Below are 288,358 nucleotides of genomic sequence, written 5' to 3'. Positions count from 1 at the left end.
ATAAGAACTTGCATGGCATCTTTTGTCCTACCCTCCCATGGCAGTAGGGTCCTATTGGAAACTACGGGATATTAAGGCCTCCTTTTAATAGAGAACCGGAACAAAGCATTAACACATGGTGAATACATGAACTCCTCAAACTACACCAATCACCGGAAAGAGTCCCAATTTCTGTCACCTTGGGGGATGCGGATTATGACACGTAATAGGTGACTACGACTTGCAAGATAGGATCCAAAACACACTGATATTCATGAAATAATAATAGGTTCAGATCTGAAATAATGGCACTAGGGCTCTAGTGACAAGCATTAAGCATAGCAAAGTCATAGCAACATCAATTTCCGAACATAGTGGACACTAGGGATCTAGCCCTATCAAACTTGGATGTGTTTTCTTCACGAAAACGAATCCGACCCGAGTTCATCTTTCTTCATGAATGGGATTTGGACAACCTTTTTGCAGGAATTTCGAAAAGGTATTATGTGTTGTTCTAAAACACATGCCCATGAACTTTGAGCATTTTCCAAGGCAATCTTCACCATTATACTGGTGTCAAACTAGTCCAGCAAAGTTGCTCCACGGCTGTCGACCTGCACTAGACAGATCATTGCTTTGTCGAGCTGAGGTATATCTCATCGTATCAACACCTCAGCGATCCTACCAAGAATTTGGCATCGTGAGGGCCGAATACTCTCCGGAGAATCTCATCACCAATGGATTGCACTGGTTGGGCGCGTCATTGCTTCGTCAATCCAGCACTCATCGCGTCATAAATGTCGGGGCCCTGATCCTACGCCATAGGAATCCAACATGTAACACACATCATCACTTTGTGGTCTCATGCACGGTTAACCCCACGACTAACACCTTACCTTGGTCGGGAACGTTTGTATCTTTTGACTCACGTATGCAAATGTGTCACTAGCATTCCAATGTCAAAGAACCCGGGTCGACATAACTAATTATAAACCCAAGTGGAACATGTGTACGGAGACAGTCATACATAACCCAACAAAGCAGGTGTCGGTCATCAGCGTGTGTAGACAAGTCGACGCAAGCTACAAGGACTCCATTACACCGCGAGACATTTCCCCGAAGGGACAGAAACATGAGCAAAGAAGGATACATGTCGGTCAACCAATGGGTCCGGAGCAGTAGGAAGCTACCAGGGCTCAGTGGAATCACAAAGGGGCATTTCTCTGTAAAGAGTACTACTAAAGGCGCACAACTACGTGTCGAACCCCATACATATCACAACACATCACACGTACGCATGACATACTCAATATGCATAGATACAACAATGGCATCACAAAATAACCTGCAACATCATATCATTTATTTAGAAGGCTCAGAAGAGCCTTGCATAATAAGTTCATACAGGTAGGGGTCACATGACCCGACACTCAAGTCATACACGCAACATCATACAAGCCATACAGAAGCATTAAAGTTGTCTGAGTAGAGAAATATGAAAGGAAAAGGCATTAAGCCTGACTATCTACAGATCCCTTTCGAAGGGCCATGTCGTAGCTAGGATACCAGCTACTCATCATCATCGACGTCTAGGTAGAACCCACCAAATGGTTCGTGGGTATCTTCTGCAACAGTTATTAAGCAAACATGAGTATGAAAGTACTTATCAATACTTTAAATCAGATCTATCTACTTATGGAAATGTATCAACAAGGGGGTTGTGGGGTTTCATGCAACAAGCCAGCTTTGACTCTTGGCTAATGTGCACTACGACTACAAGTATTTTTGAACAAGTTTTGAGAAGTCGTACACGAGTCCACTATCTTCCCAATAATACACTATCATGGATCCTATCTCGTCTCCCCACGAGAATGACATCCATGATAATCACACTTATCTTGATACTTTATGAGTAGCCATTAAAGTTATCTATGAACAACATATGTTTCCAAGTAGTCCATATCCGCGAACGCGGCTATTTGTATAGACCATAACTCTGCAGGGGTTTACTTCTTCACACACGCTCTCGCCACTTATCGCCATGTGCACTTCGCACACCTCGACAACCTTCAAGCGGAAGCCCAACGAGGGAGTCGGCCACTACCGTTAACCGTGCTAACACCTAGTCCACGTTTATTGCCTATTTGAGAATGAACCCGTACGGAAGTCCGGCCGAAGCTTCCGCTATGACCTGAAACGATGTGCGCAGGGTTCCCAAGCCCACCATCCGGGTGCCACTTGGTACATCGTGCCACTGCCTACCGCGTCACAGCCCACCTCTAAGGTCAGCACTATGCATGGCCTCCAGCATAACTATAAACACCAGAAACTGCTTGCAACTCCTGGACAGAGTATTAGGCGATTAATAGGCTGAGCGGGTTATATTTCAGGGCCCAGCATGTGGTAGTAGCTAGTCTTGGATCACATACACGGAACTCAGTTCCTAAGAACGGTTCCAATGAGACAACCCGCCATGTACTCCTACACACCCTCTCATGGGTACCTTTACCAAATCATGTTCAACACTTAACCTTTGTCACCAGAAAATATTTATTCACTCTTGTTCATCATCCAGATGAAACATGCCTGACACAACTCTAAGCATAGCAGGGTAAAGCAAATCATGGCTCAAGCAACTACCAGGTATGCTAGGTTGCATGGTTTAGCTATTTACTGTGACAATTACAGGTCAAGCAGGGGAATGGGTTCAACTACCGAAGCAAAAGCATCTATAGTGATGTGTCCTAATGCAATAAATGAGAGCAGGAGCGAGAACATGGGATTTTATCGGAATGATCAAAAGGGGTGCTTTCCTTGTGGATCAGCGGAGGAATATACTCCTTCAGTTGGATACTCCTGAGTATCATGTGGAGCGGAGCCTACCGAAACAAACAATCACCATCAATACATGACAAGTGCAACATGCATGATCATGGCATTACATGAATATGAAGGATGAGCTAATGCATCCATTAATGAATTGGTTGAAGCTGGTTTGGATCAAAGATTGAAATGCCACTTCAAATAAGGTATTTTTAGATACCGCTTTAATTGATTTGACCTGATGCTCAGGTATATCTTTTTCTATCATGCATGATAATAGCACCAATGGATTCTTTGGTTTTTTGTGATAAATTTTCATGTACAAATTATTTTAATCTGAGTTATAGATTAATTTCTATGATTTTTAGAAGTTTATAGCTATTTCTAGGATTTTATTTATACCATAAATGGAATTACTGCATCAGCATGACACGAGTACTACATCAGCTGGTCAGAGAGACCATTGCAGGTCAAAGTGGGGTCCACTGGTCAACAACCCAGGCATTAATTGAGTTTAGAACTAAACTTAAAACCATCTTAACAGAACTGGGAACATTGCTGAGTGGGTGATTAGGTTAATTGATCCTAACTAAGAAAAATATTAGCCTATCTAAATTAACCATGGGCTGGCCCCACATGTGGTTGACCCAGGGAGGTCAAACCCCTGGTCGATGGGGTCAAACCCACCTTTGTTGAGCCACTAGAAGGTCTACACACGGCGGAGGGGGTCAGAAACCCAACTCCGGTGACCATTCCAACTCTAGATCGGCCTCTCGCCCGCGCATCTATTGGAACAAGCCATAGGGGCTGGGTGGCTGGAGATGTCACTTGGGACGACCTTGGCTGCCACCAGAGCTCGGCCTTTGTCGAGATCGACGATACAGAGCACAAATGAAGCAAAGCAGAGCGCGTACAACACCTACTCGTCATCGCAAAACCATTGGTGGCCTCGGTTGGGCTTGAGGACCATCGGAATCTCACCGGCGATGAGCTTCCGCGACGGATCTCTTCGGGCGTTAATGGCTTCAATGGCTACGGCTTGCGAACGAAGGGAAAAGGGGAGAAATGGGTTCTGCGGCTCACAATGGTTGCAGAGGCGTCGAGGGCGGGCTCGGAGACGGGCTGGCCATGTCGATCGACGGCGGCGACCTCGGTGACGGAAGGAGGAAGACAATGGCGTGTCGGCGTTTGGGGGCGACTGGCTCCGATTCTTATGGCGAGGAGCTTTAGTGCGACGAGGCGGAGTGATTGAGCACCTCAGGGTTGAGAGGTGACAGCGGCAGAGATGGGAGAAGAGAAGAGAGAGCGGGGAATGGCGAGAGGATAGACACATGGGCTTCCCTTATCCCCTGGGCGAAGGGGATGAACCCGATGCTCGGAACGTGGCATGCAGTAGGTGGCGAGGGCCTCCCGTGCGTCTGCCATGACGTCGTCCTCGTGGTGAGAAGAGGAAGACGAGTGGCACAGGCTAGTCAGATTCTGGGCGACGTAAGGTTTTCTCTTTTCTTTGTTTTTTTCTATTTTTTTTTCTATTTTAGTTCTAACATGAGTTCTATGATTTTGTGTGGGCTCAAAACCTAAACCAAAAACCCTAGAAATAAATATGGGGTATATTTGGAATATTTCCAAACTCCATAAATTATTTCACCATTTTTTTGAGTTGTCTAAGTATTTATAGTTTATTTATTTTGACCATTTCAGTGGCTTTTGGGGATTATTTAAAATATCTAAAGTTGTTGAAAAATAAAGTTCATCCCTGTAAGGTTGTTGCCAACATTTAACAGAAAAGATGAACATTTTTTAAGTCCATTTTGGGTTCGTTGAAAACCACACCATTTGAATTTTTTTATTTAGGGTGAGGTGCTAGGGTTTTCTTCACCCCCATTTCAACTTTACAAAAATAAAAAGATGCACACACTAGCTAGGCATAAAGCAAAATGAAACGAGGGATGTGACAACTCACCCCCACTCAAAATAATCTCGTCCTCTGATTTAGGAGTCGTCAAAAGAGCGTAGGGTACTGTAAGCGGAGATGGTCCTCCCTTCCCCAGGTTGCTTCTTTTTCAGAATGATTTGACCACTGAACCTTTAGAAACTTGAGGTTTCAACGTCGAGTGGCATGCTCAGCTTGATCAAGAATACAAACAGGGTATTCTCGCTATGAAAGGTTATCCTGGAGATCAAGCGTTTCGTGGTTCACTTCACGGATGGGATCCAAGAAGCAATGCCTGAGTTGAGAGACGTGGAAAACATCATGGACCTTGGAATGATGCATAGGAAGTTTCAATTGGTACGCAACCTCTCCTCGTTTGACAAGAATGCGAAAGGGACCAATCTAACGAGGAGCCAATTCGCCTTTGATACCGAATCCATGGGTACCCTTTATATTTGTAACCCAAAGGTAAGCCTTCTCGTCAACTTCAAAGGTCACAACCTTATGATGGCGGTCATATTGGCTCTTTTGACGAGATTGGGCTATTTTCAACTTTTCACGAATAATGCGAACTTGCTCTTGTGCCTCCTGGATCATATCCAGACCAAAGTGTTGCCTCTCTCCGGTTTTTGGCCAGTTAACAGGTGTTCGACACCTTCGTCCATAGAGAACTTCAAAAGGAGCTTTACCCAAGCTTGATTGATAACTATTGTTATAAGCAAATTCGGCGAACGGAAGATATTTCTCCCAATTCATGTCAAAAGATATAACACAAGATCTAAGCATGTCTTCCAAGATTTGATTTACTCGTTCTACTTGACCACTTGACTGAGGATGGAAAGCAGTGCTAAAGGAGAGATGAGTTCCCATGGCATTTTGAAAGCTTTTGCAGAAACAGTAAGTAAAATTACTTCCACGGTCCGAGTTAATCTCCAAAGGAACACCATGAAGAGACACTATTCGGGAAATATATAACTCCGCTAGCTGACTAGCTTTCATACTTTCTCGAACAGGAAGAAAATGAGCCACTTTGGAGAGACAGTCAATGATCAGAAAGATAACATTATTCCCTCTTTTGGTCTTGGGAAATCCGGTGATGAAATCCATACTGACTTTATCCCATTTCCACTCAAGAATAGCTAAACTTTGAAGGGTGCCAATAGGCCTTTGATGTTCTCCTTTAACTCGATGACAAACGTCGCAACTTGCAATGAATTGAGCAATTTCTCTCTTCATCGTAGTCCACTAGAACCTAGATCCTGATACATCTTGGTACTACCAGGATGAATCGTGAGAGGGCATTATGAGCCTCATTAAGGATCAACTACGTAGATATTGTCTCTTAGGAACCACCAAACGGTTCTGAAAGAACACAACACCTTGATCATTCATAGAGAAATCTTTAGCGTTTCCGCTAGAAATATTCTCCTTGATCTAGGATATACCCTTATCACGCTTTTGGTCTGCTATGATTTGATCCCTAAGAGTAGGTTTGGCCACACATGTATAAAGGAATCCTCGAGGAACAATGTGGAGGTTTAACTTCCGAAATTCCTCATGGAGAAGTGGTTGACATTATTGTAACATCAAATTGTTATAGTAAGGCTTACGACTTAGTGCATCAGCCATGACATTGTTGTCACTTCATCATGCCGAGCTCTTTGCCGGCTACCTCATGATTGGCTTGGGGCTGTGACTTTGACCTGCCACAAGCTCGGCCCTCGTCATCAACACCGAGCACATTAACCAGCTAAGTCGCTTTCATGCTCAACTTTTTTCAATTTTTATTTTCGAACAATTCACCCAACCATTATATTTGTGTTAAGAAAATAATTTTGTGGTTAAAAACTTGTCTTGTTAAGAGCGTTGTTTGTTAAAAAACACTTCCTTTATCCATGTTACTTGGGGGCTCTTAAAATTTAATATGTCGTTTTATAATGTTTTCTTCTTGGTCACTGCAAAATATTTTTCTGTCGCTCCTTTCTCGACTTGAGTGTGTGGTCGATAGCTAGATTGGCTAGTTTATTTCTAAAGTCGCTCGAGTTTAGTTTGCTAAACTGGCCTCAGAGAAACACTCCACCTTCGGGATATGGAGGTTGAAGCCGAAGGTGACCCACGTGAAATCTTGAGATTGGATGTGTCATGTTAAAGCACGACGGAAGCACAAACTAATTTTAAGACCAATTTTTGGATTGGCACCAAGAAACTTGATTTAGTTCCGACGCAAAGTTTTTGCTAAAGTTTTTTGTTTTTTCGTGCTTTAGACACCACTAATCTATTTTTACGTTTTCTTTTAAGATGTGGGGAATCCTCATGACCGAGGTGCCGTGCACAATAATTCATCTTGGGAGATCTTTTTCGATATACGCCTCGGTATATTTCCTGCTGACTTAAACCTCGGCATTGGCAAAATGCACATGATATCTGGACTGGTTCCCGAGGATATCCGATCCTCAGCTTGGTTGGCCTAACCCAACTGAGTCTCGGGAGATACTGTGTGCCTCCAGCATAACTCTTGTAGTACAATGTAGGATTCCTGTAAATTATCAGAAATACCAATGGGGGACTTTGACTAGATCCGAACCCACGAAAAGCCAAGGTACTCTGAGTAGTCCTCGGCAAAATGTTCTCGGATATTCCTTTATATGCATCAGTTTTGAATTGTGTCTTCGGTCGATACTTGGGTTTCCCTGTTCCTGTGGTTGCCTACTATATTTCGCTTTGTTCGGCTAGGTGTGCAAAGGGAGAACCACTGCGATTGTACTTGCGATTTAACTAGTCAAGTACCTTAGTGGATAAAGCTGAAAACTGATTGTCACAATTGGCATAAATTGGTCAGCGATTCGATGACTCTGTCAAACTATAGACCGATAGAGGTTACCCCGTGGGCCATTCATAAATTTGGTCGGAGTGTTAATGGATTGACCTCGGCTGACATCGCACACTAACCGGGGGCTAGTAACTGGCCTCCAAAACTGTAAGCTCCTATGACTAAGTGAAAGTTATAAAGCCTAGATACATGATTGCCTCGTTTCCGCTAACACAACCTCCTTTGGGCACCGCGACGTCCGCTAAGGGTTGTCTTGGTAGTACAGAAACAACCTGTGTAGTATCTACAAAGGTGTGTAAACCGATGATGGGCACTTGAAGATTATAAAGAGTCACAATGGAGTCAAAATAGCATATAGCATAAAAGCATTTGTATTCAATACGCGAGGGACACCTTACGTAATCATCATTATGAAGACATAATTATGCATCAATTTGACTTAAGATTTTAGCCAAGCTCGGTTGCCTGGCCCTTGTGCTTACCCCATACGTTCCAGATTGTTCAGCTAGGGGGTAAAGAGAGAACCTCTGTGATTGTTATTTGATACGTCCATTTTGCATCATGCTTTCATGTTGATATTTATCGCTTTATGGGCTGTAATATTACTTTGTGGTACCATATTTATGCCTTTTCTCTCTTATTTTGCAAGGTTTATTTGTAACGGGAGAATTTAGGCAGCTGGAATTCTGGACTGGAAAAGGAGCAAATCTGAGTCCTCTATTCTCCACAACTCAAAATTCCCAGAAAATTTACGTGGAATTTTTTGGGATTATATAAAAAATACTGGGCGAAAGAAGTACCAGAGGGGAGCTACCAGGGCGGCACAAGCCTGGTAGCCGCCACCCCCCTAGTGGCGGCTACAGGGCTTGTGGGCTCCCTGGCGGCCCACTGGCCCCCCTCTTTTGCTATATGAAGGGTTTCGTTCCAGAAAAAATCAATCGGGAGGTTTTCGTGGTTTCGCCGCTGTCACGAAGCGGAACTTGAGCAAATCCAATCTAGAGGTCTGGCAGGACAATCCTGCCGGGGAAATTTCCCTCCCGGAGGGGGAAATCGTCGCCATCGTCATCACCAACACTCCTCTCGTCGGAGGGGAGGCATCTTCATCAACATCTTCATCAGCACCATCTCCTCTCCAATCCCTAGTTCATCTCTTGTAACCAATCTTCGTCTCACGACTCCGATTGGTACTTGTAAGGTTGCTAGTAGTGTTGATTCCTCTTTGTAGTTGATGCTAGTTGGATTACTTGGTGGAAGAGTTTATGTTCAGATCCTTGACGCTATTCATTACACCTCTGATCATGATTATGATTATGTTTTGTGAGTAGTTACTTTTGTTCCTGAGGACATGGGATAAGTCATGTTAATAATAGTCATGTGAATTTGGTATTCGTTCGGTATTTTGATATGCTGTATTTTGTGTTTTCCTCTAGTGGTGTTATGTGAATGTCGACTACATAACACTTCACCATACTTGGGCCTAGAGGAAGGCATTGGGGAGTAGTAAGTAGATGATGGGTTGCTGGAGTGACAGAAGCTTAAACCCCAGTCTATGCGTTGCTTCGTAAGGGGCTGATTTGGATCCACTAGTTTAATGCTATGGTTAGACGTTGTCTTAATTCTTCTTTCGTAGTTGCGGATGCTTGCGAGAGGGGTTAATCATAAGTGGGATGCTTGTCCAAGTAAGGGCAGTACCCAAGCGGCGGTCCACCCGCATATCAAACTATCAAAGTAACGAACGCGAATCACATGAACATGATGAAACTAGCATGACAGAAATTCCCGTGTGTCCTCGGGAGCGTTTTTCCTCCTATAAGACTTTGTTCAGGCTTGTCCCTTGCTACAAAAGGGATTGGGCCACTTTCTGCATAGTTGCTACTACTTGTTACTTGTTACTTTTTGCTTGCTACGTTTCACCTCACTACACCATCACTTGTTACCGCTAGTTTCAGTGCTTGCAGTTATTACCTTGCTGAAAACTGTTTACCAGAGCCTTCTTCTCCTCGTTGGGTTCGACACTCTTACTTATCGAAAGGACTACGATTGATCCCCTATACTTGTGGGTCATCATTATTTCTGGGTCATACGGGTTAGTACCTCATACTAGGTGAAGCCTAAAGCTAGCCATCTTAAGAATATAATTGGCCAGCAACAACACAAGTGAAAATTTTGGTTCATAAAAGAACACAGAGTTCGGGAACATTCCCCGAACTAAATCCTCAATATTTTCTCCCACAATGATTGTTGTTGAGGTTTCACAATCATGGTCAGACATAATATCCTAGGAAAAGGAATTTATAAATGAACTATTTTTCCCAGAATATGTTTATACGTTAAATAAGTAATCTCTCTATGTACCTTTGTTTATAGAACAGTATGGCTGGATTGCCTTGCTTGCCATGAATCTTTGCCCTTATAAAGTCTTTATAATTAGGACAAACACTCCTCGGTTACTGGCCGAGGAGGTTGAAGCTCATGGCCTGTCAACAAAGTCTTGTACAATGCGGATCCGAGCATTAATGATGTAAAGTACTTGGATACGTACAATCATTACACATAAATTGTGTCAAACGTAACAAAGTTTGTGCCAAACAAATATCGATCCTTAATTCGACCACCGATGCCCAAATTAAGTCTCGGGGGTGCTGCATTTATTTTTCAATGCAGCAAATTCAAAGTGCAATACTGTTAGAGCATATTTCTTTGTATGTGGTTTTGGTAATTAATGACAATCCCTATGGACTAATGGTTGTATTGAGTTATATTCGAAGGATTTGTCCATAGGCACTTCTTGAAGTCCATTTGTTGGTTTCAAGGAGTTTATATGATGACCAAGGTTGTATTCAAAGTATTATCCAAAGATTGGCCATAAAGACACAAGGTTGATCAAGACTAAGCAAAGAGTAAATCAAGATGATCAACACACAAAGTGTACAAGATGTACGGAGAGGGATCATGTGATCCCATGGTATGGTAAGCATTGTCCATAACGCTTTTGTGTACTAACCCATGGTCTTCGCGAGAGTTCTATGTGAGGTTAGGTGTGTCTCCATGGGTTTGCATCAAGAGGAAGATCTCATTCAACCTATGAAGGATGACATCAAGTGGTGATCGTCATCAAGATTGCGGTGTGCAAGTTCAAGTGGAGCATCACAAAGACATCAAGTGGCAATGGACTTGTGAAGATGTGTTGAAGAGTGGCTCACCCATAGTGAGTATGGGGGAGCAATCAACTGGTCTGCATGAAACCAATGCAATCAAGGAAGGTGGTCCATCTTGAGGAAGCAAAGATCATCATCATCTAGCTCAAAAGGACTAGGTGCATGGTATAGGGTTGCCCTTGATAGGTTTTCTATTTTAGGATAGATTGATGTACTGTCAAGGGGGCTCTCAAGTGACTAGCTTGTTCGTATCGTTCGTTGAGAGCTCAAACCATTTGCATCCTTGCATCCATATTAAAGGAGAATGTTGATCTAAGGGCTCAACTTGAGTTGCTATCTAGAAATTATGGGAAATTGCAAGAAAGTCATGTAATGCTCACAAGCTCTTATTAGGATCTTCTAGTATCCCATAATGTGCTAAAATTAGCTCATGAGGCTATTAGTACCAAGGTAACATCAAGTGAGCTTCATGTGGACATTAGCACTACTTCTAGACAAAATGATATATTGTCATGTGCTAGTCCTCACAATTCACCTACTCATAATGTTGCTACATCTTGTGATGAATTACTTTCCTTGCCATGTTGCTCTAATAATTATGCTTATACTTCCTCTAGTACTTGTGTTTATACTAACCATGTAGAGGAAATCAAAGAGCTCAAGACCGAAGTCACTTCCTTAAAGAAAGACTTGGAAATGAGTCATGAAGGGATGTACACACTCAACAATACCTTGTGTGGGAAAAAATCCCCAAATTACAAAGGTGGACTTGGATTAAATTCCAACAAGAAGAATAAGTCCAAAATCTTAAAGAAGAAGGGCCAAGAACAAGTCAAGAATTCGGCCAAGATTGTTTGCTTCAAGTGCAAAATTGAAGGGCACCATGTTAGATATTGCCCATTAAAGAAGAAGCCCCAAAATCACAAGCAACAAGGGAAGACGCCACAAGTTCAAACACATACTCAACCACAAGTTGAAGAAAGGCCTCTCCCCAAGAAGACTCAAGCTAACACTCCTCAAGTTGAGAAATCAATTGGGAAGAAATTAAAGGGTAGATGTTGCTACTTATGTTGTTAGAAGGGTCACTTCGCTTCTTCTTGCACGAGAGGTAATTTATCCAACACAATAATTATTGATTATATCTATTCTCTTGGGAAGGATAAGGTTGGAAATGTATTTGCCAAGTTTGTTGGTACTCAAAGTGGTGTCAAGAAAAGAACCGTTTGGGTAGCCAAGTGATGGGGTTATAGTCCTAGGGTAGGGTCATAGGCCTGCCCAATGAGTCCTACCCAAGGACTACCCTTCATAAGGGATAAGGCCCTTAGTCAGTTTCGACTGAATTAAGGACTTCCCATCATCGAGTCGGTGACGATTCCTCCATCATCCAGTCGGAGATGAGCATTCAGAGCGTATCGAACTTACCGACTGATTCCACCCTGTGCATCGTAACCCCCCTGGAGGGCAACGGTCATACGTTTCCATGTACCTTTATTAGCATTTAAGACATACGTTACCTGTAACGTAGGCATTTATTCGCCAATACTCCACCCCGGTGCACCGAACCGTTATGAAGGGTAGCGCACTCTATATAAGCCACCCTTCTCCACTGGTGCAGGGGTTAGCAATTCACTGTAATCCATATTCCACTCGACAACAAGCTCCCAAGAGCACTGAGAAGTAGGGCTTTTACCTCCACCGTAGAGGGGCCTGACCTCATACAACCTCGCCGTAGCTAAGGCTCTGCCCATCCTTTTGTACCCTACACATCTACTATCAGACTTATACGCACGACAGTTGGCGCCCACCGTGGGGCAGGCGTCTAAGCGACTTCCGGCGAGTTTGCGACTACATTTTTTCATCATGTCATCCGGTGGAGATTTGAGCATGGGTCACGAGATCCTCTTCGGCGCTCTCTCCTTCATCGTCGACGATTCGGCATGGCTTCGGGACGCCCCTCTCGACGTCGAGGCGCTCCCCAATCGCGGGGCTACGCACTTCCATGCCGGCGCCCGTAGTATTCTTCTTCTCCAGCAATCGGCTCCGGTGTCGACCTTCACCCCTGTCACGCGCCGCAACAAGCGGTCTCGCCGTCCGCGGCTCCAGCGCTGGGTGCAACACGCCAGGCGCGCCAGAGCGCGTCTTCACAACTGGCGGTCCTTGAGTCGATTGTAGTTGCGTCGCCGTCCCAGTGCTCGGAATCAGTTCCGACTGAGTTCCCTTCCGAGTACGTGGGTCGCGGGCCTGCAGCCGAAGTGCACATGGCCAACTCCCATGAAAGCCCCCGCCAGACCGGTCGGAACGAGCACGAGGTCGGCGAAACCTCCGGCGCTCGCCGTCAACCCCGATGTTCTGCCAGTCGGCGCACTCGTCAGAGCAACGTGGAGGTGTTCCGCACACCCGTCCTCAACCTGGCTGCCGCCGCCAGGATAGCCGATTCCCTCTAGCCGACTGATTCAGAGGCTGGCAGAGGGATCGAGCAGATCCGTGCCCTGCTGCACACGGCGCAGCAGCAAAATTCAGCGGTCTCCCAGTCGCACAACAGGATTCACAATAGTTCTGTTCGCGCGAACACGCATCGGTCAGTTCACAGCCCCGGTTCTCATCACCGACACAGGGGAGACAGCCGCTCCATGAATCCCGAAGATTGTCACCGCTCACGCACCCCTCCGCGGGATGGGCCCTATGGGCCCCGACATCCTGATGATCGGCGTTCATTCGGTGACACTTATGATCCAAGGCCCGACGCAAGAGGGCATATCGCCCAGAGGAGGGTCGATAGGGGCCGAGCCCACCGCGATGGTCACGATATGGACCGTCCGAGTGGAAGCAGGACCATCATCTCTGGTCCCGAGTGTTTTAGCGGAGCTAGCCGTTCGGCTGACATCCCTCCTAACTTCCGATTGGCGACGGGGATCAGGAAGTTTATAGGAGAATCCAAGCCAGAAACGTGGCTGGACGACTACCGACTGGTAGTCCAGATCGGAGGAGGAGACGACCACGTCGCCATGAAACACCTTCCTCTGATGCTCGACGGCTCGACACGAGCGTGGCTGAACCAGTTGGCCCCTTCAAGCATCTACAGCTGGGCAGATCTGGCCCGAGTCTTCATCAGGACCTTCGAAGGGACGTGCAAACGCCCTGCTGGCCTCGTGGAGCTCCAGCACTGTGTCCAGAAGCAGAATGAGCCCCTGCGCAATTTCATTCAGCGTTGGGCGACCCTCTACCACACGGTCGAGAACGTCACAGAGCACCAAGCAGTCTGCGCCTTCAAGGCAGGTGTGCGGTACAGAGATTTGCACCTGAAGTTCGGTCGAACAGGTGACATCTCCATGAGTAAGATGATGGAGATAGCGACACACTATGCAAATGGCGAAGAAGAAGACCGAATTCGGAGCGGCATGCACAAAGCAGTCACTGATGGAGATGGGAACAACACTCGGAAGCAGAAGCAGAAAGCTCCGTCCACTCCGCAGGCAGAGGCCGCAGCCGTTACCAATGCCAAGTTCAAGGGCAAGGGGAAGGCTCAGTTCACCCCCAAGAAGAAGCAGTTCGGAAACCCCATCCTGGACCAGCCATGTCCGATTCACACGAAGATGGATGAAGAGGGCAACGCTATATATCCGAAGCATACCACTCGGCAATGTCCCCACCTGCTCTAGGGGTTCGGCGAAGGGCAACCGAGTGAAAAGGGAAATGAACAGGATGAGGAGGACAAGGAAGATCCGTTCCCCCAAGTCCATGCAACACTGACGATTTTTGTTGACGTCGAGAGCAAGAGTCGACTGAAGCTGGTGAACAAGGAGGTGAACATGGCCACGCCGACCAACCCCACGTTCCTCAAATGGTCTTAGACTGCGATCACCTTTGACCAGTCGGATCATCCAGCACACGTACCCACCCCAGGGAGGCAGGCTCTGGTCGTCGACCTGGTGGTGGAAGGAGTCCGACTGCGCAAAGTCCTCATGGACGGCGGCAGTGGTTTGAACATCATGTACGCTGACACTCTCAAGGGGATGGGCATTCCGATGTCCAAACTTAGCGAGAGCAGCATGCAGTTCCATGGAGTGATCCCTGGACGAAAGGCCAAGTCACTCGGCCAGATCGCGTTGGATGTCGTCTTCGGCTCCGACAAGAACTTCCGCAAGGAAAAGTTGATGTTCGAGGTGGTGGACTTCCAGAGTGCGTATCATGCAATTCTGGGCCGCCCGGCGTATGCGCTTTTCATGGCCCGGCCATGTTATGTGTACCTAAAGCTGAAGATGCCAGGCCCGAAAGGTGTGATCACTATCACAGGCAATCGGCAGCGGGCCGAGGAGTGTCTGCAGCAGGGATCGAGGATCGCCGATCAGCAGATGGCTGTCCTCGAGCTTGACGAGTACAAGAAGACAGTCGACCCCGCTGACTTGATGCGTTCAAAGAAGTCAGCTTTGAAATCTGCATTCCAGTCGGCGGGAGAGATGAAGAAGGTCAACATCCACCCGACGGACGACACCGCTGCCCCGACGAACATCTCCACCACCCTCGATCGTAAATAGGAAGCCGAGCTCATCCAATTCCTCCGTGAGAACTGGGACATCTTCGCATGGAAGCCCTCTGACATGCCAGGTGTACCCAGGGAGTTGGCTGAGCACCGACTGCATGTGGATCCCGCCGCTCGGCCTGTCCGAGAACGCCTGCGTCGGTCCGCCGCACACAAGAGGAAGGCAATCGGACAAGAGGTGGCCAAGCTTTTGTCAGCCAACTTCATTCCTGAGGTACACCACTCTTAATGGCTCGCTAATGTTGTCATGGTGCCCAAGAAGGACAAGTCGCTCCGAATGTGCATCGACTTCAAGCATCTCAATAAGGTCTGCCCGAAAGACCATTTTCCGCTCCCCCGCATCGATCAAATTGTCGACTCGACTGCGGGTTGCGAGCGTTTGTCATTCCTTGATGCCTACTCTGGCTATCATCAGATCCGTCTGTATGGCCCCGACGAATTAAAAACAGCCTTCATCACCCCATTCGGGTGCTTCTGCTACATCACTATGCCATTTGGTTTGAAGAATGCAGGAGCAACCTTTATGCGCATGATCCAAAAATGCGTCCTCGACCAGATCGGTCGGAATGTGGAGGCGTATATGGATGATATCGTAGTCAAGTCACGCAAAGGTTCCGATATCAAGCTCAACCCAGCCAAGTGTTCATTCGGCATTCCCAGTGGAAAGTTACTCGGTTTCTTCGTTTCCGAACGAGGGATGGATGTCAACCCCGAAAAGATCGGGACCATTGTCCGAATGGAGCGGCCGGTCAGAATACATGATGTTCAAAGGCTCACAGGTTGCCTAGCGGCTTTGAGCAGGTTTATCAGTCGACTCGGCGAGAAGGCGCTTCCTCTGTACCGACTCATGAAGAAATCAGATACTTTCGAGTGGACAGACGAAGCCCAAGTCGCATTTGACGACCTCAAAGTCCTACTTTCCACCTAGCCGGTTCTTACTGCTCCGATCAGTAAAGAGTCCCTTCTTCTGTACATCGCGGCTACAAATCAAGTCGTAAGCATTGTTCTCACAGTCGAACGGGAAGAAGAAGGCAAAGCATACAAGGTTCAGCGGCCAGTGTATTATGTCTCCGAAGTCCCGACTCCTTCCAAGCACAGGTATCCCCACTATCAAAAACTTATCTACGGGATTTACATGACTGTGAAGAAGGTGGCTCATTATTTCCAAGACCACTCGGTGTCTGTCGTTTCTGATGCTCCGTTGTCGGAAATCCTCCACAATCGGGACGCATCGGGCCGAGTGGCGAAGTGAGCAATGGAGATGTTGTACTGCGACATCAAGTTCGAGGCCAAGAAAGCTATAAAGTCTCAAGCTCTGGCTGACTTCATAGCAGAATGGGTAGAACAACAGCAACCGACCCACATCTACTCGGCTCATTGGACAATGTTCTTCGATGGGTCCAAGATGTTGAATGGCTCCGGCGCTGGCGTTGTGATCATATCGCCAAAGGGTGACAAACTCAAGTACATGTTGCAGATACACTTTGATTCCTCCAACAACGAGGCAAAGTACGAAGCTCTCCTTTATGGACTGCACATGGCCATCGCACTCGGCGTCCGTTGCCTGATGGTCTATGGTGATTCGGATTCGGTGGTTAATCAAGTGATGAAGGAGTAGGACGTCAGGAACCCCACCATGACCACATACTGCAATGCGGTGAGGAAGCTCGAGAAAAAGTTTGAAGGTTTGGAACTCCACCATGTTCCGCGACTGAAAAACCAAGCAGCTGATGAGTTGGCAAAACTCAGATCCACTCGGAGACCAATCCCGAGTGATGTCTGCCTTGAGCACCTCCACCTTCCCTCAGTTAAAGAAGATCCTTTCACAGAGGAACCAGTAGAACCAAAGAGCTCGGCAGATCCGACTGAAGTCGAAGTCCCTGCTGTGGTTGATTTGATCATGGAGATTCTTGCTATCATCCCCGGTTGGACTGTGCCGATCGTTGCATACATCGTGAGGCAAGAATTACCAGAAGACGAAGTCCAAGCCAGACAGATCGTCCGCAGGTCAAAGTCGTTCACTGTCATTGATGGCCACTTGTACAAGGAAAGCGTTTCAGGCGTCCTTCAACGATGCATCTCTCCTGAGGAGGGACAGTTAATCCTGGAAGAAATTCACTCGGGAACCTGCGGTCATCACGCCTCTTCAAGAGAAATCGTCGCCAAAGCATTCAGAGCTGGCTTTTTCTGGGTGCAGGCGAATGAAATGGCGATAGATATGGTCGACCGATGTGAAGGCTGTCAGTTCTACTCTAACAAGTCCCACAAGCCAACATCTGCGTTGAAGACAATCCCTCTTGTTTGGCCGTTTGCAGTATGGGGATTAGATACAGTCGGTCCATTCAAGATAGGCCAAGGGGGATTCACACATCTATTGGTGGCAGTCGACCAGTTCACGAAGTGGATTGAAGCCAAGCCCATCAAGAAGCTCGACGCCCTTACGGCCATCAAGTTTGTCAGGGACATCATCTCCAGATTCGGGGTACCTCACAGCATAATCACTGACAACGGAACAAACTTTGACTCAGACAAATTCAAAAGTTTCTGTACAGGCCAAGGTATCCGAGTGGATTTTGCATCTGTGGCGCATCCCCAAATAAACGGGCAAGCAGAGTGGGCGAATGGACTTATTCTGCAAGGTTTGAAGCCTCGACTCCTGCGAGAAGTGGGACATGCCGCCAGCGCATGGGTCATCGAGCTACCTTCGGTGCTTTGGGGTCTCCGCACAACCCCAAATAGATCTACAGGGCGATCCCCGTTCTTCCTCGTTTATGGAGCAGAGGCAGTCCTTCCGAGTGACTTGCTTCACAGCGCTCCACGAGTTGAACTCTTCTTCGAAGATGAAGCAGAGCAAGCAAGGCAAGATGGAGTGGATCGTCTAGAGGAGGAGCGCGAGATGGCACTGACACGCTCAACCATTTACCAACAAGACCTGCGGCGCTTTCACGCGCGACACGTCAGGAGTCGTACATTCCAAGAAGGCGACCTGGTGCTCCGAGTGGATCAGCAGAGACCTCACAAGTTGGCTCCCGCCTGGGAAGGACCCTTCATCATCTCCAAGGTGCTGAACAACAGAGCATATCGACTCTACAACATCGACAGGGAAACGGACGAGCCGCGAGCATTGGAACGGAGATCTCCTCAAGCGCTTCTACACATGACCGTCAACTGAAGCAATGTAAAGAACAAGTATCGGTGAAGTAATACAAAGCAGATTGAGTTTTTGCAGCTTCAAAATTCTTCCGCAGTCGCAGACTCCGGTATCAAAAAAAAAACTTAGCTGTGATCCAGAATCGCCTAAGTATTAACTTTCTCCGAGTGTACACTAATCATCGCACTCGGGGACTTAGCTGCGATCAAGAATCGCCTAAGTACAAACTTTCTCCGAGTGTGCACTAAACGTCGCACTCGGGGACTTAGCTGCGATCAAGAATCGCCTAAGTACAAACTTTCTCCGAGTGTGCACTAAACGTCGCACTCGGGGACTTAGCTACGATCAAGAATCGCCTAAGTACAAACTTTCTCCGAGTGTGCACTAAACGTCACACTCGGGGACTTAGCTGCGATCAAGAATCGCCTAAGTACAAACTTTCTCCGAGTGTGCACAAAACGTCGCAATCGGGGACTTAGCTGCGATCAGGAATCGCCTAAGTACAAACTATCTCCGAGTGTGCACTAAACGTCGCACTCGGGGACTTAGCTGCGATCAAGAATCGCCTAAGTACAAACTTTCTCCGAGTGTGCACTAAACATCGCACTTGGGGACTTAGCTGCGATCAAGAATCGCCTAAGTACAAACTTTCTTCGAGTGTGCACTAAACGTCGCACTCGGGGACTTAGCTGCGATCAAGAATCGCCTAAGTACAAACTTTCTCCGAATGTATCTTACAGATCCACTCGGAGGCTTAGCAGACCCTCATTAAGACTCATGTGGATGTCAAGACAACTGACAATTACATGAGTAACAACTCACTCCGAGTACGACCTGACAGTCGCACCCGAAGACTTAGCTGCGATCACGAATCGCCTAAGTACTCGATTGCCTTCGAGTGTATCTGCCAGATCCACTCGGAGATTCAGCAGACCCTCAGTGAGGCTCATGCAGATGTCAAGACAACTGACAATTACATGCTCCGCATGTTTGCCATTGGCTTCACCAAGAAACGCCAAACAAAAACCACGAGCCAAAATCGTGTCAACAACTCTTTGGCAAAGGAAGAGCAAAAGATTCGATTCAAATTCAAAGTTCGTCTAAAGATAGTTGGTTCGGTGTAGATCAAGCTTATCCACACCGAACCACGAATGTGACGGCCAATAGCAGTGGGCAAAGTTTCATACAGCTAACACTCGGCATACCGAGGTAAAAGTTTTCTTAAACGTCGTCAGGACTGGCACTGGGACTGGCAGGCTCCACGAAAGTGTCGAGGTCGATCCCGTCTGCAATGTGAGTGGCACTCTCAAGGAAGGTCTCCATGAAATCTTCGAATCGAAGCTTTTTGGTGTTGGCGACTTGCAACGCCTTCAGCTTCTCTTCGCGAGCCTCCTTGCAGTGCACTCGGACCAGCGACAGCGCCACGTCCGCACCACAGCGAGCCGCAGACTTCTTCCACGCGTGCACTCGGTTCGGGACCTCCTCCAGCCGAGTCATCAAACCTTCCATCTCTCGCCGAGACTCGTCTTCAGGCCAAAGCTCCTTGTCGATTCGGCCGACGACCTCTCTCAGTCAACCGATGAAAGGTCCCACTTTGCCCAGGCGAATGTGCGCTCGGAGCAGGTCACAATTGGCATCCTCGCCGAGTGGAACGTTCGGAAGAACCGACCGCTCAACGTCAGCTGCCTCAGCCTCAGCGTCCATGCAAAAATCTGCACAGACAGGACGAGCAAAAAATAAGCGCAGAGTGCAAGATACAGTCAAGAAGCACTCGGAAAAACAGAACTTACCACCAAGAAGCACTATCATCTTCCTTGCCCAGTCACTGACGTAATTCTCCTCTGCTATGCACCGCCTGTTCAACACCTGCATCTGTCCCATCAGCTCGGTTCTTTGTTTCCCCATTTTCTCCACTTCAGCCGCCAATGCCTTGTTTGCCTCACGGACTCCTCCAAGGACTTTTCTCGTTCAGCCAGAACATCCTTCATACCAGCCAGGGCAAGCATTGCTACATCCAGTTGGGCAGCAAACTGAACCTTTTCAGCCCTCAGAGTCTCGTACGCTGATCCCATCTCGCAAGTCTTCTGCAAGTCAGCGCCAAGAGATGATCAGACAAATTCAACAAGAACAACAATAAAAATTCGGAGTTCTTCAGACCCCTGCCGACGCAAGCACTCGACAGCGGTCTTGGGGACTACACCCAGTGGGTTCACTAAGAGTGACCCCACTGGCATGAAGCTCAAACAGGCCCGCCCTATTGAGATACATAACAACAAAAAAGCCTATGAGGTTACTACTACCCAACATGAGTAAAATTACTCTCGGGGACTCATCCAGTAGGTGCACTCGGAGTGCCCCCACCGGTAACATTCGAACAGATTAGTTTTGATCTGATCAAGTTAAAGAAAATGTATATAAAGTCAACTGCCGGTGCAAGCACTCGACAGAAGTCTTGGGGACTACACCCACTGGGTTCACTAAGAGTGAACCCACTGCAAAATAAACATACTCTATCCGAGTACATTGCTTAAACACCTAGTGGGTTACAAGAGGAAAGTAAATACTTACTAGCCCACTTACTCGGATATCGTCCCGGAGTTCCAAGCTTCGCTTGTACACAGACGTGATGGAGTCATACGCTCTCTTGGCGTCACCCGCCATCAACTCCGCCAGCACCATGGCCTCCTTGGCAGCTCCCACCTGATCTTCTGGGAGGCGCCGGGCGTCATACTGGACAGTCGACGGACCTGGCACCACAAGAGACTCCTTGAGCATCCCAAGTCCTGCTCCAGTCGGTTCAGCAGCGATAAGTGTCGTTCCAGTCGACGCCATCGTCTCAGTCGGTGGCGCATCCATGGCAGGATTAGTAACCGGTGGAACAGCCTCAAGGACAGGCACCGTAGCTTGCTCGGGCCTTTCCTGGTCCTCCTCCTCCACGGGAATCACCTCTGAAGGAAACCCGACCGAACGACGTGAGATCGCAGGAAAAAAGCAAGACCAAAGACAGAATTCGTGATGCAATAATGTAAAGCTCTCGGAATCGCCACGACGCACCTGGCTAAGATGTGACAACATTGTCCATGTCCATGGGATCGTCCCCCTGGCGTGGCGGAGAGGTGTCGGAGGTGGCAGCTCTGTCGAGTAAATTGCATTCGACCAATAAGCATGAGTTCAATCAAATACTGGAAGAAGATGGAAGAACAATGCACTTACGCTGAGGCGACGGGAACGGCGATCCTCATCCGCGGCAAAGCCTTCCGAGGCTTGGATCCACTCGGTTTGGCCACCTTAGAGGGCTGACCCGCGGGCTCAGCAGCAGAGTCCCTGGTCCTCTTTGTGCTCTTAGCACTCGGAACCACGGGAGCAGCTGGCGAGGCACTCGGAACCAGAGGAGTGGCTGGCGGAGCACTCGAGGCCGCTGGAGGAGCTGACGGAGCCATGGGTTCGTGGCGGCGTTTGGTTCGAGGCTCTGGAGGTGGGTGCGGTGAGTTCTGCTCCTCATCTTCCCCCTGTTCTTCTTCGGACTCCTCCTCCGTCTCCCCACTGTTAGAGACGTACTCGACGCTCTCCACACTGCTCTCCTGGCTACCTTCCTCCTCCTCGGCTGGATTTCCGTTCGAGACAGGAGAAAACCAGTTGGTCCATGCCTGCACGAGATACAGTCGACAACATCAGACGTAAGATAGTAATACAAGAAAAAGCGATAAATCTAAGACAATTGGGTGCACTCGACAAGTTATACTCACCTCACTCGGAGGAGGGTTGTCCGCGCAGAAGGGTTTCACTCGCCAGGATCCTCTGGGATTATCGCAGGCGCTTGTGATGTTGAGGACCCACGACGCTACCAGCTCCCCGGTCACGCACTCGGGGTTAGTCCGAGTGGAGTCCTCAGGCCCCGCGTAGTGCGACATGGCGTGGTGTCAAGCTTGCAGAGGCTAGATACGCCGACCCAGAAAAACCTCCAGCAAATCTATGCCAGTGACACCCTTTCGGACGACCTCTACAAGCGCTTCGACCAGAGGCTGGATCTGGATCTTCCCCATCTTCGTGAGCGCAAGTTGCCTAGGCAGAGCCGGTCGGTCTAAGCTAAAAGGTGGTAGTCCAGTGGTGGCATTCGGGCTAGCAACGTCCTCGCAGTAAAACCAAGTCGACTACCAATTCCTAACGGATTCAGACAGCTGAAGAGCAGGATAGCTACTTTTACTTTTCTTCTGAAAGCCCAAGCCTCCGCAGAGTTGGAGGAGGTGAGTTTTGTCATCCGACTGGCTCAACCTTTTTATGGTTTGAGATCTAGCAGAGAAGATGTGCTTAAAAAGCCCCCAGTGGGGAGGATAGCCGATAAAGCACTCGCACAGCACAACGAAGGCAGAGAGATGAGCTATTGCGTTGGGAGGAAAATGGTGGAGCTGCGCCCTGAAGTGGTTCAATATACCTCTGTAGAAGGGATGAGGAGGCAGAGAGAAGCGTCGATGCACGTGACTGAGCAGCAAGACGCGCTCCCTCTCCTGGGACGCCGGCTCGGTCTCGCCCTCCGCCGGCAACCTCCACGTCTTGTGCTCGATCATGCCGTGCTCCACCAAATCCAGCAAGTCCCCCTCAGTCACCGTGGAGGGGAGGAAATCCCCCTGGATCCAACCCGCCGGCAGTGCTCGCTGCCGCTGCTAAGCAGGAGCCGCCGCCTTCCGCGCCCCGAGCTTGCTAGTATGCCCCTTTGTCATGGCGGAGGCTGCAGATCCGCGAGGGAGAAGGAGAAAGAAGGAGCGTGGGATGCACAGAGGATGGCGAGAGAAGCGGGGCAAGTGTGAGCTACCCGGCTAGTGTAACGAAAAACCCTCGCCGCAGAGGTTTAAATAAGGTTCCGACTGGGTCACTCGCAGGTGGCCCCAAAATCTTATCCCTTGCTGCGATATTAGTGGAGAAGATGAAGGCTCGAGAATCGAGGCGACAGATACTACTCGATTACGATGTCCGCTGAGCGCGCGGCAACCGAAATTTGAGGATCCCGGAAAATCCGCCGCTGTCAGTTGACTGGTCACGTCAAAAGATACCACGGAAGCACTCGGTCCCTGACGGTTCGTTTCACAAATACGTCCACTCGGATCACTGGTCAAAGAGGATAAAATGGATCGAGGCAAACAACGCCAAAGTCGCATCCGTACCAGTCGGATCCGTACTCCAAGCATCGCTTCGTCGTTCCAACCCCAATCCATTCGGGGACTAATGATGGGGTTATAGTCCTAGGGTAGGGTCATAGGCCTGCCCAATGAGTCCTACCCAAGGACTAACCTTCATAAGGGACAAGGCCCTTAGTCAGTTCCGACTGAATTAAGGACTTCCCATCATCTAGTCGGTGACGAATCCTCCATCATCCAGTCGGAGATGAGCATTCGGAGCGTATCGAACTTACCGACTGGATTCCACTCTGTGCATCATAACCCCCCTGGAGGGCAACGGTCATACGTTTCCATGTACCTTTATTAGCATTTAATACATACGTTACCTGTAACGTAGGCATTTATTCGCCACTACTCCACCCTGGTGCACCGAACCGTTATGAAGGGTAGCACACTCTATATAAGCCACGCTTCTCCACTGGTGCAAGGGTTAGAAATTCACTGTAATCCATATTCCACTCGACAACAAGCTCCCAAGAGCACTGAGACGTAGGGCTTTTACCTCCACCATAGAGGGGCCTGAACTCATACAACCTCGCCGTAGCTAAGGCTCTGCCCATCCTTTCGTACCCTACACATCTACTTTCAGACTAATACCCACGACACCAAGCCTATTGGGACTAACCTTTTAGGAGGACCTAACATGGTTATGGAGCAACAAGCTCAAACTTGATCAATAGGTGATAATGGAGGACATTGGAGACTTGGATACATAATGAAGAGTTAAGGGGTCTTCATCATTCATATTATCTCAAGCCAAATAATTTCTATTATCGACTTTCTATCTTATATCCATTGTGCCTCCTTACGGTAACTTGTACTTAAATTTCTTACATTGTTAGTTACTTTCCCCTTTGCATGTTGTGATTTTGTACCATGCATGTGTTTCTATATGTTGTGCTTCCAACTTGCTTATCTTGAGTAATCAAGTATTTGTATATTGGTTTGCACATCATGTATATGTGAGTCTTCTGTTGAGCCTTTTTGCATCCTCTTTGTATCTCTGTTGGCCCTTTTGACGGATTAATGGATTATCCCATTGTGGGGAAATGATGTGCTCTGCGCACCTCATAATCCTATAAATGTGTATACATGAGTAATACCACTTAGTATTGGTATTACAAGTTTATCTAGTCTCTATGTGGTATGTCCTACTCATGAGAAATTCAAATTCTAAATGGTCCATTAATGATCTCTTGTTGGTTTTCATTTTCCACTTGCTAATAAATGTTGGGCAATCACAGTATGGGGAAGTAATATGCTATGTGCATATTGCAAACCTAGAGAATGTGTATATTTGAGGTATTGCCACTTAGTGTTGATATTATAATTTATCTTGTTCCTAGGTGGCATGTTAGCTCTACAAGTGTCATTTGCTTGCGTTTTAGGAGTAAATATGATGTTGGATATTTTTGCAATCTACCGATGGGAATTATTTCCAAATACTTCTTGTCCTTTGACAAATTGGTATTCTCTTCATGTGGTAGAATTTGCTAATCATCTTTACATTGGATTTATGTATAGTTTATCTTCCTTGCCTCTTGTGGATTAGTTTGAACATGTCTGGTGTTTCTACAGATATGGAGAAATTGATGACACCATCTTGTGCATTTTGTATTCAAATGCAAATTCTATATAATGCACAAATCTTGGGGGAGCTATCCTATTTTCTTTAGAACACTCTCTTTATGCGTTTATCATAAAATCTTTTGATCCACATGAAGAGTGTGTTGATGGGAGCAAAGTCTTGCTCTTTATGATGCTTTGTGCCATCATGACAATTTGTCGAGGGTTTGGTTTGTTTGGAACCTTGCTCTCTTTTGGGAACTAGATACCTCGTCTTTGCTTTCCTTCTATTGGTATCTTCTTTCCTTTTATTTGGATTGTATCAATGGATATCATTCCTTCATATATCTTTTAGTTGGTATCTTGAAGTGATAATTTTTCGTTTGGTATTTTATTTTCACTTGATACCTTGTCTTTTGGTGTCTTATCAACTATATATTGATTTGACTTTTGAATGCCTTGAGCATGCATATTTACTATACATATATAGTTTCTTCTGCAAGCTTTCTTTCCTTGACCCGATATATAGGGGAAACTCCACCTTGCACAAATTGGCAAAAGTGTGCATGAAATTCAATTTCATATATATGCACATATTTATGTGGAGTTTGTCCTATGTATTGTTGGTTTTCTAACTCTTTTGTCCCAATGAGTTTGGGCACCATTTTGTTTGTTTTGTTGTTCTAGGAACAATTGGAGATGCATTGGATGCTTGGCTCACCTTCAAGGAAGTTGTTAACACCATGTTCTTATTGGAGCCAGGTTAGGATGATCAACGAACAACTATGTACTACATCAATCCAGTGCTATCTCGGTAACAAATATCTACTTTATGCATACATTTCTTGCATTCAACCTTTTGTAGGTTGCATCATGGCATGCATTTCTTGATTCATTCTTCTCGTCTTTGTTTCCGTTCTCAAAGCATCCGAACGATGATGTCTTATTGCTAGTTGGGATGTCTTTGATGTTTGTAAGTTGGAAGTTCATATTGTACAATAAGAAATATTAGGCCATGTGCTATGCTTTCAAGCAAAGATCTTATTGGTATATTTATGACTTCCTTTTGGACATCTTGTTTGTTCCTTCTTGTAACCATTTCGTGTGTACATCCTTCTTTGTGGATATATATCATCATGATTGTCTTCTACCTATAATATTTTACACATGAGAGGAGTTACATCTCTAGTTGATATCCTCTTCTCTTTCACGTCCACCGTTGAATTTCCTTTTTCAGTTCTTGGTGGATTCGTGAAAGGATTTGTCTTGAGTGCGGATCTTTTATCCTTGCATCTTGATGCACTCCTTGGTGGCGAAGATTAATTTTCTCATACGTGTCTTGACAAGGGTGTTGACATTTTGGTTGGTATCCCTTCTCTTGACAAGGTTATTATTTTCTTTCTTCACCATGGGTTGTCACAAGCGTTGGTTCTCAATTAGTTTATTCTTAAGCTTGTGAACCTATTTTCTAGTAGTGTGTGTGTGAGAAGGATATGTCTTGCACTTTGTTTCTCATTTCTTCAAGACTATGTTGATGAGTAATGCTCATCCTCATCTTAGTCTTCTGAAGTGTCTTGCCATGACTCACACACATCATTTTGGTTGAGCCTATTCTTAAGTTGCCTCTTTTACATGTTGCTCAACCATATGTTTTGTGCAAGTGGTATGCTTATTGTCTCATCTATTTTCTTGCACTTGTTGTGTGCTTTTATTAATTTTTGGGGGAGCAACTATCCTATTTTGTGCACTTGTATCAAATACAAAAAAATCGTATTAGTGCACAAATCATGGGGAGCTTCTCTAGTTTTGATAAAACACACTTTTGTCCTTATCATAATATCTTTTATTCATGTGGTTCGAAGGACCATATGATTGCTTGTTCCTATTGGTATCTTTTGATTGCTTGCTTCTCTCTTCTGTATGTCTTTGTTACATACGATCCTTCTTGCAATCTTTGGGTCCTCGATATAGTTCGTTTTCCTCCAACTTTATCATTGTATTTGTGTATTTCTTTGCACTATTGTTGATAAGTACACACTTTTTGTAGGACCACCTACTATATTGGCTTTCTAAACTTTTTGTCCATTTTTGCAATCGATGCCAATGGGGGAGAAGTTTAGAGAGTTTAGTTGGTGATGCTTAGAGGGTTTTGTCTTGTACACATGCATTATAGCTTTGTATGTATGGGGTTGATTATGCTTATTTCCTTATATAAACTCTCTATTAGTGATTGCCATCAATTACCAAAATGGGGGTGATTGTTTGAGCATATTTCTTTGTATGTGGTTTTGGTAATTAATGACAATCCCTATGGACTAATGGTTGCATTGAGTCATATTTGAAGGATTTGTCCATAGGCACTTCTTGAAGTCCATCTGTTGGTTTAAAGGAGTTTATATGATGACCAAGGTGGTATTCAAAGTTTTATCCAAAGATTAGTCATAAAGACACAAGGTTGATCAAGACTAAGCAAAGAGTAAATCAAGATGATCAATACACAAAGTATACAAGATGTACCGAGAAGGATCAAGTGATCCCATGGTATGGTAAGCATTGTCCATAATGCTTTTGTGTACTAACCCATGGTCTTCGTGAGAGTTCTATGTGGGGTTAGGTGTGTCTCCATGGGTTTGCGTCAAGAGGAAAATCTCATTCAACCTATGAAGGATGATATCAAGTGGTGATCATCATCAAGATTGCAGTGTTCAAGTTCAAGTGGAGAATCACGAAGATATCATGCTTGAAGCTTGCCTTCCATTGTGGTGGCAATGGACTTGTGAAGATGTTCTGAAGAGTGTCTTACCCATAGTGAGTATGGGGGAGAAATCAACTGGTCTTCATCAAACCAACGCAATCAAGAAAGGTGGTCCATCTTGAGGAAGCAAAGATCATCATCATCTAGCTCAAAAGGAGTAGGTGCAAGGTATAGGATTGCCCTTGATACGTTTTCTATTTTAGGATAGATTGTCGTAGTGTCAATGGGGGCTCTAAAGTGAGTAGCTTGATCGTATCGTTCACTGAGAACTCAAACCATTTGCATCCTTTCATTCGTATTATAGGAGAATGTTGTGGAGGGAGTTGAGTGTGAGGGACTTGACCACTTTGTTTTTTCTTGTCATTGCATTAGTTGCATCGGTTTGAGTTCTCCACGGTGATACGTGGAAGTGAGAAGTTGAGAAGCTTATTACCCTTGGGTACATGGTACCCCTAGAAGCTTGGTGGTGCCTTGGAGCTCAATCCTTTTGGTGTAAAGCTCCGAGCAAGCGTCGGCGTCTCCAATTAAGTTGTGGAGATTGCCCCGAGAATTGTGGCCACCTGGAAGCCATATTCCATTGTGGTGAAGCTTCGTGGTGTTGCTGGGAGCCTCCAATTAAGTTGTGGAGATTGCCCCAACCTTGTTTGTACGGGTTCGGTGACCTCCCTCAAGGGACCTTAGTGGAATCATGACATCTTGCATTGTGTGAGGGCGTGAGGAGATTATGGTGGCCTTAGTGGCATCTTGGGGAGCACTGTGCCTCCATACCGCTCCAAACGGAGATTAGCATCCGCAAGGGTGTGAACTTCAGAATACTTCGTCGTTTCTACGTGCCTCGGTTATCTCTTACCCGAACCCTTTACTTATGCACTTTACTTTGTGATAGACATATTGTTTCTTGTCATATATCTTGCTATCACTTAGTTGTGTATCTTGCTTAGCATAAGTTGCTGGTGCACATAGGTGAGCCTAGTTGTTTTAGGTTTTGTACTTGACAAAATAAAAGTTAGTTTTATTCCGCATTTGTTCAAACATAAACTGTAATTATTTTAAAGCGCCTATTAACCCCCCTCTAGGGGACATCCACGTCCTTTCAAATACGGTTTCCGAGGAGATTCGATCCTCAAAAGGAGGGACATCCTCTTGTTCGAGTTGTTATGTGTGGTACTTATTCTCAGAGATTTTTTTCTGACCTATAGTTCGGTGTCTTCCCTGCCGAGCTCCACCTCGCTGTTGTAAAAACAAACTTAATGGATGAAGTAGTTCCCGAGGGAATACGATCCTAGGGCGAGCCATGTTGCCCAACCCAAGTCTCGAGGGATACTAGTTATATAGCTCCTGAGAGAATAAGTTACACCAACTGGAAAATCTTTTCCGACCCGCAGTTTGACGTCTTTCCCGTCGATGTGCACCTTGGCGTTGTCAAAACGTACACATCAAATGCAAAACAATTTTCAAGGAGATTATGATCGTCAGGTTTGTCGGCCGCACCCAACCTGAATCTCGGAGGCTACTGCACACCGTGTTTTAATTACTAAAGTATGCTGCCGAGTAAGGAATTGTTCCTCTGGCCGATTTCGCGAATCGACAGGAGTCTCGGGGGCTACTACGATTAGCGGTTTTATTTTTATCCTTTAGGTGCATCTAGGGTTTTAGACCGACACACACCTTGAGGGCTACTATTCCTACATCTCGGTAGTAAATAAATTACACTAATCAGAAATAAATTCCGAAAAATCAGCCCGGGACCGAGGTGGTGCACCACCTTGGAAGTAGTCTGACATATAGTTCGGATCTAAATGGTGGCTCCATAGAAGAATATTCTAGCATTAAAGCTCGGATGAATTCCTTCAAATTTTCACAAACCTAGGTAATCTATGAAACCTCGGATGCTAATGACTGTGATCTGTGTTGGGTTTTCCGTGAAGAGGAACGGGTTATAGCAACACAATGCGGGTAATTATTTCCCTCAATTATGAAACCATGGTTTATCGAACCAATAGGAATACCAATCCTCAACCGTCTTCAGCGACTGCACACAAAGAAACAAACAACTTGCACCCAACGCGGGCAAGAGGGTTGTCAATCCCCTTGATCTCGTTTGTGTAGATAATTGTTGACGTTTGTAAATTGCAAAATAAAATAAAAACACAAATAATGGCAGCAAGGTAGTAGTAGTGTTTGTAAATATATAAGTGAATAGACCCGGGGGCCGTAGTGTTCCCTAGTGGCGTCTCTCATGGCAAAGGCATATGGTGGGTAAGCAAATTACTGTTGGGTAATTAACAGAACAGTGAATAATTATGCGATTTTCATGGCAATTATCATGTGTATATAAGCATCTTGTCCATAAGAAAATAGGCTGACTCCTGCCTGCACCTATTTCAATTACTCCACTTCAATAGCGCTTCTACGTTGGCCTCTCTACGTATTAAGTAAAAACAGAGTAATTCTTGGAGAACAATGATATGATGCAGACAAAGTGAACTCAATTAATATGAATAAAACCCATTATTTTATCCTTAGTAGCAGCAACACAAAGACGCATCTTGTCCCCTTCTGTCACTGGGATATAGAAATTCGCCAGGTTGAAGCAACTACAACGCACCACTCCAACTTAAGAAATATTAATCTAGTTGGCAAACTATCTCAACAGATCGGAGAGAATTACAAAGCTATTATGATCATGCAATTAAGAACCATAATAATCAGAGGTGACTCAAATACTTTTCATGAACAATGTGAACATAAACCCACAATTCATCGGATCCCAACAAACACACCATACATAGTGATTACATCAGATAGATCAAAGTGAAGATCCGATGAACATGGTATTGAAGATCATAAGAGAGAGAGAGATTGCCATCTAGGTACTGCCTACGGACCCATAGGTCTTTGGTGAACTACAAACACATCATGGTGAGGGCACCAAGGTTGATGTAGAAGCCCTCTGTGATTGATCTCCCCTCCTGCAGATCGCCGAATGGAGGTTTAGATGGCCTCCCATTGGAACAGAGACTTGCGGCGGGGGAAAAAGTGTTTCAGAGTGTTCTAAGGGTTTTCGGAATATTTGTGAATTTATAGGCCAGAGAGGGACGTCGGGAGGCATCTAGGGGAGGCCACAAGCCATCAGGTTGCGGCCGCACCCTATTCGCTTGCGCCTCCCTCATGCGGCCTCTCGTCCACTTCTGATGCTTACAAGTCTTCATATAGTCCAGAAAAAAATCATATTATTGTTTCATGGCATTAGAACTTCGTTTGATAGGGTAAACCTGCAAAGCAAAAAAACACGCAGAAAACAGGAACTAGCATTGGGCACTGGGTCAATAGGTTAATGCTCAAAAATATTATAAATTGGTATATAAATGCCCAAAAAGTATCCTAGAATGATAATATATCAACATAGAACAAAATACGTTGGAGAGGTATCAGCATCCCCAAGCTTAATTCCTACTTGTCCTCAATTAGGTAAATGATAGAAACAAAAAAACTATGTGAAATCCTATCCATAATGTAATCTCTTGTATGTATGATCATTGAGAAATGATGAATTAACAAACATCAAAATAATAATATTTCTTAAGTATAAGCGAGACAACTATTGATTTTCAAAGTATACGATCCTAAAAGAATGTTTACCCCCTATTCGTCTTTATTGTATTAGCAAGGCATGACTCCGTCTTCACCACATAAATACAAATTTTAAGCACCACGGTGTTCAAGTCAGGCAATTGGATCGTACTTTTTCAATATGCATCAACTTTTTGTTCTTCACGTAATACACGAGCGTAAACCATTGGACATAGCATATAGGTGGAATAGAATATGGTGGTAGATATCAAAGGGGTAAAAAGTGGAGAAGATAATCTCACATCAACTAGGCGTACAAACGAGCTATGGAGATGCCCATCGATATAAGTCAATGCGAGGAGTAGGAATTGCCATGCACATTATGCACTCGAGCTATAAGTGTATGAATGCTCAACTGAAGTTAAGTGGGGTGTGCATACAACTTGCTTGCTCATGAAGACCTAGGGCGTTTGAGAAAGCCCATCATTGGAATTTACAAGCCAAGTTTATTATGATAAGATAATTCCCACTAGCATATGGAGGTGATAGTAAGAGACTCCTGCTATGAAGATCATGGTGCCACTTTGAGGCACAAGTGTGGTAAAGGATAGTAGCATTGGCCATTCTCTCTTTTTCTCTCATTTATTTTTTTATATGGTGGCCTTTTCTTTTCTTTTTTATTTCTTTTGCCTCCCCCATAATAATTTTTTTATATATGGTGGGTGTTCGAAATATGCCCTAGAGGCAATAATAAAATGGTTATTATCATAGCTCCTTGTTCATGATAATCGTCTATTGTTCATGATATAATTGTATTAACAGGAAATAGTAATACATGTGTGAGTAAATAGATCACGATGTGTCCCTAGCAAGCCTCTAGTTGGCTAGCTCGTTGATCAATAGATGAGCGTGGTTTCCTGATCATGGACATTGGATGTCATTGATAACGGGATCACATCATTAGGAGAATGATGTGATGGACAAGACCCAATCCTAAGCATAGCACTAGATCCTGTTGTTCGTATGCTAAAGCTTTTCTAATGTCAAGTATCTTTTCCTTCGACCGTGAGATTGTGCAACTCCCGGATACCGTAGGAGTGCTTTGGGTGTATCAAACGTCACAACATAACTGGGTGACTATAAAGGTTCACTACGGGCATCTCTAAAAGTATCTGTTGGGTTGGTACGAATCGAGATCGGGATTTGTCACTCCATGTGGCGGAGAGGTATCTTTGGGCCCACTCGGTAGAGCATCATCATAATGAGCTCAATGTGACTATGGAGTCAGTCACGGGATGATTTTCTGTGGAACGAGTAAAGAGACTTGCCGACAACGAGATTGAACAAGGTATGCAGATATTGATGATCGAATCTCGGGCAAGTTCTATACCGGTAGATAAAGGGAATTGTATGCGAGATTGATTGAATCCTTGACATCGTGGTTCATCCGATGAGATCATCGTGGAACATGCGGGAGCCACCATGGGTATCCAGACCCAGCTGATGGTTATTGGCCGGAGAGGTGTCTCGGTCATGTCTGCATGCCTCCCGAACCCGTAGGGTCTACACACTTACGGTTCGATGATGCTAGGGTTATAGGGAATTGTTATACGATGTTACCGAAGGTTGTTCAGAGTCCTGAATAAGATCCCGGACGTCACAAGGAGCTCCGGAATAGTTTGGAGGTAAAGAATTATACATAGGAAGTGAGGATTTGGTTGCTCGAATTGTTTTGGGCGACACAGGTAATGTATCGGTACCGCCGAAAGGGTTTCAGGGGTCCACCGGGAGGGGCTACCAGCCCCAAAGGCTATCATGGGCCAAGAGGTGGAAGGGAACCAACCCAGAGTGGGCTGGTGCGCCTCCGACCTAGTCCCAAGGCGCCACAAGAGAGGGAAGGGGGGAAACCCTAGTGCAGATGGGCCTAAAGCCCATCTAGGGTGCGCCACCCCCCTCTCTCTTGCCCTGGCCGCCACCACCAGCCCTAGATGGGGTTGTCGCACCCTTTGGGGGTGGGAACCCTAAAGGGCGCCCCCTCCCTCTCCTCCTATTTGTAGTGGAGGTTTTGGCTGATTTGAGACACACGAAATCTTTCTCTCAGCATAGCCCTGCTTCTCCTCTTTCTCCTCTCCCACGGTGCTTGGCGAAGCCCTGCCGGGAGACCTCATAGCCCCACCTCCACCATGCCGTCTTGATGCCGGAGCTCTCCCTCAACCTCTCCCTCCTCCTTGCTGGATCAAGGCGTGGGAGACGTCACCGAGCTGTACGTGTGTTGAACGCGAAGGTGCCGTGATTAGGCACATAGATCGGAACCGACCGCGATCTGAATCGCTGTGAGTACGACTCCATCGACCACGTTCATAGTAATGCTTCCGCTTAGCTATCTTCAAAGGTATGACGATTCTCTACAACCTCTCTCGTTGCTGGTCTCTCCATAGATAGATCCTTGTATGGCGTAGGAGAGTTTTGTAATTTACTACGTTACCCCAACAGTGGCATCCGAGCCAAGGTTCTATGCGTAGATTCTATGCACGAGTAGAGCACAAAAGTTGTGGGCGCTGATTTTGTTAATTGCTTGTCGTTACTAGTCTTATCTTGATTTGGCGGCATCATGGGATGAAGCGGCCCGGACCGACTTTTCACGTACTCTTACGTGAGAATGGTTCCACCGACAGACATGCACCAGTTGCATAAGGTGGCTAGCGGGTGTCTATCTCTCCCACATTAGTCGGATTGGATTCGATGAAGAGGGTCCTTATGAAGGGTAAATAGCATTGGCATATCAATGTTGTGGCTGTCACGTAGGTAAGAAACGTTCTTGCTAGAAACCCAAATCAGCCACGTAAAACTTGCAACAACAATTACAGGACGTCTAACTTGCTTTTGCAGGGTATGCTATGTGATGTGATATGGCCAAAAGAATGTGATGTTGCATATGTGATGTATGAGATTGATCATGTTCTTGTAATAGGATTCATGACTTGCATGTCAATGAGTATGACAACCGGCAGGAACCATATGAGTTGTCTTAATTTGTTGTATGAGATGCAACGCCATGTTGGTTACTTTACTTTATTGCTAAACGTTAGCTATAGTAGTAGAAGTAATAGATTGGCGTGATGACTTCATGGAGACAAAATGATGGAGAACATGATGATGGAGATCATGGTGTCATGCCGGTGACGATGATGATCATGGTGCCTCGAAGATGGTGATCAAAGGAGCAAGATGATAATGGACGTATCATGTCACTATATGATTGCATGTGATGTTTATCATGTTTTTTTCACATCTTATTGCTTAGAACGACGGTAGGAAAGATAAGATGATCCCTCATGAAAATTTCTCAAAAGTATTCCCCTAAGTGTGCACCGTTGCGAAGGATCATTGTCTCGAAGCACCACATGACGATCGGGTGTGATAGATTCTAACGTTCGCATACAACGGTTGTAAGCCAATTTACACACGCAGAACACTTAAGTTGACTCGACGAGCCTAGGATGTACATACATGACCTCAAATACAGGAGACCGAAAGGTCGAACATGAGTCGTATGGTTGATACGATCAGCATGACTAGTCCATCTCACGTGATGATCGGACATGGGCTAGTCGACGTGGATCGTGTAACACTTGGATGACTAGAGGGATGTCGATCTAAGTGGGAGTTCATCAGATGAACTTAATTATCATGAACATAGTCAAATAGGTGTTTGCAATTTATGTTGTAACTTACGCTATAGCTCCACGGTATTTGATACGTTCATAGAGAAAATATGGTTGAAAGATAGAAGTAGCAATTATGCGGACTCGGTCCATTAACTGAGGATTGTCCTCATTGCTATACAGAAGGCTTATGTCCTTAACGCACCACTCGGTGTGCTGAACCCTAAACGTGATCTATGGATGTTGCGAACATCCGACATACACGTTTTTGATAACTACATGATAGTTCAGTGCATATTGCTTGAACGACTTAGAATTAAGCCGTTAAAGACGTTTTGAACGTCGCAGGACATACGTGATGATCCAAGAGATGAAATTGGGATTTCATGCTCGTGCCCTTGTTGAGAGGTATGAGACCTCCGACAAGATTCTTTTTATGCAAAAGTAAAGGAGAAGAGCTCAATCATTGAGCATGTGCTCAGATTGTCTGAGTACTACAATCGCTTGAATCGAGTGGGAGTTGATCTTCCAGATGAGACAGTGATAGTTCTCCAAAGTCATTGACACCAAGCTACTAGAGCTTCGTGATGAACTATAACATATCAAGGATGGATATGATGATCCTTGAGCTATTCGCGATGTTTGACACCGCGAAAGTAGAAATCGAAAAGGAGCATTAATTGTTGATGGTTTGTGAAACCGCTAGTTTCAAGAAGGGAAAGGGCATGAAGGGATACTTCATTAAACGCAAACCAGTTGCTGCTCTAGTGAAGAGACCCAAGGTTGAACCCAAACGCGAGACTAAGTGCTTCTGTAATGAGGGGAACAGTAACTGAAGAGGAACTACCCTAGACACTTTGTAGATGATAAGGGTGGCAAAGTCGACAAAAGTATATTGGATATAAATGATATTGATGTGTACTTTACTAGTACTCCTAGTAGCACGAGGGTATTAGATACCGGTTCGGTTGCTAAGTGTTAGTAACTCGAAATAAAAGCTACGGAATAAACAGATACTAGCTAAAGTCAAGGTCACGATGTGTGTTGGAAGTGTTTCCAAGGTTGATATGATCACACATCGCACGCTCCCTCTACCATCGAGATTAATGTTAAACCTAAATAATTGTTATTTGGTGTTTGCGTTGAGCATAAACATGATTGGATTATGTTAATGGAAAATACGATTATTCATCTAAAGAGAATAATGTTATTCTGTTTACTTGAATGATACCTTAAATGGTCTTGCACCTAGAATGAATGGTTTATTGAATCTCGATCGTAGTGATACACATGTTCATAATATTGTTGCCAACAGATACAAAGTAGTAATGATAGTACCACTTACTTGTGGCACTGCTGCTTGAGTCATATTGGTAAAAAATGCATGAAGAAGCTCCATGCCGATGGATTTTTGAAACGTTTGAGACATGCAAACCATGCCTATTGGTATAAACGCATGAAGAAACTCCATGCGGATGGATCGTTTGACTCACTTGATTTTTCAATCACTTGAGACATGCAAATCATACCACATGGGTAAGATGACTGAAGACCTCTTTTTCCAGTGAGATGGAACAAGAATGTAACTTGTTGGAAGTAATACATTTTGATGTGTGCAGTCCGATGAGTACCGAGGCACGCAGTGGATATCATTATGTTCATACTTAAGAAATAATTTGATTAGATACTAGTGTATTTATATGATGAAACACAGGTTTGAATTATTGAAAAAAGGTTCAAGTAATTTCATAGTGAAGTTGAAGATCATCGTGACAAGAGGATAATATGTCTACGATGTGATCGTGGAGGTAATCATATATATCTAAGTTATGAGTTTGGTAAACGTTTAAGACAAGGTGAAAATTGTTTCACGTGAAAAATGTTTCACAACTCATGCTACCTGGAACACCATAGTCTGATGGTGTGTCCGTATGTCATAGTCGTGCACTATTAGATATAGTGCATACTATGATATTTCTTATCAAATTACAACTATTGTTTATGGGTTAGGCATTAGAGATAACCGCATTCACTTTAAATAGCACACCATTCAATTTCTTTTGAGATGACACCGTATGAACTATGGTTTAGAGAAACCTTAGCTGTCATTTCTTAAGAGTTTGGGGCTGCAATGCTTATGTGAAAGAGTTTCAGCCAGATAAGCTGGAACCCAAAGCGGATAAATGCATCTTCATAGGATACCCAAAACAGTTGGGTATATCTCCTATCTCAGATCCGGAAGCAAAAGTGTTTGCTTCTAGAAATGGGTCCTTTCTCGAGGAAAGGTTTCTCTCGAAAGAGTTGAGTGGGAGTATGGTGGATACTTGATGAGGTTATTGAATCATCACTTTAACCACTGTATGGCAGGGCGCAGGAAGTTGTTCCTGTGGCGCCTACACCAATTGAAGTGGAAGCTTATGATGGTGATCATGAAGTTCCGGATCAAGTCACTGCCAAAACCCTCGTAGGCAGAGAAGGATGTGTACTACTACAGAGTGGTATGGTAATCATGTCTTAGAGGTCATGTTGTTGGAAAACAATGAACCTACGAGATATGGAGAAGTGATGGTAGGCCCGGATTCCGAAAAATGGCTGGAGGCCATGAAATCCGAGAGAGGATCCATGTATGAAAGACAAAGTATAGAATTTTGAGGAACCACTTGATGGTCATAAGACTATTAACTGTGAATAGATCTTTAAAAGGAAGACATGCGCTGATGGTGAGAAGTCAACATTAAGAAAGCTCGACTTGTCACAAAGGTGTTTTCGGCAAAGTTCGAAGAGTTGACTACGATGAGACTTTCTCACTCGTAGCGATGCTGAAAGTCTGTTGAAATTATGTTAGCAGTTGCTGCATCATTTATGAAATGTTGCAGATAGGATGTCACAATATTGTTTCCTCGATGGTTTCCTTGATGAAAGGTTGTATGTGATACAACCAAAAGGTTTTGTCGATCCTAAAAAGGTGCTAACAAGTATGCAAAGCTCCAGCGATCCTTCTATGGACTGGAGCAAGCATCTCGGAGTTGGAATATACACTTTGATGAGATGATCAAAGTTTTTGGTTCTATACAAAGTTTGTGAGAAACTTGTATTTCCAAAAGGTGAGTGGGAGCACTATAGAATTTCTGATGAATATATGTGGTTGACATACTGTTGATCGGAAATAATGTAGAATTTCTACAAAGCATAAAGGGTTGTTTGAAAGGAGTCTTTTCAAAGGAAAAAACCTAGATGTAGCTACTTGAGAGTTGAGCATCAAGATCTATTAAGATAGATCAAAGTGCTTAATGGAACTTTCAACGAAATGCATGCCTTGACAAGTTTTGAAGGAGTTAAAAATAGATCAGCAAAGAAGTAGCTCCTGGCTATGTTGTAAGGTGTAAATTTGAGTACGACTCAAAGCCCGACCACGGCAGAAGAAAGAGAAAGGACGAATGTGTCCCCTATGCATCAGTTGTAGGCTCTACAAGTATGTTATGTTGTGTACCTCACCTAAAGTGTGCCTTGCCATGAGTCAGTCGTGGGGTACAAGAGTGATCTAGGAATTGATCACTGGACATCGGTCGAAGTTATCCTTAGTAACTAATGGACTAAAGAATTTTTCTCAATTATGGAGGTGATTAAAGAGTTCATTGTAAAGGAGTTACGTCGATGCAAGCTTTGTCACTAATCCGGAGGACTATGAGTAGTAAACCGGATTCGTATAGTGGAGCAATCATTTGGAATGGTTCCAGATGGGGCGTAGTAGCATCTATAGGATGACGTAGAGATTTGTAAAGCACACACGGATCTGAAAGGTTCAGACCCGTTGACTATAAACCTCTCTCACAAGCAAGACACACTACAAGAAATTCGTTCATTATTGACCCTCTATTTTTGTCACTATATCGTCATTTTTTATGTTTTATGATCTTTCGGTGACCAAATTCAAAAGGTCAATAGTTGGCCATCAAGAACGAATAAACATGACCTTTCTAAAATTTTCGTCGTAGCTCGCTATTGACCAAAATTTTGATTTGGTCATTACCCATTTGACTGAGCCACATAGGATCTGATGTGGCTGATCTTATGTGGCATTGTTAGTGACCAAATGGAATCATCATAAATTTCACAGCCCAATCTAGCTTACATGGGCCTAGCCCAATACCTACTATTTTATTAAAATGTTCTGATTTATTCGGGCAGATGCATTATTATTTTTTGCATGCATATCTCATGTTAGGCCCATTTGAAAACAAGCACATAGTACAACAAATTACAGTATTGCAAATAAACTGTATATTTCATTTCAGCAACACATCACATGGAATACAATACATCATCCGGGAATCTGTACATATAAGGTTCGAGGCACAACAAGTGCACAAGTGCACAACAAATGGTTCTAAAGTGCAAGCGCAAAACAAAAAGACCCTAGAAGTGCACAAGAGTACATCAACATAGTTCTACAGAGCTTGGACAAAAAAGATAAATTTTAGTTTATCACACATAACATCAGGAACCCTTCGCTTCTCCCAAGTGCTTCCGATCATCCTGATAATTGGAACAATCAAACATAAGATAGCATACAAAATATGAGCAACCAAATGACAAATGGAGGTTCTACATTCAGGAATCAGACTCAAAATTTCACAACAATCAAGAAAAAAACAAGACTTAAGACACGGTCCCATAGAAATTTTAGGAATTACAAGATTATTCTTGTGTTAGCTCAACACTTTCTGCACAAAAAGCTCATATTAATAAACTCCAAGTTGAAGAGACATCAATCGTTTATCTTTAACACAATTAATAATCAGAGACTTGGCAAATAATGGTTCAGCCGATCAACAAAGAATCTCATGCTTTCTAGTGCCATGAGGTCATAGGTTCGATCTTACAAAAATTCAGGTAGTCATGCGCTAAATTATAAAAGAGTCAGTATGTTCAGAAAAGGGTAGAATACAATGACATCTCTATTTAAAACAACAGTAGTATTTGCATTCGCAGCATGGTTAGCAGTGGAGGATTTGCAGATCCACCACAATTTGGGGAAAATGAAGACAACCAAGTGTTGAGCAATGCGACATGCCAATTACTACTTTCTACACTGGGCTAACTAAGCCGCACGAACACTTTGGAAGCATTGCATTTGGTGTTACGGGGATGCAGCTTGATCTTGGAATTCCGGTGGTCAGGGGTGATAAATTATGAAGTCGGTAGTAGTATGATCTGAAAAGGTGCAGGCCATTTGTTTCTGACTAAAACAACAGTGATCGCACTGTCAGCTTGGCTATCAGTGTAGTATTTGTAGAGCTAGCTGAACCATAATCCTTGGGCTTGGGATGATTAAAAATGATGAACTATTGAGTAATCTGGCAAGTCTATTCGGCTAACTAAGCTGCAAGAACACACTGGCATCGTTGCATTTTTCAGCCGAAGCAGAAGCAACAACTGTCTCAAGCCGAATCAATGCACAACGCTCTCCAATTCCTCTTCAGTCAAAGATATTTTTTTAATCACTACAGAAAATGGCATGAACATGTTTTTTCTTTGGCTGCAAACAAAATAGCAGTAGGTTTGAGTTACCGCTAACTACTAAACCCACCATTGATAAATTGCCTCACCGACGCCGGCACCTTCAGAGGAACAAATTTTAGTTCCTACATAGCAATTGACTTGGCACATTCAGATATTATTTGAGCAGCCACAAATACCTTCATTGATTGATAGTGATTAGAAATAAAAGGAAGACACTCATCGATGCTGAACTCAAAGGTGACGACGATAGTGAGGATGTCCAGATGGGGATGCGAGCGGCATGGTCACCTTGGCCAAGTGCACATCTCCTTGACCGCTGCGAGCACCGCCTCCCGCCGCATGGTCCGGTCGTCCTACTCCTCATCACCACTTGTACCGGGTCCATTGGATATGACCCACTCCAGCGACGCGTCTCACCCAGCCCCTGCTAGTCAGCAAGAGGCACATCATTTGCTGCTAGCAGAGACGGCAGCGACCGCATCGGCGAGGCGATGATCTGTCAAGCCCCACCCTCCCTTATGACGCCTGCGATTGGTGCAACAAAGATGCGTGGTACCTGCTGATGTCAGCTGAGCTTCCCTTGCAACGGCACCAGGAATAGTCGTGTCGACGGCACCGGGAATCCTTCTGCTGCGGCTACGCCTTAAGGGACTTCCTAGGCAAGTATGCAAAGGATTTCCCCCGTGGCCTTGGAGCCTTGCGTTGGTGTTCCCTTGAAGCGGAAAGGGTGATGTAGCACAGCGGTGGTAAATATTTCCCTCAGTTTGAGAACCAAGGTATCAATCCAGTGGAGGAGTATCACAAGATCCTGCACAAACACAAAGAACCTGCTCCCAACACTATGAAGGGGTTGTCAATCCCTTATAGATTGTTTGCCAAGTGAGAACTGAAAGAAACAAAGTAACAAAGCAAAGTAAAAGCGGAGGTGTAAACGATGGATGCGAATACACCCGGGGGCCGTAGTGTTTACTAGTGGCTTCTCTCATGAAAGCAAGTAGACGGTGGGTGAACAAATTCCTTGTCACAGCCCAAGTTTTCCTTGCTTGCCATTGTATTTCATGCATGCATTTAAATTGCATTGAATCTGGGAATGGAAGTGATCAAGCCAAATGAGTTGAAATTGACAGAAAGGCAATAAAATATTACCTTAAAAGGAACCAGAAAAATGTTCCAATTATTTTGGAAAATAGTGACAAGGAATAAATTTGTCAAACCAAATTTCTAAGTCACAGGAACTTATGAAAAGGATTTTTGATTGGATTAAATAACTGTTTGGAATGGAGTTATTTTGTTTTCTTTTAAAATAAAAGTTTCAAAAATGTTGAAACTATTTTGTGGCATTGATTATTTTTATTTTTGTCACATAATACTATTTTAGGGTTTTATTAAATGATTAAATGTTTTATCAAAATCATAAACCTAAATGCCAGAAAGAAATAAATAAAAGAAAATAGAAAAGAAGAGAGAGAGAGAAACTAACCTGTGCTCACCTACTGGCCCAGCCCACCAGGGGCACCCCTGTCATCTACCTCTTGCTAGAAGGCACAGGAGAAGCAGGGGACGGCGAGCTCGTGAGAGCGCCACGCCTCCTGCCTGCCTGGCCTCCCTGCCGACCTGGTGGCTAGGATAGGCTCGGGAGAGCCGTCCTGATCTCCTCCCCTCCTCTCCGTTTCTCTTCCTTTCCTCAGCCCTGCTCACTCTTTTCTTCTGCCGCCATTGGTGAGCTCGAGCTCGAGCTCACCACCCTGCCTCCAGCCCCTGCTAGTCCTATCCGAGCAGCTCATTCCCTCCGCCATGACGTGCTGCACCTCCCCGTCGAGAGAATCGAGCCGGAGCCCCCCATGGCGCTGCCATTGTCGTCGTCTTCATCTCCGGTCACCGAGATCCGCCGTGTTGATCTGCTGCCACCGGGCTTCTCCAACCTCCCCGATGCCAAAAATGGAACCCCCGTGAGCCACTGCTTCTTTCCCCTCTCTTTCCCCTCGCTCTCCCGCATCGTAGCCCCGTTCCCCAACATGGCCGAGAGCTCCTCGCCGCGGCCATGTCGTCGTCGTCGCTGTGGTGCCTCTCTCGCGTGTTCGAGCTCGGGAATGAGATCCTGGAGCCGTCAGGAACGTGTTGAGGCCGTCAGCTGCCCTTCCCTTGCCCCGCAGCCATCACCCGCACAAGGCCGAGCTTCGGCCGCCGCTTCGGCTCATCGCCGGCACTCTCTTCGGTGACCTGAGCTCCTACAGATGCCCCTGCCAGATCGGGCGCTTCGCCACCTCTCTGTAGCCGTCAACCGCTTGCAAAATGGGCCTCTGTAGCGCCGTTTAGCTTATCTCCGGCAAGCCTCCGCCGCGCCCGTGGTCGCCGCCGGCCAGGTTCCGGTAGCCCCCGACGTGGCCAGCCTATTGGCCTAACTAACCCCCCTAGAGCCACTAAGAGAGGGCCCCACTGGTGAGTCAAACCTCACTTAACGCGGGTCAGCGCGGGATTAGCACCTGGGTCACTGACTAGTGGACCCCACTGGTCAGGTTTGACCTGGCCCAGGCGTAGTTGACTGTTGACGCAGTGCTGACGCAGTAATTGATTTTCTATTTTAATATAATTCCAGAAAATGCCTAAAACTTCTAAAAATCATAGAAAATAATCTGTAAGTCCAATGAAAATAATTTATATATGAAAAAGGATCAGAAAAATACAAAGAATCTGATTATGGCCTTTTCATGCTGGTTTGAGGAAGTTAACATCACCAAATAGGCAAAATGGTGAATATGATAAATTTCATATTTAGTTTAGAGATGGAAATTGATACTTATTTGATTTCCACTTCAATTGTTATGACCAAACATTGGTCAATGCAAATCAGTACCTCAAAATACTAACTCTATTCATGTTGGAACAATTTGTTATGAGCATCAGGTCAAATCAATTAAAAGGGTATCCGGAAAATACCTTGTTGAAGTGATGTCTGAACCCTGATTCAAACCTAGCTTCAACTTAAGAAATGATAGCCACATTAGCCCTGCCACCTTTCATTTCATGTCTTGAGCATGCATCATAGTGTTGCATTTCCGTGAAGTAATTGTTGTTCTTTCTTGTTTGCCAGTGTTGTTCCCTCTCGGTAAACGATGTTTCCGACGATGTGATCGTTGACATTGATGAAGACTCATTGCTATCTTGAGACGTGTGAGGCAAGCAAACCCCCCTTGAGCATATTGATATAAACCCACTCTCTCGCTCTTTCTCTCTTTTACTGCATTAGGACAAACAGGATTCAACTGTACATGTTATCGGTAGTTGAACCCATTCCTGTGCATGACCTGATTTTGTCACAGTAAATAGTTGAAACCACTTAGCATGAGTAGCAATTGCTGGAGACTTGTTGTGCTTACTCATCCATGCTTGTTTACAATGCCTGCTATCCTTAGAGTCGTGTCGGGTCTGATCCATCTGGACGATGAATCGGAATGGTTGTGATCATGTTCTACAGTGTGAGAGTAAAGGTGTGAATCCGATTTGTTAAAGGTAGCGATGAGAGGCCATGTAGGAGTACATGGCGGGTTGTCTCATTGCGACCGTCCTTAAGAACTGAGTTTTGTGTATGTTATCCAAGACAAGATACTACCATGCATTGGGCCCTGAAATATGACCCCGCTCGGCTTATTAATTGCCTAGATCCTTGTCCAGGAGTTGCAATTAGTTTCTTGTGTTTGTGGGAGAAGTGTTGGAGGCTGTGTTTAGCTCTGCCCGACGGGGTAGGATTCTCCGCGGTAGATACACAGTGGCACGGTGTACCAAGTGGCACCCGGATGGTGGGCTAGGGAACCCTGCACACATCATCTGGGGCCGTAGAGGAAACCTCGGCCGGACTTCCTTGCGGGTTCCGTCTCAAATAGGCGATAAACCTGGACTAGGGTCTTGTGTGGTTAACGGTCGTGGCCGACACCCACGCCAGTGCTTCCGCTTGAAGGTTGCCGAGATGCATGACGTGCATATGGTGCTAAGTGGTGGGAGCATGTGTGAAGAAGTATACCCCTGCAGGGTGATTCAATCTGTTCGAATAGCCGCGTCCTCGGATATGGACTACTTGGAAACATTACGTGGTACATAGACAATTTAAATGGATACTCTAAAACATGCAAGATAAGTGTGAGTGCTATGGAAGGCCTTCTCGTATGGAGACGAGAGTGGATCCATAGTGGTGTATTGAATTGGTGAATATGTGGACTCGTGTGCGCTATCCCACCTCAAAGAAAGAACTTGTAGTCGTAGTACAAGTTAGCCAAGAGTCAAAGCTGGCTTGCTGCAATCAAACCCCACAATCCTTTCATTGAAACATGATGCATATGTAGATAGTTCTGATGTAAGACTTGCTGAGTACCTTTGTACTCACGGTTGCTTTATTTATGTTTTTGCAGAGAAGACTTAGACTCATTAAAAGGTTCTACGCGATGTGTTCGATGTTGACCGCAATAGCTTGGGAATCCCAGACAGAGGTCTGGCTCCTTTGGTAGGTTCGTACTAGCTTTTCAGGCTCTTCCAGCCACTTTTAGTAGATGTCTGTACCCAGACATGATTTGCTTCCGCTTGTTGTTTGTATGACTTGAGTGTCGGGTCACGAGACCCCTGTTTGTAATATCATACTATGTTGACTCTTATGAGTCTTTAATAAATGCTTGAGTCATAGAGTTATGTTGTGATGCCATGTTGTATCTACACATATCGTGCATAATGTGTGTATGTTTGAAATGCATTATATGTGTGGGATTCGACACCTAGTTGTTTGCCTTTAGTAGTACTCTTTGCAGGGAAATGCCTCTTTGTGCTTCTATCAAGCCTTGGTAGCTTGCTACTCCTCTAGACACATTGATTGACCGACGTGTATCGTTCTTTGCTGTTGTGTCTATCCCCTCGGGGAAATGTCGCACGGTGTAATGGAGTCCTTGTAGCTTGTTACGACTCGTCTACACATGTTGTTGATCGACACCTGCCTTGCTGGGTTATGTATGCATGTCCCTGTACGGATGTACCGCTTGGGTTTATAACTAGTCATGTCGATCCGGGTTCTTTGTCGTTTGAACGCTAGCAACATATTCATATACGTGAGCCAAAAGACGCAAACGGACATGGCCAAGGTAAGGTGGCAGCCGTGGAGTTTACCGTGTGTGAGGCCGCAAAGTGATGTGATGTGTTACAGGCTGGGTTCTTATGACTTAGGATCGGGGTCCCGACAGCTTTGGTATCAGAGCTTGACTGCCTGTAGGATAACTATGCCAAACTGGTCAATGTTGAGTCTAGCAACTCTTTAGTTATATAAGGGAATTGTTTGTGGAAGGGAACGTAAGGCTCTTTTACTCCTTTCCTTGTGTCATTCCTATTCCGAGTCACCCTCTTCTTTATTCTACGGGGTTTAAGAATTAGGCTTTCTCATCTATTCATTAGGATGACGAGTTACTATGTTGGAGACTTATAGGAAAGTTGATATCTTCAAGGATCAGTGTCTCCATAAGAATTCAATTGTTACGTTGTCAGTTTCTTGCAGGTTGCCTCATATTTCATGCCGTACAGCCGTTATGCTGTCGGAGTTTTCCAAAGTTCCCAAATAGTCTCATGCGATTGCAAATTCCTTCCTTTTTCCAATGTCTTTTGGCCGGACAAAGCAAACTAATAATTGTGTTGAGCTACTTTATTACCTCGATTTTTTGTTGGAGTATTAGGAAAACATGTTACTCCGAAAACTACCCAATAGTCTAGAGGTGTGCTATGTCTTCCCGTGTGATAGTTCTGGCCATCATTTTCGGAAACATCTCATGATGTTATTTAGTTTTAGGTATTCTATTTCTGGGTCTTTGAATCCAAGGATCATTCCGCTCATCTCTGATGATAATGCTACTAGTTCCTTTAGAATGCTTAATCACCCTGTTGTAGCTCCCAAGGTTCGTGGTATATCATTCTTCCAACACCATGAATCATCTTTGGCAGAAGTTCTCCGTGAACTAAAGATCATAACAAGAGTGCTCGTGATGAGTTCTCTACTCCATATCGTGATTCTGCCTACTTCGCCCTTCTACATGGGTTATCTGGAAGAATTATGCTGAACTCGTTCGACATTCTAATCCATGCATCCATAAATAAAGAAATCATGTGCTCTTGAGTTGGCCCTATCTAGTTGTATTTTGACATTCATCATTGAAAGGATAGTCAAGAGTAGTTGTGCATTCATGTCATCGATGTCTTCTATTTTGTGGTCTGTCAAGTTGTTCTATTCTCTAATGACTGGGAGAAGCAAACTCCAGTACCTCATTCATTTCTTGGATTGGGTCAAAGTAGTTGTACTCTGCAGATCAAAATGCCAACCCAACTTTTGTTCTGTTCTATCTTGGAGTATTACCCTCTTGTTGTCAAGAATGTCGTGAGAATTGCACCATCTCTTATGAGCTCTTGATGTAGTGATACTTCTCGCTATCATTGTTCATCCCTCGGTTTTCGTGTTGGTTGTAACTGGAGTATCGACAAGTGAACCATGATGTGTGAAATCAATACTCCTAGCAATGTTATTTCTTGGTAGCTAATGGACAATAAATTCACTCTCATGGTGATGATGATTGAATCGTCATTCTAATATTGACCGTGCTACCTAGTCCATGTTTCGTGGTGCACTTTTCGATCGATGGGTTAAGATTGTGTCAATCCCTCGCTCTATTGATCACATCATCTTGCCCTGAAAAGCAAGATTGTTCCCGAGCTTAATAATATATTGGTGGTTCGTGATTTTCCAAATATCTTCTCGGAAGTATTACCAGGTTGTTTCCTGACTGTTATGATAGAGCTCGTGATCAAGTTGGTTTTTCTATAAACCAACCCCTTCTCCAAGAACACGTATTGGATTCCCCGAGCTAGTTGGTTAAGCTAAACAACAACTTGGGGAGTTGGAAGATAAAAGCTTCGCCTAAACTTAGCTCATTTAAAAAGGATATTTTTCCTATTGTTAGAGTCTTGAAGAAAGATGATATTGTCATCGGTTGATTCGTGTGATCAATTGTTGCATATATTATCTTGCTCAATTTTGATTTGAGTATGGGCTATTGTCAAATCTAACTCAGAACCAACGATTTTTGTAACGGTGTCTTACTCAGGGTTTTCCCTGAGCCTACACTATTGTATTCTTTGATCTGACCAATGCTATTATCTTGCTCACATAGTTGTGGAAATCCATTTATATGGGTATCTTGATGAATTGTTGTTGAGCCCATGGGCAACATTCTCATTTGTTCCATGATCTATGTTGGACCTTAAGCTAGTGCTGGAAACCTTGTAGACATTGTCTTCGTGTCTCATGCACGAGGTATATGTTAGGTGTAAGAAGTGACTTCCTCTAATTCATGTGCATTTGATGCAAGTTGTCGCCGTGAATTCGAGAAAAGTTAATTTGTTTTCTTCAGAATCATCCCAAATCAGTCATGCATGTGCGATGTATGCTGTGGTTTGATAGCTTTGCAACCTCTCTCTCCATATGTATTTCCTAGCAGACCAAGCCACTGATTGATTTGTTCAAGGAAAAGAAGTTAAGTGCCATTCCCGAAGGTACCAGACGGATTTGCACATGGCTTCGTTATCCGCAATAATGGTTCCCATCCAGAACTTGGTAGTGTTTTGTTGTAAGATTTATATGTGTTCACAGTTTTCTTGGGCAGTGTGATCACGTGGGTCTTGCAATACAACTCATGTTTTGGAGTTGTCTTCCGTAGTTCATTTCCTGAGAATCACGCAACGTTATCTCGTCGATTTCTGTTGCAAACTTTCTTTTCGGACATGCTGAGTCTGAAGCATCGTGTCACCAACCGGAGCTGAATCTCAGGCAGTTAAAATGGATGGAACTTTCCCCAAGAATTATAATATTGGTCTCTATGCAACCCGGTAAAGTGATGTAATGGCTAACACATCTAGCCGGAAGACTTGATATTATAATATCTTGTATCAACAATCTTAGCCATCCCCCGTGAGGACTATGTATAACTTATTTCAGAAGTTGTTCCTCATGGACCTTTTGAGTCCCGAAGTCCGACCTATACTTGATGTGCTAGATATCAAGCATGATCTGTAATTGGGTTGTGCTAGTACATCAAGGAGAACATTAGAAGCGGAGTGCTAAATGTCTCTCGGTCGATCAACCAAATTTCGTTCCCTTGGCACAGCTAAGGTGCAGTCTGAGGAAGTGTTGTCTTCCTTTGCATCTGCATCCTCCATCTCTGTTCATCATAGTAGTAGGTTGTGTCACAAGGATCTTTGGCACGGATGTTGGTAAACCTTGATGAATATGGAAATGCTCAAGTTCTTGAGAGCATGCTCAGACACTAGGTTATATCCTCGGTAATAATTGGAATGGGCCTTCCGTTCGCTGAGTTGTTCCATAACCCTAGTTTCTTTCCAACTGAGTATGCCATTCTTTCAAATTCCTCCAACAATCATTTGTGAATTGCCTTACCCTGGTATGAAGAGTTTCAATGATCTTAGGATCAAAAGTAATTCTTTTTGCCACTTGAGGGGAATAACTCTAAGAGTCACCTTCCTAAGGTGCCCCGTTGTGGCATGAAGGGCAACCTAATCCTCGCTACTTTGAAACCTCACCAGCATCTGTTTTAAGCCTGGATTTGTTGCCTACCAATTGAACCTCTGTCATATGTCTCATTTTCTCATCCGTGTTTTGGTGTTGTGTCTCAGCTCAAGGGACGTTCCTATGTCTCATTCTATGAGTTGATCTTGAGTTGCTCGATCTTCGAGGAGATCGACTCTTGTGTAGTCTCCCTATTCTTTTGTCGTCAAGCTAGATGAAGACCTCAAGGACAAAGATGTCAAGATCAACATGGTGCGATGAATCAACGTACTCGAGAGGAGCAAATGGATCGTGAAGATTGTGATAGTCTAGTGTCCCCTCTTCCTCTTCCCGACTACGCTTGAATCTCGAGACGAGATTCTTGTTTAGTAGGGGTGAGCTGTCACAGCCCAAGTTTGCCTTTCTTGCCATTGCATTTCATGCATGCATTCAAATTGCATTGAATCTGCAAATGGAAGTGATCAAGCCAAATGAGTTGAAATTGACAAAAAGGCAATAAAATATTACCTTAAAAGGAACGAGAAAAATGTTCCAATTATTTGGGAAAATAATGACAGGGAATAAATTTGTCAAACCAAATTTTTAAGTCACACGAACTTATGAAAAGGATTTTTGATTGGATTAAATAACTGTTTGGAATGGAGTTATTTTGTTTTCTTTTAAAATAAAAGTTTCAAAAATGTTGAAACTATTTTGTGGCATTGATTATTTTTATTTTTGTCACATAATACTATTTTAGGGTTTTATAAAATGATTAAATGTTTTATCAAAATCCTAAACCTAAATGCCAGAAAGAAATAAAAAAAATAGAAAAGAAGAGAGAGAGAGAAACTAACCTGTGCTCCCCTGCTGGCCCAGCCCACCAGGGGCACCCCTGTCTTCTACCTCTTGCCAGAAGGCACAGGAGAAGCAGGGGACGGCGAGCTCGTGAGAGCGCCACACCTCCTGCCTGCCTGGCCTCCCCGCCGACCTGGTGGCTAGGATAGGCTCGGGAGAGCCGTCCCGATCTCCTCCCCTCCTCTCCATTTCTCTTCCTTTCCTCAGCCCTGCTCTCTCTTTTCTTCTGCCGCCATTGGTGAGCTCGGGCTCGAGCTCACCACCGTGCCTCCGGCCCCTGCTAGAGATTAGCACCTCCGGCGAGCCTCCGCTGCGCCCGCGGTCGCTGCCGGTCAGGTTCCGGTAGCTCCCGACGGGGCCAGCCTATTAGCCTAACTAACCCCCCTAGAGCCACTGACAGAGGGCCCCACTGGTGAGTCAAACCTCACTTAGTGCGGGTGAGCGCGGGATTAGCACCTGGGTCTCTGACCAGTGGACCCCACTAGTCAGGTTTGACCTGGCCCAGGCGTAGTTGACTGCTGATGCAGTAATTGATTTTCTATTTTAATATAATTCCAGAAAATGCCTAAAACTTCTAAAAATCATAGAAAATAATGTGTAAGTCCAATGAAAATAATTTATATATGAAAAAGGATCAGAAAAATCCAAAGAATCTGATTATGGCATTTTGATGCTGGTTTGAGAAAGTTAACATCACCAAATAGGCAAAATGGTGAATAGGATAAATTTCATATTTAGTTTGGAGATGGAAATTGATACTTATTTGATTTCCACTTCAATTGTTATGACCAAACATTGGTCAATGCAAATCAGTACCTCAAAATACTAACTCTATGCATGTTGGAACAATTTGTTATGAGCATCAGGTGAATCAATTAAAAGGGTATCCGGAAAATACCTTGTTGAAGTGATGTCTGAACCCTGATTCAAACCCAGCTTCACCTTAAGAAATGATAGCCACATTAGCCCCGCCACCTTCCATTTCATGTCTTGAGCATGCATCATAGTGTTGCATTTCCGTGAAGTAATTGTTGTTCTTTCTTGTTTGTCGGTGTTGTTCCCTCTCGGTAAACGATGTTTCCGACGATGTGATCGTTGACATTGATGAAGACTCATTGCTATCTTGAGACGTGTTAGGCAAGCAAGCCCCCCTTGAGCATATTGATATAAACCCACTCTCTCGCTCCTGCTCTGTTTTACTGCATTAGGACAAACAGGATTCAACTGTACATGTTATCGGTAGTTGAACCCATTCCTGTGCATGACCTGATTTTGTCACAGTAAATAGTTGAAACCACTTAGCATGAGTAGCAACTGCTGGAGCCTTGTTGTGCTTACTCATCCATGCTTGTTTACAATGCCTGCTATCCTTAGAGTCGTGTCGGGTCTGATCCATCTGGACGATGAATCGGAATGGTTGTGATCATGTTCTACAGTGTGAGAGTAAAACTGTGAATCCGATTTGGTAAAGGTAGCGATGAGAGGCCATATAGGAGTACATGGTGGGTTGCCTCATTGGGACCGTCCTTAAGAAATGAGTTCTATGTATGTTATCCAAGACAAGATAATGCCATGCATTGGGCCTTGAAATATGACCCCGCTCGGCTTATTAATTGCCTAGATCCCTGTCCATGAGTTGCAATTAGTTTCTGGTGTTTGTAGGAAAAGTGTTGGAGGTCGTGTTTAGCTCTGCCCGATGGGTAGGCTTCTCCGCGGTAGATACATAGTGGCAAGGTGTACCAAGTGGCCCCCGTATGGTGGGCTAGGGAACCCTGCACACATCGTCTGGGGTCATAGAGGAAACCTCGGTCGGACTTCCTTGCGGGTTCGGTCTCAAATAGGCGATAAACCTGGACTAGGGTCTTGTGTGGTTAACGGTCGTGGCCGACACCCACGCCAGTGCTTCCGCTTGAAGGTTGCCGAGATGCATGACGTGCATATGGTGCTAAGTGGTGGGAGCATGTGTGAAGAAGTATACCCCTGCAGGGTGATTCAATCTGTTCGAATAGCCGCGTCCTCGGATATGGACTACTTGGAAACATTACGTGGTACATAGACAATTTAAATGGATACTCTAAAACATGCAAGATAAGTGTGAGTGCTATGGAAGGCCTTCTCGTAGGGAGACGAGAGTGGATCCATAGTGGTGTATTGAATTGGTGAATATCTGGACTCGTGTGCGCTATCCCACCTCAAAGAAAGAACTTGTAGTCGTAGTACAGGTTAGCCAAGAGTCAAAGCTGGCTTGCTGCAATCAAACCCCACGATCCTTTCATTGAAACATGATGCATATGTAGATAGTTCTGATGTAAGACTTGCTGAGTACCTTTGTACTCACGGTTTCTTTATTTATGTTTTTGCAGAGAAGACTTAGACTCATTAAAAGGTTCTACGCGATGTGGTCGATGTTGACCGCAATAGCTTGGGAATCCCAGACAGAGGTTTGGCTCCCTTGGTAGGGTCGTAGTAGCTTTTCAGGCTCTTCCAGCCACTTTTAGTAGATGTCTGTACCCAGACATGATTTGCTTCTGCTTGTTGTTTGTATGACTTGAGTGTCGGGTCACGAGACCCCTGTTTGTAATATCATACTATGTTGACTCTTATGAGTCTGTAATAAATGCTTGAGTCATAGAGTTATGTTGTGATGCCATGTTGTATCTACACATATCGTGCATAATGTGTGTATGTTTGAAATGCATTATATGTGTGGGATTCGACACCTAGTTGTTTGCCTTTAGTAGTACTCTTTAGAGAGAAATGCCTCTTTGTGCTTCTATCGAGCCTTGGTAGCTTGCTACTGCTGTAGACACATTGATTGACCGGCGTGTATCCTTCTTTGCTGTTGTGTCTGTCCCCTCGGGGAAATGTCACGCGGTGTAATGGAGTCCTTGTAGCTTGCTACGACACATCTACACACGCTGTTAATCGACACCAGCCTTGCTGGGTTATGTATGCCTGTCCCTGTACGGATGTACCGCTTGGTTTTATAACTAGTCATGTCAATCCGGGTTCTTTGTCGTTTGAAAGCTAGCAACATATTCATATACGTGAGCCAAAAGACACAAACGGTCCCGGCCAAGGTAAGGTGGCAGCCGTGGAGTTTACCGTGCGTGAGGCCGCAAAGTGATGTGATGTGTTACAGGCTGGGTTCTTATGACTTAGGATCGGGGTCCCGACATTACTGTTGAGAAATTGATAGAACCGCGCAAAGTCATGACGATATCTATGGCAATGATTATATCTATAGGCATCACGTCCAAAACAAGTAAACCAATACTTTCTGCATCTACTACTATTACTCCACATGTCGACCGCTATCCAGCATGCATCTAGTGTATTAAGTCCAAAAGAACAGAGTAACGCCTTAAGCAAGATGACATGATGTAGACGGACAATCTCATATAAACGACAGAGCCCATCTTGTTACCCTTGATGGAAACTACTTAATGTGTGCCTTGCTGCCCCTATTGTCATTGGGAAAGGTCACCACATGGTAGAACCCAAAACTAAGCAGTTCTCCCATTGCAAGAATCATAGATCTAGTTAGCCAAACAAAACCCAAGACTCGGAGAGACTTACAAGGATATCAAATCATGCATATAAGAAATCAACAAAGACTCAAATATATATCATAGATAATCTGATCACAAACCTGCAATTCATTGGATCTCGAAAACACACCGCCAAAGAAGATTACATCGAATAGATATCCATGAAGATCATGGAGAACTTTGTATTGAGGATCCAAGAGAGAGAAGAAGCCATCTAGCTACTAACTACGGACCCGTAGGTCTGAAGTGAACTACTCCCGAGTCATTGGAGGGGCGATGATGATGAAGAAGAAGCCCTCCAACTCCAAAGTCCCCTCCGGCAGGTTGCCGGGAAGGGTCTCCAGATGAGATCTCGCGGAAACGGAAGCTTGAGGCGGCGGAAAAGTATTTTTGAGGCTCCGCCGATTTGTTTTCTGTATTTTAGGGAATATATAGGCCAAGGATCTAGGTCAGGGGGCGTTTAGGGAGGCCACAAGCCCTGCCACCGCCGCCTTCCCCCTGGTGGTGGAGTGGGAGCTTGTGGGCTCCCTGGAGCCCACCTGGCTTGGCCCAGAGGCCCCCTGATCTTCTTCCTTTCGGGAAAAAATCATTTCGGGGTTTTGATTCCGTTTGGACTCCGTTCCAAAATCAGATCTGAAAAGAGGCAAAAACACAGAAAAACAAGAACTCGCACTTGGCACTGAATTAATAAGTTAGTCCCAAAAAAAGATATAAAAGGTACATAAAACATCCAAAGATGACAAGATAACAACGTGAAACCATAAAAAATTATAGATACATTTGAGACGTATCACCTGCTGCCGTCGAGGACTCGAGTAGGTTGGTGATTCCCTCTGCCGTCCTGGTGGCCTGCCGCCATAGCCACGGCGGTGCTGGTGGAATGGATGGATCTGGCCAGATCAAGGCTCGACGAGGAGGAGGGGGTCGTGGAGAGAGTCCCAGAACCGGGGGACGGGGAGGGCCGAGGGGGTGGCGGCGCTACAGGAGATTTGGGAGGAGTTAGGGTTTCATACACCTTATACGACGTGGGCTGCTCTGTTTTGGGCCGAGAAGCCGCGCGCGGGTAATCTTTGGGAAATTTGGCGCGTGTTGGAAATTTGGCTGACATATGGCGCGAGCATGTGTATTCCAATAAATAAAAAAACTTTTATAGCATCAGGAATCCTTTTTTCTCCACATGACATAGCCCTTTAATAATATGAAGTGTCTCAGTATTGTACGTGAGGGTTTAGATGATCTTTTCTAATTATGATGGGTATATTTGATAGCGTTAGTATTAAAAATATATTTGACAGCGTTAAGACTACTTTTTTCCCGTGTGATGTCTTCTTTTGTTAATAGGAATTGTCTTTTGTCTCTGTACATGTGGGTTTAATTCTTGAGGTGATATTTTATAAGGCAAGGTTGGAATGGATAGAGGGTAGTAGAAACATGACATCTAAACTATATACATTAACAAGGGCGGTGGTGAGCTCAATAGTTCCATGGTGTCATGACAACACTAGTATAAATATTAAATAATACACTATATGGGCCTAATGGTTGTCTTATATAACATTATTTTTTTATTTTTTATTTTAATTTCGAAAGAAACCATTTTACAAAAATGCATATTCATCAAACGACAAACATAAACTATATGACCAATATATATAACTCCAAAATACGATTGTTTTTGTTTGCATATGAAAAAATATGGGCAATCCTCATAAAATTACAAAAAGGTTGAGCAAATTTGAATCCTCGAACAATTTTTAAGTTTTTAAAATTGAAAGAAAAAAGTATAAAAGCAATCCCTTGCATTTTTAATAAAAATCCAGCCCTTGTCGTGAGTAGACAACCTACCCAACTATTCCTCTTCGTAACGGGCCTAGCCCACCCGCTCGGGGTCTTTTTATTTTCTCGGTATTCTATTTCTAAGGTAGGTTAGATGGCCTCAGGTGAAAGGTGGCCTGTGGGCCATTGAATACTCGTCTTTTAGGTGGGCCCTCCATGCTAGCGAATCAGAGGATTGATGTGTTCTCTAGGTCTGTTGGTCTCACACGTCAAATCCGGATTTGCCGAATAGCTAGGACCCACGTGTCAAGTGTAGATATACCTCGTTGGTCCTCCACACTTAGGTTGATTTGACACACATGGATGACACCTATACAAAACTACTACATGTATACATGACACAAAGGAAAATCCGTATTTGAGGTAACTACCCAGTCTATGAACATATTAATATGATCAAGGTGAACCCAAAATAAGGCCATGGATAGTGCTATACATTTTATGACCAATTGACGTGATAACCCATGACCTTTTTTACAGAAATAGTCACAATTATGGGGTTTTTAGACCACCTTGACACCCCTCGACCATTTTGTATCATTTGGTCACTGATCTATGACCAATAAACCCTGATCGTTATATTTTTGCCATAAATGGGCATATTTGTTGTAGTGACATGATCGAACACCAGAGCTGTATGGGTGTTGAATTCATTGCAATCACATAGTGATGTGAACTAGATTGTTGAGTCTAGTGCAAGTGGGAGACTGTTGGAAATATGCCCTAGAGGCATAATAAAATGGTTATTATCATATTTCCTTGTTCATGATAATCGTCTATTGTTCATGCTATAATTGAATTAACAGGAAACAGTAATACATGTGTGAGTAAATAGATCACAATGTGTCCCTAGCAAGCCTCTAGTTGGCTAGCTCGTTGATCAATAGATGATCATGGTTTCCTGATCATGGACATTGGATGTCATTGATAACGGGATCACATCATTAGGAGAATGATGTGATGGACAAGACCCAATCCTAAGCATAGCACTAGATCGTGTTGTTCGTATGCTAAAGCTTTTATAATGTCAAGTATCTTTTCCTTCGACCGTGAGATTGTGCAACTCCCAGATACCGTAGGAGTGCTTTGGGTGTATCAAACGTCACAACGTAACTGGGTGACTATAAAGGTGCACCACGGGTATCTCCAAAAGTATCTGTTGGGTTGGTACGAATCGAGATCAGGATTTGTCACTCCGTGTGAGGGAGAGATATCTCGGGGGCCACTAGGTAGAACATCATCATAATGAGCTCAATGTGACTAAGGAGTTAGTCACGGGATGATGTGTTACGGAACGAGTAAAGAGTCTTGTCGGCAACGAGATTGAACAAGGTATGGGGATACCGAGGATCGAATATCGGGCAAGTTCTATACTGGTAGACAAAGGGAATTGTATACGGAATTGATTGAATCCTTGAAATCGTGGTTCATCCGATGAGATCATCATGGAACATGCGGGAGCCACCATGGGTATCCAGACCCCGCTGATGGTTATTGGCCAGAGAGGTGTCTCGGTCATGTCTGCATGCCTCCCGAACCCGTAGGGTCTACACACTTAAGGTTCGATGACGCTAGAGTTATAGGAAATTTTTATACGAGGTTACCGAAGGTAAAGAATTATATATAGGAAGTGAGGATTTGGTCGCTGGAATTGTTTCGGGCGACACCGGTAATGTACCGGGACCACCAAAAGGGTTTCGGGGGTACACAGGGAGGGGGCAATAGCCCCAAAGGCTAGCATGGGACAAAAGGTGGAAGAGAACCAGCCCAGATTGGGCTGGTGCGCCTCCCACCTAGGCCCAAGGCACCACAAGAGAGGGAAGGGGGAAACCCTAGTGCAGATGGGCCTAAGGACCATCTAGGGTGCGCCACCCCCCTCTCTCTTGCCCTGGCCGCCACCACCAGGCCTAGATGGGGTTGCCGCACCCTTTGGGGGTGGGAACCCTAAAGGGGGCGCCCCCTCCCTCTCCCCCTATATATAGAGGTTTTGGCTAATTTGAGACACACGAAATCTCTCTCTCGGCGCAGCCCTGCTTCTCCTCTTTCTCCTATCCCATGGTGCTTGGTGAAGCCCTATCGGGAGACCTCGTAGCTCCACCGCCACCACGCCGTCATGATGCCGAGCTCTCCCTCCTCCTTGCTGGATCAAGGCGTGGGAGACGTCACCGGGCTGTACGTGTGTTGAACACGGAGGTGACGTGATTCGGCACATAGATCGGAACCGACCGCGTTCATAGTAACGCTTCCGCTTAGCAATCTTCAAATGTATGAAGATGCTCTACAACCTCTCTTGTTGCTGGTCTCTCCGTAGATAGATCCTTGTATTGCATAGGAAAATTTTGAATTTACTACGTTACCCCCAACAGTGGGCTCATTTGGCCTCCCCCATTTTATTTAATTTTTGTATGTGCAATGATCGAGCATGACATGTATCAAAAACATGATGGAAGGTGGCTTTGCCACAAATACTATGTCAGCTCTATATGATCATGCAAAGCAATATGACGATGAACGAACTAGTCATGTGAAGTGACGATGGAATTTGCATGGCAATATATCTCAGAATGGCTATGGAAATTCCATAATAGGTAGGTATGGTGGCTGTTTTGAGGAAGATATAATGAGGCTTATGTGCAACACAACATATCATGACGCGGGGTGTGGATGCATCGGCGAAATATGCACCAATCCTCGAGGCTAGAATGGGCTATGCATGGTACCGAAGAGGCTAGCAAATATGAGAAGGTAAAGATGCGTATGTCCAAGGCGTCACATTAGTCATAAATAAATCGCATACTTATTGTGAGCTTTTATAAGTTTTATCACACATCAAAGCACTACTCGCATGCCCCGAGGGAAGGAGTTGGTAGGAGTTAACCGTTGCGCGCCCCCGACTCGAGACAACACTAGGATTTTAACGAGGACTAAGAATGCTCACACATCATCACCATGCCTCTTTAATATTTAGATGAACAACAAGTTACCACCCCTTTAATCCCGACACTTATATGGATCAACAATTATGGACTTACACCTTTTTCATATTACCATATCAATGTCATTAACTCACAATTTCTCTATGTGTGCTACATGATGGTTTTGATTATCATTCATTGAATGCCTATTATTTTTGGACTAGTCTTATGACCCATGAAAATTACTGTCACTATTTATTCAGCTCTCAAACAAATATAAGTGAAGAACGAGAGCAAATTATTTCTATAAAATCTACACGCCACCGTGCTCGAAAAGATATAAGTGAAGTACTAGAGCAACTGCCAAGCTCAAAAGATATAAGTGAAGGACATAGAGTATTCTAGTAAATTATAATTAAGGCGAGTCTATCTTTAATAGGTATCTCCAACAAATGATGATTGTGACAAACTGAAAGTAAAAGCAAACAAAAGCAAACGACGCTCCAAGCAAAACACATATCATGCGATGAATAAAAATGTAGCTCCAAGTGACATACCGATGGTTTGAGATGAAAGAGGGGATGGCTTCCGGGGCATCCCCAAGCTTAGACTTTTGAGTCTTCCTTAGAATAATACTTGGGGTGCCTTGGGCATCCCCAAGCTTAGGCTCTTGCCATTCCTTATTCCATGGTCCATCGCGATCACACACTTAGTATGAGAGACATTTTGCATACTTTAGGTACTGTTATAAATTGATTCTTAATTTATAGTTGCATACTAGTTATTGTATTCTAACTTATCCATGACTTATACGCCTCCATATAATCCAGAACATCATCAAAACAAGCAAACTTTACAGGCAAAACATAATTTGTTTAAAACAGAACAGTATGTAACAATATGTAAAGATCACATACTTATGTAACTCTAAATATTCTGAAACATTAGGATAACATGGAGAATTTTTACAAAAGTACCGTGTAAAACTTTCAAGAATTTCACACGCTCCTGCAGAGAATTAAAAATTCTGCACTGGAGGCAAAAGTTTCTGTTTTTGCTCAACATCAATCATACTCATCAAATAAGTTATCCCAAAGGCTTTACTTGGCAAAAACACTAACTAAAACATAACAAATAATCATTACATAGTCAATAATCATTTCAACACAAAATAACAGAAAGTAAAAAATGAAAATTAAGATAACTATTGGGTTGCCTCCCAACAAGCGCTATTGTTTCATGCCCTTAGTTAGGCATAATGCATAGTTTCAAGTGTTATAATAATCATGAAGACGGTCCGTCATGCTATAATCATAGTACCTACTTTCAGCAGCAAGTTTACTAATTGGAAGGCAAAATTAATTAAGGGACTAATTTGCACAAGATCCGTGAGGTCTACCTCGGGAGAAGTGGAAGGCTCCTCCTTATGTTTCTCATAAGTAATGATCAACTCCTAATTGTACAGGTTTCGATAAAGGTATTTCCTTAATTCTCTATCAAGATCATATCCCAAACCAAGTTTTGGTACAACAAACTGATCATTGTTTTCGGAAATCTTATCAACTAGAACATTCGATGGGACCTTCTTTCTAAAGTTTTCCTCATAAGAAACGTAGTCTCTGGACTTCAATTTTCTTATACCTTCCAATTCATAAAGAACTCCCTCTATGGGAGGGCACTCACCATTAATCCTATAATGAGAAAATATGTCTCTAGCCTCTTGCATGATTTCATAAAATTCCTGAACAATAAATATGCTAGTTAGACGTTTAGTAGAAGCTTCCTGAATATTTGAGAATTCTAGAAACAACCATTGTATAAAGGGATGCATATGAATAAATTGTCTTTCCAATTGTACAATGAGCAAAGATATAGCATCTGAAAAACTTGTAGTTTTAGCAACAGTAGAGCCTCCTATCCATGGTAAAGATCCCACATAAATGAAAAAAATCTTGAATCACACTCTTCCCAATAATATTACCACTACCTATGTGGAGTTTCTTTGTTTCCATGATGGGTTTCTTTTTGGAAGGATCATCATCTGCAAGGTTATCAAGTTTTCCTTTAGCAACATCATCAAAATTTCTTTTAGCATGTTCGTCATAAGATAAAGTTGGATTTTCAAAAGCTCCCGCACTAGAGGCGGGAGCACCACTAATTTCAAACTCAGACATGATTGCAACTTCAAGCAAGATAAGTAAACTAGCAAGCGATGAAATAAACTAGCAACAAGCAAAGGTAAATATTTTTGTATTTTTAATTTTTATGTGACAAACTAAATGTAACATTAAATAAAAAGGAGAACAAGTGAATGAAAACTTGTGAGAAGCTACTTGACAGTTGGTGATGGTATTCCCCGACAACGACGCCAGAAATCCTTCCTGATGACTATGATGTGCGTTGGGTTTTCGTGAAGAGGAACGGGTTATTGTAGCACAATGCGGGTAAGTATTTCCCTCAGTTATGAAACTAGGGTTTATCGAACCAATAGGAATACCAATCCTCAACGGTCTTCACTGACTGCACACAAAGAAACAAAGAATATTCCCTCAATTTATAGAAATAATATTCTCTCGTTCTTCACTTATAGTAATTTGCATGGTTCATAAGACTAGTCCAAAAATAATAGGCATTCTACGAATGATAATCAAAACCATCATGTATCACATATAGATAAATTGTGAGTTAATGATATTGATATGGTAATATAAAAAGTTGTAAGTCCATAATTTTTGATTCATATAAGTGTCAGGATTAAAGGGGTGTTAAATTTTTGTTCATCTAAATATTAAAGAGGCATGGTGATTATGTGTGAGCATTCTTATTCCTCAGTAAAATCCTAGTGTTGTCTCTAGTCGGGGGCGCGGGGCGGTTAACTCCTACCAACCCCCTCCCTCGGGGTATGCGAGTAGTGATTTTATGTGTAACAAAACTAATAAAACTTCGCAATAAGTATGTGAGTTATTTATGACTAATGTGACACCTTGGACATACGCATCTTTACCTTCTCATATTTGCTAGCCTCTTCGGTATCATGCATAGCCCATTCTCACCTCGAGGACTGGTGCAACTTTCCTCGGTGCATCCACACCCTGCGGCATGATACTCTCTATTGCACATAAGCCTCATTATATATTCCTCAAAACAAGCCACCATACCTACCTATTATGGCATTTCCATAGACATTCTGAGATATATTGCCATGCAAATTCCATCATTACTTCACATGACTAGTTTGTTCATCGTCATATTACTTTGCATGATCATATAGAGCTCACATAGTATTTGTGGCAAAGCCACCTACAATCATGTTTTTGATACATGCCATGCTAGATCATTGCACATCCTGGTACACTAACAGAGGCATTCTCAGAGAGTCATATCTTCCTATCAGTTCTCCATATTGAGTTGTAAGTAAATAAAAGTGTGATGATCATCCTTGTTAGAGCATTGTCCTAGTGAGGAAAGAATGATGGAGACTATGATTCCCCCACAAATCAGGATGAGACTCTGAATGAAAAATAAATAAAATGGGGGAGGTCAAATGAGCCCACCATATATTAAAAAAATGAGAGAAAATGAGAGAAGGGACAATGCTACTATCCTTTAGCACACTTGTGCCTCAAAGTGGCACCATGATCTTCATAGCGAGAGTCTCCGATGTTGTCACCTCCATATGCTAGAGGGAATTATCTTATCATAATAAAATTGGCTTGTATATTCCAATGACGAGCTTCCTGAAATGCCCTAGGTCTTCATGAACAAGCAAGTGGATGCACACCCCACTTAGGTTCAGTTGAGCTTTCGTACACTGGTAGCTCTAGTGCATCATTTGCATGGCAATCCCTACTCCTCGCATTGACATCTATCGATGATCATCTCCATAGCGCGTTGGTACGCCTAGTTGATGTGAGATTATCCTCTCCACCTTTTACCCCTTTGATATCTACCACCATATTCTATTCCACCTATATGCTATGTCCAATGGTTCATGCTCATGTATTGCGTGAAGAATAAAAAGTTGATGCATATTGAAAAAATACGATCCAATTTCCTGACTTGAACACCGTGGTGCTTAACATACGTATTTATGTGGTGAAGACGGAGTCATGTCTTGGTAATACAATAAAGATGAATAGGGGGTAAACATTATTTTAGGATCGTATACTTTGAAAACCAATAATTGTGTTGCTTATACTTAATAAATATCATTATGTTTCTGTTTGTTAATTGATCATTTCTTAATGACATACAAACAAGAGATTACATTATGGATAGCATGTCACATCAAAAATTCTATTTTTTATCATCTACCTACTCGAGGACGTGTTGGAATTAAGCTTGGGGATGCTGATACGTATCCAACGTATCTATAATTGTTTATTGTTTCATGCTGATACATTATCATTCTATGATACTTTATTGGCATTTGTATCCCAATTTATAACATTTTTGAGCACTAACCTATTGATGCAGTGCCCAGTGCCAGTTCCAGTTTTCTGCGTGTTTTTTTCTTTGCATGTTTACCCTACGAAACAAATGCCATGAAACTTTAATATGATTTTTTCTGGACTATATGAAGACCTGCAAGCATCAGAAGTGGATGAGGGGCTGCACGAGGGAGGCACAAGTCAACAAAGTGTGGCGAAGGTTTGTGGCCCCCGTGGATGCTTCCCGACGTCCCTCTCTAGCCTATAAATTCACAAATATTCCGACAACCCTAAGAGCGCTCCTGAAAGACTTCTTCCGCCGCTGCAAGTCTTTGTTTCGACGGGAGGCCATCTAAATCTCCATTCCAGCGATCTGCCGGAGGGGCATCAATCATGGAGGGCCTCTACATCAACCTTGTTGACCTCACCATGATGTGTGAGTAGTTCACCATAGACCTACAAGTCCGTAGGCAGTACGTAGATGGCAATCTCCCTCTCTTATGATTTTCAATACCATGTTACACTACTGAAATTCATAAATTTGCCGTCTGCCAAAGCGGACGGCAAAGGGTGCAACCACGGACGGCAAAGGCTTTGCCGTCGGTCAGCAGACGGCAAAGTAGACAGTAAAAAAATCCGATGAAGAGGTTCTTTGCCGTCTGCTTTCCCAAGCGGACGGCAAAGAATCTTTGCCATGAGGGTGCAGACGGCAAAGGGTGCAACGTCCCCGTTAAGTGTTAACGGCAGGCCTCCTCCCTTTGTCGTCTGCCTCCCCCCCTTTGCCATGTGGGGGCAAACGGCAAAGAGGGGAGAAAGAGGGGGCAGATTCCCCCCTCTGCCGTCTTCCTCCCCCCCTTTGCCATGTGGGGGCAACGGCAAAGAGGGGAGAAAGAGGGGGCAGATTTCCCCCTTTGCCGTCTGCCTCCCCCCCTTTGCCATCTGGGGGCAGACGGCAAAGAGGGGAACCAGACCCTTATTTATTTATTTTTTGTTATATCCAGCATTTTTAACAATAATCAGGATATATATATATATATATATATATATTTGACATAAATAAATTTCTTTCCGTACTCATAACCATATTAAAATAACCTCTTATATCCAGCTTTCAAGTTGCATCCACGTGCATACAAAGTTTCATATATTACACCAGTTTCATCCACGTGCATACAAAGTTTCATATATTCATATACTATAATAGTTTCAATACAACCCTTGGTACAAGAAATCATCTTCAAGCATTCCATCAATATTTTTCAAGCTTCCCGTGAAGTGAAGGTAATCTGCAAAATGACAAATAAGAAAGTTAGAAGAATAATACTAGATGAAGTAGTGTATATGTAGGTTATTTCGGAGAGAAATTAGCTAAGTATAGGCCATTTAGGAGCTAACTAAGCTAATTATGTCATTTAGGTGGAACCCTAGCTAACTATAGGTCGTTTCGGAGCTAACTTGGGTAAAATAGGTCATTCGGGAGCAAACTATGCTTATTAAGCCATTTTTTATCTAGCTAGGCTAATTATAGGCCATTTAATACCTAAGTTAGGGGGAATAGGTCATGTTGCAGCTACGTAAGCCTTATTATGTCATTTAGGAGAGAACTTAGCTAAGTATAGGTCATGTTTTATTAAATAGACCATTTAGGAGCTAACTAAGCTAATTATGTCATTTAGATGGATAATTAGCCAATTCAGGCTTTGTTGGATGAGTCTAAGCTACGTAGAAGAAGAGAAATAGAAGAAGAAGTAAAATTAGGAGGAGCAGGAGGACGAGGAGGAGAAGGAGAAGGAAGAGGAGAAGAAGAAGAAAAGAAGAAGGAGAAGGAGAAGGAGGACTCATGTCCTCCTCCTCCTCCTCCTCCTCCTCCTCTTCTTCTTTCTTTTATCTTTCTCCTCCTTTCCTCTTTCTTCTTCTTCTTCTTCTTCTTCTTCTTCTTCCTTTTTCTTCTAGTTTATTATTCTCTTATTTTCTTCTATACTATATACTATATGTCTATACTATATACTATATGTCTATACAGGCCCGGGCCCATGGGTGTGCAACCTGTGCATCCGCACAGGGCCCCCAGTTTTGGGGGCCTACATTTTTTAAACAAAGTATTGGCTTATAGCCCATTTTTTTGTAGAAGGCCCAACTTGGTAGCACGCAGCCCATCAAATGGATCCATCGCTCGCTCCTCTCTCTAGCCCACAACAGATCAATCTGGTGCTGGTCCAAGAAGCGCGGTGTGTGGGCACCGGCATACATGCAGCCGCCGCCGCGCACACGCTACATGTCCATCACAGAAGTACGATCCCCCGCCGCATGCGCCGCTCCATCCGTGGAGGACCTGTTGTACGAAGCCACCGGGAACACCGGGGACCTAGCCTGATTCACCGGGTTGTCTTTCCACTGGGGCTGGTGGTGCCGCCCACGAGTCTAGGACATCGTCAAGCTCGATCTACATGGCGCAGCTTAAGTCCTGGAAGCCAAACGCCAGGCCACTTGGATCCCCTCCTCCCGGTGAGCTCATTCTTGACACTGATAAAGTCTTGTTGATGTGATGTTGTCCATAATCCCTTTTATTTTCTGTCAGAATTTCATTCATCTTGCTATATGTAAATTTCAGTGTATGTGATGTCCCAATTTCAGTATTTTGTTGTACAAAATTCAGTGTTGGTGTTGTCCAATATTCACTGTATAGGCTCTCTAAGTTTCATTTTATACATTGTCTAAATTTCTGTGTACTTCCTCTGCTATTTGACTGCCATTTATCAAATGTTTTGCCGCCTTTTATTAAAGTGCACAAGAGTTGGATATAACCCTCAGTTCTTTTTTTCCTCGGCCCGCACGAGCTGGCCTTATTGTTTCAAGGATGAACTTGCCGATATAATAATCAATGGGAACAAAATGTATCAAGTGTGTATTATTTTCACTAAAACACTACTACATATGGTTTGGAATTTACACCTTTTATGTGATCTTCTTTAGATTACTCCGCTAAAGAAAAGTGTAGCTCGGACAGCGGAAGATAGGCCTCATTTTAGAGTTTGCACGGGGCCTTGAATTTTGTCGGCCCGGCCCTGTGTCTATACTATATACACTATATGTCTATATACTATATGTCTATACTATTCTCTTATTTTCTTCTATACTATATACTATATACACTATATGTCTATACTATTCTCTTATTTTCTTCTATACTATATACTATATACACTATATGTCTATACTATATACACTATATGTCCTCCTCTTCTTCTACACACTATATGTCTATACTATATACTATCTACTAGTTTAAAAGAAAAAACAGGAAATAAAGAAAAAAAGAAAAAAAAACTTACCTGCAGTGGGAGGAGGGCAGTGGGAGGAGGGGAGGGCGAGATCCGGCCCTGGGCGGCGGGGAGGAGGGGCGTGGGGAGGACGTACGCGGGGAGGAGGGGAGGGCGAGCTCCGGCCGTGGGGGTGGCGCCCCTTTGCGGGGAGGAGGGGAGCGGGGAGCTCAGGTCGTGGGCGGCGGGGAGGAGGGCCACAGGGAGGAGGGATGCGGGGAGGAGGGGACCGGGGAGCTCCGGTCATGGGCGGCGGCGGTGGGCCGGAGCAGTGAAGGGGGTGGTGGCGGCGGCGCTGTAGTGGGCAGGGGCGCGCGCCAGAGAGGCAGGAGATCGAGGGGAGCGGGGGTGCAGCATGCCGTTAGGGGAGCGGGGGTGGGGGCTGGGTGCCGTTAGGGGGAGCCCCCCTTTGCCGTCTGGAGAAGCTGGGAGGCGGACGGCAAAGGGGTGGGTGGGGTGGGGCGGGCTTCGGCCATTAGGGTGGCGCCCCTTTGCCGTCTGGGTTCTCTTTGCCGTCCGCCTCTGGGGCCTTTGCCATGCCTCAGCAGACGACAAAGAGGTGGCCGACAGCAAATAAAACCTTTGCCATCGACAACCTCTTTGTCGTCTGCTTTGTGTTAGCTGACGGCAAAGAGGATCTTTGCCATGCGTCAGCAGACGGCAAAGGCATGACAGATGGCAAATTTCTCAATTCCAGTAGTGTTAATCACATCATCGCTTTGATCTATCCAATGTAATAACTATGTATGGTGTATTTGTTGGGATCCGATGAATTGTGGGTTTATGTTCAGATTGTTCATGAAAAGTATTTGAGTCACCTCTGATTATTATGATTCTTAATTGCATGATCATCATAGCTTCTAATGCTCTGCGATCTATTGAGATAGTTTGGCCAACTAGATTAATATTTCTTTAGTGGGAGTGGTGCGTTGTAGTAGGTTCAACCTGGCGAATTTCTATATCCGAGTGACAGAAGGGGACAAGATGCGTCTTTGTGTTGCTGCTACTAAGGATAAAACGATGGGGTTTATTCATATTAATTGAGATTACTTTGTCTACATCCTGTCATTTGTTCTCCAAGCATTACTCTATTTTACTTAATACATAGAGAGGCGAGCATAGAAGCGCTCTTGAAGTGGATTAATAGTAATAGGTGCACGCAGGAGTCGACATATTTGCTTATGGAGGTGATGCCTACATACACATGATCATTACCCTGAAAATCGCATAATTATTCAATGTTCTATCAATTGCCCAACAGTAATTTGTTTACCCACCATATGCCTTTGTCATGAGAGATGCCATTATGGAACACTACGGACCCCGGGTCTATTCACTTATATATTTACAAATGCTACTACTACCTTGCTGCCATTATTTGTGTTTTATTTGATTTTGCAATTTACAATTATCAACAATTATCTACACACCTCATTTGCTTGCAAATAACAAGGTCAAGGGGGATTGACAACCCTCTTGCCCGCGTTCGGTGCAAGTTATTTGTTTCTTTGTGTGCAGTCACTAAAGACGGTTGAGGATTGTTATTCCTATTGGTTTGATAAACCTTGGTTTCATAACTGAGGGAAATAGTTACCCGCATTATTCTGCGATAACTCGTTCCTCTTCACGAAAAACCCAACGCAGATCACAATCATCAACTGGTGTTGGGGACTTTGCAGCAGTTGCCGAGGAAGTTGCAGCCACACTTGGAGGTGGTTGAGGAATCCACTATCAGGTATTTCAGCTTGAAGACATTGTCTTCACAACATATTTATTCATGAGAGCTAGCTTTGGAGTTGTTGCACTGGCAGATGGTTCATCAGTAGATAAGGTGGCAGCAGCGGCAGTAGTTGCAAGGTTGAATGGCCTCACTGCTCCTACACATATCTTTTGTAGCATGGCCTGACGCTTGGCCCACTCCAGCGGAAATTCTTCACCACTTATGATGTTGTTGGGATCGACGACTTGGCCTTCAGCAGTGGAGGTCTTATGAATGGAGGGTTTACAACGAATTTCTTCATGTATTTAGGAGTAACATATTTGTACTCCCTCCATTCGTTCATCCATCTCCTCTCAATCTTTTGGATGTGTGTTTTGCGCTTCTCCTTGGTGTCCTTTCCATAGATTTCCTCTTCCGGAGTGCAACATTCATCATAGATATCCCCAGGGATATAAAATGTAGTGTTGGTCTCTGCCTTCTTTCCTCCTTTCTGAGGCATTTTTCCTTCCACCATTTTCTTCACCTAAGGAATTTTATCTTTTGATGATTGTGAGGAAGTGTGCAAATTTTCTTTAAGGAACGCTGCAAATGAGTAAAGTTGATGAGAACCTAGAGATTCATCAGCACACATTTTGTATGTGTCAACGAAGTATAGGTGCGGAGAATTTGAAGAGGTCATATGTGTTCTCAGAAATTTTTCAAAAGAATATCAAGTTGAGGAATTTAACTATTGGTGTCTTGAAATTTTTTGCTAACTGTTCTTGCAGAGTTGTGAATATTCAAAACTTCACACAAATTGAGGAATCTTTGAAGAAATTCTTGACATAGTAAAATAGTTCAAGGGAAATGACGTTTCTATAGGTGTTTACTTGATTAATTGTGGTGTAATAAACACGTTTTGAAGAACTTGTGAAATCATAAAGATAAAATAGGGCAGTAAAATTAGCTTCTATTTACCCTTCTCGAATAACATGACAAATAAGGAGAGGTAAAGGAAGAAATCTGTCAGTTTAGATCTACTGCACCCTAACTCGGTGGCAGAAGACATCTACGTCGGTGGCGAAGTGAAGATTTCCGCGATCGACATGAGTACACCATCGAGGAGGTTGAGGCAGCTAAGATCGTCCTCTTCGGCGCCTTCTTCTTCTTCTCCTCACTACTCTAGGGAGCCTACGCCGAGAAGGGTTTGCCTGAGTAAACCGATCACGGATGAATAGCATGAGGATGGACTAAGTTACTTACTCGTCCTGGTGGCCCACTTCCTCAAGGGCGGGCGACGCGTATTCACCACCTTCATGAGCCGCCCCGCCGCCACCAAATGGGCGCTCGACGTGGTCCCCGGCGAGCTTTCCCTGGCCTCCCTCCTCCCTGGGGGCCTGAGGGGGCCCCTGGAGAGGTACGTCCGTCAAGAGGGGAGGCATCGTACCATCGTCAGGGGCTCCTGCCGCCGGCGCGTCGGCCATCATGGGGCCCGACCCTGCTCCTTCCCATGAGGCCACATGCCTAGGGGAATCGCCTAGCCATACTCGTCCGCAGCAACATCGTCCCCCAAGGTTGCGCAAGAACTAATGGAGGTTGGGTGGTGGAATACGACCGGCGTCCTCCTCCCCCTCCGTCGCCTCTGAATGCGGGTTTCTACCGACATTTCCCGAGGACGACACAGTAATTGGGGAGCCCTTGGGAGGCCCGACAAGCAACCATTCTTTGAAGACGGACATTTTTGCGATCATTCCCTTCACGTCGTCACATGCGTAAAACGGCGGCGTGGCCTGCGGAAGGTCCTCGGGGCTGGGGCCTAGCAGAGCCACCAAGGCTCCGTCCAGCTCGTCGTGCGTCACGCCACACACGTGCGGGCGCATCGGGTCCCTCCCATCGGTGAACTCCCACAAGGGGCGCGAGTGTGCTTGAAGCGGAGCGATGCAATGCCCCAGGAACTCCTTAATGCGGGCCTTCACGAGGGAGATGATTTGCTCCAAGACAGGTCCCACCCTCTGGTCAGTGAGCTTCTTCTGGCTCCACCTAGAGGTTTGCTCAGGTGGACCCAAGGGAGTCACCAGGAGAGATCTCTCCTGGCACGCGTCCATGCAGACCCAATGGTGCCGGTAGCCTTCCACCTTCTTCCCCGACTTTAGGTGGGTGCCCGCGCCTGCGACATCGACAAAGGAGACGCACACGGAGCGCTGGCCCTGGGCGGTAAACCGCAAGCTGAAGAAGTGGCAAAAAGCGCCACCGAGGGCCTCATGCCCATGAAGGCTTTGAAGTAAAAGGAGAAGATGGACAAGAGGAGGACGGAGTTGGGATGAAGGTGTAGGGCTCAGATCTGGTAATGGGAAAGGATGGCATAGAATAAATCGAAGAACGGCAGGACCAACCTCACGTAAATGTTGTGGAAGAAGAAGTGGTAGGCAGTATTCATCAGGCTGCTCCGCGCTACTGAGCTCGGTGAGATAGTAGTCGCTCCTCCTCGTTTATGTCACCGGCCACCAGCGGGAGCACCCGGCTCAAGTCCTTCTCCTTAGAGATGCGGGAGGGCATGAGAGCAAGCCCAGTAGTGGCAGGGCTCACGACAGAAGCGGCGGCCTTCATTTTCTTGCCGTCAGGCGCCATCCATGGACCGGAGCCGCAAGAGGGACGAGAAGGAGACTTGCTCGGAGATTGGATCTGGTGCGTTCTTGCATGGAGGAAGAAGATGCAGAAAAGGTGGGTACGGCATGAAGGTGAGTAATGATGGAACCACCCCGCGTAAGTACTTTATGTCAGCCGGGGTGGATGCCAAAGCGTTATGAAAAGGCGGGCTACCCCGCGCCCCTGTCGCGCGCCATGCGCTCGGCTTGGCCCACATGCGGTGAGAGCCCGCACAATCTCGCCCTCTGATTGCCGGATCGTGAACGTCGTGGGCTCGGGGGCTACTATTGGGGCTTTGGGACTTGGGGTAGCCAGGCCCGCCTGCCTGCAGCCTAGGGCCCGGTGCGCACTCTAGGCCCGGGGTGTTCCCCGCCATGGCCTAGGAGTCCGAACCTCGCGAGGGACCCTCCTAATGAGGTTCTCATCATTGAAGGTTGTTGGGGACCTGTGGAGTTCTTCTCGAGGCCATTCCCCGCGAGGCCCGCGTCAAGAATCCGCCTCTGGCTCCTTCTGGTGGTGAGAACTGACTAAACTTATGTCGGTGTTCCAAGGGATAACGCGAGTCAAGGTTAACAATGGCCTCTTGACGCTCTTTTGGAAAGATGACTAGAACAATGCCGTATATCCAGAAAAGTTTCCCCAGACCTTCTCCTTCGCTAGAGCTGAAGATGTTTTGGTTCAGAACTTCTTGGGGACAAGCTCGCTTCAGGAAGCCTTCTTACTGCCACTGTCGGAACCAGCGCATGAAGAACTCAAGGTGATGCAACAGGAAATTAGAGATGTGCGGCTAAACCCTAGAGGAGATGACTGGGTGTGTACCTGGGGAGCTGACACCTTTGCAACGGCAGCATATCGACGATTCTATTTCAGAGGAGCTACGGTGCATGCAGCGTTTAACTGGCTATGGAAAACAAAATGTGTCCCAAAGATCAAGGTGTTCGGATGGTTCTTGCTGATGGATAGGCTCAACACGAGGAATATGCTCAAATGAAGGCATTACAACATAGGGTCTACTCTTGACTGCATGCTATGTGATCGGCACGTGGAGGAAACCCTTGAACTTCTCTTCTTCGAATGCAGATTTAGCCAACGTTGTTGGGATATGCTAAACATCAAATGGTCAGAGCAACGGCATAGGCTAGCGATGCTGCAACATCAGAGGACAGAACACCCCAGGAAGATGTTCATGGAGATTTTCCTAGTGGCGGCCTGGAGTCTATGGAAGGAAAGAAATAACAAGTGCTTTGAGCAAATAACTCCATCCCTGGGGGCCTGGCGACGTAGATTTGTATTAGACTTCTCCAATCTTAGACACTGTGTGCCTGCTAGCAAGGTGCAAACCATAGATAACATTGTTGCAACCCTAGCTGACACCACATAATATGTAACTCCACCCTGCCCACCTCACCCCCCCTCACCCCACTCCACTCCTCCCATCATGTACATGTGTAACTATTGGCATTATATAGAAATGCAGTAGGATTTTATCCTACTGTCTTACACTAAAAAAAATCCACCTCTGGACGATCCTCCCCTCAGGGGCAGTCTTACCAAGGGCGGCGTGCGAGGGTCGCATGGTCCAACCTCCTCATGTGGGTGATGTGAGCCATGCTGCACAACACTAGGGCCGGTGCCAGCAGGCACGAACAGAGAAGCTTTCCCCTTTGGCGTTAAGGGAGCCGAGCCAGCCCGCGGGTTCCCAAAGCAACCCCCAAAGGTTTCTCGATCGGTGCAAGAGGTCCAACTCTAGGGGCTTGGCAGGACGGCCGTCACCCCCGATCCCTCCAGCGTGTCATGGATAAGGACTTTTGCAGGCGAAGACCACCGTTGTCACGGCAGGCCATAGTCCTGTCCCCTTTCAAAATGGCCATTGTGGCAAGCCTTCCCGCCAAGTGTATTTTCGGGGGAAGAGGACCAAGGTCAGTATAAAAGAGAGACCTGACCTCTACAGGGGCATCCATTGTCTACACTATGGAAAGAACCCACCTTAGTACTCGTCTTCCACCTCAAGCAATCCAAACAAGCAGGAGTAGGTTTTACACTTCAAGGTGGCCCGAACCTGGGTAAACTGCTCACGTGTTCTTGTTTTCTTTCCTTGGCTCGAGCCGTCAGAGAGTCGTAGTGAAGTTGAGAGGTAGAAGAGGGGAGAGCGAGCGCACCCTAGAGTTCGAACCTTTCTGGGTATGTGGAGCCCCGATTCCGAAAGTAGTCATGATAGTGTTCGACTGATGCTTGGATCTGGTCAACTTTCCAGGCTGACAAGCCCCACAAAAATGGTACTTGAGGAATTTGATTCCCTCGATCAAATGGCATGCTTCTTCTTCACGAGAGTGTGCAGGTTCCTCTTGCTAGCACGACCAAGTGATCGATGTGATAGACAACCCTCTTACGATTTTGCATGTAGACACATGGCTGGTTGTAGACCTGTAGAGAAATCAACAATATACAGATCTCCTATCCTAAAGCCTTTAAAGACTATGGATTACTCAGATTCCATGATGACTACACAATGATATTTTCCAATGATGACAATCATATCAAGATCACAAAGTATTGAGACTGACATGAGGTTCAATCCAAGGGATTCGACAAACATGATTTTGTGCACGTGTTGGTCCTTAGAGATTACACCCTTACCTAGACCCAATACCTTGCTTTTTTCCTTTTCCTGTGTAGGTGATATGCTTTAGATGTGATGGAGTTAATGGAATGTCCATCAATAGATTCTTGTCACCAGTCATGTGATTAGTACATCAATTGTCGAGTACCCACTCAGTGGCTTTAGAGGTATCATCCTGCAGATGAATTGGTACAACTTACCATCTCATATGCTTCAAAGTGAAGAATATGATATCAAATTCATTAGACTTGAATTTCATCAAATAGTGTAGAGCTAAGATAACATGAGGATGTGTGAAATGATTGTTTCATTTCATCATCATCAGCGTGCATCCTTTCAAGCATTTCCTCGGGTCTCCAGCAAATTCTGCAGGCATTTAAGTTCGTGTGGAGACCTGACTTGCATAAATGGTTAGTCCAATTTCTTCACCACCCACATCTGAAGGGGTGGCAAAGAGTTCATCATTCTGCGAGCACCATATGAAAATTTAGGAACTTAAGCTAATGCACTTCGTTTCACGGCAGGGGGTTAGTGTACTCGAATGCATATGTAGAGATTCTTTTTGACAATTCATGAACATAATGATTTGAATAATAATGCGCATATTCATGACCCTTGTAATTTCCCTGCATAACCAAAGTATTAGTACAAGCATGAGGAGAATTTTGACCATACGAGGAATTCGATCCTAGTGAAGACCTTGGTCGACTTGAGGAATTTGCTCTGGGATTCCTGTTCTTCATTGGTTGTGTCATGAGGACATTCACCTAAAGATTTTCCAAGCAGCTTTTGGGAACACAGATCTTCATCAAGGTGGTCCATTCCTGCAGTTAATTCCAACATATCTAGCAAATACTTGACCATTCTAATTTTCGAACAGTCTATAGTTGGAGTCAAGTGACTCATCATAGGAATATCAAGATTCACATGTAAAGCGAGATAATGTAGATGGGTCTACAGGAGGTCCTTTTGCAGCAACCCATGAGGTTTTGGGATGCTGCTCAAGTTTCCAGTATGATCCATTAAAATTCAATTTCCTATCAAATGCAATACCGTATTTCTTAGGGTTTATGTTGACAATTTGCTTTTGAGAACATCGCAAAGGGTTTGATGCCCATTGAGACTTTTGTATACGCCTTTCACATACAATTCCTTTAACCCTGCATTTTTTTGAGTGACATTTGCGGGTTCCTCAAGTGAGGAATATGTGACCACATATATAGTTGAAGAATTTCTAGCAATACAAGCATTTGAACTTTCAGGTGAAGAATTAGCAGATTCACGATCGATGCATTTCAAACATGGTGGAATCATTTCTTCCTGAGCAAAACTGATCTGTTGAGCAAGCAAAGAATTATTTCCCCTTTGAAGATCATCATGAGACATTCTTAGTTTCTCAAGATCTTGCTTTCTTTGAAGAAATTCTTAACAAAGTTTCTCATGATCATCTAAGAGTATTTCCTGACGACTTTTGAAGGCTTTCAAACTTAGAGTGAAGACATTGAAAGTCATGTGTTAGAGTTTGTGTCTGATCCATTTCCTCGCTCAACGAGTCATCGCTTTTGTCTAGCAGTTTCTGAAGCTTTTCAGTAGCATTCTGTTGCTTAGTGGCAATATTAGCAAGTTTGTAGTACCTAGGTTTTTTATACGCATTATGTTCACCATTTGAATCGGATGAGGAAGCATGATTGAGTACCTTGGCACCTTTTATACTCATTATGTTCATCACTTGAATTAGGGGCAGAGTCGTCATCACAATCATCAATGTCGTTGATGAAATCATTTTCTTCAAGATTGAAGATTGACTTGGCTTGCCACACTAGACTCTAACTCCTCCTCAGATCCTTCCTCTTCTTCACATTCTTTTGATTCTTCCGTAGAATCAATTACCTGGCCAATAAAAGCCCGATCCTTTCTGTAACTTCTCTTGTTGAGAGATGATGACTTTAATATGAAGACTTTGAGGATTTCTTATTTTTCTTCGAGACATCAAAATTTTCATCTTTGTACTTCTTCTTCTTTAATATGTAATGGTCGGACTTCTTGCATTCGTGACAAGTTTTTTCTGTAGTCCTCAGATGGACATTCTGATTTCTTCATATCTCTTCTTGAAGATTTTCCAAACTAACCTCGTCTCGAGAACTTCTGGAATTTCCTCACAGGCATTGCAAGTTACTGACCAAGTTCTTCAGGGTCACCACAACTGCAATCAGATTCTTCTTCTTCGGATGAGGAAACTGCCTTTCCCTTTAGTGCACGAGATCTTCCATAGCTTGGCCCATATAGATCTCTTTCCTCAGATTGTTCGAATTCGTGAGTATTGAGTCTCTAAAGAATATCAGCAGGATCTGGTGACTTGTAGTCTCCATGCTCTTCAATCATCAAAGCAAGTGTATCGAAACAGGAATCGAGAGATCTTAGCAATTTCTTCACCACCTCATGATCAGTGATGCCACTCGCACCAAGAGCTTGGAGGTCATTTGAAATATGAGTGAGGCGATCGAAAGTTTGCTGAACATTTTAGTTGTCGAGCCTTTTGAAGTGATTGAAGAGATTGCAAAGAATATCAACTCGAGACTCACATTGAGTTGATATACCTTCGTTGGCTTTGTACAACCTGTCCCAGATGAGCTTTATAGATCCCAAAGCACTCACTCTGCCATACTGAACTTTGCTTAGATGGCCACATATGATATTCTTCGCTTGAGAGTCGAGTTGCTTGAATCTCTTCACATCAGCGGCGGTGATGGTTGGGGTGATGGAGGGAACACCATTTTCCACAACAAACCAAATACCATTGTCAATTTCTTCAAGATGCATGCACATCTTGTTCTCCAAGTAGGGGTATCCCGTCCCTTCAAATCTAGGACAACCCGGAGATACCTTGATCATACATGTAGTTGACATAACTAAAACTCCACATGGTTAAACCAAAATCGCACAGAACAAGGGAGTACCTTGGTGTGATACCAATTGAAAGTGTGTTATATCGACTAGAGGGGGTGAATTGGCAATTTTTACAAATTCTTCACTAAGGAATTACTCATAGAGGAAATTGCTAAGAGATGAAACACTAGCATCGGAATAAGTATTCAAGTGCATGCGAAACATATCACAAGCATATTCATCATGATGAAATGAAACATACACATAGCACAGGTAGCGTATAACCAAGAGAAGTAGGTGAAGAACAAGACTATTGAAGAATTCGGAAGTCTTCATTCAAAGGCTACAAACAGTAATGATCAAATTAATCGACAAGTACTTGAGCAAATAGATCAATTTAGGAAATAGAACCAGGAGCTGAATGAAGATACTGATTTGATGACCCAGTTCCAACTATTGTGATAGTCTCACGTCTAGTTTGGAGTGGCTTGGTATTTAAACCAAAGGTCACACAATCCTAGGACACACAATCCTTACCGTATTCTCCTTGAGCTAAAGTCACACACACCTCGCCCAACACTCGTGGTAAGTCTTCAGGGTAGACTTCAAAACCCTCACAAACTCGGCCACCCGGCAATCCACAATTTACTTTCGGATGCTATAGACCATTGAGGCCTAACTGTCTGGAAGATACACAATATTCAAAGCTAACAAGCATTGGTTCCACACAGGAACAATCTCTTCAGTGATGCTCAAACACTTTGTGTTTTAGTTTTGGTTTGGGTGTTTGGGTTTTTACTGGGTGATGATTTTCTCTCAAAGTCCTTGGAGAATGGGATGCTCTCAAATGACAAGTGCCAATCTCTCTCTCGGAGCAGCCAACTAGCTAGTGGTTGTAGGGGACAGATATTTATAGCCAGGGAGCAATCCCCACATGGTATGATATAAATGAACCCTAATGATACGACTGTTATGTGGATAAGGTTTGGGGACATCTGGTTTAAAGCACATAAACGCTCGGACTTTTCGGACTATGAAAATACTCAGATCTATCATGTTCCTTACTTGTCGGAAGTTCGCACTAGTGAAATCCTAACTCCTCAGCCAGAACAATTTCCTCAAAGACGAGAAGAACTTCATCTCTATTACTCAAGAAATTGACTAAGCTACAAGAGATTTCCAAAAGCTTCACTCGAAGGATTTGTTATGTGTAGGATTTGAGATGAGTATCACTTGTAAATTTTTTCCTTAGTATTATCTCGACCCCCTTTCACAATATAGTGTTCCTATGACTCAATAACAAGAAAATGAAACTACAAAAACAAAAGTCTTCAGGCTTCAAAGTCCTCGCATCAATATCTTCAAGAACACACCAATTTCCTCACTTCCAAAATCTTCAGAAAAGTAACAAAGTCTTCAGTTGAAGGCATTCATTTTTAGGGGTCGACTTTCTTTGAATATATCAAGCTCCTCAGCGACTTATAGAGCATGTGTACACTCACACACATATTAGTCCCTTAACCTATAAGTCTTCAATACACTAAAATCACTAAGGGGAACTACATGCACTTACGATGGACCCCCAAGGTTTCAACCCAAAACAGAGGAAGGAGAGGGGAATAGAGAGCAGACAAAGAGAGAAGGGGTAGGTGGTGCGCTCTCACTCGCCTACCCTTCTCACAGATGGTCGTCGGTGATGGAGCAGCAAGAGAATCTGTGAACTCTCAGGATAGCCAACATGGAGCCCAAGAGCAGGCTCTCGGCCAACGGCGATGGGGCATCGGAAAACGGCAAGCATTAGGCATCGTGGTCTATGTTCGGAGCGCAATGCCGCCTTCCACTCGTCGTCACACATGCTCACAATGGGTCGCTCACGCGCCAGTCTCCGCACAAGCTCTCGACCGCGACATCCTCCTTGCTATTGCAAGAAATATTCTACAACATCATCAATGTTGCAAAACTTTTAATCCGTCGATACCTTTTGTTTGAAAAAAAATCTACAACAATGCCTTTGTTGCAAAAAAATCCACAACATAACCTCTATTGTAAATTATTTCTTCAACACAATCTATGTTGCACAAGAACTCTATAACGTAACCTGTGTGAAAAATGTTGCTGCAACAAAGCCGTTGTTGCGGGAATCTGGAACACAATCTCTATTATAAATGTTTCTACAACAAAACCGTTATTGTGGGATTAATAAATGAGGACGCGGCGGGATATCGATTAGACGCCACCCGCGCATAGATCCAACAACCATCGAGGTGGTGGACTAAACCCTACTTGGTGCCCGCCAAGCCACTTTTTATTATTATTTGCAATTGCCGCACACCCCTCCTAGGCACAATGTAGTGAATAAGGAGCCTATTTAACGTTGTACATTCTATGTTTTAGGAACTTTGTACACTAGGCAGTTTTGAGAAGCTTTGAGTCGGTTATTTTTTTCTTATATTGCTTTCAGGTGTTTTTTATTTAACTTTTTGGCTTTGCTTTTTATTTATCTTTTTTAAATAGGAGTGGTACGCGTCCACTAGTAGATGTCTACTAAACATCCGTCACCAAGATAACCGTCGGATCTCCTTGGATGCAGCCGTATGCAGTCGTCCGATCTAACTTCTCGCACGTGACTCGTTCATCTCCTCTGACACATTAATTTCTGAAACAACCATCCAGTTCCAGAAACAATAGATTTGTTTCGGCCCCGTCAAAGCTGCACCCCGCGCAGCGTCACTGACAACCCACCGCAAAATCAGCCTGCCGCCAGTGTGCAGGAGCTAAACTGAAGTTTCTGCAACACTATGGTGCACCATATCGTACGTCAGATGGTTTGATCTGGTGCAGATCAAGCTAACCGAGGCACCTGCTTCGAGAATAGGCGTGACCATCATTCTGAGCTCCTAGCGCCGCCGGGGGGGGGGGGTGGGTGGGGTTCCACCACGTGTTGGAGTTTCCTCATGGTTCAGAAACCCATAGGTGGTTTTTCCTGAAACTACTTCGAGCAGATCATATCGGGAAGCATGGTTAGTTTCTGAAACATGATCTTTGTTTCACTCTGAAAAAATCATGAAAACTTGTGTAGAAAGCATATATATCTCTCACACATGACTAAACACATCCGCCCTATGTTCTCCTTGATGTATCAGTTCTACTTGATGTAACTCTACAACCCTAGTATTTCTGAATCATCAAACTGTTTAGCTTGATGTCTCTCTACAACCCACGTGTGTCTGAATCATGACACTGTTCTGCTTCATGTATCTCTGAATCACTAGTGTTTCTGAATTCCATGCAAATTGTAAGCTAGATTTTTTTTGAGAAACTGTGTTTATTACCTATCTTGTTGATTAAATGGAGATATGAAATGACAAGATAAACTGTGCAGTTTCTGTTGATTTCATATCTTGCTGATTCCATGGAGAGATGTAGTGACTATTATACGACAACTCTGTTGCAGGAACATGGAACTGAAGGGGATGGAAGCTATATCCAATGCAATTTTTTGTTGGCGGTGGTGAAGATTCAGATGGCTTGTTGTTGGTTGAAGAAGCAGTCCAAGATGATTGAAATGATGGAGATGTTTCACCCCAACCATTGGTGCCCTGTGTTGGGATGGTGTTTGACATATTCAAAGTTGCTCGAAAGTTCTACAACGACCAAGCCTTTAAGTTGGAGTTCAGGTCACATATATATACTTCAAAATTCACTCAGAAGAGTGGTGAGAAGAAAGAGGAGGCAAAACTGATAAAGAGCGTCTTTGAGTGTGTGCATGCTAGAAACCCATTAAAATGGAAACAAGAATCACATTAGAGAGCATTGGAATGGGAAACAACAACTCCAGTAGGCAGCCTATTGAAGGGATGGATGTTATAAAAAACATCAAAAACAGGATGCTCCCTCATGGTCGTAAGGCACGTGTGATTGTTGGGATAAGGGAGGACAGATGGACAGTGATTTGCTTTGTTGCAGAGCATACACATCCATTGTTGGAAAAACCATAGTGTGTTAGGTACTACCACTTGCAATGCATCATACCTGCCGAGGATTACCAACCCTTGTTGATGCTGCATGATGTGAACCTCTCAAATTCAGATTGCATGGGCGTCCTTGGTAGGATCCATGGAGGTGACACTAGGGTACTCTGGTATGTGAAGATAGATGTTACAAATGAACGTGCAAAGCTCCGGAAAGGGTTAACATTCCGATACATGGATATGATAGTGAGGTACTTTGAGGTGAGGAAGGCTGAGAATCCAGAGTCTTTCTATGCGAAGCAACAACATCGTGCAACAAACCGAGTGACTGCCTTATTTTAGTTTGATGGGAGAACAAGCGCATTGTACCCAAAATACAAAGATTGTGTATTATTCGATAAAACCTTCGCACCAACAGATACAACATGCCATTTTATTGTATAGTTTGTGTAAACAACCACCTACACACAATTGCACACGGATGTGCCCTGTTGCTGGATGAGATTATTGCAACATTTAAGTGGGTGTTTCAGGATTGGATGCTTGCGATGGACAACGAGCATCCTACCAACATCTTAACTGACTAGGACTAAGTTGTGCAGTCCAAACACTTCCATAGGTGTTGCAAGTTTCATGTGCTTAGCAATGTGCATTCCAAGTTGGGAAGGATGTTGAGCAGAGACGAGGCATTTGCAGATGTGTTCTACACTTGCATCAACCAACCCAAAACTGTTGAGGAATTTGAGGAAACATGGCAGAACATGTTGAATTGTTTTGAAGTGGCTCAGAACAAACATCTCAAGATTATGTGGCGAACAAGACACACGTGGGCTCCAGCATATTTCAAGAATAAATTCTTCTCGTTCACGAGCACAACACGCACGCCTGAGGGGCTCAACTCATATTTCAAGACCCTGATTCGACCCACTGATTCCGTTTGGAGGTTTGTGTAGCAATATGAAATGCATGAAGAAAATATGCTTGATCGTGATGACAATGATGGATTCACCGGTGAAACAACACTCTGCCAATATACTCTCGGTACACATAATTTTGAGCTTTAACAAAAAATCAAAAAAAATGTTGTTGTTGGGCCTAGTCTATGTGTGGTTTTGTTTTTCACCTATTTCTTGTGATATTGCTGGTCCAACATTAAGCTTCAAGCTGTTTCTTACTACACTCGTAGCGTGTTTGGTATGTTTCTGAAATAGGTGATGCTACCTCTTGATCTTGCGTTGGTTTTCCCTTGAAGAGGAAAGGGTGAAGCAGCGAAGTAGATAAGTATTTCCCTCAGTTTATTGAGAACCAAGGTATCAATCCAGTAAGAGGAACAAGCGAGACTCCAATAGCAGTACCTACACAAATAATCAAACACTTGCACCCAACGCTACAAAGGGTTCTCAATCCTTTCAGAGTTATTTGCAAGGATGAGATCTGATAGATATAGATATCAAATATTGATAGATCTGAAAGAAAAACTAAAGTAAATAAATTGTAGCAAAGTATTTTTGGTATGTTTCGTTTATAGATCTGAAAATATAATATGGAAAATAGACCCGTGGGCCATAGATTTAACTAGAGGCTTCTCTCATAAAGGAAAATAATACGGTGGGTGAACAAATTACTGTCGAGCAATTGATAGAAAATCAAATAATTATGAAGATACCCAAGGCAATGATTATGCATATAGGCATGACGTCCATATCAAGTAGACCGAAACGATTCTACATTTTCTATTATTACTCCACACATCGACCGACTCCTGCCTGGATCTAGAGTATTAAGTCCATGAAGAACAGAGTAACACATTATGTAAGATGACATGATGTAGAGGGATAAACTCAAGCAATATGATGAAAACCCCTTGTTTTACCCTTGATGGCAACAATACAATACGTGGCTCGCTACCCCTACTGTCACTTGGTGAGAACACCGCAAGATTGAACCCAAACCTAAGCACTTCTCCCATTGCAAGAATTATCAATCTAGTTGGCCAAACCAAACAAATAATTTGAAGAGAATTGCAAAGATATGAAATCATGCATATAAGAATTCATAAGTTTATCAAATAATATTCATGGATAATCGGAACATAAACTCACAATTCGTCGGATCTCGGCAAACACACCGCAAAAGAGTATTACATCGGATAGATCTCCATGAAGATCATGATGAACATGGTATTGAAGATCAAAGAGAGAGAAGAAGACATCTAGCTACTAGCTATGGACCCGTAGGTCTGTGGTCAACTACTCACACATCATCGGAGGGGCAATGGAGTCGATGTAGATGCCCTCCGTTACCAATTCCCTCTCCAACAGATTACGGGAAAAGGCTCCCCGATTGGATCTCTCAAGAACAGAGGCTCCTGGCGGCGCAAAACTATTTTTGTGGCTCTCTTTAGCAATATTGGATTATTCGGGAATTTATAGGCCAAGAATTAGGGTTAGGAGACCTGCAGGGGGCCCACAAGCCAGGGGGCGCGACCACCCCCACGACGGGCCCTGCAGGCTTGTGGCCTCCCGGCAACTGCTTTGCCCCCTACTCCAAGTGTGTTGCTTGTCTTCTGGTCCAAGAAAAACATTTCCGGAGATTTTATTCCGTTTGCACTCCGTTTAATATTCCTTATCTGCAATATTCAAAAACATGGAAAAAACAGAAACTGGCACTAGACTCTAGATTAATAGGTTAGTAACAAAAATAATATAACAGCATATAAATGCATATAAAACATCCAAAATATATAATATAATTTCATGGAACAATAAAAGATTATAGACACGTTGGAGACGTATCAGGTGACTGCATCTACCGGCTTCATTATCAACAAAGACAGTGATTACGAAGGACAAGGCCTCTTGTTTGAGCTAAAAGCAAGCTCCTATGAGAACCCAAAGCTGTATTATGTGCGTGTGTTTGTATGTAGCTGCCACTACTTTGAGATGAATGGTCTCATTTGTGCACACATAATAAGGGCAATGGTTCATCTCAATGTCCAAGTAATTCTGCAGCAATACTTGTTGGAGAAGTGGTCTCAAGCAACCACAACAAGCATGGGCAGGACTGGCCGGTTGCTAGAATTCGGACACCCCTCCATGAACACCCTCACATACAACTCTTTGTGTCGAAGGTGGAGATAGCTTGCTTCTAATGCATGCTGTAATGATGACGTCCTGAGAATATTAGATGCTGCAATAAAAGTTCTTGAGCCTGCCATAGCAGCGGCGAAGAGTGGAGCACTGCCTGATCAACAAGCAACGCAACAGAGTGAACACCCAACACAACGCCCCGCAGAAACAGTAACAATGAATGATGACATGTAACAATAACAAGGCTCAGATATGCTACAATACCTAGCTTGTGTCCCTAAGAAAGGTCGAGCAACTAACAAATATAAGAGAAAGAAGACGCTATTAGAGTAGCGAGATTACGAACAAAAGAAGAAGGTGAAACAACCAGAGAAGAAAGCAATGACAACATGAAATAAAAAAGCTCCAAAAAGGACTATTCACTGCAAGCACTACAATGAACAAGGACACAACATTCAAACATGTGCCCCCCTAAAAGCTGCAATGGAAGCGGCGGCAGCACCCCCAGAGTGCCAACTTTACTCTGGGTTGGACATGCAGTACAAGATTGTCAATATTTGAGAGCCGTGATGGAAAATGATCCAAAAATTTCCCAAGTGACCCAGTTGAAGCTATAGAAAAGTAATGACAGAAACAGGGGAAGATTCTCCAGTAGACACGAGCACTACGTGTCCACCGGTAGATGTCTACTAAACATCCATCACCAAGATAACCATCGGATCTCCGCGCAAGTACCCGTCGACAACCTTTCGATCCAAATCCTCACGTGCAACTCGGTTGTATGACCCAACACATTAATTCCTGAAACAACCACCCAGTTGCGGAAAGAACCGACTTGTTTCAGCCTCGACAGAGTTGCGCCTAGCATAGCACTGCCGCCAACCCACTACAATATCAGCCCGCCGTTGGCGTGCCTGAGATAAATTGAAGTTTCTACAACACTATGGCGCACCATATCGCATGTCAGATGGTTGGATCTAATGGATATCGAGCTAACCGAGGGGTCATGCTTCGAGAACAGGCGCGACCATTGTTCTCAGCTCTGAGCGCCGCCTGTGGGTTCCTCCACGTGTTGGAGTTTCCTAAAACTAATTTGAGCAGACCACATTAGGAAGCGTCAGTTAGTTTCTGAAACATGATCTTTGTTTCACTTTAAAAAGTCATGAAAACATGTGTAGAAAGCACATGAATCAACACAGCCGCCCTATGTTCTGATTGATGTCTTTACGACCCCAGTATTTCTGAATCATCGAACTGTTCTTTTTGATGTATGTGTACAACCCGAGTGTTTCCTAATCATGACACAATTCTTATTTATGTATCTCTGAAACACTATTGTTTCTGAATCATGACACTGTTCTGCTTGTTGTATCTGTGAAACACTAGTGTTTCTGAATTCCTTTCAAATTCTAATCCAGTTTTTTTTCAGAAATAGTGTTCATTACTTGTCTTGTTGATTAAATGGGGAAATAAAATGACAAGATCAATCATAAACCACAAGTATATGGGGTCGTGACAGTCTTCACGGGTAGTATTTCGCCCTAATTTATTGGTTTGAGACAAGAGAAGACAAAGAATATTTGTAGGCCTTGACAATTGAATTGTCACTTCAATTGCACCTAGAATATCACTCCACAACAAAGTATTTAGTAGCACGGCAAATAATAGTAGTGGCGATAACAGTGATAGCAACAATTTTTGTAACACCAGTAACAATAGCAATTGAGTAGCAGGTGTGCGAGTAATAGCAAAAGTAACTTAGCAAGATTCAGTATTTGTAAAGCGCAGTCACATGGATCATTGATGAAAGGATATGTATGACATCAATCATATAACAATTACACAATAGAGCGACACAGAACTAGCTCGAATTCATCAATATAACGTAGGCATGTATTTTGTATGTAGTCATACGTGCTTGCGATAAGAAATTGCATGACATCTTTTGTCCTACCCTCCCATTGCAGCGGGGTCCTATTGGAAACTTAGGGATACGAAGGCCTGCTTTTAATAGACAACCGGAACAAAGCACTAACACATAAAGAATACATGAACTCCTCAAATACGACAATCACAGAAAGAATCCAAATTATTGTCACCTTGGGGTATGCGGGTGAAGACACATATTAGGTAACTACAAGTTGCAAGATAGGATCCAAATCACTCTTATATTCATGAAAATATAATAGGTTCAAGTCTGAACTCATGGCACTCGGGCCCTAGTGACAAGCATTAAGCATAGCAAGGTCACTAACATCAATCTCAGAACATAATGGATACTAGGGATCAAGCCCTATCAAAATTAACTCGATTACATGATCAATCTCATCCAAATCTCATCACCATCGAGCAGGCCTACTCATGAATTACTCACACCCGATACTGAGCATCATCGAGTTGCTAATTGGGAACGGTTGATGACTACGACGGTGACGAACCCCCCTCTCCGGAGCTCCAAACGGACTCCAAAACAGCCCTCCAAGGAAGAAAACGAGGTGGTGGCGGCCCCGTCTCGTCAAATGCGATGAAATCTTCTCTCTGATTTTTCTCTCCGATGATGTGAATTTATAGGAGTGGAATTAGGATCGGGAGAGCCATGTGGGCCTCACAAGGCATCACGGTGCTCCTAGGAGTGTGGGTGCACCGTGTTGCCTTGTGGGCCACGGGCAGGCCCCCTCAAGTGGTTCTTCACTCCAAATCCATATTTATTCCATAAATAATTCACAAACAGTTTCGTCCAATTCCAAGAACTTTTATTTGGTACAAAAGTAACAGCAAGTTAGTTCTGCTGAAAACAGCGACAGTCCGGGTTTGTTTCATTCAAATCATGGATATTATAGTCCAAAACTAGAGCAAAAGTGTTTTGAAAAGTAGATACATTGGAGACGTATCAACTCCCTGATGCTTAACTCATTGCTTGTCCTCAAGCAATTCAGTTGATAAACTCAAAGTGATAAAGAAAACTTTTATAAAGTCTTTTGTTGTTGTTGATGTATATATGCTTGGCTAGTGTTAAAGTTTTTAGCATAAATCGTAAGTAACCACATCCATGATAACAATTAAGCATCATATTCAATTATGGCAATTCATAACAACCTAGCGAGCAATAATAATAAGATATCTCACATACCAACAATTTTTCAAATAAATTAAGATATAATACGGTGACATGGTACGCTGCTAGCCCTTTCCGAGACTGCAAAACATAAATGCAGAGCACCTGTGAGGTTCAAGAAGCGACTAAACATTATAATTCAGGGTATTGTCATTCCAGTTCAAGATCACATCCAACATTAACTAGGATCAATGCATAAGAATGACAATAGTACTCTCCGGACTGGTGCTTTCTAATAATAAGATGATGACTCAACATAAAAGTAAATAGATAGGCCCTTCGCAGAAATAAGCATTTGATTTACACAAGTGCGAGAGATCAAGTTTTAAAACAGGATACAAAGTATACTTTTTGAGTGGTGTTTTTATTGTCAACGTTATGACAAAGGTTCAATATCTTCTATGCTAAACTCGTTATGGGTGGTTTCCAAACAAAATTGTAAAGTTTACTCCTATCTAACATTCATTCACAACCATGGCTAGCCGAATTCACGTGTGCCCTCCAACATATCATATTTCCCAAGGATTTTTGTCTTCACTAAATTTAGATTATGCAGGACTCGGCATCTTTTACCAACCCCTCTTGTGCAATGATGGCGTATAAACGCCCGTCTTGAGAATAAATACTTAGCATGGAAGATACCGATTGCTCGGTCGCTCCATGAGTATGAGTAAATTTTTTGGATTTACATAAGTATGAGTAAAATTCGAATCTTTGCAAACTGTTCTATTTTTGACAGATTCTATTTTCTTTGCGTTATGTGCTTGTTTTTATGATTCTATTATTTATATCAGTGGGTATAAGCCATGGTAAAGTTAGAATACAATAGGTATAACACAAGAACAAAACTTGAATATGTTTTCAACAGTACCTAAAGTAAAGTCTGGTTTTCTTATACTAACGGATCTCACAAATGTTTGTTGAGTTTTGTGTGATTGAAGTTTTCATATTTTGAGTGAGATCACGATGGATGAAGGAGTGAGGAGTGATAAAAGCCTAATCTTGGGGATGCCCCATGGCACCCCAAGGCAATATCTAAGGATTACCAAGCAACTAAGCTTGGTGATGCCCAGGAAGGCATCCCCTCTTTTTTGTAACAACCATTAGTAATTTGACTTGGAGCTATATTTTTATTTGTCACATATCATGAGTCTTGCTTGGAGCGTCTTGTATCATTTGTGTCTTTGCTTTCTTTGATGGTTAGTTTGTTATAATAAACTTTGCTGGACACACCCATTTGAGAGAGGCAAATTATGTTGTGATTTTTTAGAATCTTTCTTTATGCTTCACTTAAAAAAATTGAGCCATGGAATTGCTCAAGTTCTTCACTTATATCTTTTTGAGCATGGTGGTGTTGTTATTTTGAAGAAAATTTCTCTTATGCTTGACTTAGATTATGTTGAGAGTAGTAGAAATTTTGAAGAAATCCTCTCTTGCTTCACTTACATTATTTTGAGAGTTGAAAATTTTAAAGAAACTTGTGTTGTCATTCTTCACTTACATTTGTTTAAGATCTTGTTATTTGCAAAGGCAATTTGCTTTAAATGAAATTAGTCCCAAAATGATGAATGTCCAGGAAAAATATAATAAAAAAATTCATGAAAATCATTGGATATTAAACTTGATTCTTTGCAATAGTTTTGAAATATGAAGATAGTGATATGTGAGTTTTGTTTATGAGTAATTAAGCTTTATTAAGAACATTAGTGTTAAGGTTTGTGAAATGCATGCACATGAAATCAATAATTATGCTATGAAATCACATCCTACTTGTGTTGTATTATTCACTATTAGTTATGTTTAATGTTCACTTATGATAATTTTCAATCCTTGGTTGGGTACTTCTCAATCCCATTACTTCACCACTTGTATCATTGTCATCATCCTCATTGGAGATATAATTTTCTTGAGCCACCAACACCTTTTGGGGCATCTTCTTGGAGAAGTTGTTCTTGTTGGGGAAGGGCTTGGCCTTGTCTTTGCGAATAAGCTTGCCATCATTGTCTTCCCTCTTCTCATATGGACACTCTGCCACAAAGTGACTCAAGTTGCCATAGTAGTAGCAAGTCCTCACGCGTTGCTTGTATTTCGACCCACTTGAGTTGTTCTTGGAGAAATTGGGATTTCAGTTTCTCTTTTTGCCAGAAAATTGCCTTGATGCAAGAGCCATGTGCTCGTGATAAGCATACTTGGTGCCTCCGGGGCACATTTCCTCTTCTTCTTCTCCATCTTCCTCCACAACTGCGTTGGCCTTCAAAGCAAGGTTGGGGGAGTATTTTCTTGACCGTTGGACACGAGCTAGAGCATTGTCAACTGTCTTGTTCAATATGTTCCTCGAAATGAACTCATCCAACACATCGCTTGAGGACATGGAGTGAAAGTCTGGCCTTTGATGGATGACAGAGGACATATACTTGTTGAAAGTCATAATAGCCTTGAGAAACTTACGGTTGATCCAATTATCATCCACATCTTTGCTTCCATGATCTTGAAGAGCAACAACAAACGATGCCACTCTTCGGTAGAGCTCACGAGGGTCCTCATCCTCAATCATAACAAATTCATCGACCTCAACAAGTATCACTTCATAGTTAGACTGTTGAATACTTGAGCTTCCCTTGTACATGGAAATGAGGTGATCCCAACAATATTTGGCACGAGTGAAGGGGCAAAAATGAGCAAGATCTTCAATGGGAACTACTGCTTTAAGGATGAACAAGGTGGAGTGATTGAGCTGATTGTCGACCTCTTGTCTTGGAGTGAGGTTTCTTGGATCATTTGGGTAGTATCCTTGCTCAATGATTCTACAAAGTTGTGTTGAGCTATGATTCAAATGAACCTTGATATGAAAAACCCACTTAGCAAAATCATTCTTGACAACCTTAGGAGGAGGACCGAGGTTACTAATATCCGGCGGGTGAACCAGTCCTCCATAGACCACGGGAGGAGGAACTGAGGCAAAGGTATTTTCCCCACTCTCTCCTTGAGGCACTTTATTTCTATCACTACTAGCATTTTCTATTTCGGAGTTGGTCCCCGATTCCTCAAGGAAACGCAACGGATCGGTAGACAGTTTGTATCCATCAAGGAAATCTTTGAGCATGTATTTGAGCTTTATACACACTTAGGACCTAAAGGTGGACATGGCCTCATTTAGATCCTCTCGAGTGACCGAGTTCGCAACTATTGCCTGGGGCAACTCCACAACCTGATCCTCGTCACGAGCATACTCTTTGGGTGGTGGAACCCTTAATAAAGAGACGAGGCTCTGATACCAGTTGAAAGGACCGATATGGATGACTAGAGCGGGGGGGCATAGGCAACTAACAAATTTTAAGCTTTTATTTAACAAATTAAGTTTAGCAACAAATAGGTTGTCTAGATATGAAACTAAGTGAGCAACCTATATGATGCTAGCAACAATAATAACAAGTAAGTAACTAATACAAGTAAAGGTAAGAAGTAACCACAAGTGTAATTGATGAATACAAGGATGTGTTTCCGAAGTTCCCCTTTGAGGGGAAGCATCTCTGTTAGAGCGATGTGGAGGAACAATGCTCCCCAATATGCCACTAATGCCATCATATTCTCCTCACACCCTCACACAATGCGAGGTGTCGTGTTTCTACTAGTGGTTCCCTTGAAGGCGGTGACTGAACCTTTACAAACAAGCTAGGGGCAATCTCCACAAGTGAACTGAGGCTCCCAACTAAACCACAAAGATTCACCATAATGGAATATTGCTTCGAGGTGACCTCAACCATCTTGGGTGCTCAAACACCCAAGAGTAACAAGACCCACGAGGGATTAGTGGGAGAATCAAATTTCTCTTGGTGGAAGTGTATATCAAGGCCCTCTCAAGCAAAACCTAGAGTATCAACAAGTTTTCTTGGTAGGGAGAGAGATCGGGTGAAAATGGAGCTTGGAGCAACAATGGAGATTAGGGTTGGGAAAGGTGGTCTTCTTGGGGAAGAAGAACCCCCTTATATAGTGGGAGAATGAATCCAACCATTACCCACTTACTCAGCCTGCATCAGAGTGGTACTACCGCTCTAGGGAGCGGTACTACGATATTAAGAGGTAGTGCCGCTCTAGAGAGGAGCGGTACTACCGCTCGGGTAGAGGGCAGTGACCAGAGAGGGAGGCAGTGGCTGGTCGTACGGACAGAGAGGTACTACCGCTCATAAGAGGAAGTACCGCCTCCTATATCCGCTTAGGATATGCTGCGGATCTAACCCAGAAGTACCAAGGTATTCTTGCATGGTAGTAACAAGAGGTACTACTCCTCTCTGGGAGGTACTACCGCCCTGCACTACCGCTCCAGAAACCGCTCAGTCCGACCAGAAAAGTGTCGAGACACAAGGGCAGCGATACTAGCGAGTGGAACTAGCTAGACTACTTCCGCCGTGGAGCGGTACTACCGCCGCCAGGGTAGTACTACCGTTGATAAGAGGTAGTACCGCTCAATAGAGCGGTACTACCACTTGGATATTTCTAGGCAGGATAGGGCAAGGTAGGATGCTCCATTGAGGCGGGAAAGAGGGTACAAAGTAATGTGTATGTGATGATTCCACCCAAACCTTTCTGAAGATGACCTCCTCTTAACAGTACGTCTTCCTATGACTCAATTCCACCGACAACGAAACGTAATAGAGAAAACCGTCTTCATATAAATACACCGAGGGGCATGAATCGTCTTGTGCCAAATGATGAAATACGTGAAAGGCTTAGTGCACACGAGTAGTTCGCAAACAGGTTGTCATCAATCAAAAAAACAACTAGGGTAGAAATATGCCCTTACAATCTCCCCCTTTTTGGTGGATTGATGACAACATGAGATTTGCATAGAGGATATATGTAAGATAGAATGCAAACCACACTTTCTACAATATATAGACAGGCTCCCCCTAGATGTGTGCACTATTTAAGTATGCTTTTCGAATCCAAAGTGCACACACTAGGATCAACCCCCCTATATTTTATAGACAGATACTACTTGCAATAGGGGAAACTGAAAGTAATATAGATGCAAGAAGTGATGTGAGCATTAATAACAAGGCCCAAGGTAAGCATCTCACAACCTTAAGACATGCGATAAAATTCAGCACCATTCACAAAATTTCAGTAGCATAAATTTATGCGAGCCTGTGCATAAATTTTTGCAAGACAATGCATAAATTCAGTAGCATACCTAATTTTGGTAGCATAAATTTCAGTAACATTCCTAAATTTTAGTAGAATACAGAAACAATAAAAAGCTACCAAAATCTAGAAAACTATGAAATACATTTTCGTAGTTCAGTACCTACCTAAATTTCAGTAGCATCTGATTTCAGTATGAAAGGATTGATATGGTTGACTAGAGGAGGGGTGAATGGCCAACTAACAATTTTTAAGCTTTTATTTAACAAATTAAGTTTTAGCAACAAATAGGTGTCTAGATATGAAACTAAGTGAGCAACCTATATGATGCTAGCAACAATAATAACAAGTAAGTAACTAATAGAAGTAAAGGTAAGAAGTAACCCCAAGTGGAACCAATGAAGATGAGAATGTGTTTCCGAAGTTCCTTCCTTTTGAGGGGAAGTATATCTCTATTGGAGTGGTGTCGAGGCACAATGCTCCCCAAGATGCCGCTAAGGCCACCGTATTGTCCTCACGCCATCAAACAATCAGAGGTGTCGTGATTCCACTACTGGTGCCCTTGAAGGCGGTGACCGAACCTTTACAAACAAGGCTGGGGCAATCTCCATAATTGAATTGCAGGGTCCCAACGACACCACGAAGCTTCACCACAATGGAATATGGCTTCGAGGTGACCTAAACTATCTAGGGTGCTCAAACACCCAAGAGTAACAAGATCCGCGAGGGATTACTGGGGGAATCAAATTTCTCTTGGTGGAAGTATATATCAAGGCCCTCTCAAGAAAACCCTAGAGTATCAACAAGTTTTGTTGGCTAGGGAGAGATCAGGAAAAAATGGAGCTTGGACCAATAAAGGAGCTTAGGGTTGGGAAAGGTGGTCTTCTGGTCTTCTTGGGGAAGAAGAATCCCCTTATATAGTGGGAGAACGAGTCTAACTGTTACCCAGTTACTCAACCCGCATCAGAGCGGTACTACCGCTCCAGGGAGTGGTACTACCGAAGTTAAGAGGTAGTATCGCTCCAGACAGGAATGGTAATACCGCTGGGGCAGAGGGAAGCGACCAGAGAGGGAGGTAGAGGCTGGTATTATGGCCGGACCGGTACTACCGCTGCGAGGTGCGGTACTACTGCTCACAAGAGGTAGTACCGCCTCCTTTATCAACTCAGGATATGCTGTGGACCTAACACAGAAGTACTAAGGGATTCTTGCGCGGTAGTAACAAGCAGCACTATCGCACTCTGGCATTACTACCGCACTGCACTACAGCTCCAGAAACCGCTCAGTCCGACACAAAAAGTTTTGATACCCACATGCAGAGGTACTTGCTAGCAGAACTAGCTAGACCATTGCCCCCTGGAGCAGTACTACCACCGCCAGGGCGGTACTACCGTTGATAAGAGGTAGTACCGCTCAACAGAGCGGTACTACCGCTTGGATCTTTCTAGGCATGATAGGGCAAGGTAGGATGCTCAAAGGGTGTGAAGGAATGTGTACGTGATGATTCCACCCAAACCTTTCCGAAACGGACCCCCTCTTAATATTATGGCTTTTCCTATGACTCAAATCCACCGACAACAAAACGTAAGAGAGAAGACCATCTTCATATAAATACACTGAGGGGCATGAATCGTCTTGTGCCAAACGATGAAATACCTAAAAGGCTTAGTGCACAAGATTAGTCCACAAACGCATTGGGGTGCGGTGGGGTGGCTGCTATGGGGTGGCTGCTTCCAGCTTCAAGACCGCTTTCCTGAAACAACGGGAATGTTTCAGAAAACGATCGCGGCTCGGTCGATGTACCAGAGAGCACATGCACACTCTCGTCCGTTAGATTGAAGCAATATCAACGGATGAAACGACGGTCGAACGATTGCGCGGATCAAACGGAAGGAGGTAAGAGTTTTCCTTTTTTAAATGTGAATTTGAAAATTAGCTTCAAATTTATGAACCTCTTTTTTCTAAGAAAACTAGGACACATGATTTTTTTTTTATTCGCGAACTTTTCCAAAAACCGACACACATTTTGTAAAAAGTCCAACAACCTTTTAAAACTCATGTTTTATTTGTTCCAAAATGCATGAAATTTTGTGAAACCAGTAAACTTTTTTTTCAAAATCCGTATTTTTAAAATTCCTGAACTTTTTATCAAATTTATGAACTTTTTAAAATTAGTGTTTTTTTCAAAATATGCGATCTGTTTTCCAATTCATGACCAATTTTATGATTGAATCTGCGAATTTTTTGAAATCCAATAATTTTTTGAACTCGTTTACTTTTCCAGATTCACAAATTTACGAACTTTTTTTTATTTCTTGCATTTTTCCAAATGCTAATGGTTGACCGGTCAACTTGTCCACAGTCAACCACTTAACCAGGCATAGCTAGGTCAACCCACGATGAGCGCTAGTTGGCTTAGTTGGCACCATGAACTCGGACTAGGTAGGGATGGAACCCGCCAGATTTGTGTACTGGTGGAGCAACCCCATACCCTTACCCGTCACCCTAAACCTTACCCATTACTTGTATCCATACCCTTCGACGCATATAATTTTTTCCCATACCCATCACCCGTTAGACTAAATGAGTACCCATGGATAAAATTATCCAAATCTGTAACACATCATTTCCGAAATTTATAATAATAATATATAAACAATAACACTTCATGACAACAACAACACATAGTTGTAGCAGCAACATATTTGGACGTGGGCTAGCTGTGGGATTTATATACATATGATATGTTTAACATGTGGATAAATAATATTTAAAACCTACTTTTAAGATTATAGGCGGGAACATGGATACACGGGTATATATTATACTAAACCATACCCGTACACACCATACCCGATGGGTTTAAAAAAATCTATTTATGTCACCATGGGTATTTTTTGGACCCATATCCTTACGCTAATAGGGTTTTACCCGCAGGATACATAGGTAATTGGTACTCATTGACATCGCTAGGACTAGGTGGTCTCTTGTGAACTAGTTGATGCTTGTCTCCTTTGGGGTTTTTTGCGCTCACGTGGTATGGGCGAAATTTGGGGAGTTATTGTCTCGTTGTTTCTATAGGTGCATGCCTCACATTGTGTATGGGTGGTTTTATGGTTGTCTTTTTCCACTATTTTACATTATTTTCTTCAAGTCAATACCGGTGAAGAAATATATAGAACTTTGCATTATTTGGTGACAAATCATTCTTTATTTTTTCATATTTTTTTATGTAAAACAAAAATGGATCAATTTGAATGCATTTTGAACAAATAAACAAGTAAGCAATTATGAAATTATACAATTGTAAGTGTTGTAACCCTATTGCAACTACGTATGCCCTCCCTCAATGCGACTACAATTGGGGGAAAAAGTTGTCACCAATCGCATGTCCATCGCTAAACTTGCGAATTCAAGTATTTGCAACGCGGCTACTACTACATGACCCCAATGAGACCGCGGCAAAAACTTTAGGGTCATTAATGCAACTGGGCTGGACCTATATGAGGATTGTCAGATAGTTGCATCCACTAGACAACTACAAACATTGCAACCCAACTGCACCTGCATGGACCCAATGCGGTTGCATATTGGCTCGTATGGGTTGACAGTCACTTGCATGTCCACCATGCAACTCCGCCGACTCATTTGCATGTCGACCTTGGGCATGCAACTTGCCTCTCAACCTAGTTGCATGATCACTGTTAACACGCAACTGTCTCATGACCTGGACCCAATTGCATGCCCATCCCTGATACTCATTTTTCCCTCGACCTAGTTGCATATTCTATCTTGACGTATAATTTACCCCTAGTTTAGACTTAGTTGCATGCCCATTCTCAACACGCAAGTTTCCTACCCTAACCCACACTAGTTGCATGTACATACTCAACATGCAACTTGCCCCCATCTTGACTCGGTAGCATGTCAATGAGGACACATAACTTCATCCCGACCCAATTTTATGCCCACCATCCCCACACAACTTGCTTCTCTCCCCTCCCTTAATCCGACAAAGGGCAGGCACGAAAGTCTCCGACAAAGGGCAGTTAGAGCGCCTATGGCGTCTACTTCAAACCCGTGAACGTGAAGATGTTCATGTAAAGCAAAGATGCCAGTCCGGTTGTGAGCACTTGAGAGAAAGAAGGAAAAAGAGAGTGGCACTCACGCGGGGCGACACTAGTCTTTGCAGTACGTGAAGGCAAGCAAAGTGTTAGAAGATGTTAGAGTCACACGGTTGGCAGTGTCCCAGGAAATCAAGAGCTGCATAAATGCTTGTGCATGGGCAAAGGCAACGAACAGGCTCGGGGAGGGCCTTGCGGGCCCATGAGGTGAGGTGGGGGCGCGGGGAGCTTGTTGTTGTTGGATATGGCGTGGATGGTTCAGATCGAAGGGTGTGAGGCAGCTACAGCCAGGTGGCGATGTGAGGGTGGAAAGGAGTGCAAATTGAGGGAGGCACAGAGGTGGCGGCTGCTGAAGGTTGGGGAAGTTTATTGTGTGGCTAGCATTCCATCTTTTGAAGGGGAGGTCATCCTTATGTAGGATAGGATTGCTAAAGGCTAAATGGGTGATTAGGAGGGAGATAGATGGGTTAGATGGTTGTGCACTAGGAGTTGACCGATTGGCAAGTTTATTTTGACAACTCATTTTTTTAATCCATTATTAGTGCCTCCATAATCAAACGCTCGGTATCAAACGAACATGACCACACACAAACTTTCGACTCAAGTGAGAACATTATTTTCCATTACAAAATAATTTAATAGTGTCACACGGTGATGTTCAAAGTGCCCACGTGGTCTTAAATATGGGCAAAGGAACCCTGGGGAGACGGTGGTACTATTCATCATTCAGGAAAAATGATGAAATAAAATAGAGCTAGAGATCTAACAAAACACGGATAACCCGGTATGAAGGCAACATGTTGTTGATGGAATTGTGATGATGCCATGATGACACAAAATAAAATAACAACCAAATTTCTAATTTGAAGAAAAACCTTAGAACTTACATAATCAACATCATAGGAGACTGAAGAGGGAGACATGAGCGAGAGAGAAGTGAGAGGCAGCAAAAGAAACGTTGACGTCTCCTCAACCACATATATCCATCAGCTAACCACCCCACGACACACCCATACTTGTCATGTGAGGGTTTAGGGTTAGGGCTTAGGATTTATAGTTTATGGTTTAAGTTCTAGTTTTTTCAAACTTCATGAATTTATCATTCGCTTCTAGTAAGTTGTAGTAGTTTAAAACTTTAAACTTATCAAAACATATTGAAGAGTGATCGTATTTGAAGCCTTAGTCACAAATAATATAAATATACAAAAAAATATAATTAAACTTTTCATTTTAAAATATATAGTAAATTTTAATATGAAAGTCAAGAAAGATGCATGCGAGATTGGATTGGTGGAGCTGCCAAAAGCTACATGCATGGACTCCATCTAATATAACTAGCATAACGCACGTGCATTATCTCTAACATGCGAGTTTAACACAAAAACACCACACGACACACCTTCTCTTTTTCTCCCAAAACATCCCCTCCCGCTCGGTTTTTCGAAGTAGCAATACATTTTTAGTTGGTGGCACCTCCTTTAAAATCAAAGGATGTCCACCTCATCTTCGCCGTGCATTGCAACAACGATAATTTTTTCCATGTTAACAATATAATAAAGTGGGTTAAAAGAACACATAATATTGATAACAACAAATAATTATAGTAGCCGACATTGGAAACACACACCGATATTGGAAGTGAGTGGCAACGTGAAGGTATTCGTATAATCACCAATAACTTTCACCTCCATCCCACATACCATTCATTGCTAGAAGGGATAATTATCATTCTTCTCATAATCGTCCTACCGTACATCTTCTACTCCTAGCCTAACCCATTTCATTGGCGCCAACTAGCACCAAGTCAACATTAGTGTGGTCGCCATTGACGCCTCGTCTTCTTCTTTCTCGTTACTATTTAAATGGACCTAATTAATTTCACATGTTATAAATTTCTAGCTAATAAATTGCATTGAACATTTGATTTTCAAATGGATATAGTGCTTCATTTCTAAAATATTTTCGCATGAATGGCTGCTATGAACGACGATGATGGCGATCGAGTATTGTAGGACACATTTTGTTAAGAAATTTCTTTACATTTGAATGAACACATTTGATTTGATAAGGTAGCATGTCTAGCTCTCTGTATGACTGTCAAGAAATATAATATGACTATGTCCACGAACGCTTATACGTAAGACACAGTATGACACAATATGTAGACACTTCCAAAATGATATAAAAAACTTACTTCCTGTAGTCTGTTGACACTTGAAGAAACCTAGTTCATGTAATCTATAGAAAATTGAAGGACCCAATAACGTAATTAATATTTAATATGAAGGTCCACAATTCCCTCATTGTCCCTAGCATATTCGATCCTGGGTTCAGGCGCTCGACCTTTCCAAAAAAATAATACAAAGATCTTCTAATATAGTTATTTGTTACCTCAGCCAACACCCGACACCCATGGTTGCACGAGCATGTAGCTGCAAGTGAGCTCAACACTCAAGCGTGTGTACCATGTACGTGATAATACCTTCATTATATTCACAAGGTTACCTCATCTCTGGCGTGTCCTCATTCTTGGTGGATGTCAGGTCGAAGAGGGTGTAGATGGAGATCCATCTGCGTTGCACCAAGCATTTGCGTAGCTCCAGAGCCTGAATCATGGTGCACCATGAGACGACCACATCCTGACGCCAGGGTGCTGGATTTCCCTTGTCTGTGTCCACCACGACATAGACGATCCAGTTGCACACCCTGCACCGATGTCTCGCATGGACGTCCCTCGCGTACGCGGCAGATGGCCTGGGCGAAGGGAGTGGTGTATAGGAACCGAATGACCTAGTACACGTCGGTGTGGCTGAGCAGCACGTGTGGAGGGTCAGGGTCGGAGTGGAGTAGGGACGGTAGGGAGGAGCCGACGAGGTAGGAAGGAGTGAAGGAAAGGGGCTTGTGGCGGTTCCGGAAGGAGCTTGGGAGGGAGGACATACATTAGGTTTCAATGTAAGGGATTTTTAGGGTTTTCTATTCATCAATCGGTTCTTTGTGGGATAGAAAAAATGGTGATTGGTTGGAGGGGAATCTCTATGGGAGGGGGAATGGCAACGAAGAAAACGTACAACGACCTAGGTACTAAGACTTTAGGAGTAGAGATTATTGTTGGCACGGTGACCTAGGTACTAAGACTTTAGGAGTAGAGATTATTGTTGGCACGGTGACCAAGGCACGACATAATAGAAAATTTTGGAAAAAATTATCCTTGCGTAATTTTTTGCTTAGTGGCAAGTAAATCAATTAGGAAAATAAAGATACACACAATCGGCAAACAGATTCTCTCCTTTTTCTACAAATAGAGATACATGCAATCGTGAGAGAGATACTTTCCTTCCTTTTGCATTAATTAGAGAGATCAATTAAGAATGTTAGATATGTGATATTTTAGACGTTAGGAAAGTGTTGATTTGAAAGAAAGGAAAGGAGAGATTCTCTACTTTTTCTACAAAAACAGATACATTGAGAGAGATACTTTCTTTTCTTTTGCATTAATTAGATAGATCGGTTAGGAAAGTTAGATATATGATCTTTTGTATGTTAGGGAAGTGTTGCTTTGAAAGAAAGAAATGAAGAGAAAATAAGTCAATGGATAAGAAAACCAATTGGAAGGTGTGGTGGGAGGTGGGACGAATATAAAACTAGAGTACCAAAATACACCGGTACCACGCTACCAACTACTCCATTAAGAATAGAGATTGAAGCATTTATAAGCCTATGTGTAAATATGTTTGAAAGTTTTCTATAGTTGGGTATCCCCGGTGAGTTTTTATACTCCGTCTCTTGACATATGCACTCCCCTTTTGTGAGTAAAGATTAATGTAATTTGGTGACGTGTGGAAATATTAATTAGTGGGATTGCACCACTTATGGTAACGTTAATTAATTCAGATTTGATCTTTAAAGATTTTTAAAAATGAATGTAATTTAATGATGTATGGAAATATTAAAAAATATGATTGAGCCACTTATGGTAAGATTAATTAATTCAGATTTGGTCTTTAAAGAATTATTAGAAATTAATGTAATTTGGTGATATACAGAAATATTAATAAATGGGATTGAGCCGGTTATGGTAAGGTCACTTAATTCAGGTTTTGTCTTTCAAAATTTATTACCAATTCAATTTGATTTATTCTTTTACATAAATGCATTACTAAATATATGATGATGAGAGGAGGGACAAAAAAACCGGACCAAAAAACAGGACGAAGGTGGAAAGTCTGACGAAAATAAATCCGAAAGAGAAACCTACCATCACAATCATAGACAGCTCCTTTAAAATAGAGATTAAGGACTAGGCATGCAAAGATTAATCATATTTTCAAATCACGAGACAATTGCAGGGTTTGCATGCTCACACACGTGTATCGCAGATCCTCTTCTATCCGTGTCCCGGCGAGGTATATTATTTATTTTAGAGGTAATAGCACATCAGATCAAAAAACTTGTACTGTATGTGATAATTTAGTCCTAGAACTTGCAAAAGTAATTATTTCGTCTTAACACTATTTATGGATGTGTATATTTAGTCATGGACCAATCACTGAGCTGTCAAATGGAGCCAACTAGCCCGGGCTGGTCAGCTCCGATCTTTTTACATACTAGATGATGCCCTGACGTGTTGCCGTGGGAAACTTGCTAAAAGAATTATGAAAGTTGCTAAACAAATATAACTTATGAAAAGTGAATGTAAGCTTGCAAATGAAAATAAAATATAAAGAGTATAAAAGAATTCAGTAAAAAGAATGCCATTTTTAATAAAAATATTAATGTGAACTAAATGTGTATGGTATATGTGACCAGCACATATATTGTCAATACAAAATCTAATGCAAAAAGTAACTTAAGAGTAACATGCATCAATTAATTAAGTGATGTTTGTATGCATAGAGTAATGAAAAAACAATGTAATTGGGGCACCGGTCAAAGGTCAAAAGTCCTTGGCCCCCGAGGCCCCCCGCGTCGCCCTCCCTGAGCGAGGCGACCGGGGCGGCTCCCTTCTCCTTCCCCTCCCAGCGAGCCGCCACCTCCCCTCCCCCTCGTCGCTGCCGCCGGCGGGCGCGGCCGGGCGTTGCCCGCGCGGCGCCCCGCAGCCCGGCGGTGGCGGCCCCCTTCTTCCCCCGTCGCTGGATCCCAGCTCGGGCAGGCGGTCCTGGCGACGGAGCCCCTCGGCCGGCAGCGCTCCGGCATGGATCTGGACAACGGCGGTGCGGAGGCCGGTGGCGCCCGGCTGGCCCAGAACTAGGCCCTAGAGGCCCGATCTAGGTCGGGGCGGGCCTGCTGGGGCCGTGGTGGGTTGTTCTCCGGTGGCTCTAGCGAGCTCCTCGCGACAGGGACGGCGGCTGATGTGCCGCGACTGCTGCAGCGTGGCGGCGGAGCTTCACGGGCTCGTTCTAGGCTCGGCTGGACATTTGGTATGGTGTGCCGCTGCTGCTATGCCCGGTCTGCTACCGCCTAAGCCGGTGGAGATTGTTCCCTCCCTCGTGGCTGCGGTGCCGCCGGTCCTTGTTTATGGGTGTCTTGTTTGGATCCGACCGGCCTCGCTTCGTTGGCCGTGGTGAGACGACGGCGGCTTCCTCGTGACTGTGTTGGTGCATGTTCGTGGGCGGCGGGTGTGGTGGAGCCGTAGGTTGGTCCTGGGTGGTGGGTGCGAGGGGTCGGGAGAAATCCCTGTCGGATCTTGCCGGCACCAATGCGGTGACGCCTGCGGGCGCCACCATCCTTCTTGAAGGGCGTCGGGTGACCCTCTCACCTCACCACCCTCCGTGAACCGGGAGAAATCCCAGGATTCGTCCGGGCGACACCGTAGACATCGTCGCATTCCTTCTTGAAGGTGGTGCTTGGTACACGACAACTCGGTGGCTTTGGAGCGTGGTGATTATGATCGGTGGGCACAACGATCGCAGGGAGTCGTAGCTTTCGTTGATCCGGCGTTGTTGGCATTTTTTCTCTGAATTTCTCTTATATTTTCTTTTGGGCGTGCTTGTGCTGTCCGCCCCAGGGGTGTTCGGGATGTTGTATCTGGTGGTTGTTATATCCATATATCAGGGCGAAAGCCTATTTCAAGAAAAAACAATGTAATTTATGACATGCATGAGTTACTCATGTGGCATACTTGCATGTTTACGAAAAATAGCTAATGAGTTGTACCTATTTAGAGATACAAGATACTCACTACCGTTCATCGAAATCAACCCATAGAACATCCTCTTTCCAAGAACCGATATATACCAGTGTGTTTAGTTACTCCAAGAAGATAAACAGTTTAATTTGGTCCCGAAACTCAGCAGCCAACAGCTCCCAAAGATCCCCAAACCAGTGTGTACTATAATGTGAATGTGTGACTGCGACCTACGCGTGAGACCTACACTTGTAGGACAGCAGCTAGCAACCTATTAGATTCATTCACGCTAGTAGGAGTATGAAATGAACAATTTGAACAAATACGTGCATGCTTATTTAGAACATCTACAACCACGATCATCTAATTCGACGGCTCATACGTCCACACCATGTGTCCGGTCAGCATCCGTACATTCATCTAATTTATGCTGTAAAACAACCATGACCCCTACTATCAACCCCTCATATTTATAGACATTTTATCAAATACTCCCTCCGTCCGAAAATACTTGTCCTAAAAATAGATATAATGAATATACCTATAAATAAAATAAGTCTAGATACATTCATCTCTAGGACTAGTATTTTCGGACAGAGGGAGTACATTGGATGCTTCAAGGGCAGTGGACCGGAGCACGCATCGTGACAGTGGCCGCACCCCCCTCGCTGTGCCCGTGCCCGCCATGCCACCCTCGTGGCCGCCCGCCCCTTGCCGTGCTCGTGGCCGTGCCCATGGCCGCCCACCCTGCGCGTGCCCATGACCGGAGCACGGAGAATGAAGCTTCAATGACTACATGTGGGGTCAAATAAAGTGTCCAGGGTAACTGGACAGCCTCATATCGTCTTCATGTTTGAGATGTGTTTGATTGATACAGGTCAGTCCGAATGTATAGGGATGAAATGAGGTGTCCGAATAGGTCACATTTTTTCAACGGGGCACTGATCGGACAAACATTTCGGGCGTTTTAGCGATAATAGGGGGTCGGTAGATGGCTAATTTTTTTTAAATATTATCTTTTTTCAAATCTTTTTGAAAAATATTGTGTCTATTTGAAAATTTTGAAATATATTGCAACGTCGGCCTCCCAGTGGCCGACTGCCACTTGTCGGCTTGCCAGTGGCCGAAAGGTGGCAGTCGGCCACCAGTTAGCCGACAGGTGTTGAGTCGGCCACGCGTCGGCCGAGTACTGGCCAGAACACGTCGATTGATCCCTGTCGGCTTGCGCCAGCCAGTCGGCCTCCTGGTGGCCGACAGGAGGCCAGTCGGCCACCTCTTGGCCGAAAGGGGCTCTCCTTCCCTTCCTTCTTTCTTCTTTCTTCTTCTTCTTTCTTCTTCTTCTTTCTTCTCTATCTTCTTCTTCCTCCCTTTCTTCTCCTTGCTCTCATTTCTCTCTTTCTCCCCCAGACGAAAAATCTTCCGATAAAACTATGTTTTGAACCGTGGTTTAGTTGCGTAAGTTTGAGGGAAGCCTAATCATCCTTCTCATTCGCGTTGCGGTGGTTCTTTGCAGCTATTTTTGGTGGTGGTGGTGGAGGTTGTGGAGGAGGTTGAGGAGGAGGTTGTAGTGGTGGTGGTGGCGGAGGTGTGGGTGAAGTTGGTGGAGTTGGAGCTGGTGGTGACGGTTGTTCTTGCTATCGGTGTTCGGTGTTCGTCGTTCGTCGTTCGTCGTTCTTCGTTTCTGCGCACGCTTCAAGGGTAAAATTATTTTTACTTCTGTGAATTAGTTTAGTGAATGTAGTAGTTTAAATATATTTAGTTGTCTGATAGATGTGGAAAAATATTTAGTGAGTGTAGTACTTCTCCGGTATTGGGCATGGCAGCATTCACCCCCTCCCGACCAGGCTGGTAGTTGGGCATGGCAGCATCCACCCCCTCCCGACCTGGCTGGTAGCTCGGCATGGCATCATCCACACCCCCATCCTCCCTCATCCGCTCCTGGTTTCACGTTCCATCCACCTCCAACAGGTATGGTCCCTCCTCCAGGATCCTATGCATATCATGATGCGTCCGCGTCCGGATCCGGGTTCGGGAGTGTACGAGAGGAGCCAACAGGGCAGCTAGACATGTGGTCCGCCATGTATTCGACTCCTCCACCATGGCCCACACAGGATACACAGGATACAGATTATGATCAGGGTGGGTCCGAGCTACCCCCTCGTAACATTAGGCCAGTGCACAGGTTTGGATGGAGTACGCCTCCAACACCACCAGAGCGTCGAGGGAGACGGCGTGATTGATGCACAGCTCTTGACCTTCTATGTATGATATTTATGTGTATTTCAGTAGCCTGTCACTACTGATGAGTTCGTCCCATAAAACTTGTCTATTGTCTAACGCCACGGTCTCTGGCGTTGCATAGTGGAGCAGCAACGCCACGGTCTCTGGCGTTTCTAAAAGGGTCAAAATGGGTCAAAATGGGTTCATTTCATGCTCAAAATTGAGAGGAAGGTCAAAACAGTGAAAAAAAGGAGTTTCCCGCCCAAAGGCCACCTGTCGGCTCAGAGGAGGCCGACAGGGACCTGTCGGCTACGGGCAGACCGACAGGCCCCCCTCCCCTGCCGACTGCCCCCTCCTGCCACCTGTCGGCTAACTGGTGGCCGACTGCCACCTTTCGGCCAGTGGCAAACCGACAAGTGGCAGTCGGCCACTGGGAGGCCGACGTTACAATATTTTTGAAAAATTTCAAATAGACACATTATTTTTCAAAAAGATTTGAAAAAAGCAATATTTAAAAAAAATTAGCGGGTAGATGCTCTTATACATAGCTAACGTGTTGAACCGTTGATGGATTGTTGATAAGGTTTCCATTGTGTATGGTGTTTTGGCTCCTATATGTAAATGCACCTTTTATGAAATGTATATGAAATACATATTTTAAAATGTTAAAGAATAACAATAATTTTGCGTGTACATCCGGAAATTCCATGTTCGCACAGAAAATTAAACAATGAAAGAAATTGTGGCGTGTATAAAAAAATGTACCATGAATACCTATCATGAAGCATCAAAAAAGACAATTTTGAACAAGCGCCAAAATTGTCCTTTTTCACCAAAACTTTACGCACAAACATATAATGTTTGGGTGTACACACGAGTATTTTTTTTCTCATTTTTAAACTTTTTTAAAATGTGTATTTAGACAATAGGTGCATCTACACCAATGAGGAAAAGTGAAAATCCAGCCTATGGTTGGTCTTGGGTTCAAATCCATCCAAACACAATTTTTTGTTGTTTGTTTCTTTTGCCAAATAAAAATTTAAAAACTAGTCTAATTAATGTTAAATACGAATTATTGTCAAATTTTTACTTATATATAAATATTTGATCTTTACTGTTATTTTTTTTACTTATATGTAAATATTTGATTTTGACGGTTAATGTACAAGATATGATGGCATCTTCATTCAACATCTTCACGGTTCCTGGGTTAACTGTGCCATAATTGGATCAGATTTTGTCAAAAACATGGATTATTGTCAAGAACATCTTTTTAATTATCTGTAAATATTTGATGTTGACCGTTGATTGATTGAGCATAATTTTGACCATGTAAAAATCATTTATAAGACAAGTGTTTATTTTAAGGAATGACAAGAAAAAGATATTCTCTATTTCCTAAATACAGTCACACGATACATGTTCCCTTATGTACAAGATATAATGACATCTTCATTCAACACCTTCACGGTTCATCGGTTAACAGAGCTATCATTGGATGAGAGTTTGTCGCACGCTAAGTAATTTCAGTTTATTTTCACTATCAAACTAGTCTAACGAAATTACATTAATTAATATGTTACTAATCGAGTGAATATTATAGTGCCATTTAAAGTATGGAGACATACATGACACATATTTGTGTCGTGAACAAAAAGCATATAGAATTCGATTCAAATATTCACATAAATTATAAAGCATATACATGAATATTAATTAGATTGCATGCATGTCAAAGTGGTAAGTGCACACATATATTCCTGATAATGCAAATAGTTCACGCTTATGAGTTATGAGAGTGCTACTCTAACATTTCTTTAACATAAGTGCTCGAGACATATTTTTAGTATGGCAAAAGAAAGAAAAGGGGAACATCTTCTTGTCGTAGCGCATATCTTGTACATAAGAAGACATGCATCGTGTGCTTGTATTTAGGAAAAAGTGAATATGTTTTCTCTCATTTCATAAGAACATCTCTTATAAATGATATTTATATGGTAAAATTATGCTCAATCAATCAATGGTTAAGATCAAATAGTTACTCAGTAAGAAAATATTTTTGATAATAATCCATATTTTTGGTAATAGTTAGAGAGCCACCATGTCCGAAGGAGTTGGCGGGCTGCACCTGCCCTTAGAGGGTGGCACCACCTCCGAACACACTAGCACTCGATCTCGCAAAAAAGAGGACTTTGAGATGTACAATAGGGCAGACAACGAAGCAAACCACGAGGGGGTGGGACGACGGCGAACGGTAACACCGACAAGCTAGAACTGGAGGAATGCAGACCCTAGCCGCTGTGTCCATAGCCGTCACAATGTTGGGGAGACATGTGAGCTGGCAGAGACACAACTACTGGTCCCCGAGGCTGGAGCCGCCCGATAGAGACCGCCGACAACCATGGACATCGAAGAGACGCAGAGCCAAGGTCGTCGGGGCTCGAGCGGCACGAGCAAGTACCCGCCTTGAGGAGCTCATTGGCTGCCACTATAATTGTGGACTCGCTTGCTCTGTCTGAACCGTCGTCGTGGCTCGGTGGGAGTTAGTGCCGCCGGAGTCGAGGGGGGCACCTACACAAGGAAGGCAGGCTGTGAACACCTCTATGACCGGATGCAGTTCCCACGCCCAGCTAGTGGCGAGCCACAGTAACAGCAGGGCTGGGCCGCGCGACGTAGCGTAAGTGGAGCACTACAAGGGAGGGCGACCGTGCTCATGGCCAGGCACGCCGCGCCGGTCGCCGGACATGCAGGGCAGCAGCTGGAAGAGTGGCGCCCGCACACGAGCTCGGGGATGCGAGGCGGGAGGGGCGTGCAGGGGTTACGACCACGCCCCGCCTCCATCATCCTAGGGCACGACATGGCCTCGCCGACTGGCCCTCCAACGGCGGCGCGACAGGAGTGGGCGGAAGGGAGGAGCGGCCCGGTGGCGACGAGTGGTGGATCTGGGTCACATGGCAGGGGTGGGGATGTGCGTGGGAGGGGTGGATTTGATACGTCTCCAATGTATCGATAATTTGTGAAGTATTCATGCCATATTTACCTATGTTCACAATACTTTTATATGGTTTTGATGCACTTCATGTGATTTATTTAGAACTAACCCAGACTAACGATGTTTTCAGCAGAATTACCATGGTGTTGTTTTTTATGCAGAAAATGGAAGTTTTTGGAATCACGTGGAAATTATTGATATTTTTTTTGGAATATATGAGCAATATTGGAGCCAAGAAACACCAGACGGGAGCCACCTGTGAGCCACAAGGTAACAGGACGCAGGCACCCCGTGGTTGCGCTTTGATGGGTTGTGAGGCCCACGTGGCTCCGTTTTGCGTGATTCCAACGCTGAAAACTCATATATATACTAAAACCCTCAGTAATTAGGAGAGAACTTCCACTCCACCACTGAAACTCCCTGTATCGATGAAAAACCCATCTGGAGCCTTTCTAGTACCCTGGTGGAGAGGGCAAATCATCTCCGACGACCATCTTCATCATTCTGGCGGAGGTCGTGACGAGGAGGTTGTAGTTCACTGCTACGGCAACAAAAGTCCTTCCCCGGCAACGCCAGTAATTCTTCTTGCTACTTCTCTTGTTTGTGTCGGTTTTTTCCTTGAAGAGGAAAGGGTGATGCAGCACAGGAGCAGTAAGTATTTCCCTCAGTTTGAGAACCAAGGTATCGATCCAGTAGGAGGGTCTCGTCAAGTCCAGAGTAATTCTTCTCTCAAAATAGCAAATATCACGGTGGGTGAACAAATTACTGTCGAGCAATTGATAGAACCGCGCAAAGTCATGACGATATCTAAGTAAATGATCATACATATATGCATCACGTCCGAGACAAGTAGACCGATACTTTCTGCATCTACTACTATTACTCCACACATCGACCGCTATCCAGCATGCATCTAGTGTATTGAGTTCATGACGAACAGAGTAACGCCTTAAGCAAGATGACATGATGTAGAGGGATAAACTCAAACCAATGATGAAAACCCCATCTTTTTACACTTGACGGCAACAACACGATGCGTGCCTCGCTACCCCTTCTGTCACTGGGTGAGGTTACCGCACGGTATGAACCCCCATTGCAAGAATCATAGATCTAGTTGGCCAAACAAAACCCACAACTCGAAGAGAATTACAAGGATATGAAATCATGCATAAGAGAGATCAGACGAAACTCAAATAAGATTCATAGATAATCTGATCATAAATCCACAATTCATCGGATCTCGACAATCACAACAAAAGAAGATTACATCGCATAGATCTCCATGAAGATCATGGAGAACTTTGTATTGAAGACCCAAGAGGGAGAAGAAGCCATCTAGTTACTGGCTATGGATCCGTAGGTCTATGGTGAACTACTCACGCATCATCGCAGAGGTCATGGTGTTGATGAAGAAGCCCTCCGTATCCGAATCCCCGCTCCGGCATGGCACCAGAACGTGCCCCAGATGGGATCTTGCGGAGACAGAAGCTTGCGGCGGTGGAAATGTACTTTGGATGATCTCCTGATTTTTTGTGGAATTTTTGGGGATATATAGGTGCAAAACCTAGGGCAAAGGGGTCCGGGGGGCCCACAAGCCTGCGGGCCGTGGCCTCCGCCCTGACCGCGGGGTGGGGGCTTGTGGGGACCATGGGGCCCCCCTGCCTTGGCTCTCAAGTCTCCTGATCTTCTTCCGTTACGGAAAAAATCTTTTCGGGGATTTTATTCCGTTTGGACTCCGTTTCAAAATCTCCGCTGAAAGGGGTCAAAAACATGGAAAAAACAGGAACTGGCACTTGGCACTGAGTTAATAAGTTAGTCCCAAAAAAATATATAAAAGGCATACAAAACATCCAAAGATTTACAAGATAATAGCATGAAACCATCAAACATTATAGATACGTTGGAGACGTATCAAGCATCCCCAAGCTTAAGTCATGCTCGTCCTCGAGTAGGGAAGTGATAAACAATGAATTTTTGATGTGAAATGCTACCTAGCATAGTTGTGCTTTGTAACTTCTTTCACGTGACATGAATGTTCAGATCTGTAATATTCAAAACAATAGTTTTCTATTGACATGAAAACAATAAAACTTCAAGCAAACTAGCAAGGTAATCATGAACTTTCAAAATAACAAGGCCAAGGAAAGTTATCCCTAAAAAATCATATAGTATGGCTATGCTCCATCATCCTCACACAACTAATGTAAATCATGCACAACCCCGGTATTGGCCAAATAATTATTTTCGCACTCTTACTTTCTCAAAAATTTTATAACTATCACGCAATACATGAGCGTGAGCCATGGATATAACACTATAGGTGGAATAGAGTGTGGTGGTGGTTGTGAGACAAAAAGGAGGAGATGGTCACATCGACTCGGCGTATCAAAGGGCTATGGAGATTCCCATTAATAGATATCAATGTGAATGAGTAGGGATTGCCATACAAGGGAGTGACGGCACAAGTCATGAGACGGAACGGTGGGAGTTGCATGACAATATATCTCGGAATGGCTACGAAAATGCCATAGTAGGTAGGTATGGTGGCCATTTCGAGGAAGGCATATGGTGGGTTTGTGCACCGGCGAGAGTTGTGCGGCACTAGAGAGGCTAGCAATGGTGGAAGGTGAAAGTGCATCTATACCATGGACTCACATTAGTCATGGAGAACTCACATACTTCTTGCGAAAGTTTTCATTAGTAATCGAAACAAAGTGCTAAACGCATACTCCTAGGGGAAGGGTTGGTAGGTGTTAACCATCACGCGATCCCGACCTCAACACAAAGGATGACACTCAATAGATCAATTATGCTCTGACTTCCTAACATAACGGTTCACCATACGTGCATGCTACGGGAATCACTAACTTCAACACAAGTATTTCTAGATTCACAACACCCTACTATCATAACTCTTAATTGTAACATCCCAAAATTATAAATTTTGGCATGTTAACATAATTATTAGATTGATTGTTTGTTTGTTTGAGTGATTGAAACTTGAGTGGAATTTGAAACTTCTTAAAAAACTGAGAGGGAATAAAATGACTTTCCCAAAAAATTCTATTTTGAATTCCTTTTCATTTTGAGTTTGAATATTTTCAAAACCCTTTGAAAAAAAATCAAACGAGAGGAGGAAAATGACACTCCAAAATCAGAGACAATACCTCGATTCAAATTTTAAGTATTTGCAATTTATTTGAAAATCAAATTCCCTTTCATTTTAAAGTTATTGTAAAAAAATAATTTTTTAAAAAAGTATTTTATTTGGTCTTAAAAATATGTTCATGTCATAGGAAATTTTATTCTGAAAATTTTGATATATAATATGCCTATATAAAATGTTCTCTCTATTTCGTTTATACGTTTTTCTTCATTTTTTTTTCTTTTCCAAAAAGAAAACACTATTCATCCTTAAAAAAATTGACAAGGCCAACCAGCCCAGCCATGTGTGTGCGCTGTGCGGTGGCCGAATCCTTTGGCCCCTGCGGCTCCATTTTCCTCTTTTTTCTAGTTTGCCTACAATACGTATATGTTTAGTCCCACATTGCTTATCTATGGACCATTAGACCTCCCTTCCACTTATAAATATAGACCCATAGGAGCATCCAAAAATCATCTATTTCGGGTTAAATCAATCTTTTGGTTTGACTAGGTTTATTAAATAAAAATATTCTTTTCTCTTCGGCGGGATTTCTCGAAGTCGTCTCCTCATTGGAATTAATTCTTACTGTCCATTCTAAAGGTATTTCTCTTCGTATTTTTCTTTTATACTCCCGTAGTTTATTATTTCTAGACTACTATTCCTATACTAGTATACGGTTGAGTAATTAGATTTATCAATTAGTCTTTGTATTTATACATTAGTACTAGAATTCTTTTAGACATAACATTTTTCTTCCGTAAAACAGCTTGACCCTGATTTTTCAAATCGCCATAACTTTTTACTCGTTTATCCGAATTAGATGAAACCAACGCCTAGAGTTTCATCTTGATCCCACCTATCCGGTGAACCTATCATATCAGCTTTTTGAAATTTTCAAATTTCGAAATTTGTTCACATTCATATTCAAACTTCTTTTGATCATATCTTTTTTTTCCGTACCTCTGTTTTAGATGAATCCAATTACGTCGGATTCGTATCAAAGTAATCTTTCCGTTTGTATCATTAGTTTTAACTTTTCAATTTATAATTTTGATCAAATCTGATTTATCTATTAAAGCCCAAAAGTGTTCACATCGTTCTAAGCCGATTCAATGTTATATTGAAGTATTTATATCTTTTGATCCGCTATTTCAAATCTAGTAATTCTTTTTTTCTACACGCTCATATTGATCTCCTATATCCAGTAGCATCATTAGTTTCGACGTTTGAACATTACAAATTTGAGCGATTCAAATTTGTATTCGAACATTCATTTGATCTTATCTTGAAAATCGTACCACCTTTTCAATTGATTCCTTTTACCCCTAAACACTCATGTCATATATTTTTGTGTGTAACCATCGTACTTCAGTTCAACTTCTCTTGACCTTCTGAATGCAAATTCAATTCATACTTCAATTCGCTATAACTTGTGTTGTAGTGCTTCATTTCAAGAAATTCTTTCTACAAATAAATTCTTATGTCTTATACTATTTGTCAAACAACATTCATGTTGTTCTCCCAATATTTTTGATCATTTCCCGTAGTGTATGCAAGTCGAGCTTATATAGCGATAGTTGATCATCCTTTGACTCTTTTGAGATGATCCCTTTCACCTTTCCTTTTACAACACCATAAGGCCCTATCTTTTCTTATTAAATCTTGGTATGTTGTTATTTTGCACCAATACATGTTTTGCTATTATGTTCTTTTGGTTCTTCCTTTTTGCATGAATGTTTATTGAATGCTATTTCATTTACGATAGATTGCTCGGAGTGTGACGAGTAGAATTATCAGGATTATGAGAGCGACTATCTTCATCAAGTAATACCAGGCAAGTCACGTTGATCATATTATTACCCATGTTTTATATGCATTGTAGTTCTACCTTTCTTCACCCAATTGCATGCAAAGTAGGTACTTGGAAATGTTGGATCTTGATGTAGTATCATGTGGTAGGCACCCACCCCCTTGTTACTTTGGCCGGGACTTATTATGCTATGCTCCTAGTAGACGGGGTTTTGGTTGAGTGTTTACCATGAGTGTTGTGAGAACTTAATAATAAAGACCTGAAGACTCCAAGACTTGCAAGACCTCAGAACGAAATATACCCCTGGGTGAAGGACCGTTTAGATGGGCTCCCTGGAAAAACCAGTGGACGACCTGGGATGCATGGGGAAGCGCCATGACATCTTGCGGAAAGCTTCACCCAGGCTCAAAGAGACGGATGGATATTTTCAAGACCCAAGGCTTACCTGCACGGCTACAAGTCATTATGGGCTCTGGCTTGATTGGACAACGAGGCGACTCTGGACAGGCGGTGCTAGCAGATGTAGAAGAACGGTAGGATTGGATGGGCACCGACAAGGGATCAGAGGGACCCGTTGAAAGACCATGTTTTGATCATCCGGTCTTCAAACACCTTGAAGTGCGAGGACATATTCGGAGGCGATCAAATCTTGTGGGGAACGTGTGCAAAACTCTACAGAGTACTCAAACCTAATCGATTAGCCGTGTCCACGGTCATGGACAACTTGAGCCAGAGGAACTGAAACTATGAGGAATTCTCAACACCATATATATATATATATTTGATGTGGGTAATATTGATAACTTGGGTATGAGAACTGGTTGGCGGAGCCATCTCATTAACAACCAACAAAGTAGTAATATTTTGCTTTTAGCCCTCCCTTGTTGTAGGAGAAAACTTTGCTTTCTGCTCAAAACTTACAAGCCCCACCTACCATATATGCATATAGTATAGATGATATTTTTACCCCTCTTTTTTGTGACTTGCAGGCATATTCAATATGTTGACCTACATGACTTCAACGTCTTATGTTGCAGATATTTTCTTCGATGAGTAAGAGTACAATTCAGGTTGCGCTCCGCACTCAACCTGCCGTTGGTGTTTATTGGGACTCCACTCCCTCGACTGTTTCCGCTGAGATTCTGAGGTATATATCAGTTTTACGTTATTTACATGTGATTGCACTTTGATATATACATTGATGTACTGTGTGTGCCAGCATACTGATCCAGGGATGGCACAGAATCACAGAGGCTTGACTCGTTTTGAGTCGGGTTGCTACATTAATATTACCAAATCCACGTCTCAAAACTAATTGAGAGGAATCAAGACTTATCTTTGTACTCAATGCACATGAAGATGGAGGTTTTTGCATCCTCTTTGGGTACCTATCACATTTGGGACTACTTTCATAGCATAAGCCAACTACCAAGTCACGCACCGCCGTGGTCTAAAAGATACAAGTGAAGCACATAGAGCAAAAGTATCTAGCTCAAAAGATATAAGTGAAGCACTATGAGCATTCTAGCAAAATCACGATGAGTGCACGCCTGTCTGTCCCAAAAAGGTGTGCAGCAAGGATGATTGTGACACAAAAAAAATAAAAGACTCCTAAGATACAAGACGCTCCAAGCAAAACACATATCATGTGGTGAATAAAAATATAGCTCCAAGTAATATTAGCGATGGATTGGAGGCGAAAGAGGGGATGCCTTCCCGGGGCATCCCCAAGCTTAGGCTTTTTGGAGTCCTTGAATTTGGCTTGGGATGCCTTGGGCATCCCCAAGCTTGAGCTCTTTCCACTCTTTATCCCTTTTCCCATGAGAACATCACCCAAAACTTTAAAACTTCACAACACAAAACTTAAACAGAAACTCGTGATAACATTAGCACAAGAAAACAAACTACCACCTCTTTTGGTACTGTAGCAAACTCGAATTCTATCTATATTGGTGTTGGGCTACTGTATTCTCACTTTTGCATGGCTAGTACCCCCGATACTAAACATAGTTTCATCAAAACAAGCAATCAACTCAACAAAAACAGAATCTGTAAAAAACAGACCACTCTATAGCAATATGTATACTTCGTATACTTCTGGTACCTCAAAAATTCTGAAACATTAAGACTGCCTGGGCAAAAGGCATATCAACCAGCAGCAAATAGAATCAACTCAAAATCTCTTTCTTAATAAAAATGAAAAATCATCTCGTGAGCGAAAAGTTTCTGTCTTTTTCCAGCAGGATCAAACAACCATTACCAAGACTAGTCATAAAGGTTTTGCTTGGCTCAAACGCAAAAAGAAACACAAAAAACACAATCACAATAGAATTATGATGGTGTGGGCGCAACAAAACAGAAAGAAAAAGATAAATTCATTGGGTTGCCTCCCAACAAGCGCTATTGTTTAAAGCCCTTAGCTAGGCATAAGGATTATAATGATGCTGACATAAATGATAGCAATCGGACACGAAGAGAGCATCATGAAACATGTGAAAATCACATCTAAGTCTAACATACTTCCTATGCATAGGCATTTTACAGGAAAACAGATTGTCAAGACAACCAATAGTTTCCATATGCAAGGAAGAAGAAAGAGACAATAGCAATCTCCACATATCGAGAGGTAATTTGGTAACATAAAAGTTTCTACCACAATATTTTCCTCTCTCATAGCAATTACATGTGGGATCATAATCCAATTCAACAAAATAGCTATCACAAAGGATATTCTTTTCATGATCCACATGCATGCAAAGTTGACGCTCTTCAAAAATAGTGGGATTATCATCAACTAAAGTCATGACTTGTCCAAACCCACTTTCAATATTATTGCAAATATCATTGCAACAAGTAGTGGACATAGCAAAACTAGCATCCCCAAGCTTAGGGTTTTGCATATTTTTAGCATGATTGTCATTAATAGAATTTATAATGAAATCATTGCAATCATACTTTTCATTCAAGGAGCCCTCGTGAATCATTTCATAAATTTCTTTATCACGATTTTCAGATTCACGCATCTCAAGCAAAACTCCATAGAGAAAGTCAAGTGCACTCAACTCACTATCAATTGGTTCCACATAAGCGGATCTCTGAAAGAGATTAGCAAGTAGGTGAGGATCCATATCACTAGATTTTCAGCAAGCGAAGGAAAGGCAAACGAGAGAAAAGGGCGAACGAAAAAGGCAAATTGTGAAGTGGGGGAGAGGAAAACGAGAGGCAACTTGGAAACAAAGTAAATGCAAGAGATGAGTTTGCGACACCTACTTGGATGAGTTCTTGACTTGATCCTCCCCGGCAATGGCGCCAGAAATTGGCACGTTGACGGGAGACTATTCTTGACTTCATCCTCCTCCCCGGCAACGGCGGCATAAATTCTTCTGCTACGGCAACAAAAGTCCTTCCCCTGCAACGCCAGGAATTCTTCTTGCTACTTCTCTTGTTTGCGTCGGTTTTCCCTTGAAGAGGAAAGGGTGATGCAACACCAGAGCAGTAAGTATTTCCCTCAGTTTGAGAACCAAGGTATCGATCCAGTAGGAGGGTCTCGTCAAGTCCAGAGTACCCGCGCAAACACAAACGAGCTTGCACCCAACGTTTCAAAGGGGTTGTCAATCCCTTCAAGATTGTTTGCAAAGTGAGATATGAAGTCGGAAAGTGCAACAAAGTAAAAAGGTGTAAGGCTGAAAATATGGTGTGGAGTAGACCCGGGGGCCATAGTGTTCACTAGAGGCTTCTCTCAAAATAGCAAATATCATGGTGGGTGAACAAATTACTGTCGAGCAATTGATAGAACCGCACAAAGTCATGACGATATCTAAGGCAATGATCATACATATAGGCATGACATCCGAGACAAGTAGACCGATACTTTCTACATCTACTACTATCCAGCATGCATCTAGTGTATTGAGTTCATGACGAACAGAGTAACGCCTTAAGCAAGATGACATGATGTAGAGGGATAAACTCAAACCAGTGATGAAAACCCCATCTTTTTACCCTTGATGGCAACAACATGATGCATGCCTTGCTACCCCTTCTATCACTGGGTGAGGTCTCCGCACGGTATGAACCCAAAACCAAGCACTTATCCCATTGCAAGAATCATAGATCTAGTTGGCCAAACAAAACCCAAAACTCGAAGAGAATTACAAGGATATGAAATCATGCATAAGAGAGATCAGAAGAAACTCAAATAAGAAATTCATAGATAATCTGATCATAAATCCACAATTCATTGGATCTCGACAAACACACTGCAAAAGAAGATTACATCAGATAGATCTCCATGAAGATCATGGAGAACTTTGTATTGCAGATCCAAGAGAGAGAAGAAGCCATCTAGTTACTAGCTATGGACCCGTAGGTCTATGGTGAACTACTCATGCATCATCGGAGAGGTCATGGTGTTGATGAAGAAGCCCTCCGTATCCGAATCCCCCCTCCGACAGGGCACCAGAACGTGCCCCAGCTGGGATCTGACGGAGACAGAAGCTTGCGGTGGCGGAAAAGTACTTTCGATGATCTCCTGATTTTTTCTGGAATTTTTGGGGATATATAGGCGCAAAACCTAGGGCAAGGAGGTCTAGGGGGACCACAAGCCTGAGGGCCACGGCCTCCCCCCTGGCCGCGGGGTGGGGTCCTGTGCGGCCCCTGGGGCCCCCTTCCTTGGCTCTCAAGTCTCCTAATCTTCTTCCGTTACAGAAAACATCTTTTCGGGGATTTTATTCCGTTTGGACTCCGTTTCAAAATCTCCTCTAAAAGGGGTCAAAAACATGGAAAAAATAGGAACTGGCACTTGGCACTGAGTTAATAAGTTAGTCCCAAAAAATATATAAAAGGCATACAAAACATCCAAAGTTTGACAAGATAATAGCATGAACCATCAAAAATTATAGATACGTTGGAGACGTATCATTCACCCTCGGGGTTGAGGGTATGTACCAGCACTAGTAGAAAAAGGCCCATTTGTCCCGGTTCCAGAGGCCCATTAGCCCCGGTTTCGGAACCAAGACTAAAGGGTCGGGACTAAAGCCCAAAATCTTTAGTCCCGGTTTGCTTACGAACTGGGACAAAAGTGTCTCCACGTGGCCGCTACGGGGAGCCCAGGCAGGAGGAACTTTAGTCCCGGTTTCTCACACCAACGGGGACCAAATGGAATCCACGCGTCAACATCTGGCCGGAGCTGGGTTTTTTTAATGGGGGGGAGGTGGGGGTTTTGGAGGGTTCATTTAGTGGTTTCATATTGTGTTAGCTAGCTAATAGAGAGAAGTGTCTTTTCTTTCTCCGTGCTTGGTCGATGGTACCTACTATACATATAGAAAGACTTGACGCTAGCTAATTAGAAAATGAAGGAAACCATTTACAATCCCTAACATCTTTTACGATATATATAACATATTTTACAATCCCTAACGTCATCTACCTAAGAAACAATCAGTTATACACATAGTATTCTCCGTCTTTAGATATGACGTGGTCAAGAAAGAATCCCGCCAGTTCCTCTTGAATTGCTCGTATGCGATCATGTGTTAGGACTTCATCCCGCATCTGCCAGATCTAATTTAAAGAAGGGGGTCAATACATGCATATATATGAATAAAACTCAACACAATTGCTGGTAATATATAAAATAAAATTGTGAATATCATTTACATACTTGATACTGTTTCTCAGATATGCCCCCTGCTCAGAGGTCGAGAGGTGAATTAGCTCGCATACGTAGAATCCAAATAACTCAGTCCCACTATCTTGGTACAAGAACTTTAAGAGAATAGAGTTCAATCAATTACATAATGATATATTGATGAAAATTTGAATCAATTAGAGATGCGAGGAACTAGCTTATACTACTTACTTTGGGGTGCGTAAATTGCAACTCTTTTTTTTAGACCGGGAACCTTATTGGTGAACTTCTTCCAAATCCTGCCAGGCAAAGAAAATGATTACTTCATATCAGGAAATTAACGAAAGTTGCATGCCAATATGGACCCGGTATTGACTGATGTTAATTCTTGAGCATTGTAGTCATGTCCGCATAATAATCGAGATCTTTACGTCTCGAGTCTAAGACAATTACTTTTGCCCCGTCAAGCTTAATGGATAGCAGAATATAGTGGTACATGCGCACGCATATATAACTCATCAATTACATTATACTTAACCTCGAGTAAAGTGAAACCGAGTATACACAAAAGACAGCAACACTCACCTGGAGTTGTAAGGAAAGAGTATTTCCCTTTTGTTTTGATTTACAAGGAACGACTTTAGCAAGTTGTCCTCAATATCTTTGGGTTCGTGTCATACCGACCATTCATTTATGGAATCTGGGAAAATGAACCCAACGTCGAAGGTTCCTCCTTTTTTTATTCGATGATCTTCAATCTTCATAATATATATAGTGAGGATAATTATATATGCATGCAATGAACGAGCTGAGTTAGATACTTAACTATAGAAGTAATTAATACTTAAAAACAGTAGGAAGTCACGGTTTGTTTGTCGAGGGCCAGTTGATTGTATAACTGAAACAACTCCACAAATTGAACACAAATCACTTGAGCTACAATGAATTTGTACTCTCATTTCACTTCCATATACATAGTGTCTCTCCCATAATCCAGGCAGGTATTCATGTACCACTCATGCAATTTGTGCATCATCGGTGTTAGAGGAGGATGACCAGGTTTGGCGAGAGGCTTCCCGTGTCAGTATTCATATTTTTCTTCTGTTACCTCAGGTGTTTGAAAAATTACATCATTCCCCAAGTAATCACCAGGATTGGTACCGGGCACCATCCCCAGAGGATTAGCGACGATATCTCTTGACACCTTGAGTGGGGGGCACGATTGCTTCTCCTGTTGGCCGAGCTGGGGAATTCTTTCCCCACTTCTACGTTTTGCTAACCTTGCATCTGTGCTAGCCGCCGGAGCGGTGGTCTTCCACTTGAGAGAAGGAGGAGGAGGAGGAGGAGTTCCTTGATCACTTGCGGGAGGAGGAGGAAGAGTCCCCTGATCACTCGCCGGAGGAGGAGGCGGAGTGCCCTAACTCACCGATGGAGGAGGAGGAGGAGGAGGCGGATTGCCCAGACTCATCGGGGGAGGAGGAGGAGGAGGAGGCGGAGTGCACCGACTTCCCGGAGGCGTCTAGTTTGGAAGCTTGATGTACTCCTTCTGCCATAGACATGTACTCCTCGCAGCATGAACCAGCTTATTCTCCCCTTCACCTGTAGGGTGGTCAAGCTTGAGCTCCTCAAATCCCTCCATTACTTCATCCACTATCACAACAACAAAGCTATGTGGAATCGGAAGGCAGTGAAAAGTTCCGTTGGGTTGAGGAGGTGGAACAGAGCCGATAGCAGCCTTGAAAGTTAGCTTCTGGCATTTCGTCATAAGCTCGCAATGTTGAGCCTCTATGATAGTATACACGGGGTAGATAGGATTCATGAAGTCAGGCTGAACAAGCTCCGTGGAAGCCACACTACTTCTCCACTGAGATGGCAGGGTAGCTTCTGGGGTAGCTCGCTATCTCTCAAGTTCCTTTAGCTTTTATAGTCTTGCATTGATCTTCTCCATGTTGCTCAGATCCACTTTCATCCTTCTCTCTCGGCTTCTATAACCGCCTGCATCGGGAAACCCAAGCTTACACGGAACGGAGCCTGGTGTCCCTCGTGTTCGTCCAGGGTGCTCAGGATTCCCTAGGGCCTTAGTCAGCTCGTCCTTTGATGACCCACAAGTGTAGGGGATCTATCGTAGTCCTTTCGATAAGTAAGAGTGTCGAACAAAATGAGGAGTAGAAGGAACTGACAAGTGGTTTTCAGCAAGGTATTCTCTGCAAGCATTGAAATTATCGGTAATAGATAGTTGTGTGACAAGATGATTCGTAGCAAGTAGCAAGTAGCAATAGTAACAAAGGTGCAGCAAAGTGGCCCAATCCCTTTTGTAGCAAGGGACAAGGCTGGGCAAACTCTTATCGGAGGTAAAGCGCTCCCGAGGACACACGGGAATTTCTGTCAATCTAGTTTTCATCATGTTCATATGATTCACGTTCGCTACTTTGATAGTTTGATATGTGGGTAGACCGGTGCTTGGGTGCTGCCCTTACTTGGAAAAACGTCCCACTTATGATTAACCCCTCTCGCAAGCATCCGCAACTACGAAAGAAGAATTAAGACAAAGTCTAACCATAGCATTAAACTAGTGGGTCCAAATCAGCCCCTTACGAAGCAACGCATAAACTAGGGTTTAAGCTTCTGTCACTCTGGCAACCCATAATCTACTTATTACTTCCCAATGCCTTCCTCTAGGCACAAATAATGGTCAAGTGTTATGTAGTCGACGTTCACATAACACCACTAGAGGAAAGACAACATACAACGTATCAAAATATCAAACGAATACCAAATTCACATGACTACTTATAGCAAGACTTATCCCATGTCCTCAGGAACAAAAGTGACTACTCACAAATTACCAGAGAGGTATTGAATAGCATCAAGGATCTGAACATATAATCTTCCACCGAGTAATCCAACTAGCATCAACTACAAAGAGTAATTAACACTACTAGCAAACTTACAAGTACCAATCGAGTCGCGAGACGGAGATTGGTTACAAGAAATGAACTAGGGTTTGGAGATGAGATGGTGCTGATGAAGATGTTGATGGTGATGAGTCCTCTCTGATGAGAGGAGTGTTGGTGATGACGATGGCGGCGATTTCCCCCTCCGGGAGGGAAGTTTCCCCGGCAGGACGGCCCTGCCGGAGCTCTAGATTGGTTCTGCTCAAGTTCCGCCTCGTGGCGGCGGCGATTCCTCCCAAAAGCCTCCTCTTGATTTTTTTCTTGAACGAAACCCTCCTTATAGCAAAAGATGGGAGCTAGAGGGGCAACAGGGGGCCCACAAGCCACCTATGCGCGACCAGGGGGTAGGCCGCGCCTGGCAGACTTGTGGCCTCCTGGTGGCTCCCCTGTGGTACTTCTTCTGCCCAGTATTTTTTATAAAATCCAAAATAATTCGAGAGTTCGATCAAGGATGGAGGTAAAAGGTGGAGATGGGGTTGAAGAAAATCCTCTTCCTCAGCTTCTTCCTTGTTGAGCACAGATTGCCCTTTGTCCAACGCCAGATTCTCCTCCTTAGTTTTGCCCTTAGTTTCTTCAAGCATCCTTTCCTTTGCCTCCATGACCTCCATTCTTTTCAGATCAGCATTTACTTCTTCGTAGACTTGAGGGAGATCGTTCTCCCCGATAGATTCCTGAGACGACATCCTTGCCCTAAATCTGCGGCAAAAACAGGCTCGAAACGAAAATGGAGGATATTTGCGTGATACGAGGGTCAGACCTTCCGGGAGAATATATAATGAATTTTTCCCGACCAAAAGGAGTACTACGCAAGAAAATGGAGTCCGGGAGGCACACAAGGTGCCCACAAGCCACCCAGGCGCGGCCAGGGGGTAGGCCGCGCCTGGCAGGCTTGTCGCCTCCTCGTGCGCTTTCCAGACTACTTTAATTTTTTCTATTTTCCTAAAAATTCCAAAACGGAGAAAAATTGCTACTGGAAAGTTTTGGAGTCGGTTTACTTACCGAATCACATACCTCCTCGTTTTTGGAGTCTGAAATAGGCTGATAAATATCCCTTATGTACTCCTCCAGAGTTATGGTATTAATAACATTGCTTTTAACATTTATGGGAGTACCTGACATATAATGCTTGATTCTTTGCCCATTTACCACTCTCGGAAAATTACTTTCCGTGTTGTTGATCTTGATGGCACCGGAACGATATACTTCCTCAACAATGTAAGGACCTTCCCATTTAGAGAGAAGCTTGCCTGGAAAAAATCTTAAACGAAAATTGTATAGCAAGACATAATCACGTACATTGAACTCACGTGTTTGTATCATTTTATCATGCCATCTCTTAACCTTTTCTTTAAACAACTTGGCATTTTCATATGCCTGAGTTCTCCATTCATCCAGTGAGCTAATATCAAATAACCTCTTCTCACCACCAAGTTTGAAACCAAAGTTGAGCTCTTTGGTTGCCCAATAAGCCTTATGCTCTAGCTCAAGAGGAAAATGACATGCTTTACCGTAAACCATTTTGTACGGAGACAAGCCCATGGGATTCTTATAAGCAGTTCTATAAGCCCACAGTGCATCATCAAGCTTCTTAGACCAATTCTTTCTAGACCTATTAACAGTCTTTTGCAGAATTAGTTTAATTTCTCTATTACTTAGCTCTACTTGACCACTGGACTGAGGATGATAGGGAGATGCAATTCTATGGTTGTCATCATACTTAGCAAGCGTTTTACGGAAAGCACCATGAATAAAATGTGAACCACCATCAGTCATTAGATATCTAGGGACTCCGAATCTAGGGAAAATAACTTCTTTAAGCATCCTAATAGAGGTGTTCTGATCATCACTACTATCTGGGATAGCTTCTACCCACTTAGTAACGTAATCAACAACAACTAGGATATGAGTATACCCGTTGGACTTTGGAAAAGGTCCCATATAATCAAAACCCCAAACATCAAATGGTTCATTGACAAGTGAATAATTCATAGGCATTTCCTCACGTTTACTGATATTACCTATTCTTTGACATTCATCACAAGACAAGACAAACTTACGGGCATCCTTGAAGAGAGTAGGCCAATAGAAACCTGATTGCAATACCTTGTGTGCAATTCTATCTCCTGCATGGTTTCCTCCGTAAGCCTCGGAGTGACACTTCTGTAGGATCTGTCCCTGTTCGTGCTCAGGTACACAACATGTAATAACACCATCCACTCCTTCCTTATAAAGGTGAGGATCATCCCAGAAGTAATGTCTCAAATCAAAGAAGAATTTCTTCTTTTGCTGGTATGTGAAACTAGGTGGTATATACTTGGCAACAATATAATTTTCGTAATCAGCATACCACGGTGTACTACGTGAGGCATTGATGACATTCAATCGCTCATTAGGAAAGCTATCATCAATAGGTTGTGGATCATCAAAGAAATTCTCCAACCTAGACAAGTTATCTGCTACGGGGTTCCCAGCACCCTTCCTATCAACAACATGAAAATCAAATTCTTGTAGCAAGAGAAACCATATGATAAGTCTAGGTTTAGCATCTTTCTTTTCCATGAGATACTTAATAGCAGCATGATCAGTGTGAATAGTAACCTTGGAATCAACAATGTAAGATCTGAACTTTTCACATGCAAACACGACTGCTAAAAATTCCTTTTCAGTAGTAGCATAGTTTCTTTGGGCACTATCTAGAGTTTTACTAGCATAATGAATAACATTCAATTTCTTGTCAACTCTTTGTCCTAGAACAGCACCAACAATATAATCACTAGCATCACACATAATTTCAAAAGGTAAGTTCCAATCAGGTGGTTGAACAATAGGTGCAGTTATCAAGGCCTTCTTAATTATTTCAAAGGCTTCCTCACAATCATCGTCAAAAACAAAAGGAATAACCTTTCGCAAGAGATCGGTGAGAGGCCTAGAAATCTTAGAGAAGTCTTTCACTAACCTTCTATAGAAACCATCATGACCAAGGAAACTTCTTATACCTTTGATATCTATAGGGCATGGCATTTTCTCGATCGCATCAACCTTAGCCTTATCGACTTCAATACCTCTTTCAGAAATTTGATGTCCTAAGATGATGGCTTCATTAACCATAAAGTGGCACTTCTCCCAATTCAAGACAAGGTTGGTATCTTTACATCTCTGCAAAACTCGATCAAGGTTACTGAGGCAATCATCAAAAGAAGACCCGTAAACGGAGAAGTCATCCATGAAAGCCTCAACAATCCTCTGTAAGCCAAAAGGCATACATCTGTAAGCAAAGGTACCGAAGAGGCAGGTAAAAGTGGTTTTCTCCTGATCAGATTGTGCAACAGGTATTTGGGAGAAACCAGATTAACCATCTAGAAAGCAGAAGTGTGTGTGTTTATACAATCTTTCTAGCATTTGCTCAATAAAAGGCAAAGGGTAATGATCTTTCCTAGTGGCTTACTCAATTTCCTAAAATCAATCACCATCCTATAGCCAGTAATAATCCTCTGTGGGATCAATTCATCTTTATCCTTAGGGACAACGGTAATACCTCCCTTTTTAGGGACACAATGAACCGGACTTACCCAATCACTATGAGCAACATGATAGATAATACGTGCTTCCAGGAGCTTTAGTATTTCTTTTCTTACTACCTCTTTCATCTTAGGATTTTATCTCCGTTGATGATCGACAACTGGTTTGGAATCAGGATCGGTTTTAATTTTATGCTGGCATAGAGTGGGACTAATGCCCTTAAGATCATCAAGAGTATATCCAATAGCAACACGGTGCTTCCTCATAGTTTTCAATAATTTCTTTTCTTCATGCTCTGAAAGGCTAGCACTAATAATAACAGGATATATCTCTTTTTCATCAAGATAAGCATACTTAAGAGTATCAGGTAACTGTTTAAGCTCGAACAGAGGATCACCCTTTGGTGGGGGTGGATCTCCAATTAGTTCAACAAGCAAATTATTCTTAAGGATAGGATGATGTTCAAAGATAACTCTATCTATCTCATTCCTTTCATCCATATGCATATCATTTTCATGTTCAAGCAAGTATTGCTCTAAAGGATCAGTAGGAGGCACAGTAATAGAAGTTAGAGCAATAATTCCATCCTTACTAGACAACTCTTTTTCATGAGGTTGTCTACCAAACTTGGAGAAATTGAAATCGTGTGACACACCTTCAAAGCCAACAGTCAGAGTTTGCTTCTCACAGTTAATATGAGCATTGACAGTATTGAGGAAAGGTCTGCCAAATATGATGGGACAAAAGCTATCTTGTGTGGTAGAAAGAACGAGAAAATCAGGAGGATACTTAGTTTTACCACACAAGACTTCAACATCTCTAACAATTCCCAAAGGGCAGGTAGTATCTCTATTGGCAAGCTAAATAGTGACATCAATAGGTTCCATCTCAACAGGTGCAATCTCGTCTCTAATTTCATCATATGAAGATTGAGGTATTGCATTAACACTAGCACCCACGTCACATAAACCATGATAACAATGATCTCCTATCTTAACAGAAACAACAGGCGTGCCAACAAGAGGCCTATGTTTGTCTCTAGCATGAGGTTTAGCAATTCTAGCAGCATCTTCACAGAAGTGAATATCATGGACATCAACATTGTCGGACAGGAGATCTTTGGTAATAGCAATGCTAGGTTTAACTCTAATTTTCTCAGGGGGTGTAGGTGTTCTAATGTAGCCCCTACGTATCACAGTTGAAACTTTAGAATGATCCTTTATTCTAACAGGGAAAGGTGGTTTCTCAATGTAAGAACTAGGAATAATAGGATCATTATAAGCAATGACTTTCTCTTCAACTAGATTGGGTTTAACTACATTGACTTCTATGGGAGGATGATATTTAAACCACTTCTCTTTAGGGAGATCAATATGAGCAGCAAATGATTCACATAATGAAGCTACTATCTCAGAGTCAAGTCCATGTTTAGCGCTTAAATCACAAAAAGTATTTGTTTCAACAAAGGATTTAACGCAATCGAACTTAAGATTCATACCTGACTCCTTACCTTAATCAAACTCCCAATCTTAGAGGTGCGTTTAATTCTTTCCAATAAATTCCATTTGAAGTCAATATCTCTCTTCATAAAAGAACGGTACAAGAAGTGTCAAGCATGGTGCGATTATCATGAGAAAGTCAAGCATAAAAGTTCTGAATAATAATTTCTCTCGAGAGCTCATGGTTGGGGCACGAATATGACATTGTTTTAAGCCTCCCCAAGCTTGAGAGATAATTTATCTATCACGAGGCCAAAAATTATAGATATAATTCCGATCACGATGTACCAAATGCATAGGATAAAACTTTTGATGAAATTCTAATTTCAATCTGTTGTAGTTCCATGACCCAGTATCATCACATAGCCTATACCATGTCAATGTTATATCCCCCAAAGATAAGGGGAAGACCTTCTTCTTGACCTCATCCTCGGGCAAACCTGCAAGCTTAAATAAACCACAAACTTCATCTTCATAGATTAGATGGAAGTCGGGAGGTGATGTTCCATCTCCTGTAAAAGGATTAGCCAACAGTTTCTCTAGCATACCGGAAGGAATTTCATAAATAATATTTTCAGTAGGTGCATCAGGTTGAGGAGCAACTCCTTGTGCTTCCGTTCGAGGTGAAGATACCCCGAAAAAGCTCCTAAAAGGATTAGTTTCCATAGTGACAAGTGACAATAAATTTCAGCACACTATATAAATGTTTCCTTACCAAATTCCACTTACTAAAGGCGCTTCACTCCCCGGCAACGGCGCCCGAAAAGAGTCTTGATGAGCCACAAGTGTAGGGGATCTATCATAGTCCTTTCGATAAGTAAGAGTGTCGAACCCAACGAGGAGCAGAAGGAACTCACAAGTGGTTTTCAGCAAGGTATTCTATGCAAGTACTGAAATTATCGGTAACAAATAGTTGTGTGATAAGATGATTTGTAGCATGTAGCAAGTAGCAATAGTAACAAAGGTGCAGCAAAGTGGCCCAATCCCTTTTGTAGCAACGGACAAGCCTGGACAAACTCTTATAGGAGGTAAAGCGCTCCCGAGGACATATGGGAATTTCTGTCAATCTAGTTTTCATCATGTTCATATGATTCGCGTTCGCTACTTTGATAGTTTGATATGTGGGTGGACCGGTGCTTGGGTGCTGCCCTTACTTGGACAAATGTCCCACTTATGATTAACCCCTCTTGAAAGCATCTGCAACTACGAAAGAAAAATTAAGACAAAGTCTAACCATAGGATTAAACTAGTGGATCCAAATCAGCCCCTTACGAAGCAACACATAAACTATGGTTTAAGCTTCTGCCACTCTAGCAACCCATCATCTACTTATTACTTCCCAATGCCTTTCTCTAGGCCCAAATAATGGTGAAGTGTTATGTAGTCAACAATCACATAACACCACTAGAGGAAAGACAACATACAATGCATCAAAATATCGAACGAATACCAAATTCACATGACTACTTATAGCAAGACTTATCCCATGTCCTCAGGAACAAAAGTGACTACTCACAAAGCATAATTATGTCCATGACCAGAGAGGTATTGAATAGCATCAAGGATCTGAACATATAATCTTGCACCGAGTAATCCAACTAGCATCAACTACAAAGAGTAATTAACACTACTAGCAACCTTACAAGTACCAATCGGAGTCGCGAGATGGAGATTGGTTACAAGAGATGAACTAGGGTTTGGAGATGAGATGGTGCTGATGAAGATGTTGATGGTGATGAGTCCTCTCCGATGAGAGGAGTGTTGGTGATAAGGATGGCAACGATTTCCCCCTCCGGGAGAGAAGTTTCCCTGGCAGGACGGCCCTGCCGGAGCTCTAGATTGGTTCTGCTCAAGTTCTGCCTCATGGCGGCGGTGATTCCTCCTGAAAGCCTGCTCTTGATTTTTTCTGGAACGAAACCCTCCTTATAGAAAAAGATGAGAGCCAGAGGGGCAACAGGGGGCCCACAAGCCACCTAGGCGCGGCCAGGGGGGTAGGTCGCGCCTGGCAGGCTTGTGGCCTCCTGGTGGCTCCCCTCTGGTACTTCTTCCGCCGAGTATTTTTTATAAAATCCAAAATAATTCCTCATTGATTTTCACGGCTTTTGGAGTTGCGCGGAATAGGTATCTCAAACTTTCTCCTTTTTCAGACCAGAATTCCAGCTGCCGGCATTCTCCCTCTTCATGTAAACCTTATAAAATAAGAGATAAAAGGCATAAGTATTGTACCGTGAAGTGTAATTACAGCCCATAAAGCGATAAATATCAACATAAACACATGATGCAAAATGGACGTATCATCCTTCTCTTTGTCGGCAATGAACGTCCCTTCCTGCACTGCGGTGATACACTTCTGAAGCTTGTTGATGGGTATTGCAAGTTGCTCGTTCGTCCAACGACACTTCCCTATTTCAGGGTCGAAAGTTCCCCCAACCCTGAAGAACCAAGTCCTTGAACGGTATGGCCAGTTCAATGTCTGTGGTTCGACCCCTTTAGCAATCAGGTCATTCTCAGCTTTGTCCCACAACGGACAGGCTTTGAGGTAGCCACCTGACCCCGTGTGATGGGGATGTTGCTTCTTTGCAGCACTTTTCTTGTTTGTCTCCGACATTTGCTTACTCTTGTCCGATGTCTTGTAGGCCACAAATGCGGGCCAGTGATCTCTCATCTTCTCAAATCAACCGATGAATTCTGGATTCTCCCCTTTGTCGACAAACTTTGCTTTCAACTCTTTCCTCTACCTCCTGAATAGATCAGCCATCTTCTTATGAGCTCACGCCTTGACCAGTGGCTCTATAACTAGCTTATAAGGATCCTCCTCTGGCGGTAGGGTGAAATTTCCCTTTAGCGCAGTCCAAAGATCATCTTTCTGCCTATCATTGACATAATCACCTTCAGGGACGTCATCGCCCTTAGGCTTATTCCATTGCTTGATGCTGATCGGGATGTTGTCCCTAACAATAGCTCTGCACTGAGCAGAAAATCCGTCCTTGGTCCGCTTGGGTTTAATTGTAGGCCATCGTCACGGTTTTCTGTGATCGTGAACTTTTCATCCTTGCACAACCTTCTCTTCGGGCCTCGTCTCGTAACCGAAGTTTGGCTCGGTCCGGACTTTGCAACAGCTCCCTCCTCCGTTCGGTCACCGGAGCCGTCATCATGGTCTCCTTCTTCCTCCGACATTCGGTCACCGGAGCCATCATGATCATGTCCTTCCTCCTCCATTGTTCGATCACCGAAGTAGTCATCCTCTCCTTCCAAACCATCGGTGTCGTTGAGATAATAATCAACCTCAACTCCGTCGCGGATTATCTCACCCAACATCTATTCTTGTTCCAAGTTTCTTTGATCCATAGTTTCTGCAAATATTACAACATGGAAATTAATATACAAATATCAATGTACGACGTCCGGACCGCCTCTCTCATGAATGTCAATCAATGGATTCTATACAAAAAACTTTCAAGAACTTTACACGCTACATATCATTTGACCGCCTGGCATCGTGTGTGTATTACAATGGGTTTAGCTGCCACGACACTCATTGCTTGTCACGTCCGGGGTACCGGATTCCAGGCCGGGCGACTCCAAAGATGTGGTGATAGTGTGTGTGCCGTGCTACATAGCTAGCACGCACTCGTGTGCGTTGCTGTTGCATTCGGGGCGCTAGATTCTGGCGACCATGTTCGCGGATTCCTTCTATTATTATCTGGATGAAAAGCGATTCATTTTCCTTTTTTTACAGAGAAATTGCTATTCATTGAGGCAAATTGTTGCCTTTACTTGTTGCAAACTATCTATTATCCTCAAACAGTCTTGCTAAGTCTGAGTCGATTAAGACTTTGTTAAGTCCCAATCGATGATATATCTGCGGAACCTTACGTTAAGATCCATGTGGTTTTTTTCTTTAGTTTTTTCTCTTACATGTTATATCACCTGATTAAGACGGTGGGGACGGGCGCGGGCTCCGGGTGGTGACGGGCGATGATGACGGGCTCGGGGTGGCGCGGGCGACGATGACGACGGGCTCGGGGAGGAGGCGCGGGCCAGCGGCGACAGGCTCGGGGCGGCGACGACGGGCTCGGGGGCGACGGAGATGGCGATAGGCTCGGGGCGACGACGACAACGATGGGCTCGGGGCAACGACGGGCTCGGGGGCGACGGCGACAGCGATGGGCTCGGGCTCACGACAGGCTTGGGGGCGTCGATGACGGTGATGAGGGGCTCGTGGAGGAGGCGCGGGCCGGCGGCGACGTGCTCCTCTCAACTACAGGAGGGAAGAGAACGGGGGAAAATGGGAGTTGGTGGAAATTTCGACAAGTCCTGCCATATATTTGAACACCTTTGGTTCCGTTTGGTGGCTCCAACCGGAACCAATGCCAACCTTTCGTATCGGTTGGTGGCTCCAACCAGGGCTAAACCTCAATTTTCATCAGCCCAAAAGGGCGGGAAGAAGAGACCATTAGTACCGGTTGCTGGCTCCAACCGGGACGAAAGGGTGGCATTGGTTCCCGTTGGTGCCATCAACCGGGGCTACAGATCAATTTTCATCAGCCCAAAAGGGCGGGATAAAGAGACCTTTAGTTCCGGTTGTTGGTTCCAATCGGGACGAAAGCTAGGTATTGTTCGCGGTTGGAGCCACCAACCGGGACCAAAGTGTGGTGCTGGCCGGGCCAAATTTTTAGTCCCACCTTGCTAGCCGAGAGAACTCGCGAGTGGTTTATAAGCACTGCTGCGCACACCCTGTCGAGCTCCTCTCAACTGCACGCTTCTGGGCCAAATCTGTCACTGCCTATGGGTGTATTGGGCCTTATACGGGCCTAAATCCTAGCCCAACAAGCTGGTTGGGTTTCTAGTCGTATTCACGTAGTGGTGGCCGAATAGGTGGCACTTTTTTAAAAAGGTCTATTTTTTGTTTTGTTTTGTACTTTATTTATTTTATTTTGTTCCTACTTACTGTTTTTAGTGATTCTTTTTGCTTTTAGGTCACAAATTTTTTCGAAATGCACCATTCAAAGCCACATCATCAATTTTCAACAATTTCTGACTTCATTTGGTATTTTTAATGCATTTACTACTTTTTTCAGCTAAATGACCATGAAATTGAAGAGCACTACAAATGAACTGTGAAAAGGTTGAAAGTTGGCATGGTATCATCATTTCACCCACATAGCATGTGCTAAAAAGTTGAGAGGGTTATGGCAAAAACTGGATACACTTCGTGTACAAAACGCACAATCTCTTTCGAAGTATCAGGGTTTCATACGAAAACTCATGTCTTACAAAGGGATTTCATTTTTATGAACTTATTTGAAGTCCAGACTTTTTGTGTGTTCAAAATGCACCATTCAAAGCCACATCATCAATTTTCAACAATTTCTGACTTCATTTGGTATTTTTAATGCATTTTACTACTTTTTTTAGGTAAATGACCATGCAATTGAAAAGCACTACAAATGAACTCTCGAAAGGTTGAAAGTTGGAATGGTGTCATCATTTGACCCACATAGCATGTGCTAAAAAGTTGAGAGGGTTATGGCAAAAACTGGATGCACTTCGTCTACAAAACGAACAATCTCTTTCGAAGTATCAGGGTTTCATACGAAACCTCATCTGTCACAAAGGGATTTCATTTTTATGAACTTATTTGAAGTCGAGACTTTTTTGTGTTCAAAATACACCATAAAAAGCCACATCATCAATTTTCAAAAATTTCTGACTTAATTTGGTATTTTTCATGCATTTACTGCTTTTTGAACTAAATGACCATGAAATTGAAAAGCACTACAAATGAACTCTGAAAAGGTTGAAAGTTGGCATGGTATCATCATTTCACCCACATAGCATGTGCATAAAAGTTGAGAGGGTTACGGCAAAAACTGGATGTACTTCGTGTACAAAACGAACAATCACTTTCGAAGTATCACGGTTTCATACAAAAACTCATCTGTTACAAAGGGATTTCATTTTTATGAACTTTTTAGAACATGGATACGAAAACTCATCTGTTACAAAGGGTTTCATCCGATACAAAAGGCATTTCATTTCTTCACTTTTTCTTTGCTTGTGTTCATTGCTTATTGCACCGTAACCATGGATAATCTTCATCGTTTAACAGGGTGCTTGGGTCAGCCTTGACTTTGAAGGGAGGAATTTTTCGTAATCTTCAAACATGTCTGTCTTGCCCTCCAATCCCACGATGTCTCTTTTTCCTGAAAGAACTATGTGGCACTTTGGCTCATCGTATGATGTATTCACTAGCTTATATTTTCTTTTTCTTGGTTTGGTAGACATGTCCTTCACATAGAAAACCCGTGGCACATCATTGGCTAGGAAAAATGGTTCGTCTGTGTACCAAAGATTGTTTAGATCCACCGTTGTCATTCCGTACTGTGGGTCTATCTGTACCCCGCCTCCTGACAGATTGACACATTTGCATTGAAACAAAGGGACCTCGAAATCATGTCATAGTCAAGTTCTCATATGTCCACTATTTAACCATAGTATGTGTCACTTTTGCCATTCTTGTTTATTGCATCAAACCGGACACCGCTGTTTCGGTTAGTGCTCTTTTGATCTTGGCCGATCGTGTAAAATGTATTCCCATTTATCTCGTGCATTGGTAAGTCAATACAGTCGAAGATGGTTCCCTGGCCAACGAGTACAGCTCATCAGAAACAGTGTTGTCACCTATGAGACATTTTTGCAACCAACCGCCAAAAGTCCTGATGTGTTCATATGTAATCCAGTCGTCCCGCTACTCCGGGTGTTTGGAGCACAGAATATGTTTGTGTTCATCGACATACGGGGTCACCAAGGTAGAATTCTGTAGAACTGTGTAGTGTGCTTGAGACCAAGAATACCAGTCTATACACATTATTGACTCCGCTCCTAGTGTGCCTTTTCCAGTCAGTCTCCCCTCATACCGCGATTGAGGGAGATCAATTTTCTTAAGGTCAGGAATGAAATCAACACAAAACCCAATGACATCCTCTGTTTGATGGCCCATGGAGATGCTTCCTTCTGGCCTAGCACGGTTACGAACATATTTCTTTAAGACTCCCATGAACCTCTCAAAGGGGAACATATTGTGTAGAAATACACGGCCTAGAACGACAATCTCATCGACTAGATGAACTAGGACGTGCGTTATGATATTGAAGAAGGATGGTGGGAACACCAACTCGAAACTAACAAAACATTGCACCAAATCACTCCTTAACCTTAGCAGGATATCTGGATCGATCACCTTCTAAGAGATTGCATTGAGGAATGCACATAGCTTCACAATGCCTAATCGAACGTTTTCCGTTCAAAGCCCCCTCAATGCAACCGGAAGCAGTTGCATCATAATCACGTGGCAGTCATGAGACTTTAGGTTCTGGAATTGTTTCTCTGCCATATTTATTCTTCCCTTTTTATTTGACAAGAAGCCAGAGGGGACCTTCATACTGAGCAGACATTCAAAGAAGATTTCCTTCTCTTCTTTGGTAAGAGCGTAGCTGGAAGGACCTTCATACTGCTTTGGATGCATGCCATCTTTTTCATACACACGTTGATGTTCCTCCCGTGCCTCCGGTGTATCTTTTGTCTTCCCATACACTCCCAAGAAGCCTAGCAGGTTCATGCAAAGATTCTTCGTCACGTGCATCATGTTGATTGCAGAGTGGACCTCTAGGTCTTTCCAATAGGGTAGGTCCCAAAATATACACTTCTTCTTCCACATGGGTGCGCGTCCTGCGTCGTCATTCGGAACAGATAGTCTGCCAGGACCCTTTCCAAAGATTACTTGTAAATCATTGACCATATCAAGTATGTGATCACCAGTACGGAGGGCAGGCTTCTTCCGGTGATCTACCTCACATTTGAAATGCTTTAATTTCTTTCGACATTGATGGTTGGTCAGAAGAAATCGATGATGCCACATGTACACATTCTTCCTGCATTTCTCCAAATATATACTGTCGGTGTCATCTAAACAGTGTGTGCATGCGTTGTATCCCTTGTTGGTCTGTCCTAAAAGGTTACTGAGAGCTGGCCAATTGTTGATGGTTACAAACAGCGACGCATGTAAGTCAAATTCCTCCTATTCGGCTGTCCGTTCTCATCCCACACACGTACACCATTTCCATTCCATAAGTGTAAAAGTTCATCAACTAATGGCCTTAGGTACACATCAATGTCATTTCCAGGCCTAGGGCCTTGGATGAGCACTGGCATCATAATGAACTTCCGCTTCATGCACAACCAAGGAGGAAGGTTATACATACATAGAGTCAGAGGCCATGTGATATGCTTGCTGCTTTGCTCCCGAAAAGGATTAATGCCATCTGCACTTAAACCAAACCCTTTCTCTCAATCTTTCTCCATTGCCACCCGTTAGCGGGTGCTCTCAACTTCCCATCTTTCTTACGGTCTATTATGTGCCATTGCATCAACTCGGCATACTTTTTGTTTCTCAACACACGTTTCAACCGTGGTATTATAGGAGCATACCACATCACCTTGGCAGGAACCATCTTCCCGGTGCGCTAGCCCTCAATATCATCAGGGTCATCTCTTCTGATTTTATACCGCAATGCGCCGCATATCGGGCATGCATTCAAATCCTCGTACGCACCGCGGTACAGGATGCAGTCATTAGGGCATGCATGTATCTTCTGCACCTCCAGTCCTAGAGGGCATAGAACTTTCTTTGCTTCGCACGTACTGTCGGGCAATTCGTTATCCTTTGGAAGCTTCTTCTTCATTATTTTCAGTAGGGAACTAAATCCCTTGTCATATACACCATTGTCTGCCATCCATTGCAGCAATTCCAGTGTGGTACTGAGCTTTGTGTTGTCATCTTCGCAATTTGGGTACAATCCTTTTTTGTGATCCTCTAACATGCAATCAAACTTCAACTTATCCCTTTCACTTTCGAATTCTCTATGTGCATCAACAATGACCCGGCGAAGATCATCACCGGGCACATCGTCTGGTTCCTCTTGATCTTTAGCTTCCCCCATTGCAACATCACCGTATTCAGGGGGCGGGTAGTTGCCATCATCCTCTCCTTCTACGTTGTCTTCCATCATAACCCCTCTTTCTCCATGCTTGGTCCAAACATTATACTGCGGCATAAAACCCTTTTGAAGCAGGTGGAAGTGAGTGGTTTTATAGTCGAAGAAAGCTGTCGTATTCCCACAGACAGTACAAGGACAATGCATAAAACCATTCTGCTTGTTTGCCTCAGGCGCTACGAGAAATTTATGCAAGCCCTTAATATACTCGGAGGTGCGTCGGTCACCGTACATCCATTGCTAGTTCATCTGCGTGCGTTATATAATAAAGTGTTATAAAAACCATTACAACATATCATGAATAGAAACGTGACCAAATTAATAGAAATTCATCATCACAATAAAGCCAAAGTACAGTAGTAACCAAAATAAATACATAACGTTCATACATACTTCTCATTATTGAACAACATATAGCTCTCTAGAGCATCTAAATAGAACATACATTGAAACTGTAAAATTTAAATGCAACAACAAATGCGATCATAACCGCAACTAAGGTACCAATTGATCCAACGACATAATGATACCAAGACTCAGTATGAACGACATATTTTCTAATCTTTCTAATCTTTAAGCGCATTGCATTCATCTTGATCTTGTGATCATCACGCACATCGGCAACATCCAACTCCAATATCATCTTCTCCTCTTCAACTCTTTGTAATTTTTCTTTCAAGTAATTGTTTTCTTTTTCAACCAAATTTAACTTCTCGGCAATAATTTGTATTTTGGTACGAATTTCCGGTTCACATACCTCCTAGATTAAAAAATCTATGTCACGTTGGTCGGCATAATTGTCATAAACACTAAATAAAACAAATAGTTATAGAAGATAATATATACCACATCCGAATCTTATACAGGACGAGGGTTGATGGAGGCGGATACCGAAACCATCGCACCATATTATAACAAACAATCATTCAACTAAGAAAATTACATAAGTATATATCTAAATCATACAAGTAAGAACTTTTTTCTTTTAGAAAAAAGATAAGAAGAGACTAACCATGGTGGTGCTAGCGCCGAGGTGGGTGTGGGCGATAGACGCCGGTGAGGACGGGGACGGGACATCACGGACCGCCAAAGCTACAAAAACCTTGAGGAAAATGGAGCTTGGAGAAGGAGATTCGAGAGGAGAAAGCTTAAGTGTGGCTCGGGCATTTGATCAAACACCTCATGTGCATAGGAGATGAGTTAGAGCACCATAAAGCTGTCCCACGGCCGGCCAAAAAAACAGAGTAGTGGACTGCTCTGCTCGCGGGAAGGGGTTATATATAGGCAAGCCATTTGTCCCGGTTTGCGGCTGGAACCGAGACTAGAGCTCAACATTTAGTCTTGGTTCCAGCCACAAACTAGGACTAATTATTGTGGGCCAGGAGTGAGTCACACTGGTACCCGGTCATGTCTGGAACCGGGGCCAAAGGGGTCATACGAACCGGGACTAATGGCCCATGAGGCCCGGTCGGCGCCCTAGCCTCACGAACCGGGACCGGTGCCCCCATGGGCCCCGGTTCATGAGTGAACCAGGACTAATGGGATTTCATCAAGTGGATCAAAGCCCTCTTTTCTACTAGTGCAATAGCTATGTGTTTGATCTCTCTCTTGTGTTCTTGATATGGCACAATCTTGATGTATCACGGGCTTTGTTAATATAGTTGGATCATATGGTGTTCTTCCCTTGCTATCTTGTTGTGATGAATTGAATCTTTCCCTTTGAGATCTCATTATGCTGGACTAAATATTTTGGGTTTGGAAACACTTGATGTATGTCTTGCATGTTGATACTCGTGGTGACATTAGAGTATTCTATTGATTCACTTGATATTTATTATGGCATCAACTTGCGGATTCTGGTGAACTTGGGAAAATATGCAGAGCGATTGATTACACGTTTTCATACTATGTTCTGAGATAGAAATCTTGGGGCACTCCATGAAGTTCTTTGTGTTGGATTGAATATGATGAATCTAAAGATCTTTGATGCATGTTGAATAATTAAGCCACGGATACTTGTGGTAACATTGGAGTATTAAGGTGACATTAGGGTTGACCGATATGTATCATAGTTGTTATTCTAGTACGAACTCTAGGGCTGTTTGTGACATTTATAGGAATAGCTCAAAATATTGATCATAAAGAATAACTTTGAGGTAGTTTTCTACCTACAACAACTTCTTATTATGTTCTTCGCTAATAGGAACTGTGGAGTCATTCTTTGTTGCGTGTCGAGGGACAACCATATTATTCTACTATGTTAGCATTATTGAGAGATTGCAGTAGTAAAAGTATGAACTGTAGGCCTTAATTCCAAGCATTTATACAAATTTTTCTTGTTGTATTCCACTTTCTACCTTGTTGTTTTTATATTTTCATATTTCAAAAACCTATATCTACTATGTATACTACACTTGTATCACCATCTCTTCACGGAACTAGTGCATCTATACAATTTACCATTGTATTGGGTGTGTTGGGGACACTTGTATTTGAGATATACCATTGTCATCAAACACCTCCCATGGATTGATAAACCTTAGGTAATCCACTTGAGGGAAATTTGTTGTTGTCCTACAAAACTGTGCACTTGGAGGCACAACAACGTCTACAAAAATAAAGTTGCATAGTAGACATCAAGCTATTTTCTGGCGTCGTTGCCGGGGATGTTAGTTCTTGAAGGTATATATTTAGATATTGCAATTAAATCTTTTAGTTTCTTGTTTTTCACAAGTTTGGTTTTATAAGAGAAAACGAAAAAATGGAATTTTGGTTGCCTCAATTGCTTCGCATTTTTAATGTCTTCCGTTGAAATGATGGTTCGGAAAATTGTGCTCAATTGTTAGAGGAAGAATTTATGAAAATGCTTAATATTATTTCCTGGAATGATGAGCATGATAGTAATATTGTTAGTATCAATTATCTGAATATCCATGATGCTAATGATATGCAAAGCCACAAGCTTTGGGATGCTATATTTGATGAATAAAATATTCTTAGTCCCCCAAGATTTGATGAGAAAATTTATTATGATGATAGCATGCCTCCTATTTATGATGATTATATGGATGAAAGTTGGTTTGGAAGAGTGCCAACTATAGGTACAAATGATCCCACTAATTTGGAGGGTCTTAAATCTTATTATCGTAATTATAAAAATGGATTTGGAGAGGTCATGACTTTATTTAGTGATGAGTCCACTATTTTCGAAGATGTTTCAGTTTACCATGACAACAAGCTTGCTATCTATGATGATTATTGTGATGACATGTATTCTATAAGTAATAATGATAAACATGAAACTTGTCATCATGATTTTAATTTCCATTTAGATTATATCAATCAAGTATCTCATGATAGTTATTTTGTTGTGTTTGCTCCTACTACTATGAATGAGAAGAATTTTGCTTATGTGGAGAATAATGAAAATTCTTTCCTTGTGCATCATGTTTTGTCTTCCTATGTGTCGGGACCCAGATCCTAAGCCATAGGAATCCAGCCTGTAACACATCGCATCCCTTTGTGGTCTCACGCACGGTTAACCCCACGGCTGCAGCCTTACCTTAGCCGGGACCGTTTGCGCCTTTTGACTCACGTATGCAATTGTGTCGCTAGTATTCCAATGTCAAAGAACCCGGATCGACAAGTCTAGTCATAAACCAAAGTGGCAGTACCGCACAAGGACAAGCATACATGACCCAACAAAGCAGGTGCGGTCACCAGCGAGTGTAGACGAGTTGTAGCAAGCTACAAGGACTCCATTACATCGCGTGACATTTCCCCAAAGGGGACAGACACAACAGCTAAGAAGGACACATGCCGGTCAACCAATGTGTCCGGAGCAGTAGCGAGCTACCATGGCTCGTTGGATCACAAAGGGTCATTTCCCTGTAAGGAGTGCTACTAAAGTTCACGGTAGGTAATCGAACCCCATACATATCAAGTACGACACACGTACGCATGGCATCCCGATATGTATAGATACATCGATGGCATCACAACATAACCATAAACATAAAAGCTTTATTTAAGAGGCTCAGAAGAGCCACACACATAATATTACATAGTAAGGGTCTCGCGACCCATAATAGAAGTAATTTAGTTACAAGTCAGCGGAAGTGTTTAAAACTGTCTGAGTACAGACAGGTGCAACTAGAAGGCACATGGCCTGGCTATACTACAGACCCAACCTAGGGCCAGATCGTAGCTGGGACACCAGCTACTCGTCGTCGTCGATGTCTATGAAGAACCCTCCATTAGGGTCATTAGCAACCTCTACAACATCTATTAAGCAAACATGAGTACGGAGGTACTCAGCAAGACTTTAGGATAACTATATACTCATGCAATGTATCAATAAGGTATGGTGGGGTTTCATGCGGAAAGCCAGCATTTGACTCGTGGCTAACAACTTGCATTTTTAAATAATTTTGACAACTTGATTTCTCGCACATGAGTCCACTAACACCACAACAATACATCATCGTGGAATGATTCCATCTCCATATGGAAATGCCGTCCACGACACTCACGCTTATCTTGACAATTTTATGAGTAGCCATTGAAGTTATCTATGAACAACATATGTCTCCAAGTAGTCCATATCCGCGGACGCGGCTATTCGAATAGATCATAACCCTGCAAGGGTGTACTTCGTCACACACGCTCTCGCCACTTATCTCCATGTGCACGTCATGCACCTCGGCAACCTTCAAGCGGAAGCCCAACGAGGGAGTCGGCCACGATCGTTAACCACACTAGTACCTAGTCCAGGTTTATCGCCTATCTGAGAGTAACCCGTATGGAAGTCCGGCCGAGGTTTCCGCCACGGCCTCAAACGATGTGCGCAGGGTTCCCAAGCCCACCATCCGGGTGCCACTTGGTACACCGTGCCACTGCCTACCGCATCACAGCCCACCTCTCAGGTCAGCGCTATGCACGGCCTCTAGCATGACTATAAACACCAGAAACTACTTGCAACTCGTGGACCGAATACTAAGCGATTAATAAGTCGAGAGGGTCAATTAAGTATCCCAATGTGTGGTAGTATCTAGTCTTGGATTACATACATGGAACTCAGTTCCTAAGGACGGTTCCAATGAAACAACCCGCCATGTACTCCTACACAACCTTTCACCGGTACCTTTACCAAATCAGGTTCAACACACAACCTTTGCTTACCGAACACATTCTCACAATTCTTTTCATCTCCCAGATGACAGACCATACACAACTCTAAGCATAGCATGCATAGCAGGATAAGGCACATCATGGCTCAAGAAACTACCAGGTATGCTAGGTTGCAAGGTTCAGCTATTTACTGTGACAAGGATAGGTCATGCAAAGGAAGTGGGTTCAACTAACGTGGGAAAAGCATTTGAAGCATTTAATGCTAATGCAATAACTAAGTGCAGGAGCAAGAGCATGGGATTTATCGGGATGAACAAAATGGTTGCTTGCCTTGTTGCTCAGAGGAGTGACAATATCCGTCAGACGGATATTCGGTGGAATCCGGGGTAGGGGAGCCTGCCGAAAGGAATGACAACAATCAATATCAAACATATGCCATCAAGATGATGCATGAGCATGGCATGAGAATGCAGGATGGTAAACTATTATAGCTAACATGGATTAGGTTTGAAGTTGATTTGAATCAAATTCAAATACCACTTCAAACAAGGTATTCTCGGATACCATTTTAATTGATTCGACCTGATGCTCAGATCAACTTGCTTTTAACATGCATGGGATGACATGTTAGGTTGCTGGTTTGTAATTAGGACACTGTTTGATCATGTCATCTATAGTGAAATTTAAATATTTTCCAAATTCCATCTACAAAGTATTTATAAGAATTAACTTATTCATTAATCTACATGTTTGGGTTCTGTAACATTTTCAAACATGTTTGAAAATTACATATTCAGATTCCTTGAATTTTTCTGATACTTTTTCATATATAAATTATTTTCATTGGAGTTACATATTAATTTCTATGAATTTTAGAAGTTTTAACATTTTTATAGAATTCTTTTAAATCAGAAAACTCTTTATTGCATCAGCAGGTCCAACTGGCCGTTGAAAGTCAAACCTGACCAGTGGGACCCACTGGTCAGTGAATCTGGTCTATTTTAGATTAGAATTAATCATAATTAGCTAATTAATCTCACTAGACCCACATGTCAGTGACTTATTAAATTATTTGGTTTTATTTTTATTATTCCAGATTATCCAGAGGCTGGCCCCACACGTCAGTGGCTCAGGCCAGCTGAGATCCACCGGCGGCGAGGTCGTCCTCGCCGGCGGGGAGCCTCCGGCGACCACCAATACGGTGGAGGGCATCGAAAAGTCGCCTCCGACGGCCAAACTCACGGCAGAGACCACGGGGAGAACGACCACTCGACGACGTGCACGATGGGACAAACCCCAGGGGCTGGGGTGGCCGGCGACGAGCTTGGCGGCGACCAAGTTCGGCCATCGTCGAAGCCATCGATTACGGGGTCAAAACGCGTGGGGCTGGGCTCCTAAACCATCTACGTGATGTCCTGAGGCTGCTGGTGGCCTCAGACGGACCAACCCTTCACCGGAGGGCTACCGGCGACGAGCTGTAGCGGCGGTCCTTGTCGGGCTCCGGTGGAAATAGGCCTAGAGGAGGGGATCGACGGGGAGATCTTAGGGGAAAGATGCGCAAGCTCACGAGGAGTGCAGAGGAGGGCTTAGACGGCTCGGGGAAGCACTGAGGGCGACGAATCGAGCAGAGCTCGCCGGCGGCCGAAGGTTGAAGACGACGGTGCCGTAGGCGTTGCAGGGCTCGGGGAGGCTTCGGCTTCTGCAGGGAGGACCAGTTCGTCGAGGCGGAGCTAAGGCACACTCAGAATGAAGATCCTATATCTAGGGGCACGGGCAGCTCGAGCTCGAGCTCCTGTCAATGGCGGCAGAGGGGATCGGGAGAACCGAGAGGAGAGGGGGAAGAATGAGCACGGGAATGGATAGCTACGAGCTCGGGGAGGTTATCCCCGTGCTTGCCAGCGCGAAGCGGCGGCCAGGCAGGCAGGGAGGTGCGTGGAGGCGCGCGGCGACGCGGCGGCCACCTCCTGCTCCTACCGGCGAGGAGGAAGACGGCAGCGCTACTGGGCCGGGCTGAGGTGAGCGATAGGTAGCTCTTTTCTCTTTTTTCTGTTTTGTTTCTGTTTTGCTATTTCATCGATTTACTATTTATTTCAGCTCCCAAATAGTTTGTAAAAACTATGTTGAACACCCCAGAATATTTGATGGAATATTTCCAACCATTCCTAAAGTTTTGAACATTTTTGAAAGCTTAAAGTTTCTGATTTCAAATTTAAAACTTGAAACCAGTAGCTTTTGCATTTATTTAAAATGCCAAGAGTATAAAATAATTGGTTTCCTTTATTGCTTATTTGTTTTCAAGAATTATCAGAAAGATTGAACTTTTCTTGAGGCCATTTTGGGTTCATTGATTTTAACTAGTTTGAATTTTCCTTTATTTTGAGAAGTGGCTAGGGTTTTAGAATTTTCATTCACCACTTGCTTTGTTCTTGTTGTAAAATTTCCTAGATGCAATGCAAAGAAAACATGAGCACAAAGCTAACTTGATTAAGGTGTGAGGGATGTGACACTATGCAAGTTCATTCTTGCTACAATAAATTGTTTGATTACAAAATCCCTATGCATAGGCAGTGGGTTAGACTTAAATGTTCTTGCCATGTGGTTCATGATGCTATCTTGCATGTCTCAATTACTATTCTTATGTGAGTATCATCGAAACCATCATTCCTAGCTAAAAGGCATTAAATAAAAGTGCTTGTTGGGAGACAAACCAACACTTTTCCCTACTGCTTTTGTGTGTTTGCATGATTAAGCTATTGTATTAATCATGTTTACAGTCTTTTATTTCAATAAAGTGCCAAGTAAAGCCTTTGGGATAGTGTGATTACTTTTTTTTGAATCTATGTAAAAATAGAAACTTTTACGCCCACTGCAAAATTTATCTGATTTTACCGGTGCATCAAACAATTCTTAATTTTTTACACAGTTTTCATATGCAAATTATCTTTGTTTTCCTAAGTTTTCGGAAATTTTAGAGTTAGGGAATTATTGTGTTCATTCAATACTTCACAGACTTTTCTGTTTTGACAGATTCTGTTTTGCATGCACAGTTTGCTTGTTGTAGTGTTTCCATAGCTTGTATTGTGTGATATAAATTATGGGAATGATATAATACAATATCTAACATGTGAGAACAATTATGAATCTTGTCTTGACAATAACTAAGTGAATGATCTATTTTAAGTTTGTGTAATTGAAATTGTCAAGTTTAGGGTGAGATACCAATATAAGGTGAATAAATAACTGCAAGAACCTAAGCTTGGGGATTCCAAAGGCACCCCCAAGGTATTATCCAAGGAAGACTCAAGGGTCTAAGCTTGGGGATGCCCCAGAAGGCATCCCTTCTTTCGTCTCCAATGTTATAGGTATATCGTACTTTGAGCTATATTTTTATTCATCACATGATATGTGTTTTTCTTGAAGTGTCATTTTATTTTATTTTTCTATGTTATATGTTATTTATATTCTTGTTTTTCAATAAAAATTTCCCAGAATTGCCTTTAGAATGCTTGAATTGCATGTGTGATGTGTGCTGTACAAAAAACAATTTTATTATAGTATTTGAATTATCAGATATTACTAGGACGTGGAAAGTTTATGAAATTTTTGCATAGTGATGTCATACAAATTATTTATCATGTACACATTTTTTAGAACTTTTAGAGATACAAAGGTATACTTTTTAAATAGATTACTACAAACTGTTCTGTTTGGACTGATTGATGTCATAGTTTTGTTATCTACTTATGCTAGAGTTTTCATGGCTTATATTAGTGGATATAAATTGTGGGAATGATAGTATACAGTACCTAATATTTGAAAATTATTACGAAATATGTCTTGGCAGTACATGAAGTGTTGATTTATCCCTATGTGTACTAACCTGTTTCACGAGTTTTTTTTTTGAGTTTTGTGTGGATAAGGTTTTCGACACTTAGGTGAAAGCAGGATATGAGAAGATTGAACGAGATACAAAATCTCAACCTTGGGCATGCCCAAGGAACCCAAAGTCAATATTACAAAAAGTCTCAAGGATCTAAGCTTGGGGATTCGACGCATCCCACCTCTCTTCATCGAACAAATATCGGTTACCCTATGTTGAGACTAAATTCTTATTCATTTACATGATATGTGCTATTCTTGGTGTGCATTTTTCTTTCCTTTGGTGTTTGAAATAAAATATCAGATCCGAAAATCTTTATTTTCAGAGAGTACTGACATAGCTACTTAATTGTTTGACTAACATTGTTCTTCACTTATACCTTTTGAGATAGTTTGATGTTTACTCTTGTGATTCACGTATATCCTAGGAGTAAATTGTGAATGAATGAAATATCGTAAATATGAAATTATCAATGTGCTATTTCCTTTGCAGTAGTTTCACATTTGGTTTAGAAAGAAAAATCTATTGAAGTTTGACAATCATAGTATTGGTCATACAAGCAATTCATGAATGACTAAGGGTAAGAAAGAGAACTTCCATATATAAATATATTATCTTGACATATTTTATGATCGTGAATACCCATTAATTATTTTCATCCTTGATCAAATAGTTGAAGTTGGACAAGGAAGACAATGTAATGGTTATGTTTGGGTATATTTGCATAGAAGTTATATTGTAATGGATCCTCCAACATGTGGTGCTTGTTTAGAACCTGTTGCTAGCCAAAAGTTCGTACTAAGGAGAGATACTACTTGTGCATACAAATCCTCTAAAACTATATCCACATATGTATATGGTATTTCACTGCAATTCCATGTAAATTTGCATGTGCCACCTCTAAAACCTTCAAATAAACATCCGTTTTGTGTGCCCGTACCGCTCATGGAGCAATCGGAGCGGTCAATATCTTTCATGCTAAGTGAGTTATTCTCATGACGAGTGTTTATTCACTTTTCATTGCATGAGAGAGGCTGGTAAAAAGGATTCCTAGTCCTGCATAATACAAAATTAAATAAACAAGAACTCATGTAGAAAGTTGATTGTTTGAAGGGCACCTGTGGATACGGCTAGCCATTGAATGTGATTGAATGGTTGAGGGGGGTTAAAATTTCAATTCTATGTTGGAACCGCCAATAATGTGATTAGCATGGAAGATATTGAAAACTCTCTTGTGACGTTGACATGAAAGGCACACCACCCAAAATTACATATTCATCTCTATTTTAAAACAACGAGCCATGACACCTCTGCAAATCCCTACTTCCCTTTGCGAATGGACAATCCATTTACTTTCATGTTACTTATTTTTCATGTTGAGTGAACTTCTTACTCCAACCTAAATCTATTAGTTGGCAATCACCAAGTGGTGGGGAAAGATCGAAACGTATATATATCTAGTCAAATATATTTGATCATGATTCATTATTGTCGACAATTATCTTTGTGATAATTATGTTGGGATGCGAAACTTCAAGCCCCTATCTTTGTCTGTGTTCGATGGATGTTGTTTGTTCTAAAAATATGCCTTGAGTATTAGCAATGATACAAGACTATATGATAATTGAGTGTGTGGAGCTCTTGCTTAGACTTGACAATGCATTGAAGTTGTTTGGTGACTAAGAACATAGGTTCTTAAGTTTCAAGAGCATGTATTGTTTGAACCATGACATGTGAATTGATTTCTACTCAACCATGATAATTTTTATAAAAAGGTTGGTGGTTATGATGCTATAAAAAGTGATTGGAAGTATCATAGACCAAACTTATATATTATGCTAGCATTCACACTTCATAAATTATTTCTTTTATCATTCACCTACTCATGAACGAGTATGAATTAAGCTTGGGGATGTTGATACGTCTCCAATGTATCGATAATTTATGAAGTATTCATGTCATATTTACATATATTTACAATATTGTGTCTTTGATGCACTTCATGTGATTTATTTAGAACTAACCCACGCTGACGTTGTTTTCATCAGAATTACGGGGTGTTATTTTTGTGTGCAGAAAATGTAAGTTCTCAAATCTCTTGAAAACTTTTGACAATTTTTTCTAGAATATATGAGCAATATTGGAGCGAAGAACCTCTAGAGGGGAACCACCTGCGGGCCAGAAGCCAACAGGGCGGGTCCACCCCCTGGCCACACCCTGATGGCTTGTGGGGCCCACGTGGCTCTGTTTAGCGTGATTCCAACACTGAAAAATCATATATATATATATATATTTATATATATATATATATAGACACCAAAACCCTCATTAATTAGGAGAGAACTTCCTCTCTGTCACTGAAACTCTCTTATTAACGAAAAACCCATCTAGAGCCGTTCCAATGCCCTGATTGAGAGGGAAATCATCTCCGGTGGCCATCTTCATCATTTCGGCGGAAGCCGTGACGATGAGGGAGTAGTTCACCTTCGGGGCTGAGGGTATGTACCAGTAGCTATGTGTTTGATCTCTATCTCGTGTTCTTGAGATGGCACAATCTTTATGTATCATGGGCTTTGTTAATATAGTTGGATCCTATGGTGTTCTTCCCTTGCTATCTTGTTGTGACGAATTGTATCCCTCCCTTTGAGATCTCGTTCTGTTGGATTGGCTATTTTGGGTTTGAGAACACTTGATGTATGTGTGGCATGTGGATACCATGGTGACATTGGGGTATTCTATTGATTCATTTGATGTATGGTATGACATCAACTTGAAGATTCCGGTGACCTTGGGGATTTATGCATAGGGGTTGATTGCACGTTTTCATACTACGTTCTCCGATAGAAATATTGGGGTACTCCATGAAGTTCTTTGTGTTGGATTGAATGTGATGAATCTGAAATTCTTTGATGCATGTCGAATAATTAACCCACGGATACTTGGGATGTCATTGAAGTATTTAGGTGACATTAGGGTTGATTGATATGTACCATAGGTGTTATCCTAGTACAAACTCTAGGGCATTTTGTGACATTTAAAGGAATACTTCAAAAGATTGATCAGAAAGAATGACTTTGAGGTAGTTCGCTCCCTACAAGAACTTCTTATTATGTTCTGCACTGATGGGAACTTCGTAGTGATTCTTTGTTGCATGTTGATGGATGACCATATGATTCTATTATCTTAGCATTGTTGAGAAATTGCACTAGTGAAAGTATGACCCTAGGCCTTATTTCCAAGCATTTATACAATGTTTTGCTCGCTGTTTTCCACTTGATACCTTTCTATTTTTATATTTTTGGATTACAAAAATCTATATCTACTGTCCATGCTACACTTGTATCACCATCTCTTCGCCAAACTAGTGCACCTATACAAAACTCTACACTTGGAGGCCCAACAACGTCTATAAGAATAAAGTTGCATAGTAGACATCAAGTTATTTTCTGGCATCATTGCCGGGGAAGTTAGTGCTTGAAGGTACATATTTAGATATTTCAATTAAATATTTTAGTTTCTTTTTTTCCCTAGTTTGGTTTTATAAAAGAAAATTACAAAAAAATGGAATTTTGGGTGCCTCAATTGCTTCGCCTTATTAATGTCTTTCATTAAAATGATGGTTCGGAAAATTGTGCTCAGTTGTTAGAGGAAGAATTTATGAAAATACTGAATGTGAGTATCTTAATATCCATGATGCTAATGATATGCAAACCCACAAGCTTGGGGACGCTATATTTGACGAATATGATATTTTTAGTCCCCCAAGTTTTGATGAGAAAATTTATTATGATGATAGCATGCCTCCTATTTATGATGATTATATTAATGAAAGTTGGTTTGGAAGAGTGTCAACTCTAGCTACTAATGATCCCACTAATTTGGAGGGTGTTAAATCTTATTATCATAATGACAAATATGTATTTGGAGAGGTCATGACTTTATTTAGTGATGAGTCCACTATTTTGGAAGAGGTTTCAATTTACCATGACAACAAACTTGCTATGTATGATGATTATTGTAATGACATGTATGCTATAAATAATAATGATAAACATGAAACTTGTCATCTACTGTTTCGAAAGTCAAAAATTGATGTGAAAGTTGTACATATATGTAAGTTAAACATGTTGTTGACGCAACCCTATAGCTTTCTAACCTTCCTAGGGGTTGTGCTTCTCTCGTTAACTCAACGAACATCATTCTTCTCCCTAAAAAGGGCGACGCTAGAGTGGTCGGGGATTACAGACCAATCATCCTAATTCATAGCTTGTCGATCCTACCCACGTTGGTCTCCAAATAGCAAAGTGCATTTGTGCAGAAGCGCTCCATCCATGACAACTTCTTGCATGTCCAGAACCTCATTAATGACGTGTATCGTCGTAATATCTCAGGCCTTTTCCTCAAGCTTGATACTTCTAAGGCCTTCGACTCAGTCAATTGGGCCTTCCTGCTAGAGGTCATGCAATGCCACGGGTTTGGGAAAAGGTGGCAAGACTGGATCTGCCTCTCCTTGTCTTCTTCCTCATCTAGGGTTCTTCTTAATGGAAACCCCGGGAAGAAGTTGAGACATGCAAAGGGACTTCGTGAGGGTGATCCAATATCTCCAATGCTTCTCATCTTGGCCATTGACCCACTCTAGCACATCCTACAGATCGCCTGCCAGCAAGGCATCCTAAAGCCCAACCGTGCAAGGATAGCCAGATGAAGAATTTCACTATACCACGACGATGCGGACATTTTTGCAATCCCACACAAGCAAGAGCTCCATGTGATTTCTGCAACACTGAATACTTTTGGGGATGCTAGCGGGCTGGTGACAAACTTGATGAAGACCAAGGTCTTCCCGATTAGATGTGCTTGCATTGAGCTTTAGGATGGGCTATTTGTCTTTCCAACTAAGGTCACCACCTTGTGAGAATGTTACCTTGAGCTCTCCCCGCACTTTCGGAAAGGGGATTGATCATCAACCCTTCATCAATAGGCTCACGGGCAAACTTGTGGGATGAAAAGGAAAACTACTGAACAAGCATGGCAGGATGGCTCTTGTGCAGTGTGTTCTCATGGCGATGGCAACTTTTCACATCACTACTCTCAACCTGTCGAAGGGGACCCTTGATATGTCTCCAAGGTATCTATAATTTTTTATTGTTCCATGGTGTTATATTATCATTCTTGGATGTTTCGCAATCATTTTATAGCAACTTTATATCATTTTTTGGGACTAACCTATTGATATAGTGCCAAGTGCAAGTTGCTATTTTTTGCTTATTTTCTACTTCGCAGAAAATCAATATCAAACGGAGTCCAAATTTCACGAAATCTTTTGGAGATTTTTTCAGCCGAGAAGACATCCAGAGGAGCAAAGAACCACGAGAGAGGAGGCCCAGGCTGCCGACTAGGCACCAGGGCGTGCCTCCCATTCGGCACGGCCTGATACCTAGTGGGCACCTCGTGGCCCATCTTAGCGTGATTCTAGCGCCAAAAATTCTTATAAATAGAGAAACCCCTAGAAATAACCCTATATGAGAAGTTCTGCCTTCGCAAGCCTCTGTAGCCACAAAAAACCAATCGAGAGCCCGTCCCTGCACCCTGCCGGAAGGGGAGATAATATTAGGTGACCATCTTCATCATCCCGATGGAGGCCATGACAAGGAGGGAGTAGTCCACCCTAGGGGCTAAGCGTTCGTACCAGTATATATGTGTTTAGTCTCTCTCGTTCCCATGTTCTTGGGATGTCATGATCTTGATATATCACGGGCCTTGTTAATATAGTTAGATCATATAGTATTTGTTGTGATGAATTGAATCTTTCAATTTAAGATCTCGTTATGTTGGATTGAATATCCAGGTTTGAGAGCACAAGATGTATGTATAGCATGCGGATACCCGTAGTGACATTGGGATATCCAAGTGATTCACTTGATATACGTTTCGGCACTCAACTCGCGGATTCCCAAGGTGACATTGGGATAATCTATGCATAGGGGTTGATGCACATTTTCATACTAGGTTGTCCGATAAAAATCTTGGGGTGCTCCTCGAAGTTCTTTATGTTGGATTGAATATGAAGAATCTAAAATTATTTGATGCATGTCGTATAATTAGCCGACTCATACTTGAGGCAAAATTAGAGTATCTAGGAGAAATTAGGGTTGATTGATATATATATATATATATATATATATGAATGTTATTATTTTTGTACGAACTCTTGGATATATCGGTCGGAAAGGATGACTTGTTATTTTAGTACGAACTCTTGGACAGATTGATCGAAAAAAATAAATTTGAGGTGGTTTCGTACCCTACAAACATTTTCTTTTTATGTTCTCCGCTAGATAGGAACTTGGAGTGATTCTTTATCGCACATTGAGGGATTGTTATGTGATCCAATTATATTAGCATTGTTGAGAGATTGTACTAGCGAAAGTAGGGATCCTAGGCCTTATTTTCAAGCACTGCAATACAGTTTTTGCTCAATTTTGTTACTTGCTAACTTTCTTTTTTTATTAATCATATTAGAAAAATCAATATCTACTATCATTAGTACACTTGTATCACCATATCTTCGTTGAACTAGTGCACCTATACAAATTACCATTCTATTTGGTATGTCGGGGACACAAGTGAATTTTTATTTTTTGGTTGCAGGGTTGTTTGAGAGAGAGACCATCTTCATCCTACACCTCTCACAGATTGATAAACCTTAGGTCATCCACTTGAGGAAAATTGCTATTCTCCTACAAAACTCTGTGTTTGGAGGCCCAACGTAGTCTACAAGAATAAAGTTGTGTAGTAGACATCAAGATCTTTTCTGTTAGATGTGTTTTGCTTGAAGTGTAATTTTTTTATCTGTTTGATGTTATTTATAATATTGTTTTTCAATGAAAAGTTCCAAGAATTGCCTTTAGAATGCTTGACTTGCCTATGCGATGTGTGTTGTACAATAACATAAACTTAATCTATAGTATTTGAATTATCATATTTTACTGGAACGTGTAAAGTTTCTGAATTTTTTACACAATACTCTCTACCAAATTATTTATGATGTCGTAAATTTTTGGAATTCTTTGAGATACAGAAGTACAACTTTTAAGTGTATTCCTATAGACTCTCATGTTTACACAGATTGTTGTCATAGTTTTGTTATGTACTTATCCTATAGTTTCAAATAGCTTATATTGGTAGATATAATTTGTGGAAATGATAGTATATAGTACCTAATGTTCTAAAATTATTGTTCAACTTGTCATGGTAGTACATCAAGAGTTGATTTACTTTTATGTGTACTAACCTATCTCACGAGTTCTTTTCAAGTTTTGTGTGGATGAAGTTTTTGATACTTAGGTGAAACCGTGGTATGAGAGGATTGAAAGAGATTCAAAAGCTTGAGCTTGGGGATTCCCAGGATACCCCAAGTAAACATTTTCAAGAAATCTCAGGCATCTAAGCTTGGGGATGCTACGCATCACACCTTACTTCATCAACAACTATCAATTAGCCTATGTTGAGCCTTAATTTTTATTTGGCACATGATATGTGCTATTCTTGATGTGCCTTTTGTTTTATTTTCTGTTTGAAATAAAATATCAGATCTGAAAATCTTTGTTGAGAGAGCGAGAGTCCTCACATAGCTACTTAATTGTTTGACTACTCATTGATCTTCACTAATATGTTTTGAGAGTAGTTTGATTGAATTGCTCTAGTACTTCGCTTATATCTTTTTGAGCATGGTGGCACTATTAATTTGAAGAAATTTGCTATCAAGCTTCACTAATATTATTTTGGGAGTTAGTACAAACTTTAAATAAATCTTCTCTTTCTTCACTTATATTATTTTGAGAGTTGAAAATTTTAAAGAAACTTGTGCACTCGTTTTTCACTTATATTTGTCTGAGAGTTTGTTATTAGCAATGTCAACTTGGTTTAAATGGAATTGGTCCCATAGTGATAGATATCCAGGGTAGATATAAGAAATACTTTCATATAGATCATTGGATATGATAAGTTTGATTCCTTGCAATAGTTTTGCAATATGTAGATAATAATATATTAGTCATGTTGGTGTTAAGGTTTGTGATTCCCTATGCATGCACATTAAGTCAATAATTATGTTATGAAGTACATCCTAGTTGTGTTGCATTATTCGGTGTTAGTTATTTTTAATGTTCGTTTATGATGGTTTTCGTTCCTTGGTTGGGTGCTTCCAAATCTATTTGCTATCCTTCACTTGTACGAAGAGGGAATGCTGCTTGTGCATCCAAATCTTAAACAGGAAGTTGTGCCAAATGAGTCCAACATACCTACCTATCTGCGGTATTTCAATGTCGTTGTCAGTAAATTTGCAAGTGTCAACTCTAATGTTCAAAATAATTTTTTGTTCTGTGTGCCTATACCGCTCATGAAGTGGCAAGGTGTGGCCGGTATATTCCATGTTAAATAGGTTATTCTCAAGATGAGTGTTTATTCACTTGTCATTGCACGAGAGTATGGTGGTAATAGGGATGCCAAGTCCCAAAATGCAAAGATTTTTTTATGTTGTCAAATCATAAATTCCTTGGAAAGTATTGTTATGGACGGTACCCTTGGATGAGGCTAGCCGTGGAGTGTGAAAGAATGGTGGAAAAAGGAATAAACTATATTTTCAGTTTGGGAACCGCCTATGATTTGTTTAGTATGGAAGATATTGGGAACTCCTAGTCGTTTTCGTTGACAGGAAAAGTATGCCACCCAAAATATTTTATCTCTCAGTTTTTCGCTTTGAGATCTAGCACCGCTACAAATCTATGTTTCCCCCTGTGAAGGGCCTATCTGTTTACTTTATGCAATTTTTATTTTGAATTTGAGTCTACATCTTCTCTTATATAGCACCAACTACGGAACACTTTTATCATACTTGAGCATTGGATGTAGCTAATATTTGTGTGTGTTGCATGAATGGTTCAATGATTGAGCATGATGGGATAGGGATAACGTTCTTTAGCATTGATATTTTAAAGACTTGGTTGCTCGTTGATATGCTTAAATATTAAAGTTTTCACGAAAAATTATATACTAGTGCTTTGAATCATCTACAAGTCCATATGTCCATGCTATAAAGAAAATAATATTATGAACATGTTAGGCAACATTCCACATCAAAAATTCGGTTTATACCATTTACCTACTCGAGGGCGAGCAGGAATTAAGCTTGGGGATGCTAATACGTCTCCAATGTATCGATAATTTTTTATTGTTCCATGCATTATATTATCATTCTTGGATGTTTTTCAATCATTTTATCGCAACACTATATTATTTTTTGGGACTAATCTATTGACATTCTGTGAAGTGCTAGTTGGTGTTTTTGCTTGTTTTTTTACTGCATGGAAAATCAATATCGAACGTAGTCCAAATTCCATGAAACTTTTTAGAGAATTTTTTTCTGTCCAGAAGACATCCGGAGGAGCAAAGAACCACGAGAGAGGTGGCCCAGGCTGCCCACTAGGCAGCAGGGTGTGCCTGCCCCCCTGGCGCAGCCTGGTACCTAGTGGGCACCTCGTGGCCCATCTTGGCATGATTCCAACGCCAAAAATTCCTATAAATAGAGAAACCCCATGAAATAAGCCTAGTCGAGAAGTTCGGCCGCCACTAGCCTCTATAGCCACAAAAAACCAATTGGGAGCCTGTTCCAGCACCCTGTCAGAGGGGAGATCATCCCCGATGGTCGTCTTCAACGTCCCGACGGAGGCTATGTGTTTAATCCCGGTCTCTCTTGTGTAGCCGTAGCTATGTGTACCAGTAGTCCACCCTCCGAGCTGAGGGTTTGTACCAGTAGCTATGTGTTTAATCTATCTCTCTCGTGTTCTTGAGATGTCGTGAAGTCGATATATCACGGGCCTAGTTAATATAGTTGGATCATATGATGTTTGTCCCATGCTATTCTTGTGATGACTTGAATCTTTCACTTTAAGATCTCGTTATGTTGGACTGAATATTCAGGTGTGAGAGCACATGATGTATATATGTCTTGCATGCGGATACCCATAGTGACATTGGAGTATTCAAGTGTTCACTTGATATATGTTTTGGCACTCAACTTGCGGATACTCGAGGTGACATTGCGGTAATCTTTGCATAGAGGTTGATGCACGCTTTCATACTATGTTCTTCGACAGAAATCTTGGGGTGTTTCTTGAAGTTCTTTGTATTGCATTGAATATGAAGAATCTGAAATTGTTTGATGCATGTCGTATAATTAGCCCAGAGATACTTGAGGTGACATTGAAGTATCTAGCTGACATTAGGTTTGATTCATATGTATCAATGGTCATATTTTAGTACGAACTCTAGGATAGATCGATCGGAAAGGATAACTTGTTATTTTAGTACGAACTCTTGGAAAGATTGATCGGAAAGAATAACTTTGACGTGGTTTCGTACCCTACAAAGAATTTCTTCTTATGTTCTCCTCTAGATAGGAACTTTTGAGTGATTCTTCATCGCGCATTGAGGGATTGTTATGTGATCCAATTATATTAGCATTGTTGAGAGATTGCACTAGCGAAAGTATGGACCATAGGCCTCGTTTTCAAGCATTGCAACATCTTTTGTGCTCATTTTATTATTTGCTACCTTTCTGTTTTTTATTGTTCCTATTACAAAAATCAATATCTACTATCATTACTACACTTGTATCACCATCTCTTTGCCGAACTAGTGCACCCATAAAAATTACCAATTTAATAGGTGTATTGAGGACACAACAAGAGACTTTTTATTATTTGGTTGTAGGGTTGTTTGAGAGAGACCATCTTCATCCTACGCCTCCCACGGATTGATAAACTTAGGTCATCCTCCTGAGGGAAAATTGCTACTATCCTACAAAACTCTGCGCTTGGAGTCCAAACATAGTCTACAAGAATAAAGTTGTGTAGTAGATATTACCCTCAGAAAGGTCGACAAAGTCATTCGGGCCTTCGCCTCGCAAAGCAAAGACCAGACTCAACCCTCGGGTGGTCACTCCCGGGTAAAATGGAAGATTTTCTGCCGCCCGAAACATTTAGGTGGCCTTGGGATCAGTTACCTGGAGAGATTTGGTCAAGCCCTGCGTCTGTGTTGTCCATGGCTACAATGGACTGACCCTGAGAGGACATGGGCGGGATCTGAGTTGCCCTGCAACTAGACGGCATGAACAATTTCCGTGCTTGCACCTCAATCACGCTCGGGAATGGGAAAAAGGTGCTCTTCTGGCATGGAAATAGGACTGGAAACGCTCCCTTAAAGCTTCTCACCCCGGAACTTTATAATATCACCTCCAAAAAAGCAGATTGGGACATAATGAGCTCACAAGCGAAAACTGGATTAGGGCGGTGGCCAAGATTCATACCATTCAGCAACTCGGAGAATTCATTTTGCTTTGGGTGCCGATCAATCAAACTGTACTCCTACTGGCCCAGGAGGACTTCATTCAGTGGAATTTAACCACCTCTGGTCATACTCTACGGCTTCGGCCTACGGGGCACAATTCTTTGGCTCCTACACACGCTTCAACACGCCCAAGATTTGGTCTGCAAACGCCGAGCCCAAATGCAAATTCTTTGCCTGGCTGGCTCTACACGGAAGAATCCTAACAACATATATGTTAGAAGTGAAGGATGGGCACATGACCCGAGGTGCATGCTATGCCTCTAGTAGTCAGAAACACCAACACACTTGTGCAAGGATTATGCCTTCACAGTCGCGGTCCGGAACCAAGTGAACATCTGGACAAATGGGGGCGTACCAATCTGGGCCTTCCTTCTAGAGCCAGAAACGAGTCACACTGGTGGGACATGGTGTTGTCTTCATAGTACAAACATGTGCGTAAGAGTCACAGTGGGATAATCATCTACACAATATGGACGATCTCGAAGGAGCAAAATAGGCGTGGTTTCACTAGCCAATGGCTAACGCACCGCAAAATTGCGGTTCTATCCCTTGACACAATTAACCAGCGTGACCTGGAATTTGTAGGAAGTTTTAACGATTGTCGGAATCAACTAAGCTACATTTAAAGTTTCAGATTTTCATAGTTTCTACGGCGTTCCCTAAAAACGCTCGCCCCTTTGTAAACTGCATTTTATCTACCCCTTCTACAAGAAAAAGATAGTTCTCCTCCTGGTTCCTTAATATATATATATAAGTTAAATCATAAAAAAACTATTTTACGTAAATTTGTTTTGTATTATTTGTTGGTGTCAGTATTTTTTCTACCTCAAATAAATTTAATTTTATCCTCAACAATTCTTTTGTTTGTTTTCTCTTAAGGTATTTAAAAGTATACTCATATTTGATAGAAAATTTCAAAAGAAACCAAGAATTATTGTGTTTTACTCAGATTTTTTGAAAATAAACCAAAATGTTATTCATTAGAAATAACCAATACAATATTTGTGAGGATCCTTAGAATTTCATTGAGAGGTTCCTCAAACCAATCAGAGGTTAAAGCAAATTCAGCTAATTTAGGGGGCTCGTGAGCTACATTGTTTGCTTTTCTATTAAAATCTTCAAACTAGTAAAATGAAATCACATGCATAATGAAAACAATCATCAAAGATTGTCATCACCCCACCCGTTGACTTTCCTCCATCATGCATGGTCTCAATCACCTATAGGTTATTCGAGTTAATAATAAGGCGATTATATCCCCCCTTTGCGCAAGTGTTAGACACAATTTGAGGGCTAAGACTTCCATCATCAAATCATCTGGGCAATAGTCAATCTTACCATTCCCTTCAAGGTTAAATCTGCCTTTCTCATCTCTAACAACCGCCCCATCGTACCCTAAGAAATTCGTGGTCAAAAGAAGCGTCACCGTTAAGTTTCAAAAATCCCCTAGACGGACAAGACCGCCCCCCCCCTTTCATAGAAGACTTGGGGGATGATGCATTAATAAAGTTTGATGTAAGGGCTAGAATCCCCATTGAAATCTCATGTGCATTTTGTGTTGTCTCCTTATGCACCAATTTCCATCTCTCCCACCATAGATATGACGCTGAGACATCAATCATTTCATGCACATTGTGATAGCCCATAATCCGCCATTCTTGGCCTGGTAGAAGTACTAAGACCTCCAATATTGCCTCTCCAACACGGCCGACCACACAAGCTTTATCAATAATATCATCCATCCCCAGTCTTTTTCAAACCTCCCTTTCATTAATACATAGGAAAAGCATGTGCTCTGTATCTTCGAAACCCTCACAACAAGTAGGAAAAATGGGGGAGACCTTCACATGTCTATTTGCGAGCATAACCCGACATGGAAATTTTCCATGTAGCATATGCCATATAAATATTTTGACTATTGCGGGACAAGATTACTTCCATGTCTTACTCTAATTAGGGTTAACCGTGGTTCGGCCCATTCCATTAGATTGTCTTCGTTTATTTCCATACTGGTGGTCCCACTCCACAAAGTAAGCAGACCAAACCGAGAACATACCATTTTTCGGACAGCTCCAAGCAACGAAATCTCGCATATCATGTTGTAAGAGTGGAACTTACAGAATCCGTTGTATGTCAATGGTCGATACGTCTCCAATGTATCTATAATTTTTTATTGTTCCATGCTAATATATTATCATTTTATAATATTGTTGGGGTATTTATTCACCAAATTCTATTATTCTTGAGCACTAACCTATTGACCCAGTGTCTAGTGCCACTCATTGTTTTCTGCATGTTTTCACTTTTCAGTTTTTCCATATCAAACGAAGGCCAATTGACCTAAAATGTTTTGGTGATTTTTTCTGGACCAAAACAAGACCGAGGAGTATTAGAAGAATGCTGGAGGCTGAACGAGCGGCCCACAAGCCAACAGGGCTTGGCCCCCAGGCCGCACCCTGATGGCTTGTGCCTCCCTCGTGGCCGTCTGACTCTGTTTTCTTGCTTATATATATTCTCTTATACCCTATAAACATTAGAAGGAGTCCCAAAACACTTTTTACACTGCCGCAAGTGTCTGTTCCGACGGGAGGCCGTATGGAGCTCCGTTCCGGCACCTGCCGATGGGGGGATCCATCACGAAGGGCCTCTTCATCAACCTTGCTGCCCTCATGATGATGTGTGAGTAGTTCACCATAGACCTACGGGTCTATGGTTAGTACCTAGATGGCAATCTCTCTCTCTCTCTCTCTCTTTCTCTCTCTCTCTTTCTTTGATCTTCAATACAATGATCATCACATCTCCGCTTTGATTCACATGATGTAATTCCTTTTGTGCAGTGCGTTTGATGGGATTCGATGAATTGTGGGTTTAGATTCAGATTATTCATGATAAATATTTGAGTCTCCTATGAAAACTTATATGATTCCTATGTGCGTGATTATGGTAGCTTCGTAATTCTCTCCGATCTATTGAAATAGTTTGGCCAACTAGATTGATACTCCTTCGGTGAGAGAGGTGCATCGTGGTAGGTTCAACCTGGCGAATTTCTATATCCCAGTGACAGAAGGGGACATGATGTGTCTTTTATGTTGCTGCTACTAAGGATAAAATGATGCGTTTATTAATATTGCTTGAGTTTACTTTGCCTACATCATGTCATTGTTCTCCGTGCATTACTCTATTTTACTTAATACTCTAAATGCATGTTGGATAGCGGTCCAATACTGGACTCATAGTATTAGGTGCAGGCAAGATTCGACCTATTTGTTTATGTATGTGATGCCTATGTACACATGATCATTGCTGTGAATATCGCATAACTATCGTCTTTTCTGTCAATTGCCCAACAGTAATTTGTTTACCCACCGTATGCTATTTTTCATGAGAGTTGCCATTAAGAAAAGTTATACCCCCTGGGTCTATTCACAACATATTGATAAAACCTTCAATACCTTGCTTCCATTTACTTGTTTTTATTTTATGTTTCTATATAAAATTATATACACACCTCACTCACTTGCAAATAACAAGAGCAAGAGGATTGACAAGCCTCTTTCTTGCGTTGGGTGCAAGTTGTTTGTTCTTTTGTGTGAAGCCGCTGCAGATGGTTGTGATTAATATTCCTATTGGTTCAATAAACCTTGGTTTCATATCTGACGGAAATACTTACCCAAATTGTGCTGCAATAACCCGTTCCTCTTCATGGAAAACCGAATGCAGATCACAAGTATGAGGAAGGATTTCTGGCACCGTTGCAGGGAAATATCATCACCAACTACCAAGTAACTCTACACAAATTTTCATTCACTTGTTTCTCTTTTTATTTGCTGGTATATTTAGATTTTATCATAAAAAATTAAGAAATACAATAATATTTACCTATGTTTTCTTAGCTTGTCACTCGATTGCATCTTTGCTCTCTACTTTACTTGTTTGATGCCATGGCTACCTCTGCTCCGGATATGCCTCTTCCTCCTTACTTTGGAGAGGGTTCCCCAATCTTGGATTTTAAGAAAGTAGGTGATGAGTCGCTCAAAGAAGTTTGGGCTAGATTACTAACGATACAAGCAAGAGCTAATCCTAAAAGTCATATTAAATTGCTACTCACAAGTTTTTATGTTGGTCTATCTCTTTCCCATTGATGTGTCTTGGATTCTATGTTGGAAAAATATTTCCTTGGAAGCAATGCTTTTGTAACTTATGATAAGATGAAAAATGTATTTGGGAGACCTAAAATAGAAACCATTGAACCTAATATACTAGTGTGCCACGGCCAAACTAAGCTAATTAAAGAGGCTAGAACTAGTACAGAGTCTAATTTTACAACTTTGTTCACTTATATCTCTAAGACCCACGGGAACGTCATGCTAAACAATAGGAGGCTTGATACCATACAACAAAATCTTGATGTTATTTGTGGTAGGGAAATGTGGGGATCTCGACCTATGAGTCGAGATCGCCGAATGAACGTCTCAGTGATCCCAGAGATCAATGCTCACCGAACACACATATACTAAATAATAAGAGTCTTACATCCATACTTACCGTATGATACAACAAATGACCATATCGGTCAATCTTACATATACAGGGCCTTGGGGGCCAACACACCAAACTGGATCAAATATAGCGGAAATATTGATCAAAAGCGTGAACCCATGCCATCAGCCTTAACCTACAGGCATTCTGACTGGGAAGCGTCCTAGCTCGCAAGAACGTCGCCGAGTTACTCTTCCTCATACCCTGTTCTTTCATACCTAGTCAATGAAATAACCAGTGGCAAGCCAATGAGTACTTCTGATTGTACTCGCAAACAGCCCATGATATGAATAATGAAAGTGAAGGATAATAATAACTTGCATCTTTGGTGGAGTTCAACCAGGTGGATGATCATGAATATGCATCAAGTTAAAGAATTACTTTTGAAGAGGAGGTTACAGATATCAATATATTTGTCGAGGGCTGAACCATCCGGGTTCACCCCGTATGCCAAGTCACCAAACTTGGTCATATTACTTTCATAGCAGATTCCATGTAGCTCACACGCACACACACATATGATTTATGCGGAAACAACTGGACGTAGTTTAAGCAGCACCACCCAACTTTCCTTGACCGTGGACACGACTATTCGAATAGTTTTACACTCTGCAGAGGTAGTATGTTGGACCCACGAGATCTGGGAAACTTCCGTGTCATCCACGACTCGTGGTATATTTCATACCCGAGGTAAGTACCCGATCAATGCCTTTCCCCGGACGATACTAGAAAAAGATTTCCACTCGATTGGTACTCAGCCCACATGTTGTACGTCTTACGAGCACCGACTCTGGACATTAACAACCACGCGGGGACCAACGGTGTGCCTGGAACTCATAAAAATGGCATAGTCGTCCTACCTGGCACGACCCCATCACGAGAGTGACCACACATCACTATCGCCACTAGTAATGTGGCTCTTTGCTAGCACCGACCAGAGTAATTAACATAGCCCGGTCCCATAAGGGGTAACGTGGTCGTACTGGTAAGGTTGGGACGGTCGACACATCATAAATCTATTCCCATTTCCGAAACCATACTCACACAAATACCCGGTGCACCACTTCTCCGGAAGTGGCCACCTAACTCATCATCACCCTCGGGCATTAGTGGCACCCGACGGGGTTTTCATAAACTCTTTGATTTATACCAACAACATGCTCATGCTATTTACTCTAGCATTACTTGTCAACATAATAATAGCGTGATCCTCAAAGGGTTAGGATCAAGCTCAATGCATGTGCTACGGAGGAGCCATCGGTAACATCACCTTAGTGATTTACCGGCACTTATGATCATATGCAACGGAATTACTTGCTATCTTAACATGCAATTATAACATATGCTCAGTCATGGTCAAAGGGATGCTTGCCTTTGCTCACATAACTTCTCGGGTCTTCGAGGTCTTCTCCTCCAGCTCCGAGTACTCCGTCAAGCCGTCAACTATCGTCGGAAACAACCATGGTAACCCACACAGCAGGCAGAAATTTAAGTGTTACATAAAATAGAAGTTATATTTTTCTTGGACCCCTCTGGTCATAAGAGAAATACCTGAAGCTTGCCATAGGAGGTTTGGATCATTAGGGATTTCTGAATGGATGAGAAGAGAAATAGGGGATCCTTAATGAAGCCAACAGAAAATATTATGAGAAAAATGAGTGGAGGCACTCATTTAATAAAGAATAATTGTAGAAATATATAGGAAGTTGTTTCACTGGATTTGGAGTTGAAATGAATATTCCAGGAATTTTCTAACATGGAATAAATAGCAATAGGAAGCTATTTATTTAATATAACAGAATATAGCCTGATAAAAATGTTGACCAAGGCTTCAATAATAGGGCATGATGTTAGAAGGCTCTGGAATTTGGAATCACTCCAATTGGAGTTGATTTGAGTCATCTAGGATTTTCACAAAGTGGGACTAAATATATCCAGATTTGTATTTTAAATAGATACACCACACGAAGTTGCTCTAGAAAAATGTGCCATGCACATATTTGGATAGTTTTTGAATTTAGGAACCTGTAGAAATTTGAATCATCAGAATCAGAGCTAAAATGAATTTATAATGGAATTTTGAAGTTAATCCAAAATAGGAAAAAGTGTAAAGGGCTCAGCCTCGGAGGTTATCTTACGCCCTGGGCGTTAGGTAAGCCTTGTGCCGGACGAGAGACTTAGTCCGGCCAGGGAGGAGCCATGCCGAAGGCGTACTCTTCCCTTTACGCCTATGGCGCGGGCAAGCGCCCAGAAGGGGATCCCGCCTCCACTTATCTCACGTGGGCCCGGCCCCTAAGAGGCTGACAGGGGGCCCTGCATGCAAGGCCCTTCTTCTTCCTCCGTTCGGCTAGGGAGGAGCAGAGGGGGCCGACCCCACAGGCTGCCGGGAAGAGCTTAGACCAGTCAAAAGGAACCCCCTCGTGCTCTGAGACATGATGCAACGGCCGGAAACACGGTGCAACAAGAGGACAATAGGTAGAGCACCATTATTGCAGGCTGCAAGCGTGGTCACCATGTCCATTCATGTCTACACGGTACCCGTGACCAGTCAAACATGTCCCACATGTAGGGCATACTTGCAGGAAAGAGACTCTGGAGTTTGGCAACTAGTGGAGGTGTTTTGGATGGTTTTGAACTCTGATTAAGTTGGCAGCAACAAACTTGGGGCTCGCATAAGTGGTTTTCATAGGAAGGGATGGGAGGTGAAACCATGTCCTGGAGCACCTGGTATGGAAAGACTACACTACTGCAAAGTTTCAGCTCAAGCAAGGAAGGGTAGCTAGTACTTGCTATACAAAGCTATATTTCAGCCAAAAATGAACTTGCAGATGTGCTGCTCATTTCTCCACATGAGCATGCCATATCATGGATTGAAACAATGCTTTGGGATGCTAGGGACCCTCTAGCAAGAGGTGAGGGCTTTGGCAGAAGTGAGGCAAGAGGGGTAAAAATGGTGATTCCAACGGTAAAATGAGGAATAGTTACATGGAGCCTCATTCCAATAATTGACTAGTGTCCATGGAAATGTTACTGGAGGTAAAATGTAACTATATGAAGCTGTGGTAGAAAGTGGAGCTCAAGGGTTAAAGTGGAAGAGGCCAAAGTAGACAATAAAGTGAATGCACACAAGGTCTTTTATGAGTGGCATAGCACTCAGATGGATTTCAATGGATATGAAACTTAACAAGATCTAATAATAGATGAAAATAAGCTTGGACACCAAATTTGGGATTTGGTGGAGAAGGTTTCCAATGTAGACTTGGAAAACCCTTGAAATGGGCAGAAATAGCTTTCTTCTTACAATCTTATTCAAATCAATTCCCACAAATCCAATATTTGGTGTGGGGGCATTATTTGAGAATTAAGGCATGCACAAAAAGATTGGGGTCAATTGGATAAACTTTATAATGTAAAGTTTCCCAAAGTCATAAATCAACACAAAGGGTTTTGAGGGGCTTGGGACAAGTTCCTCTATCCTCCTTGATGCACCACTTGGTGTGGATGCATTATTGGAATATTAGAACATGTCCACCAAATTTGAGCACAATTGGAGACACTTCACAATGTAGTGTTGCTCAAATTGGAGTCTGGACAGATAAGGCTTTAGAATAATTAGGGGAGTCAAATCAACTTGGATGGAGATGAAACTTGGCAAGATCATCAAACATATCATGGGTGACATGCTGGAATTTTACTGGAATTAGAAATACTCCAAAAGATTGAAATAGGCAGGAAGGGTTTTGGAGGGGTTTGCCCAATATTTTGAACATGACCATGTGTTGAAACTCTTATATATGGAATATATATGTCCACTCAGTTTCCCTAAATTTTCTCAAATATTTTGAAAGAAATAGAAATAACTTCCCTTCATAAGAGACCATTTCTGGCTTCACAGAAAGGCATTTAAGTAAAATAATAAAATAACTTTTAAAATAATAATATTGTGGTTTTTGGAAGACATTTTGACAATAGGTTATAAATAAAGTAATTTGTGAAAAATAAATTCCCTAATTGGAGGACTTGTAGTAAAAATCTCATCTCAGGGGTTTGAAAGTTTAATTCAAAGAAATGCTTTTTGGTGAAAATAATATTTGGTAAAAATAGATACTGGTCCTAAACACATGGCATGATCATTAGGCAGGAGAACATGGGCTAAGGAGGTGAGTTGGAGAACAAGAACTATTGAGAACCAACACGATCATACCATCAAGAAATCAAACAACAGTCACTTCAAGCATCACAAGCTCTCACAAATTTTTTAAATTGGTCCTAATTTTGAAATAAGCTAATTAGTCAGGAAAGCTAAACACAGGGTGTTACAGACCTTACCCCCTTAAGAAAATCTCGTCCCCGAGAATTGTTATGGTGTAAACAAGGGCCTGCTCCTGCTATGCTGCTGGACACATTGATATCTATATTCTATAGACACAGTCCGGCGTGGTCACCTCCAGAGTGCCACTTATTGGTGCATCTGCGTTCTACGAAGACGTTGGAGGAAGGAAAATTGCAATACCTGGTTGCTAGTCGTACCTGGTGCGTGGCACCCCCTCTGGCATACAGGTGGGCCGAGGGCCGCCGTCAGCCTCTTCTTCTTCCTTTGATTCTTCTTTCCCGAGTGAGTCCTATGTGCTGCCTACACTTGCGGTGCCTAGGGCGTAGGGTGTCCGGGGCCGCCCTTTGGTGGGGCGCGGTGAGCCAACCGTCGGTGCAGCGAGCACTCACCTCTCAGGCCTGGGTATGTCGGCACTGCTCTGGGATTCCTAGCGAGCACCGATCGCCGAGCGGCAAGCGGGGCTGGTGGCCTTGGTAGTGGCTCTCCGAGCGTGGCTATAAATTGGCTAGGGAGTCCTTCTCATTCTCCCACCCGGCCTCGTTCCTTGTTGCCGCTCCGGTCCTCTTCCTCCTTCTCCTTCTCCTTGCACGTGCTGGAGGAGGGATGCCAATGGCAGATGAGACCCCGGGGTGGCTCATAATCTTCCTGCCCGGAATGGTGGCATTGCTAGTCAGGGTCTTGACACTTTACTGCGCAATCATCCACGATGATCGTCGTGATGCTGTCGCCCGCACGGTGGCTTTCCGCGGTGGCAGGGTTCATGATGATTAGGCATCTGCTCAGTGTACGTGTGGTGTTAGTGTGCTAGTGGTGTCTCCGCGAATAAATACATGTGTTGTTTCTTCTTACAAAGGAACCGAGGTGCGTCGTTGTGGCAAGTGGTTAGGGGTTGATGTCTGTGTGGCTGTGAACACTGTCGTTGTTCGGGTGGAGGTTGCTCCCGGTGCGTCTGTCCTTGCTGACCTTGTTGTTTGCATGTCATAGTAGGCGTAGTTGACATTGGAGTTGCAGTAAAATATGTTGTTTCTTCTGCGTTGTCGTGGCTCCTTGATCATGTTGATGCTTCACCATGCTTGCAGCGACTGTCTTCAGTTGCCGAAGGGTTGCAGTCTGCGGAGTCTGTGGCTCATCTAAACAGGACTGAGACGTTCATCCTCTTGCTGGCGAATGAGCATGTCATTCGCGAGGGCAACAACATATCTTTCCCAAGCATCTCGTAAGCGCAGTGCTCATGAGACGTGTGAGGGGAACGAGACCTTGCTGTGGGCGGTACTCGCAATATTCCAACGACTTCAAGTCGTTTTCTTTGGTCGTAATCCGTCCATCTTGTGGTTCGGTGAAGCTTAGGATCTCAAGGAACTTAGGATGTGGGTGAACATTTATCCTCTTATCTCTATGCACATTCCTTAGATGCCAATAGTTCGACCTCTAACTCGGGACGACATCACCCTATTTCATCAATGATACCATCTCACATGGGTCAACTCCACACTTCTCATGCTAGTCAACTCCGGTGTTGAGGGAAGAACTAAACCCAAACATTACAAGTATGGTGTAGCTACAATGCACCTGTATTACTATGCAAGAACCTCGTGGAGGCGTACAAGCTCCTAAGGTTGAATTTAAGACACCACAAATCCAAATGTCCAACTAGATCATTCCATGGACACGGTACTGCATGTCTATATTAAGGAAACACATAGTATACCAATCCAATACCTTGTTTCCTCTCTACGAATCCGATCAAGTGACCCATCAATATGATCGATCGTGACTGGACCCATCACTCCTATAATCCAAAATTTATGGGTTCTACATAATCACTTAGAGTCCTCATAATTCACATATTATTGCAAGGATTATGTTATTGTATATCCATCAACTTCAATATCATGGCCGTCTAATTACCAAGACAGTTCACATAGGCTCGAAAACCAGTTCGACAACTCCAAACGTACGCACTTATTATCCACCGAGAAGCATGGTATCACGATTAAGATCATCAGGCTAAATCTGATTTACTCCAAACCATGTGGCCTCATATATCATCAATAGTCTGCCGGTCTACCTATTTAAATCCAATCTCCAGTCCAATAAGAACTCTTGCTTGATACTCCAAGTCATTTTGGTAAAAATAGCAAATCATGCCAACTACGTACTAAACTCATGTATACCACGAAGAATCTATTGTTCGCGATCATAATTGTCCTACTAACTCCAACCTCACTCCAGGAATATGTAGGTTATGCTACTATATCAACTTGTTCCACCAAGTTCGTCTTACCCTATAAGGGTCTTATGTTCCACCAAGTTAATCTAGCTATATCTTGAAGACAACTGTCATTATCTTATCAATCTCTAGCAGAATATTTGTACCTGACAACGGTCTAACTTATGGCATCTGGGTTATGGGGCTAGCTTAAGATTGAAGGATACTTGTTCACTATGATCACTAATTTCATCAAAACCCGGTGCAAAGCGGAGTTCATGGAGGATCTACGGTTGTTCTCGAAAATCCGTGTATTAGACATGTGACCAGAAAATTTGTGCCGGAAGGGCTTGTGGAGGTTAGTCTGATCTAGTGTGGTTTTCCAGTCTTGAGAGAAGAGCATAACTACTACGGTTTGCGAGTGGTTAAGCATAGTACAGTCAGTGTCTTCAGTGTCCGTCGAAGTGGATCCTTGGTGCATCTTGTGTGGCCGGTCTTCAGTTGTCGAGAGGGGTGAAAGAGAGAGAGAGAGCATAGAGGGGAGTGTCTAAGGGCTTTTTGTGCAATCAAACAAGCATTGGAAAATCAACTCAAACAAGTGCCAAAATCATTTCGAACCTCAACATAAGACAGGTGATATAACCGCATGCTTATTGCTGAAGCAAGAGTGCGACTTATATCCAAGTACAAACAAAATAAACAACACACAACAAGGTCCATCCGAACCATTTCACGGACTTGACTTCGCATAGGGGATCTATGACTCATCCTACCCTAGGGTTCTCGGACCCGACAATTGTGCTTGCTTCATGCTCTGGAGAGGAGTCTGGTATGTCTTTTGGACCTTCATAGGGTGTTTCCACGTCTCTTGTCGTTGCTCACCGAACTTCTTGGGTTGAGTTGAAAGAATCCTTGTTGACTTCTCATCTGGGAAGTTGCTGACGAAGGTGGTTCTTCATGGCTGTTATTGACTGGGTTTTCTGTTGTCTTCATAATCTTGTTATTGTCTTCTTGTCTTCTGAGGCTTCGAGAGTTCCAAGTGGACGACCTTTATGCAATGACATCAGAAAGGCATGATAGATCTCTAACCTGTCAGTCACTTGATCACATCATCGACACCTAGAGTGGAGATGAAGAGAACCGTTTTCCTGCTCATTAAGGTGAGGCGGACCAAATGGCGAGGTTCTCATCCACCGGTGGTAGTCGACACAACCTTAATGTTGACAGGGTCAGCTCTATTAGCGGTGTAGATCATGGCCTTGCACATATTATGTCCTGATCATCGTAGGTGAAAGTGGCATCACTCTGGGACAGTGCAGAGGGTGTTGTCATCTTCTAAGCCTTGATGTCATTGTTGATCTTGGAGGTACTTCTGTTAGTGTCGTCTGGTCGTAGAGTTGTCTTCTTTGTCATTAAGCACAGGGGTGATTGTTTGGAAATGTTGTTTCCTTCCAAGTTGCTCAAGAGGATTTCAAGTAATCCCATGGTCAGAGGGCCTAAGGGTGCTAGCGACCATTTGCAAGTTTTGAAGAAGTAGGCGAGGAGTATCAGAGAATAAGGGTGGAAGGCTGGAGTATAACCTTCATTTCCTTCGAAGATTTAGGAGAGGCGAGAAAATATATAGGGTTTGCATGTACTTTAGAAAAGTATGGATAGCAGTTTAATCCTAATTAATGTCCGTGCTAACTAAGGGCTTCATATAGTCAAGATGGCTCTGATACCAGCTCTGTGGGGATGCCGTACGAGTCGAGATCGCCAAATGAACGTGCTTAGTAATCCCAGAGATCAATGCTCAGCGAACACACATATACTAAATAATAAGAGTCTTACATCTATACTTACCGTTTGATACAACAGATGACCATATCGGTCATTCTTACATATACACGGCCATGGGGGCCAACACACCAAACTGGACTAATAGCGGAAATATTGATTGAAAGTGTGAACCCATGCCATCAGCCTTAACCTACATGCATTCTGACTTGGAAGCGTCCTAGCTCGCAAGAACGTCGCCGAGTTAGTCTTCATCATATCCTGTTCTTTCATACCCGGTCATTGAAATAACCAGTGGCAAGCCAATGAGTACTTTTTATTGTACTCGCAAACAACCGAAGATATGAACAATGAGAGTGAAGGATAACAATAACATGCATCTTTGGTGGCGTTCAACCGGGTGGAATGATCATGAATATGCATCAAGTTAAAGAATTACTTTTGAAGAACAGGTTACATATATCAATATATTTGTCGAGGGTTGAACCATCCGGGTTCACCCTATATGCCATGTGACCAAACTTGGTCATATTACATTCATAGCATATTCCCTGTAGCTCACACACACACACATATGATTTATACGGAAACAACTCGACGTAGTTTAAGCAGCACTACCCAACTATCCTTGACCATGGACATGGCTATTCGAATAGTTTTACACTCTGCAGAGGTAGTACGTTGGACACATGAGATCCGGGAAACTTCCGTGTGGTCCACGACCCGCGGTATATTTCATACCCGAGGTAAGTACCCGATCAATGCCTTTCCCCTGACGATTGGTACCCAACCCACATGTTGTATGTCTTAAGAGCACCAACTCTGGACAGTAACAACCATGCGGGGACCAACGGTGTCCCTAGAACTCATAAAAATGGCATAGTCGTCCTATCTGGCAGACCCCATCACGAGAGTGACGACACATCACTCCCGCCGGTAGTAATGTGGCTCTTTGCTAGCACCGACCAGAGTAATTAACATAGCCCTGTCCCATAAGGGGTAACATGGTCGTACTTGTAAGGTTGGGATGGTCGACACATCATAAATCTATTCCCATTTCCGAAACCATACTCACAGAAATACCCAGTGCACCACTTCTCCGAAAGTGGCCACCTAACTCATCATCACCCTTGGGCATTAGTGGCAGACGACTGGGTTTTCATAAACTCTTTGATTTATACCAACAACATGCTCATGCTATTTACTCTAGCATTAGTTGTCAACATGATAATGGCGTGATCCTCAAAAGGGGTAGGATCAAGCTCAATGCATGTGCTCCGGAGGAGCCATCGGTAACATCACCTTAGTGATTTACCGACACTTATGATCATATGCAACGGAATTACTGACTATCTTAACATGCAATTATAAGATATGCTCACTCATGGTCAAAGGGATTCTTGCCTTTGCTCACATAAGTCCTCGGGTCTTCGAGGTCTTCCGCTCCAACTCCGAGTACTCCGTCTACCCATCAAATATCGTCGGAAACAACCACGATAAGCCACACAGCAGGTAGAAATAAAAGTGCTACATAAAATAGAAGTTATATTTTTCTGAGACCCCTGTGGTCATAACAAAAATACCTGAAGCTTGCCATAGGAGGTTTGGATCATAAGGGATTTCTGAATGGATGAGAAGAGAAATAGGGGATCCTTAATGAAGCCCACAGAAAATATTAGGATAAAAATGAGTGGAGGCACTCATTTAATAAATAATAATTGTAGAAATATTTAGGAAGTTGTTTCACTAGATTTGGAGTTGAAATGAATTTTCTAGGAATTTTATAACATGGATTAAATAGAAATAGGAAGCTATTTATTTAATACAACAGAATAAAACCTGATAAAAATGTTGACCAAGGCTTCAAAAATAGGGCATGCTATTAGAAGGCTCTGGAATTTGGAATCACACGAATTGGAGTTGATTTGAGTCCTCTAGGATTTTCACAAAGTGGGACCAAATATATCCAGATTTGTATTTTAAATAGATACTTCACAGGAAGTTGCTCTGAAAAAATTTGCCACGCATAAATTTGGATAGGTTTTGAATTTAGGAACCTGTAGAAATTTGAATCATTAGAACCGGAGCTAAAATGAATTTATAATGGATTTTTGAAGTTAATCCAAAATCGGAAAAAGAGTAAAAGGCTCAGCCTCGGGGGTTATCTTATGCCCAAGGCGTTAGGTAGGTCTTGGGCCGGCCCAGAGAATCGGTCCAGCCAGGGAGGAGGCCACGCCGAAGGTGTACTCTACCCTTTACACCTCTCGCACGAGCAAGCGCCCAGAAGGGGATCCCGCCTCCACTTATCTCACGTGGGCCCGACCCTTGGGAGGCTGACAGGGGGCCCTGCATGCCAGGCCCTTCTTCTTCCTCCGTTCGGCCTGGGATGAGCAGAGGGGGACGACTCCGCTAGCTGCTGGGAAGAGCTTAAACCAGTCAAAAGGAACCCTCTGGTACTCTGAGATATGATGCAACGGCTGGAAACACGCTGCAGCAAGAGGACAAGAGGTAGAGCACCATTATTGCAGGCTGCAAGGTTGGTCACCGTGGCCATTCATGTCTATAGGGTACCCATGACTAGTCAAACATGTCCCACACGTAGGGCATACATGCAGGAAAAAGACTCTAGAGTTTGGCAACTAGTGGAGGTGTTTTGGATGGTTTTGAACTCTGATTAAGTTTGTAGCAGCAAACTTGGGGCTTGCATAAGTTGTTTTCACAGGAAGGGATGGGAGGTGAATCCATGTCCTGGAGCACCTGGTATGGAAAGACTACACTACTGCAAAGTTTTAGCTCAAGCAAGGAAGGGTAGCTAGTACTTGCTGTACAAAGCTATATTTTAGCCAAAAATGAACTTCCAGATGTGCTTCTCATTTCTCCACATGAGCATGTCATATCTTGGATTGAAACAATGCTTTTGGATGCTAGGGACCCTCTGACAAGAAGTGAGGGCTTTGGCCTAAGCATAAGTGAGGCAAGAGGGGTAAAAATGGTGATTCCAAGGGTAAAATGAGGAATAGTTACATGGAGCCTCATTCCAATAATTGACCAGTGGCCATGGAGATGTTACTGGTGGTAAAATGTAACGATATGAAGCTGTGGTAGAAAGTGGAGCTCAAGGGTTAAAGTGGAGGGGCCAAAGTAGCCAATAAAGTGAATGCACACAAGGTGTTTGATGAGTAGCATAGCAACCAGATGGATTTCAATGGATATGAAACTTAACAGGATCAAATAATAGATGAAAATAAGTTTGGACACCAAATTGAGGATTTGGTGGAGAAGGTTTCCAATGTAGACTTGGAAAACACTTGAAATGGGCAGAAATAGCTTTGTGCTTACAATCTTATTCAAATCAATTCCCACAAATCCAATATTTGGTGTGGGGGCATTATTTGAGCATTAAGGCATGCACAAAACATTTGGGGTCAATTGGATAAACTTTATAATGTAAAGTTTCACAAAGTCAGAAATCAACAGAGAGAGTTTTGAGGGGCTTGGGACAAGTTCCTCTATCCTCCTTGATGCACCACTTGGTGTGGATGCATTATTGGAGTATTAGAACATATGCACAAAATTTGAGCACAATTGGAGACCCTTCACAATGTAGAGTTTCTCAAATTTGAATCTGGAGAGATAAGACTTTAGAATAATTAGGGGAGTCAAATCAACTTGGATGGATATGAAACTTGTCAAGATCATCAAACATATCATAGGTGACATGCTGCGATTTTAATGGAATTTATTGAGATAGAAATATTCCAAAAGATTGACATAGGCAGGAAGGCTTTTGGAGGGGTTTTCCCAATATTTTGGACATGACCATGTGTTGAAACTCATATATATGGAATATATATGTCCACTGAGTTTCCCTAAATTTTCTCAAATATTTTTAAAGCAATAAAAATAACTTTCTTTCATAAGAGACCATTTCCAGCCTCACGGAAAGGCATTTAAATAAAATAATAAAATAATTTTAAAATAATAATATTGTTGTTTTTCGAATACATTTTGATAATAGGTTTTAAATAAAATAATTGGTGAACAATAAATTCTCTTATTGGAGGACTTGTAGTACAAATCTCATCTGAGGGGTTTGAAAGTTTAATTCAAAGAAATGCTTTTTGGTGAAAACAATATTTGGTAAAAATAGATACTGGTCCTAAACACATGGCATGATCATTAGGCAGGACAACATGGGCTAAGGAGGTGAGTTGGAGAACAAGAACTATTGAGAACCAACACAATCATACGAGCAAGAAATCAAACAACACTCACTTCAAGCATCACAAGCTCTCACAAAATTTTTAAATTGGTCCTAATTCTGAAATAAGATAATTAGTCAGGAAAGCTAAACACAGGGTGTTACAGGAAAACAAGGTTATGAAGGAGATTGCACCCCTTATGAAGAGAGATGACAACACTTGAAACTATGCAATATGCCTAGCTAGGGGCGTGAAACAATAACGCTTGTTGGGAGAAATCCCGATAGTTATATTTATTTTTGCTTTATGTTTTTTTGTGATAAAATGATTATTGACTGTGTAATGATGTTTTTATTAGTGTTTGTGGTAAGTAAAGCCTTTGGGATGATTTGCATGCTGAGTAGAATTGGTACGATGCAAAAACAGAAACTTCGATGTCTAGTGCAGAATTTTACTAGAACGTCTTCTTAAGCTGAATTTCTCACATAATATTTCTATACAAATTCCAAGGGTCTTCCTAATTTTTCAGAATTTTTGTAGTTACAAAAGTATAGGTTCATTACAGATTACTACATTTTGTTCTCTTTTGGTCAGATTTTGTTTTTTGCTTGCGTTGTTTTCTTTTTTTGAGGATGATATGGATTGTATCAGGGGGTATAAGAGAGGGACAAGTTAGAGTACAGTATCCTATGATAAAATAAAATAAGAATAAACTTATAAGAGCACCTGAAAGTATTTGATATGTTGCTTAAACTAACGGATCTCATGATGTTTTGTTGAGTTTTATGTGATTGAAGTTTCAAGTTTTGCGTATTATCCCGATGGACAAAGGATTGAGGAGCAGCAAAATCCTAAGCTTGCGGGCGTCGAAGGAACCCCAAGGTAATATTCTAGGAAGAATCAAGCATCTGAGCTTGGGGATGCGCCGGAAGGCATCACCTCGTTTCGTCTTAATCCATCGGTATGTCACTTGGAGCTATATTTTTATTCATCACATGATATAAATTTTGCTTGGAGAATCTTTTGCTTTTGTTTGATTTTACTTTCAGTTTTCGATAGTCATTGTTTGCTGGACACACCTACTTTAGAGATATACCACATCATCACAATTTGTTAGAATACTCTATGTGCCACATCATCACAATTATCATTAATTCGTAGATGTGTCTATATTAAAAGATGTTAAACTTCTGGCTTATCTAAAAAATTAAAAGGGCATGGCGATGATGTGTGAGCATTTCTATTCCTCATTGAAATCCTAGTGATGCTTTGAGTCGGAGTCGCGCGATGGTTAATTCCTACCGAACCTCTCCCTCGGGGCATGAGAGTAGTACTTTATTTTGTGATAGAACTAATAATTTTTTTCAATAAGTACATGAGTTCTTCATGACTAATGTGACGCCATGTACATACGCAATCTCACCTCCTCATATTTGCTAGCCTCTTCGGTACCGTGCATCTCCGTTTCTCACCTTGAGGATTGGTGCAACTTTCACCGGTGCAGCCAAACCCCGTGAGAAGACATGCTTTGTTGCACAAAAACCTTTTTGATATCCTATTCAAAACATCCATCGTACCTACCTATCATAGCATTTCCATAGCCATTTCGAGATATATTGCCATGCAAATGCCATCGTCACATCACATGACTAGTTCATTCACCAACATAGTGCTTTGCATGATCATATAGAGGTGGCATAGTATTTGTGGCAAAGCCACCATTCATATATTTTTGATACATGTCATGCTAGATCTTTGTAGATCCACGTACACTGCCACAGGCATTCATACATAGTCATATCATCCTATCATTTTTCATATTGAGTTGTAAGTACATGAAAGTGGGATGATTATCATTATTAGAGCATTGTACGAGTGAGGAAATAAAAATGGGGGAGGCCAAATGATCCCATCATAAAAAAAAAGAAAAATAAAAAAATAAATGAGAGAAAAAGAGAGAAGGGACTTTGCTACTATCCTTTACAACACTTGTGCCCCAAAGTGGCACCTTGTTCTTCATATAGAGAGTCTCATGTTATAGTTTTCATATGCTAGTGGGAATCACTTCTTCATAAAATCTGTTTTTATATTCCGATGACGGGCTTCTTAGAATCCCCGAGGTCTTCATTAGAAAGCGAGTTGGATGCACACCCCACTTAGATTTAGTGGAGCTTTCATACACTTATAGCTCTGGCACATCATTTGCATGGAAATCCCTACTCCTTGCATCAATATCTATCGAAGGGCATCTCCACACCCCGTTCGTATGCCTAGTTGATGTGAGACTATCTTTTCAACTTTTACCCCTTTGAAACCTACCACCATATTTTATTCCACCTTTATGCTATGTTGAATGGTTCACACTCATGTATTGCATGAAGAATAAAAAGTTGATGCATATTGAAAAGGTATGATCCTATTGTGTGACTTGCCCACTTTGGTGCTTGACATTTGTATTAATGTAGTGAAGATGGAGCCATGACTTACTAATATAACAACAATAATGGGGTAAAACAATCTTTGAGGATCATATACTTTGAAAGAATAATGATTTTGCTGCTTATACCGAAAGTATTATTGTATTAATATTTGTTAATTCATCGTTTCTCAATGAGTATACATGCATAAGGTTACATCATCGATAGCATGTCACATCAAAAATTCTGTTTTTATCATTTCACTACTTGAGGACGAGCAGGAATTAAGCTTGGGGATGCTTGATACGTCTCCAACTTATCTACAATTTTTTATGGACCAAAAGAAGACCGAGGAGTATCGGAAGAAGGCTAGAGGCTGCACGAGGGGCCCACAAGTTAACATGGCATGGATTGGGGGCATGCCCTGATGGCTTGTGCCTCCCTCGTGGCCCTCCCAATTCCATTCTATGGCTTATAAATTCTCTTATACCCGAAAAACATCAGAAGGAGTCTCGGAACACTTATTACGCTGCCGCAAGTCTCTGTTCTCATGGGAGGGCATCTGGAGCTTCGTTTCGGTACCCTGACGGAGGGGGTCGATCACGGAGGTCCTCTTCATCAACCTTGCTACGCTCATGATGATGTGTGAGTAGTTCACCACGGACCTACGGGTCCATGGCGACTACCTAGATGGAAATATCTCTCTCTCTCTCTCTCTCTTTGATCTTCAATACAATGATCATCACATCTTCGCTTTCATCCACATGATGTAATTCCTTTTATGTGGTGTCTTTGTTGGAATCTCATGAATTGTGGGTTTATGTTTAGATTATTCATGATAAGTTTTTGAGTCTCCTCTGAATACTTAAATTATTCTTATGTGCATGATTATGATATCTTCATAGTTCTCTCTGATCTATTGAAATAGTTTGGCCAACTAGATTGATATTTCTTCGGTGACAGAAGTGTGTTGTTGTATGCTCTACGTGGAGAATTTATATATCCCAATGACAGAAGGGGAACAGATGTGTCCTTGTGTTGCTCTACACGAGCAGTGAGCGGGTGCATTGGCATTGACAGTGTGCAACTCTACACGAGGGGAATGTAGAGGGCCACGTTGACAACAACGACACCATAGTCGGGTTTTATGGTTTTAGTGGCAGAGGGATAGGGAGATAGATAGATAGATAGAGAGAGATAGAAAGAGAGAGGGAGAGGGAAAGGCATGAAGAGGGAGAGGGAGGGAGGGGAGAGAGATAGATGTATAGATAGATAGATATATATATATATAGAGAGAGAGAGAGAGGGAGGCGAGAGAGAGAGAAAGTAAGAGAGAGAGAGGGAGAGAGAGTGAGTGAGAGGGAGGGAGAGAGAGATCAAAGCATATTTTGTCTCCCCAAGGAGACGATAGGAGTCTACTTTGGGGATCCGTTAAATCCTTACCAACGAATGAATTAAGGGAGGATCAAAGCGTGGAAGACCAACTTGAAGATGAAACGCCTCCGTCCATATAAGTGTTTCCATGCGGCGACTCAAAAATCATAACCTGAACAACTAGCTTGTGCTAAGGCATCGAGATTTTGCTCCCTGCCACCAGTCGCCGAAGCGGCCTGCGGAGGGGAGAAGAATCCACCAGATGGCGAGTGGATTTTGGAGGGGAGGAGAACTTTTCCCTATCCGCCTTAGCGTGAGGGATACATAAAAAATCTTATAAAAGAATACAAGAAAGCTCGAAAAATAATAATTAGCAAGCGCCAAAGTTCTTCTCCCGCCTTTTCGTCTCTCCGTTGACCGTTGTACGATTCAAGGATCCATTGACTCCATCAGGTGGATGCACGACAATGAGGTGTGAGCGGGTGCGCCGACATTGACAGTGTGCAACTCTAGACAAGGGGAATGTGAGGGCCACGTTGACAACAACGACACCATGGTTGGGTTTTATGGTTTTATAAATTGAAAAGAAAATTAATAGAAATACTAGAGTCACATTCAATTTATATCTTCGAGTTTACCCTAGGTACTAATAAGAGATCAAAGTTAGCAAAATATATATTCAAAGAAAAGGAAGGCAATTATTCAAGAGACTTTATGTAGCAGAGTGCAAATCTGATGCATTTAAAATAAATCTCGTGTCATCCATGAGCAATGATGAAGTTTAATTTTTTAGAAACACAAGAAATATATGTTGTTCACCAAATTATAATCCCAAACTTGGCATTTTTGGGAATGGATTATTCTCTTTGTGCGTCATATTACATAATCAGGAATATTAATAAATATTTAATCCATCACATCTTTGTAACTTAGCATGGAGAGAGAGAGGGAGAGAGGGAGATAGATAGATAGATAGATAGATAGATAGATAGATAGAGAGAGAGAGAGGGGGGGTAAAGGGAGGGAGAGGGAGAGGGAGAGAGAGGGAGAGAGAGAGAGGGAACATGAGGTAGAGGGAGAGAGAGGCGGAGAGAGGCGGAGAGAGAGGGAGATAGGGAGAGAGGGAGAGAGAGTGAGAGAGTGAGAGAGTGTGAGAGAGTGAGAGAGAGATAGAGAGAGAGGGAGAGATGGAGGGAGGGGAGGAGGGGATGGAGGGAGGTAGAGGGGGAGAGAGAGATAGAGAGAGAGAAAGAGGGAGGGAGGGAGGGGGAGGGGAGAGAGGAGAGAGAGAGAGAGAAAGAGAAAGAGTGGGTGTGACACCCTTGATTTGATCGTACGCTAATCATACACGCAAATGCGTACGACCAAGCTCAAGGAACCACAAGAAGATATCACAACACAACTCTAAACACAAATAAAAGCATACAAGCTTCATATTACAAGCCACGAGCCTCAAGGGCTAGAATACAGAAGCTCGAGAAATACACGAGTCAGCGGAAGCAAAAAATATCTGAGTACTGACATAAAACTAGGAAATGCATTAGAGAAGGCTAGCACAAAAGATACAACGATCAAAGGAGGCAAGGCCTCATTCCTCACAACCTCCTAAAGTACTCTCGGTCATCAGCGGTCGCCATGTCGTAGTCGGCATCGTCGGGTAGCAGACGTCAGCGGTGCGATACGCCATCTCCTGGGCTCCCTCATCTGGTCGCAACAATCATATCAAGGGGAAAAGGGGGAGAAAAGCAACAGTGAGTACTCATCCAAAGTACTCACAAGACTGATATAAGAACTATACTAGGTATGCATCAGTATCAAAGGAATGGGGTTATATGTGGACTGACTGCAGCAATGCAAGAATATAGAGAAGGGACTAGTCCTATCGAAGACTAGCAGCTTCAGCGTCTTGCAGCAAAAGGCGAGAGTAGAGCAAGTATCACAATTAAATGGTCACATCGTTGCAGAAATATTAATTAAGGTCACACCCAAAGATTCTTCCTCGACTCCGTGTGAGAAAGCAATCCCGGAACAAACAATCCAGTTAAGTAAGAGTTGAAGTTATATAAGATCGGGGGACAACTCCAAGTCATCCTGTAATCATGGACACGACTCTTCGAATAATTAATTTTCAACCCTGCAGGGTTGCACCATAGTACCCACCACGCTTGATAAACTCTAGCCGGAACATCAACACGTCGCAGCCCTACCTAGCCCCAACAGAGAGGCCAGCCCGCCGGTCTAAATCCTAAGCGCACGGGTCATGGGCCCATCACCCTTTGCGCTCTTGCATGATGCAAGGGTGGCCGATGTCAGTCCTGGCACCTCTTATACAACAACAATGCTTATCCGAGCCACTCAGGCATGCGTCGCTCAATTGCTGACGTCTGAAGAGCTTCGTCTCATACCATGGCGTCGAGTACCCATAACCTCTCCCACGTGAAGGTTAGTGCGAAAAGGTATCCCGACCAACTCATATCAAATACCCAAATCCCATTGGCATTTTAATTAACATTGCGGCGACGATCACCAATCCACGATATGTGGTCCCGTCGCCCCATCTCAAGTATGTAAGGCAAGGGCCCAGAATGCCCGGCCACGCCCCGTCATAACCACGCGGGAACCACCCGCAACACACCTTTCATGTTCCCAGTCGGAAGGTCAAGTAATTGTGTGGTTGTAACATCTGAGGCATCAGAGGTATCACCCTCGATGGATTCCGAATGATGTAATTGTCATGGTGTCTAGGGAGGAATCACCCTTGATGAACCATGCTTGAGGGGTTGTACAAGAGATCTGTCATCGGACGTGGTGAAGGAGGAATCACCCTCGTAGAGCCACCGCCGGTCAACTAGACTAAAACGCTAACATCGGAGTACATAACAAGGTGTCACCCTCGGTACTCGATGGTAGCTCTACAGAGTCATAAAACTAAGGGGGTGTGAGTGACATGACGGGTTTTGGCTCGTCGATGAAAATATCGAGACTTCAATGATAAAGCGGGGAAACTTGACTAAGGGAGTCAAAGGGGATCATGCTCCACTATACTAAACAACTTAAAGTGGAGTAGAGTAAAGTAGAAGTTCATCAAAAATAGGCTATGCATCAGAATAGGATCTATCTACAAAAATAGCAAAATCTCCACCACTAAAAGAAATTCTCGTTCCGAGAATTAAGAGGTAGGGGTAGCAGGGAAACGTTTGGTTACGAAATTCTAAGGAGTCTTCTCGGCCTTGTTTTTGTCCTGAAGAAATGTATCCCTTTCGTTGAAGCCTTCGATTCTCTAACTTAGGTCATCCTGTTGGAAATATCCCTAGAGGCAATAATAAATTGGTTCTTATTATATTTCCTTGTTCATGATAATCGTTTATTATCCATGCTAGAATTGTATTGCCTGGGAACTCAAATACATGTGTGGATACATAGACAACACACTGTCCTTGTTGAGCCACTAGTTGACTAGCTCGTTGATCAAAGATGGTCAAGGTTTCCTTTCCATAGACAAGTGTTGTCACTTGATAATGGGATCACATCATTAGGAGAATGATGTGATGGACAAGACCCAAACTATAAACGTAGCATATGATCATGTCAGTTTGTTGCTACTGCTTTGTAAATGTCAATGTATCTGTTCCTATGATAATGAGATCATGCAACTCCCGGACGCCGGAGTAATACCTTGTGTCTATCAAACGTCGCAACTTAACCGGGTGACTATAAAGGTGCTCTATAGGTACCTCCAAAGGAGTGTGTTGGGTTGTCATGGATCAATACTGGGACTTGTCACTCCGTGTGATGGAGAGGTATGTCGGGTCCCACTCAGTAATACAACATCACAATAAGCATTGCAAGCAATGTGACTAAGGAGTTAGTCACGTGATCTTGTATTACGGAACGAGTAAAGAGACTTGTCGATAACGAGATTGAACTAGGCATAGAGATATCGACGGTCGAATCTCGGGCAAGTAACATACCGATGGACAAAGGGAACAACATATAGGATTAACTGAATCCTTGACATAGAGGTTCAATCGATAGGGATCTTCGTAGAATATGTAGGATACAATATGGACATCCAGGTCCCGCTATTTGTTATTGACCGGAGAATGTCTCAGGTCATGTCTACATAGTTCTTGAACCCGCAGGGTCTGCACACCTAAGGTTCAGTGACGTTTTGATATGGTTGACTTGTAGGTGTTGGTGACCAAAGCTTGTCCAGAGTCTTGTATGAGATCCTCGAAGTCACGGGGAGCTCTGGAATGGTCCGGAGGTAATGATTGATATATAGGAAGTCCTGTTTTGGTCACCGGAAATGTTTCGGGCTCATCAGTAGTGTACCGGGGACCATCGGGAGGGGTGTCATGCCCCGAGGGGCCTCATGGGCTGTGGGAGGAGACAAACCAGCCCCTAGTGTGCTGCCTAAGCCCCCACTAAGGCCCATGAGGTTTGAGAAGGAAAAAACCCAAAGGTGGAACATGAGGAAAGGGTTTCCAAGTGGAGAGGAGGAATCCTACTCCTAGTAGGATTGGAGTAGGACTCCTACACCTCCAATTTCAGCCAAACCTTGAGGGTTTGAGGCTGCCTCCTCCCCTCCCTCCCTCCTATATATACTATAGGAATTAGAGGCAGCCCTAACCCTAATTGCCACTTGCTCGTCTACTTTCTCTAGATCTGTTTCTCCTCTAGTCTAGTTCGACAGTTCTTAGGCGAAGCCTTGCTGGATTAGTTCACCACCAGCACCACCACGCCGCCGTGTTGGAGAACTCATCTACCTCTCCGCCCCTCTTGATATATTAAGAAGGCGGGGATCGTCATTGAGTTGTACGTGTGCTGTACGCGGAGGTGTCGTTGGTTCAGCACTAGATCGGGATGGATCGTGATAGGATCGCGGGACGGATCGTGATGAGATCTCGGGACGGGCTGCGATTTGCATCGCGAATATGTTCCACTATATCAACCACATTATATATACGCTTCCGCTTAGCAATCTACAAGGGTATGTAGATTCACTCTACCCTCTCGTAGATGATCATCACCATGGATAGGTATTGCGTGCGCGCAGGAAATTTTTTGTTTCCCATGCGACGTTCCCCAACACATCATGATGAATTCGTCATCGTTCCTCCGGGATCTTCATCTCCCTATGAATGCGATACAAGGGAAAACCTTGTAAGAACGTAGCTACACTAAGTTGGGCATATGAAGACAAACATAGAGAAGAAGACATGAATCATTCCTCAAGTTGTAACTCACATAATTCATTGAGAGTAACATGCGATGGTACCAAGGTTTTAAACTATTAGAAAATTGTTTGTTTCCTAAACAGAGATGAAGGGGGGTTGGAGCAAGAAAATAAATATTGTGTCTAATACAAGAATAGATTGTCACATTGGAAGGTGGCTCGGGATTTACATCCGAAGCCAAGTACAAAAGGGGGTTGCTTTGGAACCAAAGATGTACAAAAGAGTCAGGTTTCGATCCTCTGGAACTTTGGGTTATGGGTCCACCATGTGGGTTAAGAGTAGGCAGAGCGGTGAAATCTTGCACGATCTTGGTAGCAAGACAAGTCAGGGAATAACGTGTCAATTATATTGGCAATAACATAGGTACCAAGGGCGGGGGACGAATAGAACCATTTTCCTGCTCACTGAAATGAGGCGGACTAATAGGCAAAGTTCGTCCACCGACGACTACGGAATGTTATCCACAATAGTAACAGGGTCTTACTGACAGAGTTGTACACCGAGGATTTTACCAAAGCAGGCAATTACTAATGCTTGGATAAATTAGATTACAAGAAGGTTTCAACAAACCAATAGAAAGAAAAAGGTGTTCACACACAAGTATTTAGAGTATACCATTCCCAAGGAAAATAGAGTATGGTATACATGATAGGTCCTCAAGCACATAACCATTTCCATAAAAGGGCAAGAAGAATCATGATGTTTACCCATACAATATTATTTGGATAATTGATCAAGAACAATTTAGCATTACGCTTCCAATGTTCCTGTTGACCTCTGAAGTACCACATCTGTGCTTCAAGGTAGCATCGACATGGTCATCAGATAAAGTTCATACTTTGGCTACACCAAGTATCCATTAGGAGAAAATTATAAAATAAGTCATACAATTTTCTTAGGGGATAATGGCCAACCTTTCATATGGAAGAAATTATAACAATAGGTTCTTTGTCCCGATGTGCTAGACAAGACATCACCGTACTAGGTTACATAAAGACCAAAGTTATAATTATTGGGAAATGTTCCAACCAATATATCTGCCCGAGATTCATTTCTGGTTGGTGTGAGGATACCTCAGGCACAGGATGCCTGAGAAGAAAAGATGATGATGCAGGATTCTCGAGATATGGACTATGCAAGCAAGCCTTGAATCATGAGCTGAATTGTAAGACACATGAACACGATGCCAAGACATTCGTGCCAACATGGAATTCTTATAAAAGACTGCAACCGAATTCTGATTTGGGTACCATCATCGAGGATAAAAAAGACCTTGTGTGAGTCTGGATAAGCTCTTATGAAGGAACTCCTTTTTCTTGGTTAAATCAATCAGTGCCTTGGGGTGGTAAGAGAAGTTATATGGAGTGAATATGGCAAATCTTCAAATCATGTAACACCTCGCACAAGCGTGAATGATTAGGGATGACCCCAGAGGAAGCGAAACAAAACATTATCATATTCACAGCGGCAAGAATGCACGTAAACTTTGGAGAAACACGTCTTCTATCAAATGCATTCTTCATGAGCTAGGCACAAAGAAAATGCTTTCAAGAGCTTCACGATGAAACACAGAGAAGTTGAGGGTGTGGCCAATGAGCTCAACAACAATCCCTTAAGATTTTGATAGGGATGAATCTCCAAAATTGAAAAGAACAAGGAGACAATATTTTTCAGATCAAAGGATATAAGCACGTATGCTCGAGGAAACATCAACAATTAAACATTGATTGAAGGGTGCACTCCGGGATACAGACCGAGTACCACGAGCAATGCTAAAAGGGTGAGTCAAGAACCAACACACTAAGAACGGAGCTACCAGTCATTAAGTTCAAAGCAATAGGGTTGCCAGAAGTACTGGAATCACACATCAGAGTTCACTTGTCGGTATTCTGGTTAGAAACAACACGGGACCAAGAAATGAATGGTGATGGCGAGAAGTATGACCATACCAAGAATTCTTAAGAGATGCCTCATTTCTCACAACACTCTTGACATAGAAGATGGTAATACTCCAAGGAAGAAGACAACATAAGCTGGATAACAAGGAACTCAAGGGACAACACGAAACACGAACAAGTTTGGGTTGGAGGGAAGGCAATAGGGTTGGCGATGATAACACAATTCATAGAGGGTCAAGGATGGTAGTTCTTATCAATAATTCGATTGATATCCTGGAAGAGCTCATAATGCTGATGATGATCATGACACATTTGTCGATAAGTTACATGAAGATGTAATTGTTCAGTGACAGCATCTAGCAAAGGAATGTTGCTAGCTCGGAAACGAAATTGCCTTGCAAGACAACCAACATGATGTTGAAAGCTTGATGTAAGCTTAACGCATAGTTGGAAACATGTTCCAGGGATGAAAGACAAAGATAGCACGGTCAAGCTCTAGCATGACGACGATGATGTAGCCTAACATCCTGGAATGACATGATCGAGTACAAACTCGTAAGCAAAGAAGATTACTAAGAGTTGTGGAATCGCAAAGCATACGCAATTCAGTTATCGGTGTCTTTGAGTGTCCAACAATTCAGAACATGAGGACACTGGAATAAGTGAAAAATCATAGTTGACGAGGAGCTCATAAAAGTTATATAGCTCCGTGATATTCTCGAGATACCACGGATAATACTCGCACGTAGATCAGAATAGAGGTTATACTAATGTATTGATCTGTGGAAGATAAGCACTTTAACTTGTCTACATATGGGATCAAAGAAGAACAACCCTAGTCGGAACCACGGTTGCCAAGTACCAAATCACATATATAAGTTCAAACCATACAATGAATGGTTATTAATACGAGAAGCTTCTATGATAGGATCAACATCCTTTCCATGGGCGTGAACACAAAGTTCAAGGTCAACTCCCACTTGATCAGTGCATTACTTGCCATTTACTCTTTTCCTTTGACAAAGTGGTAGCTTTAAAATATTATCTGGCCAAACACCAGGAGAGTAAGACTCGTGAAAACTATCGGGTTCACATGGATTAGTGAAGGCATATGTCCAACCCATCGGGGCATCTTATGAACATATACCACAACTTCAAGAAAATTATCACATGCTTGAAAAGCATGGCTTATAAACGCATAGGATACAACTTATCAGATGGAGGAGACACAATTTACCAGTGGTATTATGTACCATGGGAACAATATCACAAGAAATTTGTATGTGAAGGATGCCGTCGGATAATAATCCAACAATGGGTCTGACGGTCCACAAAGGACCTGATGTGAGTATCGCTACTCAATCTCACGAAGATAGAATGCAAGGCACAGATTATAGAACATCTGAAAAATATCAATACTTAAATACCATAGGCATTTACGATTTCCTGGTTGGTGTATCAGATTCAAATGCTCCGATCAAATACAAGTAAGTTGAATGGACTTAGATTGGGAAATGAAACAAGGTTGATTTGTTGGGACCGGCTCATGTTTGGAAAGTCGTGTGAGCCGAAAAGATAATTTATGAGGGACAACTGATTACTGCGTGCATTGACACACAAGTTGAATCTATAATATCATATGACAATCTCAAAGGATCATAATGACGGTTGCTAGACATATGGAATTAACCATAATGCAAGCAGGTGAGAGAAGTCAAGATTAGTAGGCTACTGAGGATTTTGGAAGATCGAATAGTAATTCGAGGGACTTGCGAAACCCATGAAAACTGAGGACGAACGAATCCCTGGTAAGATAATTTGTTGTACCTTGTATAACAAGAGCAATTGGAAAGAAATATGAACAACATTTATATGTAGTCATCCATAGGGGTTGATGGAGGAAGGGAAATCGCAAAGGCGATGAGCACAAGTTCTCAAGAGAACATTGGAGAGTATCTTCAAAGCCTTCTGATGAATCAAGCCATCATATGAAATGAGGGTTTGTCCGTGAGAAGAAGTTACGAGAACCTAAAGTTAGAGTTAGCAAATGAGAAGAGAGATCAGAACCCAGAGCATAGAAGAGGAGTAAAAGATGCTAATACCACCCGATTGAGATGTGCGCCCGTAAGCCACACAACAATGTTAGTAAAGTTTTTCAAGTACTAGACTCAACTTTGGCCAAGGAGTTGGAAAGGGGGCTACCTACACGCACTCAGATCTGATACCAACTTGTGACCCCCTCAATTTGATCGTATGCTAATCATACATGCAAATGCGTACGACCATGCTCAAGGACTCACGGGAAGATATCAAAACACAAATCTAAACCCAAATAAAAGAATACGAGCTTCATATTACAAGCGAGGGTCCTCGAGGCCTAGAATACAGAAGCTCGAGAAACACATGAGTCAATGGAAGAAAAAAATATCTGAGTACACCCATAAAACAAGGAAATGCCTTAGAGGAGGCTGGCACAAAAGATACAACAATCGAACGAGGCGAGGCCTCCTTCCTGGGAACCTCCTAGACTACTCCTAGTCATCGGTGGCCTCCACGTAGTAGATAGCACCGTCGGAGTAGCAGACATCATCGGCGGGATACACCATCTCCTGGGCTCCATCATTTGGTCGCATCAATCGTATCAAGGGGAAAAGGGGAAGCAAACCAATGTGAGTACTCATCCAATGTTCTCTTAAGACTAACATCAGAACTATACTAGGTATGCATAAGTATCAAAGGAATGGGGTTATATGTGGACAGACTGTAGCAACACGAGAATAGAGAGAAGGTACTAGTCCTATCAAAGACTAGCATCTTCAACGTCTTGCAACAATAGACGAGCGTAGAGCAAGTATCATAATTAAATAGTCATATCGTTGCAGCAATATTAATTAATGTAATCCCTAGAGATTGTTCCTCGACTCCCTACAAGAAAGAAATCCCGGAGCAAACATTCCAGTTAAGCAATAGTTCAAGTTGAATAATATCGGGGCACAACTCCAAGTCGTCATGTACTCGTGGACACGGCTATTCAAATAGTTAATTTTCATCCCTGCAGGGGTGCACCAGAGTACCCAACATGTTTGATAAATTCTAGTCGGACACACTTTCCTAGGTCATTCCTGCCCTCGGAACATCAACACGTCGCAGCCCTACCTAGGATAAATAGAAGGCCAACCTGCCGGTTTAAATCCTAAGAGCGCAGGGGTCATGTACCCATCACGCTTTGTGATCCTACACGATGCAAGGGTGGCCGATGTCAGTCCTGGCACCTCTTATACAAGAATGATGGTTATCCAGGCCACTCGGGCGTGCGCCGCTCCATTGCTGACGTCTGAAGAGCTTCGGCTGATACCACAACGTCGAGTACCCATAACTTCTCCCACAAGAAGGTTAGTGCGAAAATGTCTCCCTACCAACTCACATCAAATACCCAAGTCCCATTAGCATTTTAATTAACACTACAACATCGATCAACAATCCATGATATGTGGTCCCATCGCCCCATCTCAAGGATGTGTGGCAAGGGCCGAGAATGCCCGACCACGCCCTGCCACAACCACGTGGGAATCCACCCGCAACACACCTTTCATGTTTCCAATAGTAAGGTCAAGTAATTGTGTGCTAGTAACATCAGAAGGATCCGAGGTATCACCTAGAATGGATTCCGAATGATGTAATCGTCAAGGTGGCCAGGGAGGAATCACCATCGTTGGAGCATGCTTGTCATATGATCAATGGTGGTGAAGGAGGAATCACCCTCACAGAGCCACCGCCGGTGAACTACACTACATCGCTATCATCAGAGTATGTTATTAGGTGTCACCCTCGGTACTCGATGGTAGTTCTACAGAGTGATATGTGAGTGATGTGACATGTCTTGGCTCGTCGATCAAAAGACCGAGACTTCGATGATAAAGTGGGGCAACTGGACTAAGGGGGGGTCAAAGGGGATCACTGCTCCGCCTATACTAAACATTTTAAAGTGTAGTAGTGTAAAGAAGCAGGTCATCAAAAGTAGGCTAAGCATCAGAAGAGGAGCTACCTACAACAATAGCAAAATCTAATGTAAGCATGAGGGAGAAAGAATAAGTGGTGTAGGATTGATCAAGGGGGGGGGGTTTCTTGGCTTGTTGCTCTATAGACACATACGGATCCTCGACCGGGAAGTAATCGATCACCGGATCTTCATCGGTCTCGGGGTCTACCAAAAAGGATGCAACATAGGGAAAACACAATAAATAACAGAGCAATCAAATGCATCACAAAGCATGACATGTCTATATGTAGTGCTAGGCATGAGCTAACGCAGTATTACACATCATGGATGGATGAGAAAAATATGCTACTACCGGACAAGGGAAAACGATGGAAAAGTTTCATGTTCATTATACTAGGGATGCATGACACACAAACGGATAGCGTATCTGGGATTATCTCGTTTTTGTGATCAACTTTCATGTATAGATTATTTTCATATGAATAATAAATTGATTTATATGAATTTTTAAAATTGAATAATATCCTGAAATTTCTTTCATTTTATTATGAATTATCCAAAAAAGTAGAAATACTTTTTATATCTAGAACTAGCCAGCCGCCGTCAATGACATGTGGGGCAAGGGGTTGAGTCAGCAGCCGAGCCAGCAGTCAACTCGGTTGACTATTGACTAGTCAAACTTACACGTGGGTCTAAGGTGTCATAGACATAGTAGTTAATAGATTTAATTAAATTAGGATAACTAACTAATTAACCAGATTAAATTAAACTGGTTAGGTTAAGGTTAATTAAGTTACTTAATTAACTTACTAATTAATTAGGTGGGGGAGGGAGTAGGTGGCCAGGGTCGGTCGGCCCTTTAGTTGGCCGAGTCGGCCTAGGCCAAGCTGTGCCAGCCAAGGGGGTTGTTTTAATTTAATTTAATTTATTTTTATTTTTTTTATACATTTTCTATTTTATTTAATTTTTTGTACCAAAAATACTTTTGTAAAAATAGGTGACTTAGCCTAATATTTATAATGCAATAATTGGAATTGCCACAAAATGTATGTTGCCTATTGAAAATATTTGAAAACCACATAATTCAAAAGGCATTTAATTAAATGATCTCGCATTTGTTTTATTAATTTTGAGGGAATTAAATACTCTAAAAAATGTTGATTTCAATTTGACAAACACTTAATGAATATTTGCAATCCAACCATGATGTTTATTTACAATTTGAAGAAATAATAATTTGACTTTATTTTTAAATTGAAATTTGGCTTTGATATTACTAAGTACCAATCTGACTTAGACAAACTTGATGACCTGGCGTCATTAGGGTGCGGTTACGGTAGCTTAAATACCAGGGCGTCACATAGGGGTGGGAAGGAGGGAGCGAGGGGAAGTGAGGGAGGGAGGGAGGAACAGAGAGACAGAGAGGGAGAGAGGGGGAGAGAGGGAGGGAGAGAGAGATAGAGGGAGAGAGGGGGAGAGAGGGGGAGAGATAGGGAGGGAGAGAGAGGGAGAGAGATCCATGTGACACAGAAGATGGCGGAGATGATGGGCGTAGGACAAACTTGAATAGGAACCAAGGCACCACACGTACGCATCGGTGCCATCCAGATCACCTATATGCTGAAGACCTCCCTACTCCATTTGTCAACCATGTCTGTCGACATAAAATCAATATTGCGCATACGACTGATACGTCCATTTTGCATCATGCTTTCATGTTGATATTTATCGCTTTATGGACTGTTATTATACTTTGTGGTGCCATACTTATGCCTTTTCTCTCTTATTTTGCAAGGTTTATTTGAAGAGGGAGAATACCTGCAGCTAGAATTATGGACTGGAAAGGAGCAAGTCTGAGTCCTCTATTCTGCGCAACTCCAAATGCCCTGAAAACCAACGTGGAATATTTTGGGAATATATAAAAAATACGGGGTGAAAGAAGTGTCAGAGGGGAGCTTCTAGGGGCCCACAAGCCTGGTCGCCGCGGCCAAACGCCCTGGCCACGGCAACAAGGCTTGTGGGCACCCTGGTGGCCCACTGGCCCTCCTCTTTTTCTATATGAAGGGTTTCGTCCGGAAAAAAATTAGGGTGGAGCTTTTTTGTGGATTCTCCACCGCCACGAGGCGGAACTTCAGCAGAACCAATCTAGAGCTCCGGCAGGACGATCCTATCGGGGAAACTTCCCTCCCGGAGGTGGAAATCGTCGCCATCGTCATCACCAACACTCCTCTTGTTGGAGGGGAGACATCTCCATCAACATCTTCATCTGCATCATCTCCTCTCCAAACCCTAGTTCATCTCTTGTAACCAATCTTCGTCTCGCGACTCAGATTGGTACTTGTAAGGTTGCTAGTAGTGTTGATTACTCTTTGTAGTTGATGCTAGTTGGATTACTTGGTGGAAGAGTTTATGTTCAGATCCTTGATGCTACTCACTACACCTCTGATCATGATTACGACTATGCTTTGTGAGTAGTTACTTTTGTTCCTGAGGACATGGGATAAGTCATGCTAATAATAGTCATGTGAATTTGATATTCGTTCGGTATTTTGATATGTTGTATGTTGTTTTTCCTCTAGTGGTGTTATGTGAACGTCGACTACATAACACTTCACCATATTTGGGCTAGAGGAAGGCATTGGGGAGTAGTAAGTATATGATGGGTTGCTAGAGTGACAGAAGCTTAAATCCTAGTCTATGTGTTGCTTCGTAAGGGGCTGATTTGGATCCACTAGTTTAATGCTATGGTTACACGTTGTCTTAATTCTTCTTTCGTAGTTGCGGATGCTTGCATGAGGGGTTAATCATAAGTGGGATGCTTGTCCATGTAAGGGCAGTACCCAAGCGCCGGTCCACCCACATATCAAACTATCAAAGTAACGAGCGCGAATCATATGAACATGATGAAACTAGCATAACAGAAATTCATGTGTGTCCTCGAGAGAGTTTTACTTCCTATAAGACTTTGTCCAGGCTTGTCCCTTGCTACAAAAGGGATTGGGCCACTTTTCTGCACCGTTGCTACTACTTGTTACTTGTTACTTTTCACTTGCTACGTTTCACCTCGCTTGTTACCGCTACTTTCAGTGCTTGCAGTTATTACCTTGCTGAAAACCGTTTATTAGAGACTTCTGCTCCTCGTTGGGTTCGAGACTCTTACTTATCGAAAGGACTACGGTTGATCCCCTATACTTGTGGGTCATCAAGACTCTTTTCTGGCGCCATTGCGGGGGAGTGAAGCGCCTTTGGTAAGAGGAATTTGGTAAGGAAACATTTATATACTGTGCTGAAATTTATTGTCACTTGTCACTATGGAAACTGTTTCTTTGAGGAATTTGTTTGGGGTATCTTCACCACGAACGGAATCACGAGGAGTTGCTCCTCAACCTGAGGTACCTACTGAAAATATCTTTTATGAAATTCCTTCGGGTATGCTTGAGAAACTGCTGGCTAATCCTTTTACAAGAGATGGATCTTCACATCCAGACTTGCATCTAATCTATGTAGATGAAGTTTGTGGTCTATTTAAGCTTGCAGGTTTGCCCGAGGATGAGGTAAAGAAGAAAGTCTTTCCTTTATCTTTGAAGGATAAGGCGTTTACATGGTATAGGCTATGTGATGATACTAGATCATGGGACTACAATCGGTTGAAATTGGAATTTCATCAAAAGTTTTATCCTATGCATTTAGTACATCGTGATCGGAATTATATTTATAACTTTTGGCCTCGTGACAGGGAAAGCATAGCTCAAGCTTGGGGAGGCTTAAATCAATGCTATATTCATGCCCCAATCATGAGCTCTCGAGAGAAATTATCACTCAAAACTTTTATGCTCAACTTTCTCATAAAGATCGTACCATGCTTGACACATCTTGTACCGGTTCTTTTATGAAGAAGGATATTGACCACAAGTGGAATTTATTGGAAAGAATCAGACATAACTCTGAAGATTGGGAGCTTGAAGAAGGTAAGGAGTCAGGTATGAATTTCCAGTTTGATTGCATTAAATCTTTTGTTGAAACAAACACTTCTAGAGATTTTTGCGCTAAGTATAGACTTGACTCTGAGATAGTAGCTTCTCTATGTGAATCTTTTGCTTCTTATAATGATCTTCCCAAAGAGAAGTGGTTTAAGTATCATCCTCCTGTAGAAGTCAACATAGTTAAACCCAATCTAGTTGAAGAGAAAGTCATTGCCTTTAGTGATCCTATTGTTCCTTGTGCCTACGCTGAGAAACCACCTTACCCTGCTAGGAAAAAGGATTATTCTAAAGCTCCAACTGTGATACGGAGGAGTTACATTAGACCACTTGCACCCCCTGAGGAAATTAGAGTTGAACCTACTGTTGCTATTATCAAATATCTCTTAGTCGAAGACATAGACGGGCATGTTATCAAATTCTGTGAGGACTCCGCTAGAATTGCTAATCCTCACGCGAAAGACAAATACGGACCTGTAGTTGGCCTGCCCGTTGTTTCTGTCAAGATAAGAGATCGCTGTTATCATGGTTTATGTGATATGGGTGCTAGTGTTAGTGCAATACCCCGGTCCCTATATGATGAAATCAAAGATGAGATTGCACCTGCTGAGTTAGAACCATTGATGTCACTATTACGCTAGCCAATAGAGACACTATCTGCCCTATGGGAATTGTTAGAGACGTAGAAGTCCTATGTGGTAAGACAAAGTATCCTACTGATTTCCTCGTCCTTGCTACTGCATAAGATAGCTTTTGTCCCATCATATTTGGTAGACCCTTTCTCAACACTGTCAATGCTCACATTGATTGCGTTAACCAGACTGTCACTGTTAGTTTCGAGGGTGTGTCTCATGAATTTAACTTCTCCAAGTTTGGAAGACAACCTCATGAAAAAGAGTCGTCTGGTAGGGATGAAATCATTGCTCTTGCCTTTATTGCCGTACCTCCTACGGATCCTTTAGAGCAATATCTGCTTGAGCATGAAAATGATATGCATATGGATGAAAGAGACGAGATAGATAAAATTGTTTTAGAACAATATCCTATTCTCATGAATAATCTGCCTATTGAACTGCTTGGGGATCTTCCCCCACCAAAGGGTGATCCTGTGTTCGAGCTTAAACAGTTACAAGATGCTCTTAAGTATATCTATCTTGATGAGAAGGAGATATATCCGATTATAATTAGTGCTCACCGCTCGAATCACGAAAAGAAGAAGTTATTAAAAACTTTGAGGAAGCACCGTGCTGCTATTGCATATACTCTTGATGATCTTAAGGCTATTAGTCCCACACTATGTCAGCACACGATTAAAACCGATCCTGATTCTAAGCCAGTTGCTGATCATCAACGGAGATTAACTCCGAGGATGAAAGAGGTCATGAGAAAAGAAATATTAAAGCTTCTGGAAGCAGGAATCATTTATCCTGTTGCTCATAGTGATTGGGTAAGTCGAGTACATTGCGTACCTAAGAAGGGAGGTATCATCGTTGTTCCTAATGATAAGAATGAACTAATCACACAGAGGATTATTACTGGCTATAGGATGGTGATAGACTTCCGGAAACTGAACAAGGCAAACGAGGAAAGACCACTATCCTTTGCCGTTTATCGAGCAAATGCTAGAAAGGCTATCTAAACACACACACTTCTGCTGTCTAGACGGTTATTCAGGTTTCTCGCAAATACTTGTTGCACAATCTTATCAGGAGAAAACCACTTTCACATGCCCCTTCGGTACCTTTTCTTATAGACGTATGCCTTTTGGCTTATGTAATGCACCTGCCACCTTTCAAAGATGTATGATGGCAATATTCTCTAACTTTTGTGAAAATATTGTTGAGGTTTTCATGGATGATTTCTCCGTTTACGGTTCTTCCTTTGACGATTGGCTCAACAACCTTGAGCGAGTCTTACAGAGATGCGAAGATACCAACCTCGTCTTGAACTAGGAGAAGTGCCACTTCATGGTTAATGAAGGCATTGTCTTAGGACAAAAAATCTCTCAGAAAGGCTTTGAAGTTGATACGGCTAAGGTTGATGCAATTGAGAAAATGCCTTGCCCCACGGATATCAAAGGTATACGAAGTTTCCTAGGTCATGTTGGTTTCTATAGAAGGTTTCATTAAATACTTCTCTAAGATTTCTAGGCCTCTTACCAACCTCTTGCAAAAGGATGTTCCTTTTGTTTTTGATGAGGATTGTGAGGAAGCTTTCGAAATACTTAAGAAGGCGTTGATAACCGCACCTATTGTTCAACCACCTGATTGGAACTTGCCCTTTGAAATCATGTGCGATGCTAGTGATTATTGAAAGTGCGTTATGTCGACTAGAGGGGGGGTGAATAGGAGATTTTTAGAATTTCATCACTGAGGAAATTCCTTTTGAGGAAATTCCTCACTGATGACTAACTTACAGCGGAAAGAGTAAATGATCAGGAGTGCAAAGTTTCACTACAACAGTTTTTCAGTATGAGGAATGTGAAAACAGATTGCACAGTGAGCAGGCACGAAGAAAACAGATGAGGAATAACTAGCGTGAAGAATTTGGGGTTGAGAAATTTCAGAGAAAGTCTTCAGCAAATTCTTCAAACAGTGATAGTGAAAATCATCAACACATAATGTGAGGAATATAAAGAGTTGAGGAATTAGAACCCGTTTCACAGCGAAGACAATAGTTGATGACCCAGTTCCAACTGTTGTGACAGTTGTACATCTGGTTTGGAGCGGCTTGTTATCGAAACCAAAAGACACACAGTCCCGGGACACACAGTCCCTACCATATTCTCCTTGGGCTAACAACACACAGTCCTCGCCCAACACTCGTGGTAAGTCTTCAGAGCAAACTTCCAAACCCTCAGAAACTTGGTCACCCCGTGATCCACAATTGACTGCTGGATTGTTCTAGACCATGACGCCTAACCGTCTGGAGGATGCATAGTCCGCAAAGGTAAAAGGCTTCAGTCCCACACAGGAACAACTTCTTCAGTGATGCTCAATCACTTGGTTCTCGGTTTGTAGTTTGGTGTTTGGGGTATTTCCTCACTGATGAATTACCCTCGAAGACTCTGAGGAATTTGTGTTGCTCTTATGAAAAGTGTCAGTTTCTAACGGAGCAGCCAACCAGCTAATGGTTGTGGGGGCGGCTATTTATAGCCTGGGAGCATCCCGACATGAGTTGACATTAATAGCCTTAACTAATATGACCGTTGGTGTGGATAAGACCAATGATGTGGCGTGGCTATCGAAACGGTTGGGACCCTCAACTGTGAGAGTCCTCATGTCACTCATATTCGTCACTTGAGGCTTTTGGTAGGATTAGGCTTGGGTTGAGCGTTATGAGGAAATTCATTGCAATGTGTTACCTCGACCCCCTTTAACAGTATGGTGTTCCTATTACTCAAGTGTGAAGAAAACAAAACAGAAAGAGTAAATCTTCATGCTTCAAATTCTTCAGAATGATTTTCTTCAGGACGCACCAAATTCCTCAATTTCCATATCTTCATGAGGAATATCAAGTTCATCGCAAAATCTTCGCGATTCAAATCTTCAGATTCAGACCAATTTCTTCAACCGAAGATGTACATTTTTAAGGGTCGATATTCATCGAATATTTCAAACTCCTCAGCGACTTATAGATCCTGTGTACACTCATGAACACATTAGATACTTAACCTATAATTCTTCAAACCACCAAAATCACTAAGGGGCACTAGATGCACTTACAATCTCCCCCTTTTTGGTGGTTGATGAAAATTAGGTTAAGTCTTCAACAAGGATAAAAATATGAAGTGTAAATACTCATTTGAGTAATTTGAAGTCAAGATTCAGAGAGACTCCCCCTGAAGATGTGCATATCTTGAGGTTTTGCTTTTTCACAGCAAATGCACATTGATGATTTATATCATGAAGATCTCCCCGTGAGTCTTGTAAATCATGCATACATATGGCATATAGTATGAAGAAATTGAGGATGCATGATGAAAAATGGTATCTGATGAATTCCAGCATGAGTGCATTAAAATTTTGAGGAATAAGCATGCGAAGAAACACATTCGAAGGCGTCAGAGTACCATCGGGCTTAATTTACAACTCATTACAAAAACACTTCAGAAGAGCCAAGAGTTTGTAACTTAAATATAGTTCATAAGCCCCAAAATATCCCGCTTGAAGACTAACTCTCAAGTTTCTCCCCCTTTGTCATCAAGTGACAAAAAGGGACAAACTGAGGACTAACGCCCGTGAAGACTTTCACTCCTTGGCAGTTGATGAAGATGCATGAGGATTCTTGGGAGCAGTCTTCTTCCTTGGACCGGTGGCAGTGTCTTGTTGTTCTTCATCAGATTCAGTAGTGCGGAATGACGAAAAGGAACTGTCCTCAAGGTCTGGAACTGGAATTGGCCTGAATTTCTTCTTTGGTGGCCACGACCAGTCAAAGTATCGCACAAACTCCAATTCTTCAAGTTTTGCCGGAGTCTTCAAATGAGCAAGTGTGTCCCAGGTGCGATCAAAAACCTCATGAAGATAATGATGGTTAAGCTTCACAACATTCTGCGTTTCATTGAGGGTTTTCACAATGGCGCCGAACTGGCGTTTGACCCACTTGTGATTTCGATCCACCTTCTGGTGAAGACTGAGAATAAGTTCACTGGTATTCAGCAAACGAGGAGCAACATGACTAGGAGGATGAGTCTCAGTGTCATCCCATGAAGAATGAGCTTCGGGCTCTCTGAACTGGCCATCAAGGGGCCTACGGCCTTCATCAATTACAGACTTGCCTCTTCCTTCAACAGGCTCGAAAGTCTTCTTGTTGACCCTGATAGGAGGCATATAACCAACATGGTTGCTGAAATCAGCGTGATAGTTGATGCCTGACCTTGTTCTGATGAATCTCATGATCCATGGAGCATATATCTTGTGGTCAAAAGGGCACATTGCATTCTCGGCCAAACTCCTCAAGAAGAAATCATGGATGTTGATAGGAATACCATGGATGATGTTGAAGAGGATATTCTTCATGATGCCTACGACATCTTATTCATCATCGTGGCCCTTGATTGGCGCAAGAACGCTGCAGAGGATTCTGTAAACTGACCTTGGTTCATATTTGAGCTCATGGATGAGGAAAGTCGTTCTTTGTGGTTTCCCTTTAGCCAAAGGTTTCATGAGGACTTCCATCATCTTGTGAGGCAGCTCACGTTCATCATAAAGCTTCACGGCTTGCTATGAGGGAATTGAAACTGGCAGTTCACGCAGGAGCTCAATGGCAGGAGCCTTGTAGTGTGTTGTTTGTGTCATCCAGTCAAACACCCAAGAGTTGATGTCTGCAGGATCTCCAGATATGTGAAGAGTGGCATAAAATTGAAGAATAAGCTCACTGTTCCAACCACAGATATATGAGCACATTGGGAGGAGTCCAGCTTCATGAAGGACGTTGAGGACTAGAGCCAGGCATGGTATTTCTTCAAGCTCAACATGAGGAACATGCATGTGCTGGAAAATCTTGTTTCTGCCACACAGCACAGAGGCATAGTAGTTGAGCTGTGTCCTCGTCCAAAACTTCATATACCTGATGCGAGGCTTGTCATAGGTATTTTCTCCGATGAAGAACATGCGTTCTTCAAAGAAAGACTCCTTTTGAAACTTTGACCGCTTGGAGAATGGCTGATGCTGCATTGGCTGAAGGTTTGGCTGTTTGACCTGAGGGGAGACAACAATTGCAGACTCTGGGTTGAGGACGACGAAGGCATTGTCTATGTGTGGTGCATTTTCCTCAGCATGGTCCTTTGGGTGAGGAATTTCATCAGCTTGAGCTTTAGGCTGAGGAGCATTTTCTTGTTGTGCTTCAGGCTGAGGAATGGGGTCTGGTTGAGCTTCAGGCTGAGGAATGTCGTCAACTGGAGCATCCTGTTGAGGGTTTTGCTCCGGAGGAGGAATGGGTTCATCCTGAGCCTCACTTTGAGGATCTTGCTCAGGAGGAGGAGTTGGGTCAACCTGATCCTCAGGTTGAGGATTTTGCTCAGGACTCTGACTTTCATCAGCTTGAGGATTTTCACTTTGTTCTTCCTCAGCTTGCTTGGTGACGGAGCCAGATTCATCAGCTGGTGCAGCTGATCCTTGTGTAGTTTCTACAAGAGGAATGGAAGGCTCAGGACTGTCGTCAATGCGAATTTCTTCGTCAGTATGTTCCTCAGATTCAGCATCCTTCATTTCCTCATTTAACCCTTGCTCCTTGTCTTCGCTTGCGAAGGTAACCATTTCATAATATGGAGCGTTGTTAATAGGCACATGATCTAGTGGAGCATTTTCTTCAAGTGCTTTGAGGCGCTTGGCCTCAGTTTGTTCTTCTGTTGAAGAGGCTTTTCTCTTCTTGGCTTATTTTTCAGCAGCCCTTGTCTTTTTCACGTCTGATGCACACAGAGTCATCTTCTTCACCTTTGAAGCTTTTGTTGAAGGTGTTTTGTCAGAAGATTCATGAGCTGGCTTTGAGGAACCAGCTGGAGCAGAGTCATCAGCTGGCTTTGAAGCAGCAGCTGGAACAGATTCATCAGCTGGCTTTGAATCACCAGCTGGAGCAGGGTCTGTCTCACCAGCTGTAGCAGATTCATCAGCTGGATTTTCCGTGGTGATTTCCTCAATTGCCGGTTCATCCACACGGCTTCCTTGAGGGATTTCCTCAGCATGAGTAGTTTCATCAACTGGTTCTTCAATCAGAGGATGAGGAGTTGGTACTGGAGGGGCAGCTTTCTTGTTGTAGTTGTTAACAGCGTCACTAGCAAGTTTGATGAAACTGCTTTTGAGACTTTGACGGTCAGAAAGCTTGGAGTACTGATCTGTCAAAGTCTTCAACTCTGCCTGTGTTGACACCAGGTCATCAGGCGTTAGGTTGCGGAGATTTTGCTTGCGTAATTTCTCATTCTTGAGCTTAACAACCTTGGCCTGTTTGGCTTGCTGCTCTTTCCACTTGGCCTCGTTGATGAATGTGGCCACCATGTGGCTGATGCCCGGGGGAAGTTTCAAAACATCAAGTGGAGTGTTGGGGTCCTCATACCAGATATTTATGTAGTCGAGGAGGACTTTTGGGTCCATGGCCAGAGGAATGGAGCTGCCAAAAGCTTGAGCTACCCTCTCTTGCTTGTTTCTGATCATTGCTTGTAGAGTTTCATCATCAAATTCATCACTACCTTCTGATGCAGAAGGGACAGTGATGATTTTGCTTGGGCTGGGTCTTGTTCCTCTCCCAGCAGTCACCTTAGTCTTAAGAGGAGTTGGTGAAGACTTAGTCTCCGAGCTTGTTGTAGCTGGGAGTGAGGAGCTGGAGGTAGCGGGCAGTGGCTTCACTACCGGCTTCTGTTCAGGTTTTGAAGCATGTGGTGGTGCTGAGGATTTTGGTGCTGAGGGTTTTGGCGCTGATGTTTTTGGAGCTGATGCTGGAGATGGTTTCTCTTGAAGCGTTGAAGCCTTTGGTTTTGGTGCAACAGACTTTTGTTGAGTAATTGCCATACCAGAGGTCTCAGCAGCAGAGGAAGTAGCTGCAGTTGATGCAGCAGCAGATGATTCGTTGAATTTCCTCACAGCAGCCTCTACCTGCTTCTTGAGCTTTGCCAAGTGTTTTTCCTTTTCATCAGGATAATCATCAAGTGTTTTGAGGCTTGAGCGATCTGCTTCTTGATAATCCTCAAGTGGAGCCTGTTTGCCAGGAGCCTTCAGAGCGAATTTCTTCGCATATTTAGGAGTGACGAATCTGTACTCCTTCGACTCCTTAGCCCAGTGGTGTTCTATCTTCTGAAGACGAATCTTTCTCTTGGGCATAGTTTCATTTTCATCTGGAGTGCAGTAATCCAGGTATATATCCTCAGGGATATCTGCGGCAGTATTCTGCTCAAGTTTCTTGCCTCCCTTTTGCTTCCTGTCATCCTCCATTTTCTTCAGCTGAGGATTTTGCTGTTGAGATTGAACTCTTGAGGATTCTGATGAGACTTGAAGATTTTCTTCAAGAAACGCTGCAAATGAGTTAATTTGATGAGAACCGAGAGATTCATCAGCTCACATGCGTGTACCTGTGAACAGAGTATAGTTGCGAGGAATTTGGAGAGGTCATATGCGTTCTCAGATTTCAAGAAAATGAAAAAAATTGATAGTTGAGGAATTTGACCAGTGGTTAAGAAATTTTCCTAAGCATACTGTTCTTGGGTTCCAGAGTTGTACAGATCCAAAAATTCGCACAACTGAGGAATCTCTGAAAATCTTAGATGCTTAGTGAAGTTCATCAATAGTTTGGTGATAGGCAGTGTTTGAGGAAAAGTAATGGATGGATTCTTCAGGAAAAACGGATTTCGCATCTCAGAGGTAAAATAGTAGATCAAACTTGCTGTAAAAATAGGGTTTTTATTTACTCTAGATGGCACGCACGAAGAACAGAGAAGAGTAGCAGGAGAAGCTCTTTTGGTGCCTGTCCAATGCGCCCTAACCCGGCAGCAGAGGACGTCTACGGCGGCGGCGAACGAGGATGGTCCGACTCCGGGGTGGTTTCGGCGACGGAAAAGTCGAGGCAGTGAAGCTCTTCTTCGCCGGCGTCGAGACTTCTAGCGGTGGCGCTAGGGTTTGGAGGTTTGCTGTAACAGGAGGGCGATGGAGCGAAGAAGATTTTACCGAGGGAGATGGGGACATATTTATAGCCAGGCGGTAACTGTTAGCGCGAGGAAATCGGACCAAATAGCCCCTGCCTCTATGTCTCTGCAGGACACATATAGCTCACGAGAGAAGCGGTGGAGATCGTGGTTATCCAAACGACGAAAGTGGGGTTCAGTTACTGTTCATTAAAAAAATCCTTTTTCAAGATTTGAGAATTTTGTTACAAAATCATCAGCTGACAAGGACGCAGTGAGGATTTCGAACAAAGTTTCAAGTAGAACGCATATGAAGAATTGAATAGACTGGATGAGAATAGCATAGAGGGAAAGTAGGGTCCGATCACATTCACTTAGATGAAATACCAAATTGAAGAAATAGCTATAAGTGAATATTGTTGAGGACTTGAAATCATAGTCTATCTAGGTAAACGAAAATCATCAAGTATTTTGGAAGATTTGAATAGCTTGAGGATTTTGTAATAAAGCGTCATGATGATGAATTTCAGTTTTGAAGAAAAACGATGTTTGAAGAAAATAAAATTTTGAAGAAATGAATCTTTGAAGAAATTCAACTTGATGAATTATTACAGACGCCGCGTACAATTGTCGTAGGGCCCTGAGAATCAATTTCTTCGTTGATTTCTTCACACTCAGAGTGATATTCTTCATCAGTTGAAGAAAATCGATTCATCGTGTGTTGCACATCTAAGTCATCAATTTTGCATAAGTGTTAGGATGTGTGCATGTTTTTACAAAACATTTGTATATTCTAAGATATTTAGCTCACACCGCAACTTGCAAAACCTTCTCTCATCCAAGGTCTTAGTGAAGATTTGTGCCAGTTGATCATCAATCCTCACAAGGTCGATGAGGATATTGCCCTTGAGGACATGGTCCCGAAGAAAATGATGACGAATCTGGATGTGCTTGGTCTTGGAGTGTTGTACCGGGTTGTATGCAATCTTAATTGCACTCTCATTGTCGCAGTAGAGAGGCACATTCTTCATGTTGATGCCGTAGTCCTTGAGGGTTTGCGTCATCCACAGCAATTGAGCACGACATGAACCAGCAACAATGTACTTAGCTTCGGTAGTGGAGAGTGATACTGAAAGTGCGTTATATCGACTAGAGGGGGGGTGAATAGGAGATTTTTAGAATTTCATCACTGAGGAAATTCCTTTTTAGGAAATTCCTCACTGATGACTAACTTACTGCGGAAACAGTAAAGAATCGGATGTGCAAACGTTCACAACATCAGTATTTCAGAGTGAAGAATGTGAAAACAGATTGCACAGTAAGCAGGCACGCAGAATACATATGATGATCAACTATCGTGAAGAATTTGGGGTTGAGAAAATTCAGAGAAAGTCTTCAGCAAATTCTTCAAACTGTCACAATGAAAGTCATCAACACACAATACAAGGAAAGTAAAGAGTTGAGGAATTAGAACCCGTTTCTTAGTGAAGACATTTATTGATGACCCAGTTCCAACTGCTGTGACAGTTGTACATCTGGTTTGGAGCGGCTTGGTATTGAAACCAAAGGACACCCAGTCCCGGGACACACAGTCCCTACCACATTCTCCTTGAGCTAAGGACACACAGTCCTCACCCAACACTCGTGGTAAGTCTTCAGGGCAGACTTGCAAACCCTCACAAACTTGGTCAATCGGCGATCCACAATAGACTGCTGGATTGCTCTAGACCATGACGCCTAAGCGTCTGGAGGATGCACAGTCCTGAAAGGTAAAAGGCTTCAGTCCCACACAAGAACAACTTCTTTAGTGATGCTCAATCACTAGGTTTGGTTTGTGGTTTCGGTGTATGGGTTATTTCCTCACTGATGAATTACTCTCGAAGGCTCTGAGGAATTTGGGTTGCTCTTATGACAAGTGTCAGTTTCTAACGGAGCAACCAACCAGCTAGTGGTTGTGGGGGGTAGCTATTTATAGCCTGGGAGCATCCCGACATGATTTGACACTAATGCCCTTCAATAATATGACCGTTGGAGTGGATAAGAGCAATGACTTGGCGTGGTTATCAAAACGGTCGGAACCCTCAACTGTGAGAGTCCTTATGTCACTCATATTCCTCACTTGAGGCTTTTGGTAGGATTAGTCTTGGGTTGAGCATCATGAGGAAATTCATTCCATAGTGTAACTTCGATCCCCTTTAACAGTACGGTGTTCCTATTACTCAAATGCGAAGAAAGTAAAACAGAAAGTGTAAATCTTCATGCTTCAAATTCTTCAGAATGATTTTCTTCAGGAACCAACGGACTTCTCAATATCAGTATCTTCATAAGGAATATCAATTTCATCGTAGATTCCTCGTGATTCATTTCTTCAGCTTCACACCAATTTCTTCAACTGAAGACATATATTTTTAGGGGTCGATATTCTTCAAATATCTCAAACTCCTCAATGACTTATAGATCCTGTGTACACTCACAAACACATTAGATACTTAACCTATAAGTCTTCAAACCACCAAAATCATTAAGGGGCACTAGATGCACTTACAATCTCCCCCTTTTTGGTGGTTGATGACAATTAGGTTAAGTCTTCTACAGGGATCAAGAATATGAAGTGTAAATACTCATTTGAGGAATTTGAAACCAAGATTCAGAGAGACTCCCCCTGAAGATGTGCATATCTTGAGGATTTTACTTTTCACAGCAAATGCACATTGATGATTTATATCATGGAGATCTCCCCCTGAGTCTTGTAAATCATGCATACATATAACATATCATATGAAGAAAATGAAGATGCATGATGGCAAATGGTATCTGACGAATTCCAGCATGCGTGCATTAAAACTTGAGGAATAAGCATGCGAAGAAAAACGTTCAAAGGCGTCAGAGTACCATCGGGCTTAAGTTACAACTCATTACATAAAAACTTCAGAAGAGCCAAGAGTTTGTAACTTAAATATAGTTTATAAGCCCCAAAAATATCCCTCTTGAAGACTAACTCTCGAGTTTCTCCTCCTTTGTCATCAAGTGACAAAAAGGGACAAACTGAGGACTAACGCCCGTGAAGACTTCATTTCTTGGCGGTTGCGGAAGAGCCGTGATGCTTCTTGGGAGTAGTCTTCTTCCTTGGGCTGGTTGCAATGTCGAGCTGTCCTTCATCAGATTCAGAAGTGCGGAATAAAGAAAAGGAGCTGTCTTCAAGGTCTGGCACTGGAATGGGCCTGAACTTCTTCTTGGGAGGCCACGACCACTCAAAGTCTCGCTCAAAGTCCATTTCTTCAAGCTCAGTCTGAGTCTTCAGATGGGCAAGTGTAGCCCAGGTGCGATCGAAAACCTCATGCAGATAGTGATGGTTAATCTTCACAGAGTTCTGTGTTTCAGTGAGGGTTTTCACAATGGCACCAAACTGGCGTTTGACCCATTTGTTGTTGCGATCCACCTTCTGGTGAAGTCTGAGGAGGAGCTCTCTGGTATTCAGCACGCGAGGAGGAACGGGGCTTGCTGGATGAGTCTCAGTATCGTCCCATGAAGAATAAGCTTCTCGCTCTCTGAACTGGCCATCAAGGGGCCTACTGCCTTCTTCAATCACTGATTTTCCTTTTCCTTCAATGGGCTCGAAAGTCTTCTTGTTGACCCGGATAGGAGGCATATAACCAACATGGTTTTGACAATCAGCGTGAAAGTTGATGCCTGTCCTTGTCCTAATGAATCTCATGATCCACGGGGCATATATCTTGTGATCAAAGGGGCACATGGCATTGTCGACCAAAGTCCTTAAGAAGAAATCATGGATATTGATAGGAATACCGTGAATGATGTTGAACAGGATATTCTTCATGAGGCCTACAACATCTTCTTCATCGTCATGGCCTTTGATCGGTGCGAGGACACTGCAGAGGATTCTGTGGACAGACCGGGGTATGTACGTCAGCTCGTGGACGAGGAATGTTGTTCTTGAAGATTTGCCTGCAGCCAAAGGCTTAATGAGGACTTCCATCATTCCATTTGGCAGCTCACGCTCACCATAAAGCTTCACTGCCCCATCTGAGGGAATTGGTACGGGAAGTTCTCTGAGGAGTTCAGAAACAGGAGCCTTGTAGTGAGTGTTTTGTGACATCCAGTCAAACATCCAAGTGTTGATGTCTTCAGGGTTTCCATATATGTGAAGAGTGGCATAGAACTGAAGAATAAGCTCGCTGTTCCACTCTGATATGTCTGAACACATTGGGAGAAAACCTGCATCGTGGAGTACGCTGAGGACTGGCTCCAGGCAAGGTATTGCTTCAAGCTCAACATGAGGAATATGCCTGTGCTGGAATATCTTGTTTCGTCCATAGAGCACAGAGGCATAGTAGTTCATCTGAGTCCTTGTCCAAAACTTCACATGCCTCATTTGAGGCTTGTCATAAGGGTTCTCTCCGATGAAGTACATGCGTTCTTCAAAGAAATTTTCTTTCTGAAACTTTGGACGCTTGGAGAATGGTTGACGCTGAACTGGCTAAAGATTTTGCTGAGGAATAGGGGAGGAGACAACAATAGCAGTCTCTGGGTTGAGCACAATGAATGCATTGTCTTGGGCGGGTACATTTTCTTCAGCATTTTCCTCAGGGTGAGGAATTTCATCAGCTGGTACTTCATGCCGAGGAGATGATGCTTGCTCTGGCTGAGCTTCAGGCTGAGGAATTTCTGCTTCTTTCTCAGTTGGAGTTGTTGGGTGAGCCTGTTCCTCATCTTGAGGAGTCCTGTCAGAGTGTTGAATTTCGTCAGCATGAGGATTTTCAGCTTGTTTTTCCTCAGCTGGCTCTGTGGGAGAAGCAGTTTCATCAGCTAGTGCAGCTGATGCTTGAGCAGTTTCTGTGTGAGGAATAAGAGGTTGAGGACTGTCGTCAATATGAATTTCCTCATCAGTGTGTTCCGCAGGGGTGACATCCTTCATTTCCTCATCTGCCTTCTTTGCTGGGTCATCAATGACGACCATCTCATAGGAAGGGGCGACATTGAGAGGCACCGGGTCGAGAGGAGCAATTTCTTCACTTTCTTTGAGGCGCTTTGCCTCTGTTTCTTCTACTGCTGAGGACGCTTTTCTCTTCTTGGCTTCCTTTTCAGCAGCCCTTGTTTTCTTCACGTCTGATGCAGACGGAATTATCTTCTTCACCTTTGAAGCTTTTGGTGAAGGTGTTCTCTCTACAGTTTCTTCAGCTGGTATTGAGGAACCAGCTGGAACAGAGTCATTAGCCTGCTTTGATGAAGCAGCTGGATCAGGAGCAGTCTCATCAGCGGCATCAATTTCATCAGTTGGAGTTTCCGTGATGATTTCTTCAATGGCCGGTTCATCAACACGGCGCTCTTGGTGTACTTCCTCAGCTTGAGGAGTTTCCTCCTCATGAGGAGATGCATCTGCTGGCTCCTCAACCAAGGGCTGAGGAGTTGGTGCTAGGGTGCGGTTCTCTTGTTGTAGTCATCAACAACACTAGTGGCCAGCTTGATGAAATTTCTCTTGAGGCTTTTGCGATCTGACAGCTTGGCGTACTTGTCAGTCAATTTCCGCAGCTCTGCCTGTGTTGTCACCAGTGCATCAGGAGTCAGTTTGAGGAGATTCTGCCTGAGGAATTTCTCCTTTTTGATCTTTGCAACCTTTGCTTGCCTGGCCTGCTATTCTTTCCACTTGGCTTCATTTATGAAAGTGGCCACCATGTGGCTGATGCCAGGGGGAAGTTTCAAATCATCAATAGGAGTGTTTGGGTCCTCATACCAGATATTGATGTAGTCAAGGAGGACCTTGGGGTCCATGGCCAGAGGAATAGCACTGCCTGATGCTTGAGCTAGTCTTTCTTGCTTGTTTCTGATGATGGCTTGCAGGGTTTCATCATCATATTCATCACTTCCCTCTGATGCAGACGGGACTGCGATGATTTTGCTGGGGCTGGGCAGAGGTGCACGTTCAGCAGTTGCCAAAGTCTTCACAGGAGGTGTTGAAGACTTTGTCTCCGAGCTAGTTGCAGCTGGGAGTGAGGAGCTGGAGCTGGCAGTCGTAGGCTTCACGACTTGCTTCTGTACTGGTTTCTCTTGAGGCTTTGAGTTGCAGCTGACGATTTTGATACTGAGGAGATTGGTGCTGAGGGCTTTGGCGCTGATGGTTTTGGTGTTGAAGGTTTTGGTAATGAGGGTTTTGGTGCTGAGGGTTTTGTGACAGAAGCCTGAGCAGACTTCTCTTGAGGCTTTGGAGCCCTTGGCTTTGATGGCACAGCCTGTATTTGAGGAATTTCTGAGCCTCAGGTTTTTGCAGCTGAGGAATTAGCAGCGCCGGAGGTAGCAGCTGAGGACTCATTAAATTTCCTCACTGCAGCTTCTGCCTGCCTCTTGAGCTTGGCCAGATGCTTTTCTTTCTCATCTGGATAGTTATCAATTGTCATGAGGCTTGAGGTATGTGCTACTTGATGATCCTCAAGTGGGGCCCTTCTGCCAGGAGGCTTCAAAGCGAATTTCTTCGCATATTTAGGAGTCACAAACCTGTACTCCTTCCATTCCTCCGCCCATCGGCGTTCAATCTTCTGCAGCCGTATCTTTCTCTTGGCCATTGTCTCATTTTCATCAGGCGTACAATAGTCCAAGTAAATGTCCTCAGGGATATCAGCAGCTGTGTTTTGCTCAAGTTTCTTTCCTCCCTTCTGTTTTCTGTCTTCCTCCATTTTCCTCAGTTGAGGATTTTGCTGATGATTTTGAACTCTTGAGGATTCTGATGAGCCTTGAAGAGTTTCTTCCAGAAACGCTGCAAATGAGTTAATGTGATGAGAACCAAGAGATTCATCAGCTGACATGTGTGTACCTGTGAACAGATTGTAGTTGCGAGGAATTTGGAGAGGTCATATGCGTTCTCAGATTTGAAGAAAATGAAAAAGTTTGACAGTTTGAGGAATGTAACCAGTGGTTGAGGAATTTTCCTAAGCATACTGTTCTTGGGTTCCAGAGTTGTACATATCCGAAAATTCGCACAATTGAGGAATCTCGTAAAAATCTTAGATGCTTAGCATAGTTCATCAATGATTGTGGTGATAGGTAGTGTTTGAGGAATCAAGTGCGCATCGTATCTTGAGGAAAAACAGATTTCACAGAGAAGATGTAAAATTTTAGATCTAATCTGCTGTAAAAATGGGATATATTTACCCTGGAAGGTGCGCACGAAGAACACAGAAAGTTGTGTGTTGGAGAGGCTCTTCGTTCGAGTGTCCAATGCACCCTAACTCGGCGACAGAGGACGTCTACGGCGGCGGCGGACGAAGATGGTCCGACTCCGGCGTGGTTCCGGCGACGGAGAAGTCGAGGCAGTGAAGCTCTTCCTCACCGGCGACGAGACTACCAGCGGTGGCGCTAGGGTTCATTGGAGTGTGCTGTGGCAGGAGAGCGATGAGGTGAAGAAGAGGATGCCGAGGGGGATAAGGACATATTTATAGCCAAAAGATACTGTTGGCGCGAGAATGTCGGACCAAATAGCCCCTGCCTCTACGTCTCCGCAGGACACGTGTAGCTCCCGTACGATGGGGTGGAGATAGTGGAGATCGTGGTTCCCCGATCGTGGGAAGTGGGGGTTCAGTTACTGTGCCTTTAAAGAAAACAATTTTTGAAGATTCGAGGATTTTCGTTACAAAATCATCAGCTAACTAGGATTTAGTGAGGATTTTGAACAAAGTTTCAAGTAGAACGCATATGAAGAATTGAATAGACTGGATAAGTATAGCATAGAGGGAAAGTAGGGTCCGATCACATTCACTTAGCAGAAATATCAACTTGAAGAAATAGCAATGAGTGAATGTTGTTGAGGACTAGAAATCACAGTCTATCTAGTCAAATGAAAGTCATCAAGTGTTTTTGAAGATTTTGTAATAAATCATTTGAAGAACATCAACTTGAGGAATTTCACATTGGGCGGTGGCGTTACCAACCATATAAGAATGTTGATTACAGACGCCGCGTACAATTGTCGTAGGGCCCTGAGAATCAATTTCTTCGTTAATTTCTTCACATTCAGAGTGACATTCTTCATCAGTTGAAGAAAATCGATTCTTCATGTGTTGCACATCTAAGTCATCAACTTTGCATAAGTGTTAGGATGTGTGCATGTTTTTAGAAAACATTTGAACATTCTAAGATATTTAGCTCACACCGCAGCTTGCAAAACCTTTTCTCATCCAAGGGCTTAGTGAAGATATCTGCCAGTTGATCATCAGTCTTCACATGGTCGATGATGATATTGCCCTTGAGGACATGGTCCCGAAGAAAATTATGACGAATCTGATGTGCTTGGTCTTCGAGTGATGTACTGGGTTGTATGCAATCTTGATAGCACTCTCATTGTCACAGTAGAGAGGCACATTCTTCATGTTGATGCCGTAGTCTTTGAGGGTTTGCTTCATCCATAGCAATTGAGCACAGCAAGAACCAGCAACAATGTACTCAGCTTCGGCAGTGGAGAGTGATACCTAGTTCTGCTTCTTTGAGGACCAGCAAACTAGTGATCTTCCAAGGAAATGGCATGTGCGTGAAGTGCACTTGCGATCCACACGGTCACCAGCATAGTCTGAATCAGAATACCCTACCAGATGAAGATTCGAGCCCTTGGGATACCATAATCCTATTGTTGGTGTGTGAGCTAAGTATCGAAGAATATGTTTCACAGCCTTATGGTGTGATTCCTTCGGTTTTGCTTGAAAACGTGCACACATGCAAACACTAAGCATTATATCTAGCCTAGATGCACATAGATACAATAAGGAGCCAATCATAGAACGGTATACCTGCTGATCGAAATCTTTACCATTTTCATCAGTGCCGAGGTGGCCGTTGGTAGGCATCGGAGTCTTGGCACCTTTGCATTCGTGCATGTAGAATTTCCTCAGAACATCCTTGAGGTATTTCTCCTCTAATATAAAGATTCCATTGCTTTGTTGGCGAATTTGAAGACCTAAGAAGAATTTCAGCTCCCCCATCATGGACATCTGATATTCTTCACTCATCATGTAGGCAAATTCATAACTGTATCTTTTGTCAGTACATCCAAATATGATATCATCGACATATATTTGACATACAAACAGCTCATTATCATAGGATTTTGTGAAAAGAGTTGGATCGAGTGAACCAGGTTTGAAGCCTTTCTTCATGAGGAATTCCTTCATTGTATCATACCATGCCCGAGGGGCTTGCTTGAGGCCATACAGAGCCTTTTTTAGTCTGAAGACTTTGTCTGGATTTTTTGGATCCTCAAAACCTGGAGGCTGAGCAACATACACTTCTTCCTCAAGCTTACCATTGAGGAATGCACTTTTCACATCCGTTTGATATAAGATGATGTTATGATGATTAGCATAAGCAAGTAATATTCGAATAGCTTCAAGTCTAGCAACAGGTGCAAAAGTTTCATCGAAATCTATTCCTTCAACCTCGGTGTATCCTTGATCTACAAGTCGTGCCTTGTTCGTCACCACTTGACCGTCCTCATCTTGCTTGTTTTGGAAAATCCACTTGGTGCCGATGATGTTGTGCATGCGAGGATCTGGTCGTTTGATGAGCTCCCATATGTCATTTAGCTTGAATTGAAGAAGTTCGTCTTGCATAGCTTGGATCCACTCCGGTTCCAGAAAGCCTCAGCAACTTTTGAGGGTTTTGTGATGGATACAAAGGAAAAGTGTCCACAAAAGTTAACTAAGTGTGAAGCTTTTGAGCGAGCGAGAGGACCTGGCGTGTTGATGTCGTTGAGGATTTTGTCAAGTTCTACTTTGTTTGCAATCCTCGGATGAGCTGGTTGAGATTTTGTCTGGGCTGAGGAAGTGGTGCTGGTGCAATTTCCTCAAGAGCATCTTCTTGGTTTTAATCAGCGATGGGGATCGTTTCTTCACCAATTTCCTCAGTGGGAACAATGTCTTCAGTAGGATTAAGCTTTATTGCTTCCTCAGGAGACAGCTTATCTGGATCAGAAGGCAATTGCTCTCTTTGCGAGCCATTAGTTTCATCGAACCGCACATCTACAGTCTCAACAACTTTGTTGTGATAGTTGTTGAAGACTATGTAAGTGTGCGAGTCCTTTCCATAACCGAGCATAAAACCTTCATGTGCCTTAGGTGCAAATTTTGAGCTATGGTGAGGATCTCTAATCCAGCATTTTGCACCGAAGACTTTGAAATAACTTACATTGGGTTTCTTGTCAGTGAGGAGTTCATATGAGGTTTTCTTGAGGAATTTGTGAAGATATACCCTGTTGATGATATGCCATGCAGTCTTGATTGCTTCAGGCCAAAAGCGACAAGGAGTCTGATATTCTTCAAGCATAGTTCTAGCCATTTCAACCAGAGTCTTGTTCTTCCTTTCGACGACACCATTCTGCTGAGGAGTATAAGGAGCACACAATTCGTGAGTAATACCAAGTTCATCAAGATAATCATCAAGACCAGTGTTTTCGAACTCGGTTCCGTTATCACTCCTGATATGTTTGATCTTGATGCCAAAGTTCATCGAGGCCCTTGAAGAAAATCGTTTGAAGATTTCCTGCACTTCAGTTTTATACACTATGATATGCACCCAAGTATATCTGGAATAATCATCAACTATAACAAAGCCATATAAAGATGTTGCATTGGTTAGTGTGGCATAGTGAGTACGTCCAAATAAATACATATGAAGCAATTCGAATGGACGTGTAGTGGTCATGATGGTTTTAGAGGGATGCTTGGATCTGGTCATTTTCCCAGATTCACAAGCACCGCAGAGATGATCCTTGAGGAATTTTACTGATTCGATGCCGATGACATGCTTATTCTTCGCGGGCGTGTGCAAATTCCTCATGCCTGCATGACCTAGTCTTCGGTGTCACAGCCATCCTTCTGAGGTTTTTTCTAGTAAGCAAGTGGCTGGTTGAGGACCTGTAGAAAAATCAACAATGTACAAATCCCCTCTTCTTACACCTTCGAAGACTTTGGATTCTTCAGATTCGATGATCACTACACATCTATATCTACCAAAGATGACAATCATATCAAGATCACAAAGCATCAAGACTGACATGAGGTTAAAACCAAGGGATTCAACAAGCATCACTTTGTCCATGTGCCTATACTTGGAAATAGCCACTTTGCCAAGTCCCAATACCTTGCTTTTACCTTTGTCAGCATATGTGATTTGCTTCAGAGGTGATGGAGTTAGTGGCATATTCATCAGTAAGATTTTATCACCAGTCATGTGATGTGTGCAGCCACTATCAAGAACCCACTCAGTATTCTTGGGTTTGTCATCCTGCATATGAATTAGTACAGCTTACCATCTCATATGCTTCATGTTTGAAGAATATGATACTAATTTCATCAGATCAGTAATTCCATCAGAAAAGAAATGTAAGGACGTGTGAAATATTTCTATTTCATCAATCATTAGCTTGCGTCCTATCAAGCATTTCTTCAGGTCTCCAGCAAATTCTTCAGATGATGATTTTCATCTGGAGACCTGACCTGCAGAAGTGATTAGTTTGATTTCTTCACCACCCACATCTGAAGGGGTGGCAAAGCGTTCATCATCCTGCAAGCACCATATGAGAAAGGTGGCATTGAAGCTAATGCACTTCTCTTAACAGTAGGAGGATTAAAGTACTCATATGAATATGCAGAGAACTGGTTTGAGGATTTATGAACATAATGATTTGAGGAGTAACGCTCATATTCATATTCCTTCTAGTTTCCCTGCATGTTAGACGCATAAGCACGGGTACGAGCATAGTTTTGACCAGTTGAGGATTTTGATCCTCCTGAAGACTTTGGTCCTCCTGAGGAATTTGATATGGGGTTCAGATTCTTCAGTGGTGGTGTCATGAGGACATTCACCTGAAGATTTCCAAGACAGCTTTTGGGAACCCAGATTTTCCTTAGAGGAGGGCCATTCCTGCAGTTAGTTCCAACATATCAAGCAAATACTTCACCAGATTGATTTTTGAACAGTTTATAGTTGGAATCAAATGACTCATCCGAGGAATAGGATAATTCACATGAAAAGCCAGTTAGATTAGATGGATCAAAAGGAGGCCCGGTAGCAGCAACCCAGGAGGTTTTGGGATATTGCTCAGGTTTCCAATAAGATCCATCAGCATTTAATTTCCTCTCAAAGGCAATTCCTTCTTTCCTCGGGTTCCTGTTCAAGATCTGCTTTTTGAGCACATCACAAAGGGTTTGATGTCCTTTGAGGCTCTTGTACATGCCTGTCACGTACAATTCCTTCAACCCTGCATTTTCATCAGTAACATTTGTGTTTTCCTCAAGTGAGGAAATAGACACAACACGTGTAGTTGAAGAATTTGTAGCAATGGTAGCATTTGATGATTCTGGCGAGGAATTAGCAGTTTCGCGTTCAATGCATTTAAGACATGAAGGAATAAATTTAACTTGACTAGCGATGATATGTTGAGCTAGTAATCAATCATTTTCCGTACGAAGCTCATCATGAGACATCCTAAGCTTCTCAAGATCAAGCTTCCTTTGAAGAAATTCATAGGAAAGCTTCTCATGATCAGTGAGGAGTGTATCACAACGATCCTGAAGATTATCAAATCTAGACTGAAGACTTTTCATGTCATCAGTGAGGATTTGGGTAAGGTTCATTTCGTCATTCAACAGATCATCACTTTTGTCTAGCAGTTTCTGAAGCTTTTCCAGAGCAGTTTGTTGTTTAGTGGCAATGATAGCAAGTTTACTGTAACTGGGTTTCTTATAATCATTAGGTTCACAGTCACTTGAATCAGAGGAGGAGGCATTATTTGATACCTTTGAACCTTTTGCCATGAAGCAATAGGTTGGAGCGAACTCATCTCATAGTCATCAGTATGGATGGTGCAATCATTTTCTTCAAGATGGAAGATTGACTTGCTCACGAAAGTGGTTGCTAGTGCAAGACTAGCCTGTCCAGATTCTGAGTCTTCTCCAGAACCCTCTTCTTCATCACATTCCTCTGATTCTGCCTCGGAGTCCATTTCCTTGCCAATAATTGCCCGAGCCTTTCTGAAACTAGTCTTCTTATGTGTCGAGGGCTTTGAAGATGAGGATTTTGAAGATTTCTTTTTCTTCTTCGAGTCATCAGAACTGTCATCCTTGTATTTTTTTCTTCTTTGATTCCTTTCCCCAACGGGGACAATCAGCAATGTAATGACCTGATTTCTTGCACTTGTGACAAGTTCGTTTCTTGTAGTCCTCAGATGAAGATTCTGATTTCCTCATGTCTCTTCTTGAAGATTTACCGAACTGGCCACATCGTGTAAATCTCTGGAATTTCCTCACGAGCATTGCAAGCTCCTGTCCAAATTCTTCAGGGTCACAAATGCTATCATCTGTGTCTTCTTCTTCAAATGAGGAAATTGCTCTAGCCTTCGGTGCACGTGGTCTGGAATAGCTTTGTCCATATAGATCTCTCTTTTCTTCTAGCTGGAATTCATGAGTATTTAGCCTTTCAAGCATATCAGCTGGATCCAGCATCTTGTAGTCTGGTCTTTCTTGAATCATCAGAACTAAAGTGTCAAATGAAGAATCCAAAGATCTCAGCAGTTTCTTCACAACTTCGTGATCAGTGATGTCTCGAGCTCCCAGTGCTTGCAGTTCATTTGATATGTCAGTGAGGCGATCAAAGGTGTGTTGGCAGGTTTCATTGTCATGTCTCTTGAAGTGATTGAAGAGATTGCGAAGAACATCAACATGAGAGTCACGCTGGGTTTATACTCCTTCATTTACCTTGCACAGTCTCTCCCAGATCAGTGTTGCAGAGCCCAAAGTACTCACTCTTCCAAACTGGTCTGGGCTCAGATGGCCACAGATGATGTTCTTCGCTTGAGAATCGAGTTGCTTGAATTTCTTCACATCAGCAGCAGTGATAATGGCAGAGATGATGGGGACGCCATTTTCCACAATATACCAGAGATCATTGTCAATAGCTTGTAGATGCATTTGCATTTTGTTCTTCCAGAAGGGAAAGTTCTTTCCTTCGTAGGTAGGACATGTTGCAGTCACCTTAAACATGCCTGCAGTCGACATAACTAAAACTCCAGGTGGTTAAACCAAAATCACACAGAACAAGGGAGTACCTTGCTCTGATACCAATTGAAAGTGCGTTATATCAACTAGAGGGGGGGTGAATAGGAGATTTTTAGAATTTCATCACTGAGGAAATTCCTTTTGAGGAAATTCCTCACTGATGACTAACTTACAGCGGAAATAATAAAGGATCAGGAGTGCAAAGTTTCACTACAGCAGTATTTCAGTATGAGGAATGTGAAAACAGATTGCACAGTGAGCAGGCATGCAGAAAACAGATGAGGAATAACTAGCGTGAAGAATTTAGGATTGAGGAATTTCAGAGAAAGTCTTTAGCAAATTCTTCAAACCGTGACAGTGAAAGTCATCAACACATAATCTGAGGAATATAAAGAGTTGAGGAATTAGAACCCGTTTCACAGCGAAGACACTAGTTGATGACCCAGTTCCAACTGCTGCGACAGTTGTACATCTGGTTTGGAGCGGCTTGGTATTGAAACCAAAAGACACACAGTCCCTACCGTATTCTCCTTGAGCTAAGGACACACAGTCCTCGCCCAACACTCGTGGTAAGTCTTCAGGGCAGACTTGCAAACCCTCACAAACTTGGTCACCCGGCGATCCACAATAGACTGCTGGATTGCTCTAGACCATGACGCCTAACCGTCTGGAGGATGCACAGTCCTCAAAAGTAAAAGGCTTTAGTCCCACACAGGAACAACTTCTTCATTGATGCTCAATCACTTGGTTCTCGGTTTGTGGTTTGGTGTTTGGGGTATTTCCTCACTGATGAATTATTCTCGAAGACTCTGAGGAATTTGGGTTGCTTTTATGACAAGTGTCAGTTTCTAACGGAGCAGCCAACCAGCTAATGGTTGTGGGGGCGGCTATTTATAGCCTGGGAGCATCCCGACATGATTTGACATTAATGGCCTTAACTAATATGACCGTTGGTGTGGATAAGACCAATGATGTCGCGTGGCTATCGAAACGGTTGGGACCCTCAACTGTGAGAGTCCTCATGTCACTCATATTCCTCCCTTGAGGCTTTTGGTAGGATTAGGCTTGGGTTGAGCATCATGAGGAAATTCATTCCAATGTGTTACCTCGACCCCCTTTAACGGTACGGTGTTCCTATTACTCAAGTATGAAGAAAACAAAACAAAAAGAGTAAATCTTCATGCTTCAAAGTCTTCAGAATGATTTTCTTCACGACACACCAAATTCCTCAATTTCCATATCTTCATGAGGAATATCAATTTCATTGCAAATTCTTCGCGATTCAAATCTTCAGATTCAGACCAATTTCTTCAACCGAAGATATACATTTTTAGGGGTCGATATTCATCGAATATTTCAAAATCCTCAGCGACTTATAGATCCTATGTACACTCATGAACACATTAGATACTTAACCTATACGTCTTGAAACCACCAAAATCACTAAGGGGCACTAGATGCACTTACAATTATGCTGTTGGTGTTGTTCTAGGACAAAGAGTTGACAAGAAGTTGAATGTCATTCACTACGCTAGTAAAACTCTAGACACTGCCCAAAGAAACTATGCCACTACGGAGAAGGAATTTTTAGGAGTCGTGTTTGCATGTGAAAAATTCAGATCTTATATAGTTGACTCCAAAGTCACTATTCACTCTGATCATGCTGCTATTAAGTACCTTATGGAGAAGAAGGATGCTAAACCTAGGCTAATCAGATTGGTTCTCCTGCTACAGGAATTTGATTTGCACGTTATTGACCGAAAGGGTGCTGATAACCCTGTAGCAGATAACTTGTCTAGGCTAGAGAATGTTCTTGATGACCCGCGACCTATTGATGACAGCTTTCCCGATGAGCAATTGAATGTCATCCGCACTTCACATAGTGCACCGTGGTATGCTGATTACGCAAACTATATCGTAGCGATATACATACCACCCAGTTTCACCTACCAACAAAATAAGAAATTCTTCTTTGATTTGAGACACTACTTTTTGGATGATCCTCACCTTTAAAAGGAAGTAGTAGATGGTGTTATTAGACGTTGTGTGTCTGAACATGAACAGGGACATATCCTGCAGAAGTGTCATTCTGAAGCCTACGGAGGACACCATGCTGGAGATAGAACTGCTCATAAGGTATTGCAATCAGGTTTCTATTGGCCCACTCTCTTCAAGGATGCCCGTAAGTTTGTCTTGTATTGTGACGAATGTCAAAGAATAGGGTACATCAGTAAACGTCAGGAAATGCATATGAACTATTCACTTGTCATTGAACCATTTGACGTCTGGGGCTTTGAATACATGGGACCCTTCCCGAGTTCCAATGGGTATACTCACATCTTAGTTGCTGTTGATTACGTCACTAAGTGGGTAGAAGCTATCCCCACTAGAAATGTTGATCACCACACCTCTATTAAGATGCTTAAAGAAGTCATTTTCCCAAGATTTGGAGTCCCTAGATATCTGATGACTAATGGCGGTTCACACTTCATTCATGGTGTTTTCCGCAAGATGCTCGCTAAGTATGATGTCAACCATAGAGTTGCATCTCCTTATCATCCTCAGTCTAGTGGTCAAGTGGAGTTGAGTAATAGGGAGATCAAATTGATCTTACAGAAGACTGTCAATAGATCTCGAAAGAATTGGTCTGCTTATAAGAATTCCATGGGCATGTCGCCGTATAAAATGGTTTACGGTAAGGCCTGTCATTTACCTCTTGAGCTGGAACACAAAGCTTATTGGGCAATCAAAGAGCTCAACTTTGATTTCAAACTTGCCGGTGAGAAGCGGTTGTTTGATATCAGCTCATTAGATGAATGGAGGGCCCAGGCATATGAGAATGCCAAGTTGTTCAAGGAAAAGGTTAAGAGATGGCACGATAAAAGAATACAAAAACACGAGTTCAATGTAGGTGATTATGACCTGCTATACAATTCTCGCTTAAGATTCTTCGCAGTCAAGCTTCTCTCCAAATGGGAAGGTCCCTACGTTGTCGAGGAAGTATTCATTCCGGTGCCATCAAAATCAATAACACGAAAGGTAATTTTCCTAGAGTGGTAAATGGGCAAAGAATCAAGCATTATATCTCTGGTACTCCCATAAATGTTGAGACCAATATCATCAATATCATAACTCCAGAGGAGTACATAAGGGATGTTTATCAGCCTGTTTCATACCCTGAAAACAAAGAGGTATGTGTTTCGGTAAGTAATTGGACTCTGAAACTTTTCCAGTAGGAAATTTTCTCTGTTTTGGAATTTATGGAAAAATAGAAAAATAAAAAGCAGTCCGGAGAGCGCACAAGGCAGCCACAAGCTTGGTCGCCACGGCCTCCCCCTGGCCGCGGCAACAGGGCTTGTGGGCACCTCGTGTGCCTCCCGGACTCTGTTTTCTTGTGGAGCACCCCTTCTGGCCAGAAAAAATCATTATATATACGCCCGAGGGTTTTGATCTCCGTATCGCACAGTTTTCCTCTGTTTTCGTTTAGAGCCTGTTTTCTGCCGCAGATCTAGGTCAAGATGTCTTCTCAGGATTCAGAGGGAGAGAGCTTTGTGGCTGATTACCTTGCTAACCCCAAGGTCTATGGGGACATGGCATCATATGGCTGGACCACTAACGAGGAAGAGGACTATGATCCCAAGGGGAAGGAACAAACGGGTTCCGATGAAGAGGAGGCTCCTCTACCTCAACCTGGACGCACTCATGTGGAGTTCAAGAAGTCAAGCCTCCTGACCAAAGGAAGAAGCCTAAGACCTTGTTTATCCCTTCTCGTTTCTTGCAGGAGAGTAAGCAGGAACTTTTCCATAGAGTGTTGAAGCTTGAGGAGGAAAATGACGATCTGAGGGAGCAGAACTTTATGCTCAGGTGAAAATTAGACAAGCTCAAGACTGCTTCAACAACTCCACCACCATCACCACCAAAGGAAGACAACTAAGCATTGGTATGGGAAACTCCCTTGGCTTTTGCCAAGCTTGGGGGAGTTGCCCTGGTAACTTATCACCTTTATATCTTTTGCTTTTACCTTTGTTTTAGTTCTTTCCTTTTCAGTTTTTATTTCTTCTCTTAGTGGAATAAGTCTTTAGTGTTTAGTTTGAGTCTTTTGCCTTATGTCTCCCCCAATGTATTCGAGCTTGCGAGCTATATAATAAACAATATCTTAGTCAAGGGCTTTGTTTTGTGCTGTGATCAAATGTATGAAAAGAACGATAGCATGAAAGATCATGAGATGACCTTATGGAAAGTGATAGCTTCACATACAACAAGTATGATGATTGAAACTTGTTGAGAATAGACCAACATAGACCCCAGTCATTGTTGCAATTAATAAAAAGTAATAAGGAAAGATAGGTTCACATATAAAATATCATCTCTGACACCATCTATGATTGTGAACACTCTAAACTATTGCATGCCTAGAAGTAGATGTTGGACAAGGAAGACAACATAATGAATTGTGTTTGCTTGATTCCAAACAATGTTATATGTTTAGTGATCCCTTAGCATGTGACGATTGCTTGCACCTCATATTAGCCAAAACTCCCGCACCAAGTAGAGATACTACTTGTGCATCCATAAACCTTCAACCCAGTTTTGCCATGAGTGTCCACCATACCTACCTATGGATTGAATAAGATCCCTCAAGTAAGTTGTCATCGGTGCAAGCAATAAAAATTGCTCTCTAATATGTATGATCTATTAGTGTGTGAAAAATAAGCTTTATACGAACCTGTGATGAGGAAGACATAAAAGCGACAGACTGCATAATAAAGTTCTTTATCACAGGAGGCAATATAAAGTGATGTTCCTCCGCAATAAGAGGACACGCATTCAAACCTCAAAAGCACATGACAACCTCTGCTTCCCTTTGCGAAGGGCCTATCTTGTACCTTTACTTTTGTCCTGGTGAAAGTCTTGGTGATCAACACCAATTCCCTATTCCGTCTTCATCTTCGTGAACGTCATATGCTAGGGAAAGATCTATATTCATATATCAACTTGGAGATGAGTACTTATGCTTTATTATTGTTGACTTTACCCTTGAGGTAAATGGTTGGGAGACAAAATTATAAGCCCATATCTTTCTCTGGGTCCAACTGAAACTTTGATACCATCAGTACCACGTGAGCTGTAACAATTGTGGAAAACAAAAGAGATGATTGAGTATGTGGATTTGCTTTACAAGCTCTTATTTGACTCTTTCTGATGTTATGATAAATTGCAATTGCTTCAATGACTATGCACTATTGTTGGCTACTTCTCGGTAAGGTTTTTGTTTCATACTTTGCTTTGTGAAGGAATTGTTACTTTCCCATAAGAATCTTTATGATATATTGCTGTTCTATGTGTGATCATGATGCCCTCAAGTCCGTATTATGTTTTATCGACACCTTCATCCCTAAACATGTGGACATGTTATGGGTCTTGGTTTTCGCTTGAGGACAAGCGAGGTCTAAGCTTGGGGGAGTTGATACGTCCATTTTGCATCATGCTTTCATGTTGATATTTATCGCTTTATCGACTGTTATTATACTTTGTGGTGCCATACTTATGCCTTTTCTCTCTTATTTTCCAAGGTTTATTTGAAGAGGGAGAATACCGGCAGCTGGAATTCTGGACTGGAAAAGGAGCAAGTCTGATTCCTCTATTCTGCCCAACTCCAAATGCCCTGAAAATCAACGTGGGAGTTTTTGGGAATATATAAAAAATATTGGGCGAAAGAATTGTCAGAGGGGAGCTACCAGGGGCCCACAAGCCTGGTGGCCACGGCCTACCCCCTGGTCACGGCAACAGGGCTTCTGGGCACCCTGGTGGCCCACTGACCCCCCTCTTTTCTATATGAAGGGTTTCATCCGGAAGAAAATTAGGGTGGAGCTTTTTCGTGGATTCTCCGCCGCCACGAGGCGGAACTTGAGCATGACCAATCTAGAGCTCCCGCAGGAGGATCCTGCCGGGGAAACTTCCCTCCCGGAGGGGGAACTCATCGCCATCGTCATCACCAACACTCCTATCGTCGGAGGGGATTCATCTCCATCAACATCTTCATCAGCACCATCTCCTCTCCAAACTCTAGTTCATCTCTTGTAACCAATCTCCATCTCACGACTCTGATTGGTACTTGTAAGGTTGCTAGTAGTGTTGATTACTCTTTGTAGTTGATGCTAGTTGGATTACTTGCTGGAAGAATTTATGTTCACATCCTTGATGCTACTCATTACACCTCTGATCATGATTATGATTATGCTTTGTGAGTAGTTACTTTTGTTGGTGAGGACATGGGATAAGTCATGCTAATAATAGTCATGTGAATTTGGTATTCGTTCGGTATTTTGATATGTTGTATGTTGTTTTTCCTCTAGTGGTGTTATGTGAATGTCGACTACATAACACTTCACCATATTTGGGCCTAGAGGAAGGCATTGGGGACTAGTAAGTAGATGATGGGTTGCTAGAGTTACAGACGCTTAAACCCCAGTCTATGCGTTGCTTCGTAAGGGGCTGATTTGGATCCACTAGTTTAATGCTATGGTTAGATGTTGTCTTAATTCTTCTTTCGTAGTTGCGGATGCTTGCGAGAGGGGTTAATCATAAGTGGGATGCTTGTCCAAGTAAGGGCAGTACCCAAGCGCCGGTCCACCCACATATCAAACTATCAAAGTAACGAACGCGAATCATATGAACATGATGAAACTAGCATGACAGAAACTCTCGTGTGTCCTCGGGAGCATTTTACTTCCTATAAGACTTTGTTCAGGCTTGTCCCTTTGCTGCACCGTTGCTACTACTTATTACTTGTTACTTTTCACTTGCTACGTTTCACCTCGCTACACCATTACTTGTTACCGCTACTTTCAGTGCTTGCAGTTATTACCTTGCTGAAAACCGTTTATCAAAGCCTTCTGCTCCTTGTTGGGTTCGACACTCTTACTTATAGAAAGGACTACGATTTATCCCCTATACTTCTGGGTCATCAACGACCATGGGAAAAATGAGAGAAAGTAGGCCATGTTTGGACTCAGTGTAATATATTACAAAGGTGTATAACTTACAGATGTATTTTACTAGCCTTTCAGCAAATTGTGGATGGAAATGAAAGTGTTAGCGATCATTGATCCTTCGTGAGGAGAAACGTTTAAGTTAGAGATGGACTCGAAAGGTTGTTATTTCACGTCATATATGTATCCTATATTTTTCAATCTCCTCTCTGTCTTTACGTGTACTCCAAACCTTTGTACGCATCTCAGGGTTAGCCCCTGCTATATAACATGATGACGTCCCCTCGACCAAGGGCACAACATTTTAACCCACTGCACATGGTAGTCACAACAGGACTCTTCTTCAACATCTAGCCACATACCAAAACCGATCTCCCAATAAACGCTATCATCCATGGCATCCTCATCTACCTCTTCTCCGATCGTGAACACTCAGGTCACGGAGAAACTTATTCGTGAAAAATACATCTTATGGAGAGACCAGATCCTTCCCCAAATCCGCAGCGCTGATCTGTATGGTTTCCTCGATGGTGCAGAGGCAAAAGGGACAATTCTTCTTGCTGCCAAGTAGAAGGATGGGAATGACTCCACCATGGCGAACCCTGACCATGCTATCTGGGTCAGGCAAGACGAGCTCGTGCTCGGGTATTTGTTGAACAATATCACAAAGGAAGTTCTTACCAAGGTTGTATCAATGCCACCCCTCGTGCTATTTGGACTTATCTTCAGAACATGTTTTATTCAACATCTCTCTCCCGCATCAACAATCTCCGAGTTGCTCTCACCAATGCACAGAAGGGGACGCATGATGTTGCCACCTACTTTGCACACATGTTGTCACTGGCTTATTTACTAGCCGCCCTCGAGACCCCCCTGGACGATGAAGAGCTCATCTCCCACATCATCTCTGGACTAGATGTGGAGTACCGACCGCTAATTTCTGCACTTGACGTCCGCACACAGCCGCTCTCCCTCGACCACCTCTTAGCTCTGATGTCCAACTTCGACCACAGGGTCGGATTGATACAAAGCTCAAGCTCCATTGGTAATTTCACATCATTCGCAAACTCTTCATCCCGTGGTGGTCGTCGATTGTCCAATGGCTACCATGGTGAATCCATAAACAATCATGGTGGTAATGGCAATAATTCTGGTGGTTGTGGTGGCCACAACCAGGGCAGCGACTTCAATCAGAATCAACATGGTGGTCGTCTCAATTGACAAACCAATGGTTACCCCTTCTACATCAACAACATGGGCTACCAAGGAGGAGGACAACCCGGTGGTAGCAACAATAACACCAACACAAACTATGGGTGTGACTTTGATGAGTTTGGCCCTTGTCAAATATGCGAAAAACTAACCATATTGCTAAAGACTGCAATTGGCGGTTTGTTGAGGTTCAAAACTATCAAAAGGAAAGAGCCAATGCTGCCGAAAATAACTCATATGGATTGGATACTAATTGGAACCTTGATGGTGGTGTTACCGATCACACCACCGATGAGCTAGAAAAGGTGACCGTGCACGAGAAGTATCGAGGCAATGATCAAGCCTACACCGCCAATGGTGCAGGTATGCAGATAAGCCACATTGGTCATTCTATTATCAAAACCCCATTTAAAAATTTACATATCAAAAAGTTCTTCATATCCCAAGTGCCTCGCAAAATTTACTATCTGTTCATCGCATTACATTGATAATAAATTTATCACATAATTTCATCCTTTCTTCTTTTTGATCCAGGACCTGGCCACAAGAAAAAATTGTTCATCAAGGTAGATGCGTGTGAGGTCTATACCCGTTGGTTTCCTAGTTTGGAAGGTTAAATAAACAAGCCTCGGGTGTCATCAATCTTTCATCGGAGAGGTGGCATGCGTGTTTAGGACATCCGTCTTTTCCATAGTTCAACAAGTGCTCAGGAATAATCATATCCCGTTTGTTAGTGAGCATAGTGGTGAGAATATTTGTGATTCATGTCAGCGAGACAAATATCATCAAATCCTATTTCCACTAGTGTCTCTATGCAACCATTGCAACTTATTTTTGTGATGTGTGGGGTCCTTCCCCTACTTCTGTTGGTCGACACTCCTACTATGTTAGTTTTATTCATGATTACATCAAATATACATGGCTCTTTCTTCTTTAGAAATGATCGGATATGTTGGGGATATAACCCCATGATATAACCGGCCCTACTCGGCTAGGTCACCAGATGGTGGCTTACAGGCACAATGCCGGATAGGTAGAGACGTGATGGGATGAGGCCGGAAAGATGGCTTATCCATTAAGCCGCCTGACGGCCCAATACCCGAAGACGGCGACTCAAGGCCCAAGATATGGAAGGCCCCTTAGAGTTTCCTTGCTTAGGAGGTAAGGTGGGTTAGAAGCATACCTGGTCACGAATCTGATGTCCCACAAGCGTATGGGATCACAACAGTTTTCGAGGGTAGAGTATTCAACCCAAATTTATTGATTCGACTCAAGGGGAAGAAAAAGAATATTCTCAAGTATTAGCAATTGAGTTGTCAATTCAACCACACCTGAAAGATTAGTGTCTGCAAGCAAAGTATCAGTAGCAAGGTAGTACGATAGCAACGGTGCCAGAAAAAGCCTTGGTTGACGGGATGTTAGTACCGCTTACCTAGCCTCGGCAACGGCGCCAACAAAGTCTTGCAACAAGTAACAGCGGAGGAGTAAGGAACAGTAGTAGCAGCAGTAGCAAAGTAACAAGTAACAACAGTAGTGACAGCAGAAGCAAAGTAACAAGTAACAGCAGTAGTGACAGCAGCAGCAAAGTGGCCAAATCCCTTTTGTAGCAAGGGACAAGCCTAGACAACGTAACGTAGCGAGGACCAGTAGTAAAGGACTCGTAGGCAGTGGATCGGTGATGGATGAGTGTGACGGATGTGATTCATCATGTAACAGCTATAACACGGAGAGATATGTGGCTAGCTCCCGTTCGTCAATCTAATGTAGGCATGTATTCCGTATGTAGTCATACGTGCTTAGAGGAAAGAACTTGCATGACATATATTTTCCATCCCTCCCGTGGCATCGGGGTCCTAATGGAAACTACGGGATATTAAGGTTCTCCTTTTAATAAAGAACTGGACCAACGCATTAACACGCGGTGAATACATGAACTCCTCATACTATGGTCATCTCGGGGAGTGGTTCCGGCTATTGTCACTCCGGGATTGCCGGGTCATAACACATAGTAGGTGACTAGAACTTGCAAGATAGGATCTAAAACACACATATATTGGCGACAACATAATAGGTTCAGATCTGAAATCATGGCACTCGGGCCCTAGTGACAAGCATGAAGCATAGCCAAGTAGTAGAAACATCAATCTAGAACATAGTGGATACTAGGGATCAATCCCCGTCAAGAACTAACTCGATTACATGATAGATCTAATCCAACTCATCACCGTCCAGCAAGCCTACGATGAGATTACTCACGAACGATGAAGAGCATCATGGAATTGTCGATGGAGAAAGTTGATGATGACGATGGCGACGATTTCCCCTCTCAGTATCCCGAAACGGACTCTAGATCTGCCCTCCAGATGAAGAACATGATGTGGCGGCGCCTCCATATCGCAAAAGCGATGAAACCTTCTCCCTGATTTTTTTCCAGGCGAAACAGAAGATATAGAGCTGAGATTGGGGGCGGTGGTGCCACGTGGTCCCGACAAGACTGCATGGCGCGGCCATAGGGCGTGGTCGCGGCCTGTGGGCTTGTGGCCCACTAGCACGCCCCCTCCGGTGGATCTTTGTGCAGGTATTTTTCTTTTATTCCCGAAAATAACTCCGTAAATTTTCCGGACGTTCCGAGAACTTTTATTTCTGCACAAAAACAACACCATGGCAATTCTGCTGAAAACAGCGTCAGTCCAGGTTAGTTCCATTCAAATCATGCAAATTAGGGTCCAAAACAAGGGAAAAAGAGTTTGGAAAAGTAGATACGACAGAGACGTATCAATTCCCCCAAGCTTAAAGCCTTGCTTGTCCTCAAGCAACTCAGTTGACAAACTGAGAGAGACAAAAGAAAAACTTTGACGAACTCTGTTTGATCTTGTTGTTGCAACTATGTCTAACTCACAACTAGAATTTCAGCAACATCACAAGCAAACCACATAAGCAAATGACATCTAGGTCTCACGGTAAACTCATATCAATGGCATAATGAACTAGCGAGCAAATAATAATAAGCCTCAAATGTCAACACTTCAGTCAAAAAAAAATGAAGTAGTACAAACATATGGTATCTCGCTAGCTCTTTCTGAGACCGCAAAACATAAATGCAGAGCACCTTCAAAGACCAAGGGCTGACTAAACATCGTAATCCGAGGCAATGAAGATCCAGTCATAGTCATACTCAACACAGTTAAAAGCAAAGCATAAAAATGACAGAGGTGCTCTCTAATTGGTGCTTTTTTAAGAGGAGGATGACTCAACGAGAACATAAATAGACAAGCCCTTCGCAGAGGGAGGCATTGATTTGTAGAGGTGCCAGAGCTCAAGCTTTGAAAACAGAGATAATAATATTGGGTGGCATGCTTTCATTGTCAATGCAATGACTAAGAGTTCTCAACATCTTCCACGCTACACATGCTATAGGTGGTTCCCAAACAGAAAAATAAAGTTTTGACTCCCCCACCACCAATCAATCACACTCCACGGCTAGCAGAATCCTCGGGTACCGTCCATACCAACATCAATCCTGGGGGAGTTTTGTTTGAAATTATCTTTTCGATTTGAGCATGCCTGGGAATTCCAATTACCGGCCCCTTTCTCGTGAATGATAGTGAATAAACACATATCGAGGATAACACGCCTAGCATGGAAGATACCAATAGCCCCCTGTCACCACATGAGCGGTTCGGGCATGCAAAACATATTATTTCTTGAAGATTTAGAGAGTGGCACATGCAAATTTACTTGGAACGACAGGTAGATACCGCACATAGGTAGGTATGGTGGACTCATATGGCACAGCTTTGGGTTTATAGAGTTGGATGCACAAGCAGGATTCCCGCTTAGTACAAGTGAAGGCTAGGAAAAGACTAGGAAGCGACCAACTAGAGAGCGACAATAGTGATCAAAATGCATTGAGATTAACTAACATTGAGTGCAAGCATGAGTAGGACGTAAATCACCATGAACGTGAACATCATAGAGGCTATGTTGATTTTGTTTCAACTACATGCGTGGACATGCGCCAAGTCAAGCCACTTGAAACATTCAAAGGAGGATACCATCCTATCATATTACATCATAGTCATCTCAACATTCATGTGGGCAACCAAGACAAACCATTATAAGCTCATAGCTAAATAAGCATGGCATAAGCAACTATGATCTCTAAGTTGTCATTGCAAACATGTTTCTCTCACAACAAACCTGAATCAGGCATGATGAGCTAGTCATATTTACAAAAACAAAATAGATCGAGTTCATACCAGCTTTTCCAGGCTCAGTCACTTCATCATATATCGTCATTATTGCCTTTCACTTGCACGACCGAATGTTGTGAACAAGAATAATTGTGCTCGTGCATTGGACTAAAGCTGGAATCTGCAGGAAAACACAAAGGAGAAGACAAAGTAATATGGCTCTTTGAAAGCTAAACATGTATGCAGAAAGAGCCACTAAACATTGTAACCAATATCTTCTACCTTGACCCAAAGAAAAAGAAAACTATCTACACGGGAAAGCTCCCAACAAGCAAAAGAAGAAAAACAAAATCTTTTTGGGTTTTCTCAAACTAGACAGACACACGAAAAGAAAACGACAAAAAGAAAATAAACTAACATGGATGATACAGTGGCAAAGTGTGAACACCGGCTAACAAAGTGAAAGCATAAGCAAGAATGTATAGTCGGTGAGAACACGTACTCCCCCAAGCTTAGGATTTTGGCCTAACTTGGTCTACTCCCAAGGAGGGAAATAACCAGCTCCGGGGTTATACGGGAGCGCTGCAGCCACTGCCTGAATAGCTGCCTCCCGGAGACGAGCAGCCGTCGAATCCCTATCATACTCCTCTGCCTCTCCTCTGGTTATGTAATATCTCTGTTTTAACTGAATGTTAAAGAAAGCAGGAGCATGAAGGGTAATATGGAAAACACTTTGCCGGTTAAATATCAAATGGTATAGGAGGGATTCGTCATCCCTCTCAAGGAACTAGTAGCGTGTCAAAGCGACGCGGTCAAGGAAAGCTGTATGGAGCGGGGGATCTCCTTCGTGGATGGGTACTCCAAGAAAATTTGCTATGCGAGTGGCATAGATCCCACCAAAGAAATCCCCTTCAATAGCATTCTTATTCAGCCTCCTTGCTATAATAGCTCCCATGTTGAAGCTTTTGTCGCCCGTTACTGCGCTCTTAAGGATACTAAGGTCGGGTGCGTAGAGGTGACAATGCTCAATCTTGCCATTAATGCATCTGCCTATGAAGAGGGCAAAGTAATGCAAGGCAGGAAAATGAATACTCCCCATGGTAGCTTGCGTAATGTCTCTAATTTCTCCAACAGTAATACCAGCGCAAAAATCTCTAACCGAAGATTTAGAAGGATCATTTAGGTTACCCCAAATAGGTATTTTGCCAATTCTACTGAAATCCTCTAAATCCATGGTATACGATTTATCATAGAGATCAAAGAGTACCGACGGCTCACGGCCAGTTGAAAATTTGAATCTACGAACAAAAGAGACAGTGAGAGCAACATACTGTTCACATTTATCGGAGATGAATTCTTCGAGTCCGACGTTGTGAACAAGTGCATCAAACTCATCTTTGAAACCTGCCTCAATCATAAATTCATCAGAAGGCCATTCACATGGTTGTACCTGCGCGTCCCTTGCTTGGTAAGGACCAGGCTCCCGAATCGCAAGAGGGGAACCTCTCTTGCTTGAGGAACCACCATGAAAGTTTCTCCTGAACATCTTCCTTTTCTGAAATTTTGAGTAACCCAAAGGAAAAATGAACAATTCTCAACTAAACTCGTAGCAACTACTCCCACAAGTGCCTAAAGACCATATTACGCATCAAAACTACTTGGGACCAGCTAGAATCAGCATGCAAAGCTCAAGAACATGGTCACCAAGGCAGCAAAAATACGCGGAGCATAAGGCACTAAAGCAAAAACTAATTGGACCAATGGAGGAGTCACTTACCAAGTAGTAATTTCCCCAAAACAATTCGGAGGACGGTGTTTTGAGCAAAGAGATCGAAAATCCCAGCAAGAGGAGCAAGAACACGGGTTTGAGCTGCGAAACGATTTTTTTCTGGAGGTAGGAGAACCAGATGAGAGCAAGAATGAGTGGAGGGGGTGCCTGTGGGCCCCACAATCTTGGGTGGTGCGGCTAGGGGGTGCCCGCGCCCCTAGGGCTTGTGGCCCACTGGTGTGGCCCCCAGACAAGCTCTTTGTCTAAGAATTTTTCAAAAATTCCAGAAAAAATCATACTTGATTTTCAGGACGTTCGGAGAACTTTTATTTTCGGGGTAATTTTCCACAAGACGCTAAAACAGAAAACAGGGGAAACTAAACTAAATCTATCATTTTTCTTCTAAGAAACCTAAAGTGAAAGATTGGAATAGAGGTTTGTGACTCCTCGATTCATCCATCTCGTGGTCATCGAAAGAAATCCGTCAATGGGGTTGATCAAATGCTCTCGACCAATCTTTCTCGAATCGTAAAAGAAGATAGAGAATTTTCGAATAGTCACTAGGTCACCTCAATGGGGATATGTATCTCCCCAACAAGCAAATCATACTTTATCTTGACACGAGGAATAGGGCATTCAAAGCTCCCAATAAGAGTCGATGAAGTTTTTTTGATAACATTGATGCAATGTAGTCGATATTGTTTATTCGGAAAGTGCACCGTATGCTCATTACCGTTGACATGGAAAGTGACATTGCCTTTGTTGCAATCTATAACAACCTCTGCAGTGTTTAAAAAGGGTCTCCCAAGGATGACCGCCATGGCATCGTCCTCAGGAATATCCAAGATAACAAAGTCTGTTAAGATAGTGGTGTTAGAAACCACAACAGGCACATCCTCGCAAACGCCGATAGGGAAAGCAGTTGATTTCTTGGCCATTTGTAGAGAGATTTCAGTGGGTGTCAACTTATCTAGTTCAATTGTACGATAAAGAGAGAGACATAACACTAAAACCGGCTCCAAGGTCGCATAAAGCAGTTCTAACATAGTTACCTTTAATAGAGCAAGGTATAGTGGGCACACCGGGATCACCTAGTTTCTTGGGAGTTCCACCCTTGAAGGTATAATTAGCGAGCATGGTGGAAATATCAACCTCAGGTTTCCTCCTCTTATTAGTCACAATATCTTTCATATACTTAGCATACGGAGACATTTTGAGCATATCTGTCAAATGCATTTGCAGAAAGACCGGTCTGATCATTTCAACGAATCGCTCAAAATCCTCATCATCCTTTTTCTTGGATGGTTTGGGAGGAAAGGGCATGGGTTTCTGAACCCAGGGTTCCCTTTCTTTACCGTGCTTCCTAGCAGCAAATTCATTCTTATCATATCTCCTAGCCTTAGGCTGTGGGTTATCAAGATCAACAGGTTCAATCTCCACATCCTTATCATTGCTAGGTTGAGCATCTTCACGAACAACACTATTGATATTATCATTAGGCTCATGTTCATCAGCAGATTGTGTTTCGACATCAGAGACAGAGGCATCGTTTGGACTCTTAGGGGTAGCAGCAACAGGGTTGTTAGTGTGCAGGTTCATATCATCTTTCTTCTTCTTTCTAGGATAACTAGGTGCATCTGTGCTAACTCCTTGAGAATCTTGTTCAATTCTCTTACGATGACCCTCAGGATACAAAGGTTCCTCGGTCATTCTACCGCCTCTAGTAACGACTCTGGCGAAATTATCATTCAACTCATTGAGCAAGTCATTCTGAGCTTTAAGTACTTGTCCTACCTGAGTAGTAACCATCGAGGCATGTTTACTCAAAAGCTTAAGATCATTGACATTTCTGTCCACACAATTACTTAAGTGACTAAGCATACGAGCATTCTGTTCCAATTTTCTGCTAACATAATCATTGAAACTTTGTTGTTTGGCAACAAAGTTATCAAATTCATCCATGCATAAGCTAGCAGGTTTATCAAAAGGAATATTACTCTCATCAAACCTACGCAGAGAGTTTACTTCTACTACCTGTATCGGGTTATCGAGACCATGAGTCTCTTCGATAGGTGGTAGATTTTTGACATCTTCAGATTTAATGCCTTTCTCTCGCATAGATTTCTTGGCTTCTTGCATATCTTCAGGACTGAGGAATAGAATACATCTTTTCTTTGGAGTTGGCTTAGGAGGTGGTTTGGGAATAGTCCACGCATTTTCATTGCACAAGATGTTATTCAATAGGATCTCAGCTTGTTCTAAGGTTCGTTCCCTAAAAACACAACCAGTACAACTATCTAGGTGGTCTTTGGAAGCATCGGTAAGTCCATTATAGAAGATATCAAGTATTTCATTCTTCTCAAGAGGGTGATCAGGCAAAGCATTCAGTAGCTGGATGAGCCTCCCCCAAGCTTGTGGGAGACTCTCTTCTTCAGCTTGAGCAAAGTTGTATATTTCCCGCAAGGCAGCTTGCTTCTTATGGGCAGCTAAATATTTTTCAGAGAAGTAGTAGACCATATCCTGGGGGCTACGCACACAACCAGTAGCAAGAGAAGTGAACCAGGTCTTAGCATCATCCTTTAGCGAGAAAGGAAACAGCTTGAGCATGTAGTAGTGGCGGATCTTTTCCTCACTAGTGAATAGGGTGGCTATATCGTGCAGTTTGGTAAGATGGGCTACAACCGTTTTAGACTCATAACCGTGAAAAGGATTAGATTCGACCAGAGTGATTAACTCATGGTCGATAGAGAATTCATAATCTTTATGGGTCACAAAAATAGGCGAAGTAGCAAACTTCGGGTCGTATTTCATCCTGGCGTTCAGAGATTTTTCTTTCCACTTGCGCAGAAGTTTCTCAACATCATAGCTATCCTTACATGCAAGAAAGTCCTCAGCTATCTCCCCCTCTATAACATAGCGCGTATCAGGCAGTTCAGGCATAGTAGCAGGTTCTACTTCAATAGTATCAGCAGTTTCAGAAGTATCATCACATCTAGCAGCAGCTCTAGCAAGTTGTGCATCAAGGAATGCACCTAGTGGCAAAGCAGCATCAGGCATAGCAGGCATAGTATCAAGCATAGCATTATCAGGCATAGTATCAAGCATAGCATCATTAGGCATAGTATCAAGCATAGCATCATAAGCATGATGGGCAGCAGAAGTAGCATTATCAAGCACAGGCGACATATCAAGATTTCTAGGAGGAGGCGAAGTCGCAGACTTACTCAAAACTGAAGGTGAATCAAGTGCAGAGCTAGATGGCAGTTCCTTACCTCTCCTCATAGGGAAGGTAGGATTTTAGTTCTTGGATCTTTTGGATTCCTCATAGTGACCAGTAGGCGTCAATCCCAACTGACTCAAAGAATATAGTTGTGCTTCCCCGGCAATGGCGCCAGAAAAAAGCCTTGATGTCCCACAAGCGTATGGGATCGCAACAGTTTTCGAGGGTAGTGTATTCAACCCAAATTTATTGATTCGACTCAAGGGGAAGCGAAAGAATATTCTCAAGTATTAGCAGTTGAGTTGTCAATTCAACCACACCTGAAAGATTAGTGTCTGCAAGCAAAGTATCAGTAGCAAGGTAGTACGATAGCAACGGTGCCAGAAAAAGCCTTGGTTGACGGGATGTTAGTACCGCTTACCTAGCCTCGGCAACGGCGCCAACAAAGTCTTGCAACAACTAACATCGGAGTAGTAAGGAACAATAGTAGTAGCAGCAGCAGAGTAACAAGTAACATCAGTAGTGACACCAGCATCAAAGTAACAAGTAACAGCAGTAGTGACAGCAGCAGCAAAGTGGCCCAATCCCTTTTGTAGAAAGGGACAAGCCTAGGCAAAGTAACGTAGCGAGGACCAGTAGTAAAAGAATCGTAGGCAGTGGATCGATTATGGATGAGTGTGATGGATGTGATTCATCATGTAACATCTATAACACGGAGAGATATGTGGCTAGCTCCCGTTCGTCAATCTAATGTAGGCATGTATTCCGTATGTAGTCATACTTGCTTAGGGGAAAGAACTTGCATGACATCTATTGTCCATCCCTCCCGTGGCAGCGGGGTCCTAATGGAAACTACGGGATATTAAGGTTCTCCTTTTAATAAAGAACCGTACCAACGCATTAACACACGGTGAATACATGAACTCCTCATACTATGGTCATCTGCAGGAGTGGTTCCGGCTATTGTCACTCCGGGTTGTCGGGTCATAACACGTAGTAGGTGACTACAACTTGCAAGATAGGATCTAAAACACACATATATTGGCGACAACATGATAGGTTCAGATCTGAAATCATGGCACTCGGGCCCTACTGACAAGCATTAAGCATAGCCAAGTAGTAGCAACATCAATCTAGAACATAGTGGATACTAGGGATCAATCCCTGTCAAGAACTAACTCGATTACATGATAGACTCATCCAACTCATCACCGTCCAGCAAGCCTACGATGAGATTACTCACGAACGATGAAGAGCATCATGGAATTGTCGACGGAGAAAGGTTGATGATGACGATGGCGACGATTTGTCCTCTTCGGAGACCGAAACGGACTTGAGATCTAGCCTCCAGATGAAGAACAGGATGTGGCGGCGCCTTTGTATCATAAAACGTGATGAAACCTTCTCCCTGATTTTTTTTCCAGCCGAAACAGAAGATATAGAGCTAAGATTGGGGGTGGTGGTGCCACGTGGGCCCCACAAGCCTGCATGGCGCAGCCAAAGGGGGTGGCCACAAACTGTGGGCTTGTGCCCCACTGGCACGCCCCCTTCGGTGGATCTTTGCGCAGGTATTTTTCTTTTATTCCAGAAAAAATATCCGTAAATTTTCAGGACGTTCCGAGAACTTTTATTTCTGCACAAAAACAACACCATGGCAATTCTGCTGAAAACAAGATCAGTCCAGGTTAGTTCCATTCAAATCATGCAAATTAGAGTCCAAAACAAGGGCAAAAGAGTTTGGAAAAGTAGATACGACGGAGACGTATCAGAATCGTATCATGACTCAGACCCTTGTAAGCCCACGACCTCGACTTGTATTCAAAGGCGAGCCCGTGAGGCCAATAGACTTAAATTACAATCTATCAATAGCTTGGTCAAGCGAATGCGCTCCCTTGTAATTCATCTCCAAGCAATACACACAAAGCAGGACGTAGGCTTTTACCTCGATCATGAGGGGACGAACTTCGGTAAACTGTGTCTCTCGATTCCTATCAACCCCGACAAGCTAATCACCTCTTTGCTATGGCCTCACGTCTAAGTCCACACCCTAGTATATCTGCCGTGACAAAACCACGATAGTTGGCGCTGATCATGGGGCCTACGCACGGTGGTTTCGAGTTCTTGAACAGATCTTTCAATCGAGTACGGGTACGGGGTTCTCTTCGGCAAGATTGATGTCTTCATCGGCAAGACCGGCGTGTCAGGAGCCGAGCTGGACCATTGCACCGACCTCATCGAGTCGGATAAGTGTGCGCAACCCTCCCATCCTCAAGACGTCCAGAAGCATGTTTTTCTTGGGTTTTGCAAGGTGCGGGGATGCAAGAAAACTCTGTGTCTCGAGGAGAGACTCTCGTTTTTCCGATGATGAATCCTCAACAAGAGAGACAGATTCAGTTTCTTAGCTCGAAAACAGCGGGCTCGGTAGATTTTCTGATGGCAACAATATTCCGGACCCTTATGAGCCGTCGTGCCAAGCTGCCATATTCTTGGCCGGTATGTCGCCGACTTTCAATTCTGCGGTGGTTGGAGCTGTAGTAGTGGCTGACCTTTCGGACCCGGCTCCTAGGGCATTTGGTTCGGTTCGGCCGCCGACTCAAGTGCTTGCTGAGCAAATGACTACCCTAACAAGATTAGTAGGGACTCATATCACTATGGAATACGAGGCAGAGCACAATGGAGAGATTGCAATGATCCAGTGACATATTACCAAATCTTAGGAGGACATTAATGACGAGAACACCTAGACAGCTGCGCTGCAAGCCATAGTGAACGCGGTAGTGGAACTTGTGAAGGCGGTGGCATGGTGGCTCAATCTTGAGAAAAATGCATCCAATGCAGTCCTTTGAAGGAGGCACCAGAGTTTTTACACCTAATCTATGAGCCGACGCGTTTATTTAACCTTCCAGGGACATGCCCAAGTATTCCGGTAGAGGCGGCCATACCCGAAATTAACTCCTGAGATCCTCGGGGGTAGGGCAGCTGCTCAACCTAGTTAGCCAGAGCGAGCACACAGAGAAGAGCTACCTTAGACCCGCCCCTATCTAGACGATGCCGCAACACTTCATGACACTACTAGGGCACATTTCCAATCCGGTGGATAATATGGTGGTAGCAGCAACCAGGCTTACTGCACTCCATGTTGTTGGTGATTCACCGATCACGGTGGAAGCCCGGAACGTCATTGAACTGTTGCAAACACAGATGGCCCCCAGCAAGCTCGATATTCATATAGTCGGCACCGCATGCATTCGACCCCTCTGCCAAGTCATTGTTGGAAATACGCCCTGGAGGCAATAATAAATTGGTTATTATTATATTTCCTTGTTCATGATAATCATTTATTATCCATGCTAGAATTGTATTGATTGGAAACTCAAATACATGTGTGGATACATAAACAACACACTGTCCCTAGTCAGCCTCTAGTTGACTAGCTCGTTGATCAAAGATGGTTAAGGCTTCCTGGCCATAGGCAAGTGTTGTCACTTGATAACACTATAAACGTAGAATATGATCGTGTCAATTTATTGCTACTGTTTTTCTGCATGTCAATGTATCTGTTCCTATGACCATGAGATCATGCAACTCCCGGACAACGGAGGAATACCTTCTGTGTATCGAACGTTGTAACATTACTTGGTGACTACAAAGGTGCTCTACAGGTATCTCCGAAGGTATCTGTTGGGCTGGCATGGATAAAGACTAGGAGTTGTCACTTTGTGTAACGGAGAGGTATCTCGGGGCCCACTCGGTAGTACAACATCACAAGAAGCCTTGCAAGCAATGTGACTAAGGAGTTATTTACGGGATCTTGTATTATAGAACAAGTAAAGAGACTTTCCGGTAACGATATTGAACTAGGTATGGAGATAAAGACGATCGAATCTCGGGCAAGTAACATATCGAAGGACAAAGGGAACAACATAAGGGATTAAATGAATCCTTGACATAGAGGTTCAACCGATAGAGATCTTCGTAGAATATGTAGGAGCCAATATGGACATCTAGGTCCCGCTATTGGTTATTGACCGGAGAATGTCTCACGACATGTCTGCATAGTTCTCGAACCCGCGACGTCTGCACACTTAAGGTTCAGTGACGTTTCGGTATAGTTGAGTTATAGGTGTTGGTAACCGAAAGTTGGTTGGAGTCTCGGATGAGTTGCCGGACGTCACGATGAGCTCCGGAATGGCACGGAGGTAAAGATTGATATATAGGAAGTCCTGTTTTGGTCATCGGAAAAGTTCTGGGCTCATCAATAGTGTACCGAGAGTGCCGGGACGGTACCAGAGACCATCGGGAGGGGTGTCACACCCCGAGGGGCCTTATGGGCTGTGGGAGGATACAAACCAGCCCCTAGTGGTCTGACATAAGCTCCCACTAAGGCCCATGAGGTTGGAGAGGCAAAAACCCAAAGGTGGAAACGGTGGAAAGGTTTTCCAAGTGGAAAGGAGGAATCCTACTCCTAGTAGGATTGGAGTAGGACTCCTCCACCTCCAATTTCACCAAACCTTGAGGGTTTGAGGCTTCCTCCTCCCCTCCCTCCCTACGATATATTCTAGAGGTATTGAGTATTTTTGAGACAACAATTTCATCCGCGTGCTTCCCTCTCTCTTTAGATCTGTTTCTCCTCTAGGCTAGTTTCAGCGGTGCTTAGGCGAAGCCCTGCTGGAATAGCTCCACCACCACCACCACCATGTAGCCGTGCTGGAGAGATCGTATACCTCTTTGCCCCTCTTGCTTGATCAAGAAGGCGGAGATCGTCATCGAGCTGTACGTGTGTTGACCGCGGAGGTGTCGTCCGTTCGGCACTAGATCAGGATGGATCGTGATGGGATCACGGGACGGATTGTGATGAGATCACGGGACGGGCTGCGATTTGGATCATGAAGATGTTCCACTACATCAACCAAGTTATATACACTTTTGCTTAGCGATCTACAAGGTTATGTAGATTCACTCTCCCCTCTCATAGATGATCATCACCATGGATAGGTATTGTGAGTGCGTAGGAATTTTTTTGTTTCCCATGCAACGTTCCCCAACAGTGGTATCAGAGCTAGGTTCACGCATAGATGATATCTCGAGTAGAACACAAAAGAGTTTGTGGTCGTTGATGTTCAATTTGCTGCCCTCCTTAGTAATTTCTCTAGTCGGCGGTATTGTTGGATTGAAGCGGCCGGGACGAACCTTACTCGTCGGGTGTCTGTTGCATAAAGATGACCGGCGGGTGTCTGTTTCTTCAACTTTACTTGAATCGGATTTGACCGAGGTGGTCCTTGGAGAAGGTTAAATAGCAAATTGCATATCACCGTTGTGGCTTTGCATAAGTAAGATTCGATCATACTAGATACCAATAGCAGCCACGTAAAACATGCAACAACAAATTAGAGGACGTCCAACTTGTTTTTTCAGGATATGCATGTGATGTGATATGGCCGAAGACATGATATGATATATTGTATGTATGAGATAATCATGTTGTAATATTTAAATATTGACTTGCACGTCGATGCTACGGCAACCGGCAGGAGCCATAGGGTTGTCTTTAAACTAACGTTTGTGCTTGCAGATGAGTTTGCTATATTGCTAGGTAGTAGCTTTAGTATTAATAGCATAGATAGAATGACAACCTCGATGGCGGCACAATGATGGAGAACATGATGATGAAGATCATGGTGTGGCCCCGGTGACGATGAAGATCATGCCGGTGCTTTGGTGATGGAGATCAAGAAGCACAAGATCATGGCCATATCATGTCACTTATGATTTGCATGCGATATAATCCTTTTATGCACCTTATTTTGCTTAGAACGACTGTAGCACCGTTGCGACAGTTCGTCATTTCGAGACACCACGTGATGATCGGGTGTCATAGACTCAACGTTCACATACAACGGGTGCAAAATAGTTGCACACCTGGAACACTAGGGTTAAACTTGACGAGACTAGCATGTACATACATGGCCTCGGAACACAAGAGATCCAAAGTAAGAGCATGAATCATATAGTTGATATGATCAACATGGAGATGTTCACCACTGAAACTATACTCAACTCATGTGATGATCGGACTTGAGTTAGTGGATTTGGATCATGCGCCACTCGAATGACTAGAGGGATGTCTATTTTGAGTGGGAGTTATTAGTAATATGATTAGCTCCACTCAATTATCATGAAAATAATCAAAAGGCCTTTGCAAATTATGTTGTAGCTCTACTGTTTTTGATATGTTCCTATAGAAAATTAAGTTGAAAGATGATAGTATCAATTATGCGGATTGGTCCGTAAACTAGGGATTGTCCTCGTTGTTGCGCAAAAGGTTCATGTCCTTAATGCACCGCTCGATGTGCTGAACCTCGAGCGTCGTCTGTGGATGTTGCGAACATCTGACATACACGTTTTTTGATGACTACATGATAGTTCAGTGTGTAATGCTTAAACCGCTTAGAATTGAGGCACCGAAGACGTTTTGAACGTGACGGAACATGCGAGATGTTCCAAGAGATGACATTGGGATTTCATGTCCGTGCTCTTGTTGAGAGGTATGCGACCTCCGACAAGATTCTTTGTCTACAAAGTAAGGGAGAAAAGCTCAATCATTGAGGATGTGCTCAGATTATCTGAGTGCTACAATCGCTTGAATCGAGTGGGAGTTAATCTTCGAGATGAGATAGTGATGGTTCTCCAAAGTCACTGCCACCAAGGTACTACAGCTTCATGATGAACTATAACATGTCAAGGATAGATATGATGATCTTTAAGCTATTCACGACGTTTGACATCGCGAAAGTAGAAATCAAGTAGGAGCATCAATTGTTGATGGTTACTAGAACCACTAGTTTCAAGAAGGGCAAGGGCAAGAAGGGATACTTCATGAAACGACAAACCAGTTGCTGCTCTAGCGAAGAAACCCAAGGTTTACCCCAAACCCGAGACTAAGTGCTTCTGTTTAGAGGGGAACGGTCACTGAGGCGGAACTATCCTAGATACCTGGTAGATGAGAAGGCTGGCAAAGTCGACAAAAGTATATTCGATATACCTTGTATTGATGTGTACCTTACTATTACTCCTAGTAACACCAGGGTATTAGATATCGGTTCAGTTGCCCAGTATTAGTAACTTGAAACTATAGCTACGGATTAAATGGATACTAGCAAGGGTGGGGTGGCGATGTGTTTTGGAAGTAATTCTAAGGTTGATGTGATCAAACATAGCACGCTCCCTCTACCATCGGTATTATTGTTAAACCTACATAATTTTTATTTGGTGTTTGCATTGAGCATGAACATGACTAGATCGTGTTTATTGCAATACGATTATTCATCTAAAGAGAATAATGGTTATTTTATTTGCTTGAATAAATACCTTCAATGGTTTATTGAATCTCGAACGTAGTGCTACACATGTTCATAATATTAATGCCAAAAGATACAAAGTAGTAATGATAGTACCACTTACTTGTGTAGTGCCGCTTGAGTCATGTTGGTATAAAATGCATGAAGAAGCTCCATGCTAATGGATCTTTGTACTCACTTATTTTTGAAACGTTTGATACATGCAAACCATACCTATTGGTATAAACGCATGAAGAAACTCCATGCATATGGATCATTTGGACTCACTTGATTTTGAATCACTTGACACATGCAAATCATACCACATGGGCAAGATGACTGAAGGCCTCGTTTTCCAGTGAGATGGAACTAGAAAGTAACTTATTGGAAGTAATACATTTGGATGTATGCAGTCCAATGAGTGCTGGGGCACGCAGTGGATATCGTTATGTTCTTGCTTCACAGATGATTTGAGTAGATACTAGTGTATTTGCTTGATGAAACACATGTCTGAATTACTGAAAGGTTCAAGTAGTTTCAGAGTGAAGTTGAAGATCGTTGTGACAAGAGGGTAACATATCTACGATATGATCATAAAGATGAATATCTGAGTTGCGAGTTTGGTACACAATTAAGATAAATGTGAAAATTGTTTCACATCTCATGCCACGTAGAACACCATAGTGTGATGGTGTGTCCAAACGTCATAGCCGCTCCCTATTTGATATGGTGCATACTATGATGTCTCTTATCAAATTACCACTATCTTTTATGGGTCATGCATTAGAGACAACCGCATTCACTTTAAATAGGGCACCACGTATTTCCGTTGAGATGACACCATATGAACTATGCTTTGGAGAAACCTGAGCTGTCGTTTCTTAAAAGTTTGGGGCTGCGATGCTTATGTGGAAAAGTTTCAGCATGATAAGCTCGAACCCAAAGCATATAAATGCATCTTCATAGGACACCCAAAACAGTTGGGTATACCTCCTATCTCAGATCCGGAAGCAAAGTGTTTGTTTCTAGAAACGGGTCCTTTCTCCAGGAAAAGTTTTCTCGAAAGAATTGAGTGGGAGGGTGGTGGAACTTGATGAGGTTATTGAACCGTCACTTCAACTAGTGTGTAGCAGGGCGCAGGAAGTAGTTCCTGTGGCCCCTACGCTAATTGAAGTGGAAACTAATGATAGTGATCATTAAGCTTCCGATCAAGTTACTACAAAACTCGTAGGTCGAAAAGGTCGCGTACTGCTACAGAGTGGAACGGTAACCCTGTCTTGGAGGTCATGTTGTTGAACAACAATGAACCTACGACCTATGGAGAAGCGATGGTGGGCCCGAATTCTGGCAAATGGCTGGAGGCCATGAAATCCGAGAGAGGATTTGTGTATAAAAGCAAAGTGTTGACTTTGGAAGAACTACTTGATGGTCATAAGACTATTAAGTACATATGGATCTTTAAAAGGAAGAAAACGATGATGGTGAAAAGTCACCATTAAGAAAAGCTCGACTTGTCACAAAGATGTTTTCGACAAGTTCAAAGAGTGGACTATGATGAGACTTTCTGTCTCGTAGCCATGCTAAAAGTCTATTGGAATTATGCTAGAAGTTGCTGCATTATTTATTAAATATTGCACATAGGATGTCAAAACATTATCTCCTCGACGGTTTCCTTGAGGAAAGGTTGTATGTCTTACAACCAGAAGGTTTTGTCTAAGGATGCTAACAGGTATGCAAGTTCCAGCGATCCTTCCATGGACTCATGCAAGCATCTCGGAGTTGGAATATACGCTTTGATGAGATGATCAAAGCTTTTGGGTTTATAAAAGGTTTATGAGATACTTGTATTTCCACAGAAGTGAGTGGGAGCACTATAGATATTCTGATAAGTATATGTGGCTGACATATTGTTGATCGGAAGTAATGTAGAATTTCTAGAAAGCATGAAGGGTTGTTTGAAAGGAGTTTTTTCAAAGGAAAAACATGGATAGAGCTACTTGAACATTGAGCATCAAGATCTGTAGAGATAGATCAAAACGCTAAATAGAACTTTCAATGAAATACATGCCTTGACAAGTTTTTGAATGAGTTCAAAATAGATCAGCAAAGCAGGAGTTCTTGGCTGTGTTGTAAGGTGTGAATTTGAGTAAGACTCCAAGCCCAACCACGAAAGAAGAAAGAGAAAGGACGAAGGTTTTCCTCTATTCCTTAGCCGTAGGCTCTAAAGTATGCCATGTTGTGTACGGCACCTGATGTGTGCCTTGCCATGAGTCTGTCAAGGGTTACAAACAGTGATCCAGGATTGAATCGCTGGACAACGGTAAAAGTTATCCTTAGTAACTAGTGGACTAAGGAATTTTTCTCGATTATGGAGGTGATTAAAGAGTTCGTCGTAAAGGGTTACGTTGATGCAAGCTTTGACACTAATCCGAATAACTCTAAGTAGTAAACTGGATTCGTATAGTTAAGTAGTCATTTGGAATAGTTCCAAATGGCACGTAGTAGAAGCATCTACAGGATGACATAGAGATTTATAAAACACACACGGATCTGAAAGGTTCAGATCCGTTGACTAAAAACCTCTCTCACAATCAAGACATGATCGAACCCCATAACTGTATGGGTGTTAGATTCATTACGACCACACAATGATGTGAACTAGATTATTGACTCTAGTGCAAGTGGGAGATAGTTGGAAATATGCCCTAGAGGCAATAATAAATTGGTTATTATTATATTTCCTTGTTCAGGATAATCATTTATTATTGTCACACCCCTAGATTACACTTGCTTGTCATTGCATTTCATGCATTTATTATTTTTCTTTTTAAAAATGAAATGGGGATTGAGTAAACCCTAGCATCACACCCTAACTAAACAAATTCAAATGGTGTGAATTTTCAATGAACCCAAAATGGCCTTGAAACATGTTCACCCTCTATAATAAATGTTGGCAACAACATACCAAGGATGATTCACTTTTTATCAACACATTTGGCATTTTATATAAATCAGCAAAGTTGCTGGAAAATGAGCAATAACATATTATAAATATTCTAGTTATTTGAAAAATTCTGGAAATTCTTGTGGGGCATAGATATAATATTTATAAACCCCACAAATTTATTTTAGGGTTTTTGCCTTAGGGTTTTTTGCCAAACAAGTAATAACATAAATAAAAAATCGAAAGAAAACAAACGATATAAAAGGAAGGAGCTCACCTGACTTACCTTGCCAAGAACCAGCCCAGCCCACCACCGAGGCTCCTGTCGTCTTCCACTTCTGCCAGTACGCACAGGAGGAGGTGGCCGCCGCTTCCCACGGTAGCAGCACGCAGCTGCCTGCCTGGCGCTCCTCCCCCATCGATCTGGCGAGTGGATACACTCCAGGGAAGCCATCCCCATCTTTCCCCTCTCTCCTCACTCGCTTTCCCTCTCCTTCTCCTCTGTCGCCATTGACGCTGTAGCAGTGCCTCCCTGAGCTGCCCATCCTCTCCGCCTCCACAAGAAGTAGCTTCCAGCCAACGGAATCAAGCCGAGGCCCCCTGCATCACCCTCATCGTCGCCGTTTCTTCGTTCGATCATCGGAGCTCGCGTCGCCGATTCGCCACCAGCACGGCCTCATCGAGTGCGCCGAGCCGCCAGTCGGGCCCCCCGTGATCCATCGGTTCCATTCCCCCTCTTCTCGTGGTTCCTCGCGTTCCCTAGCCAACAAAGCCACCGAGGCCGAGAGCTCGCTTGTGCCCGCAACCCCGCGTCTGGCCAAGTCCGAGCCGCCGCCGCCGCTGACCTCGTCATCAGCGTGGATTCCGGCGACCATTTAGTCCAGCTCCTCCTTCTCTTGATGTGGCCAACCTCAGCTACCCGTAGCACCTCCCCGCGTCTCAAATGGATGGCCATAGTGGTTTTCCGACGAGTTCCACCATGTCTGGTGTCGCCGGCGTTGAGCCGCCGGTGGTTACGACCCTTTTGACCAAGGGTTTGACTCCCCTGAGTCACAGACATGTGGGACCAGCCCCTGGCTTAATTAAGTTGAGCGCTTAATTAAATTAATTAATTTCTATTAGTAACATAGGCCACTAATGTGTGGACCCTTCGGACTAATAAAGCCCGAGTGTAAAACTAAACCTTTTAGTTAAAGCTGAGCCACTGACGTGTGGACCCCACACGTCAGTTTTGACCTGGTTTGGCCCTCTTGACCTACTCACGCAAGCATGAGCTCAGGGTGACGCAATCAAATGATTTTTTATTATAAAAATAATTCTAGAAAATGATTAAAACATTGCAAAATCATAGAAAATAAAATATAACTCCATATTAAATAAATAATATATGAAAAATGATCAGAAAAATGCAAGGAATCTGTTTATGCCATTTTCATGAATGTTAGAACAACTTTTGTCCTCTGTTTTGGACAAATAAATTAAATGCAATTTAAATAATCATATATGGAGTTTGAATTTGAACCTTAGGTTCAAACTAACTTCATTTAATCCTTAGGCTAGATGCATTAGCTCAATCAATAGCATATTGCCATGTCATGATCATGCATTATAGTGTTGCATTTCCGTGAGGTAAATATTGTTTTTTTCCTGTTTGCCGGAGTTGCATCCCCCTCGGTAGACGATGGTTCCGACGATATGATCGTTGACATTAGTGAAGACCCATTGCTATCTTCAGAACTGTCAGGCAAGCAAAAGCCCCTTGAACATTACGATAAAATCCTACTCTCTCTCTCCTGCTCTCTTTTACTGCATTAGGACAACATCGATTCAATTGTTATTTATTCTCGGTAGTTGAACCCATTCCTCTGCATGACCTAATTTTGCCACAGTAAATAGTTGAAACCACTTAGCATGAGTAGCAACTGCTTGATCCTTGATGTGCTACTCATCCATGCTTGCTTACTGTGCCTGCTATGCTTAGAGTTGCGTCGGGTCTGATCCATCTTGACGATGAATCAGAATGGTTGTGTTCATGCCCCATAGTGTGAGAGTAAAGGTGTGAACCTGATTTGGTAAAGGTATCGATGAGAGGCTGTCTAGGAGTACATGGCGGGTTGTCTCATTGGGACCGTCCTTAAGAACCGAGTCATGTGTATTATCCAAGACTAGCTACTACCGCACATTGGGATCCTTAATTGACTCGCTCGACTTATTAATCACCTAGATCTCTGTCTAGGAGTTGCAACTAGTTTCTGGTGTTTGTAGGATATGCTAGTAGTCTACCGAGTTGCACCCCATACAGGTGGGCTCGGGACAGACTTGGATTGTAGCCCGGTGTATCAAGCGTAGTACCATCGTCGAGGTGGGAATGGGAACCCTTTACACATCGTTTGGGACCATAGAGGAAATCTCGGGCGGACTTCCTTGCGGGTTGAGTCTCAAATAGGCGATAAATCTGGACTTGAGTCTTGTGTGGTTAGTTAGGTCGTGGCCGACACCCATGCCAGTGCTTCCGCTTGAAGTTTGCCGATATGCATGACGTGCATATGGTGATAAGTGGTGGGAGCTTGTGTGAAGAAGTACACCCCTGCATTTAAACTCCACAACCCCTTCATTGAAACTGATGCATATGTAGATAGTTCTGACGTAAGTCTTGCTGAGTACCTTTGTACTCACGATTGCTTAATTTATATTTTTGCAGAAGAGACATTAGTTTCACAATTGGTTCTACACGATGTGATCGACGTTGACCGGAATAGCTTGGGAATCCCAGACAGAGGTCTGGCTTCTTTGGTAGGGTCGTTGTAGCTTTTCACGCTCTTCCAGTCACTTTGAGGAGATGTCTGTACCCAGACATGTTATGCTTCCGCTTGATGTTTGTATGACTTGAGTGTTGGGTCGTGTGACCCCTGTTTGTAATATCATACTATGTTGACTCTTATGAGTCTTTAATAAAAGCTTGATTCATAGAGTTATGTTGTGATGCCATGATGTATCTGCACATATCGTGCATATTGTGTGTATGTTAAGAAATGCATTATATGTGTGGGATTCATCACCTAGTTGTGTGACTTTAGTAGTACTCTTTACCGGAATATGCCTCTTTGTGCTTCCACCGAGCCTTGGTAGCTTGCTACTTCTCCGGACACATTGATTGACCGGCATGTATCCTTCTTTGCTACTGTGTCTGTCCCTTAGGGGAAATGTCACGCGGTGTAATGGAGTCCTTGTATCTTGCTACGACTCGTCTACACACACTGATGACCGACACCTTCTTGGTTGGGTTATGTATGCATGTCCCTATACGGATGTACCACTTGGGTTTATAACTAGCCATGTCGACCCAGGTTCTTTGTCTTTTGAATGCTAGCGACACATTCATATACATGAGGCCGCTAAGTGATGTGATGTGTTATAGGCTAGGTTCTTATGATTTAGGATCGTGGTCCCGACAATTATCCATGCTAGAATTGTATTGATTGGAAACTCAAATACATGTGTGGATACATACACAACACACTGTCCCCAGTGAGCCTCTGGTTGACTAACTCGTTGATCAAAGATGGTCAGGGTTTCCTGGCTATAGGCATGTGTTGTCACTTGATAGCGGGATCACATAATTAGGGGAATGATGTGATGGACAAGATCCAAACTATAAACGTAGCATATGATCGTGTCAGTTTATTGTTAATGTTTTTCTGCATGCCAATGTATCTATTCCTATGACCATGAGATCATGCAACTGCCGGACACCGGAGGAATACCTTGTGTGTATCAAACATCGCAACGTTACTGGGTGACTATAAAAGTGCTCTACAAGTATCTCCAAAGGTGTCTGTTGGGTTGGCATGGATCAAGACTGGGATTTGTCACTCCGTTTGATGTACCTCGGGGCCCACTCGGTAATACAACATCACAACAAGCCTTGCAAGCAATGTGACTAAGGATTTAGTTACGAGATCTTGTATTACGGAACGAGTAAAGAGACTTGCCGGTAACAAGATTGAACTAGGTATGGAGATACCGACGATCGAATCTCGGGCAAGTAACATACCGAAGGACAAAGGGAACAACATACGGGATTAACAAAATCCGTGACATAGAGGTTTAACCGATAGAGATCTTCATAGAATATGTAGGAGCCAATATGGACATCCAGGTCCGGCTATAGGTTATTGACCGGAGAATGTCTCTGGTCATGTCTGCATAGTTCTCGAAAGGTATGCACACTTAAGGTTCGGTGACGTTTCGATATAGTTGAGTTATAGGTGTTGGTAAACGAAAGTTGTTCGGAGTCCCGGATGAGATCCCGGACATCATGAGGAGCTACAAAATAGTCCGAAGGTAAAGATTGATATACAGGAAGTCCTGTTTTGATCACCGGAAAAGTTTTGGGCTCATCGGTAGTGTACCGGGAGTGCCGGGAGGGTACTGGGGACAATCGGGAGGGGTGTAATGTCCCGAGGGGCCTTATGGGCTGTGGGACGATACAAACCAGCCCCTAGTGGGCTGACATAAGCTCCCATTACGGCCCATGAGGTTTGAGAGGAAAAACCCAAAGGTGGAAAAGGTGGAAAGTGTTTCCAATTGGAAAGGAGGAATCCTACTCCTAGTAGAGTTGTAGTAGGACTCCTCCACCTCTAATTTCGGCCAAACCTTGAGGGTTTGAGGCTGCCTCCTCTCCTCCCTCACTCCTATATATACTAGAGGTATAGAGGGTTCTTGAGACAACAATTTCATCCACGTGCTGCCGTCTCTCTCTAGATCTGTTTCTCCTCTAGTCTAGTTTCAGCCGTGCTTAGGCTAAGCCCTACTGGAATAGCTCCACCACCACCACCACCACCATGCCGCCCTGCTGGAGAACTCATCTACCTCTTCGCCCCTCTTGCTGGATCAAGAAGGCGGAGATCGTCATCGAGCTGTACGTGTGTTGACCGCGGAGGTATTGTCCGTTCAGCACTAGATTGGGACGGACCGTGATGGGATCGCGGGACGGATCGTGATGACATTGCTGGACGGGCCGCAATTTGGATCACGAAGATGTTCCACTACATCAACCGCGTTATATACGCTTCTGCTTAGCGATGTACAAGGGTATGTAGATTCACTCTCCCCTCTCATAGATGATCATCATCATGGATAGGTATTGCGTGTGTGTAGGATTTTTTTTGTTTCCCATGCAATGTTCCCCATCAGTCATAGATGTAAATGAACCATGGAGTCGCCAACCGTCTCAAGTAGCAAGCAATGTTGAAACGAGCACCAGAATAATCTGCCCAATTGTGATCAGGCATTTGTGGACAAGGCAAGGTCCCGTTGAGAAGAAGAGGCAGCAAACCAGGGGTTATCAACCGCCTGCAGTGGCTCCTTCACCTTCGGTGTCTGGCGAGTCAAATACCAGAAAGATCGGAGTTCCATGCTTGGTGCCGGTTCGACATAACGAGTGCATGCCAAAGGATTTTAAGGGACCTCATAAGTTATCGAATTACAAGGCAGATCTTGAGAGTGCGGCTTGGATCGAAAGTTATGAGCTGGCTATGGACAAGTTGAACGTCAGCGATGTAGTCTATGCTAAATAAGTCACCATGATGTTGGAAGGGCCAGCTCGTACCTGGCTGAAGAACCTGCCCCCACCCAATTCCATCAGCTCCTTGGTAGAAATAAAGCAGAGGTTCGTCAAGAACTTTCAGGGGACTTGTAAGCAACCCATAACAATTGAGGATTTTGAGCATTGAAGGCAGTGTGACGATGAGTCGGCCCATCATTGGGCCTGCCGAGCCCCTACCCTTATATACTCTTCAAATAATATTGCAGCATCTGAAGCTATTCTCATTCTGGAGAAAAACTGCCAGTTCGAACCATTGAAGCAAAACTTAGGGAGGCTTAAGTGTAAGTGCCAGGACATGGGAAATCTCGTGGACACGCTTATCATATATACCGACTCTGTTGGCATGAAGGACCCTAACTCAAATAATGGAAAGGGAAACAAAAATGGTCGTGGTAAGGGTCAGCAGAAGAATGCCCCAAGGCACAATTGTAATAACCAGGGTAATGGCGGAAAATGCAAGTTCCCAAGTGGCGGGTGAGAATTTGTGGCTAACACCAATGCAGGGTTTAAAAACCAGCATCATAACGGCAAACCGCCATATAATGGAGCGAAGCCCAAAAATTATGAGGCAACGCTTAACGCGCCATGTCCAAAGCATAGTTACCCTCACAAGTCGTCTACTCATGCTTGGAAGGATTGTATTTTCATGCAAGAAGCCCTTAACTTGATGTTCCAACAGCGTCATGGCAACGACAATTGGCCACATGGCGGGTCAGGTTCTGGATGATTCCAGAGATCCGGTTTTGGCTATCGCGGTTCGAACTCCGACTATCAGGGCCAAGAGAGCCATGGTAGCCATACTCAACAATTTGATCAAGGCAATCAGCAGGAGTACAATCAATTGGGATATCAGAGTAATCCTAAGCAGTTGAGTTGTGGCTAGTACCATGTATTAACTACGGGTACCTACAAGCAGGACCAGAAGGTCCGCAAAAGGGCGGTTCACATGGTTGAGCCAGCAGTACCACAGTATTTTAGGTGGTCTGAGTGCACAATTACTTGGAGTCGGGCAGATCACCCACCCCGGGTTGATGATCCGGGTCACCTGGCCTTGGTGGTGGCCCCTTAAGTGGGCGGCTATAAGCTTACTAAGGTACCTACGGATGGTGGCACTAGCATCAACATATTGTACTATGAAACTTTTCAACGAATGAATCAGACAAAGAAGGATCTTAAGCCGTCGTTTACTGTTTTTCGTGGAGTCATGCTCGGCATGTTGGCTTATCCTATAGGAAGGATTGCTTTGGAGGTAGCCTTTTGTGACACCCTTGATTTGACCGTACGCTAATCATACACGCAGATGCATATGACCAAGCTCAAGGACTCACGAGAAGATATCACAACACAACTCTAGACACAAATAAAACATACAAGCTTCATATTACAAGCCAGGGACCTCGAGGGCTAGAATAAAGAAGCTCGATAAACGCACGAGTGAAGCAATAAATATTTGAGTACACACATGAAACATGATAATGCCATAGAGAAGGCCAACACAAAAGATACACACGAGTGAAGATATAACGATCGAACGAGGTGAGGCCTCCTGCCTGGGAACCTCCTAAACTACTCCTATTCATGAGCAACCTCCACGTAGCAGTAGCAGTCGTGGTCGGCGGGATACGCCATATCCTAGGCTCCATCATCTGGTCGCAACAATGGATCGAGGGAAAAAGGGGGAGCAAAGCATTGGTGAGTACTCATCCAAAGTACTCGCAAGACTGACATCAGAACTATGCTAAGTATGCATCAGTAACAAAGGAAGGGGTTATATGTGGACTGACTGCAGCAATGCGAGAATAGAGAGAGGGGACTAGTCCTATCAAAGACTAGCATCTTCAGGGGTCTTGCAGCAATAGACGAGAATAGAGAAGGTAACACAATTAATAGTCATATACCTGCAGCAATATTAAATAAAGTGACACCCAGAGATTCTTCATCAACTCCCCGCGAGGAAGCAACCCGAAGCAAACATTCCAGTTAAGTAACAGTTGTAGTTGAATAAGATCGGGGCACAACTCCAAGTCGTGCTGTAACCATGGACACGGCTATCCGAATATTTAATTTTCACCCGTGCAGGGGTGCACCAAGTTTCTCGTCACGCTCGATAAGATCTGGCTGGACACACTTTCCTCGGTCATGCCCGGCCTCGGAATATCGACACGTCGCAACCCCACCTAGACTCAACAGAGAGGCCAGCCCGTCGGTCTAAATCCTAAGCGCTCATGGTTCATGGGCCCATCACCCATTGCACTCATGCACATTGCGAGGGTGGCCGATGTCAGTATTGGCACCTCTTATACAAGAACGGTGATAATCCAGACCACTCGGGCGCGTGCCGCTCCATTGCTAACGTGTGAAGAGCTTCGGCTGATACCACGACGTCGAGTACCCATAACTTCTACCATGTAGCCGGTTAGTGCGAAAAGGTCTCCGACCAACCCAAATCAAATACCCAAATCCTTAGCATTTTAATTAACTCATTGACACATCCATGCCAGAATCCACCCGCCAAACATTTATTCAACAATGTTCCTAGTAACACGGTCAAGTAACTGTGTCGTTGTAACATCATGGGGATCCGATGTATTACCCTCGATGGATTCAGAACGATGTAACCATAAAGGTGGCCAAGGAGGAATCACCCTCGATGGGCCACGCTTGATGGGTTGTACGACAAAGTCCTTATCAGAGGTGGTGAAGAAGGAATCACCCACCTTGAACCACCGTCGGTCAACTACACTACAACGCTAATATCGGAGTACGTAAGGAGATGTCACCCTCGGTACTCAATGGTAGCTCTACAACTTCGTATAACTAAGGGGGGTGAGTGCTGTGTCGGGTCTTGGCTCGTCGGACAGTTTATCGAGACTTGATGATAAAGCGGGGGCAACTAGACTAAGGGGGCAAAGGGGATGACTGCTTTACCTATACTAAACAGTTTTAAGGTGCAGTAGAATAATGTAGCAGTTTATCAAAAAGAGGCTATGCATTAGATATAGGCGCTAACTACAATAGTAGCAAAATTCTAATGCAAGCATGAGGGAGAAAGGATAGGCGATATAGGAATGATCAAGGGGGTTTGCTTGCGTTGTTGCTCTGCAAAAAAACGATACTCGACCGGGAAGTAGTCGATCACCGGATCATCATCAGTCTCCGCATGTACCAGAAAGGAAGTAATAAAGGGGAAACACAATAAGTAATAGATCAATCAAACGCATTACAAAGCATGACTAGGTAATACACTGAGCTAGGGGTGACCTAACGCTATACTAAACATTACACATGAAGTGGGAAGATATCTCATGATATTTCCCGGGTCCTTAGCTATTACCGCACAAACGATCCTAATGCAAAATATCCATGTTCATCATGCTATAGGCATGTGATAGATGAACAGATAACGTATTTGGACACGTTGGATTTTTGTGAGCAACTTTCATATTTAAAACATTTTCATTTGACTTATGATTTATTTTCTATTAATTTTCAAAGTTTTTAAAGATTTTCTAGAAATAACAGAATTAATATTAATTCGAAAAAGGGGAAATTGCTGGGTGCACCTCGTCCAGTGCACCCAAATGGGTGGCACAGGTTGACCAAGGGGCCCAGGGTGCTGAGTCAACTGACCAGTCAACTGAGGCTGTGTGGTGGGCTAGGGTGCTGAGTCAGCAGGCTGACTGTGCCGGTCTTATCCACTGTAACAGTGGGTAGGCCCCACATGTCAGTCTCTAAGTGTTAATTAGGGGTTAGTTTAATGAATTTGCATTAAATAGCGGGTGGGGCGTGAGGTCAGTGGGTGTTTAGCCCCGAGGGTTAGTAGCTAATGGCCTAGGGGCCATCTGTCGGTGACCCACTGATACGTCTCCATCGTATCTACTTTTCCAAACTCTTTTGCCCTTGTTTTGGACTCTAATTTGCATGATTTGAATAGAACTAACCTGGACTGACGCTCTTTTCAACAGAATTTCCTTGGTGTTATTTTTGTGCAGAAATCAAAGTTCTCCAAACGCCCTGAAAATTTACGGGGAGCAGCTTTGGAAAATATAAAAAATATCTGCGCCAAGTTCCACCTCAGGGTGTGGGCCAGTGGGCCACAAGCCTTGGCTCCGCCACCACCCCCCTAGTGGCAGTGGGCAGGCTTGTGTGGCCCACACGGCTCTGCCGCCCCAAGTCCAGCTCTATAAGATGCCTTTCGTCCCAGAAAAAATAAAATATAAGTTTTCGTCGCGTTTTCGATACGGAGGCACCGCCACCACCTATTCTTCATCTTGAGGGCAAATCTGGAGTCCGTCTTGGGCTCCGGAGAGGGGAAATCGTCGCCATCGTCATCATCAACCTTCTTCCCTCTTCAATACCATGAAGCTCTTCGTCGTTCCTGAGTAATCTATTCGTAGGCTCACTGGGCGGTGATGAGTAGGATGAGATCTATCATGTAATCGAATTAGTTTTGATGGGGATTGGTCCCTAGTATCCACTATGTTCTGAGATTGATGTTGCTACTACTTTGCCATGCTTAATGCTTGTCACTAGGGCTGGAGTGCCATGATTTCAGATCTGAAATTATTATGTTGTCACCAATATATGTGTGTTTTAGATCCGATCTTGCAAGTTGTAGTTACGTACTATGTATTGTGATCCGGCAACCCCAGAGTGACAATAACCGGAACCACTCCCGGTGATGACCATAGTTTGAGGAGTTCATGTGTTCACCAAGTGCTAATGCGTTGGTCCGGTTCTTTATTAAAAGGAGAACCTTAATATCCTGTAGTTTCCTTTTGGACCCCGCTCCCACGGGAGGGATGGACAATAGATGTCATGCAAGTTCTTTTCCCTAAGCACGTATGACGACACACGGAATGCATGCCTACATCACATTGACGAATGGGAGCTAGCCACATATCTCTCCGCGTTATAGCTGTTGCATAATGAATATCATGCAAACAAATCACCGACCCATTGCCTACGAGTTTGTCCTACTGTTTCTACTACTGTTGCTACTGCTGTTACTTGTCTTGCTCTGTTGCTGCTACTACTGTTGCTACTGCTGTTACTTGTCTTGCTCTGGTGCTGCTACTACTGTTGCTACTGCTGTTACTTGTCTAGCTATGCTGCTGCTACAACTGTCGTTGGCTCCTGTTGCTACTTGCTACTACTGTCACTATTGCTTTTCCTTGCCGCTGCTACTGCTCGTTACACCGCCGTTACTCGCTACTTTGTTGTTACTACTTTGCTTGCAGATACTAATCTTTCAGGTGTGGCTGAATCTGACAATTCAACTTCTAATACTTGAGAGTATTCTCTCACCTCAAGTCGTGCGAATCAACAAATTTGGGTCGAATACTCTACCCTCGAAAACTGCTGCGATCCCATGCGCTTGTGGGCCATCAACAACATTCTTCTAGTTTCGATTGCCGGAGACTTCTAGCAGCATTCTTCTGGTGCCGTTGCAAAGGGGAAGAACAGTTGGCATCAAGCATTTTTTTGGCACCGTTGTCGGGGAGGTATTGGTATATTCTCTGAGTCACTTGCAATTTATATCTGCTGATCACTATGAAGAATCTGAAGGATCCGAAGACCAAAGTCTTGCCCTCAACTACGAGGGGAGGTAAGGAATTGCCATCTAGCTCTGCACTTGATTCACCTTCAGTTATGAGTAAGTTTGCGACATCACCTCCTGCTAGAAATCTTGATATGTCGCGTGTGTTTGATGATGCTTATGATGCTACTGCTAGAGATGCTATGCTTGATACTATGCTTGATACTATGCCTGATGATACTATGCTTGATACTATGCCTGATGATGGTATGCTTGATACTGCTAGAGATGCTATGCCTGATACTGCTTTGCCTGATGATGCTAGAGATGTTATTTTTCCTGATGTTCCAATAGGAGTGTTCCTTGATGCTCATATTGCTAGAGTTACTGCCAATGCTCGTGATGCTTCTGAAACTTCCGATACTATTGAGATAGAACCTGCTTTTGCTCCTCCTAGATCTAGCTCTCCTAGATATGAATTGCCTGATATACCTAAGGGTGACGTTATGGAGGGAGAGATAGCTGAGGATTTTCTTGCATGTAAGGATGTCTATGACGCTGTGAAATTACTTCTCAAGTGGAAGGAAAAATCTCTGGAAGCTAGGATGAAATATGACCCGAAGTTTGCCACTTCACCTATCTTTATCACCGATAAGGATTATGAATTCTCTGTCGATCCTGAGATAATCTCTCTACTCGAATCTACTCCTTTTCACGGTTATGAGTCTGAGACGGTCATAGTCCATCTTGCCAAACTATACGAAATAGCCAACCTTTTCACTAATGAGGAGAAGATCCGCTGTTTCCTTTCTCTCTAAAGGATGATGCTAAAGCCTGGTTCACCTCTCTTGCTCCAGGATGTGTGCGTAGTCTCCAGGAGATGGTCTATTACTTCTGTGATAAATATTTCCCTGCCCATAAGAAGCAAGCTGCCTTGCAGGAAATATACAACTTTGCTCAACTCCAAGAAGAGAGTCTTCCACAAGCTTGGGGGAGGCTCGCCAGCTACAGACTGCTTTGCCTGATCACCCTCTTAATAAGAACGAGATACTTGATATCCTCTATAACGGACTTACCGATGCCTCTAGAGACCATCTAGATAGTTGTGCCGGTTGTGTTTGTAGGGAACGAACTGTAGAACAAGCTGAGACTCTACTCAATAACATCTTGATAAACGATAATGCTTGGACTATTCCCGAACCACCACCAAAGCCAACTCCTAAGAAAATAGGTATTCTATTCCTCAGTCCCGAAGATATGCAAGAAGCCAAGAAATCTATGCAAGAGAAAGGCATTAGATCTGAAGATGTCAAAAATCTACCACCTATCAAAGAGATCCATGGTCTCGATAACCCGATACAGGTAGTAGAAGTGAATTATCTGCGTAGGTTTGATGAGAGTGATATTCCTTTTGATAAACCTTCTAGCCTATGCTTTGATGAATTTGACAACTTTGTTGCCAAACAACAGAGTTTCAGTGATTATGTTAGCAGACATTTGGAACAAAGTACTCGTATACTTAGCCATTTAAGTGCTTGTGTAGACAGAAATTTCAATGATCTGAAGCTTCTGAGTAAACATGCCTCTATGATTACTATTCAGGTAGAACAAGTACTTAAAGCTCAAAATGACATGCTCAATGAATTAAATGACAACTCTGTCAGAGTCATTACTAGAGGAGGCAAAATGACTCAGGAACCTTTGTATCCTGAAGGTCATCCTAGGAGAATTGATCAAGATTCTGAAGGAACCAATGCTGATACACCCAGTCATACTAAGGAGAAGAAGAAGGATGATAGAAGCTTGCACGCCAGTTCACCAAATACTGTCACACCGGAAGAACCTAATGATATTTGTGTCTGATGCAGAAACACAATCTGGTGATGAACATGAACCTGGTGACAATATGGACAGTGATGTTCATAATAGTGCTCAACCTAGCAATGACGAGGATGTGGAGATTGAGCCTACGGTTAATCCAGATAACCCACAACCTAAGAGATACAATAAGAATGACTTCACTACTAGGAAGCATGGTAAAGAAAGAGAGCCATGGGTTTGGAGACCTATGCCCTTTCCTCCTAATCCATCCAAGAAAAAGGATGATGAGGATTTTGAGCGCTTCGTTGAGATGATAAGACCCATCTTTCTGCAGATGCGGTTAACTGATATGCTCAAGATGTCTCCGTATGCCAAGTACATGAAAGATATCGTGACTAATAAACGGAAGATACCAGATCTTGAGATCTCCACCATGCTTGCCAACTACACTTTTAAAGGTGGAACTCCTAAGAAACTTGGCAATCCCGGAGTGCCCACTATACCTTGCTCCATTAAAGGAAACTACGTAAGAACTGCCTTATGTGACCTTGGAGCTGGTGTTAGTGTTATGACACTCTCTCTTTATCGTAGACTTGAATTGGATAAGTTGAGACCCACTGAAATTTCTCTGCACATGGCTGACAAATCAACTACTTTCCCTATCGGCATTTGCGAGGATGTGCCTGTTGTGGTTGCTAACACCACTATCTTAACAGACTTTGTTATCTTGGATATTCCCAATGACGATGCCATGGCTGTCATCCTCGGAAGACCCTTTTTAAACACTGCAGGGGCTGTTATAGATTGCAACAAAGGCAATGTCACTTTCCATGTCAACGGTAATGAGCACACAGTGCATTTTCCGAAGAAACGATATCCAGTACATTGCATCAATGCTATCGAAAAGACTTCATCGATTCTCATTGGGAGCTTTGAATGACCTATTACTCGTGTCAAGATGAAGTAGGATTTTCTTGTTGGGGAGATACATATCCCCATTGAGGTGACTTAGTGGCTATTAGAAAATTCGCCGCTCTCTCTTGCGATTCGAGAAGGTTTTTTCATGAGGTATTGATCAACCCCATTGACGGATTTCTTCCGATCACCATGAAACAGATGAATCAAAAGAGTCACATACATCTATTTTAAAGATTTCATTTTCTGTTGCTTAGAAGAAAAATGATAGAATTAGTTTAGCTTTTCCTATTTTATGTTTTAGCGTCCGGGAGAAAAATAACTCGAAAATAAAAGTTCTCCGATGGTCCCAAAAATTTAGTATGATTTTTTCTAGAATTTTTGAAAATTTTTGGGCCTGACCAGTGGGCCACAAGCCCTGCCACCGCGGGTGCAAGATTGTGGGGCCCACATGCACCCCCTCCACTCATTCCAGCTCCCAGCCTCTTCTTCCACCTCCAGAAAAAATTGTTTCGCAGCTCAAACCCGTGTTCTTGCTCATTTGGCTGTGATTTTCGATTTCCTTGCTCAAAGCACCATTCTACGAACCGTTTTGGGGAAATTACTCCTTGGTAAGTGACTCCTCCATTGGTCCAATTAGTTTTTTCTCTAGTGCTTTATCCTTCGCGAATTCTTTCTACCTTGGTGACCCTGTTCTTGAGCTAGAAAGGATGATTTTAGCCAGTCCAAGTAGTTTTAGTGCGTGATACGGTCTCTAGGCACTAGTAGGAGTAGTTGCTACAAGTTGGTTTAATCTTCATTCACTTTTCTTTCCAAGTTTCTAAAAATTTCAGAATTTTTCAGAACTAGAAAAGGGAAAAGGTGAGGAGGTTCTTGAGAGGCTCTTCAAGCCGTAACCCCAAGGAGGATGAGAAGAACCACCCCAAGTACGTAGTCCCTCGAGTCATAGAAGTTCGAGCGTGCGAGTGGCCAAGTGATGAATTTTTGCGCGCCGCCGGACTTTATGAAGACTTTTATTACTTGGTGGAGAACGCAGGTCTTACTTCGTTCTTTGAAGATAAGTACCCACAATACCTCCTCCTCACCAATATTTTCGTTCAAAGCTTCAACTTTTATCCGAGGAATAATCCTCCCATGGTTGAGTTCATGATATACGATGTCCCTTAGTGCATGACGCTGCAGGATTTTTGCAATGTATGCATATTACCTTATGTTGGGGATATCCGTGACCCTCGTCCATGAGACTTGGAGGATTTCATTGGTTCTATTGCTGTTGGAGAGGAGAGAGGAGTGTCTCGCGCTAGAATTGCTAGCTTACATTTTCCTGTGCTTCGGTACTTCTCACTATTTGTGGGAAAATGTTTGATTGGCCGTGGGGAGGCTGGATCACTTAGTTCTCCACACATTGCGGTTTTGCGTGAAGGCCTTTATAACGATAAGACTTATAGCTTGGGCACTATAGTAGCTCAACGGTTGAACCTGAACCGTTCTAAAGATCTTGTCTATGGAGGTATCTATGCTACCCGTCTTGCCAGACACTTTGACATACCCATTAGACTGGGAGAGGAAGGAGAGATGCTTCTCCCTGAGAAATATCTGGATTATAATAGCATGGTTCGCCATGATTTTCTGCATAGAGACGCTAGTAGACGGATTATTTATAACCTGGTGTTTAGTCAGGGTACTCGAGAGACTATTACTTTGCCTGCTCCTTCTTTGTTCGATCTTCATGCAGGCAGGTACACTATTATGCCCGCGGACATCTATGCATATTGGGGCTTGGCCCAACCACAGGCGCCCGTGCCCGGTATTTTCGTTTTCTTGTTTTCTTGTTTTGTGTCCTTTTGAGAAAACCCAAAAAGATTTTTCTTTCTTCTCTTGCTTGTTGGGAGCTTTCCCATGTAAATAGCTTTCTTTTTCTTTGTGTCAAGGTAGAAGATATTGGTTAGAATGTTTATTGGTTCTTGCATGCTTACCTGTTTAGCTTTCAAAGAGCCATATTACTTTGTCTTCTCCATTGTGTTTGCCTACAGATTCAGCTTAGTCCAATGCGCTTATTATCGTTCACATCGTTTGATCGTGCAAATGAAAGGCAACAATAATGATATATGATGAAGTGACTGAGACTGAAAAGCTGGTATGAACTCTATCTATTTTGTTTTTGTAAATATGACTAGCTTGTCGACCCAGATTTAGCTTTGTTGTGGGAGAACCATGTTTGCAATGACAACTTAGAGATCATAGTTTCTGATGCCATGCTTATTTAGCTGAGAGCTTATAATGGTTTGTCTTGAATGCCAACATAGATTTTGAGATGCATATGATGTAGTATGATAGGACGGTATTCTCCTTTGAATGTTTCAAGTGGTTGACTTAGCGCATGTTCATGCATGTAGTTGAAACAAAATTAACATAGCCTCTATGATGTTCATGTTCATGGTGACATATATCTTGTTCATGCTTGCATTTAATGTTAGTCAAACTCATTACATCTTGATGGCTGTTGTCGCTCTCTAGTTGGTCACTTCCCAGTCTTTTGCTAGCCTTCACTTGTACTAAGCGGAATACTGCTTGTGCATCCACTTCCATAAACCCAAAAGTTTTTCCATGAGAGTCCACCATACCTACCTATTTGCGGTATCTACCTGCCGTTCCACGTAAATTTGTGTGTGCCATTCTCTAAACCTTCAAGAAATAATCTGTTTTGCATGCCCGAACCGCTAATGTGGTGACAGAGGGCTATTGGTATCTTCCATGCTAGGAGTGTTATCCTCGACATGTGTTTATTCACTGTCATTCACGAGAAAGGGGCCGGTAATTGGAATGCCCAGTTCCATGCTTAAATCGAAAACATAACTGTAAAACAAGACTCCCCCCGGATTGATGTTAGTATGGACGGTACCCGAGGATTCGGCTAGCCGTGGAGTCTGATTGATTGGTGGTGGGGAAGTTAAAACTTTACTTTTCTGTTTGGGAACCGCCTATAGCATGAGTAGCATGGAAGATATTGAGAACTCTTGGTCATTGCGTTGACAATTAAAGCATGACACCCAAAATTATTATCTCTGTTTTCAAAGCTTGAGCTCTAGCACCTCTGCAAATCAATGCTTCCCTCTGCGAAGGGCTTGTCTATTTATTTTCCTGTTGAGTCATCCTCCTCTTATACAAGCACCAACTAGAGAGCACCTTTGTCATTTTTATGCTTTGCTTTTGATTCATATTGAGTATGACTATGACTGGATCTTCGTTGCAATGAATTACAATGTTTAGTCAGCCCTTGATCTTTCAAAGTACTCTGCATTTATGTTTTGCGGTCTCAGAAAGAGCTAGCGAGATACCACCTATTTATATTGCCTCATGCTTGTTTTGATTGAAGTGTTGGTATTTGAAACTCATTATTATTTGCTCATTAGATGATTATGCCATTGATATTAGTTTACTGTGAGCCCTTTGTGTCATTTGCTTATGTGGTTAACTTGTGATCTTGCTGAAATTCTGGTTATGAGTTAGACATAGTTGCAACAACAAGATCAAATAGAGTTTGTCAAAGTTTTTCTTTCTCTCTCAGTTTGTCAATTGAGTTGCTTGAGGACAAGCAAGGTTTTAAGCTTGGGGGAGTTGATACGTCTCCATCGTATCTACTTTTCCAAACTCTTTAGCCCTTGTTTTGGACTCTAATTTGCATGATTTGAATAGAACTAACCTGGACTGACGTTGTTTTCAGCAGAATTGACTTGGTGTTATTTTTGTGTAGAAATAGAAGTTCTCCAAAAGTCCTGAAAATTTACGGGGAGAAGTTTTGGAAAATATAAAAAATATCTGCGCCAAGTTCCACATGAGGGGGTGGGCCAGTGGGCCACAAGCCCTGGATCCGCCACCATCCCCCTGGTGGCGGTGGGCAGGCTTGTGGGGCCCACACGGCTCTGCCGCCCCCAACTCCATCTTTATAAGATCCCTTTCGTCCCAGAAAAAGTAAAAAGAGAAGTTTTCGTCGCGTTTTTGATACGGAGGCACCGCCACCACGTGTTCTTCATCTGGAGGGCAGATCTGGAGTCCGTCTAGGGCTCCGGAGAGGGGAAATCGTCGCCATCGTCGCCATCGTCATCATCAACCTTCTTCCCTCTCCAATTCCATGAAGCTCTTCGTCGTTCCTGAGTAATCTATTCGTAGGCTCGGTGGGAGGTGATGAGTAGGATGAGATCTATCATGTAATCGAGTTAGTTTTGATGGGGATTGATCCCTAGTATCCACTATGTTCTGAGATTGATGTTGCTACTACTTTGCCATGCTTAATGCTTGTCACTAGGGCCCGACTGCCATGATTTCAGATATGAAATTATTATGTTGTCACCAATATATGTGTGTTTTAGATCCGATCTTGCAAGTTGTAGTTACCTACTATGTGTTATGATCCGGGAACCCCGGAGTGACAATAACCGGAACGACTCCCGGTGATGACCATAGTTTGACGAGTTCATGTGTTCACCAAGTGCTAATGCGTTGCTCCGGTTCTTTATTAACAGGAGAACCTTAATATCCCGTAGTTTCCTTTTGGACCCCGCTGCCACAGGAGGGATGGACAATAGATGCCATGCAAGTTCTTTTCCCTAAGCACGTATGACGACACACGGAATGCATGCCTACATCACATTGACGAACGGGAGCTAGCCACATATCTCTTCGTGTTATAGTTGTTGCATGATGAATATCATCCAAACAAATCTCCGACCCATTGCCTGCGAGTTTGTCCTACTGCTCCTACTACTCTTACTACTGTCGTTACTTGTCTTGCTCTGCTACTGCTACTACTGTTGCTACTGCCGTTACTTGTCATGCTCTGTTGCTGCTACTACTGTTGCTACTGTTGTTACTTGTCTTGCTCTGCTACTGCTACTACTGTTGCTACTGATGTTACTTGTCTTGCTCTGCTGCTGCTACTACTATCACTTGCTACTGTTGCTACATGCTACTGTTCTCACTACTGCTTTTCCTTGCCGCTGCTACTGCTGGTTACAACGTCGTTACTCGCTACTTTGCTGTTACTACTTTGCTTGCAGATACTAATCTTTCAGGTGTGGTTGAATCTGACAATTCAACTGCTAATACTCGAGAGTATTCTCTCACCTCCCGTCATGCGAATCAACAAATTTGGGTCAAATACTCTACCCTCGAAAACTGCTGCGATCCCATGCGCTTGTGGGCCGTCAACAAAATTCATCTAGTTTCGATTGCCGGAGAGTGCTAGCAGCATTCTTCTGGTGCCGTTGCAAAGGGGAAGAACAGTTGGCATCACCCACCAGCGTCCAAATGCGGCGGCGTGCACCGGCGAGGCTCCGACGAGGGCCAGGAACCTCGGCACGACTCAGAAATGGTGTACCGGGCACCATTTCGAGTGCCGCCGGCACCTACGAGCGGCTGGTTCTGCCGCCTTTCCATTCCGGACATCAAGGCGAGCTGGGATGGCTTGTCGCGTCGCCGGCGTCAAGCTTGGTGGTGGCCGGTTTGTGCGACCATGGAACTGCGGCCAGATGACGAATTTGAGCAACCTAAAAAGATGGGCGGCGTACGTACGAAACTAAAGTACCGAGGCTCATGACCAAATGGTCACTGGGAGGTCCCGGGCGACAAGCTTCCGCGATGGTGGGTTTGGCCGTGTGGTGAGAAAGGGGTTAGAGGATGAAATCGAGCGTCTACTCATAGGGGTTTTGACCATGAGCTCATGTCGGTTGTAGAGGAGCGGTCGATGGAGCCGGAGGTTGGTGGAGTGGCTCGAATTTGTCAGCAACATGCGTCGGTGACAGTGAGGAAGAACAGTCGATGGCGGCGCTACCGCGTGACTCCAACTCGATCCATCGCTTTAGGGGGTTGAGGACGTTGACACGGAGCTCCATGGCTTGTCGGAATCGAACGAGGCACGCGGTGACCGCGCGTTCACCGCGGCGTGGCTATGGCGGGGCACGGGTGTATGCGAGGGAGGAGCAGCGGGGCTCGAGGAGGGGGCCTGAGGGAGCTAGGATTTGCGGGGAGGGCGTGGGGGCGTCCTTATCCCCTCCAGGGACGTTGTAGCAACGTAGGAGGCGAGCTGGCTCGGCGGAGCCGACGCCCTAGCTCGGTCGCGAGCTAGGCCGCCTAGGCCGGTGAGAGGGGCCAAAGTCTAGGGGGGTTAGTCCTTTTCCTTTTAAACAAAAAATGATTCTGTTATAGTTCTTTTTACATATTGTTATAATATTTTAAAGCACCAGAGACCCTTGTAAAAATGATCCACTTGGTCAAATATTACTGATGTAATATTTGACAGGGCTACAAAAAGTTTGGGGGCAATTGAAATAGGTTTGGATATCTTAATAAGTGAAAAAGCCTTGTATCTATTCTTTTGGCCTATTATCTATTCTTTTGGCCTATGTTTTATTTGTTTTAGATCTTTTAATTACTTGCAAAAATGTTGCTTTATAATTTACAAATACTTAAGGAATATTTGTAATCTAACCATGATTTTATTTTTCAGGTTTGTGAATTTCTTATTTCAACTTTTATTTGAATATTGAATTTTTAACTTGCAATTTTTAATTTTCCTTTGATTTTTATCAGTGTCATTTTGGCTTAATCAATCTTGATGTCATGGCACCATTAGAGTGTTTTTACTGTAGCTTAACTACCGGGGTGTCACAATTCTGCACCACTAAAAGAAATTCTCGTCCCGAGAATTAAGAGGTAGAGTTATGGGGGAAACGTTTGGTTACGAAATTCTAACTAGTCTTCTTGTCTTGGTTCCTCTTCTCAAAGAAGTTGATCCCTTTCATTGAAGTCTTCAATTCTCTGACTTAGGTCATCCTGATGAATTCGTCATTTTCCCTTCGGGGTCTTCATCATCCTATGTATGCAATAATAGGGAAAAATGTTGGAACAACGTACCTACACAAAGTTGGGCACGTGATGACCAAATCACAGTAGAGGACATGAATTATCCCTCAAGTTGTAACTCACATAATTCATTGAGTGTAACAAGTTACGGCAGAAAGGTTTCAAATGGTTAGGCAATTCTTTGATGCCTAAACAGATATGAAAGGGGATGTAGAGCAACGGAAATAAGTATTGTGCCTGATACAAGAATAGATCATCCCATAGGACGGTGGATCGGGAATTTCACATGAAGCCAGGTGGAAAGGATACGTTGGAGTCGAAGGTGTACTGGAGAGTCAGGTTTCGATCCTGTGGAACTTTGTGTTATGGGTACACCATGAGGGTTGGAAGTAGGCAAAGCGGTGACATCTTGCACGGTCTTGGTAGCAAGACATGTTAGAGGACAGTCTGTCAGTTATGTTGGCAAGAACGTCGGCACCAAGGGCGGGGGACGAATAGAACCATTTTCCTACTAGTTGAAACGAGGCGGACCAATAGGCAAGGCTCTCGTCCACCGGCGGCTAACGGAATTTTATCCACAATAGTAATAGGGTCTTAGTGATAGTTGTGACATCGAGGGTTTTACCAAAGAAGGGAATTACCACTTCTCCGGTAAGTTAGATTACAAGAAAAGGTTAAACAGGCCAATGGAAAGGAAAAGGTGTCTACACACACAAGTATTAGAGTATACCATTCTCGAGGAAAAATAGAGTATTGTATACATGATAGGTCATCAAGTACCTAATCATCTTGATAAAAGGGCGAGGAGAATCATGATGTTTACCCATACCATACGGTTTGGATAATTGATCAAGAACAATTTAGCATTGCGCTTCCAATGTTCCTCTTAAAATTTGAAGTACCACACCCGTGCTTCAAGGTAGCATCGACATGGTCATCAAATAAAGGTCGAACTTTGGGTACACAAGGGAAACATGAGGAACAACTTATAAAATAAGCCATACAATTTCCTCGTGGCAGAGTGGCGACCCTTGCCGAACAAGACTATAACAATAGGTCCTTCAGCTAGGTGTGCTAGACAAGACATCACTGTACCGGGTTACATAAAGACCAAAGTTATAATTGTAGGGAAATGTTCCAACCATCATATCTTCCCGAGATTCAGATCTGATTGCTATCAGGACACCTCAGGCTCAGGATGCCTGAGAAGAAAAGGAGACCACCAAAAACAGACGAGCTGATGATGCAAGATTCTCGGGATATGAAATACAGAAGCAAGTATTGGATCATGAGTTGGATTGTAAGACTCATGACACAATGTCAAGACATTCGTGCCCAGGTGGAATTCTTACAACACAATGCAACCGAGTTCTGATTTGAGAACCATCATCGAGGATATCAAGTCCCTTGTGCAAGCCTCGATTAGCTCTTATGACAGAACTTAATTTCCTTGATCAAATCAGTTAGTGGCTTGGGATGCTAAGAGAAATTATATGGAGTGAAGATAGCAACTCTTCAAAACATATAACAACTCACACATGCATGAATGAATTAGGATGATCCTAGAGGAAGCGAAATAAAACTTTCACATATTCACGGCGGCAAGAATGTACGTGAATTTTGGAAAACAGTTCTTCTATCAAACATATTATTCATGAGCTAGGCACAAGGATAATGCCTTAAAAAGCTTCATCGTGTAACATGGAGAAGTTGGGGGTGTAGCCGATGGGCTCAACAACAATCCATCAAGATTTCGATAGGGATGAATGTCCAAAATTATAAGAACAAGAAGACAACATTTGTCGGATCAAATTATATGATGACGTATGCTCGAGGGAACATCAACAATTAAACATGGATCGAAGGGTGCCGTCAAAAACACGGAATGAGTAGCACGACCAATGATAGAATGGTGAGTCAACAACCAACACACCAAGAATGAAACAGTCAGTTGTTAACCTCAAGGCAATAGGGTTGCCAGAAGTATTGGGATCACACATCAGAGTTCACTTGTTGGTATTCCGGTTTGAAACAACACGAGACCAAGAAATGGATGGTGATGGCAAGAAGTATCACTATACCAAGAATCCTTTAAGAGGTGCAACAATGCTCACAACATTCTTGACATAAAATATGGTAATACTCCAAGGTAGAAGGAAAACACAAAACAAGAACACGTTTGTGTTGGAGGGAAGGCAACAAGGATGTCGATGATAATACAATTCATCGAGGGGAAGGGAAGGTATTTCTCAACATGCATTCGATTGACACCCTGCAAGAGCTCAGAATGCTAATGATGATCACGACACATTTGCTGAGAAGTTTTCACGAAGATGTAATCGATGAGCGATGACATCAAGCAAAGGAATGGGGAAGCTAAAGGTTGTTGGAAATACAAATAAGATTGCTAGATCAGAATCGAAATTGCCTTTCAAGACAACAAACATGATGTTCAAATCTCGATGTAAGCTTAACGCACAATTGGAAATGTGTTCCAGGGATGAAAGACACAGATAATATGGTCAAGCTCTAGCATGATGATGATGATATAGCCTAACAACTTGGAAAGACATGGTCGAGTACAAACTCATAAGCAAAGAATATTACTAAGAGTTGTTGAATCGCAATGCATACTCGATTTAGTTATCGGTGTACTTGAGTGTCCAACGACTCAAAACACGAGGAAACTGGAATCAACAAAATATCGTAGCTAATGAGGAGCTCACAAGAAGTTATGTAGCTCCGCGCTATTCTCGGGATACGAGGGATAATACCCAGAGGTAGATCAACATTAAAGCTTGGACCGATGTATTGATCTGAAGAAGACAAACACTTTAACTTGTCTCAGAATGAAACCAAAGTAGAACTACATGGTCGGAACCACGGTTGCAAAGTACCAAAGCACACATACGAGATTAAAACATAGAATGAATGATTATTGACACGAGAAGCTACTATGATAGGATTAACGACGTTTCCATGGGCATATACACAAAGTTCAAGGTTGACTCCCACTTCATCAATGCATCACCTGCCATTTACTCCTCGCCTTTGATGAGGTTGTAGCTTGGAAAAATTATCTGGCCAAACACCAGAAGAGTAAGGCTCGTGAAAACTCTTCGGATCATATTGTTTTAGGAAGTCATAGGTTCAACCCATTGAGGAATCTTAGGAACATACACCACAAACTTCAAGAATAACTAACACATCCTTGAAGAGCATGGCTCACAAAAGCATAGGATACAACTTATCAAAGGGAGAAGACACAATTTACCAATGGAATCATGTATCAAGGGAAGCATATCACAAGAATTTTTGAATGTAAAGGATGACGTCGGATAATAACCCAACAATGGGTCTGGCGGTTCACAAAGGACCTGATGTGAGTATCAGTACTCAATCAGAGGAAGATAGAGTGCAAGGCATCGGATTATAGAACATCTGAAAAATATCGATACTTAAATACCAATGGAATTTATGATTTCCAGGTTGGTGTATCAGATTTGGGTGCCTCGATCAAATACAAGTAAGATGAATGGACCTAGATGGACAATCAGTCAAGGTTGATTTGTCGAGAACCAGCTCCTATCTGGAAGGACGTCTGATCCGGAAAGCTAATTTATGAGGATCAACTCATGATTGTGTGCATTCACACACAGGTTGAATCGATAAGATTAAAGCATAATCACTAAGAATTCAAATGATGGTTGCTAGGCATATGGAATTAACCATAATGCAAGCAGGTGAGAAAGGTCAAGCGCAATAAGTGATACGTCCCAAACGTATCTATAATTTGTACTTGTTGCATGATCTTTTGGGTGACATTGTTATATGTTTTGCTACACTTTTATATCCTTTTACACATATTTGGACTAATCTACTAACTCAGTGCACATAGTGCCATTTCCTGTCTGTTGATATCTTTTTTTGCAGGGGCTTTTACCCAATTTTCCGGAGCCCCAAAAATCCCGAGAAAAATATATAAAAATCAGCATACACGAAGCTTCCAGATCACCGAAGATGGGCCAGAGGGGGGCAAGGGCCTGCCCAGGCGACCTCCCGGTGCGGCCTGGCCCCTGGCCGCGCCCACAGGCCGCCTGCGTGGGACCCACCTTTTATGACGCCCTCCTTTGGCCTATATTTACTCCTCCGTGAGGAAATCCTTGCAACACATCCAGAATCCCTAATTTCTCCGTCGTTTCGCTGTCGCAACGCTTCCAAGATCGGGAGCATCAGTAGACCTCTTCCTGGCACCCTATAAGAGGGACGATTTACCTCCGGGAGCTTCTCCACCGCCATGGACGCTTCCAGGACGTGCCGTGAATAGTCCTCCTTGGACTGTGATGTCTTCTCTCCAATCTTGTGCTTCCATGATTAGCCCTTGTGAGCTGCGCTACATGATCAAGGCATCTATGTAATTCTCTTGCTATTGTTATGCTCGATTTGTTGGGATCCGATGGATTATGTGATTATGTTCAGATTGTTATGAGTTATATATTTGGTTATCCTTTTATATTATGTTCCTTAGTGATTCATGCATGTTCTCCGTTTCTCTTTATTGCTTTGGCCGAGAAGTAGATTGTAACTCCAAGAGGAGCGTTATGCATTATTGTGGGTTCATGCCCCCTGATGTCTAGCTTGAGTGACAGAAACATGAGACTAGGGGATGTGTTGTCGCCTTCAAGGAGAAAACAACGGTGCTTGTGACCACGGTTTCTAGGATTGCTGAACTTACGCATAGTCGGTTAATGCAGTTGTCCGTTGCTTTGAGTTTACACTTTGGGTGGGGCTCACAACTTAATACCAGCGAGATGTTCTGGATAGATATCTCAAGGTGGATGATTAGTAAGTAGATGCTGATGAATAAACGGTCTACTTGTCTTGGCATACTTCCCATTACTATTGAGCCTTTAACTTTCAAGTAGCAAAATTAGCATTGCGGTGCGTTCATAATTCTGTCAATTGCCCAGCTGTAGTTTGTTTACCCAAGCATAGTTGTTTATCGTCTTTTGGGAGAGAGACATCACTAGTGAACATTATGTGATTTCGGTCCATATCACCACCATTGCTTACACCTCCATCACTTACTGCTTTCATTTACTTTTCCGTTACAATCATTATCACTTTTCCCGCTTGTGTTTTGATCCTTTGCAAACTACAAGGCCTGAGAGATTGACAACCTCTCTGTACTCGTTGGGGGCAAAGTTATTTGTGTGTGTGCAGGTCCACGTCTTCTGCTAGCGCCAGGGTAGGAGACACCTATTTGTTGATCCTAGGAGTCCTCCTGGTTTGATAAACCTTACAGTCTCTGTGTAAGGGAAAACTTGTTGTTGACTACATCTCAACCTTCCACTTGGGGTAACTAACAAGGAGCGAGAAGTATATACATCATATTGTCATCAAGCAAAGCTTTCTGGCACCGTTTTCGGGGATTCCAGTCTTCAAGATAGGGGAGTTGCACACTATCCTTTACCTTTGCTTTTTAGTGTTGTTAGTTTACTTTCTAGTTTTTGCCTTAGAGTCTTATACCAAAAACACAAAAAAAATAGTTACTTTGCTTTTAGTTGTTTTTCCTGCTTAGTCTAGTATGTTAGGGTTGATGCTTTGAGGGAATCTGAGGTCCTAGATTTTGATCAAAGGAATGGAGAAAATATGAAGGAGGCTCGGTATAGAATTTCTGAAGCACATAAAAGAATTATGCCTTGGATACCTATCAAAATTGTTCTTAGAAATTTTTTATCTTGGCCTTTTTATTTGTTGTAAACACACTAGTGACATTATAGCTCGAGGAGATTTTTTAGAGTGTGAAGAGGCTAGTGGTCTTGATATTATACATGGTCTATCTAAATACCTTATTCATGGTCGTGGATATGACACTATTATAGATGGATTTGCTACCATTTAAAGGAAAGTAGATGCTCTAGACTTAAGAGAAAGAGAGAAACCCATGGTTGATAAGAAAAATGTTTTGAAAATAGATGATGACTAGGAGCCCTTTGTTAGAATTAGCATCTCTAACCAAGACTTCCTTGCTTATTGTGATACTGGATCCATGGTTTCTACAATGCCAAAAGTTGTTTATGATTCTCTAAGCTTTATGTACATGGAATTGTTTTCATCGTATCATGAACGTGCTAATGGTGATATTTCTGAAATCCAGGGAAAGGTAAAAGATGTCCCAATTACATTCTCTAAAAGGAGTGCAACAATTGATTTCTTCATCATGAAGCCAAACCAAGGGAACATAGTGCTTGGAAGGGACTTCCTCCGAGCCATGCAAGGTTTCACTGATATAGGTAAAGGACACATACGCTTACGTGGGAAAGCGAAAGGTACGTATCCGTTCTTTAGGAAAAATAAAGATGAACTTGTTGAGGATCTGTTTGAAGATTTTAATGATTCCGATGACATTGGTGAATTTTGATCCTCCTTTTTGCATCATGCCTAGCTCAAAGGAATAAAAGAAACCGCTTGTTGGGAGGCATCCCAATTTGTTTTTACTTTCAGTTTTAGTGGTCTTGATGCTTGTTACTACTGTAGCAACATCATTGTATCTTAATTTTCAAGCTTTGTGCCAAGTTTTAGCCTCCGATTGCAAGAAAGTTCAAAAGTTGTGGCATGCTGTCCAGAAACAGATTATGCCTGCTTGACGGAAAAAATCGCCAAAAATCACCATATCATCTTTTTGATCTGAGTTGTTTTGACATCATGCTTTATATAATTGTGTTTATGGCATCTATTCTGAGTTCTTTGATTTGAGTTGCAGAAGTACCCCGAAAAAAATATTTACCACCTGTTGTTCTGTTTTTCACAAATTCTGCCACGTTTTGCGTTTTCATCATTTTCCAAATCTTAATCTTGATTTTCCTTTGGAAAAACCATTTGGCAATCATGAGAAATAGTAGCTTTTCATGAAAATCATTATTTCTAGTAGGTATTCAATTATTTTTTCATGGGTACTAACCACTCTAATCAGCTTATGATGAGTTTCGTATGAAGGGAGTTTTCAAGTATGCGATGGGAGATGATGAAAGAAGATCTAGGATTGTCAAGCGCTCAAGCTTGCGGATGCCCCCATGCACCCCAAGAAATATTCAAGGAGACTATAGCGTCTAAGCTTGGGGATGCCCCCGTGCATCCCCTTCTCTATCAACAATCATCAGTTTGTCCATCTCCATGCTATATTTTTATCACTTCGTATGTTATGTGCTATACTTTGAGCGTCTCGCTCTTTACTTTTTAGTTTGTTTTAGTTTTGCTTTCTGTTCATAACAAGTTGGAACCTAGCCTACCTTGTTTGGAGAGAAACACGTTCCATTCCACTCTAGAACACAACATAGGTTTTCATGCTTATCTTCTATGTGTGTTCTCTATCTTTACATAGCTACTGTCATCCTTAGCTCTTAGTTTTCATGCTATATCTTTTTAAGAGCTATTATTTAGGTTGCTTTTGGAACTCTCTTGAGTTATCATGCTTATCTTGTTTAGAGAGTTCGCTCGTTGCACTGAGTTGTGTGTCTTGCATGAGTAGGTAACTGAGGTTGCTATTTAAGTATAGTAGTAACTTGCAATAGTTTTCAGGTATTGATTTGAGTAATGTTTGGACATTGGTTCCATGAGCTTGAGCCTATTAGTGTAAGGTGTCGTATTATTGGAAATCCTTGTGTTTTTAAAAAACTAAAAATTAGTTGATAACTCTAGCTACTAAATTAATCGCTAACCAGTGGAGGGGTTAGAATATATAGAGTACCCTCACATTACCATGAGTCAAAGATGCGCAGGGATAAACAAACCCCCAAAGACTCCACCTACGGGTACTTGTCTCTTTATGAATTTCCTAACTAGATACAGAGTTACCGATAATAAGTGTAGGAGTTCTTCGGAGTAATGTGAGTATTCGATTGTTGGCACTTCCACCATCCAGATTTTCCTAGCCTCTTCGGTACTGTGCATTGCCCTTTCTCATCTTGAGAGTTGGTGAAACTTCGCCAGTGCATCCAAACCCATGACATGATACGCTCTGTCATACATAAGCCTCATTTTATATTTCCTCAAAACAGCCACCATACCTACCTATTAAGGCATTTCCAAAGACTTTTCGAGATACATTGCCATGCAACATCCACCATCTCATGACTTGAACTTCATGTCATACATGTTTTTGCTTGATCAAGGAGCCGCATGCTAGTTGGGCCTTGCAATTACTATTGCTACATGACGCGCTAGTTTCATTGCATATCCTGCTACATTGGTAGAGGCATACATTTGCATACATCATGATAGTTTTCACTTGTCTTTAGGATGAGTACTTCTTATAAAGTGTGATGATCTTCTTTTTATTCTTGTAAAACATAGAGTGTTTCCCCTAAGTGAGGAAAAGATCCCAAAGTGCACAAACGAAATGATCCCAAAGAGGACAAATGAGAGATAAAAATAAAGATCCAAAGAGGCCACAAAAAAAGAGAGAAGGGGGCAACACTACTATTCCTTTTGAAAGATCCACACTAGTACTCCATTGATATATTTGTACTACATAGAGATTATCACTCATGCATAACTATGTGGGGACCCTTACACTACAGAACTTGGTTTGCATATTCCAATGATGAGCCTCCTCAAGTGAGCTCTAGGTCTTCATGACCAAACAAGTTGGATGCACCCCTACTAGTTCCATTGGAGAGCTTACCTTAGCTCATATGTGCATCCATTACATGGCAATCCCTACTGCTCACATCATATCTATCATTTGGCTTTCTCTCGTCTATGATTATCCTCATTGATGTGAGCCTTTCACACCCTTTTTGTCTTCCTTCCCCATCATTATTCTATTTTCCATCCTAAGTGCCAACATATCTTGCTTACGCTCATCCATTGCTTGAGTGCTCAAAGTTGAAAGAGAAAGTATCATTTTGACTTGAGCCTGACTAGTGGTCTGGGGATGAGTCAAAATAAGATTTCGAAGGAGACCAAGTGTGAGGTTTAGTAGATTGAGTTCTCAATTCAAAAATATTTTATTCTCTAAACCTATCTCCCACTTCTTGCACTCAAACACCATTTGGAGACATTCGAGTCACGGCGAGCGAGAGCTCTTACACCTTTATGTTCTTACTTTGTTAAACTCAATACTAGATATGGACTCTTGCTAATTATTGTCTTGACATGAATTGCATATCTTACTTTCTTTACTTTGAAGTTCTTATATGTGTGTTAGCATGTCTCCACATAAATTATTGTGTTATCATTTACCTACTCGAGGACGAGCAGGAATTAAGCTTGGGGATGTTCATACGTCCCAAATGTATCTATAATTTCTGCTAACGCCCTCCTTTGGCCTTTATTTACTCCTCCGCAAGGAAACCCTTCCAACACACCCATAATCGCAAATTTATCCATCATTCTGCCGCCACAGTGCTTCCGAGATCGGGAGCGTAAGGAGACCTCTTCCCGGCACCCTGTCGAAGGGAGGATTGACCTCCGAGAGCTTCTCCACCGCCATGGACGCTTCTCGGACGTGCCGTGAGTAGTCCTCCTTGGACCATGAGTCCATGACCAGTAGCTATGTGATGTATTCTCTCCAGTCTTGTGCTTCCATGATTAGCCCTTGTGAGATGCCCTACATGATCAAGGCATCTATGTAATTATCTTGCTATTGCTATGCTCGGTTTGTTGGGATCCGATGGATGATGAGATTATGTTCAGATTGTTATGATTTATATATTTGATTATCCGTTTATATGATGTTCCTTAGTGATTCATGCATGTTCTATGTTGCTCTTTATTGCTTTGGCTGAGTAGTAGATTGTAACTCCAAGAGGGAGCGCTATGCATGATGGTGGGTTCATGCCCCCTGATGTCTAGCTTGAGTGACAGAAACATGAGACTAGGGGATGTGTTGTTGCCACCAGGGAGAAAACAACGATGCTTGTGACCACGGTTGCAAGGATTGTTTACCTTACGCATAGTTCGTTAATGTAGTTGTCCGTTGCTTTGAGTTTACACTTTGGGTGGGGCTGGCAACTTAATACCAACGAGATGTTCTGGATAGATATCTCAAGGTGGATCATTAGTAAGTAGATGCTGATGAATAAACGGCCTACTTGTCTTCGTGTACTGCCCATTACTATTGTGCGTCTAACTTTCAAGTAGCATAATTAGCATTGCGATGCGTTCATAAATTTGTTAATTGCCCAGCTGTAATTTATTTACCTAAGCATAGTTGTTTATCATCTTTTGAGAGAGAGACATCACTAGTGAACATCATGTGGCTCCTGTCCATATGACCATGATTTCTTACACCTCCATGATTTACTGCTTTCATTTACTTTTCTGTTGCAATCATTATCACTTTTCCCGCTTGTGTTTTGATCCTTTGCAAACTACAAGGCCGGAGTTATTGAAAACCTCTCTGTACTCGTTGGGAGCAAAGTTATTTTTGTGTGCAGGTCCACGTCTTCTACTAGCGCCAGGGTAGGAGACACCTAATTGTTGATCCTAGGAGTCCTCCTGGTTCGATAAACCTAACAGTCTCTGTGTAAGGGAAAACTTGCTGCTGACTACATCTCAACCTTCCACTTTGGGTAACCAACGAGGAGCGAGAAGTATATACATCATCTCGTCATCAATAGGCTACCGAGGATTTTGGAAGATCAAATAGTAATTCGAGGGACTTGTGAAACCCATGACAACTCAGGACAAACAAATCCTCGGTAAGATAATTTGTCGTAACTTGTATAACAAGAGCAACTCAAAAAGAAAATATGAACGACATTTGTATGTAGTCATTCATAGGGGTTGACGGAGGAAAGAACATCGCAGAAGCGATGAGCACTAGCTCTCGAGAGAACATCGAAGAGTATATTCGGAGTCTTCTGACGAATCAAGCCATCACCTGGAATGCGGGGCTCTCTAGGAGAAAGTACTTACGAGAACCTAAAGTTAGAGTTCGCAAATTATTTAACCTGAAAGAGAAAAGAGATCAAAACCCAGAGTATAGAAGAGGAGTAAAAGATACTAATACCACCCGATTGAGATGTGGGCCCATAAGCCACAACATCCAAGTTAGTAAGTTTTTCAAGTACAAGACTCAACTTCGGCCAAGGAGTTGGAAAGGGGGCTACCTACTGGCAGTCGGGTCAGATACCAACTTGTGACGCCCTCGATTTGATCGTACGCTAATCATACACGCAGATGCGTACGACCAAGTTCAAGGACTAATGGGAAGATATCACAACACAATTCTAGACACAAATGAAACATACAAGCTTCATATTACAAGCCAGGGGCCTCGAGGGCTAGAATACAGAAGCTCGATGAACACATGAGTCATGGGAAGCAACAAATATCTAAGTACACACATGAAACATGATAATGCCTTAGAGAAGGCTAAGAAAAAAGATACATCGATCGAACGAGGCGAGGCCTCCTACCTGGGAACCTCCTAAACTACTCCTGGTCATCAGTGGCCTCCGCGTAGCAGCAGACACCATCGGGGTAGCAGTTGTCGTCTTCGGGATATGCCATCTCATGGGCTCTATCATCTGGTCATACCAACTGATCATTGGAAAAAGGGGGAGCAAAGCAACGATGAGTACTCATCGAAAGTACTCACAAGACTAACATCGAAAGTATGCTAAGTATGCATCAGTATCAAAGGAAGGGGTTATATGTGGACTGACTGTAGCAATGCGAGAATAGAGAGAGGGGACTAGTCCTATCGAAGACTAGCATCTTCAGGGGTATTTCAACAATACACGAGAATAGAGGAGGTAACACAATTAATAGTCATATTCCTGCAACAATATTAAATAAAGTCACACCCAGATTGCTTTGGAGGTAGCCTTTTGTGACGCCCTCGATTTTATCGTACGCTAATCATACACGCAGATGCATACGACCAAGATCAAGGACTCACGGGAAGATATCACAACACAACTCTAGACACAAATAAAACATACAAGCTTCATATTACAAGCCAGGGACCTCGAGGGCTATAATAAAGAAGCTCCATAAACACACAAGCGAAGCAATAAATATTTGAGTACACACATGAAACATGATAATGCCATAGAGAAGGCTAACTCAAAAGATACACATGAGTGAAGATACAACGATCGAATGAGGCGAGCCCTCCTGCCTGGGAACCTCCTAAACTACTCCTGGTCATCAGCGACCTCAACGTAGCAGTAGCAGTCGTGGTCGGCGGGATACGCCATATCCTAGGCTCCATCATCTGGTCACAGCAACAGATCAAGGGAAAAAGGGGGAGCAAAGCAATGGTGAGTACTCATCCAAAGTACTCGCAAGACTGACGTCAGAACTATGCTAAGTATGCATCAGTATCAAAGGAAGGGGTTATATGTGGACTGACTGCAGTAATGCGAGAATAGAGGGAGGGGCCTAGTCCTATCGAAGACTAGCATCTTCAGGGGTCTTGCAGCAATAGACGAGAATGGAGCAGATAACACAATTAGTAGTCATATTGTTGCAGCAATATTAATTAAAGTCACGCCTAGAGATTCATCCTTGACTCCGTGCAAGGAAGCAATCCCGGAGCAAACGTTCCACTTAATTAACAGTTGTAGTTGTATAAGATCGGGGCACAACTCCAAGTCGTCCTGTAATCGTGGACACGACTATCGAATAGTTAATTTGCATCCCTACACGGGGGCACCAAGTTTCCCATCACGCTCGATAAACTCTGGTCAGATACACTTTCTTAGGTCGTGCCCGGCCTCGGAACATCGACACGTCGTAGCCCCACCTAGACTCAACAGAGAGGCCAGACCACCTGTTTAAATCCTAAGCGCGAAGGGTTCATGGGACCATCATCCTTTGTGCTCCTGCACGTTGCGAGGGCGGCCGATGTCAGTCCTGGCACCTCTTATACAAGAACGGTGATAATCCAGACCACTTGGGCGCGCGTTGCTCCATCGCTGACATTTGAAGAGCTTCGGTTGATACCACAATGTCGAGTACCCATAACTTCTAACGCGTAGCCGGTTAGTGCGAAAAGGTCTCCGACCAACCCAGATCAATTATCCAAATCCTTAGCATTTTAATTAACTCATCGACACATCCATGCGGGAATCCACCCACCAAACATTTATTCATCAATGTTCCAAGTAAAACGGTAAAGTACCTGTGTGGTTGTAACATTAGGGGGATCCTAGGTATCACCCTCGATGGATTTTGAACGATGTAACCGTCATGGTGTCCAGAGAGGAATCACCCTCGATGGACCAGCTTGATGGGTTGTACGACAGATTCATTATCGAAGGTGGTGAAGGATGAATCACCTTCCGAGAACCACCATCGGTCAACTACACTACAACGCTAATAACGGAGTATGTAACGAGGTGTGACCCTAGGTACGCGATGGTAGCTCTGCAGCATCGTACAACTAAGGGGTGTGTGAGTGTTGTGTCAGGTCTTGGCTCGTCGGTCAGTTGATCGAGACTTGACAATAAAGCGGTGGCAATTGGACTAAGGGGCAAAGGGGATGACTGCTCCGCATATACTAAACAATTTTAAGGTGTAGTAGAATAATGTACCAGTTTAGCAAAAACAGGCCATGCATCAGGTATAGGAGATAACTACAATAGTAGCAAAATTCTAATGCAAGCATGAGGGAGAAAGAATAGGCGATATAGGAATGATCAAGGGGGTTTGCTTGCCTTGTTGCTCTGCAGACAGAAACGGATCTTCGACCAGGAAGTAGCCGATCACCGGATCATCATCGGTCTCGGGGTCTACCAGAAAGGAAGTAACAGAGGGGAAAAACAATAAATAGCAGAGCAACCAAACACATTTCAAAGCATGACCAGGTAATGCACTAAGTTAGGGGTGACCTAACATAGTACTAAACATTATACACGAAGTGGGAAGATATCTCATGATATTTCCTGGGTCTTTGGCTATTACGCACAAATGATCCTAATGCAAAATTTCCATGTTCAACATGCTAGCGGCATGTGACACATGAACGGTTAGCATATTTGTATTAGCTGGATTTTTCTGAGCAACTTTCATATATAAAACATTTTCATGTGACTTACGGTTTATTTTCTATTAATTTTCAAAGTTTTTAAAGATTTTGTAAAATTAACAGAATTAATATTAATTCGAAAAATAGGGGAAATTGCTGGGTGCACCTGATCCAGTGCACCCAAAGGGGTGGCAGAGGCTAACCAAGGGGCCGAGTTGACTGATCAACTAACCAATCAACTAAGGTTTTCTGGTGGGCCAGGGTGTTGAGGGAGGAGGCTGACTAGGCCGGTCTTATCCTTTGTAACACTCGGTAGGCCCCACCTATGAGTCTATAAGGGTTAATTAGGGATTAGTTTAATCAGTTTGTATTAAATAGCGGGTGGGGCCCGATGTCAGTGGGTGTTTAGCCCCGAGGATTAGTAGCTAATGGCCTGGGGGCCATCTATCGGTGACCCACGAGCGTCCAAACGCGGCGGCGTGCACTCGCGAGGCTCCCGCGAGCGCCAGGAACCTCGACACGACTCGAAAATGGTGCACTAGGCACCATTTCGTGTGCCGCGGGCACGAACGAGCGCCTGGTTCTTCCGCCGTTCCATTCCGGCCATCAGGGCAAGTTGGGACGGTTTGTGTCATCACCGGCGGCGGCTGGTTTGGGCGACCATGGAACTGCGGCCACATGACGAATTTCAGAGAACTAAAAAGATGGGCGGCCTCTATGCGTGTGTACGAAGCTAAAGGATCCGGGCTCATGACCAAATGGTCATTGGGAGGTCGCCGGCGATGAGCTTCCACGATGGTGGGTTCGGCTGTGTGGTGAAAAAGGGGTTTGTTGGGGATATTGTCTGTTGATAACCCGTCCTAGTTGGGCCGGGTCACCAAAACTGGCGACTCATCTAAAATGTGGATTGGTCCTTGGTCTGGTACCAAGAGTGGTATGGCGGTTTATGACCTTCGGAAGGAGTCCATAATAATGAAGGTCTCCAAGCCTCGGAAGGGCGGCGACTTAGAGATGGCAAAAGTCACGATTTGTGTAAAGGAAAGCACCCTTGTAAACCCTAAGGACTCGACCTGTATATAAAGGCGAGTCCCAGTGGAGAAGAGGACAGGTTAGAAATCATCGAGTACTAGGTCTGGCGAGTTACGCCCTCCTTGTAACCGAAACTCCATCAATACAACTCAAAGCAGGACGTAGGCCTTTACCTCCTCACGAGGGGCCGAACCTGGGTAAATCGCCGTCTCACTCCCGTTCAACCCCTTTGAGTCGCCACCAAAGTGCGATGGCTCCAGTACTAAGTCCTTTCACGAGGACATCTGTCGTGACAAAACCACGACAGTTGGCGCCCACCGTGGGGCCTGCGCACGGTGGAGTTGAGTTCTCAAAGGGAGCCCTACCAGGGTTGGGGAGCTACGCGACGGGGCTCATGATCCGGAGCCGCCGTGGGAAGTACTACATCAACAACCTGCAATGGGGGCCCGAGGCGGATTCGATCGAATCTGGTTACACGATCCCCTTCAGCAAGATCAACGTCTTCATCGGCATGATTGGATCATCCATGCCTGAGCCGGACATCTCCATCGACATCGTCAAGCCGGCCAGGTAAGTCCGCCCACTAACGATGCCAAATCTGACTCGCCCGGTCTTTGTTGGATTCACGTAGGGATCGGAGGAAGCAGAACACTCAGCGACCCAGGATACCACACCAGTCAACACTAATGAAGAATCATCCATGGGCGATTCAGATTCAATCCAGTCTCTACATGGGGATTGTCTTGGGGGCTTGTCGTTAGCCATGGACCCCGAAGTCCTTGACCGAACCCGCCGCCAGATCGCCGTTTACATGGCTGGGGCGACTCAGCCCTCGCCAAACCTGGCAGGCTGGGATGGGCCTGGTGAGACATCTAGAAGCCCGGCCGCTGTCTTGGTGGAATTAGCAGCGGAAATTAAAAGGCTTATGGCGACTCCCATCACACTGGAAAACCAGGAGGCAGTAAACACGGAATAGGCGAAGCTAAGAGAAGCATTGGCAAAGCTCATCGGGATGCCGAGGTGGAGTCCGCTAGGATCGAGACCCGGGAAGCTCAAATTACCACCGAGAGAACTCGCTTAAATACTGACAACTGGCGGCTCGAAAGACACCAGCGCGCATCTGACGCCGTCCAACAGCGGAGGCACCATGGTCGCCTACCCCCTGATCTCAACCCGACCCGCGTGTTCGATACTCCGCGAACTCCCGGGGCGGGAGCCGCCCCAGGGGGAGGATCGGGCCAACCACCTAACCCGCCGGTTGAACCAATTGAGGATCGCATTCCCCGATTACGGACACCTTAAGGTCACTTTTCCAACCCAGTGGATAACGTCCTTGCTGCAACTCGCCATTTGGAATCTCTTCCGATTCACGGCAATACTCCTGCCAAGATAGAAGCAAGAAATGCCATTGAGATGTTGAAGACGGCGGTGTTTCAAAACATCTAGTTCTCACATAGCCTAGATAGGCTGCATTCCACTCCCCAGGCGAGTCACACCAGGAGTCGGCCAGTGGACCAGCCCGTTGTAAACAGCGGACCGCGACTCATCCCCCAGGACAACCCGCCTGATCATCATAACCCGCCGGCACGGGATCTCCCGAACATCCAAATCGCCCCAGTCCCTCTCGTCGGGAGTGGTGGACGAGTGGGGGTGGCGTGCTTGGCCCCGCCCTTCGCAACGAACGAATGCCCAAGGATTTTAAAGGACCAAGAAAGGTGCCTAACTACACCCCGGACCTTGAGCCGGCATCGTGGGTCGAGAGTTATGAAATCGCCATGGACATGCTCGACTTAAACGAAGCAGTTTGCGCCAGATACTTCACAATGATGCTCGAAGGGTCACCACGTACTTGGTTGAAGAACTTACCCCCCAACTCCATCCTGACCTGGGCTGAATTGAAAGAGTGCTTCATGAAAAACTTCTGAGGAACCTGCAAACGTCCAATGATGATTGTCCATCTGCAGCACTGCGTTCATCGCCCCGATGAGTCGGCCCACCACTGGTAACGGCGGGTCGCGGAAATTATCCATTCATCAGACGGTATTACGGTTGCTCAGGCCGTGTTGATCCTCGAGCAGAATTGCCACTACGAACGCCTGGTGCAGAATTTAGGGCGACTCAAGCGAAAGGTCCAAGACATGGGGGAGCTAATGGATACCCTCACTAGATACGCTAAAGCGGACGACACCAAAGATCCCGGTGAGGACGGTAAAGCTAACTCGCCAAAGAAGGGCGAGTCATCCAAAAATAATACCCGGTTCCAGGGACGTAACCGCCACAATCAGGGAGCCAATGGCAAGCGAAGGCAGCAAGAGGAATCTTCGGATTTAGTCACCAATACCAGCACCAACAATGGCAACCAACGCCAGAAGAAAAAGAGGGGATACAATGGTAAGAAGCCGTGTAACTATGAAGAGTTACTCAAGGGCCCTTGCCCGCACCATGCGATGGCAGACGGACCGGAGATTCATTCCTAGGAGAACTGTTTCGAGATGCGGGAGTTTCGGGCGGAGGCGATCAAGAAAAACCAAAATGGTGACCCGGACAAATGGCAGGAGCAGTTTGCTGCACCCAACCAACGTCAGAACCCCTTTGGCGGTTTTCCCGAGCCAGGGGCTCAGGGGGGCTCGCAGCCGAGCAGCGGCCAGTATCCAGTGCATCACCAGGGCGGTATAACCCGCCCGGAGCTTTTCAGCAACCGCCCCCACAGGGGGCTTTGCAGGGTCAGGATGACAACGGCGGCTTTCGCAACAACCCCAAACAGTTAAGCAATGGGCAGTACCACGTTTTCACCACCAATGCTTGCAGGCGTGTTAAGAAGGTGAGTCATCGGGCGTACAGTGTGTCTGAGCCGGCACTTCCCAGGTACCTCCACTGGTCCGAGTAGACCATATCATGGAGTAGGGAGGATCATCCGCCAAGAGTTGACAATCCTGGCGACTTAGCGTTGGTCGTAGTTCCCCAAGTTGGGAGGTACACCCTGTCGAAGGTGCTAATGGACGGTGGAAGCAGCATTAATATCTTATATTTTGACACTTTCCAAAGGATGAATCTATTGGAGAAGGATTTGATGCCTTCAACCATGGTATTCCACGGAATCGTCCCGGGCAAGTCGGCGTACCCCATAGGCCGAGTCAGACTCAGGGTCGCATTTGGAATAGCATATAACTAAAGGACTGAGTCGCTGATGTTTGAGGTGGTCAAATTGAAAAGCCCCTACCATGCGCTGTTTGGGCGGCCGGCTTACGCCCGGTTCATGGCTCGCCCATGCTATGTTTACCTTAAACTCAAGATGCCTGGTTCTAAAGGACCCATCACAGTGGACGGTGATAGAAGAATTGCAAAGGAATGTGAAGAAGTGTCACATCCCTAACCCTTAAGCAAGATAGCATTGTGCTCATGTCTTCTTTGCATTAGCATCTAAGAAGTTTCAACAAAAACAACAAAGTGGCAAAGGAAAAACTCAAAACCCTAGCCACCATTTCAATTAAAGGAAATCTCAAACTAGTTCAAAATCAATGAACCCAAAATGGCCTCAAGAAATGTTCAAACTTTCTGATAAATCATGAAAGTAAATGAGCATTGGAGAAAACTATTTTCTTGACACTTTAAGCTTTTTGAATAAATGAAAAAGGCTACTGGTTTCAAGTTTTAAATTTGAAATCAGAAACTATAAATTTCCAAAAATGTTGAAAACCTTGGAAATGGTTGGGGATATTATAACAAATATTTAGGAGGTCTAAAATAGATTTACTTATTGTTTTGGAGCTGAATTAATTAGCAAAACAATAATTAGCAAAACTGAAAAACAAAAACAGAAAAAATGGAAAAACCTTACCTGTCGCCTAAGCCTGGCCCGGCCCATCCCTGGCTCGTCCCCTCCCTCGCGCCAGTAGGCAGCAGGAGGTGGCCGCCGCCCCCTCCGGCGTGGCCACGCACCTGCGTGCCTGCCTGGCCGCCGCCTCGCGCTGGTGATGACGGCGATAAGCTCCCCAGGGCCTCCCCTATCCATTCCCTGCCTCGGTTCTCTTCCTCCTCCCGGATCTCCTCCTCCTCCTTGCTGTCGCCATTAGAGCCGAGCTCGAGCTCGAGCTGCCCGTGCCCCTAGCCATAGGATTCCCTCCCAGAGCACGCCATTAGCTCCGCCTCGTCGCCCTGGTCATCTCGGTAGAAGCCGGAGCTTCCTCGAGCCCTACAACGCCCGCAACGGTGTCGTCTTCCACCTCCGGCCGTCGGACCTCTCCCGTCGATTCGTCGCCCCCAGGCCTTCCCCGAGCCGTCTAAGCTCTGCTCTGCACTCCCCGTGAGCATGCGGTCGTTTCCCCTAAGTTTTTCCCGTCGATCCCCTCCTCTAGCTCTAGTTTCACCGGAGCCCGACGAGGACCGCAGCTGCCGCTCGTCGCCGGTGGCCCTCCGATGATCAGCTCGTCCTTCCGAGGGCACCAGCAGGTCCAGATCGATGCGTAGATGCTGTAGCAGCTAAGAACCGAGCATAGATCCCTCTGATTCAAAGACCCCGATGACGCCCGAGCCTTGGCCGCCGCCAAGCTCGTCACCGGCGTCATCTCCGGCCAGATCAGCCCCGGCTAAGTGCAGAAATGAAGCTGCGGGAGACGTGCCGTTCCTCTGGTGCTCTCCGCGCAGCACTTGGCCCCCTGTGCGCCGTTTCCGAGCCCCTCCGCCGTGCTGGTGGTCGCTGGAGGCTCCTCGCCGGCGAGGACGACCTCGCCGCCGGTGGATGTCGACGTGGCAAAGCTAACCCAACAGCTCAGCACCTAATCACTCGCTTACAAGTGGGCCCAAGGCCAAGTCAAACCTCAGTTAGGGCTGGTCAGCGCGGGATTAGTCCCAGAGAGGCTGACCAGTGGGGCCCCCCTGTCAGGTTTGACCTGAACAGGTCGGCTGACCTGCTGACGTCAGTCTGATGCAATAAATAGAATTTCCAGTATAAAACTAATTCAGGAAATTGCTAAAAATTGTAAAAATCATAGAAATTAATCTGTAACTCCAATGAAAATAATTTATATATGAAAAAGTATCAGAAAAATTCAAGGATTCTGATTATGCTATTTTCAACCATGTTTAAAAAATTTACAGAACCCTAAATTGTGGAATAAGGAATAATTCAATTCTTATAATCACTTTTTAAATGGAATTTGCAAAAGTATTCAAATTTCATTATATATACAATGTTCACCACTGTCCTAATTACAAATCAGTACCATAACATGACATTTCATGCATGTTAACATCAAGTTGATCTGAGCATCAGGTCGAATCAATTAAACCGGTATCCGAGAATACCCCGTTTGAATTGCTATTCGAATGTGATTCAAATCAACTCTAAACCTAATACATGTTGAAAATTATAACTTATCACCTTGCATTCTCATGCCATGCTCATGCATCATTTTGAGTGCATATGATTGTTATTGAATGTTGCCATTCATTTCGGTAGGCTCCGCACCCCCGGATTCCACCGAATATCCGTCTGACGGATATCGTTCCTCCTCTGAGCAACAAGGCAAGCAACCCTTTTGATCATCCCGATAATTCCCATGTTCTTGCTCCTGCACCTATTTATTGCATTTAAGATCAAATGCTTCAACTTCTTTTGCCACGATAGTTGAACCCACTTTCTTTGCATGACTTAACCTTGTCACCATAAATAGCCAAACCTTGCAACCTAGAATACCTGGTAGTTGTTTGAGCTATGATGTGCCTTATCCTGCTATGCATGCTATGCTTAGAGTTGTGTATGGTCTGTCATCTGGGAGATGAACAGAAATGTGGAATGTGTTCGGTAGGCAAAGGTTGTGTGTCGAACTTGAGTTGGTAAAGGTACCGGTGAAAGGCTGTGTAGGAGTACATGTCGGGTTGTTTCATTGGAACCGTCCTTAGGAACTGAGTTCCGTGTATGTATTCCAAGACTAGATACTACCCAATGCTGGGCCCTGAAATATGACCCCGCTCGGCCTATTAATCGCGTAGTACCCGGTCCAGGAGTTGCAAGTAGTTTCTGGTGTTTATAGTAATGCTGGAGGTCGTGCATGGTGCTGACCTGAGAGGTGGGCCGTGATGCGGTAGGCAGTGGCACGGTGTACCAAGTGGCACCCGGATGGTGGGCTTGGGAACCCTGCGCACATTGTTTGAGGTCGTGGCTTCCGCTTGAAGGTTGCCGAGGTGCATGACGTGCACATAGCGATAAGTGGCGAGAGCGTGTGTGACGAAGTACACCCCTGCAGTGTTATGATCTATTCGAATAGCCGTGTCCGCGGATATGGACTACTTGGAGACATATGTTGTTCTTAGATAACTTCAATGGCTACTCATAAAATTGTCAAGATAAGCGTGAGTGTCGTGGATGGCATTTCCGTATGGAGACGGAATGATTCCACGATAGTGTATTCTTGTGGTGTTAGTGGATTCGTGTGCGAGAAATCAAGTTGTCAAAACTAATTTCAAAATGCAAGTTGTCTAGCCATGAGTCAAATGTTGGCTTCCCGCATGAAACCCCACAATACCTTTTGATACCTTGCATGAGTAGTTAGCCATCCTAAAGTCTTGCTGAGTACCTTCGTACTCATGTTTGCTTAATAAATGTTGCAGAGGTTGCTAATGACCCTAATGGAGGGTTCTTCGTAGACATCGACGACGACGAGTAGCTGGTGTCCCAGCTACGATCTGGCCCTACGTCGGCTCTGTAGTACAGTTAGGCCATGTGCCTTCTAGTTGCCCTGTCTGTACCCAGACAATTTATAACTCTTCCGCTGGCTTGTATTTGTATGACTGCTATTATGGGTCGCGAGACCCTTAATGTGTAATATTATGTGTGTGGCTCTTCCAAGCCTCTTAAATAAAGGTTGTATGTTTATGGTTATGTTGTGATGCCATCGATGTATCTATACATATCGGTATGCCATGAGTACGTGTGTCGTACTTGATATGTATGGGGTTCGATTACCTAGTCCTGAACTTTAGTAGCACTCCTTACAAGGAAATGCCCCTTTGTGATCCAACGAGGCTTCGTAGTTTGCTACTGCTCCGCACACATTGGTTGACCGGCATGTGTCCTTCTTAGCTGCCGTGTCTGACCCCTTTGGGGAAATGTCACGCGATGTAATGGAGTCCTTGTAGCCTGCTACGACTCGTCTACATTCGCTGATGACCGACACCTGCTTTGTAGGGCCATGTATGCCTGTCCTTGTGCGGTACTGCCACTTTGGTTTATGGCTAGACATGTCGATCCAGGTTCTTTGACATTGGATTGCTAGCGACACTATCACATACGTGAGTCAAAAGACGCAAACGGTCCCGGCTAAGGTAAGGCTGCAGCCGTGGAGTTAACCGTGCGTGAGACCACAAAGGGATGCGATGTGTTACAGGCTGGATTCCTATGGCTTAGGATCGGGGTCCCGACAGCGTTGGTATCAGAGCCTGACTGACTGTAGGATTACTATGCCAAACTGGTCGAAGTTGAGTCTAGAATTGCTTTAGTTATATATAAGGGAATTGTTTGTGGAAGGGAACGTAAGACTCTTGTTCTCTTCTCAAGACATTCTATTCTGGTCATGCTCGTCTTTTCTGCGGGAATTAAGGACTAGGTTACTCATCTTCTCCTAGGCTCGTGTTTCTGATCAGTAGATTATAGGACTACGGGTCGAGAGATATTGGGTTTCTTTTATTCCTAGGAAGCAGGAAGTAAGTTTGATGATCAGGGAGTTGAACTTGATAGTTGAGTGGTTACGCTATTCCATTTTTGGGTTGTCTCAAAATTTGTTTCTGAGCATTTACAGCCGTTATGCTGCCCAATTTTGCATTCGGAGCTCTAATGCTTTTGCATTACTCTCTATTTACAGATGCCTGGCCGTCCTTCTCATCAGGTGGTACGTCTGACCAGGTGCATTGATGTACCGGGTCATACGGCCATGCTGGTCAGGGTGATGTCGGTGTGCGGTTACCGCTGGTACCCCGAGTACACAATGGAGGAACAGTACTGAGACTTCAACCAGAGCCAGTACATCTGCACTGTTAGGGTATTTCCAGACTACCCTGGAGCTGAGAAGCCAATCCATTGGTCCTATGGGTTGGGGGTCACCGTTGACATGGCAGTACAGGATGTTGCCTATTCAATGTTGACTATTATGAGAGCGAGACATGCACTGCTGCAGAACTCAGAGTTCTGCTATGTTCCGGCCTCTCAGTCTGGTGAAGAGGGATACCTCAGTGGAGTCTATTTTGATTCTTCTATGGAGGATCCACTTCTGCAGTCCACTGTTGAGATGCTAGAGAACAGAGACAGGGATGCTCGTGCTCTCCGCATGGAGCTTTATGCTACGCGTGCCTGTCTGTGGACAGCTTTGACGCAGCAGGCACCAGTAGTCCAGACAGGGTATGGAGAGATGGAGATGCTGAACCCTGTTAGAACCCATCTTCCGGCCCACGTTGACTAGCCAGCTATAGGAGGAGTCACTCCTCTTCGGGGACCCCACTTACCACCAGTCAGGGGACCAAGGCCACATCCGTGTCCTTATGGATCCCAGGGATCTCAGGCTAGAGTGTTTCCTGATCCGCATGTTGAGCTTCCAGGTCTTGGAGGTAATCTCTATGAGATGTTCTATGCGGATGCCTGAGCTGTGAGCGGAAGGATAGTATGGTAGTAGTCGTACGTTCACAATCCTGCGTGACTTGTGGAGTATGGTAGTAATGTGAAATGAATTCCGGAGGCCTAGATAAATAATGTATAGGAAGCTTGTAAGCCTCTGATGAGTAGTTCCACCATTTCAGTAGTTTGCTCTTCGAGTAAGTTTGTACTGAACTATGTAAGGGTGTGTATGAACCATGGTGTATATATAGCAGTTGCTTGTTACCATGTTGTTCGGATATTCATTTCCGCATTCTGTGTGTTCAGTACATTCTTAATCCATAGCTAGTATTGATATGATATTGGTCTAAGCTATGAGTTTGTTTGTCAGGATGGTGTTCACCAGGTTGAACCGTGCCCCTGCTCATGAGCAAGGTGAGGGTAGTCAACCGTCGCAGGAAGACCTGCCTCACCCACCTTCTCTGGTAGAAGTGATGCTTGAGGAAGAAATAAACAAAAGGGAGACCAACCGACTGCTAGAGCGTATTGAGCAGAATACGGCTCGACAGCCTAGGAATGCTGCAGTGTCCCTCAATGACTTTGTGAAGTTGAATCCTCCAAAGTTTCATCATTCCGTCGATCCCCTCGACGCTGATGACTGGCTGTGCAGCATCTCACGCAAGATTCGCTCTGCGAATGTGTCTGAGGCCGACAAGGTGACCTTTGCGGCGTATTTCCTGGTGGGACCCGCCAATCTGTGGTGGGAGAATTTTGAAGCTATGCGTCCCGCTGAACCAGTGGCCACATGGGCAGACTTCAGTGCAGCTTTTCGTCTGCACCATATTCCAGAGGGCCTGATGGACAGAAAGAGAGAGGAGTTTTGTGCCTTCACTCAGGGCAAGTTGTCTGTGGATGCCTATAGCCGCGAGTTCAGTAACCTCGCCCACTATGCAACAGAGGAGGTGTCTACTGACGCCAAGAAGCAAGCAAGATTCCATAAGGGTCTGAGCCCTGAGCTCCGTCGAGACCTACGCCTCCATGAGTGTGCAAGTTTTCAAGCCCTGGTCAACAAAGCGATCAGTGCGGAGACTGGTCATACTGACTTCGAGGCCACAAGGAAGCACTCCCGTGACTTTGGCTCATCTTCTGGTTCTGCGTTTCCAAAACGCAGGCTGTGGGTTCCAAACAGTTCTCTGCCGCCAAGATACTCTCCGAGGCCATCCTACGTGGCGCCTCAGACGAATCAGGCCAACCCTCCAACAAAAGCTTAGGGTGGTCCAGCTAGCAATGCTGCACCGCGTGCCAACCAGGTGATATACTACAAGTGTGGAGAACCAGGGCATTATTCCCGTGAGTGTCCTCAGAATGTGGGTGCCAAGCAACCCGGAAAGTCCGTCGGGCAGGCCAAGTCGGGCAAAGCGTTCTATGTGAAGCCAACTCCTGCACGTGGTCGTGTGAACTATGTGTCAGCAGAAGAAGCTGTAGATGATCTCGACGTCATGCTCGGTACACTTCTTGTTAATCATCACCCAGCTTCCGTTCTCTCTGACACTGGGTCTTCTCATTCCTTCATTTCGGAAAGTTATGCACAGTTGCATAACATGTCATTTTGTGATATGCCAATCCCATTGGTTGTCCAAACCCCTGGTAGTAAATGGCAAACCTCTAGGATAACCTATGACAATGAAATTCTAGTATAGAGGCTAGTTTTTCTAGCCTCATTGATAGCATTGAAATCTTCGGATATTAATATCATCTTGGGCATGGACTGGATGTCAGCTCACTATGCCAAGATTGATACTCATTCTAGAAATGTCCAACTTACCCATCCCTCGGGTGAGATAGTAAATGTCTCTACTCGAGTTGCCAAATGCCAACTCTATTCCCTAAATGCCAACCCTCTTCCGGAACTTGAAGACATTCCGGTAGTCCGTTACTTCGCGGATGTTTTTCCAGAGGAACTGCCAGGAATTCCACCTGACAGAGATGTAGAGTTTGTGATAGATCTTGTTCCGGGAACTATTCCAATAGCCAGAAGACCTTATAAGATGGCACTCCTAGAGCTAGCCGAACTTAAGAAGCAATTAGATGAGGCCTTGAACAAAGGTTTCATTCGTCCTAGCTCTTCTCCTTGGGCTTGTCCCGTCCTCTTCGTCAAGAAGAAAGACGGAACAGATCGGATGGTTGTAGATTACCGACCAGTTAACCTGGTCACCATAAAGAACAAGTATCCGCTCCCCAGGATCAACGATCTGTACGATCAGCTCGCTGGATCCTCAGTCTTCTCCAGAATGGATTTGAGGTTGGGATACCATCAAATCAAGATTAAGAACGGGGACATTACAAAAACGGCCTTTGTTACTCGTTATGGCCAATATGAGTACACCGTTATGTCCTTCGGTTTAGCCAATACCCCAGCCACTTTCTCTCGGCTAATGAACTCAATCTTCATGGAGTATTTGGATAAATTTGTCGTGGTATACCTCGATGGTATTCTCATCTACTCGAAGAATGAACAAGAACATGCCGAGTATCTAAGGCTGGTATTGATGAAACTTCGAGAGCATCGCCTTTATGCCAAATTTTCAAAATGTGAATTCTGGTTACGAGAAGTGACCTATCTAGGCCACGTAATCTCTAGTAAGGGTATTGCTGTCAATCCCGAGAGAGTTCAAGCTGTCCTCGATTGGACTCAACCTGAATCGGTTAAGCAAGTTAGGAGTTTTCTTGGTCTAGCGAGCTATTGTCGCCGCTTCCTCGAGAATTTCTCCAAGGTTGCAAAGCCTCTAACTGAACTCCTCAAGAAGGATAAAAAGTTCGAGTGGACACCACAGTGTGAGCATAGTTTTCAGGAAATGAAAAGACGCCTGACTTCCGCACCTGTGTTATCTATTGCGACGCCTC

The sequence above is a fragment of the Hordeum vulgare genome, chromosome 4H (genome assembly GCF_904849725.1).
Source record: "Hordeum vulgare subsp. vulgare chromosome 4H, MorexV3_pseudomolecules_assembly, whole genome shotgun sequence".
Lineage (NCBI taxonomy): Eukaryota > Viridiplantae > Streptophyta > Magnoliopsida > Poales > Poaceae > Hordeum > Hordeum vulgare.
The sequence above is the reverse complement of the archived record's forward strand: the minus strand, read 5'-3'. Positions refer to the sequence as shown.